This window comes from Bombyx mandarina, chromosome 11, assembly GCF_030267445.1.
Source record: "Bombyx mandarina strain Sakado chromosome 11, ASM3026744v2".
Lineage (NCBI taxonomy): Eukaryota > Metazoa > Arthropoda > Insecta > Lepidoptera > Bombycidae > Bombyx > Bombyx mandarina.
Window position 1 is genome coordinate 3787953 of NC_143218.1, and position 288358 is coordinate 4076310.

At 41.1% G+C, this 288358-nt stretch overlaps 15 protein-coding genes, 2 long non-coding RNA genes, 1 other non-coding gene and 1 pseudogene across 24 annotated transcripts in view; 8 read left to right on the plus strand and 11 right to left on the minus strand.

Moving 5' to 3' along the window:
- Positions 1 to 1389: 1389 nt before the first annotated feature.
- galla-2 (MIP18 family protein galla-2) lies at positions 1390 to 4857 on the minus strand. Its single transcript, XM_028176190.2, has 2 exons — positions 4404 to 4857; positions 1390 to 3251 (listed from the first exon to the last, which is right to left on the minus strand). Exons 1-2 carry the CDS (start codon positions 4678 to 4680, stop codon positions 3064 to 3066), a joined length of 465 nt encoding a protein of 154 aa, XP_028031991.2. The 5' UTR covers positions 4681 to 4857; the 3' UTR covers positions 1390 to 3063.
- An 89-nt stretch (positions 4858 to 4946) lies between these two features.
- Dap160 (dynamin associated protein 160) lies at positions 4947 to 35653 on the plus strand. Of its 3 annotated transcripts, none has more exons than XM_028176199.2 (26): positions 4947 to 5260; positions 6206 to 6355; positions 7067 to 7165; positions 8028 to 8106; positions 9823 to 10524; positions 11088 to 11175; positions 11802 to 11953; positions 12431 to 12533; positions 13478 to 13607; positions 14463 to 14573; positions 15542 to 15606; positions 16224 to 16406; positions 16956 to 17067; positions 17357 to 17434; positions 19395 to 19593; positions 21094 to 21174; positions 21898 to 22080; positions 22866 to 22970; positions 23851 to 23913; positions 24116 to 24290; positions 24609 to 24774; positions 30449 to 30612; positions 31429 to 31564; positions 31769 to 31861; positions 32298 to 32406; positions 32680 to 35653. In XM_028176199.2, exons 2-26 carry the CDS (start codon positions 6233 to 6235, stop codon positions 32739 to 32741), a joined length of 3561 nt encoding a protein of 1186 aa, XP_028032000.2. In that variant the 5' UTR covers positions 4947 to 5260; positions 6206 to 6232; the 3' UTR covers positions 32742 to 35653. The 3 variants fall into 3 exon arrangements, with proteins under 3 accessions (XP_028032000.2, XP_089587515.1, XP_028032002.2); XM_089731389.1 differs by having other exon boundaries at positions 24119 to 24290; XM_028176201.2 differs by having other exon boundaries at positions 24158 to 24290.
- A 666-nt stretch (positions 35654 to 36319) lies between these two features.
- On the minus strand, positions 36320 to 39589 carry Lsm12a (LSM12 homolog a). The gene is made up of 3 exons (XM_028176176.2): positions 38814 to 39589; positions 37715 to 37864; positions 36320 to 36511 (listed from the first exon to the last, which is right to left on the minus strand). The coding sequence occupies exons 1-3, from the start codon at positions 39114 to 39116 to the stop codon at positions 36407 to 36409; spliced, it is 558 nt and encodes a 185-aa protein (XP_028031977.1). The 5' UTR covers positions 39117 to 39589; the 3' UTR covers positions 36320 to 36406.
- Positions 39590 to 41577: 1988 nt separating this feature from the next.
- BNIP3 (BCL2 interacting protein 3) lies at positions 41578 to 65306 on the minus strand. 2 transcript variants are annotated; one of them, XM_028176290.2, is made up of 6 exons: positions 65074 to 65306; positions 49912 to 50047; positions 48652 to 48733; positions 47770 to 47931; positions 46909 to 47012; positions 41578 to 45313 (listed from the first exon to the last, which is right to left on the minus strand). In XM_028176290.2, exons 1-6 carry the CDS (start codon positions 65111 to 65113, stop codon positions 45259 to 45261), a joined length of 579 nt encoding a protein of 192 aa, XP_028032091.1. In that variant the 5' UTR covers positions 65114 to 65306; the 3' UTR covers positions 41578 to 45258. The 2 variants fall into 2 exon arrangements, with proteins under 2 accessions (XP_028032091.1, XP_028032092.1); XM_028176291.2 differs by lacking the exon at positions 65074 to 65306 and adding an exon at positions 53920 to 54322.
- On the plus strand, positions 61306 to 62518 carry LOC149501921 (uncharacterized). Its single transcript, XR_016323865.1, has 2 exons — positions 61306 to 61451; positions 62082 to 62518. It is a non-coding gene; the product is annotated as an uncharacterized LOC149501921 (long non-coding RNA).
- A 1295-nt stretch (positions 65307 to 66601) lies between the features above and the next one.
- Positions 66602 to 83683, plus strand: LOC114244364 (S-phase kinase-associated protein 2). Its single transcript, XM_028176146.2, has 13 exons — positions 66602 to 66910; positions 67071 to 67143; positions 68487 to 68567; positions 69016 to 69142; positions 72167 to 72304; positions 72795 to 72951; positions 77533 to 77662; positions 78624 to 78795; positions 79392 to 79482; positions 81029 to 81153; positions 81709 to 81868; positions 82799 to 82918; positions 83508 to 83683. Exons 1-13 carry the CDS (start codon positions 66843 to 66845, stop codon positions 83572 to 83574), a joined length of 1509 nt encoding a protein of 502 aa, XP_028031947.2. The 5' UTR covers positions 66602 to 66842; the 3' UTR covers positions 83575 to 83683.
- Positions 83576 to 86400, minus strand: LOC114244398 (partner of xrn-2 protein 1). Its single transcript, XM_028176191.2, has 2 exons — positions 86110 to 86400; positions 83576 to 84982 (listed from the first exon to the last, which is right to left on the minus strand). Exons 1-2 carry the CDS (start codon positions 86271 to 86273, stop codon positions 84832 to 84834), a joined length of 315 nt encoding a protein of 104 aa, XP_028031992.2. The 5' UTR covers positions 86274 to 86400; the 3' UTR covers positions 83576 to 84831.
- A 537-nt stretch (positions 86401 to 86937) lies between these two features.
- Positions 86938 to 91334, plus strand: LOC114244435 (uncharacterized). Its single transcript, XM_028176245.2, has one exon. It carries the CDS (start codon positions 87620 to 87622, stop codon positions 89405 to 89407), a length of 1788 nt encoding a protein of 595 aa, XP_028032046.2. The 5' UTR covers positions 86938 to 87619; the 3' UTR covers positions 89408 to 91334.
- LOC149501922 (uncharacterized) lies at positions 90834 to 93311 on the minus strand. Its single transcript, XM_089731431.1, has one exon. It carries the CDS (start codon positions 93237 to 93239, stop codon positions 92313 to 92315), a length of 927 nt encoding a protein of 308 aa, XP_089587557.1. The 5' UTR covers positions 93240 to 93311; the 3' UTR covers positions 90834 to 92312.
- Positions 93312 to 96380: 3069 nt separating this feature from the next.
- LOC114244355 (lysosomal alpha-mannosidase) lies at positions 96381 to 129527 on the plus strand. Of its 3 annotated transcripts, none has more exons than XM_089731432.1 (16): positions 96381 to 96536; positions 102163 to 102266; positions 104834 to 104936; positions 106094 to 106175; positions 107379 to 107488; positions 108257 to 108332; positions 108805 to 109010; positions 109820 to 109956; positions 111863 to 111996; positions 120423 to 120515; positions 121491 to 121620; positions 122665 to 122743; positions 123808 to 123928; positions 124768 to 124873; positions 125745 to 125835; positions 127371 to 129527. In XM_089731432.1, exons 1-16 carry the CDS (start codon positions 96521 to 96523, stop codon positions 128888 to 128890), a joined length of 3108 nt encoding a protein of 1035 aa, XP_089587558.1. In that variant the 5' UTR covers positions 96381 to 96520; the 3' UTR covers positions 128891 to 129527. The 3 variants fall into 3 exon arrangements, with proteins under 3 accessions (XP_089587558.1, XP_028031938.2, XP_028031937.2); XM_028176137.2 differs by lacking the exon at positions 111863 to 111996 and adding an exon at positions 117815 to 117948; XM_028176136.2 differs by lacking the exon at positions 111863 to 111996 and adding an exon at positions 119084 to 119217.
- Positions 109668 to 109787, minus strand: LOC149501923 (5S ribosomal RNA; annotated as a pseudogene).
- On the minus strand, positions 129315 to 150999 carry LOC114244406 (gelsolin, cytoplasmic). The gene is made up of 19 exons (XM_028176204.2): positions 150871 to 150999; positions 150277 to 150351; positions 149555 to 149744; positions 149195 to 149310; positions 148775 to 148952; positions 147278 to 147369; positions 146135 to 146248; positions 145465 to 145596; positions 144231 to 144345; positions 142691 to 142811; positions 142030 to 142168; positions 141757 to 141895; positions 140665 to 140759; positions 139191 to 139316; positions 137899 to 138016; positions 135980 to 136128; positions 131217 to 131327; positions 131012 to 131137; positions 129315 to 129908 (listed from the first exon to the last, which is right to left on the minus strand). Exons 1-19 carry the CDS (start codon positions 150931 to 150933, stop codon positions 129852 to 129854), a joined length of 2256 nt encoding a protein of 751 aa, XP_028032005.2. The 5' UTR covers positions 150934 to 150999; the 3' UTR covers positions 129315 to 129851.
- A 3995-nt stretch (positions 151000 to 154994) lies between these two features.
- On the minus strand, positions 154995 to 162946 carry LOC114244335 (uncharacterized). Its single transcript, XM_089731433.1, has 6 exons — positions 162504 to 162946; positions 161345 to 161451; positions 160606 to 160711; positions 158544 to 158634; positions 156709 to 156811; positions 154995 to 155090 (listed from the first exon to the last, which is right to left on the minus strand). Exons 1-6 carry the CDS (start codon positions 162625 to 162627, stop codon positions 154995 to 154997), a joined length of 627 nt encoding a protein of 208 aa, XP_089587559.1. The 5' UTR covers positions 162628 to 162946.
- A 14976-nt stretch (positions 162947 to 177922) lies between these two features.
- LOC114244440 (Z band alternatively spliced PDZ-motif protein 67) lies at positions 177923 to 214736 on the plus strand. The gene is made up of 16 exons (XM_089731547.1): positions 177923 to 177951; positions 182385 to 186027; positions 187160 to 188005; positions 188583 to 188703; positions 189254 to 189344; positions 190459 to 190711; positions 192937 to 193002; positions 193534 to 193699; positions 194970 to 195161; positions 196531 to 196661; positions 197101 to 197158; positions 199492 to 199679; positions 200628 to 200845; positions 206746 to 206784; positions 213480 to 213630; positions 214156 to 214736. The coding sequence occupies exons 1-16, from the start codon at positions 177923 to 177925 to the stop codon at positions 214219 to 214221; spliced, it is 6258 nt and encodes a 2085-aa protein (XP_089587673.1). The 3' UTR covers positions 214222 to 214736.
- Positions 214737 to 215759: 1023 nt separating this feature from the next.
- On the plus strand, positions 215760 to 223135 carry Ccs (copper chaperone for superoxide dismutase). Of its 2 annotated transcripts, XM_028176151.2 has the most exons (8): positions 215760 to 215778; positions 215815 to 215940; positions 217672 to 217764; positions 218632 to 218743; positions 219825 to 219997; positions 220792 to 220947; positions 221627 to 221727; positions 222780 to 223135. In XM_028176151.2, the coding sequence occupies exons 2-8, from the start codon at positions 215926 to 215928 to the stop codon at positions 223042 to 223044; spliced, it is 915 nt and encodes a 304-aa protein (XP_028031952.2). In that variant the 5' UTR covers positions 215760 to 215778; positions 215815 to 215925; the 3' UTR covers positions 223045 to 223135. The 2 variants fall into 2 exon arrangements, with proteins under 2 accessions (XP_028031952.2, XP_089586882.1); XM_089730756.1 differs by lacking the exon at positions 220792 to 220947.
- LOC114244461 (lysosomal alpha-mannosidase) lies at positions 223112 to 242158 on the minus strand. Its single transcript, XM_028176300.2, has 16 exons — positions 242073 to 242158; positions 241775 to 241833; positions 239837 to 239963; positions 238903 to 239108; positions 238136 to 238269; positions 237369 to 237505; positions 236533 to 236625; positions 235782 to 235911; positions 234984 to 235059; positions 233856 to 233976; positions 231117 to 231207; positions 230061 to 230151; positions 229238 to 229361; positions 226199 to 226718; positions 225530 to 226019; positions 223112 to 225158 (listed from the first exon to the last, which is right to left on the minus strand). The coding sequence occupies exons 1-16, from the start codon at positions 242156 to 242158 to the stop codon at positions 224356 to 224358; spliced, it is 3288 nt and encodes a 1095-aa protein (XP_028032101.2). The 3' UTR covers positions 223112 to 224355.
- An 11084-nt stretch (positions 242159 to 253242) lies between these two features.
- The window catches only part of LOC114244363 (cytoplasmic aconitate hydratase), a 57518-nt gene continuing 22402 nt past the window's right edge, over positions 253243 to 288358 (minus strand). Inside the window, exons 12-22 of the mRNA XM_028176145.2 lie at positions 261962 to 262124; positions 261110 to 261210; positions 260422 to 260541; positions 259532 to 259688; positions 258245 to 258351; positions 256517 to 256645; positions 255410 to 255546; positions 254416 to 254589; positions 254240 to 254336; positions 253982 to 254167; positions 253243 to 253419 (exon numbers count right to left, since the gene is read on the minus strand). Coding sequence (XP_028031946.2) covers positions 253309 to 253419; positions 253982 to 254167; positions 254240 to 254336; positions 254416 to 254589; positions 255410 to 255546; positions 256517 to 256645; positions 258245 to 258351; positions 259532 to 259688; positions 260422 to 260541; positions 261110 to 261210; positions 261962 to 262124 — 1482 coding nt within the window. The 3' untranslated portion in view covers positions 253243 to 253308. The remainder of the gene's footprint in view (positions 253420 to 253981; positions 254168 to 254239; positions 254337 to 254415; positions 254590 to 255409; positions 255547 to 256516; positions 256646 to 258244; positions 258352 to 259531; positions 259689 to 260421; positions 260542 to 261109; positions 261211 to 261961; positions 262125 to 288358) is intronic.
- TRNAL-UAA (transfer RNA leucine (anticodon UAA)) lies at positions 263060 to 263143 on the plus strand. The gene has a single exon. It is a non-coding gene; the product is annotated as a tRNA-Leu (tRNA).
- LOC149501924 (uncharacterized) lies at positions 273891 to 280412 on the minus strand. Its single transcript, XR_016323867.1, has 2 exons — positions 274731 to 280412; positions 273891 to 274622 (listed from the first exon to the last, which is right to left on the minus strand). It is a non-coding gene; the product is annotated as an uncharacterized LOC149501924 (long non-coding RNA).

Here is a 288358-nt window from a genome sequence, read left to right on the forward strand (position 1 = left end):
GTAGTAGATTCTGCGAAGCACGGCTCTTGTTAGGGTTCGTGTTAGCAACTTCGTCAGCCCCGTGAGCTCACCTACTAATTAAGGCGACGCTGGTATAGCCTCTCAAGACTATCAGCTTAGGTAGGAAAAAAAAACGCGGTCGAGAACATTAAATAACTCGCACCGAGCACACTGGACCTGGAAACGATCCGAAAACACATGAAGTCAGCGTCGGAACTGCATTTCTATTAAGCTAAGCGTCATGATATTCGCCTTATCGTGACCGCCACTGACTTCTTCTCGATTTCTGATTACGCCGGAGCCAGTCACCGTCGACGCCCTAGACGCGTCCTTACGGATCCATCAGATCCAATAACCCTTGTATTAGGCGCCTTTAGCTCTGACACTAGGAGCAGGTTTAGGGACTCTGATAACCGTGCAACCTAATCCATATCCATACTGAGTTTCTCGCTGGATTTTTTGAGCAGTCGCTCTTGAGTTGTTAGGTCTCCTTCGGAGGCGCTAGAGCAACTTTTTCTTCTATTCATTGCTTAGTTGGGTGTACGAGCTCACGACCCACCTGATGTTAAGTGGTTACTGGAACCCACAGATATCTATGACGTAAATGTGCCACCCACCTTGAAATATAAATTGCAAGGTCTCAGTATAGTTACAACGGCTGCCCCACTGCTAAAACAAATCGCATTACTGCTTCACGGCAGAAATACGCAGGGTGATGGTACCTACCCGTGCGGACTCCCAAGAGGTCCTACCACCTGTATTGTTCGTAATTGTACCGGTACGTCATTGTTTACATAAAGTATAGGCTACAATTACTTGAAATAACATACTATACTATAACCCTAGACATTGGGTGCGATCAAAATTTTATTCTCGAACGCGCAGGTGTCACCTGACGTTAGTCATTATGATTCTCGCGCCGATTTAGCATTGAAAATAAAAATAATATCTTCGTATACATAATATTAATATAATTAGTATCGTCTAGTCCAGGGGTTCTCAAACATATTTTGTCTACAGTACACTTTGAGAATAAATTATTTTTTAGCGCCCCCGTTTTTTCACCAACTTAAAAAACCACTATAGCAAGACCTTGGTCGTTGTCTAAGTCCTCCAAGACGAAATTACAAATCGCTTCCCAAGCCTCTATACAAGACACCCATTTTTTTTCTGGGTCTCTTACCACCCTTTATGCCTACAGCGACAAGCGGGCGTTATCGCCCACTTTGAGAAAGGCTGGTCTAGTGCCTAGCTTAGTTTTCTCAGTTTTCTTGTTAAAATCCGAATACTATATACTACAAAAACATTTTAAGTGTTTATAAAATAAGGGTGTTTGACTTAATTGAGTGCGAATTTCCCGCGAATGCGAGAAGTAAATAACAAACCACATACATAAGTTTTTTATTTATTAACTATACAAAATATTTTTACATAAATTCACTAAAAATATACATTTTTTAAGCTATTGCATAGCTTTTATCGCGGGCCTTGAGCGCGGCGACCGAATCATGAAATTCCGTAACGAAAAAACCTTACACCCCTCACTCCGCCTACCATATAGCTCGCGTTCAACACATTCACACGTTGCGCTTGTGTAGTGTCTGTGAATAAGCGCGTGGCATGACGTCACACTGCATGCGCATCATGAAAAGTCTGCCCATCTCTCTCTCGCGCAGTCTAGCTTATGAGTGTGAAGGGGACAGTTAAGGTTTTGCTTTTATTCATGTTTAATATAGCGTGGTGTTGTTTTATTATTGTTTTAATATTAAATTATCATTATCTAATTATAATTGCGTAAGTTAATAAAAAATGCTATGCAATAGCTTTACCGCGGCAGTTCCCGAGTGCCATACGTTTGTTTTTCTTGAATTATTTAGGCTAAGAAGTTATGTTATCCAGTAGACAGATATCGGAGCTCTAAACGTCAAATAAAATGAATACTGGAGGTAGGACGCCTTGCGAGCCTAGATCACTGCCTATTTCTGACGTGAAGCAGTAATGAATTTCACTTTGATACGGGGTGACATTGACGTTGATTTCCATGGGCTCTAGTGACAGATTAAACACCAGAGCCAGTAAGTTTGACCCATATAAGCAATAAATAAATATAAAATAATAAGCCTTTCCTTTCCTGTTAATATACAAAATAAATAGGTATTTAATGTTTGTTTATCTTCACTGGTGTTTGGCAGGAACACATTAAGCATGGTGAAGATCTCCTCCAAGTATAAATAAGCAATAATAAATAATTTTAGCTGTCTCCTCCAAACACGTACCAGCACGTGACCAATGAAGTCATAGCCATCATACTTTAAGATCGATAATTGATTGAAATGTTTATAAATTCAAATGTATATCGAAGCTTGAAAGGCAAACGTGACTAAGCGACAATAACCGATTTGTCATAAATGATAGGTAATAAGGTCTATTAAAATCATTTCAATCATACAGCTACTAGCTAGATTCTACTACAGCTAGATTCGTTGAAATGAATTTTCTTTTTTCAGGTATTTCAACATTAAATTAGTCTACTGTAAAGTTCACGCATTTTCGCTTAGTCACGTTTGCCTTTCAAGTGTCGATATGCAAGTGAATCAGATGCCGTACTAGCATTCTTCAGATCAAAGCTCACCTGGTGTTAAGTGGTTACTGGAACCCATAGACATCTACAACGTAAACGCGCCACACACCTTGAGATATAAGTTCTAAGATCTCAGTATAGTTACAACGGCTGCCCCACCCTTCAAGCCGAAACGCATTACAGCTTCACGGCAGAAACAGGCGGGGCGGTGGTACCTACCGGTGCGGACTCACAAGAGGTCCTACAGGAACCCATTAAGCATTCAAGTATATGTAAGCAATAATAAATAATATAAGCTGTCTCCTTCAAAACAGGTACCAGCAAGTGACCAATGAAGTCATAGGCAACATATTTTAAGATCGATAATTGAATGATATGTCTATAACCTCAAATGTATATGCAAGTGAATCAGATGCCGTACTAGCATTCTTTGGACCAAAGCCACTGATAATCTGGCTTACAAATAAATTTATCCCTATCAATTAAACAGCTATGCATTGATTGATAATTTGCAGTAGATTATTGTTCTCCAAAGCTGCGGCTACTCTTTCTTTGTCGGCTAACTGTTTGTTGACAGCGTATTCCGAAGCATGAGAACCCTCCGATACTTGTACGGTCACTTTGAAACGGCTTGGCAGAGCACGGAGTAGTTGAACTCGTATTGAAAGACCTGAAATAAAAATCAAATATCATTAATTAAGCTTGCAGTACTTTTTTCCAGAAGCTTCACAACTTTAATTAGAACTATAACAGAACAGATTGCCTACAAAAGTCTTTAACTGCACTAGAGGAATGAACGAGCTCACAGCTTGCATGATTTTTAGCCATTACTGATGTCCGTGGACATCACATTGGGACAACTGCCACCTATCCTGAGTCCTGTACTCAAAGTTTGAGTCCTATTTTACTCTCTTTTAAACAAAAAAGAATGATGGTTCAAATTGGGAATAGGCTAGACGGTAGTGACTATCCGTGGGCATAATATCAGACTAACTCATTCATATTAAAACAGCTCAATATCCAAAGGCTTTCTATCGTCTGCTTCAGGAGGATATTTGAGTTCTTTGATCATATTGGCCGAAAGAGTGGTGACAATCTTGAAATATTGATGGTAACTGGCAAGACTGCAGGCAAAACATCTTGTGGCTACAATCCAATGCACTGCTCTGATTAAGTCCACACCACTCTGGATACAGCCGTCTACGAGGCCATACACACCGCCAAGAACAGAGGAAGATGGTGAAACATCATCCAGAGAAGGATAATGCGAGGAGATGGTCACGACCCTCAGACATGAGGAATGCGACTCAGGTAGGATGAGTGGCTATCCATGCATACTCACAACCTGTCACTGATGTAAGGTTTAAAATGAGCATTGAGAGATTTAGCTGTGCCCACTCATCTCACACCATTACTGCCACATATGCTATAAAAATGAAACTTCATGCCAAGAAATCAAATCTCAAGGATATCTTCTCAACTGCCTAAAATGAGGGTTTACGGTAACCCATTATCAATCCATTGAAAATGGTCAGCGGTACACTGCACTTTAGTTGCACCCCTGACATTGCTACCTTCCATGAGGGACTGTAGTTACTCCCCACCAAGCGGGTTATAGACTCGTCTACCTACGCTATTAAAAAAAAGGAAGCTATTCGTTGGCTGGGCATGAATGTTTATTTGCTTCCCAATAAAAAAACATTAGTATGATCATATTAATTTAGAAATATTGGCTGTTCCACCATTATCGGTGTGCGTTGGTTATGTGTGTGATTTACTTTCTCATTAACTATAGGTTTTAATGCTAAAAAAAAGTACGTACCTATCAGAGTCGCCATACTGCAATGGGGAATTGTCGGCGTAAAATTGACTAATACAGTACTATCATCGTTATTAACGATTATATTCCTCTCTTCCACCACCCTGAGCTCCTCGAGCGTCAACGGGTGTTCAGGATCATTTATATTGCGTATTAAATCAAATATTTCGCGATCATCAAACTCATCTTGCAAGTCTTCGTCGCGTTCCGAAGAAGTGATCTCCCGTTCTGAACCCTTCTCGTAAATGTGAGGGTTGATGTTATCCGCTGTTTTGGTCATTTTATAAATTCGAATTTTTATCTAATATCAATTCATGTTGTTCTACTCAAAATATATTTTTTGGTACAATTTTTCCTTATTAGGAAAGGCAAGGGGATCTAAGCCCATACAGCCTTTCTGCTCAAAATAATAACTCACTTCTATCTCTATCTTTTTTTTTAGGAATTTTATGACATTGTAACTAAGATCTTTAAGTCATATCCATAGAGTTACTATCTTATTAACTCCATGGTCATATCTTATTTTAATTATTATTTATATTCTTAATTTTATGAAAAATAAAAAACGCTGCTAATTTAATTCATATCTACTTACACAGAATAATTATGGCCAACATAGACAGTTTCCTTCGTTTTTTATTATTCGTAAACGACAAAAGAATTAATAATTGACACTGGCTAATGCACAAACCGTGCGAGCCACAATAAAAAAATGAACAGTCAAAATCAAAATTTCGATTTTGACAGTTGCACCCAATCAAAAAATCAATACTTTATCTAGAACTTTGAGGGGTTTTACTCGATCCTTTTTCAGGAGGATCAGTCTTAAATCTATTCTCTTAGGTCAAACAACAGTTAAAGTAAGTAACACATTATGTAATTCCCTAGAATTTAATTCCTAAATATTTGTTTTAGCTCGCAGACACACCCCCTGCCTGTTGGTACCAAAAGAGTAGTAGTTATTATTAATTTATTGAACAACGTTGATTTTAACAAAAAAATGTATTGAATATTATTGCTTAAGGTATCTTTAAACTTTAGCCGGGTCACGGAGTTATAAAACAACGAATTAGCAATATTAAAAAAATTAAGAACAACATCTTGAATTGCTCTGCCAATTGTAGTATTCTAATACTTATTGTATGTTGAGTTACTTATTGTATGTGACACACGTCTGTACGTCGAGCAAATATTTTAATTAAAACTTAGGTACATCTTTAATAGATTTAGAGAAGTGAAAAAATATAGGAAAAATTTAGAAGTCTACTTTTCTCTTGAATATTCAAGGCTTCTTCGTACCTTATCATCTGACCTACCATATTGGAGACATTCTATTCATACAATTTAGCTAAAGACACCGCTCCTGATTGTTGGGAAAAAATTAACAAATCATGTTACAATGTATTGTATCAAATCAAGCCGTTTTTTTTAACCACAACATAAACCTTAAACTCTGCATAGTGCAATATGCATTTTTTTTTAATTTGATTGACCAATATATGCAGAACCATGCTCATAATAAGATATTATCTGATGGCCTATCAAGTTCAATATTATAACTTAGTATAGAGATATATTCACCTGTTCTAATATTACTTCCCAAAGGAAGCATTCTCGTTTGATTTCCGAAGAATAACATTAAATATACAGTGCCAAATTAAAATATTCTCAAAATTACTGCATTAATGTCAATCAAAATGTTGAAAATTAAACAACGAAAAAGGATTAGGATTTTTCTATGATTATAAATTTAGGTTTCCTGTAATGAAGACTGCATACATACTAAGAGGTATATCTTTTTTTAGGTTCAAAGAAACGTCATTAATTCAGAAATGATGGCGGACCCGTGGACAATACAAGCACACGAGCATGTGAAGTTCTCGGAGCACTTTAGAAACCTTGGACCTGTGAATGGAAATTTGACGGGCGAACAAGCCAAAAGATTCATGTTACAGGTCAGTTAATTTGCGAATTTGTTATAAATCTATAACAATTTTTTTTGTCCTTGTAGGCAGACGACGGCATACGGCTGGCATGATGGTGAGTGGTTACCGTCGTCCATGGAGTTCTAGCCTAGTGGCAAATCTAAGCAAAAGTACAAATTTGATTTAACTTTTACGCGATCGAGAACGTTAAAAAATTCGCACTACTCGCACACTGATTGATTAAGGAGTAAATTAGGCTACTTCTATTTTAGAGAAATTCTAAAATTATCGTTACGCACTGGGGCTCGGAATAAATAAAATCTCCACTAAAGTACAAATTAAAACTGTATTAAACACTTAGAACACCTCATAATTCGCTTCTTCCGCTTCGCTTCAGGTGATCCGTTTGCTGTTTCGCTTCGAGTAGTTCCGATTACTAACTGCCTTCGCGTTGTCTGCAACGCTTTTGTAGTCGATACGATATCCCTAGAATTATCTAGAACATTCCTCACAAGTCGAGTAGGTTCGGTGTGTGTTTCTGTTATCTGACAATAGATGGCGTTGTACTTCCCAAACGTTCTCGAGTTTACTAGTTTACCAAGTTTATCTGCAGTCGAATGACGTTGCTCTTAACGGCGTAACATTATTATAGAATAAAGTAATGTTTTGTTAAATTTCACGCGGACGAAGTAGCGGGCACAGCTAGTTTAAAATAAGTTTTGTTTGTCTTTCTGTTCACAGTCTCAGCTTCCTCCACCGGTCTTGGGACAAATATGGTCACTGGCGGACACGAACGCCGACGGTAAGCTGGATTTGAAGGAGTTCTCTATAGCTTGCAAGGTGAGTTTCTGTGTAGTCTTCATAATTTGCGAATGTGCCAGCGTCCGTAGGGTTGAAACATCGCTCATTAAAAATAACGATGTTAGGATATCGATTTTTCAAAACTGAAACATCGATCTTTATGAACTACATATATATATAGAAGTTTTTTTTCGATTTTTCGCAAATAACATAACCTTTTTCGATAGTATACAGACATAGGGCGCCATCTTACGATCTATCCGTGATCTTTTTTGGAACGTTCCTTATGGGACGATGCGGAGGGGTACCCTAACCGGGAAAAAACGTCCGTAACGTAAGATTTTTATTAGTAATGCACACAGTGTACGACTTAAATTTGTAATAACGTACAAAAAATAACATATTTTTTAACATTCATTGACCACGATCTCAGAACGTTCGTTTGCGCAATACACTAACTCTTATGCAAACGAACGTGAATGAAGTGTACCACAATAAGTTCGCACGTTACCGAATGACCGTGGGTTGTTGCGAAACCTCCAGTTTTATTTTCTTTATACCTCGAATAGAACTTAAAATTAATATTTTTATAATAAGGAACTTCGTTCCTATGCGATGTCCCACGACACCACACATCATTTTTTTTTTTTTATTGTTTAGATGGGTCGACGAGCCCACGGCTCGCCTGGTGTTGAGTGGTTACCGAAGCCCATAGACATCTATAACGTAAATGCGCCACCCAGTTTGAGATATTAGTTCTAAGGTCTCTGTATAGTTACAACGGCTGCCTTCAAACCGAAACACATTGCTGCTTCACGGCAGAAATGGGCAGGGCGGTGGTGCTTACCCGCGCGGACTCACAAGAGGTCCTACCACCAGTAAAATTGTGTGTTCATTACAGATAATAAACTTGAAACTCCGCGGCTTAGAGGTGCCGAAGATGCTTCCACCATCTCTGATCGCCTCTTTAAGCCCCACAGGTGAGTCTCAAGTCTCGTTCACCCGGTGGAATGTGACCGGGATCCCCTTGGGTTAATCACGGGTATTTATGTAATGATACGGAATATTCCAGAATTAATGAACAATAAAATACTTAATTACGTTTCCTGTAATAATACTAAGAAATATTAATACGTGAAGCAAAAACTTTGTACCCATTTTTACGAAAAACACGCGGACGGAGGAGTTTTCAAGCTACCCATACTTATAGAGAATATAGAGAAGGAGTGCAGAATGTTAATATTTTTTTTCTAAATTATGCATAAAAATACACTAAATCAATAAATAAAACATTACACACACTACCATGTATTTGACACACACACATATTATATATGTTTATTGTCAAACTTTTGTTTATTGTTTAGTCTGTGGTCTAATTGAGAATAGATTGATAATGAGATAGATTGTTTGTCTTTAATGTTATTTGTCTATAGTGTGGTCTTGGCGAAATCTGTGATTAGAAGTATAATAAATAGTCTTTGACAATAGAACCATAATAATGTTCAAACTTATAATTTTAATCAATTATAGTCAAATTAAATTTCGACTACTGCGGGACCACTAGTAAACAACATATAAAGACTAACTAAGATAAATAAGCATATATATTATATAAGATAAAGAAGAACTAAGAAAACAACATATAAAGCTCTTATTAATCTCTTGTTAAATTTAATATTTTAAACATTATTATTATATTGTGCAAAACTTAAGTTTAACTAACTTTTTAAAACTTAAAGACTAAAGGAATTAAACTACAGTAAAACTAAAGTAACCTTTTTAAACTAAAAGAGTTTTAAAAAGGTTTTAAGTAATAAAGACTTTTCTTTACATGTGTGGGCGCGTCCATGTATCTATGTGTGTGTGTATAACGATTGGGTCTATTGTGCAATAAAAACAGTGGAGTTGTGATGTGTGAAACAAATGTTATTCCATTGCGCAGTACGTTATGTTGGAGACTTCGCCCCGTGTTCCGAGGTGGACAAAATTCACCAATTCAGCAAACTTAAAAGTATTCTTTTAAGTTTTCTGAATTGGTGAAGAGTCGAAAAATCGCATTTCATTAATGTCGCCTGTATTGTACGTAATGTAAAGCAAAGTTCATTGGGGGTCAACGTCCTCGCGCGTCGCGGGGGCGTTTCGTGAATGTGTTCGTCTCCATCGAAACATTAATGATATCGACAAGTGTATCTGAGCTTTTAAGTAAAAGATGTCAGTTTATTACGATAAATGTCAAGTAGAGGAATTACAGAGACTAGTTAGCTTAAGGAGTCGTGTTCAGTCATAGATGTAGTCCATGGACCGCAATCGAAATGACGACTTATTCCCATTTGCATTATAAAGACAGCCGTTCTGTTCACCTTTTTTTTTATTGCTGTGCAACCAAATTTCGTCTCATCTGGTATTAAGTTGTTATCGTAACTCGTAGACCACGTGTTGTGTCAGCGACCTTGAGACATGAGGTTTGAGTCTCGATTGTATTGTGCAACGGAATTCAAATGAAGCGCTTGAGACCAATATAGGTACAAAGGTGGCGCCTATTCATGGGGCTTCACAATTCCTAGCAAAAATCTCCTTTTATTTGAACTTTCCACGCGATTTTTCAAGAGTATAATGGCTTTCGCGATCCCGGTGTGAACTCACCGCCAGCTGACCTGTGCTGTCTGCCAATCTGATGAAACGAAATGTTCCAGGAGGCCAATCGCAACAGGTCGTTCCGCCGGCGAAACCAGCCATTCCGCCCCTGCCCAACATACCTCCCCAACCTCTGATCTCCGGTCTATCGCCCACTCAACCGTCCAACCAGTCGTTGCTCGGTGATTTCGGCTCCGGTCAGCCGCTGATCCAACCTTTGGTCCAGCCCGTCAAACCGCCCGTCAGTACGGTGCCGGATCTGATCTCCGGCGTGAAGCCGTTGTCGCAATCCTTGCTAGACTCCCCACCCATGGCCCCCACTGTTCAGCCGTTGATTGGCACCGTCCAGCCATTAATCGGTCCAGATCCACTAATGGGCAGCGTCCAACCCCTGATTGGCTCCCAGCCACTGGCCGGACCCACGCCCCTAGTGAGCTCACCCCAAACTCTAGTCAATTCATCACCATTAGTCTCGTCACAGCCGATTATGTCCAGCCAGCCGTTAATTAGTGCTTCTACGATCTCCGCACAACCTCTTGGAACAATGCAGCCCCTGATAGGGACCGCTCCACCTATTATGGGAGCGACTCAGGCCCTAATCCAGTCTCCCCCCCTGTCTGGTCCGCAACAACCCGCGCCGGTCACGGCCGCGTCGTTTGGGGGTAGTCCCCCGCACCCGGTGGTCGCAGCTTCGGTTCCCGGACAGCCGGTGACGTCTACGCCGATCGCGGCTCTGAACAAAGAGGTCATATCGAAACCAGGTAATCAAATAATCATAATTGTAGTTTGAAAACTAAAAAAATAAACATGCTTTAACATCTAATCGAACTAACAGTTGGTGTCATAATTTTGTTTGTCCTGTCGATACTGGTAGTGATATCAGAGGGTAGTTATAAAACTGTTGTGTCGTCAGCGGTCATTGACCCGCGGGTGGGTTGATTTGTATTACGGGTTTTTCTCTGGACTGTGGCTCGTCGGGCCGAGTTCGTGTGGCATGGACCCTGAATAGTGATGTTACATGTCGAAGGGTGAAAGTTTATTTGGTCTAAGCGAAATTTATCTTTGTAATTAAAGGTCCGTTTTATTCGGTATCAGCACCAACACAGTTCGATGTTTTTAATTGAACTTCAATTAAGTTTACTCCATTCGAATAGCTGGAGAAAAGGTTTTTTGTTAATATATTTTTTCTAAATTTTAAGCTTTCAATGGGTCTTTTGTAAAGTTGCAAAAATGTCGCGGAAACCCAACAACCTTTCACCCGTCGATGTGATCTCAGTAGGAAGAAATTATTTTGAATTTAGCGTGATTCGTGTTGTCCTTCCAGGATCCGTAGTGACGAGTCCCGAAGTCCCGATGGGCGTGATGAGCCCCCCTCCCATGGAGTGGGGAGTGCCGCAGCCACAGAAACTCAAGTGTGTATCGTCGACTGCTGCGATACCTGACCCTAGAGGGTTACCAGGCCACTTTCAGACTTGACCTTCGTGTCTCAGTGCTATAGTACAACAACCGCCCCAAACTTCAAACTGAAACGCATATTCCTACGTGCCAAAAATAGGTACCTGTGCCTATCCGTGAGCACTCAAAAGACGCCCTGCTACTAACCGCTTCTGAATAATAATATTAAAACACCAAGGAGCTGGTCTGCGGACCCTGGACCGCAAACGGAAATCCTGAATGGCCACTGGTAACCCAATTGAGTTTGGGCTCATTAAATCTGCCCCAACGAGTATTCACAGGGTGTGTTCAAGTACAGTTCAGTACAATGTTGAGAAGTTGAGATGTGCGTGTTTGAAATGGTATGGACATGTGATGAGATGAAATGACGATGAGATTGTTAAGAGAGTTTTAACTATGAATGTGGAAGGCTGCAGAGGAAGAGGCAGACCTAAGAAAAAATTGACAGATTGCGTGAAAGACGATATGTGTAAGAGGGGAGTGAGCGAAATGGTGTATGATAGAGGAGTATGGAAGGAGAATGTTGCGCCGATCCCAGGCGACTAGGAAAAGGACAGGATAATGATGATGATGTACTCCCTAGGTACACGCAGCTGTTCAACGCCACCGATCGCGCGAAGACCGGATCCGTTTCCGGGACGCAGGCGAGGTCCATCATGCTGCAGTCCAGACTCCCGCAGCAAAGCCTGGCCCAGATCTGGGCGCTGGCCGATCTGGACGCCGACGGGAAACTGGGTGTGCTATTGAATCTGTTTTTTTGTTGAGACATGGTCACCCCTTAGTTGCCACCTGTCTTGAGGCATGAGATCGAAGGTATAAAGGCTGTTCCGTGCTTCAAATCTAAACGTGTAACTGCTTAGCGGCAAAGACGATTAAGATGGCGGTACCTACTCATACGGGCTGACCATATTTTCTACAAGTGTATTTTCTTAATTCAAGCGAAAAACGTAGTCACTGAACTCAGATTAAATATCAAAACAATGCTCTAAATCCAAGTTCCCTAAAACTGAAATTTCATACCAAAATGAATTTGATGTTTTAAGTAATAAAAAATTACTACGGGGAAATCTTCAGCTGCTCCCAACGACAACATTTGAAGTAATTAATTAGGTATGATTCGAGAGTCTGCAATCTTAGAAATGTGTAGAGGACTTGTACTTGTACTTGGACTCGGAACCCGGTGAGGATATGACGGTTGTCTCTCGCGTCCAGGCTGCGAAGAGTTCGTCCTGGCGATGTACCTGTGCGAGAAGGCGACGCAGGGCGAGCCGGTGCCGGCCAGGCTGCCTCCGGAACTGGTCCCGCCTTCCTTCAGGTAGACCGACTTTGGATCCACTTAAAAGCTAACTTAGCTGCAGGTTTCCACCTGGTCACTGTTCATGAGTTATTGGTGAAGTTTTGTTAGCCCGCACGGGTAGGCACCAGCGCTCTGCAGTAAAGCTATAGCGGTAGGCAGCGGCTTGACTCTGCCCCTGGCATTGCTGAAGTCCATGGGCGACGGTAACCACTCACCATCAGGTGGGCCGTATGCTCGTCTGCCTACAAGGGCAATAAAATAAAAAGAAGCTAAATTGCGATCCGGTTTGAAGAGCTAGTCCGTCTGCTTTTTTTTATTGCTTAGATTTGTGGACGATCTCAGAGCTCACCTGGTTTTAAGTGGTTACTGGAGCCCATGGACGTCTACGACACAAAAGCCGCCACCCACCTTGAGTTATAAGTTCTAAGGTTACATAGTTCTGTAGTTACAACGGCTGCCCCACCCTTCAAACCGAAACGCATTACAGCTTCACGGCAGAAATAGGCAGGGCGGTGGTACCTACCCGTGCGGACTCACAAGAGGTCCTACCACCAGTAATGATAATCTCTAGAAAAAAGGGTGCGTGTACTTATGTACGCGCGTAAGAAGTTATACTTTATTTTTATTCAAATAGAAACTCAAAGCATGTGGATAAATATTATAAGTATAAATACACAGTGAACAGAGGCGGCGTGCGTGCCAACATGCGCCACTAAAAGAGGTTCCATTTCTGTTTTGTTGGTAGCATTTTTTACGAGTGTACATGCGCGAAAGTTCACCTGCGGCTATATTCAGACTCGCCAAGTTACGTCGGTCGTATTGTAATGAGCGATTTATTGGGCAACTTCATTTCTGTTAATTTTGTGTCACGGTGCGCGCGCATCGTAAAATTTCACTATCATAAATTTTTCGTAACGCGCCTAAAGAAGTATAACTTCAAAAAGTCGCTGTTGGTCTCGCAGGAGGGAATCGGTTTCGTCCACGAGCAGCGCCAAGTCGTACGAGGAGCGGCGGCGGGAGAACATGGCGCGCGGACAGGCCGAGCTCGAGCGGCGCCGGACGCAGCTGGCCGACGCGCAGATGAAGGAGAAGGTGAGGGGACGGGTCTCAACCAGAGCCAGTGGAGGGGGTCAACAGGGGACCATTGGACCCATCGTTTTAAACCGTGTCAGCGGCGTCGGTCGTAGCTGATCGACGCACAGATGAAGGAGATAGTAAGGGGACGGGGTCTGAACCAGAGCCAGTGAAGGGGGACGACAGGGGACCATTGAACCAATCGTTTCAAACCCTCACGCCTATCTCCGTCTGTATCTGTGTGCGTGTGCGTGCGTGTCAACAAATTTGAACAGCCATTATTGTCAGTGTCATTGTCATTGAATTTGATTGAATTTTCGTTTTTGTATTTCACGCCTTCAAGGAAGCAGAGGTACATATGAACTGTTGCAATTAATATTTTGAATTAGTTAAGCATTTCTGAACTTTATCAAACAAGTCTTATTTAAATGTAATGTGTAGTGTAGTCATATGCAGTAGACTGGATCAGGTCCTCCGACCGTCCGCGCCTTGTTTTTATAGCATAGATAGGTGGACGAGCTCACAGCCCACCTAGTGTGAAGTGGTTATCAGACCCCATAGACTTCTACAACGTAAATGCCGCCACCCGCCTTGAGATATAAGTTCTAAGGTCTCAGTATAGTTACAACGGCTGCCCCGTCCTTCAAACCGACACGCATTACTGCTTCACGGCAGAAACAGGCAGGGTGGTACCTACCTGCGCGGACTCACAAGCTCAGTCAGATAAGGCTCACCGGTGAACATGGTGTTCAACGTGTTAAGCATATATGAGTTTTTATATCACTCTCTGCTTCCCATAGTGGGGGGATTCGCATTTAGAACTAGATAACCCGACCTCCTTCTATTCCGTGACATACTTCATCCTTCTAACAGGCAGAGAGGGAGAGAAAAGAGCGAGAGGAAGCCGAGAAGAGAGAAAAACTCCGTCTGGAGGCCCAGCAGAGGGAGCAGGAGGAGTTGCTCCGTAAACAGAAGGAGGAACAGGTACGGACCATTGGATCTCCCCCACCGAACACTGGTTACCAGTTTAAGAGCCAAGGTGATGGTACAAACTGCAGCCTCGTGGGTTTTAGGCGTTGTCCCCCACAGGTCATAAGGTCGGGGTATGATTTCCATAAAAATTAGGGCTATAGTAGCTACGTGTTAACAAATACCCCAAAAAAAATATAATTAATTATCTAAGTAAAAAAATTTGTCAACCCTAGTAAGCTGTCATGTCAGGGAAACGGATTATTTAGCAGAAAGGCCTAAGTATGTACCTATTTTATCTAATAATTGTCTACTTTAATAGTTCTTCTATTTTTCATTCATAAATGTTTGCTACCTCAATACAAGGATGTCCATATACTCAAGTACCGCTGGCTTCAAAAAAATGTTAAGTTGGAAAAAAATATGTTAACATGGTTTAAATTCATCTTTTAAAATTCTTGTTGTTCCTCGAATTAGGTAGAAATATATGTACATTCTGCGTAGTTTACTCTTTAATTTTACTGAAATAGGGTTTGCACATCAGAGAAAATAATAATATTTATATATATTTTTTTTTTTTATTGCTTATATGGGTGGACGAGCTCTAAGCTCACCTGGCGTAAATTGGTTACCGCAGCCCATAGACATCTACAACGTAAATGCGCTACACACCTTGAGATATAAGCTCTAAGGTCTCAGTATAGTTAGAATGGCTGCTCCGCCCTTCAAACCAAAACGCATTACTGCTTCACGGCAGGAATAGGCAGGGCGGTGGTACCTACCCGTGCGGACTCACAAGAGGTGTCGCCATGACGAGTAAAGCTCACAGATATTGAACCGATTTCAAAGATTTATCCATAACATTGATCCCTCGAGAAGCAAGATCCATTGTATACTTTAGACCATTGTAGGCTGATCTCCCCTCCAAATTGGGTCTTTGCGAAAGAGAATACGGGAGTTTACTGATGTACATATATTTTCAGGAAAAACGCGAAGCTGCACGCAAAGAGATGGAGAGGCAGTGCCAGTTGGAGTGGGAGAAGAAACGGTGAGAGTCATGTTAATGATTAGCCAATCTCATTAGGGGCGCACATGGAGAGACCAGGGCTTGATGGAATAATCACCAGGGACAAATCACGACTGGACATCTATCCCTGAACTAGCATTTCCTGTACTGTGGGAGCCACCATCGAGCCAGTCCTCAGAGTAAAGACCGCTCTCTTGACTATTTAGACCTTCTTCTTTTTCTCCACCTTATCCCACTAGGTGGGGTCGGCCCAGCTAATTTTTCTCTTCCATTCTCTTCTATCAGCCGTCATCTCAACACTCACTCCTCTCTCTCTCATATCGTCATTCACACACTCCATCCATGTCTTCTTCGGTCGACCTCTTCCCCCTCTAATGTGCACTACCATTTCCATACATCTCCTAATCACTATTTAGACCTTACATACATATTTTTGGAGTGGACCATTCATTAAGATGCTGGATACTGACCCCTGGTTATGGAGCGTTAGGGGCCCGACTGGCGATGACAGGTCGGACCTCACGACCAGGGTATAGCACCTCCCTCTCTTAAGCTCAGAGGAGGTCTCAGCGTTTAGTAACAAACAATACGGACGTGTGTCCCGCCGTCTGGCTGCAAGCTCTGAGCTCTCATTCCAGAACCAGGGAACTGGAAGCGCTGAGGAGCGAGGAGCAGAGCAAGGTGTTGAGTCTGAAGGCCAAGTGCCAGTCGCTGAGCGCGGAGCTCGGCGCCGAGAGCGTCCGCTGCAGCACCCTGGCCGCCAGCATCCGGGACACCAGGACCGCCGTCGCCGCCGACAAGCGGACCATAGACGGCATGAGGTGAGCCGCCCCCGCAGACGCGCTCGATACGTCGTGATGTCCGTGGACTCCGACCATTTATCATCTATATATTAATACGTGAAGCAAAAACTTTGTATCTCTTTTTACGAAAATTGCGCGGACGGAGGAGTATGAAATTTTCTACACTTATGTATATGAATATAGAGAAGAAGTGCACAATGCTAATATTTTTTTAAAATAATGCATAAAAGATACATTAAATCAATAAAGAAAACATTATACACACTACATACCATATATTTGACGCACACACGCATACATACTATTTACTGTCAAACTTTTGTTTTTGACGTCTGTTGTCAAACTGAGAATAGATTAAATATTGTTTGTCTTTGTTAATATTTTTTATAGTGTAGTTTTGGCGAAATTTGTGATTATAGAAGTATAAATAGTCTTTGATAATAGAACCAATAAGAATGTTCAAACTTATAATTTCAATTAATTATAGTCGAATTTCGACTACTGCGGGGACCACTAGTAAGTATTCAGCTAAATGTGAAAGTAACTGAACCTCGTTAATTGGTCCAGGTCCGACCGGGACTCCAGCATGGCGGAGATGCAGCAGCTGAAGGCGCGAGTCAAGGAGCTGAACGCGAAGCAGATCGCTTTGAACAAGGAGAAGGCGGAGTTGGACGCCAAGGTGCGTGTGTTGCGCTCCTGACAGGTGTCAGAACTGACAGCTGTCAAAACTGTCCTCCTATCTTTCACGGAGCGATAAGACAAGACATGGCTTCGGCCTTACGATCAAGAACAATGAAGACGTGGCTTCGGCCTTTAAAACTGCCAATATTCTCCAATTATTACCAAGACAAGAACAAGACCTGGCTGTATGGACTTAAGTCCTTTGCCTTTCCCATCAGGGATAAATTATTATCATCATTATCATCTTTCACGGAGCGAGGGTGTTTAACGTTCTTTATCTGGTTCAGGCTAAAGCCGCAGAGGGCGCTGGTGAGGATGGGAAGCTCAGCATGATGGAGGTCACGCTCAAGCAACTCCGGGAGAAGGTGAGCTGTGTGACACTAACTGGTATCTATTGTGTCATTGTCCCACTTGGCTGTTGACCCGTGGACTCGTCAGGACAGGAGTCAATGGCTGGCGTTGGACGAAAAAATCTTGAAATATATAGACCGTGGTGTTGACCATGGACCACTGTGGTTATACAGACGGTTAATTCGCTTAATTACGGATTGCAATAATAATTAGTGATTTAGATTTAAAGAGAGAATCGATTTTGATGTTCGTCCGCCGTGATGAATGGAACCATATTCGGTGTTACCCGCTCTCGCTTAAAACTACCATTTAGTAGAAAATACAAAATATATAAATCATCATGAAAATAACAGAGTAATGGTCAAATAGCAAAAAACGAGATGATCACAAATCCGTCATTCATCTAGTAACATTTGAGGTTTTAGAACTTTTAGAACATTTAATGAATAGAAACATTTAATGAAAATTGTTTGGTTTTTTTTTTGAGAGTAATTATTTGTCAACAATTAAAATAATAACAATACAAAATTATGACTTTCACTAGGTGTTTTATAGACAAAATTGAATAAATTTGTGGTTACTAAAATATTTACAAGATCCTTCATTACTTCATTACGACTACTAGACGATGACCGAGCTTTGCTCGGTATTTTTTTGTTGTTAAATTGTGTTTTTTAGAAATTATATTTAACTACGAATTATTAATAATAGTAGAATAGTATTATTATTCGCCAATAGCTTTCGGGAAGAGTCATAAAGTTGATTATCGATAAAGCTGATTATTGAAAACACGAATAAAACAACATTTTCTGAAAATAAATCGTAGCCAAATCGATTTATCGCCCCCGAAATCCCCTGTATACTAAATTTTATGAAAATCGTTGGAGCCGTTTCCGAGATTCAGATTATATGTATATTAATATACAAGAATTGCTCGTTTAAAGGTATAAGATTAGGCAGCACTGGTTCACAGTAAAGCACATATCGTCTTCTCGCATTAAAACTGTATAATCTCAACACTTACTAATTTTACAGGAGTGTTTAAAAGTTTATCATGTATAATAATATTTTTAATATCTAACATATTTGCAACATTTTTTTTTTTTTTTACCAGTTACATTATCTGTCTTTTAAAGTTAGATAAAATTATGTATTAATTTTGTTAATAGTAGTCAAAACCACATTAGGTAAACTAAAAAAAAAAAAAACAAACTAAACTACTAAACTTTTTTTGACAGTATTTATGAGAAAAATACTGGTGATACCGAATGATTCCGCATATTAACTCAATTTCGAATATTTTTGTAAATTGTACACTTTTAATGCGAATAGGCGATATCGCAGCGCGCGGTAATGTACGACGAAGTTCATATCGTAGTCGAGGTTAACGACCTCGCGTGAGGTTTTTTTTTTTATTGCTTAGATGGGTGGACGAGCTCACAGCCCACCTGGTGTTAAGTGGTAACTGGAGCCCATAGACATCCACAACGCAAATGCGCCACCCACCTTGAGATATAAGTTCTAAGGTCTCAAGTCAAGTTACAAAGGCTGCCCCACCCTTCAAACCGAAACGCATTACTGCTTCACAGCAAAAATAGGCAGGGCGGTGGTACCTACCTGTGCGGACTCACAAGAGGTCCTAGCACCAGTAATTACGCAAATTATAATTTTGCGGGTTTTACTGTTATTACACGATGTTATTCCTTCACCGTGGAAGTCAATCGTGAACATAATTTGTTGAGTACGTAATTCATTAGAAAAATTGGTACATAAATAGATTCGAACACCGGTGCATCGCTCAACACGAATGCACCGGACGTCTTATCCGTTAGGCCACGACGACTTAATGCGAATAGGCGATATCGCAGGGCGCGGTAATGTACGACGAAGTTCATTCCGAAGTCGAGGTCGACGACCTCGCGCGATGTTTGCGCTTACATTACGCGCTCGCTTCATCGCTGTACCGCTACGCAGGTGGAGGCCGCCAAAGCTATCGTGGAATCGAAGACCGCGGACCTGCAGCACAACGAGGCCCAGCTGGAGGAGCTGAACGCGACAGTGGCGACGCTCAGCGACAAGTGCGAGAAGGTCTGGAAGCTGTACGAGGAGAAACGGAACGAGTACATCGAGCGGAGGAACACGGCGCCCGCGGAGGGGACCTGGGGCAGCAGCGGTGAGGGACCCCATCACTCACTAACACTTTTTTTTTTATTACTTAGATGGGTGGACGAGCTCACAGCCACAACGTAAATGCGCCACCCAACTTGAGATATAAGTTCCAAGATCTCAGTATAGTCACAACGGCTGCCCTACCCTTCAAAACGAAACGCATTACTGCTTCACGGCAGAAATAGGCAGGCAGGCAGCATTTTTTTACACGATCAGCCCACTCGGTGTTAAATGCGTACCTGATCCTGCGGACAGAATAGAAAGCAGTCGACGTCGCCCCAAACACGTCATTTCGGATCCTTGTTTTTAGGTACCTCAAGAACCGGTCAACGTTCGGTAAATTAACCCACAGACACAGCCCACTGAGTTTCTCGCCGGATCTTCTCAGTGTCGCGTTTCCGATCCGGTGGTAGATTCTGCGAAGCACGGCTCTTGCTAGGGCCAGTGTTAGCAACGTCATCAGGTTTGAGCCCCGTGAGCTCACCTACTAATTAAGGTTACGCTATAATAGCCTCTCAAGGCTATCAGCTTAGGTAAGAAAAAAAATGTTAAATGGTCACCGAAGCCCATAAACATCTACAACGTAAATGCGCCACCCACCTTGAAATATAGTTCAAAGATCTCAGTATAGTTACAACGGCTGCCCCACCCTTCAAACCGAAACGCATTACTGCTTCACGGCAGAAATAGGCAGGACTCTACCAGTGACTTGAATATACTCAAGGCTAGAGTTGTAGGCTTAACGCCTAACGTACCCTCCGCCAGTCCACCGAGGCTGGTGCAGACAGAGCCGCGGTGGCGCACAAACAAATATTACATGCAACACTGTATGTATCGAGGGGTGAAACGTTATCAGATTCAAGCGACATTTATCTTTGTAATTAAAGCTCAATTTTATTTGGTATCTATCAGCATCAACAGTTGGATGTTTTTATAAATGAACTTCAATTGACTTTACACCATTCGAATAGAGAGAGAGAGAGAGAGGGGCAAATTGAGCGAGAGAGAGGGAGAGAGAGAGAGAGGAAAATTGAGAGAGAGAGAGAGAGAGAGGAAAATTGAGCGAGAGAGGAAGAGAGAGAGCAAAATTAAGCGAGAGAGAGAGGAAAATTGAGCGAGAGAGAGGGAGAGAGAGAGAGTATTCTTTATTGTACACCAACAAAAGAAACAATGCGAAACATTAAATACAAAAGAAATACAATTGACGGTCTTGTCGCTAGGAGCGATCTCTTCCAGACAGCCCTCAATACAAATACACAATGTAACGTTATAATAATTTTGCTTCTTTACACATAAATGAGAATAAACAATTCAATTAATATAAAACATGATTGATGATTATGATATTTTTACCAAATGCTTAAACTTAGACTTAAACTTAAAATAGTCCTGTGTTGTTGCAAAAATGTCGCTTAACCCAAATACCCTTTCACCTGTCGAATTATTGTAGTAAACTAGAATTCAATTCGAGGGTAGTTTGTTATTAATTTATATGAATGTGCAGACGCGGACTGGGGCGCCGCGGACGCCGCGTGGAGCTCCCCCCCGGCCGAGGACGCGTGGGGCGACGCGCCCACCACCACCGGTACGGTCCATGGACTCATGGGCGCACGGACCACGTGCAGAAGCCGCTATTAACCTTAATGAAGTGAAACTTCTTTAGACGGAGTGAGAGAGTAGACAGAGCGTCTCGCGAACCACTCGACCGCGCAGAGAGGGAGAAAGCGAGCTAGGTCGTTCCTCTTACACACATTTTGTTTACGGGCGTCGGCCACTAGATGGCGACTGGCGTGTTATTAGTTTCTCATTCCTCCTATAGATGACAGTAACATTATTTTAGCGACATCTATCGGATTTCATATAAACCGCTACATTGACAACGGTGTGTATTAGATTCTAAAAAAATCCATAATACTACACGAAGCTGCGCACACCATTTATTGAATGATTGTTTTTAGAGCGCGTAATGTAATAAACATTCTCACGAGGTCAACGACCTCTAATCATACGTCGTACATTGCGGGCCCGCTGAATGAGCGTCTGCGCTCGACCTAGTGTAACTTCAGATGCTGTTTATGTTCATATTTATGTATCTGGTCTGCTGAAAAATCTATTTTTAAAATTTTAAATCGGTGGATGAACCCGCGGTTCGACGGTGAGATGTTTATGGGGCCCACGGACATCACATATGACATTTCGATTGTATTTTAAAAGCTGACGTAATTTGGCTGGAAAAATAAGCGGGTGGGATCTAACCTAGCTACGGGTTTTCACTAGCTTTTTGTAACGAATAGTTTCGTTCTTCCAGCCACGGAGACGGTGCAGGCCGCAGCCCCCGGGGGCGAGGGCCCGCAGCCGCCGCGGTGGCGCTGCGTGTACCCGTTCGTGGGGCGCAGCGCCGACGAGCTGAGCGTGCAGCCCGGGGACCTCATCGTGCCGCGCGCGCCCCCCGCCGCGCCCGAGCCCGGCTGGGCCTGGGGCAGCGCCAGGGGTACGCGGACCGCATCAATAATAAACTTCTTTAGAATCGTTGTGATTTCAAACTCGATGAAACGAAATGAAACGAAAAAATAAGTGTGCCGCGATTAGCTTGCCGAAGCGGCTCCGAGCGGCGCCGACAAATGATGAAGCCCTCCACACGGTCGCACATTTTTTTTTTATTGCTTAGATGGGTAGACGAGCTCACAGCCCACTTGATGTTAACTGGTTATTAGTGCCCATAGACATCTACAACGAAAATGCACCATCCATCTTGAGATAGGAGTTCTAAGGTCTCAGTATAGTTACAACGGCTGTCCCGCCTTTCAAACCGAAACGCATTACTGCTTCACGGCAGAAATAGGCAGGGGTGGTGGTGCCTACCCGCGCGGACTCACAAGAAGTCCTACCTCTAGAATATTACTACCTGGTGTTAAGTGCTTACCGGAGTCTGTAGACGTCGCAGCAAACGTTCTGCTATTAGCTTTGAGGTAAATGAATACGAGGTCAAAATATCAGTTTCACAGCACTCTTTAAAGCGTTACAGCTTCACGGCAGTAATGAGCTTGATGGTACTATAACCTTTTTATTTGGGGCGTGGTCGATACCCCCACGGGGACCACAGGTGGGGGGTGGGGGTAGTTGTATATGCGACCACTAAGGTAGTCCCGGTCACCTATAAACGACTCCCCTCCACTCTCGCCCGAGAGTCCGCTCCCCCCTCGAGACGGGGCGGACAGGGGCCCATACACGAGCGAACGCATAAGAAATTAGAGTGAAGATCGAACTCGGTCCCAGGTCAAAGCGGCTGGTTCCCGGAATCGTACGTGGAAGACCTCAACGCTCCCACCGCCTTCGTCACCGAGGTCATCGAAACCCTCGAGCCGAAGACGCAGCTTGAAGGTAAAGAAACTGACCCTAGGGTCGGGGGCCCTTCTAGGCTAAATATATGTTTAATTGTATATAAGTATGTATCAATCTGGCTCCAGTTCCCATAGGGGGATCCATGTGCCAGATGTCCGGGTGTGACTTGCACCCGGTTATTATTATAGAGGCGTCCGTGACCTGATGTGTACGACGCCCGGTGGCACGACCTGAGCTTTCGAATCCCCTAAAGAAGTACTGTTTAAAAAAACATACTGTTGTTACGCGCTGGGGTTCAGGATAAATAAAACATCCACCGAAGTACAAATTAAAACTCTATCTAATATTCAGAGCACTTTACAAATCGTAATTCGCTTCTTTCGCTTCGCTTCTTTTTTTTTATTGCCCTTGTAGGCAGACGAGCATACGGCCCACCTGATGGTGAGTGGTTACCGTCGCCCATGGACTTCAGCAGTGCCAGGGGCAGAGCCAAGCCGCTGCCTACCGCAGGTGATCGCTTCAGGTGATCCGATTACTAGCTGCCTTCGCGTCATCTCGGCAACGCCTTTATAGTCGATACGACAACTCTACGATTATCAAGAATATTCCCGATCAGTCGAGTCGTTTCGATGTGTTTCCGCTGTGTGATAATAGATGGCGTTGCACTTCTCGATCGTTCTCGATATTACTAGTTATTTTGATATTCGTTTCTGCTATCCGTCGATAGATGGCGTTACTCTTACCGGCGTAACAGTACAAAGTATGCGTGATCCTAGATCTTAAAACATGCACATTGATATAAAAGCGTTGTAAAGTTTATATGTAACTTTTGGAGAAGAGCTTGAGTTTCTCGAGGACTTCTCCAGCCGTGATCACTGATAAAGTGTACTTGAATAAACCTTACTCGAACATTCCACAGGGATAGCGGAGGTACCCGAACAGGAGGCCACCAGCGACCTCGGGGGCGCGCTGCCGGCAGTAGGTCAGTCAACATACACTACACACTAACGCACACCCTGTGTATAGGACTGGTCGAGACAAATCTAACGAGCCCAAACACGATGGGCTTGTCAGTGGCCGTTCAGGAGTTCCGCTGCGGTCCAGGGTCCGCAGACCAGCTCTGCAGTGCGAACTTATTGGAACGTTTTCTTTTTTGATCGTGCTTTACTTATAAATGATCGCAGTAGATCCCGGCCGGACGGTAAGCGAGCCCGTTTCTGTTGAAGACGACGGCGAGTTCTACATAGCGTCGTACCCGTACAGCTCCTCGGAGCCCGGCGACCTGGTGTTCGAGGCCGGCGAGAGGATCGAGGTGGTGCGGCGCGACGGCGACTGGTGGACCGGCAGGATCGGGGCCAGGTCAGTGGGGGGACGGGGGGGCGGTACCGTGCTATGTGTGCTTCTAGCAAACAAAGAACGAAACGAATCTAAATGTCGGACTTTATAAATTGGGAGACGCCGACATCCAACCTAATGGCTCTATTTTTTTTGTTTAAGTAAGTAGGGTTTATTAATACTTTAAGCAGATAGAATAAAAAAAAAAATTAACATCGTAACGACTTTATAAATATCGGTAACGATTTTCGGAATCGTTTTAGCGTCGTTCGATATCCGAGATAAACCACAGTTTCGGAGTTTAGATTTATATTTAAAAAAAAATTCAATTTCCTCACACAGGACCGGCATATTTCCCTCGAACTACGTGTCCCGGGAGGCAGCGCCCGCGGTGACCTCGGAGCCCCAGGACTCCGCCCCGGCCGAGGCGTCCCCCGCACCCCCCGCCGCGCCCGAGCAGGAGGACACGTCGCCCCCCAACACAACCCCGCCGATACCTGCCTCTCAGGTCAGCCCCAAAATATCAAACTAACCCCCCCCCCCCTTTTTTGAACTAGGGAAGGTAGATAGCCAGTGGCTAGTAGTTCTACAGCTAGGGACTTTTTGGCGGGAACGCGAGGAGTGAAGTTGTGTGATTTGCTTTATTTTGTCTATTTAGTGTTTTTTTATGTTTAAATGTGTTTTTATGTTTAACGGTGGTTATTAACTGTTTAATATCTGTGAAAGTGCACAAATGTGTGAAAATGAAACAAAGCCGTTGGGCGTAACTTCTCGGGATCCTCCAAAAAGTCCACTGAAAAAATCTTAATAAATGACCAGCATTTTATCATCCCATATGGGATGAAATATAATCTCAGTAAAATTTTGATGATATCATCTCATTTCATTTAATTTCATCCCAGTTGATTAATGTCTCAAACTAATAGTCTTCATTTCATTTCACTCCATAATAAAATTTTTCATAAAAATATGAATATAAGTTAAAATAAGACATGACTTAAAGGTCTTAGTTACCAGGTCATAAAATCCCTTAAAAAAAGTTCTACTGCAACTACAGATTCAGACCGCAGTCTAGTAAATTTCTGCAGTCTTATTTAGAGAGGCAACGAGATCTTCCACCGAGCTCAGCGGTCGGGGAACTTTTTTAATTATTGCCCCAAAATATTTTTGTGTAAGTTGATATTCAAGATGGGCGGCGTATTTACGTTATATATGTCTATGGGCTCCAGTAACCACTTAACACCAGGTGGGCTGTGAGCTCGTCCACCCATAATGTAATGAATGATTGAATGTCAATCTGTCATATGACAATTGATAGTTGTTTAAATAATTTTTCGGTTAATGGACGTTGTGAAATGTGTGTTAAAGAATTATTGAAGAAAGGGCATTAAATGTTGTTTCTTGTTGTTTAGAAGAAACGCAATTTCGTCTTTTCTTATTTAAACACCGTAATTACTATTATAAAACAACATTTTTGCTAATATATTGAGAAAATGGAGAAATTAAGATTTGATTTTACAATGAAATCAATGGCGGATGGAAAAACAAACGTCATATGCATAACTTCCATTGCTACACCAAGTGGACAAGTTTTTGGAATTCCAGTCGAATATCAACCCGTAAATCTTCATAAGGTGATCACAACTACTCCTAACTACACCAGAGTAAAAAACTCTTTAGTAAAAAGGCATCAAACGAGGAAAATATGGATAACTGTGACGGAGGAAATTTCAAAAACATATTTGGATGAAGAACAAAATTTGCAATTCAATTATTGTTATTTGGAAGAGATTTCAGAACAACCTGTTAGTTATGAATCGACATCTAGTGATTCTAATCACATGCTTGAAAAACTGTTAGAAAAACTACAAGAACAAAAACAGCAGAAATCAGAAAAACAAAATTTAGGGAAATTTGCAAAGGATTTTATTATAGAAAAATTCAGCGACCGTAATTCAAATGCATTACAGTGGATCAAAGGTTTTAATAAAGAATGTGAACGTTTCCAAATAAACGAGGATAAACAAAAAATTGAAATTTTGAAGAACTTCTTAGAAAATGCTAGTGTAGATTGGTACAGTTGTATGCTGAGGAAGCTTACAGTACAATCAGAATGGAGCAAATGGGAGAAAAAAATTTGTGAGACATTTGCGAACAAAGGATGGTCCTCCACTAGATATGCTCTTGCCTTTAAATATCAATCGGGATCCTTACTTGAGTATGCTTTAAAGAAGGAGAAATTATTGTTGGAAGTCAGGAAGACAGTGGATACCGGAACAATTATTGATCTCATAGCATTTGGTTTACCCAATTATGTGGCGGACAAGATTGACAAAGAAACATTACAAAGAACGGAAGACCTTTACAATGAGATAAGAAAATTGGAACATCTGGTGATGAAAAATAAATATGAAAAAAGGAACAGCTCATATAATTTAGATAATAAAGGGAAAAAGATTGACGAAAAGAAACCATGCCCAATCTGTTTAAATGAGAAAAAAGGGAAACGGTTCCACCCAGAGGACAGCTGTTGGTTCAAAGAAAAAAATAAAAAATCTGTGGTAAAAACAGTAAATAATTCAGAATTGGAAATAGAACTGAATGAGAAAAACCCAAAAAACTAGAAATACCACCATTAATAAAAATAAGTTTACAAATAAATGACACTTTGAAGGTTTCTGGAATCTATGACTCTGGATCTAATGTTTCTTTAATTAATGCAAGATTATTGAAAATACAAGAGAAACAGAAGACAAATGATATGCAAGTTGTAAACTTAAAAACTATTAATGGTGAGAAAAAAACAAAAGGTATGGTAACGCTAAAAATAAAAATCTACAATATTGAAAGAAATATGGATATTTTTGTGGTGGATAATGAAAATTTTAACTATGACTTCTTAATTGGTTTGGATTGTATAAAAAAATTCAAATTAATACAAAATGAAGAACTTAACATCATACAATATCCCGAAAAGAAAAGCATAATCTCAAATGAACATTGTTCTAATGAGAATAATGTAACAAATGTCGGAATTCCTGATGTACTAGGTGACAAAAATAAAGAACAAACATTTAAAGAGAGAATAGAAGAGAAAGAGAAGATAGAGATGGAACTATACTCTGAGATAGTAAAAAAGGGTACTACTATAAATACCAACAAATTGTGTGAAATTAATTTCAATGAACATGTAAACATTGATGAATTTCAAATGTCTGTAAATCATCTAGATTTATATCAGCAATCAAAAATTGAGAAGTTAGTAGATAAATACAAATCTGTTTTTGCTAAGGACAAATATGATGTTGGCTCTGTGCAGGATTATGAAGCCCATATAGACTTGATGGTAGATAAATACTGCTATAAGCGTCCGTACAGATGCACAATTGAAGACAGAACAGAAATTGAAAGTCAAATATCGAAGCTACTACAGAAAAATTTGATAGAGGAATCTTACAGCCCGTTTGCTGCTCCTGTAACTCTAGCATATAAGAAAGAAGATGATAAAAAAACAAGATTATGCATAGATTTCAGAGATTTAAACAAAATAGTAGTTCCACAATCACAACCTTTCCCACTTATAGAGGACTTAATGACCAAAACAGTAAACTGTAAGTATTATTCTACATTAGACATAAACTCAGCATTTTGGTCGATCCCATTGAAAATTCAAGATAGACATAAGACTGCTTTTGTGACACAAGAAGGACATTTTCAATGGACTTGTCTCCCATTTGGGTTAAAGACTGCACCAGCGATTTTCCAAAGAATATTGAGCAATATTATAAGAAAACACAGACTATCTAACTTTGCAGTAAACTTTATTGACGACATCTTAATTTTTTCTAAAACTTTTGAGGAACATATACAACACATATCGAGACTACTGGAAGCAATACAAAAGGAAGGGTTTAGACTGAAGTTTTCAAAATGTACATTTGCAAGTCACCATGCTAAATACTTGGGTCATATAATAGAAGACAATTCAGTTAGACCTCTGAAAGATTATTTAACTGCTGTCAAAAGCTTCCCAATTCCAGAAACAAGGAAAAATATACGGCAGTTTTTGGGAAAAGTAAATTTTCATCATAAGTTTGTACCACATAGTGCAATTATCCTCGATCCATTACATCACTTATTAAGGAAAGATGTGAAATTTGTATGGACGGCAGAATGCCAGGAAGCATTTGATAAAATTAGAGCATTGCTTTGCTCAGAACCAATCCTAAAAATATTTGACCCAGATTCACCGATAAGAATTTACACAGATGCTAGTATCAAAGGAGTTGGAGCAGTGTTGAAACAAGACGATGAAAACGGCATGAGTAAACCGGTTGCTTATTTTTCGAAGAAATTAACAGAAGCACAGAAAAAGAAGAAGGCAATATACTTAGAATGTCTGGCGATAAAAGAAGCAGTCAAATACTGGCAACATTGGCTTATGGGAAAAGAATTTATGGTATACACAGATCATAAACCCCTGGAAAATATGAACATTAAAGCTCGAACTGATGAGGAACTAGGTGATTTAACATATTATCTATCACAATATAATTTTGAAATTAAATACAACCCAGGAAAATCAAATCAAGAAGCGGACTGCTTAAGCCGAAATCCAGTCTTAGAAGCAAATGATAATAACGACGATTTTTTAAAGGTCGTAAATTTAATCGACCTACAAGAAATAAAGAATGACCAGCTAACAAATCCAGACCTACAAAAAGAAAAGAATAAGCACATATTAGAGAATGAAGTTTATTACAAGAAAAATAAAAGAAGAAATAAGATTATACTGTCAGAAAAACTTAGCAAAGCTCTAATAAAAAAAGTCCATGACACATACTGCCACATTGGAAGAACCCAGATGACAAATAAAATAACACCATTCTTTTCAGCCAAAAATATTACAGCAAACATTAATAAAATGTGTGATGCGTGTGAAACCTGCATTAAAAACAAGTCCAGGAGGAAGTCGAAATATGGTTTAATGTCACATTTGGGACCAGCCACACACCCGTTTGAAATTGTATCCATCGATACTATTGGGGGCTTTGGAGGATCCCGATCAACCAAAAGGTATTTGCATCTTCTAGTGGATCATTTCACACGGTATGCCTATATTTGTACATCAAAAACTCAAGGCTCCAATGATTTCATTAAGCTAATGCAAAAGGTAACAAAAAATTATGACGTTAATATGGTATTATCAGACCAATACCCTGGCATAAATTCAAAAGAATTTAAAGAATTTCTAAAGAATAATAATATCAAAATAGTTTTCACAGCTGTTGATGCGCCTTTTTCGAATGGGCTTAACAAAAGATTAAATCAAACACTAACAAATAAGATACGATGTAAAATAAACGAAAGCGATAAGAAGACAGCTTGGACAACAATTGCACAAGAATGCGTAGAAAAATATAATGAAACAGAACACACAGTTACAAAGTTTGCTCCCAGGTACCTTCTAGAGGGTGAAAATGTGAGTATTCTACCACTAGATTTGAAAACAAGTTGTACAACAGAAGATTTGAGAAGAGATCGAAAATTAGCCTTAGAAAACACAATAAAATCTCACAATTATAATAAAAATATATTTGACCAGTACAGAGAAGGGTATAAATTGGAAGAAGGAGATAGTGTTTATGTGGAGAATGGAAATAAACTAAACAGGAAGAAAATGGATGAATTGAGAACAGGGCCATACAAAATACTAAAGAAGATTTCAGAATCGATCTATGAAGTTGACACCGGGCACAAAAAAGCAGAATCAAACCTCTACCATATAACAAAGTTGTCTCCAGTGTCTATCTGATATGATAAACAATTGTAAAACCATTCACTGCCTCTTACAATTGTCTTTTCAGCGGGGGAGATGTAATGAATGATTGAATGTCAATCTGTCATATGACAATTGATAGTTGTTTAAATAATTTTTCGGTTAATGGACGTTGTGAAATGTGTGTTAAAGAATTATTGAAGAAAGGGCATTAAATGTTGTTTCTTGTTGTTTAGAAGAAACGCAATTTCGTCTTTTCTTATTTAAACACCGTAATTACTATTATATAAGCAATAAAAAAAATAAAAATAAAATTACCCCGCTTCCCCGACCGCTGACCTAGCTGATAATGTGGACCTCTAACGAACTCGCATATACATCTGTGACGTTTCTGTTGGCGCAGGACCAGAAGTCCTCGACGCCGATATCGTCGGAGGTGGCCATGATCACGGACCCCGCGCGGCCCCCCTCCGCCGCGGGGGCGCGCCGCGACTCCGGGCGCGACTCCGTCACCGGCCGCCGCAAGCACGAGATAGTGCAGGCGCTCGCCAACTACACCGCCACCAGGTACCGCACCCGCCGGGGGACCCTGACCCTTACTACTGCAGCCGTTGTACTGTTAAAACTGAGACTTAAAACTCAGGGTGGGGGTCGGCATTGACATGGTTATTGTTTGCGGGCTCCGATGATCAGTGAACATCAGGTAGACAGTGCGTTTCCAGCGGTCTTTTCTGCCACGTACCATCCGGCTATGGAATAAGCTACGGTGTGTTCGAGCGCTATGACATGTCCTTCTTCAAACGAGACTCGTGGAGAGTATTAAGCTGTAGGCGGGGGCTTGGTTCTGCCCCTGGCATTGCTGAAGTCCATGGACGACGGTAACCACTCAGTATTAAGTGGGCCGTATGCTCGTCTGTCTACAAGGACAATAAAAGAAAACAAATTAATAATAGCTTAAAAAAATCTAAAAAAATACGCTTTTAGAGAAAATCCAACAAATAAATTGACAATAAATTTTTATAAAAAAAATTTAAATTTTATTTTCAATTTTAATTAAAAATAGTGTAAGAAAAAAATATTTTATTGTAAAAAAAAGCGTAGGTTTTTTTAATGTAATTGTCTTCGGTCCTTAACAAGTATACCAAATTTCGAGTTAATCCGACGTTTTGTAGGGGGTCAAAATCATGTTCAAATATTCCGTTACATACATACTAACATACATACGTCTGAAGCTAATAAAAGCGTATTAAAAAAGACCGTCAGCTCAACTACCCACCTAAGCAATAAATAAAAATATCCAAATTTCCATTCTCGGCATACGAGTGTTGTCCAGTGACCGCAGCCGTACTCGATGTCCGATGCTATTGTCGTGTCTGCCCCCAGCCCGGAGCAGCTGAGTCTGATGAAGGGACAGCTGCTGGTGGTGCGCAAGAAGGCCGACAGCGGCTGGTGGGAGGGCGAGCTGCAGGCCAAGGGCAGGAACCGGCAGGTCGGCTGGTTTCCCGCCTCCTACGTCAAGGTGAGGCGCGCCACTCGAATATAACTCTTATTACAGGCGATTTTTTGTTTTCGTCAAAAAAACTGGTATTTATGTTTCCCCCCATGGAAGATAAGGGTTTGTGTTGCGCCATAGATGCGCAGTGTGTCCTCGAGTATCGGTTCGAGGGTCGTGGGTTCAACGTGAGTGACAGATGTGTATAATCTCTATATATACATACGTCAGGTGCTGCAGTCGTCGGGGCGGACCTCGGGCCGCACCACTCCCGTGCTCTCCTCGAAGATGGACGCTCTACCCACGGAGACGGTCATCGACAAGGTACTCTCTCTCCCTCTCCCTCTCTCCCTCTCTCTAACTCAACAAGCGATCGCGTTATAAATGACGTAACGCACTGACAATAACATTAGCAGCAGAACATGTTTGAAGGGGCTGTCTTTGTCTGTTGGTTACCAGAGTAGGGTCAACGACCATGTGACAGCCTCCTCATCGTGACTTCGGTGACACCCCCCCCTCCAGACCCCCGATCCGGCTCTGGTATAGACCAGCTTGTTAGACCACAAAAATAGCGGATGAAAGTCGATTGTATGCAGCAGAGATGCGAATGTTGCCATGGATGTGGAATACCGAATGAATATGTTAGAGGACCTGTGACAGAGAATCTGAGAACTATGAATGTGGAAGGATATAGAAGACGAGGTAGACCTAAGAAGAAATACCTATGAAGGATACTGAACCTGGTCCGTTCCATTGGCAGGTGGTGGCGTTGTATCCGTACACGGCTCAAAACGCGGACGAGCTCAGCTTCGAGAAGGACGACATCATAGCCGTCACCGACCGCAGCCAGGACCCGGCGTGGTGGCAAGGTAAAGGCAAATTACAAGCCTAAAAAAATATATCGTGACGATTTTCTTTTAAACCGTGACGATTTTTAAAAAATCGTGGCGATTTGTTTTTAATTAAATCGTGACGACTTTTTTAATCGTGACGACTTTTTTAACCGTGACGAATTTTATTTAAATCGTGACGACTTTTTGCGAATATAAACGCGTCACGTCCAGCGAAACATTTTAAAATTGCAACAATGACAAAACCTGTATTGTAAATGTGAGGTTTTTTTTTCTTTTGCATTTCCGCAGGCGAACTTCGTGGCATGGTCGGCCTCTTCCCCAGCAATTACGTTACGAAATTAGTTAATTAATTTTAATTTAATGATGTTTGTTCTGTACCGAATTGGAAGAATGTCTTCGTTTAAAATGGAGGGTAGATGTAAGGAGCGTCATCTTGTATAGGGGACAAGTTGAAGTCCGCCTGTAAACAGCGAGTTATTGTTGGAAGACTCACCGAACTAGCGCTAGTGTAGGAAGTGGAAATGATGTCAATATAGCAGTTTTAAAAAGAGCGAAGTGTGCCGGGTATATTTAAAATCTCAACTATTTATTTTTACTCAGTAAACGAAATTCGCCTATAATTAATTGAAATTATAAGTTTGAACATTATTGTGGTTCTATTGTCAGAGACTATTAAATAATTCTTCTATAATCACATATTTCGCCAAGACTACACTTTAGACAAATATTAATGAAGACAAACAATATTAATCTATTCTCAATTTGACCACGGACTTTAAATAATAACAAAAGTTTGACAATAAACAAAGAGTTACCTGTATAATATATTATGTTTATATGTGTTGTGTCAAATACATGGTGTGTAATGGTTTTTAAAATTGATTTAACGTATTTTTTATGCATAATTAAAGAAAATATTAACATTCTGCACTCCTCTATATTCTCTATAAGTGTGGGAAAATTCATACTAAACAGAGCGAAGTGTGTCGGGTTGAAAAAAAATTATATTTTTCGTGACTTGCATAGTTACAAAAAAAAATAGTTCAAAAAAAGAAAAAAAAAATTATTGTAAAAAAAAAAAGCCTGGGGTGCATGGTATCACTAGTTATAAATATTATATGAACAGATATGAGTAGAAGGGTTATTTTGATGATATCCTGAAAAGCACCCCACGCTTTTTTTTTTACAACAAAATCATTTTTTCTTACATTATTTTTAATTCAAATTTGTTTTCTATTTTTTAGTTGGATTTTCTATAAAAGCGTATTTTGTTAGTTTTTTTAGACTATAATTTATTTTTCATTTTTTACTTAATTTAATTTCAATTTTCTCAATATTTTTTTTAATATTGAATTGTCATTGGTCCTTAATAAGTATACCAAATTTCGAGTTAATCCGACGTTTTGAAGTGGGTCAAAATCATGTTCATAGATTCCGTTACATACTAACATACATACGTCTGAAGCTAATAAAACCGTAAGCAGTAATTAAAATCTGAACTATTAATTTTTTTATTACTCTACACGTAAGAAGTGTTTCTTTCCTTCATAATTTAGTATCTTACTCTAGTTATGTAGTTTAATAATTAACAGTTTATAGAGCTGTTTGTAAAATCCTTCCACTAGGTACTGTGGCGCCATCTTAATTGGCTCGCTTTCCAGCGGACACTTTTAGGTAGCTAGCTGCTCGGCTCTGCCCCTGGCATTGCTGAAGCCCATGGGCGACGGTAACCCCTCACCCATCAGGCGGGCCGTATGCTCGTCTGCATACAAGGGCAACAAAAAAAAATTAATACACTGATATGGCGCTCCTTAATTCTACACTCTATGGTTTATTATCATAAATAAAACATGCCTGTGTATGATTTTTTTTCTTCGTTTTGATTTTCTTTCATACAGCCCTGAATGAACAAATTTCGAGTACCTGAAAAATGTAATATATTTGTAGCTATACAATATATAGGACTTACAGAGTTTTCTACTTTCTTTGCAACAAAAAATGATAACTTCCACATTTCTCAGAAATAAATATTATATGTAACTCCGTGATGTTACTAACATATAATTTATTGAACTAAATATAATATATTGAATAATGATATATGTGCGAAAACAATATTTGTTACGTTTGACGTATCGTAAGCGACCTCAAATATGAGCTTGTCCGTCGTGAGACGCTATGAGGCATGTCTCAATAATTCACGTCAGCAATATATAAAGATTATACCAATGATACCAACTATGCGGTCTAAAAGCTAATTCCACTAATGAACCACAACCTCTTCCTTGCATCTATCTTATTTTGATGTTATTGTTGCTAGTATCTAAAGTGGCTTAAAAGTAGAGTTACTAATGGTAAATAGATTAAAAATTAAAAAAAATATCACCTAAATTATCACCATTATCATATATTAGAAGTTGGCGTTTAAAATGTTTATTAGAATTATTAACTGCAATGTTTTATAATATTGCATATTCCGCTTATTGTATCGAGAGGTGAAAGGTTTCAAAACTTAGTTCAAAACAAAAAAACAAATAGAAAAAAAAAACTTTCTTCAACTGTTTGAATGGTATAAACAATAATTGAAGTTCAATTAAAAACATTGAACTGTTGATACTGATACCGAATAAAACAAACCTTTAATTACAAAGATAAATGTCGATAAATCAAATAGCCTTTCACCCTTCGAATTATTATCGTGCGTATTAAATGAGATATTTCATGCTGGTTTGTTCATAGGGTTTGTTCATTAGCGCGGGAAGGGAACTGCGAAGTCTTGCAGATTTTTTTTAAAACTGAACAATAAATGTCAAAGAAATGGTATTTCAAGAGTTTGTATATTATTATTGTGTTATATTTTATGGTATGAGGATTGCAGAGTGAAACAAATGGTTTTGTTATAATCTGTTTAATTTTGTTTATTGTTTCATTCTTCGATCGATTTTTTGAAATTTTAGGTTATATCCTAACGACTTAGAAATTTTTATTACATTCCGGTCGTCACTGAAATAAAGCTTTGATTGATGATTTTAAGAAGCACAAATCGAAAGGCGGATGATGACACAGTGTTGAATAGAAACACAATGTGTTTATTAGTTTAATAAGTACAATATTATTAACTCGTTATAGTCATGACGACAAGTTACATAGTTGCAATTTGTTTAGTGAGCGTACCAATTTGCTTGTATGTATTCATTAAGATTTTGTCTCGAATATAATCTAGTTCGGTTTTTTTGTAGTAAATAAATGTTTACAGCTTAAACTGTGGTTTTATTTACGTAAAGTGATAAAAAATTTGGTTGTTAAATGCGAATATTATTGTGGAACTGCGCGTGTCGTGGCGCGAGTGGCGCGACCCCTTCGTAAGTTTCGCGCGTTAATTTTTTTAAGGCATTTTATGACCTGGTTACTAAGACCTTTAAGTCATGTATTATTTTAGTTTATATAATCTTATTTTTATGAAAAATGACATTACGGAGTGAAATGAAATGAAGATGATTAATTTGAGACATTAATCAACTGGGATGAAATGAAATTAAATGAGATTAGATGATATGGGATGAAATGTAATCTCAGTAAAATGGTGGTGATTTACTGAGATTTTTTCAGTGGACTTTTCGGAGGATCCCGAGAAGTTACGCCCAGCGGCTTTGTTTCGTTTTCCCACATTTGTGCACTTTCACAGATATTAAACAGTTAATAAACCACCGTGAAATTATTGGTATTTAAAAAAAAAGTGTGGTAACGCTTCTTGCCGTGTTGAATTTTATGAAATTTCAGCTCCTTACAACAATTATGATTGTTATATATAAACATATCCAGATTCAGCTGTGTGAAGCCAGGACGGGTTAGTTTCTTGGCGACACCCAGGCTCCATACACAGCCCCTAGATTTCCCCCGCGTTAATCGTGAAATAAAACACAACATCCATACTTCATAATTTTGATTTTTTTTCTTTTTTTTGGTAAGTATATATAATAATTATAATATAATAAAGTTTCTATGTATGTAAGGTTTATTGTTGGGGCGCAGGCGTGGGACGATCGCGCCAGTGTCTTTCTACGAATTTCTTAATATAATTATACGACTGGGAATCCTTTTCGCCTATGACGTCATCGACCTGCGAACAATAAACTTGTGACGTCACAGCAATATTGAATCACATACAGGTAGTTCCAAAATGTGGATTGGAATGGATTAGTGCAGGTTATTTCTCCTTTTCATATACATAAATTGCAAGTGAGGTATGGTAAGTAGTCGACGTCGCCTTCGGATCCTCCCGATCCACTAACGGTGCTTTTAGGTACCTCAAACACCGGTCATCGTTCTCGTCGAACCCGTCGCTTGAGACGAATGGCTCAGCGAGTAAATTAACCCACAGACAGCCCACTGAGTTTCTCGCCGGGTCTTCTCAGTGAGTCGCGTTTCTGATCCGGTGGTAGATTCTGCGAAGCACTGCTCTTACTAAGGCTAGTGTTAGCAACGTAGCCAAATTTGAGCCCCGAGAGCTCACCTACACGTTAGGTTACGCTGACATAGCCTCTGAGCTAGTAACAATAACCAAGTTCTAAACGCAGTAATGCTCGAGTACCTAACGTTTTATTGAAAATCTAAATATATACTACTAAATCGATTGTCTTTTTATAAAAGTTGCCTTAGCAGACAAGCCTGTACAAAAAAAACAGTAACAGCGTTTCACCTATCGATATATCGATATATATTATAACAGAAATCACAATTTCTCTGTAGTAGAAATAGGTAAGTTTTTTTTATTGCCTTTGTAGGCAGACGAGCGCACGGCCCACCTGATGGTGAGTGGTTACCGTCGCCCATGGACTTCAGCAATGCCAGGGGGCAGAGCCAAGCCACGGCCTAGTCCCTTATTAGGCCATATTTGTGCCAAATACATTCATTTGAAGGCTAAGATTTTGATCTCATGTATTGAGATAGCTATAATATCTATGCATTCAATATACATTTAAGACCAAATGATTTCTAGTCTTACATATGTATACATATATCTTACATACATATATCTAATGAAAATCACTCTATCATAAGCACATTAAAATTTGTGGTCACCCTAATTATGTAAGATTTCATTTCACACTAAATCATCATTCCTTCTTCACTGAAATTGTTTCTGAAAATGTGATAGGTATGTGTTTGCTCGGCAATTGGCTCTTGCATTTATTTGGTATATAGGGTAGATCACACAATACAAAACCAGGTCTCTAAGCCGTGATACTGTGGATGGCTTGCTACAACTAGGCTATAGCATGTCCAGCAGACTTGTTCAAATCTTATACATCAGAATCTTTACCTTATATGGAGGTGTGATCATTACTTGGTGTATTTTGTTATTGTATACTCGGATGCTCTGTCCGGCCCAGGACACGTCGTCAATCACTCTAGCTATCGCCATGAACAGTCTTTGTCCTTCAGGGTCTAGGCATGCGGATAATGCTGATACCTGAACAAAAATATTTTATGGCTTTATTGTTGGTCATTGGTCAGGGTCTAGGCATGCGGATAATGCTGATACCATAACAAAAATATATATATTTTTATAATAATTGAACAAGCTGATAGACTTGACAGTGTTAATGCCAAGTCGACATGAAGACATGAGGTCAGCTGTTCCACTCTTCAAACAAAATGATAATTACAAACTAAGATTGATTTTACCATTTTATCATTGTGCTCTATAAGAATAAAATATGTGTGCACTTCACGTCTGATAGTTTTTTTTTATTACTTAGATTTGTTGACGAGCTCACAGCCCACCTGGTGTTATGTGTTCAGCAGTCCATAGACATCTTCAACATAAATTGTGCTACCCTTCTTGGGACACAAGTTCAAAGTCTAAGTTCTAAAGCTTAATGGCTACCCAACCACCTTTGAAGCCTAAACACATTACTGTTTCACAGCAGAAATGCTCAGGGCAGTAGTATCTACCCAAGCAGGCCCACAAGATGTCCCACTCTCAGGAACTGACAGATAAGACCACCAATCTGATGTTATTTAGTTGCTCCAATTCATAGATTCAAGTACACAGCCCACAGACTTTTGGACAAACATTCATTTTACTGCACCAGGAGACAGCCTATTATTAATTCCGCACTGGGTTGCATAGATAGCAGATAAAGGCAGGACTTTATCACTAGGCTCCAAAATAACTCCAGTATATTTACTTACCGTCAATTGAGTTTTATTATGTTCGTGATTTCATAAAATTAATGTTGTAACCAACTTAATAATTGAAGTATCATTCCAACAAACTATAAGCCATTAAAATTTATCGTTAATATTTTCAGATACTATTGCAATGTAGAATGTGGGTCACCCTAATTACAGTTAGTAGATTTTTTCATACAATAAATACTGTTTGCCGTAACAATGACTGGGCGACGTATACGTACCAATCTTCGTTTGTTTTCAATAGAATTTCTAACTCTTGTGTTCAATCTGTGCAAGTTCAATGATTGGGGGGGCTCTGGTACCGTGGATACTTCCTTCTTGATTTGAACGTCGCTGACGAGGGACAGGTTCACGATGTTGACGTCGTGCCGTTTCGGATTGCCGCTGGATGATTGGCATTTCAGAATCAACATTTTTGTTTGAGGATCGAAAGCTAGGACCTCTCCTTCGATGTTTTCGTTGTAACAGGTGCGCGTGGCGACTATACTGCCGATCGTGAAGCAGTCCGAAACGACGGCCGACATGTTTACGGGTTGATAAACGTTTTTGTTTCAATTGATTAATGTATGGTTATATTTTGGTGAGTTTTTCTGTTTTGCTCCGATGTGCGATCCGCCATTGAATTTGACGGAACTTTTGACGTTTTTATTTATTGAGGTTAGTAAGTAAAGGATTTGAACGAAACGTACAGCCTAGATTAGAGGTGTTTTGTTTCAGTGTTCGTTTTAATATCAATATGTAATGTGAGAACGAGATTTATTTCCAGGAATCTAATATCAAATTTGTCCAGAAGAATCTTTAGTGTACAGCTGTTTAGGTTAAGGAAATTTTAAATTGTATTCTTCATTCTTTAGTTGAGGCTTAAACAATATTCTATTAATTCTTACCGGTGTAATTATACCTCTATTCACTGCTTTAGTATTTTTGCAAAAAATTGCCTATAATTAGGCAGGATTCCTGTTGTGTCTTAAACGTTGTCAGCCACGATAACATTAATAAAACTTATGTACTTACGAAGTGAGCCATAACAATTTGAAATGCTAGTTTTTTTTTGTTTTAATTTGGTCAAGCTATAAATAATAGCATTTAATTTTTACTCCACTCAATTTTGCATGACCGTTATGGAAGGTAGAAAGAAGTAAGGAGTAGGGAGAGAATTAAGATAGCACCATAGTAGCAAGTGGAAAGATTTAAAAAACAGCGTCATAAACCTATTAGAGTAGGATACTGCATTAAGAACGATACAAACACTTCGTAAATAGTAAAAAAGAAATAAATTTTAAATACTGCATATTTTAAACGAAAAAAAATAAATTTATCAACCAAGCGCACTTCGCTCTGTTTAAAACTGCTATATTGACATCATTTCCACTTCCTACACTAGCGCTATTCCGGTGAGTCTTCCAACAACTCGCTGTTTACAAGCGGACTTCAACTTGTCCCCTATACAAGATGGCGCTTCTTACATCTACCCTTCAAACACAACATGAACAATTCGGAATAAACCACTGAAGTAGGAAACCTATGGAAATGAAACGTCCACAAAAATTCGTGCCACTGTGACGTCATCTGGCCACAAAACATGGCGGTTTTAGTGCTGCCCAGAAGATTTTAATGTTAGTAGGTTTTATCAATAAATGTTCTTGGCTCATTTTATTTTAAATATTGTTGAGGAGGTATGAATGTATTTGTAGAATTTATACTTTAGGAAGGAAGGAAGGATAGGAAGTAAGTATATTGTTATGTGCAAAGATGATGTGATTTAGATATTATGTGAAATCTAAGACGAGTTCATGCTTCAAATTTGCCAAGTAAACGATATGACGATTTTTAAAATTTGCTACACTGATTTTATAAAGTTGTCGTTTGCCGCAAAACATAAAGATATGGCGTAGTACAGTGCCATCTGCCCATTTCTAGCATGCTGAATTAATATTCAGCATGCTATTCGTATTTTGAGTACGTGTTTTTCTTAGACTATTACAATCTATTTTAATTGTTTTGCTGACTCTTAAGTCAGTAACACACTACCGCAGCGCACCTCGAGAAAGGTGTGCCGCACCATTTGAATCACTCTCACTTGAGAGTGATTCAAATTTTAAACTTATCAAGGGACCGCCTGATAAAAAAAAACGCCTACAGAACATTTATTCGTTAATAAAATTACAAACGTCATTCCTTGTGACTTCCTCTCTAAAATCACTTAATCATTAAATATTTAACGAATTTACAATAGTGTTTTACTCACTGCGGAATAAAACTATTTTATTTAAATAGTTTCGAAGAGATTTTGTCGGTAGCCTTTTTCCCGAAATATCTAAACAAAATGTCTAAATATGTTTTGATGACATATTTTAAAGAGGTATTTATGATTAGTGTCATGATCAATAGATTCCGACCGAAAAATGGTGTCCGATTTTTCGGATGAGGGCTCCATAATGAATTTAAATATATATAGATAATAGTTTTGGGGCATCGACTTTCTTGAGATCCTATAAAATATGTTTTAATTATTATTTTTGTATGTTTTAAGCATGATAAAATAAGAAATTTTATATAAGCAATCATATTAAATCGATATCAAAGTCAATAAATAATGTACAACCCAAAACAGACGGCCGAACTGACGCGACGGGACAATGACATTTGGTGCGCTAAGCATGGCGGATTTTCGGCCTCATTAGACGGAGACGGACATTTACGTATATTCATGTTTCATTTTATGTACGCACTGAAATACTGTTATATTGTTTTCCTCCGAGTTAAAGTGCTGAGTAAGAACGAGATATGTTTATGTGTGTGCCTTCAAAATGGGTGCTATATATATAGCAATTGTACGTATAGAACAATATGTCCATAGATTATACACTTATGAATATGTCGTGTCCCTACTATATAAGTCTATGGAATAAACATGTTCGAACTGTTAAATGTCAAGTACAATCAAAAAATTTAAATGGGGGATTAAAAATAAAACCACTTCAATAATTAAAATGCATTCTTATATTTAAGCACTTAGTATATTACGGTGATAATGTGAACGCAATATTATATTTACACACAAAGTTTATAATAATGACAAGACGAATTTGAAAGAAAAAACAGCAGCCATTTTGTTTAATTTTACCGCGCGTAGTTTCAATGCCTTCGCCGTGGAAATAAGGAACTTCGTTCCAAAATATACGAATGTTTTTATATTAAAAAAAAAAAACTATCCAATAATGCTTTTCTATCGGGAAACACCGAATCCGAGACTAAATAATTAATATTGCACCATCAGAACTGAAGTGGCATATATCAAAATTTTAAGAAAATAGTTTTATACTTCCGACTTATAAACATGTGTTCAGAGTTTATTAAAATTAAAAATAAAACTTATAGCTTTTTTTTTCAGAGTCCCAATCCAACAAACTCTGGTTTTCGTAGCCCCCCAAATCAATTCAGTTACTTTTTTTATTCACGATATTATGTAGTCTAATTACATTTTTCTTATGCATCCACTAACGTAACTGTTTCTTCATTGGTTCATTTAAACTCGTTTCATTACATATTACCTGGATTCGCATTGGATTGCAATTCAATTTCCAATAAATATTTTTCTGTTTAGCTGCTCAATTTCTAACCAAACATCTGTCATATTATTAAAATTGTATGTCACGCAGATCGGCAAAGACCTCTTAAACGGAGAAGCATTCTTATTTTCTATATTTATATTAATAAGCTTATTTAAAATGTAGTATTTTTTTCTAAGCCTCACCTTGTGGTCGTAAAATTGCTCGTCAGTGAACTGATTGCAGTGATAAATGATTAAAAATCTATGACTATATTGCAAGTTTTTTATTCTGTATATCATTCATGTCATGTGCGACATGTTATTATTAGACAATTAACAAATAACCATTTTCAATCCCAAATATATTCGTTTGTATGGCAATTACTAGTAAAAAGTCTGAGCCAATCCACGAGATACATTCTTAATAACAAAAATAAAAAAAGAAACAAACTAGCGATTTTATACTATGAAAATTTTAACCTAAGACTTTCTATACATATTATTACATTATTATGACGAAAACATATGGACTTCTTATTCATTTAATAAAATTAATTTACATTCGTGAAATTCCTTTGCCTGAAAAAATATAACACAACTGACGTTCCGTAGGTAGGTATTCCGCCAATTTCTTAAATTTTAAGAAATCCATAAATCATTTGAGATAAATATACATAACGCCAATGCTTAATATTAAAAAAAATCGAGTAATTAAAAAACACAGTACGATCGATTACACGCATGTAATAGTAAATTTAAAGAGGCAATGATAAGTGTCAAAACAGGAAAATGGCGCCAATTTTCGAATAAATAAAATACTAAAGTCTTGAAGCGCGACCGACTAAGCGAATAATAATAATGAAATATGATACTTTTAACTAGTACATTTTGTAAGCTGATATTGTGTAAGCCGGTATATGTGTCACACGATGACAATGCCAACTGTCGGAAAACAAACACTGCCGCACATTGTGAGACGTGTATATCAGAAAATTACTTGCCTAGCAAAGGTGCCTTTTACACTTACACGGTTGTCGTCGAACTCGTTTTCTCTATCTCTTTCTAACGCTCCAGCTAGAAGAGTATGAATGATCGATTGGTTATCCGGCTGCTATATCCGGGACAGACATTGCGCCGGCACTAAAGCTGGTTTAGCAACATTTCTCACACGACGATCGTGTACGCGTTCAGGAACTATGAAATATCCGTATTTCTTACAGTCTGCGGGGTCTCGGACAAAGAACATTTCCGACAATCAATTCTTACAGTGTGCGGCCGACGCAATTCTGCTGACAGTCTATAAAATCAAAACGTATACATGCAAGAATCGGCCTTATAACAATGAACGTAAACACTACGTTCGCTTCAAGCCGAAATCAAACTACCTATCAAGACCAAATATATAAAAAATTCAGTCAATATTGAAAAAAATTGCAGTTTCCAGTAAAAAAAATATTATATTTATTACATTTCTATATTAACTTAAGTACTAAACTAGTTTATTAAAATAGATAAGAAACATTAATTATGTATGTACCTACAACGATCGAATGCAAATTGTCAATTTAATACGAAAATGGAGGGAAATAGCGGCCATCTTTTTTCTTTACTTATTTCATTGACCAAAAAAACGAACATATTACTTCGGAACCTTGCCTAAAGGCACTCCATTTAATAAAATATTTTAGTTATTATATTCGTTTTTTTAATTTTAGGTTCATTTTTTGTTTAATTTTCAATAAAAATTGATATTTTTTCAATGGTAATTTGATAGCCTAATTCACTGTATCTCTTTGACGTTTTTACTTGATTATATTTAAGTAAATAATGAAAACAGCTTCAAATATTATTATAATATCTGGATAATGTTTGTTTATTAAATTTGTTATTAAATTGACAATTCAATAACATACGATCGTGTATTAAGAGAAGGCATGTATATTGTGTATTTAGACGCATTTTATTTTAAACTAGCTGAGTCCCGCCATGTTACCCGCGGTTATTGTCGTACCACGAGTAGTCGCGCGGCGAAGCTAGTGTAAAAAAGTAGCCTAAGTTACTCCTTATATTATCAGCTAGCTATCAGTGAAAGTCTCGTCAAAATCGGTCCAGCCGTTCCAGAGATTAGCCGGAACAAACAGACAGACAGACAAAAATTGTAAAAAATGTTATTTTGGTGTATGTACCGTATATATATTCATATTTATGTAGTAAAAAGCGGTTTTTTCAATATCACAAACAGACACTCCAATTTTATTTATATATTGTATAGATTACAAATTAAACAAGAATTATTATTGCGCGCCCGATAGAGAGAGACGGCGATACGTCCTCACCCGTTCTCATGGCCTTGGCAATACGAATTCTGATTCCGTATTACATTTATTGTAATGGCCATTTAATTTATACATCGGAATGGTGAAAGGTTATTGGGTTTGAGCGACATTTTTGCAATTTAACACGAGAAGCCATTTAATGTTTAAAATTTGGAAACATATTATTTAATAAATAAAAAACTTCTTTAGCTATTTGAATGTGGTAAACATCGAACTGTTGATGCTGGATGGAAAAGGACTTTTAATTAAAAAGATAAATGTCGCTTAAACCAAATAGTCTTTCACCTCTGGATTTAAATTTTATGTAATAAATTTTTTAATGTATTTCAGACATTGCGATCATGTTTCAAGCCAAAATTAGTTTTATTAGCTTTAAAAAACAGTGTATATCACGATATTACTGTATAATATACAATTTTTATATATATCAAACTTATATTATAATATATTCTTACAACACCAAGTTATTGTGTATTGTGTATAATCGCGAACAAAAGTGATATTACAAATTTAAGTTACATATTATTATTATGTTACCATTCGAATGTGTGTGTCAATAAAAGGAATTTATTTTATATTATTAACTTAAACATAAGGTTTTTTTTGTTAATAAACAGCCGCATCAGCGTTTGCGGCCCAAGGACATCGGCGAAGCGCGACATTTTTTCAAGTTTTAGCGACGACCGATGCGTAGCGTTCTCTAAAACTAAAACACGCAATGCATCGGCGGCCCGAGCATGTCCGCGCGCATGCTCGCCAACATGTCAGTCTTAACGTTCAGTTGATCACGATCAGTCTGGGCGGGAGCATTCCCTTCTTGCTTAGCCAGACGCTGGAAGAAGGTAAAATGTATTTATAAGTCGTCATGGCCTAGTGAGGAAGACGCACTTCGCTTTAGGTTACAAACGAAAAAAATAAAAATGGCGCGCGTGCAACTTCGTGCAAGTGAAAGAAGTGAAACTTCTTTTGCGGTGTGCAGTGTTATTAAATCAAATTTGTCTCATAATATGGAAAGCTGTGTACCAGAGAAACGACCTAGCTCGCTTTCTCCCTCTCTCCGCGGTCAAGTGGTTCGCGAGACGCTCTGTCTATTCTCTCACTCTCGTTCGTCGTAAAATTGTATCTTTTGTCTCTAGCCGTAACGAATCTGTCGCGAGTTACATTTTACTCTCAACGCGCCTAAAGAAGTTTCACTTCAAAAAACGTGCAATACAAATTCGCTTTATTACTGCTGATGGTTGGGAAAACTGTGGACTTCTCGCCCGTTACTACTCCGAACCACTACTGAATACATTTGAGAAATCCACCTCAAGCCTCAATATGGGCGACGACGACCGCTACCACCCATAGAAACACTAAAAAACGTTCATCTGACATTTTCTATTCTGTCGATACTGGTAGTGGTATAAGAAGGTAGTTATAAAACTGTTGTATCGTCAGCGGTCATTGACCCGCGGTCTAATGTTCCATTTGAACGGACGACTTAGAAACGGTGGAAGTTCCTGTCACATTTCGTCTTTTCGCATTAAAAGTGTACAATTTCCAAAAATATTCGCAATTGAATTAATTAATATTCGGAATCATGTAACTATACTTATAATAATATAATAATAATAATTACATTTATTCACTCCACAATACAAATAACTTCTCAATTTATATGACAGATTTCTAATTCTATCTAAACAATATTACAATATATTAAATAAACTGACAGTGGAGATAAAATGGCCGCGGCTCAGCTTTGTGATAGTTGAGACCTTAGAACTTATATCTCAAGGTGGGTGGCGCATTTACGTTGTGGATGTCTATGGGCTCCGGTAGCCACTTAACACCAGGTGGGCTGTGAGCTCGTCCACCCATCTAAGCAATAAAAAAAAAACATTTGGTATTTTTACTATGGTACCAGTATTTTTCTCAAAAATACTGTCAAACTAGGGTAGTTAACTTTTAATTTTATTTATTAGTTTACCTATGTTCTGACTACTATTAACAAAAATAATACATAATTTTATCTTATTTTAAAAGACAGTTAATGTAACTGGTAAAAATTAAATGTTGCAAAGATGATTAATATTAAAAATCTCAAATGTTAAACCTTTAAAACACTCTCCTGTAAAATTTTGAGATTATACAGTTATAATGCGAGAAGACGATTTATATATAATAATATATGTATCGAGGGGTGAAATGCTATCTGATTCAAGCGACATTTATCTTTGTAATTAAAGGTCCGTTTCATTTGGTATCAGCATCGACAGTTCAATGTTTTTAATTAAGCTTTCTATTAAGTTTACCTAATTCGAATAAAGTTTCTTTGGTTTGTATGTAATTTCAAACTTTGAACCTCTCTCCTGTGAAGTCGCTGAAATGTCGTTTAAACCAACACAGTCATTCGCCCGTCGATTTATCGACTACAAAACTCACCCTATTCCGGCGCCGAGCAATAACGAGACGATGTTGGTGGCTAGCACCGCCACTATGGCGCCGCGACTGAACAGACAAGTGCGACGTACGGACAGACAGTGGCTCTGTAAATTTATATTATTATATATACATCGATATTTATATTCGAATACGCATATGTATGTGTGTGTTTTTTTCCTACCTACGCTGATAGCCTTGAGAGGCTTTTATTTTTATTGCCTTTGTAGGCAGACGAGCATACGGCCCACCTGAATATATCACGGCTATATCAGCGTAACCCTAACGTGTAGGTGAGCTCATGGGGCTTAAACCTGACAACGTTGCTAACACTAGCCCCAGCAAGAGCAGCGCTTCGCAGAATCTACCACCGCTGAGATACGGCGAGAAACTCAGTGGGCTGTGTTTGTGGGTTAATTTACTTCGTCCTTCGTCGCAAGCGATAGGTTCGGACGAGAACGATGACCGGTGCTTGAGGTACCTAAAAGCACCGTTAGTGGATCGGGGTATGATGATTTAGCCCTTCAACTGCCGCGTAGGTCACCGGTGTCCTACGCGGCGCACTGAAATATGTCGACTTCTGTCACTAAAGCTTAAGAATGCTTTTAGGGGAGGTTGCTGTTACACGCGCCCCTCAATACAAACACAGTAGCAGTAAATTGTATGAATTGGCTTAAATGTCTCGTTCTTCATCACCTTCATCCTGCAGCAGTCCACAGCTGGACATATGCGTTTCCAATTGCCCGCCACTGAGCACGACCCTCAGCTCCCCTCATCCAGCTCTTGATGCTCCTCTGCATGAGGATCGACACTCAACCAGGTAGACTTTTTTCTACCTTCGATGCGATGTAAGATCTCACTCACCTGCTGCATAACGGGCGGCGCTAGCTGCTGCTCCAGCACCTCGATCGAGGAGGTGGCCGAGGGAGGGCCGCGGACGCTCTGAGGATGTTTGAACCTCCAGTCTTTGGGCGGCAGCTGATCGGGACGGCTGCTCCACTCCCAGACCCAATCGTTGGAGTCATCCTGACGACAACAACGACAAAAAAAAAATGCTATAAATTTAATTTCGTTAAAATGCTTAAAAAAGCACGCTATTATAAGCACAACGATGCTGTTAAAAGCATTCAAGTTAAGTATTCACTGTGCAAAATAATTTGAATTGATTGATTGACAATGATTTTTGTATTTTTTTATTTTTTTAAAGTTTATAAGGAACGTTTTTAAAATAAAAATAAAACTTTATTAATTTCTACAAAATAAACAAAATAACCTGAAAATAAACTCAGCAAGCACTAAAAGTGTATTAAAAACTAAAACTTGAATGCATTTAATTTTGTTTAATTATGATTAGGTTATATTTAGTTGGGAAATGATCCGCGGCAGATTTTTGCTGTATGTTGTAATATCATCAACACTTAGGGAGTTTTTTTAAAGGAATTTTGTGACCTGGTAACTAAGACCTTTAAGTCATGTCTTATTTTAATTTGTATTCTCATTTTCATGAGAAATGATAATATGGATAGAATGAAATGAAATGAAGATGATTAATTTGAGACATTAATCAGCTGGGATGAAATTAAATGAAATGAGATTATATGGGATGTAATATAAACTCAGTAAAATGGTGGTCATTTACTGGGATTTTTTCAGTGGACTTATGGAATTGAGAAAAAGCTATTATAGTCGAATTATGATGACGTTCAAACAGACTTCTGTTTGTTACGAGATATGACCATGGCTCACCCTCCAGCAGTTGATGTAGACACCTTTGAGCTCATCTTCGGTGGAGGGCTCCAGGTTCGGGCTGTTCGGAGGCGACTTCGGGCTGGAAACAAAAACGAAACATATCGTGGCCTGAAAGATAAGACGCCCGGTGGGTTCTGAGTATCCAACGACGCGACCTCGCCAAGGTTCGAATCCCGCTGACGATTACAAAAAAAATTGTAATTAAATACGTACTTAACAAATCTTCAAGATTGACTTCCACGGTGAAGGAATAACATAATGTAACACAGTTATCTCCCCTATAACGCGGTACATTTCGCGTTATAGGGGTATTCACGTATAACGCGTTACGTATAAATCATGACGTTTAACTTTTAATGGTTTAATTTTTATTTTGAATAAAATTTAACCTACACCTTTTAATACACAAATCTAATAAAATAATTTAATTTTGTAATAACACAATTGACACACGTGCAAAGGTACGCGAAGCTAATTATACAACTGTACAAATCATTATAATATATTTCACAGTACAGAAATATGTATGTGGGAAATCGCCGCGTTAGATGGAGGAATGCCCGTGTTATACGGGGATTGAAATCGCGTAATACGAAAACGCGTTATAAGGGTAACGCGTTATACGGGGGATTACTGCACTTAAATAATCAAACCGGTAAAAATTATAATTTTCGTAATTACTTGTGAGCCCGTCCGGATAAGCACCACCGCCCTGCCCATTACTGCCGCAAAGCAGTAAAGAGTTTCGACTTGAAAATGCAGGAAACCGTTGTACTGTGACCTTAGAACTCATATCTCGAGGCTGGCGGTACTTCTTTTATTGTTGATGCCCATGGGTTCCGGTGGCAAATAAAAACAATAAGTACTTGTGAGCACTTAAAAGATTCGCAGCGTATGTTCTTTTCCATTCAGACCTATCATACGCCATCCACGCAAGTTTCATACGAGTCTTTTCAGCCTTCCCTCCTATCTGCCGTTCCACTGGTCGTTAATGATCGGCTTTTTTATTTATTTATTGCCTAGATGGGTGGAGGAGCTCACAGCCCACCGTGTTAAGTGGTTACTGGAGCCCATAGACATTTACAACATAAATGCGCCACCCACCTTGAGATATAAGTTCTAAGGTCTCAGTATAGTTACAACGGCTGCCCCGCCCTTCAAACCGAAACGCATTACTGCTTCACGGCAGAAATAGGCAGGGCGGTGGTACCTACCCGCCTGGACTCCCAAGAGGTCCTACCGCCGGCTTCCACTCACCTTCCCTTCACGCTGGATGCTCTCGAGTGCCTGACGGATGAGTCTCGGCTCTCGCGCTGGGCCTCCCTCAGGAGTCGTATGTATTCATTCTCGACCGCAGCCAGGCCGCCGCCAGAGTTCAGCTCGACCCATGATTCTGTGAAGAGATTGGACACTAAAGACTTGGCCCATCAGCAATGGATGAGCGGGTTTGCGATAGTGGTGACGTAAGAGGAGCTAATTGCTTTGCGGTAGAAATATGCAGAACTACGGTAGCTTCCCGCGCGAGCTGACAAAAGGTCGTGTCTTTAAAACCTGTCTTTTTGAACTTTTAGGGATGTTATATAATAAAATTCGCACTAAGTCCAAGAACCCACGGTAGACCCAAGAAACGCTGGTTGGATGTGGTAAAGGCGGATATGGAGGAGAATAACCTCACCCAGAAGGACACCGAAGACCGGACAAAGTCGAAAGAGTTTAAATAGAAAAGTGGACCTTGGAATTATACCGGGGAAAACCTAAGAAGACAATATAGACAATTATACTAAAGAAGAAAAACAGATTTCGACAAAATACTATTAAGGAATATCATCGATGCAGCCAATTAGTCAATTAAATATGCGTTATTAAGAATAACTTCGTAAGCTGCTGGTCGTATTTTGATGTGATTCAAACATGGTTCACACGAGAAACGCAGATTTTGAAATAAAAAATTTACGTCTCGGGTCGCCCGACAGAAGTGATGACTTAAACTAATCTAAGTTGAACTATTTAATATTGAAATTGTTTAACTCGAGACAAAGCCTAAGTTATGACTTAAATTTTATGTATTATATAATATGATAATGTAAGAAAAATTGTAACATAAATTGACAAAGATATATGAATAGTTAGGAGTCACATACGTTCTCACTACCGTTACCGTGTGCGTGAGAGAAAGGGACGCCAGACAGAATGGCGCCGTAACGCGTCACGTAACGAAGCGGTTTACCCTCCTATAGCAAGTGATCACTTCAATAATAAAAGGCCCATTGAATTTCTCTCCGAATCTTCTCAGTGGGTCGCGATTCCGATCCGGTGATAGATTTCACGAAGCACTGCTCTTGCTAGGGCCAGTATTAACAAATAATCTCAGTATGAACCCGTGAGCTCACCTACCCGTCAGGGCGTAGTTGAAATAGCCTTATAGACTACCAGCGTATAGGTAGGGACAAAAAAATTAAAAAAGAATTATCCAAATCGATTCACTTACAAAAAATAGGATTTGTCATAAGGCACTTCAAGTTATGGCGGTATTTCTAAAGGACTCTCCCAAATAAATCGGAAATCTGTTGGGATAAGAGTTTCAGTTAAATGGTGGTTATTTGCTGAGGGTTCTGTGGAGTTTTTGGACGAACCCTAGAGAGTGAAGCCACGTCCAGCGGCTTCGTTTCACTTCCCGACATTAGTGCAATTTCACACAGGCCAAGCGGCTAACAAACCACCCAGAGTTTTGACAACTTTAAGATCTGGAGAGAAACTTAAATAAACCCTGTGTTAATAACAACATAAACAATTCACACAACTTCGCGCCAAACGTTCCCCCCGCCAAAAACTCTTATCGAATTTCTAATGCGACCTCTTTGGGAGTCATAATACCCTGGTACTTTAAAATTGTTTTTTTTCCTACATATTATGACTACTTTAAGTAGTTATAATTTAATGGCGTCAAATGAAGGCGATAAACATTCAAAGAATATACATATTTAAAGTTAAATATCATCGAATATACTTTTTAAATGTCAGAGCACGTCTCCTAGACCGGTTCAAATAAAATAAAAAAAAGAAGTATATATTTTTTTGTAATAGCAACTATAAACTCTGGATTCGAAATATTATTATACTAACTTAACCTCTTCTAAATTCATTTTGTCCTAGTACTTGAGAGAATGAATTTATTATTATGTAAGAACGGTGACCGTCCTTAAACCAATTCTACCACTACCATATTTGGTTACATAACCTACTGTGATTAATATATTATAGATAATTAAAACAAACACAAAAGTTTGTTTGTTTGTCGCACAATCACGCAAGATTATCATACAAAGACAGTTTAGTTTTTGGTTTAAAAACATACATTTAAATACATATTATGGTCTTTATCTTTGCAAACGACATGATCCGGACAACGCCGGCTAGGTATATCTGCTGTAATAAATACGAGGGTGTTTGTTTGTTCGCGTTTTTACGTAATATTAGATCTATAAATCGATTGACATGATCACCCGGGTCCAATCTCGGCGCTTTTAGGATCTTCAAGCACCGGTCACCGCCCAAGAGTTCGACGAGCATAGAAACCCATTGAGTTTCTCGGCGGATCTTCTCAGTGGGTCGCGATTCCGATCCGGTGGTAGATTCAGCAAAGCGCTGCTCTTGTTAAGGCCAGGGTTAGCACATTCTCTTAGGTTGAGCCCCGTGAGCTCACCTACCAGTTTCAGCGTAGCTAGAACAGCACTTTAGAATACCAGTGAAAAAAAAATCGACTGACAGTTTATGAACCTCTCCTCCTTGCGTCGGTTTCCTCATTACTGAGGGTCGTGGTCATGGCCTTGAAACAGATTGTTTTTTATAGTGCACCACCATCTGTTCCTATCTGCAGCTGAGTGCAGAGCATCGTGCACTGTGGTATCCAGGGTTGCACGAATCTGGTCCGTCCAACGGGTCGGGTTCCTGCCTCTTAGTCGCTTGCCCTCGACCGTTATGAACCGGACAGTGTCAATAGCAACTCTTTATCCCCAGAAAGTTGACGATGGGTCATCCTTACTGGATTAAATATTTAACTCGGACGAACCCGTTGACTAAAACTAGTTTATTTTTATGAACCGGACAGTGTCAATAGCAACTCTTTATCCCCTGAAAACGGACGATGGGTCATCCTTACTGAATTAAATATTGAACTCGGATGACGACATATAAAAATAATATATCATACTATAACCCTATGGTAAGAATGGTCAGGCAGTATAATGATTTGGCTAAATGTCACGGTGATCTGGATATCTTTGAACCTAGACTCAGGGGATTTGTCGGATGTGTGAAGGATGTCCTATTTAACAATGGCTAGTTATCAATATTTGTTATTTCAATTGTTTTCAGTAGCCAAAGCTATGTACATTCAAATGGATTTGCCGAGTGCACATACTATTTAGATTGCAATCCAGATTAGATCTAGGTACTACTTGTACGATTTAGCTAATATGTACTGTAATTATTGTAATTTATTTTGTGTATCAATAAATAAAATTAAAAAAAAGAACCCGTTGACTAAAACTAGTTTTATTTTTACTTTAAAACGATCTCGATTTCCATCTACAATTCCGCCTTTTTAAAACACGTCCAGAGATATACTCGACCTCGGCATTATTGACACTGGCAATGCCAGTGCCCCCGACCGAATATCACAAGCAAATAAATCGCTCAAGTTCAAGTCACGTCTCGAAAGCGAATCTGTCGGATTGCGTTTGTTTATATTTTTATCTCGATGTTGTTGATCCCAAGGTAAACCGCGCAGTGAATCATGAGCGCCTGGTACTTGACGCTTGCGAAACGTCTTCTTTCTACGCATTTCACACATGTTTATCGATGTTAAGCGGCCTCCTAATGCGCATCAGTCAATGATGACGGTAAGTGGTCGTTTAATAAACAAATAAAATTAGATCGAAAATAAATGAGCGCGAAAGTAAACATGCCGCGACCTTGGCGTTCAATTATTTTTGGCGGGCAGCGTGGGTGTCTTAATTGTAATCAATCGAAGACGCATGTTTGCACATCAATTTCCATGCGACACCAAGATTGAGGGTAAGTGGGCCAAAATTAAAACGTCTCACGTATAACACAAAAAACAGTGAAAGTGGCAAATAGCACTTGGTGTTTGTTATGTGAAATGAAAAAAAAAAACAAAGCACAAAAAATCTGTAACACAATTCACAATAAAAAATAAACTTCGTAATAAACAATTGATTTACAAAAAGTACACATTAACAATACCTAAATCGTCAGCTTGTAGACTTTTTGATTCATTCATTTTCAATTAACACCAAACTTTATTTATTTCGCACAAAAATACAATCACACTTTTATGTATATGTGCTTTCTCGAAATGTTTATTTTTCTGTTTTGTTTAAACCGCGACACGTCTCACTTCGACGAAAACAAAACGAGTACTGAAATCCAAACAAATTGGTGCATGCATACGTGCCGCCACGCGCGCGGCCGTCTAGTAAACAAAGCGTGGCGTAGGCGACTGGCGAGCGACACGTAGGCAGATGCCTTTGTTTACAAATAAATGGCTTTTCAACTCGGGCGCATTATTCACGCCGGCCGGATATCTCCGTCTCTTTCTATAAACACGACTGCGAATCACAATGAAAACAAAATAAAGAAAAGTCGCTCTGACAAACATGTTATATCACTATTTTTGTCAAACAAAAAACCTTATAAAAATCTAAGGTAATTTAATTGTTACATTTAGCGCGTATTGCGTGAGTAATGAAGGTTTTTTCTTTTCTTTTTTTAGGGCATTGAACCCTTCAATTCAAGTTTTAATGGCGGGCACTTTAACAAAAAAAATTTTTTTTTTAAATCTTAAATTTTCGGCGAACAATACGAAAGAAGAGTTTTAAGGATAATCATGTTCCAGGAATTCCGGCATACGTGACACGGAGCAAGTACGTAAACCAATTAATTATTTAATGCAAATATGTATACCAAAATAAATACGAACAAAGGTGATAATATTAACTATTGTCAAGTGATTCCAAATGAACAGGGTCACTCCGAGAGGACGCATTTAGGTGTCAATTTAACCTATTGAGCGCGAACCGTCGACAGATCGACCCTTTATTAACGCGTACAAAGTGCGGAGCGTCGGAATACCGACCATTGCACGGCTCGATTATAGGTGTTATGTATCGACCTATACAGACGTGTCTGAGCGCGTGAAAGTATAAAGTTTTTAATAAGTTAATTAACATAAATGAATAACCATTTCAAGTTTTTTTTATTGCCCTTGTAGGCAAACGAGCTTACGGCCCACCTGATGGTGAGTGGTTACCGTCGCCCATGGACTTCAGCAATGCTAGGGACAGAGCCAAGCCGCTACCTACCGCTTAAATACTCTCCACAAGCCTCGTTTGAAGAAAGATATGTCATAGCGCTCGGGAAACACCGTGGAGGGAGCTCATTCCAAAGCCAGATGGTACGTGGTAAAAAAGATTTCTGGAAACGCACTGTGGATGAACGCAGTGACTCCAGGTAATATCGATGAACTCTAGGTACTTCTATTTTTTTACTATCTGGCTGATAGCCTTGAGAGGCTATGTCAACATAACCCTAACGTGTAGGTGAGCTCACGGGGCTGAAACCCGACAACGTTGCCAACCCTAGCCTTAGCAAGAGCAGTGCTTCGCAGAATCTAACACCGGATCAGAAACGCGACCAACTAAGAAGGCCCGGCGAGAAACTCAGTGGGCTGTCTCTGTGGGTTAGTTTACTCGCCGAGCCCTTCGTCGCGAGCGACGGGTTCGACGAGAACGACGACCGGTGCTTGTGGTACCTAAAAGCACCGTTTGTGGATCGGGAGGATCCGAAATGACGTGTGTCTTATTAAAACTTTGATGGCAGTTACAGAAAAAAAGCAAAATTTGTCAGTTGCATCAGCAACTAACAAATTTTACTGCATCAGCACTTAATGCATCAGCATGTGGACTCCGGTGAGAGCTTAACACTACAAAAATATCCGGAGCGTTGCTTTTTTTTATTTGCATAGATGGGTGGAAGAGCTCACAGCCCGCCTGATGTTAAGTGGTTACCGGAGCCCATAGACATCTACAACGTAAATGCCGCCACCCACCTTGAGATATGAATTCTAAGGTCTCAGTTTTTACAATACAACGGCTACCCCACCCTTCAAACCGAAACGCATAACTGCTTCACGGCTGAAATAGGCAGGGCGGTGGTACCCACCCGTGCGGTATCACAAGACGTTCTACCACCAGAAATCCTTTAAGAATGCTCTGAGATGCAACAGTACCCTTCATGTCAGTCACCTGAAACCGATGGGTCCATTGCAGATGTCTTCTCGAAGATCAATATTTTCAAAACTCCTATCTCTCTCTTCAAGCGAAGAATGAGGAATGGGGAGAGCTCAGTGGTCCAAACACCAGAAGAGACTTCTTAGTGTTCTCATGACCCTAATTCGGCCGGTGAGTAAAGCACGATGATGTTGCCAAATGATACGAGTTCCCCGACATCCGCTGAGCTTTGGACGCCCGCCAGAAAGCTCATTGAAAAAGCTACACGTGGCCGGCGCAATGCTTGCACGACCAATGACGTCACGCGTCGAAAAATAATCGTGCAAGCTTCCAGAGATTAGCCGGAACAAACAGACAGACAGACAGAAAACATCGATGTTTTCCAGATAAACGCCCATGTTTATTCAACCGATGAATATCGATCATCCCTACTGCGGAACGTATGAACTATAACAACTTATTTTATACTTAGTCTGGCCATAAATACTGTTACAATTAAAAATAAACAAAATATTACATTTAAATTTGGAATCTGTCATTTTTATATGATTGCTCATTGAGTTTTCTCATTTTGGCGCCAATACATTGTACAATATTTTGCGATATTAAAATGGAGTGGGGTGATAAAGAGAACCGAATCGCTGTGATTGTATTACACAAAGTAGGTATGGAGCCAAATGCAATTTGTAAAACTCTCCATACGCTTGGTATTAGTAAAATGTTTGTGTACCGGGCTATTAATAGGTGCAATGAGACCTCCTCTGTTTGTGACAGAAAAAGATCTGGCCGTCCACGTTAGTGTTCGTACGAAAAAGACGGTCAAAGCAGTAAGGGAAAGAATTCTAAGAAATCCTGTCCGAAAGCGAAATATATTATTTCGGAAGATGAAGATAGCACCTAGAACCATGTCGCGTATTTTAAAAGATGACTTAGGACTTGCAGCCTATAAGAGACGTACTGGTCATTTCTTAACTGATAATTTAAAAGAGAATAGGGACGATTGGCAGTGAAAAAATTTTCCCATGGAAAGAGTGCGTGCTTCTATTGATAAATAATGGCCTCAACGTTTAAAGGACTGTATTGCAGCCAATGGAGACCACTTTGAATAAGCTTTTTATACTTTAAATTGTTTTATATTTATGTATTAAACTAACACACGGTAAAAGTAATAAATGTTATTTGTAATAGAATTTTTTTTCCTTTGTCTTATTTATGGCAAGACTTAAAGGTATGTATAAATATTTTTCTGTTCGCCATCACTTTTACTATGTCAGAAAGCTGTACAAGGTTAGCTTTCTTCGTTTACAGTAAGGGAGAATTTCGCTTAAAAACCGAGCCTAGATCAATGCCTACGATACCAGGACGTCATAGAGCGAAAGAGGTTTGTTATATCACGGGCTGTTCCGAAACTAGACTTGAGATATGTGTATGTTATCCCTTTCTCTCATTCGAAGTTCAAACGAGACATTTTTAGTTTGTTTTCAATTTCACGAAAACCGCGATGCATTAAATATATAATTTTTTTTTTTATTATATTCCATGTATATTATTATATCGAGGTGTGAAAGGCTATTTGGTTTAAGCGACATTTTGGCAACTTTACATTTAATGTAAAAAATTTGAAAAAAAATATTTATAAAAAAATACTTCTTTAGCTATTTGAATAGAGGAAATTTAATTAAAGTTCAATTTAAAACATCGAACTGTCGATGCTAATTACCAAACCAAGTAAATCACTCACACCTTTGATTACAAAGAAAAATGCCGCGTGTTAAGTGAAATGTCCGCTTAAACCAAATAGCATTTCATCCCTCGATATAATATCACTTTTCGATATTCCAATATTATGTACATAAAGAAAGCATTTATCAATTGAATATCTGAAAAAAGGTCTAAAGATTAATAAAATACTGTAATATTTTGTAATTGCATCTGTTCGTGTAATAACTTATTTTTCAGTATATTTTATTATGAAAAAAATATTGGCATATTTATTGGTAAGCACGATCCAATCTCAGAGGGTTGTGTACTAGGCTATCATGAACATAAAGAGTTTACAGTGGCTGGTTCGTCGAACTCCAGACGTCTAGCTCGACCTTGGGCGCGACGAGTGACCTTCCCCGATCGATATCCATGACCTTTCCCAAACAAAGGCGCGCGCAAAAATTAAAAAAAATAAGAACATTCGTTCGAAAACTTCAAGAAGAATCAATGTTAAAAAACAATTTGTCATTTAATTATGATGAATTATTTTTCGAACGCACGCACGTCATGAAACAACAAGAATTCAAATTAAGAATGGAACTATTTTTGGGAACGCAGACTCGAATAAGCTGGAATACTGAGACCTCTTTCGTTCTATGTTACCCTAGTATCTTAGGTTTTACTTAGACACAATTTTAGACCCTAAAAGGCTTTTTTTTAAAGCTGTCTTCGTCATATAGACTAGTTAAGTATATAGCAGACTGATATTTCCACGAAAAAAAAGCTTATCCCATATTTGTGTAATAAAATGGATCCCTTCAAAAATCTGTTACTCTAATAAAAATTCAAAATAAGGGGGGTACATATGTACCATTTTACATATTTTTTATATTTAAAAAGTGGAAGGAAGAAATTTGTTACATTTTTATACAAAGACATAAAATCTATCGGAGATAAAAATAGAAAAAAAGGACGTGATTCTCGAACAGACAATTGAACAAAAAAAAACAAAAAAAAATGGCGGTCTAATTTAATTTTGTCATTAGGTATCTGCCGAACATTTGCAATTGCATAAAGCAGTACACCTTCCTTCGTGCAGATTATGCTTTCAAGTCTGAAACTTTAGATTGCTAACTTTAATCTCCTTTGTTTTACTGTCAATGATAACATTGTCTGCAAATCACGCTTTGACATGTCAACGAACCAAAACCACTACGATCTCCTTAAGAAAATACAAATAACTTTTATCTTTAGATGCACGTAAGTTATAAGTGCCTTTTTATCTTCCAAGAACTTTATCACGGACTTTTTTTATACAGACTTTTGGCGTATTTAGTTTGAATCTTTCCTTTATTTTATTAATTTAGCGTTTCTCCGGGTCTAAGCGTGTCGTAAAAGTTTTCTCAGTAAATAACCACGATTTAACCGAGACCTGATTTCATCACATCCTATCTTGTTTCATTCAATATCATCCCTATTGATTATGGTCTCAAATGAACCAAACCAACGGATTGGTTCTGCCTCTGGTATTGCAGAAGCCGATAGGCGACGGTAACCAATCACCATCAGATGGACCGTATGCTCGTTTGCCTACAAGGACAATACAAAAAAACTTCAACTCCTTTTCTAGGTATCTCTGTTTTCGCTTAATATAAGTTTTCATATAGCAGAATATTTAAAATATTAGGTTGCATGGGTGTGTGATACCTTCGCCTTGCCCGTTACAAAAATGGAACTACATATCTACTACTTCAAAAGTCTAAACTGACATTGCTTGTAATGACATTTGGAAGATTTCGCGGCATTTTTAACAGAATACAATAGCCCTTTTTATTACGTCAAATTTAACTGAACGTGTCTGGTTACGAGTAGCACACACAGACACAGGCCTCGCGTAATCTCCACCGCTCACTTATTTTATCTTGAAACATTAGATAAACTCAATGTCACGTTAATTTACCGCAAAATATTTGCGTTTGTTTATGACGTCATATTATTTTCGCGCTTTTCTTCTTAAAAACAACATTGCTTCGTGTCTTTCTAATATAAACATCCAAAATATTTTTAGGGTTCCGTTAGTTTTAGAAAAACAAAAAAAAAAAAAGTCCTATTTAAGTTTTATTTTCAAAACTATTGCTTTGTTGGAGCACGTGCTTTTGTATTTTTTATTTTGTTAGAACGAAAGATTATTGGTGGCCCGAAGGCTATTCCAGTTTTACCAGGACATCTGAGCGGGGAATGGTCTAGCCAAGAGGCGTGTTGATTTTCCTTTCTAATCATTGGTAACCTAAAAGGCTATTTCAACTTCACGCGGATCGTTAGGTGAGCTCACGGGCTCGACCTGAAAGCATTACTAACACTAACTCTAGCAAGAGCAGCGCTGAATCTACTATCGGAATCGCGACCCACTGGAAAGATCCGGCGAGGAACTCAGTGGGTTAATCGTATTGAGCTCACTCGGATAGCTACCACTATCCCGCCTATTTCTGCCGCGAAACTCTCATACGGTACCAGTTTGGAGGGGCAGCCTTCATACTGACGGCATACGCTCTCGTCTGACCACGTACGTAATAGAAAACTTATGCGATCGGACCGCACTAACGCAATCCTTCCTAGACTTTCAGATTCCAAGGATATTTTTTGTTCTGTCTCGGCTCCTAGGCATACGTTCGCCTTCAAATCTGTCTATGTTTACGAAAACTAGATAAAAAAGATTAGTTTAGAGCTAACGTTGGATACACGAATTACTCCCAAGTCGCTCAGAATTACTTCGAAACAATTCCAAAACGAAATTGTAAAGATTTGACAAAAATACTCGTAATTATTGGTTTGCGTTATTTTTAATTGCCCTTGTAGGTAGACGAGCATACGGCCCACCTGATGTTGAGTGGTTACCGGCGCTCGTGGTCATCAGCAATACCCGAGGCAGAGCCAAGTCGCTGCCTACCGCAAATTAATCTAACTAGTCCTTCGTCCCACAATCGAAATCTAGCGATGCACCGGTGTTGAATCCCGCAGGCGGGTACAAATTTTTCTAATGAAATACGTACTTAACAAATGTTCACGATTGACTTCCACGGTGAAGGAATAACATCGTGTAATAGAAATCAAAACCCGCAAAATTATAATTTGCGTAATTACTGGTGGTAGGACCTCTTGTGAGTCCGCACGGGTAGGTACCACCGCCCTGCCTATTTCTGCCGTGAAGCAGTAATGCGTTTCGGTTTGAAGGGTAGGGCAGCCGTTGTAACTATACTAATATCTTAGAACTTATATCTCAAGGTGGGTGGCGCATTTACGTTGTAAATGTCTATGGGCTCCAGTAACCACTTAACACCAGATGGGCTGTGAGCTCGTCCACCCATCTAAGCAATAAAAAAAAAAAGAAATACGACTCTAACAACAAACGCCTCAAATTTAATTACAAAATTATTTTATTAATTATATATTACTTGATTTTGTATCGACATTTTGATGGACAAAATCTATAATATAAAAAAAAAAAACTCAGCTGATGATTACCTATACGCTCTTTACTTATTTACATTTAAAAAAAAAAACTTGTCTATGAAGCAAATTGTCTATTGAATTGGCATTACGGTCCCAATGACAGGCCATAAATTAAACAAACAAAAAAAAACTGACAGGATCCTTAATTTTGAATGTTTGCACTCAAAACAAACAACATTTTATTCGACAACACATTCCCTTATCGAACAGACGATACGCGAGACGAAAATAGCTACACGCTAACCACAATCGGATGTGTCATGCAATACTTCGGTATGTATGTATTCATATCCGCTCAAAGAATACATTACGAAGACTGTCCTGCGAAAATTTATATACAATACTAGCTGACCCGGCAGACTTCGTAATGCCTCAATCGATAAATAAAAGACCTAAACTTTTGTCTAGAATAAACTTAAAACAAACAAAAGGAATCCATCCGACGTGGGACACATCAAAGGAAAAACAAAGTGTTATTTTTATTTAAAACCTTCTCTGGACTTTCACAAATAATTCAAGACCAAAATTAGCCAAATCGGTTCAGCCGTTCTCGAGTATTAGCGAGACTAACGAACAGCAATTCATTTTTATATATAGAGATTTCTCGTGGACTAAAGAATATCCTACGAAAATTTATATACAATATTTCTTGTAGACCAAAGAATATCCTATGAAAATTTATATATTTCTTGTAGACCAAAGAATATCCTATGAAAATTTATATACAATATTTCTTGTAGACTAAGAATATCCTACGAAAGTTTATATACAATATTTCTCGTAGACTAAAGAATATCCTACGAAACTTTTTATAGAATATTTTTTGGCGACTCTAAAACGTAATAATACTATTTTTAACACGATCTTATTGTTTTGTTTTTGTTTTTGTTTTTTCCCTTCTAGTCATCTCGAGGGGTCATACTAGATTGACCGGAAGAGTTAAATGTGCTCAACAAGAAGAATCTACCATCAGTGTGCTTAGTGTGAGTTTTTTACGTCCTCGATAGCGTAAAAGTTAACTCAAATTTGTATGGAGTTGGAACGCCTACGTTTGCCGCCAGGGGCGCTGTTCCAACTGCATACAAGTTTGAGTTAACTTTTACGCTGTCGAGAACGTTAAAACACTCTCACTAAGCACACAGATCGGAATCGCGACCCAATTTTAGTATATTTGCTTGTAGCATAATTTTCAGTGACTTGAAGACGTCTGATTAAATTGCAAAAATTTCCCGTAGCTATTGGGAGTAATGACGCGAGAAACAACATTGTGTTAATTGTTTTATGTCGTTAATTTAATGTTTGTTCAGGTTTAAATATGTATTAAAAAAGTGGTCTATCAACTATCTATACTTATTTAGTGATATTAGTTAATATTAGTTTGAACTCAGGAACTAATGGTCCGATTTGAAAAATTCTTTCAGTGTTAGACAGCTCATTTATTGAGGAACGCTATATAACATCACGGTAAGACCAACACAAGTGGAGCAACAATGTTTCAAAATAGGGGTTTAAATAGCTCCTTAACATTCTATAATTAAAAAATATTATCACTTTCTACGTGTAATGAACTAGGGGGTAAAATTGCGCGTTATGCCAAAGTAACTATTCCACGCGAACGGAGTCGTGGGCAAAAGCTAGTTTAGTATATGTGTTAGTGCGCAAATATAGGGAAATGAAACAGAGCCACTGGACGTACATACAAAGCTACTCGGAATCTTCCGCTGTCCACTGAAAGAGTCATCTTTTTCTCCACCTTATCCCACTAGGTGGTGCATGGTATTAATACTTATAAATATTTTATGAACAATATGAATATAGAAGGGTTATTTTGATAATATCCTGAAAAGCACCCCACGCTCTTTTTACAATAAAATCATGTTTTCATACACTATTTTTAATTCAAATTTATTAAAATTTATTTTCTATTTTCTAGTTGGATTTTCTATAAAAGCGTATATTTTTTGTTTTTTTAAACTATTAATTATTTAGATGTTTAGCTCTATCAAGATGTACTTGTTAGTTCTGTGGTAGTCCATGGTATTCAGAACATCTTCTGCCACAGCAACACACACAGATTGGTCTACTTCAATGCTATTTTCTATCCATCTACAGTTTACTATTCTGTTTTTTTATGAGGTTGACGCTCTTAAATCTACAATGGGAACGTCTCGGTCGTTTTCAATTGTGGCCAATTTATACACGATTAGCTTCTGACAAAGGCTACATACGTTCAGATAAGATGAAAAATTGACGTTTATAAAATAAGCAGTGATAATGCTGAACTTCAAATTCAAAATGATAGGCATTAGGAAATTAACTTTAAAAAATTCTCAGTTATCATGATATAAATTAAAGCAATTTTTTCGTTCAGATTTCCTAAAATTTTTTTAATAGATTCAGAAATTGAAAAATATATGTTTGTTATACTAATTTATGGCAATATTCAAGCATTTACATATTCTACTAGAAAGTACTAGGGGAAACTAGAGTTTATCATCGTTTGTCTCATAGAGAAAACTGGAATATCTGCTTAGTCTTTAATTCTTAATTATTACAGTAAAAATTGAAATAATAATAATAATTATTATTTATTTATTTCTCTCCTAAAGGTATAGTACAAATATAAATGGAAATAACCTTGTAATTTATTTTGTAAGCCTAAATCAAATGACATTTTTATTATTTTAGTTTCAATAAGGGCAAAATATAGACAGTGACATAAACAGAATAGACACCATTCAGAGACATCAATTTACAAAGAATTTCCAGTTAATTGTATTGAACATATAGACACAATAGTAATACCAAATTTAACGGTCAGAATTTTTACAGTTTAAATTTAAACATAGATTATTTAGGACACAAGTCTCATAACCGATGCTTAATCATATGACGAAAATAACTCATCAGGAAGTTGAATAGTTAATGCGGACGCTACAGACGAAAATAGAAGTGGTAGAATTACTCCAAAAGTTCAGGATTTTGCAAGACCGCCTAAAATGACAAATATTTCATCTGGTTTGATCTTTTTAAAAGCATGTATATGTTTTTTTTGAATCCTCACATTCGGCAAGAATGTGTACTAGGAAGCTATATAAGTGAAGAGGTTGAATCTTTAGCTACAGTTGACTAAATTAAAATGTAATTAAGCCAATACAGAATAACCAGTCAGTAGGAACAATGGAATTATTTGTTTGTTATATTATTATTTATTAAAATGTCTAAGTATTATGTTTTATGAAAATTGAATTGAAATATTTTTGTAAATATATTCACGTGAAGACACTTTTGTTACAATTTCGGCACAGTTGTTAAACAATGCATCATGTTTAATTTAATTTTAGGTAGACAATTATTATTAATACCCAGGTTTTGGATTTTAATTTTTAACTTGAAAGTCACTGGTTGTCTTGAGAAAATTACATTTCTAATAATTACCAATTTGTTATGGTTTAGAAAAGGATGATTTTAATATATCACACTTTTGGTTTTTTTTTCTGAGGAAACTTTCTCGTTCCGAAAGTGCAAGTACCAGGCAGCCATATAAGTGAAGAGGTACCTACGCATTTTTAGTTACGGTAAAAGCTGACTAAAATAAGATTATGATTAAGCCATATCTTTTTCATTAGGATGATTGGTATTTTCACATAGCCGGTTAACATCAGACGAATCACGTACGCAGATTGTGACGCACTATCGCGTGTTTTCGATTTTGCTGACCTCGACAGTTCAACAGGCTATATGACGCCATTTCGCAAAACCAAAACAACAGCTGTTAGAAAAAAAAACAAAAGCAAACTCCCAGAAATTGCGTTTTATGTAATAAACGAGACGTAAAAGAAACCTGTTTGTCAAGTTGGACGCCACATACTCAATGTTTATTTACAACACTCACCGCTCAAGTCTTCGATCGTGTTCAGTTTTCTCGACGCCATCGCGCGGAAATAAGTCGTGGTACTAGAAAATTACTTATAAACGTATTTTTAATAATATACGCTGTGTTCAACCGGGCTTCTTCGCTTTTAAAATGCGAAAACAAAGAAAGAACGGACTGAATCAACACCGAATGCAACCTTCTTTGTTTGTGTTTTGTGTTGTTTTGATTGGAACTGACAGTTGTGGATAGTGTGGCATAATCAGTTCAGATACGATATGCGATATGATTAAATTTGTTAATCGATTAAAATTCGATTTCAGACGCCTTAACAGATTTTATTTCAAAATTGCGCAATTTAAAAAAATGTTGTTTTTCGAATGATTTCATTTTCATTTGTATATGTTGAACCTAATAAATTTATTGTCTTCGATTTTTTCACTATTATCGATTATTATTTTTCATACCTATTCCAGTAACCTGGAGGGGTCATAATATATTCATCTGGCGAGTTAGGTGAGCTCGCGGTGCTTTAACCTAGCGAATTTGCTAACACTAGCCCTAGCAAGAGCAGTGCTTCACAAAATCTCCCACTTAATCGGAAACGCGATCCACTGAGAACTGAGAGTAAGGTGGTAGGACCTCTTGTGAGTCCGTGCGAGTAGAGTAGGTACCGCCACCCTGCCTATTTCTGCCGTAAAGCAGTACTGCGTGTCGGTTTGAAGGGTGGGGCAGCCGTTGTAGCATACTTGAGACTTTAGAACTTATATCTCAAGGTGGGTGGCGCATTTACGTTCTAGATATCTATGGGCTTCAGTAACCACTTAACACCAGGTGGGCTATGAGCTCGTCCACCCATTTATGCAATAAAAAAAAATCTGGAGAGAAACTCAGTGCGCTGGAATTTTGATCTTAAAGTTGTCAAAACAGGAGGTAAATCATGATAATATTTTTTTTCATTTACCCTTACACTTCTATATTCACAAAATGAAATAAATAACTTTTAATCTAGAAGTGAAACCTACCCAGAAATAGTTGCCAAGTTAATCTTATTGTTTTATTGTTTTGTTTTACTATCTATCGTGTTTAGTCGAATAAAAACGGGGACAATGTAATAAATAAAAATACCGAAGAATTCCTTATTTAATGTGCTCTGAAATTTAAGTGCTTACAGCTGTCGATCAAGGCTGGTTTGAATGGTTACTAGAACAGCAGAGAGCGAGAGCGCGTATCCGTTTCTCGTAATGAATTAAGTCATAGTGTAACTATGTGTCATTGGTGACCTTAATCTTTAAGGATAATCAGATTTTGTCATCAACAAAGTATACATTATTTAAGTCAATCGAGACATTTTATGCCCTGATTCAAGAAAAAAAAATCGTGGGGTAGCCGCGAATCGCGATGGTGTGAAAAAATATCAAATAATAGTAATAATTAAAGAAAAGTTAAATATATAACTAAATTAATATATAAATAAATAGAGAGAAATTGTATAATATAAATAATTCATAATAATAATAAATAATTTAAAAAAATCTGTTTTTCGACAAGCTTAATAATCAATCTGAGTGGCAATCATGAGCAAAGAAGTTCTCGATTTAGTAATAGCAAGTGTGACATTAATGTCCAATGTCAATGTCAGTTTGTACGTTTAAAAAATTTGTCTTATTTGTCTATAGCTGAATTCCTTTTTTATTAATTTAATTTTGTCTTCAAAGTGCTATCTATTGCGTGTGCCAAATTTTTTATCTAGCTATATTTGGAAATTTATAATACAAAATTAAGTGAAAATGAACATTAGTGGTCTGGAAGATGAAGTTAATTCACCCGTTAAACCAGACGATGCAGAAAGTCCTAGGTGAGACTTGAATTTTTAGCAAAAATCGTCATGGAATTCAATCTGACATGACAGCTGATTTTCAGCGGTAAAGTTGAATGGCGCGAAATAATCACGCCCTAATTATTATTTTTACACTACTATATTTACGGTTATTCAAAGAGTTGGAATATTATTTCAGCAAGAAAAAACTTAGAATAAGTAATTCGACGCGGAAAAGTTGGAGTTTGATGGACAAACGAACGAATTACGAGGTATGTAGTAATTTTTTCCCGCCCTCTCCCGTTCTAGTTAAAAACTTTTTATTTGATATCAATCGTGTTTTAACTATCATTCGAGTTTCTCACAGCTCCTAAATCCAATATTAATATACATACCAAGCTTGGGACGCGTAATTTTATAGTTTTGCCACAAAACACGTAAATGAACTGAGATCGAAATATGTATACATGCTCCCATTTTGATGTATAGATTTTATGGGTTCTCAGGCGTGTAGTGAGCAATGGTTGATACCGCCACCCTGCGAGGTCCCATATAAGCAGTCGGGTGACCATTATTCACAAACAAATAAGACTGTATGAATATGTGCTCATACAGCAACATTGCAAACAGTTTTTGGACCATTTCTCAGTTATGCAAATTTGGTTTAACTCATCACTATTATAAGTAATGCTTTCAAATAATATTATGTATTTTTTTACGTTATGCACATATTTACTAGTGGTAGGAGGACATATTGTGAGCCTGTACTGGTAGGTAACATGCCCCTGCCTATTTCTGATGTGAAGCAGCAATGCACTTGGTTTTTAAAGGTGGGGCAGCCATAGAACTGAAACTTAGAGCTTACTCTCATGGTAGGTGGTGGCATTGACATTGTTGATTTATAGACATCAATAACCCATAGGGTTCTAGGAAGCACTTAACACAAGGTAGGCCCTGATCTGATCCACCTATCAAAGCAAGAAAAGCTTTAAAAAAGACAAGGAACGGGACAAGCTATGTTTCTAGTAATTTTTTCTCAATTACTAAATTTCTATTTGTATTTAGAGGTACTAGATTAATACATGAGTGGTCCAAACACACATTCAAGCATAGACATTGAAAAATATAAGGTTTAAAGAAACATTTGAGAATTGTTTTTTACAATCCTATACCATATTAAACCATAAAAAGCCTATAGGCTTTCATTGAAGAAGATCTGATTTACGGGCATTCCATTAGTCTGTGTTATTCTACACAACAAAAGGAATATGTTTGATTAAAATTCGATAAACACAGATTAAGATATCAATTTTGATTTGCGTCAGACTAGCCGAGCATAGATCATCAAAGTGCACTGTGGCATACTAGGTTTCTTCAAAGGGTTTTGGAGATATGATATAACTTTGTTTTTCTGTACAAAGGTTTGATTATTATATCTTAGAAATACATCTTTTTCAATTCTTATAATGTTTGCATAGTAACAATTACATGTTAGAACTAATTGTTTAATACTAATGTTTAATCCATAGATAGAATAATGTCTCATGTTAAGGGAACTGTATGATTTTGGGAATAAATAAAGTTTAGGGAATAAATAAATAAACTTTATTTTTAGGTATTACAAGAAATGGGGGTTAGTTTGCTGGAGCCTGATGATAATGAACAATCCTGTGAACTGGGTTCGAGCAGTGGAGGGGTGAGTTTTATGTTTTTTATCGCTGTCTGTGTTTGGCGACATGACCCTCGTGGTAAGTGCTTTGTTTGCTAATGGAAGTCCTGCACAGCCAAGCAACAATGAGGAGCAGGTCTATTTTTCTATAAAACTCCCGGTAAAAGTAGGCTTGTTTAACCATTATCATTTTACTGGTGGTAGGACCTCTTGTGAGCCTGCGCGGATGGCTACCACCACCCTGCCTATTTCTGCCGTGAAGCAGTAATGCCTTTCGGTTTGAAGGGTGGGACAGCCGTTGTAACTATACTTGAGACCTTAGAACTTGTATCTCAAGGTGGGTGGCGCATTTACGTTGTGGATGTCTATGGGCTCCAGTAACCACTTAACACCAGGTGGGCTGAGCTCGTCCACTAATCTAAGCAATAAAAAAAAATAGTGGTAATGGAAATTCAACACTTTATTTCGATTGCAGCACCACCACAAAGGCACAAAACGGAAAAGGGACATAGAAAATGTGAATCCAAATATGAATTCATGTTCTCCGATCACAAGACGAAGCCCGGGACCTTCCAAGGCAAAGAGCCCTCGCGTTCACCCCGGTAAGTCTTCCGTAAAGTCTCGCTGCTCATCAAAATCATTTATTTCAACTTAGATGTCAGTATGACACACGTTGAATGTCAAAATAACAATATTAAATCTAGCACCGGTTCCAAAAAAAGCCACAGTCCTGAGAAGAACCGGCAAAACAAACTCAGCGGGCTTTTTTTTGTTTTTTGTTTTTTCTCAGAATATTTTTGAGAAAACTATGTCACTATTGCAGAAACTATGTCCTCAAATATTTGCCGGGGGGTAGTTGCTGGTTTGTTAAATATGAATGCTTTAAAACAACAATCATTCATGCTTACTTTGGTAAATTAATATTATTTTAGGCTATTTAGGTTTCGTCCATAAGTTAATTGTCTATCATTGTGTTTTTATTTTTTATTGCTTAGATGGGTGGACGAGCTCACAGCCCACCTGGTATTAACTGGTTAATGGACGTAAATGCGCCACCCACCTTGCGATATCAATTCTATTGTCTCAAGTATAGTTACAACGGCTGCCCCACCCTTCAAACCGGAACGCATTACTGCTTCACGGCTGAAATAGGCAGGGTGGGGGTACCTACCCGCGCGGACTCACAAGAGGCCCTACCACCAGTAATTACGAAAATTACAATTTTGCGGGTTTGATTTTTATTACACGATGTTATTCCTTCACCGTGGAAGTCAATCGTGAACAATTGTTGAGTACGTATTTCATTACAAAAATTGGTACCCGCCTGCGGGACTCGAACACCTTCGTCTTATCCGTTAGGCCACGACGACTTCAACGACGACTATGGTCCAGGGTACGAATACTTTTTTTTTTTTTTTTTTTTTTTTATTGCCCTTGTAGGCAGACGAGCATACGGCCCACCTGATGGTGAGTGGTTACCGTCGCCCATGGACTTCAGCAATGCCAGGGGCAGAGCCAAGCCGCTGCCTACCGTACCAAGCCGCTGCCTACCGTAACCAAGCCGCTGCCTACCTGCCTGCCTGCTTAAAGAGGATCTAGTCTAAGTAATATTATTGATAACTGTATCTCTATCAGTCTACCTATTTGCATGCCTGATATTAATAATAGGATAAAACTGAGAACTAATCATGCACGATCATCCGGCCCCAATTTAGGATTCCCTGTATTACAGGACTGACATACTTTTAAATATGTACATATATAGATAATAAACAACCTGACAAACTGCAAACAAAATTATTTATTACAAGTATGTTTGCCCAATGTGGTAATCAAACCCATGATTCTCCACGAAAACAGTCAGGCATTCTAACTTACTGCACCACCAAGTCAACCATGCAATAACACTATTCTATAAAATTATGCATATATATGATCTAATTATTTCCTAGTAAGCATTTTGGTTTTAATTAATATCATGCCCCGAAGAATAAAACTGTATATAGTGCTTGTAACATCACATGTACTGTCAGTAACAAACCTGAAATTAAACTTTTTAGTGCAGAGTTTATATTCACATATTTAAAAAAAAAGATAATATACCTTCTTTTTCTCCACCTTATCCCACTAGTTGGGGTCGGCACAGCTAATTTTTCTCTTCCAGTCTCTTCTATCAACCGTCATTTGACACTCACTCCTCTCTCTCATCTCGTCATTCACACACTCCATCCATGTCTTCGTGGTTGACCTCTTCCCCCTTTACCTTGCACTACCATTTCCATACATCTTCTAGTCACATGCGAGAGTTTCGTCTCTACGCATCACATGTCCATACCACACTAACCGTCCGCTCTTTGATTTGTTGATTACCAGGACTACTTTCACACATACTCATTCTTTATTTTGTCCATTCTTGTCACTCCACACATCCATCTCAACGTTCGCATCTCTACCGCGTGCACTCCTCTTTCAGGCTTTACTTTCTTCACCCAACAATATAATTACCTTGTCAAAAAAAAATAACTTAATTTTTTTTTACAAAAATCGTCATCATCATCATTAGCCCATTGTTGTCCACTGCTGGACGTAGGCCTCTCCCAATCCACACCACTGACCTCAGCCTTCGGCTCTGTTGCCGGCCACCGTCCGGAGGTCATCGCACCACCTATCTCTCTGCTCCGGCTGCCGTCTTCTCCAGCGATCGTCTGTTCTACGGCATATTTTTTTTTTATTGCTTAGATGGGTAGACGAGCTCACAGTCCACCTGGTGCTAAGTGGTTATGGTGATAACGTAAAAGTGAACTCAATTTTCTATGGAGTTGGAACGTAACACACAGGTTCCACACAGGCATACACCGTCTATCCTAACCACTGCAGCACCCAGTCAGTGATTTTCTAGTAGCCACGACAGGTGGCGCGCGAGTAAGCTTAAGATATGTCTTCATATATCAGTTATAGACACAGTGGACTGGGTTTCATTAGTAATACAATAAATAAAATACAGAGTCGCGGGGTCAGTGACCGAGCGGCTTCAGTGGGGCGCGGGGTCACTGACCGGCACCGGAGGTATACTCACTTTGACGGAACATCCATTCAACAAATACTAATTAAAGTAAATTTACGGTTTAACCGTTAAAGCGCCTACCGTCGGTATATCGACCCTCTATTAACGCGTTTAAAGTGCCGAACATCGAAATATCGACTATTGCACAGCTCGATTACATGTATTAGGTGTTGACCTGTTTGGATGTGTCTTAGCGCGGGCACGTTTTATTTTTATTGTATAGATGGGTGGACGTGCTCACAGCCCGCCTGGTGTTAAGTGGTTGCTGGAGCCCATAGACATCTACAACGTAGATACCGCCACCCACCTTGAGATATAAATTCTAGGATCTCAGTATAGTACTTAATAATTTCAATAATGTTTTTGTGTTAGCCCTTCCCTTCAGACCGAAACGCATTACTGCTTCACGGCAGAAATAGGCAGGGTGGTGGCACCTACCCGCTCTGACTCACAAGAGGTCCTACCACCAGTAAAATGTGTATATGTATATTATTATGAGGTCACTAGTTTTTGCCTAAGAAGCAGTCTTAAAGTAAATTCAAACTCCATTGATGTTTTGCAGGCAAACCTCTCCAGCAGACGGACTCTGAGACGACTCTAGTGGAAGGGATCGCGTTTGACGAGGAGACCCCGCTGGCGCAGTGCATCAGCGCCTACGTGCCCAGGGAGCAGCGGGCGCATCCCAGCCCAGTCAGGACACGTTAGTTGACTTTGTCCAAGCATTCACAGTAGCCATGAGGCCGGGGCTTACTGATAGGGAGATAGTTCAGGCCCGGTCATTTATTGATGTATTAGGCAGCATTTGGTCCACAATAGTAATTCATATTGCTAACTTCATTAAATATATATATAATGTTTTTTTTATTGCTTAGACGGGTGGACGAGCTCACAGCCCACCTGGTGTTAAGTGGTTACTGGAGCCCATAGACATCTACAACGTAAATGCGCCACCCACCTCGAGATATAAGTTCTAAGATCTCAGTATAGTTACAACGGCTGCCCCACCCTTCGAACCGAAACTCACTACTGCTTCACGACAGAAATAGGCGGGGTAGTGGTACCTACCCGTGCGGACTCACAAGAGGTCCTACCACCAGTGAAATTATTATTTATTGGCGTCTTGCAAATCTGCACGGGTATGTACCACCATTCTGCCGGGAAATGTGCCAACTCAGTCTGTTTGTCCGCAGCGTCGTCCCCCGCGCGGAGGCCGGCGCAGCCCCGGGGCGCCGCCCCCCGCCGCTGCGGCGCGGACTCCTTCTCGGTGCTCTCGGACGAGATGATCCTGAGCGTGTTCCGCTGGCTGCCCAAGCGCACGCTCGCGCACTGCATGCTCGTCTGTAAGAGGTAGGCCGGACCGAGACTTGCTTCAGTACAACTAGTTACTAGATGATGACTAGATGATTTTGTGATAACGCGATCTTGTTGTGTCTTTAGAGCGGTTAGCTGCCCTCAATTAAGAAAAATAGTATTATTATTCGCTAATAGATGTCGGGAAGAGTCATAATTATTGAAAACACGAATAAAACAACATTTTCTGAAAATAAATCGTAGCTAGATCGACTTATCGCCCCTGAAATCCCCTGTATACTAAATTTTATGAAAATCGTTGGAGCCGTTTCCGAGATTCAGATTATATATTTAATAATATACAAGAATTGCTCGTTTAAAGGTATAAGATTCTCAGAGCTCAGACCTATCAGTTTCAGAAACAACTTAATACGGCTCGGTTCATGAGTGAGCTAGAGAGTGAGCTCATTATATTTACGATGGGCACTCGTACTAATATCATACTGAAAGTATGTTTTTTTGACTTAGCTGATGACCTTGAGAAGCCATATCAGCGTAACCCTAACAGGTTAGAACCAGACGACATATACGGCGGAATATGGGGGTTGGTGCTTCCCGCTTCCGTAGGTTTAACCCGCGATTCCCTACAAGTGACCCCTGGGTGGTGCTAAACGGGAGCCGAAAACATAACCGGTGGTAGGACCTAGTCCGACTGGCTGGCGACCACCCTCCAACTAGAGTCCGCCGCCAAATAGCCTAGCTGTGTTCCGGCGTGTGGGTTGGAGAGCCAGTTCTATCCCTTCCCTTTCCCCTTCCTTGTTGGGGTTGAGTCTTGGTGACGCCTGGAACTTGCGGAGCAGACGTGCGTGCGAACTCACGGGGCGTGATTGTTTGACGGGGGTATAGGGAGACCCAGTGAAACGGTACCCGCTGCCGCCCGCCGGTCAGTAGGGGACCTGAACCCGGGTGTCTCTACTAAACTCCGCCCCGGGAAGCTGTCCCGCCAACCGGTGTAAAATCCTGCCGTGCGGTCGTCGTGCCGGAGTCGGAGACCGGAGTGGATCCCGGCGATCGCACGCAGAGTGGACTGGGGGCCCTTCCATGCCCTGCGTCAGTCTCTCACGCAACCCGTGGTCGAGCACGTACTATGTTCCGCGCTTCATTCAGGTGTTGCCTCAATCTCACCTCCAACATCCTACCTCTCCTAATCCTACTCTCCGAAAACTTAAACATCATGAAGACGACAAAAAAAAAGAAAAGGGTTTCACAGGCGGTCCCCCATTCCACATTTAATGTGGATTTCAGCAATGTCAGGGGCCTACATAGCAACCTTGACGCCGTACACCACCACCTTGAGACGGCGCAGCCTGCCCTGCTTTTTTTAACGGAGACGCAGATATCTGCTCCGGATGATACCTCATACCTTGAATACCCCGGCTACGTATTGGAGCACAACTTCCTGCGTAAAGCCGGGGTGTGCGTATTCGTCCGGGCTGATGTCTGTTGTCGCCGTCTTCGGGGCCTCGAACAACGGGACCTGTCCCTCTTGTGGCTGCGCGTAGATCACGGGGGCCGTAGCCGAATCTACGCGTGCCTGTACAGGTCCCACAGCAGTGATGCAGGTTCAGCTCTGTTTGAGCATGTGCAAGAGGGGACTAACCGCGTGCTTGAGCAGTACCCATCTGCGGAGGTGGTGGTTCTTGGAGACTTTAACGCTCACCACCAAGAGTGGTTGGGATCCAGAACCACTGACCTCCCGGGTCGGACTGCCTACGATTTCGCCTTGGCCTACGGCTTCTCCCAGCTGGTGACACAGCCCACCCGTGTCCCAGATATCGAGGGGCACGAGCCTTCTTTGTTGGACCTTCTGCTGACCACAGATCCGGCCGGATACAGTGTGGTGGTCGACGCTCCGCTTGGATCGTCTGATCACTGCCTTATTCGTGCTGCCGTACCACTCTCTCGTCCTGATCGTCAAACGACGACCGGGTATCGAAGAGTTTGGCGGTATATGTCAGCAGACTGGGATGGATTGCGTGAATTTTACGCATCCTACCCATGGGGGTGGTTCTGCTTTTCCTCTGCTGATCCTGACGTCTGTGCGGACCGTCTTAAAGACGTGGTGCTCCAGGGGATGGAATTGTTTATTCCCTCCTCTGAAGTGCCCGTTGGGGGTCGCAGCAGACCCTGGTATAACAATGCCAGCAGGGATGCTGCACACCTCAAGCGGTCCGCATACGTGGCATGGGATAATGCCAGGAGACGTCGGGATCCTAACATCTCAGGGGAAAGGCGGAAATATAACGCCGCTTCCAGGTCCTACAAGAAGGTAATTGCCAAGGCGAAGTCGGAGCACGTCGCTAGAGTTGGCGAGCGATTGAAGAGCTATCCCTCCGGGAGCCGTGCTTTTTGGTCGCTCGCCAAAGCTGCAGAAGGAAACTTCTGCAGGTCTAGTCTCCCACCACTGCGCAAGTCCGATGACAATCTGGCCCACAGCGCGAAAGAGAAGGCTGACCTTCTGGTCAAACTCTTCGCCTCGAACTCGACTTTGGACGACGGGGGTGCCACACCACCGAACATCCCCCGGTGTGATAGCTCCCTGCCGGAAATCTGCTTCACACAGTGTGCAGTCAGGCGGGAGCTCAGACTCCTGGACGTCCATAAGTCGAGTGGGCCAGACGGCATCCCCGCAGTGGTTTTGAAAACGTGCGCCCCTGAGCTGACACCTGCGCTAACGCGTTTGTATCGCCTCTCTTATTGCACTAACAGGGTTCCGTCTTCATGGAAGACCGCCCACGTCCACCCTATCCCCAAGAAGGGTGACCGGTCGGACCCATCGAGCTACAGGCCTATCGCGATAACTTCCTTGCTTTCCAAGGTGATGGAGCGAATTATAAATACACAACTCCTGAAGTATCTTGAAGATCGCCAGCTGATCAGTGACCGACAGTATGGTTTCCGTCACGGTCGCTCAGCTGGCGATCTTCTTGTATACCTTACTCACAGGTGGGCTGAAGCCTTGGAGAGCAAGGGCGAGGCTCTTGCTGTGAGCCTTGATATCGCGAAGGCCTTCGACAGGGTCTGGCATAGGGCACTTCTATCGAAGTTACCATCTTACGGAATCCCCGAGGGTCTCTGCAAGTGGATCGCTAGCTTTTTGGATGGGCGGAGCATCACGGTCGTTGTAGACGGTGACTGTTCTGATACCATGACCATTAACGCTGGCGTTCCACAAGGTTCGGTGCTCTCCCCCACGCTTTTCATCCTGTATATCAATGACATGCTGTCTATTGATGGCATGCATTGCTATGCAGATGATAGCACGGGGGATGCGCGATATATCGGCCATCAGAGTCTCTCTCGGAGCGTGGTGCAAGAGAGACGATCAAAACTTGTGTCTGAAGTAGAGAACTCTCTGGGGCGAGTCTCCAAATGGGGTGAATCGAACTTAGTTCAATTCAACCCGTTGAAGACACAGGTTTGCGCGTTCACTGCGAAGAAGGACCCCTTTGTCATGGCGCCGCAATTCCAAGGAGTATCCCTGCAACCTTCCGAGAGTATCGGGATACTTGGGGTCGACATTTCGAGCGATGTCCAGTTTCGGAGTCATTTGGAAGGCAAAGCCAAGTTGGCGTCCAAAATGCTGGGAGTCCTCAACAGAGCGAAGCGGTACTTCACGCCTGGACAAAGACTTTTGCTTTATAAAGCACAAGTCCGGCCTCGCGTGGAGTACTGCTCCCATCTCTGGGCCGGGGCTCCCAAATACCAGCTTCTTCCATTTGACTCCATACAGAGGAGGGCCGTTCGGATTGTCGATAATCCCATTCTCTCGGATCGTTTGGAGCCTCTGGGTCTGCGGAGGGACTTCGGTTCCCTCTGTATTTTGTACCGTATGTTCCATGGGGAGTGCTCTGAGGAATTGTTCGAGATGATACCAGCATCTCGTTTTTACCATCGCACCGCCCGCCACCGGAGTAGAGTTCATCCATACTACCTGGAGCCACTGCGGTCATCCACAGTGCGTTTCCAGAGATCTTTTTTGCCACGTACCATCCGGCTATGGAATGAGCTCCCCTCCACGGTGTTTCCCGAGCGCTATGACATGTCCTTCTTCAAACGAGGCTTATGGAGAGTATTAAGCGGTAGGCAGCGGCTTGGCTCTGCCCCTGGCATTGCTGAAGTCCATGGGCGACGGTAACCACTCACCATCAGGTGGGCCGTATGCCCGTCTGCCTACAAAGGCAATAAAAAAAAAAAAAAAAAAATTATACTTGATATTGACTTTCAACAAGTTTGACAGCTGACAGTCTGAAAAGTCTCAGTAAATGACCATCATTTTACTGAGATTATATATTATCCCATATCATCTCATTTCATTTAATTTCATGCCAATTGATTAATGTTTCAAATTAATCAACTTCATTTCATTTTATTTATAATTTTTCATAAAAAAAAAAATCATAAAAAAATTATAAAAGATTAGGCTGTATGGTACTATGATACATTTACCTTTCCAGTTGGAAAAAAAAAACTACTACTACTTAAGTAGATCGTGTGACAATTAGAACATCACTAACACCTCCAACGTGCAGTCGGTTATCGATTCACTATAACGTGGGTACGTGTGTTCGTTCCCAGGTGGTACCGGATAGCTTCGGACGAGACGCTGTGGCAGCGGCTGGACCTCGGCAACAAGGCGATAGCCAGAGACGCCCTGGGGAAGATCCTGGACAGGAAGCCGGTCATAGTCAGGCTGGCCAGCTCGGAGGTGAGCTACCTCTAATTGTTTCTTATCGAATTATTATCATTTATAACTAAACACGGAAAATAAAAAATAATAAATCATACAAGTCTTTATTTGCTATAGACAAATTGATTAAATTTTATCAATTTGTGGTTTCTGAAAATTTACAAAATCCTTCACTAAAATAAAATATAGGATAGGATAGGTAATATGTTACTGCCATATACAGGACCAATGAGAAACTAATCGAAGCGAAGCCATCTAGTGGCCCATGCCCATAAACATTTTTGTTGAGTGCTCGAGTTGCTTGTCTAATATATAACTAATTTGTGTGTAGTATCTATGAGTTCACCCGCAACCGTCGAAGCGGACACACGAGTGTACGTCCGCGCTTCGCCCGCTACTCGCCGCCATTCCCTTTCGAACCTGGACCCTCTGGATCCTTAGGACCCTCTGGAGTATTCATTACCCGGTGCTCCAACAGGAGAACACATAAAACTCTATTTTACAGTACAGTACACCTCGTACAGTCCACACGACAAGTTTACAAATATCGAGAACAATCCCGATAGCACCAGTCGTTTCCACTATTTGATGACAGATGGCGCTGCTCGTTCAACCCCTCCTCCCTTCCGCGCGGCAGTGGCTTGGCTCTGCCTCTGGTATTGCTGAAGTCCATGGGCGACGATTTGTAATGTTGTACTTTGGGAGGTGTTAAAGAAAAACGTCTTTTTGCGTGTATTCCATGTTTAATTATCATCTTAATCCTAGTTTATAATTATGAAGAAGCCTATGTTTCTGGGTGGTCCGCCTTATTGGGGGGACATACGAGATTACACCTATTAATTATGTTATATACTAAATACTATGCTATGCTATACTATAATATATAAGTATACACACTTCATGGTAACCGCTCACCATCAGGTGGGTCGTATGCTCGTTTGCCTATAAGGCAATAATAATAAAAACCTATTTGTTTCAGATCGGTTCGTGGTGCCCGGGGTCAACAGCGCCGTCTCGCGTCCAATATTTAGACCTGAGCATGTGCTCGATACAGCTGGAGACTTTGGACCGGCTGTTGGAGAACTGTCCCGGCTTGAAGAAGTTGAGCTTGGAGAGTGTGAACGTTGCTGACACTACCTGCGCTATCCTGGGTGAGTGGCTCCTGGATTGGTCCTGTGCGTTTAGTATTGTTACACTCTTAAGGGTTCGGGATCAATAAAATTTCACCAAAGTACAACTTGAAAAACTGTATTCAACACTTAGAACACTTCACAAACACTTTAAAACACTCAACAAACACTTTAAAACTCTCAATTCACTTCGCTTCAGGTGATCCGTTCGCTGTTTCGCTTCGAGTAGTTCCGATTACTGACTGACTTTTATAGCCGATAAGTCATCTCTAGAATTATCGAGAATATTCCACACATCTCTAGTAGTAGTTCCCGCTATCTGACAATAGATGGCGTTGTACTTCTCGAGCGTTCTAGGTCTTGCGACTATACGGCGATAGATGGCGTTACTCTTACCGGTGTAACAGTATAGTATGGCAGGACGTCTTGTGATTAAGCACGGGTAATTTGCACGGAAATTACTTTTCTCAAAACTACGGATGAACGTCTTAAGACACCTTACTGTATAAAATAAAATAATATAAGTAAAATAATTTCACTTACAATATACATTAAACAATTTGCTGGGTGATGTCCGCGGTCTACAGCTGAAATAAGTTATGTAATTGTGTTTTCAGGTAGATGTACAAATTTGGAGACATTAAACATGACAATGGCACAAGGGATTACCGCAGAAGGGTTGAGAGCGTTACTTGAGGGATGTGTGAAGTGAGTTTTATTTGATTACATTAATAGATCCGTCTATTAGTCGTCCTAGCCAAAAATACCTTGTCTAGTATTTAATCACTGGTGGTAGAAGGTCTTGTGATAGCAGTAGGTGCCACCACCCCGCCTGTTTCTGCTGTGAAGCAGTAATGCGTTTCGGTTTGAAGGGTGGCACTCCGAGCTCATTTCTCAAGATGGCAACTGTAGGTCCACTCACGTTGTGATGATACCTCCATAGACATAGGTAGAGCCCATGCTCTTATAACTTTTTAGGTAATTTGAATCGTGAGCTGATCCATCCATCTATGCCATCAAAACTAACTTATCTTTTAACTAATTTTACATTTTATGGAATGTAACAGAAAATTTTCATTGCCAATTCTTAAAACATTTCACATTAGTAATATGTATACAAATTATATTGTGAAGCGCTGGGGTTCGGGATGAATAAATGTTCCACTGAAGTACAACTTAAAACTGTACTTATCACTTGAAACACTTCACAAACACTTTAAAATTATCAATTCGCTTCTTCCGCTTCGCTTCGGGTGATCCGTTCGTTGTTTCGCTTCGAGTAGTTCCGATTACTAATTAATTACGTGCCATCTCTGCAACTATCGAGAATATTCCACGCATTTCGAATATCGTGTTTCCAATATCTGACAATAGATGGCGTTGTACTTCTCGATCGTTCTAGGTGCTACTAGATCCTTCGATATTCGTTCGACTATCCGGCGATAGATGGCGTTACTCTAGCGGCGTAACAATATTACGTGTGTACGGTTTGTCCACACAACCCTCTGTTGTGATAATGATAACAGCTCCAATATTGAGTAATAATTGTTTATTGATAAGCTTACACTGATTGGTGACTATTTATATGATAAAAACGACATTACGTGAGTTCGCGACGCCTTGCTGAAATTGAATGACTTTGATGTAAAATGCATCGGTATGCAGTATGATGTGCGCGCTGGCCCGTACAAAGTCCTTAGGATGAGCCCAGTTGTTGTAAATGAAAGTCGTTATTAACTCACACTCTTGTATCATTCATTATCCTGCCCTTCTCCCAGTCACCTGGGGTCGGCGCAACATGTTTCCTCCTTCCATACTCCTCTATCATAAACCATTTCTCCGCTTACTCCCCTCTTACACATATCGTCTTTCACGCAATCCATCCATTTCTTCTTAGGTCTACCTCTTCCTCTATATCCTTTGACATTCATAGTTAACACTCTCTTACCAACCTCATTTTCATTTCGTCTCATCACACGCCCATACCATCCCAAACGCGCACTCCTCAGCTTCACACGCACTTGTATATTTACGGAAAATACAATAGCTACATACAGTTTGATTAGAGCTATCTACGTGGAACTGTTCGTTGTATGACCGTTACAACTGGACTGTCGTCCCAATATCCTTTTCCCACAAGCGTGGAATGGTGAAGATGACACCTTGCATTACGTAGCCAGGTAACACGCCACGTACGTTATTAAGCATGTCTCTGTTTGGAAAATTAATGACGAGACTCCCTTGAAATTTTCAGCCTACAGTCCTTGAATATATCGTGGTGCAATCTGAGCGAGGCGGCTCTCCAGGTGCTGGTGGACATGTTGCCGCGCCGGCTGCAGCGGCTCAACCTCGGCGGAGCCAGGATTATGACTGATGAGTGTGAGCAATTATCATGATCTGGATGTTTTACTGGTGACAGGACCTCTTGTGAGTCCACACGTGTAGGTACCACCGCCCTGCCTATTTCTACCGTGAAGCAGTAATGCGTTTCGGTTTGAAGGGCGGGACAGCCGTTGTAACTATACTGAGACCTTTGAACTTATATCTCAAGGTGGGTGGCGGTATCTACGTTGAGATGTCTGTGAGCTGCGTAATTACGCAAATTATAATTTTGCGGGTTTGATTTTTATTGCACGATGTTATTCCTTCACCGTGGAAGTCGATCGTGAACATTTGTTAAGTATGTATTTCATTGGAAAAATTAGTACCGGCTTGCGGGATTCGAACACCGGTGCATCACTAGATACGATCTCAGTGCGTCGCGTTTCCGATCCGGTGGTAGATTCTGCGAAGCACGGCTCTTGCTAGGGTTCATGTCAGCAACGTCGTCAGGTTTGAGCCTCGTGAGCTCACTTACTAGTTAAGGTTACGCTGAAATAGCCCCTCAAGGTTCTCAGCTTAGGTAGGAAAAAAATATTCTACTATGTTCCCCAGTGACGGAGCGGCTGTGCGCGCGCTGCCCGCGCCTGGCCGAGCTGGACCTGTCGGACTGCTCCCGGCTGACCCCCCGCGCGCTGCAGAGTCTGGTGACCCTGGGCAGGCTCGAGCACGCGGCCCTCAGTCGCTGCTACATGCTCTCCGGACATACGCTTTCGTAAGTGTCCATACATATGTCGGAGAGGCCACAACTATTAACACTGTTGTATAAACAAGGTTTGTTGAAATTAATTTGAATCCCAGAAAACTAATCTGGCTAAAGCAAGGGGAAGGTACTCACAAATTATTTCTATATTGTGGTCTTCTGTCTCCGGGGCACTGTTTTGGATTGCTGTAGTCGAGTTTAAAGACTCAAGTTTAAAGACACTGGCACAAGTTTGAATAGCAAAGTTCTTGCGAAAACAGTATTTTTAAATAAATCGATTTTTTTGCTGTTACGCGCGCGGTGCGAAGCGTATACTCAGTTCTTTTTCTTCGCCCGATAGAAGGCGCATTATAAACCTTCACAAAGCCGATAGATGGCGTGGATCAGGAAAAGGGATTTATAGTCGGTTCCTTCACAAACACCATTGTCAGGCATCGTAGGGCGAATAGGATGATCGAGCTAAGAGAAATATTGAGTACACCAATCACGTTTTTTGTCTTAGAACAATTTAGAAATCTCTTGACGTTAGCAAACGAAAACGAATGACAGTTCTTAGGACGGAGGCACCGCTCTTCAAGAAGGCCGGTTGGTGAGTGTGATGGCGTCTACGCCGTCTACGCGCCTCCATCAGCTAGGCTCTGTCGTAGCACGAGGTTAGCCGAGTTCCGACGATACCGCAATCGTGCTGCCATCTCTCGGGAATCGTGCTGCGTTTCCTCTACCAAACTAATGACTGTCCCCGACATACTAAAAATATATTTAGTCGTCGTTTTTAGCGGGTGTAATTCCTCGAATACGGTCTAACCGTGATGATAACACTAAATAATAGATTTTGCACCTTTAATTACCAAGTTAAATGTCGCTTAAACCAAATATCCTTTCACTCCTCAATACTATGTTCAAGTAATCTCTAGATTTATTCGTAAACTAACATTGTTGCAGTAAATTGTCAGCGATGCCTTCTCTGCGATACCTAGAAGTTTGGGGGATGCTGCAAGCTCCAAATCTTAGTTTATTAAAAGCCAATCTACCATCGATCCAGATCAACCACTTCATGTTCAGGTATTTATTGAAGAAAACCCCAAGTTTCCTTAGTGATTGGAATCCGTTGATTTAGTGTTTTTCAAAGTTTTAATAACGTGTAATAACGGTGGTTTATTAACTGTTTAGTATCTGCGAAGCCTTGTTCGGATTAGGCGAGTAGTTTAGTCGAGTACCGAGTAATTTAGTGGCTAAACTACTCGCCCGAAAAAATAGAACAAAATGGATTGACTTGACTAAATTATTTACTAACCTTCTCGACTAAATTTTTGGTGTTCAGACACATTTAGCTACTAAATTAATCGGTACTCGACTAAAATACTCGCCTAGTCCGAACAAGGCTTGAGAGTGCACAAACGTGGGAAAGTTAAACAAAACTGCTGGACGTAACTTCTCGGGATCCTCCACTGAAAGTCTCAGTAAATGACCACGATTTTACTGAGACTATATTTTATCCCAGTTGATTAATGTCTCAAATTAATCACTTTCATTTCATATCATTTTCATAAACCTAAAGGTCTTAGTTGCCAGGTCATAAAATCCATTGAAAAAAAACATAATAACATTTCCTTAAAAAATATCTTTAGATCGTTTTTGTTTCCGTTCTCAGCGCCATAGCGAGGCCCACGGTCGGCACGCGCCGCTCTTCAGTGTGGGGATTAAGAACCAGAGACTGAGTATATTTTATGTATGTATTTTATTTTTATTTAAGTTATAGAAAACCTTACATTATACAAATGTGATCGAATTAAATACATCTTTATTATATTATGTTGTGATTTCATTCTTGTGTCTTTTATTTATTTTATTTATAAACACTTTATCGACTAAAGTAAACACAGCTATAGTAGATTAAAATTGAAAGTGCAGCTTACTGAGTAATCTACCACCGGCTACAGCAGAGCGGCCCAGAAAAATCTTGATATAAAACTATGCTATTACAGTACGGCTTACCGGGTCCTATCCAATTGATTATCAAGCCAAACCATACATTGACATTGATACAATAACTAAGAAACGTATCAGAGAATGGCATACTGCGACAGCAAATTTTTATTTTGCATAATGCATTTTATGGCATTTTAACGGTATGCTCTGCTGGGCTAGGCTCTGCTCCTGGCATTGCTGATGCCCATGTGCGACGGTAACCACTCATCATTGGGTGGGACGTATGCTCGGCTGCCTACAAGGCCAATAAAAAAAATATTTTTCTGGGTGGTATTATTTATTTTGGTTTTAAGATATAGAATTAAGCTTTAGGTTTTAAGGACCGCATTTTTTTTTATTGCTTAGATGGGTGGACGAGTTCACAGCCCGCTTGGTGTTAAGTGGTCACTGGAGCCCATAGACATCTACGTAAATACGCCACCCACCTTAAGATATGAGTTCTAAGGTCTCAGTATAGTTACAACTGCTGCTCCACCCTTCAAACCGAAACGCATCACTGCTTCACGGCAGAAATAGGCGGGGCGGTGGTGCCTATCTGTGCGGACTCATAAGAGGTCCTACCAACAGTAATTACGCAAATTATAATATGCGATTTGGAGCAAAGCGGAAAAAGCGAATTACGAATTGTAAACTGTTCTGTGAGTTTTCTAAGTTAAATAGAGTTTTAATTTGTACTTCGGTAGAATTTCTAGTTAACCCGAACCCCAGTGCGTAACAATACGAAATAAATTTGAGAATAAACCATAAAAGCAACTTTAATAATAACTTTTGCAGTAAACTTTGCACAATTAGATAAATGATGTAATAAGACAGATAGACACAAAAAAATTTTTTTTTATTTCTTAAATGGGTGAACGAGCTCTCAGCCCATCTGGTGTTAAGTGGTTACTCGCGCCCATAGACATCTACGACGTAATTGCACCACCCACCTTGAGATATAAGTTCTAAGGTCTCAAGTATAGTTACAAGTATTTGTACAGTTAATATTATTTCTTGAAGGTACGTTTAGCTTTTTGCTCGGCCGCATCGCTGGCTTGCACGAAAGTTCGCTTCAACTTATTCTTTCTGCTCTCCTTGTACTTGGCGGACACTTTCTCGGCCAACACCGAAATGCGTTTCATTGTTTGAGGTGGATATCTGAAAACAATATGTTGATTAGTATGTGGGAGCAATCAGGTTAAACTTTTTATTTATTTTATATAGATTATGAAAAAAAAAAAAAAAAAATTATGGAAGGTATCTTATAAGCCCACACATAGACACCACCATCCTACCTATTCGAAGCAATCTGGTTTGAAGGATGTCGCAGTTATTGTACTATACAATATTAGAACTCATGTCTCAAGGTAAGTAGTGTATAACACGACACTGGCAGAAATTGCTGGATGTATCAGCAGATTGCCATTATTTAATAAAAAAAAAAAAGGTAAGTAGTGACATTTAAGATGTTTATGTCTTTTGGAGCCAGTAATCACTTAATACCAGGTGGGCCATAATCTGATTCACTAAGCTAGAAAACTGTAAGAGATTTCAGAAATGAAGATGACAGTTTTTGTTGATTCCTACAAAGTCCCATGTTGTGTGAAACCATGTTATATGAGACTAGAAGCTACCGGCTTCGAAACTAGAAGCCGCTACAAAAAGCAAAGTAATTTGTCTGATTTAAACACGTCATTTTGGATCCTCGCGATCCACTAACAGTGCTTTTAGGTACCTCAAGCACTGGGCATTGTTCTTGTCGAACTTAACCCACAGACATGTATAGTTGAGAAGTTTAATTCAGCTTTCTTTTTCTACCTATTGTAGTAACCTTGAGGGCTATTCTAAATTCGCAGAGCTAATAGGTGAGCTCACGGAGCTCAAACCAGAGTGTTGCTAACACTGGTCCTAGCAAGAGCAGTGCTTTGCAGAATCTACCACCAGATCGGAAACGCAACCCACTGAGAAGATCTGGCGAAAAACTCAATAGGCTGGATTTCCAATGAGGTTATAACCATAAAATGAAGAAGATTGGCATTCGTTTTAAAGCTCATTATTGTTTGGTACACAGAAACATCAAACCGATTGTGTTCACAGCACATGCAACCAGAAAGAAAAATAACTAAACTTTCCGTTAAGATCCATCGATTTGGAAATTCATATTTTTTATGTAGATAATAACTCAAAAATAGAAAACTTTTTGCATAAATTTAAGTTGCGAAATCTAGCTGTTTAGGTTTGAAAGATTAACTAGGAAAACGAAATAGATTGGCTTCCAAACGAACCTGCATCCTAAAAATTCGATATTGGTATAGATTTGCGCCAGTGTCACTAATTCAGCTTCTGGAAAATCGTCTTTGTGTTCTAAAAGGAAACTTCGTCTAACTTCCCATTGTTCCTCAGATTCGTGCTCCGTTCTCAACGAATCTACGTCTATAGAAGGTTTCATTGTGTGAAATGTTTATTTTTTTTAAATCCCAATGTATTTTCTATTTCGTAGGTATTTATTTCGAGTGATTTCGAGACGTTCAAAACAAAATAAAATAAACATTTGGTTTTTGTTCTATTCTTCAATCGGACAGGCCAAAGAAACAAAGGCTATACAGCCAAATCCCTAATTACAAAAATTGGAGTTGAGTTTATTGAATTAAGAGACGAAAAAGTCGAGCATGTTGAAATTAAGCGACGGCTCACTAACATGGTATTATTTATTGAGAGTTCGAGTTAAGCGAGTAATTATTCACAAAACTTGATTCATATTTTTGAGATTTTGAAATTTGGGAGAATTTGGTAACGATTTTTTTGTTTTGTTTTTTAATAAGCACAACGGTGTAAGCGTAAAGTCTTTTAAGTAAAATTGAACAACTTCCTTTTATTAATATGATTTTGAACTTGCTTTTTGATAATTTAGAATGAACATTGAATTTAATGAATTACGATTCTTTGTATTACATATTGTATCAGGTCAAAAAAGTTGCACAGTACAACAAAGCACACAAAACTTCAAATCCATTTAATTAAAAATATTGTGAATAAATGTAACAGAACGAACTAGGGAAACCTCTGAATGATGAAATTAAAAGCTACTATTAATTTTTAAATAAGGTATACTTGGTAGAAATAGCGCTTCTGACATCCCAGTGTTAAAGGTCATCGACTGACGTATAGTACTAACAAATTGAAAGCCAGTTCTAAAGTCACAATTTTCTCAAACCGGCTAACATTTCAGAGTGAAGGGTTATATTCAAGTAAGAAGGGTTCATGGTCTATACATATACTTATATACTTAAACTATTTACTTAAGTTCATTGAACCCATCTGTCTGGAGTATACATTATGGTACACCGTAGTACTATCTGAAGTCTACAGACCAGTGTAGACACAATTCGCTTTCTCCCGTAATGAGAATCACACTCATTACCATTAATTATCCATTAAAATGTTACTGTTAATGTGGTAGAATCGTTTTTCTTAGTTGTCCATACTGGCGACCGAGAATAAGAATTGTTTTCTTTTTGTTTTTTTTTAATTTCGTAAAATTGTAGGTAGGTAGTCGTGAATTAAGATCGGTGAGTTCTCGTGTTCCTTCAAACAAACATGTCAATGATAAAGTGCAGTTTAGTGATGGGGAAAAATAAAAAAAAAATCGGGTAAATTCTCAAAAAATGTGATAGTACCCTTTTGTTTTGCTCGAACAGTGGTTTTATTCGTTGAATTGTCGGCAGGACCGAATATATAATACCTTATTGCTGTTTAGCTCTAAATTCGTTACGTAAAGAGAATTTATGCAAAATAATGGACTATGCATTCCGTAAGATATTGTCGAATATAACATATTTTGCTAAAACAAACGAAGACCGAGCGAAGGGGTCTTTGACGAGCCGCCGTCGACACAACACGCAGGCCGAGCCGGATGGAACCTTGAAGGAGACCACCGCCGCCGATCATGGAAACATAATAACAAAAAAAGGCTCGCATTCAGACACCGACATTTTAGCCGCGAACGAGCAGAAGAAGAGGAAAATAAGAAAATTAAAACTAGACGTCAAGAAAGCCAGTCAATCGATGACCAGATCGTTGGACTTCACCAACAACGATGATGACGGCTCCAACGCCGAGAACACGCCCAAACACAAGCTCCTGGATTGCAAAAGCGCCGAGGTCTTCAGTTTCAGACTGAAGAGGTTCAATTTCGATAGCTCCTTCGATTTACCAGACTCGCCGACGGATTCGTCTTCCAGAACTGAAGAGATTGTGGAAGTCGATTCATACTCTGACCCCAGCGATACAGACGACTCGAGCGAAAAGAAAGAGGTCAAGATGTGTCGGAAAGTTGAGCAGGAACCAGATACGGACAGCGAATCCACGTCGGTCTCACCAGAGCCCTTCGAAGACCTGGAGGACAAGAATGAAGAGGAGCGTATCAGTCTGCTGTTAAACTACCAAATGCGCCTGGAGAAGCTAGAATGTTTCTTACAGAAGTTGCTTAATGAATTCCAATTTCACATTGAAGTCTCGAATATATTTAATGCAAAATCAATTGTCACTGCCCCGTCTGGAACGGACGTGACACGGATACCTAAGATATTGGGCCAGGTCACTCACGCCGACAATACAACCCGAGGAGTCAGTCCATCATGGAACATAATCGTGGAGAAAGAGGATTCTTTATCTAAAAATAAATTAAAACAGCAGCTTTTAGCTATGAAAGAAACAATAGATACATTCATCAACTTATATCTAGATCATAGAAGAAAAGGATTAACAGTTTTAAGAAAGTCGTACAGAATCCAACGAGGTAAATCTGCAAAGATGACAATAAAAAAGAAAATGAAGCACTATGATTTTCCCGATCTAAGGGAAGCCATGATCAACTTATTCGGTACTGAGAGTGACAAAGAAGAGTTAAGTGTCTCAATGCACAATGCTGGTCACCTATTCAGCGAGTCAGATTCTTCTGAATGCAATTGCAAATGCCACTATTCACCATCTGACTCGGGCTTGACGTCAAAAGACACAAACCAATCGATAACTTCTTCGATCGGGAATTTCACTATGGATTCCAATACGTTATCAGCTTATTCAGAGTCATTAGACATGATAGTAAGCTATAATAGTTTTGAAGACTCGACTCTGTCTATTTTACAGCAGAAGACAGCTATAGAGCGGATCACATTCTACGTGCAAGCTCACAGCATACAGATTAATTGTGAAGCTGATGAATTTGAGTCTAAGAACATACTAACGTTTCACTGTCCGGCCTGTAATATTTCCGAGGTTGATGAAGAATGCCTTTTGAAACACATTTTGAGTCAGAAACATTGTGAGAAGATCCATTTTTTATACAAGACTGCCTACATTAAGAAATGTGTTGCATCTGGAAAAGAAATCATGCCAAGCACAGTTTTAAACCCGATGACATTATATAGGGATGGTAATAAAATAGTTTGCTTCGGTGATGCAATGTATGCTTGTACGCTCTGCTTCGAGAACCTAATAGTTGGAGAATCGGTGTTGATGGCTCATTGCTATGATAAAAACCATGTGAACAGGAAGGAGACTCTGTCCGAGTTATTCGAGTGAACAGTTTTCTGGCATTTAACATTTATTTCATGTGATTGATTCGTAATAATTTTATTTTTAGTATATTTTTTCTAGATTTTTTCCTCTTTTAAATCTATGAAATGCCTAATCTATAAAAAACATTACTATTTCAATGCACTTTTTGATGTCTGTGAAATTCTTATTATCATTTCTGTTCTATTTGAAGCTCTCTAGGAAATAATCTGTAATTTAATCAAAATAACATTTTCCAACATATTTTCTCTACTAAAAATATTAATTTTCATTTTTACACAAGAGAGCTGGGAAGTATTTTGAAAGAAAAAGAAACCCACTAAATTGCAACTTTTGTGTTACTATATATTTTTAGATCTGACAGTCCATTCAAAATTGGTAATAATAATATTGCTTTTTAAACAGATTCTTAGATCTACAGCAATAATTACTACATGTTTCACATGTGAAACTGTAACTTCATATTAAATGGGTAGAAAATCTTTATAGCTGCAAATCGCAATTGAAATGTAACTTAATTACACTTAAATTATTTGACAATTTTGTATATGGTTGTTTTAAGTTTAATAGTGCAGGCGCTATTAGAACGAATATGTATTTAATATTCTGTACAATGCAATTTTTTCGGATCCATTGTTGTCTATCGCGTTAACATAGCTCTCAGAATTAACTTGAATTATGTAATACATTTCACTTTAATTAACTCACTATTTCTCAACTTTAAGTACAAAAAAGTATACGTTAAATAAAATTAAACCATGTTAAAAGTAAGGCTAAATATATTTTTTAAGAACTCGAATAATTGGAATCCCAATTGAATTAATTCAATTGTTATTTTAGCCTATTGCACGTAAAACATTGTTTGCATACCTACCTGAAATTGACTGTTTGTGATTTTTCATGTAACATTATGGCGGCATGTCGCTTGATACTCATAATAATAATAATATAATTGCTTTTGTTTTAGAAAGTATGTTCTTAAGTAGGTCGGTAAGTAAGTAATAGAGACATTTGTAGTTGTGAAAATTAAGTAAAAGTGGGTTATGTACAGAGCGCGGGAAATATATTTTTTTTACATTCCAAATATGCATTCAAAAATATTACGTTCCTACGTCAGTTTGTCCATAGTAAAACGTTTTTGTGTTGACTTTTGCTGTTAAAATTCATAAATGCCCGTAGATTTTTTGTAATTTAAAACCACTGTGTTAACGTTCATTGTTAAATTGTAAAGAGCAACATTCTGATTGTAAGTGACCAAAGGTGCAGTTCTGTGACATTTGTGATCGATTAAAAAAAAAGATAAACTGTCTCGAATTTGATTGAAAATTGCGTTTTGTTACAGAACTATAACTTAATTAGTGATTTCCAAAATTAGTATTAAAACTAAAATATATGATTTAGTCGCCGAAATAAGTGTTTAAATAAAAACAAATTAATGTATTGTTATTTATATTGATTAAAACGTAAAAAGCATGTATAATTCTCAATTTCATTAGATTAGGATTAATGTTAAGTACATATAATAATTTAAGGCCTAACATAATGTACATCTTAGGTATGTACTATGTAGATTTTTTTGTATCAGTAAGTACATATACTTTAAATTTAATGATAGATTCTAGTGTGTTTGAAAGATAATTTGTTTCTTTGTCGGGCAAAGAAATGAATGATAAAATCATGCACACATTGTACTGACTAATGTAATGTATTTAACGTGAAAATTTCACATTGTATTTTTCTTGTCACAGCGCCCGCAGCATTTTCTCAATACGTAGCCACGGCTAACATTTTCTATTTGGAAATCACTAAAACTTTAACAAACCATTTACAGAATAAATGTAAAAAATAAATAATATTAAACAGGGTTTCCAACAAAACTGACGCATGTTTCTTATTCAATATATTTTCTGATTATAATATTAAAAAAATAAAATTATTCTATTTCACATTTTTTATTTGCATAATGAAAACAGTTCCCGCCATTGCACCTATTTTTCTCGCGACTGCGAACCGCCGACCTAAGGATGCCCTACCCACTAAACGACTCCCCTGCACTCTTCGCCCAAGCGTCTGATCCCCTCCCAGGTCAGAACCCGGACGAGGTAAGAGGGTCAACACTACAACCAGAGGGCGCAGCTCAACTCAAGGACTTTCAGGCGAATCGAAGACTCTGAAACCCCGCTAGACCAGAACCAGCCTGCTGGGTCGGGACGCGATACACCGCCAAATGGTTGCTCTTTTATCTCGAATACTCCTTGGTAGCGCGCTAGACTGCTCAACCCCCTCAGGTTGCCCCTTGACCTTCAGTGGGGAGAGGCCGCCACCTACAGTTCCCATTACACCCTCTCTGACAGTAGAACTTTTTTTCTGTTACCAATATAGGTGACGGTGGAAAATTTCTAAGCAATTTTGAAGTTTTATTATAAAAAAACAAGAAAAAATGCGATACAAGCCGTGATAAAAATTAGTGGGGTCTATGGTGTAGCACAAAGAATAGGGTTGGCAACAAAACAAAAACTTGAGAAATCGGTGTCCAATAACCTCATTGAAAGAAATCTAATCAATCCAATCAATCAAATCAATTTCGATTCCATTGCGGTTTCGATTGTTTTTTCCCTGCCTATTCTAGTACCTCGAGGGGTTATTCTAGATTCGCCGAACTAGTAGGTGAGCTCACGGGGCTCAAACCTGACGGCGTTGCTGACACGAACCGTAGCAAGAGCCGTGCTTCGCAGAATCTACCACCGGATCGGAAGCGCGACCCACTGAGATACGGCGAGAAACTCAGTGGGCTGTGTTTGTGGGTTAATTTACCGAACGGTGACCGGTGCTTGAGGTACCTAAAAGCACTATTAGTGGATCGGGAGGATCCGAAATGATGTGGTTTTTCGATAAACGTGTGATAGTTAATTTATAGTTCTCGATCTTGCCGATTTATTTGATTAAACAACAAAAAACATTGTTTGGAAAAAGGCGACGAATGTTTTTCGACGATTTCTTGAATTTCTTTTTTGTAAGCATCCGATTTCATGTTTTTAACATTTTGCAGGTAAGACACTAATAGTTTGCCGTATTTCTTATTTTCTTTGCACAGCTCTTTAGATCGGTAGAGACAATCAAATATGTATTTCTGTAAATTGTCATTTTTTTCACAAGTCGCGTAAAAACTGTTGATGGTTTGCAAATGTCGGATGAAGTCGATCGACGCGAATTCAATATTTAGGAATGCTTTGAGAAAAACTTCCTTTTCGCCGCCATTTATATTAGTCGTCAGATCACTTAATATGTTCGTTGATACGTTTTCGTTTTTGACTATTACCTCCAATAGATCCGTAAAAATATCGCTATATTTGTTCATTATCAGTTTTATTAGATCTAAATAAAATCTTTTGTAGTCTTTCATCAAAATTATTGGTAAGGAGTGTTTAACAAAGTTTTTGACGAAAGCGTCATCTGTATTTTTAGTGAAGAAAACGTAGTCAGCAATTTTTTCCAGAGATGGCGCTGGTAAACGATGCGCTATCAAAGTTAGCAACTTCGGGTGTTCACGACATTCTTTCTGCAGAAATTCGATGTCCAAATCTGATCCCGTTCCCAATGATTCAAAGAATTGTTCGTAATTGTCTGAATCGATAACAATTTCAGGTTCACTTGTTAATAATTGCGAATTGCTTTCAATTTTCTCGTCTACTGAAGTTGAGTTTGGTTTTATTTCAATCTGAGTTTTCTTCCTAAAAGCACGTACCCATTTATTGTTTTCGTCCTCTGGTGGTGCAATGGCTATACATCGTTGCAATAGTTCCTCTGACTGCGGTGAAAACTTCCATATATGTGCCATTAATGTAACTTTTGTAATGCGAAATCAAAATTTGTTTTGAAACTAAAATTGTAAACAACGACAATTGTCATATGTCCATTTGACGTTTTTAGTTAATTAATTGGCAAGTAAAAGGAACAATGGCCATAACGCCAAACATTTTGAAACCGAGGTCAAATCACATGTCTTGTAAGAAAAATAGATAGGCTGAAAATGATTATAGAATATAATAAACTAGTCATTAAAACGGTAAGTAAATAAAATAAATTACTCAGCTTATTATTTATTAATCAGTACACAGACGTCCACTGCTGGACATGGTCTCCCCAAGCCTCGCCACAACGATTGGAAAGACTATTAACCTATTACTAAAATGGTGCAATTTACAGAACATTCACTGAAAAATTTTGGAAGAATCGGAGAAGCCACGTCCAAAAATTTTGTTACATCTAATATTAAGAACCTTCATAAAAGCAATCGGTTCAAAACACGTTTGTTAACTAAAACGTTTCTATTTAATTACCTATATTTAGTTTTTGTTATATTCAAATCCGCTAACTCGTTGATGCTTCAAGCATTATATTCTTTATCTATGCACTAAGCAATTACTGCCAGTGTCATGTATAGCAGTAGAAATGAATTGTTTTCACTGTCACTTTGACATTAGCCCTGTGTTTCTAATTATATTTTTTTTAGGGAATTCCAGCAATTTCTTAAAACGTTGCACTAGACGTTCACTGAGTGCCGTGTGAGCGTAAATTACTAACACAAAAGCATAATATAGTAGCAATAACGAAGAAAACAGACAATTGAAGAGCAAAAAAAATTTTTTTTTTCATAGGTAAAATAAGGTTTTTAACACAATGCTGGCATTTTTATTGCTTAGTCGAGTACAGAGTACACTTAGCTGGTGTTAGACAGTTACTGGACTTCACAGACATCAAAAAATGAAATGAGTCACATATATTGAAATATGAAGTCTGTGTTAAAATTACACCGTACTAATTACGTTAATTTTGTTTCAGAGCTTATTTTTTATTATACAATGTCATTCCTTTTTATGTTGGTTGTTCGTAAATATAATATATCAAATGGCTGTTCCTGTTGGAGTTTGTATATAAATGTAATGGCAGGCAACACTTGACAGCGGTTGCTGGAGGAACTTCATCAAACCTCAGCCACCCGCCGGCGCACTCTCGAGGCCCTGGTGCCCGTGCTGGAGACATGGTCAGATCGGCGACACGGCGTGCTCTCCTTCTGCCTTACGCAGGTCCTCTCGGGGCATGGCTGCTTCGGGAGGTACCTGTGGAGGGTTTGCAGGAGAGAGCCACATCCGGGTTGTCACCAGTGCGGGCATCCGGATGATGACGCTCAGCACGCACTCGAAGCGTGCCCGCGTTGGGAGCACAAGCGGCGAGATCTCATCGCGGTGCTGGGGAGGGACCTCTCCTTGCGGGCTGTCATTGCCCGCATGCTAGAGGACGAGAGTTCGTGGGAGGCCATGGCCAGATTTTGCGACCTGGTCATGGCGTTCCGCGAGGCTGAGGAGCGCGAAAGGGAGTGGAATCCTTCTTCGGCTCCTCAGCGAAGAAGGCGGGGTGGGCGACGCGGGCACGATGCTCCCGTTAATCTCCCGTAGGGACTGTTGGGTACTGGGTGCGGGGGCGCCCGGTGCTCTGCTGTCGGTTCCGTGGTGAGGCGGCGCAAGGTGGCTCCTATGCGCCACTCACGGTGTCTCCCGAGACGACGTCCTGCGGGATCTTCCCGGGGATTGGATCCCGTCCTATTGTCAGGATGGGTACCGGCCCGGGGGCCGGAGAAGGGCCTTTGCCCGACTCCGGCCCCTGTAGATGGCGGCTTCCCCCCGGTGAAGGTCAAGGGGCGACCTGAGGGGGAGAGGCCGCACGGCGCGCTACCAGCACTCTAGCGCGCTGTCAAGGAGTTACGAAAGAGCGACCGGTTGGCAGTGTATCGCGTCCCGACCCGGCAGGCTGGTTCTGGTCCAGCGGGGTATTCCGGGGCACCAGCGGCACTGTCTGGGTGGCCTGACGGGCTGCCGTACCGAGACGGCCGACGTTTCAGAGCCTTCGATTCGCCTCGAAGGCTCCGTCGGCTGGGCGTCCTTGGGGTGAGCCGCGCCGTCTGGTTGTAGTGTTGACCGCGGTAACCCCCCTACCTCATCCGGGTTCTGACCTCGGAGAGGATCGGACGTCGGGTGTAAGAGTGCAGGGGAGTCGTTTAGTGGGTGGGTCCTAAAATCCTTGGGCCCGCGATCTGCTCTCAACACCTGCAGATCGTTGAGTCTCACATACCCCGCGCGCCCCGTATGCGTGGGGACCTCGTAGGAGGTTCGGCCCCCGGCCCGAAAAAAAAAAAAAAAAAAAAAGGATGGGTACCGGCGACGGCGAGCCTGCGGCGCGCATTGTGGGGTACCGTAGGTTTCGTGGAGTCGGAGTGGTGGAGCTCGATGGGGTTTAGTCGGTAGTGGGTTTTGCGGGGCGAGTCCTGCGTGGTAGACGCCGCGCAGCGCCTCGCGCGCCTTTCTCAAGGCGTAGTCTCCCGGTAGGAATTGGAAGAAGAGGAGGACTTTGGTCTTCCTGTTCTCCCTCTTCTTCCCTGGAGGCGCCGGAGTCCGACATAACCCGGTCTATTACCCCTCTCGACCGGGTATCCGTAAATGGATTCCCCAGCGTTAAAAAAAAAAAAAGGCAACACTTGACACATGATTACAGATTTCGAATATCAGAATTATTTTAAATGTTTAAAAAACAGATGATAGTCTTCTCGTAAGAAAAAGTCAGTACTTCTCATCTAGACACGGTCAGAGCAACATGTAAGAGTTTTATAAAAATATAAAGATAATAATTTTATAATGGTGTAACAGTGTTCAAACTATCTGCAATATAATTATAATGAAGCAGTGTGTTTCTAAATAGCCCCTCATCAACCTACAGAACCCAATCCCCTCAAATTTAACCGTCCAGCAGTTCCTTTATTAATGCTTTTGTAATGAGTGACGGTCACAATTTACCAACTTAATTAATTTTATAGACCGTTAATTGCTTTTACATGCTTAAAGTACAGCCTCGAAGCCTTATGCTTGAAATGAGTGTATAAATTGTCATATATTTAAATCGAGAAAATTAAAATCTGAGGGTGGCAACATTGTTCATTCATGAAATAAGCTTCAATCGTCCATCGACTTGTTTGAAAACACAAAATTCCAACAGACGATATCCTACAGGCGTAGTGACTGCGTGTCTACAAATTAGTTTGTTTTCCATAATAAATGTTCTTTAGTAATGGTGAAATTTTATGGTAAGTGTTTTTATTTATGCAATTTTTTAAGGATGCCGTTATTTTCATAGAATTTTCCACTTTAATATTAAGAGTACAAGACGAATCATTAGAGCTACATCCGGATCTTTAGTTTGTAAGAAAAAGGAAAGATACTATGTGCTTACTCTATGTAATGTTTTCAAATAAAATATTAATTAAACTGTAATGAAAAATGTTTAAGCTATTTTTGCCTACGGAACCCTGTGCATTGTCGCATACCGACTTGTCAATGTAAATTTTGGCGCGCATTGTTGACTTAATTGTATGAAATAATTACTTAAACGATGAAATATTATAATTTTGAAAACGTTTTTCTGATCAAACAAACGAGTCTACTTTGAATTTATGAAGTCTATTGTGTATAGTAACTGGCAAACTTCTTGAGCAAATGACCTTGACTGCGCAGAACCGAATTTTAGATCACTTTGGTGGTGAGGGTGAGGCGCGACGGCAGGGGAAATCGTATCGAGCGCTTTATTGGTAGATCAGTCGAACCTTGCGTCCCGCACCGCGCCTTCATTCCGCTTGCTCCCAAAAGTACGCTTGCGTACAGTGGAAAGTCTATCGTTATTAATCGTTAATTATTTGTTATAATTACTTGTGGACTTTGTTGCCATTGCTATTTGTTGAGTGTTTGTTGATTTTTTATAAAACATACACTATGCCGCGACAAACTGGTGTAGTATTCAAAAGAAAGGGTAGAAAAATTGTGTACGACGTATATTGCCTCATTATAAAACAGGGGAAGAATGATATGGAAAAATTAAAACAAACTTCGGAAGTAACAAAACCATCAGTGAGTACTGTTAGGTGCATTATTAAGGAAGCTAAAGGCTCTGGCTTGCTCGCCGTGTTTCAGACTTCGGGTAAGAAAAGATCAGGGAAGAAGAAAGTTACCGGAATGGATAGTTTCGTTCAATCTGTAATAAAAATATGTAATCATAATAACTACATAACAAGCAGCGAAACTCCGTACCGTAGAAAGGCTTCGAAAAATTTAAAGAAGATATAAATTTTAATGGCTCGGAATGAAGCTTACGACGTATTATGAAAGAGCTAGGCTTTAGATGAAAAAAAAGAACAGAAAATAATCGGAAGCTGGTAATTGAAAAAAGTAACATTCGATTACTACGAATCGAATATCTTCAAAAAATAATTAATTATAGACAAAAAAGAAGACCGAATCGACCGAGTTGTAAACTACACCGATGAGCCCTATGTCGACTCATCACGATGATAGCGACTCGGGTGATGAAAACAGTGATGATGATGATGGTCAAGGTTATGATAACGAAAAAAAAAATTACAAATACCAGCTTCGCTTCAACTGAATAAAGACCTAGCAACAGCTCTAGTTTTGACTTAATAGAAGGAATATCTATTTTACCTCAAGATTAAATTATTATAATTATTATAACCTATATGTTTTGTTGATGTTCTAATAAATATTAAATAAATACATATGTTCATTTTAATAATTTAATAGCATTATGACGCAGAGTAAGTAATGTTTTTGCACGTGAGTGTACCATGCGCGAACTTACCCCCACTACGTCAACAAATGCTCAAGAAGTTTGCCGGCTATTATACAAACAAAATATTTCAGTTTATCAGAGTTAAAATTGTATTTGTTGTTGAATTATTGATAAGTGTTTTCCTGTTAACCACAGACTGCCCAGTATTCAAATTAGTTATAACAAAATTACGAACGACCATTTTGAAATGTTTCATCTAAATTTTTTTTTTTTTTTTTTTATTGCATTGGCTGAGCCTTTGCTCGGCTACCTGTCCTGGTGAAACTGGAAAGGCCTTCGGGCCACCAGTAAACTTTCAATCATAAAAAAAAAAAAAAGTTCGACGAGCGAACTAACGAGAAATAGATTTTTTATTTTGCTTAGTTGGGTGGACGAGCTCATAGACATCTACAACGTAAATGCGCCACCCACCTTGAGATATGAGTTCTGAGGTCTCAGTATAGTTACAACGGCTGCCCCACCCTTCAAACCGAAACGCATTACTGCTTCACGGTAGAAATAGGCGGGGCGGTGGTACCTACCCGGGCGGACTCACAAGAGGTCCTACCACCAATAATTACGTAAATTATAATGTTGCGGGTTTGATTTTTATAACACGATGTTATTCCTTCATCGTGGAAGTCAATCGTGGAACATTTGTTAAGTACGTATTTCATTAGAAAAATTGGTACCCGCCTGCGGGATTCGAACACCAGTGCATCGCTACGTACAAATGCATCGGACGTCTTATCCTTTAGGCCACGACGACTTCAAATACTATTATCTATATATTAATACGTGAAGGCAAAACTTTGTATCCCTTTTTACGAAAATTGCGCGGACGGAGGAGTATGAAATTTCCCACACTTATAGAGAAGGAGTGCCGAATGCTAATATTTTTTTAAATGATGCTTAAAAATACATTAAATCAATAAAAAAACATTACACGCACTACCATGTATTTGACGCACACACGCATGCATACTGTTTATTGTCAAACTTTTGTTATTGACGTCTGTGGTCAAATTGAGAACAGATTAAATATTGTTTGTCTTTATTAATATTTACCTAAAGTGTAGTCTTGGCGAAATTTGTGATTATAGAAGTATAATAATAGTCTTTGAAAATAAAATCATAATAGTGTACGAACTTATAATTTCAATTAATTATAGTCGAGTATCGACTACCGGGCGACCACTAGTTATTATTATGAGGATAAGATTTTAAGTTCAAACTTAATACTTGTTTTGTTGGTTGTTCTGAAGAACTCGTATCGTTCGATATTATCATCGGAGGTTTTCGAGATTGTTTTAAAAGAAGACATGTTTCCAAGAAAATGTTCCCAAAATAGTTTCGTGATAAAAAAAAATTTATTGATAATGTTTGTTATGGAATTTACTTTTTATTGTGATAGTTTTTTTTTATTTTTTTATTGCTTGATGGATGGACGATCACAGCCCACCTGATGTTAAGTGGTTACTGGAGCCCATAGACATCTACAACGTAAACGCGCCACCCAGCTTGAGATATAAGTTCTGAGGTCTCAGTATAGTTACAACGGCTACCCCACCCTTCGAACCGAAACGCATTACTGCTTCACGGCGGAAATAGGCGGAGTACCCGTGCGGACTCCCAAGAGGTCCTACCACCAGTGAAAAAGACCAGATAGATAGACCAGTGTGCTTAGTGCGAGTTTTTGAACGTTCTCGATAGCGTAAAAGTTAACTCAAATTTGTATGGAGTTGGAACAGCTCCCCTAGCGGCAAACGTGGGTCAACGTATCCAACTCCATACAAATTTGCGACTAAGCCTCGCCGACTTATGATCAAAAGGGTTGTCCGTTAGTCGAAATAAGAGTTTGAGTGTCTCAATCGGTTAAGGAGATTATTGGGGATACGTTCCGTACGTGACAAAATAATAAAATACTTTAAGCGTAGATGTAATAAGGTCTGTTTTACGTTTTTTATTAGTCAATTTGACGACGCGTCTACAAAGGACATTCGGTTGGATCCCTAAGTACTTATTGGAATGCTTTCTATCATTGTGCATGTACCGATTTAGCCATTAGATCCGCGAATAAAGAAATCAAAGATCTGGTTACATTGAGAGATTGTTTTTATAATAGTTCTAGGCACGTAACGGTATGACTCCTTCGATGTAGAACGAACTACTTTTTTGTGTGGTTCATTCCGCATTGAAACGAGTTTATATGTAATGATGTAGGTCGGATCTGTGTCTGTTTGTGCACGAGAAGAGCTCGGGATCAGCACAGAGCTGCAGAGGACGGGGTCTATAGTAGTGTAGTATAAGACTAGAGGCTAGATGTAGGTCGGATCTGTGTCTGTTTGTGCACGAGAAGAGCTCGGGATCAGTACAGAGCTGCAGAGGACTGGGTCTATAGTAGTGTAGTATAAGACTAGAGGCTAGATGTAGGTCGGATCTGTGTCTGTTTGTGCACGAGAAGAGCTCGGGATCAGTACAGAGCTGCAGAGGACTGGGTCTATAGTAGTGTAGTATAAGACTAGAGGCTAGATGTAGGTCGGATCTGTGTCTGTTTGTGCACGAGAAGAGCTCGGGATCAGTACAGAGCTGCAGAGGACTAGGTCTATAGTAGTGTGGTATAGGACTAGAGGCTAGATGTAGGTCGGATCTGTGTCTGTTTGTGCACGAGAAGAGCTCGGGATCAGTACAGAGCTGCAGAGGACTAGGTCTATAGTAGTGTGGTATAGGACTAGAGGCTAGATGTAGGTCGGATCTGTGTCTGTTTGTGTACGAGAAGAGCTCGGGATCAGTACAGAGCTGCAGAGACTATAGTAGTGCGGTATAGGATAATAGGTTTGATGTAATATAAGTAGATAATTTTCGAGGGTTGATTATTAGAAATATCTTGTGTAATACTAATGCAGTCGGATCTAAAAGATTGTCGATAACGTGTCATTGAAATGTTTACGGGATTGATAAGAAATATTTGTTTCACAACACAATCTCGTGATGCAACATTTCGAAGTGTCCGTGGCCTAATTAGGAAGACGTCCAGTGTACTAGTGTCGAACGATGCGACAACGGTGGACTCATTGTTTTAAGGATATATTGTGTCATCTTCATGAGGAATTTTCGCGATAAAGGTATAAAAGTCGTGTAATAAAAATCATACCCGCGAAATTTGCGCGATCAATAAATATAATACAGCTATAGAAGCTGAAAACTAATTAGTATTACTGATTAAATTTGTTTAAGGATTGGAGGTTAATATAAATTATAATAAAGAATTTAACTAAAAGAATATAATATATATACAGTCAAACCTGGATAAGCGAGAGTTCAAGGGAGCACAATCTCATTCTCGCTTATAGCGGTTTCTCACTAACCCGAGTTTCTCGCTAATGCTCCCTTTCATTTCGCGATTTTCCGGATTCAAACGCATTCACTATTTACTTAATGACAGTACTTTAATTTTCCGTTTTTACATGATGCAGAACAGAACTTTCCTTTGCAATTGATTAACGATAAACTGAGTAAGTCCGACAAATAGGACGATACACAGGCACACGTGTCCATTCGAAAATAATGCGATAAAAGAATACGATAAAATAACGACGTTATTTAGTTCCACGAAATAGAATAGGTTCAATATTGACGAGAAAACAATACAAAAACAATGATAGGAAGTTCCACGAAAGTTAAAAATGAGTCATAAAATAGCAGATGTTAAATTTGTAATTTGTTTTGTCATTTGTTCCTCCTAAATAATATAAATAAATAAATAAAGCTCGACTGTCGCTTATAGAGGTATAGATAAGTAGCAGTCTCACTTACGGAGGTCCATGAGGAAAAAACGACTCTCTCTTACAGAGGTTTCTGTTTCTCGCTAATAGAGGTTTTGAGAGCTTAAAATGACGGGTCCTTGCTATTACTCTCACTTATAGAGTTTTCTTACTTATCCAGTTCTCACTTACCTAGGTTTGACTGTATAAGAAATAAGCAGTAAAATTTCTATTATTCACATAAATTGTGTGTTCATAGTGCAGTACATTATGAACTACGATATGATACTGATACAGTCTGAGTTATGCGTGATGTCATTGTTACAGCCACCATGCTGGTACTCGCGCTGCTGTGCCTCCTGAGCATATCATCAAGCGTTCCCCTGCATGACCAGATAACTCCGAGGCCTGGGGAGACGTGTGGCTATGAGGTAAATATTGGTTAAAGCGTTGGCGGCTGGGTTGATTCAAGACATAGGCTGCTATTTATTTCGAAAGAATATCTCATTAACACACTTCTTTGTCTCCACTTTATCCGACTAGGTGGGGTCGGCACAGCGAATTTTTCTATTCTATTCTCTTCCATCAGCCATCATCTCAACACTCACTCCTCTCTCTCTCTCTCATATCGTTGTTCACACACTCCATCCATGTCTTCTTCGGTCGACCTCTTTCCTCTCTACCTTGCACTACCAGTGCGATACATCTGCTAGTCCCTTGCATCTCATTAACACGGGCAACTGAATTATTTTCTTTAGAAATATCTTGTGGCGCATTAGAATAAATAATTGATACTTCTCTTTGACCAACGGGTGAGGTCGCGGTTAACAGATGGCTGTACAAACTTCAAGTCTGGGGTGCTTTGTTGGTAGATCTTTGATTTGACCTTGACGCGATAGCTAAAATTAACGGCCAAACTGCCCAATTTCACCATTTGGGTCAAGCTGACGTTTTCCTGAAAGCTCTATCGAAATAGGTCCAACCGTTTTCGTATAAGGAGCATACACATTGTTGTTTGTTCATTGATAGCACTAAAGTGTAAATGCTGTTCATAACAAATCCGACCTCTGTTATCAGCCGGTGATGTTGGAAGAAGGCGTTATAACAGTCCTCAAGTGTTCGAAGGGTCAACGACCTGCACCGATAACAAACAAACACGATTACCATTACGATTTAACGCACTAAAGAATAATAATTGTGGTTCTCGGAAAGCCCGACCGAAGTGATAACTTAAACTAATCTAAATTGAATATATTTGAATTGAATATATATTTATGAAGTAGCGATTTTTGTCAAAACGAACAAACAGCTGTTTGCAAAACCGCAATCTGTTAGGAATACTTTAAAGATCTCTTCGCTACCTCATAGAACTGCCCTTTATGACAAGAGTTTTTTTAGTATGTCATCAAGAATATTTAATAAACTACCAATAAAAATTTTGAAGACAGTAGATTTACAAGATTTTAAGCAAAAATTGCAAGTATTTTTAATAGATAAGGCTTACTATAGTATGTCAGAATATTTAGACGATAACTTTAGATAATTAAGATGATAAAGTAGAATAATTTAAGTTTTATTTTTTATTTTTATGTAGACTTACACCTAATATTTGTACGCTTTACTAGCAGGACATAGTCATACATTTATTAATATTAGCTTATTAATCTTTGTTAAACTATGACCACAAATAATAATAAAATAAAAATAAAAAAAAAATAATATTGAAAATGTTTAACTTGAGACAAAGTTTAGGTTATTACTTAAATTTAATGTGTATTAACATAATACTGCAAGAAAAATTGTTAGATATATTTAAAAAGGTATATAAATAGTTCGGAGTCACATAAGTTCTCACCCACTTCGATAAAGCGGCACGACATGAGAACCCTCTCATCGTGGCCGCCGGTAACTACATTCCCGATCCTGCAGAAAGAATGGAAAGCAGTCGACGTCGCCCAAAACACGTCATCTCGGATCCTCCCGATCCACTAACGGTGCTTCTAGGTACTTCAAGCACCGGTCACCGTTCTCGTCGAACCAGTCGCTTGCGACGAAGGGGCTCGACGAGTAAATTAACTCTCAGACACAGCCCACTGAGTTTCTCGCCGGATCTTCTCAGTGGGTCGCGTTTCCGATCCGGTGGTAGATTCTGCGAAGCACGACTCTTGTTAGGGTTCGTGTTAGCATCGTCTTCAGGTGTGAGCCCCGTGAGCTCACCTACTAGTTACGGTTACGCTGGAATAGCCTCACTAGGCTACCATCCTAGGTAGGAGAAAAAAAAAAAACGTTCTCACTACCGCTGCCGTGTGCGTGAGAGAAAGGGACGCCAGACAGACTGGTGTCGTAACGCGTCACGTAACGAAGTGGTTTACCCTCCCATAGGAAGTTATCACTTTAAAAACAACTATTATTAATAATAGTACACCAAGACATATGTACCTGCTGTATTTTTTACAGGATTTCTCCAAATAAAAACGGTCGTCTGGTAGAGATCGGTTTTAGCTATAAGACCGCTTAGTGTAGAATAATACGCACGTGTTGACTGTTTTTCTATGTTAATTGTGTTTTGGCCTGCAATAATGAATACTCTCTCCCTCTTTCTAGTCAGGTTTTTTTTGTTTTTTTTATTGCTTAGATGGGTGGACAAGCTCACAGCTTACTTGGTGTTAAGTGGTTAGCGGAGCCCATAGACGTCTACAACGTAAATGCCGCCACCCATCATGAGATAAGAGTTCTAAGGTCTCAGTATAGTTACAACGGCTGCCCAAACCGAAACGCATTACTGCATCACGGCAGAAATACCAGTGGTGGTACCTACCCGTGCGGACTCAGAAGTCGTCCTCGTCAGGTGGACTGTGAGTTCGTCCACCCATCTGAGCAATAAATTAAAAAAAACTTGGTAACTAGATGCGTCTAATGTGAACACAAGCTTGTGACGCGTACCAATCGGTCTAAAGCTTAAAAGAAAAGGTATGTAAGGATTTTCGTTGTGGTCCAGAGCTGTCCGAAGACCGAGCCGGGGGTACTGAACGTCCACATCGTGCCCCACACCCACGACGATGTCGGCTGGCTGAAGACCGTCGACCAGTACTATTACGGAAGTGAGTATACTTTCTATTTTCCCTATGCAAATACACATCGCCGAGAACAGAGGAAGATGGCGAAACATCATCCGGAGAAGGATATTGGTATTCTTTTTTATTGCTTAGATGTGTGGACGAGCTCACAGCCCACCCGGTGTTTAGTGGTTACTGGAGCCCATAGACATCTACAACGTAAATGCTTAGAAGTTATTCTAAGCTCTCAGTATAGTTACAACGGCTACCCCGCCCTTCAAACCGAAACGCATTACTGCTTCACGGCAGAAATAGGCGGGGTGGTGATACCTGCCCATGCGGACTCACAAGAGGTCCTACCACCAGTAAAGGGAGGAGATGGTCATGACCCTCAGACATGAGGAATGCGACTCAGGGAGGAAGAGGACACAGAGTGGAAGGTCAGAGGCCTAAAGAGCGCAGTCCCATGCTCTGGTTTGATCAAATTAAGTCGATATTGGACTCTAGCATGGACATTAGTCGCGGAGGACAGGGAGGAATGGAGGAACAGAGCCCTAACAAAAGTGCTCCGTAAAGGTCACGACCCTCAGCACTGAGGAACACGATGCAAGGAGGGGGATACATCGTTCCTCTGTGAGCGAGCGACGAGGGAACTAACCCATAGACACAGCTCACTGAGTTTCTCGTCGGATCTTCTCAGCGGGTCGCGATTCCGATCCGATGGTAGATTCTGCGAAGCACTGCTCTTGCTAGAGCTATAAATTCATTGATATTGAGCCCCATGAACTCACTTACCCGCCCGGGCATAGCCGGAATACCCCTAGGTTACCAGTGAATAGGTAGGGAATAGAAAAATATCTTTCAGAAATTGCTAAAGATTTTTGAAAAAAAAGGGCCATATCAAAAAAAATACCTTTAAAAAAATACGCAAATCAATGCTACTATACTAAATTCACAGTTAAATATCTTTAAATGGTTATTTATAAATGTTAATTAAGTCATTAAAACTGTCATACGCGCGTGGACGCACTAAGACACGTCCGTAAAGATCGATACATAATACCTGTAATTGTACCGCGCAATAGTCGGTATTCCGACGCCCCGGTCTTTATGCGCGTTAATAGAGGGTCGATATATCGACGGCTCGCGTTCTAAAGACGAATTTCCTTCCGCATCTGACTGTAGTGGTTGCGTTATTGCAGGCAGGAACAACATACAGAAGGCTGGCGTTCAATACATTCTGGATTCGGTTGTCAAGGAGCTGTGGGAAGACCCGAAGCGACGGTAAGTTGATAGGCCGGACAAGTTGATGGTGGGGTCCAGATTGGAGGTTCGCGACAGGAATAGGGGGGTACGTCCAGAAGTTCCAATATTCAGCGGATCCCCCGACGATCATCGGTCCCCCAATGGGAGGCCGTCCCATGGCATATATAAGGAATAGGGGGGTACGTCCAGAAGTTCCAATATCCACCGGATCCCCCATCGTTCATCGGTCCCCCAGTGGGAGGCCGTCCCATGGCATATATAAGGAATAGGGGGGTACGTCCAGAAGTTCCAATATCCAGCGGATCCCCGTCGATCATTGGTCCCGCCCGTAGGAGGCCCCCCTATCTATACTAATATTATAAAGAGGAAAGATTTGTTTGTTTGTTTGTTTCGAATAGGCTCCGAAATTACTGGACCGATTTGAAAAATTATTTTTCCATTAGAAGCCGACATTGTCCCTGATGAACATAGGCTACTTTTTTTAAAAATTTTTTTATTTTTTTTTTTTGGTTTCATGTTTGTTTTAATGTTTCCGAAGCGAAGCGAGGGCGGGTCGCTAGTGACATATAAACACGATCAATCGAAAGATTTGCTTAGTATTACTAGCATAGCTTCGTATCACTTCCACCGTCTCCAAGCCATCCGTTCAACTGGAATATTCGGCCGCGTGTCAATGATCGCTGACGATACAACAGTTTTATAACTACCCTCTGATATCTTACCGGTATCGAGAAGACAAACAGATTTGGTGTTATTTTTACATATGTATATTTCTTTCTTAGCTTTTTTGATTAGTTTTGAATGCATTATAGTTTTTAGGTTCACTTGAATAATTTACTTTTAGGTTTCGACTTTTATTCACGATTTTTAGGTCAGTCACTAAAGTTATTAATTTGAGTACTCGTCGAAGTTTTTTTTGGTGCTCAAGGGCGATCGATGCTGGCTAATTTGAACACCGAAGACAATTCAAGTCTGTTAAGTGGGTAATTGAGTTATCGGCTGGTATTAAGTGGTTATCGGAACTCATAGATGTCATAACTTGGATTGCTTTGAGATATGATATCGGTGTCTTGTGCTTTTGATAATCCTTTCTCCCAGTAAATGCCAATATAGTGCTCTGCGAACGCTGCTGTCCATTATCCGCATAATAATTAGTAGTCACGACCCCAACCGGGGGTTGCGACTCTAGGGCATGTTTGAAAGATGCCTTCAATATCCAAGGTTTATCTACGTGGAGACGGCTTTCTTCTGGAAGTGGTGGGTCAGGCAGTCCCGTCGGGTCAAGAGCAAGGTCCACACCCTCGTCAGGCAGGGGCGCCTGCAATTCGTCGGTGAGTCTTCGAAGGCAGACAGCTACTGTTTTTTTAAATTTAATAATGTTCTTTTAGTTGCTACGAGAGCTCTACAAGTTCTGATTATGAATATCCACCGTCTATGGCAGCCTTACCCAAAGTGGGCGATAACGCCCCCTTGTGGATGCTGCAAGCCTAAAGAGGGGCGGTAAGAGACCCAGAAAACAAGGGGGCGTTGTGTAGAGGCTTGGGAAGCGATTTGTAATTTCATCTAAGAGGACTCTTAGACACCGACTGAGCACTCGCTATAGTGGCTTTTAAGTAGGTGAAAAAATGGGGCGCTACAAAATAATCTATTCTCAGAGTGGGCAGTAGACAAAATAAGTTTGGGAGTCCCTGGTTTATGGGGAGATTTAGAAAAGAGAATTATTATGATGACGCTGGCGTAGCGAATGATGAGATTTTACTGGTGATTTTTTACTGGTGGTAGGACCTCTTGTGAGTCCACACGGGTAGGCACCACCACCCCGCCTATTTCTGCCGTGAAGCAGTAATGCGTTTCGGTTTGAAGGGTAGGGCAGCCGTTGTAACTATACTGAGGTCTTAGAACTTATATCTCAAGTTGGGTGGCGCATCTACGTTGTAAATGTCTATGGGCTCCAGTAACCACTTAACACCAGGTGGGCTGTGTGCTCGTTAACCCGTCCAAGCAATAAAAAAATCACAAAATACTGACAAGCGCTCACCATTGCTCACGAATGTTCACGACGCTAAAAACGCTCCGTCTTTATTCGTCTGTGTCCGCAGGTGGGGCGTGGTCCATGAACGATGAGGCCGCAGTGCACTATCAAAGTACCATCGATCAATTCACTTGGGGTCTCAGGTACGTGGATCTCGACGCGAGCGTGGCGCCCTCTGTGCAACTCAAAGATAACTAGATACTAGAATAAAGATACTAGATGGCGTTGGTGGTTGGTTGTCGTATCGATTCGCCAAGAGATGGCTCCCGCTATCACAGTATGTGCCTATGCAGTGCAATGCAATTCTGTTAGCGTTGCACCTTTCCCAAATAAATAGATAAAGCCAATATAATTGTTTTAATAAGGGAAGCATAAATACTTGTCGAGTTAGCGAGTTCCTATCAAAACAGGGCGGGTTGAATAACACCGCGCGTCATACGTATTACAAGGCGCGCTACAGATTTTAGATTTTTTTTCTGCCATTCTATGACCCCTCACCAGGCCTACCGGCTGTCTTCGGCTTCTGTTCCTATCCATCATAAACGATTCCGGCCACTTCTAGCCACCACCAAATAAACGCATCCGTAATATCTTGTCCGTGTTTCTGCTACGTAGCAAATTAAACGAGACCTTCGGTTACTGCGGCTTGCCCCGGGTTGGCTGGCAGATCGACCCGTTCGGGCACTCGAGGGAGCTGGCCTCGCTGCTGTCCGCCATGGGATATGACGGCTTGTTCCTGGGCAGGATCGATTATCAAGACAAGAGGACCAGACTCCGCGACAAGACCATGGAGATGGTATGGAGGGGTGACGACGACTTGGGTAAGAATATGTTTAATCTGTAATTCATATTTCGTTCATTCTCTCGTTCTGTGATTCATTGTGTTGGGAGTGTAGCTGTGTGTAGTATAGTAGATAAGTCATTCACTTTTTTAATCAATACTATTGCGAGTGAATGAAGAACAAAATTAGTGACCGAGCTAATATAGGCCAATATCAATGAATGAATGAGTGATTGAGCGAATTAGTGACCGAGCTAGTATGGGCTGATATCGATGAATGAATGAGTGATTGAGCGAATTAGTGACCGAGCTAGTATGGGCTGATATCGATGAATGAATGAGTGATTGAGCGGATTAGTGACCGAGCTAGTATGGGCTGATATCGATGAATGAATGAGTGATTGAGCGAATTAGTGACCGAGCTAGTATGGGCTGATATCGATGAATGAATGAGTGATTGAGCGAATTAGTGACCGAGCTAGTATGGGCTGATATCGATGAATGAATGAGTGACTGAGCTAGTTTAGGCTGATATCGACGAATGAATGAGTAATTGGGTTACATAGCGAGATCGAATCTACAAATATATATATAAAATAAAAAAACCTTCATTTCAAGACATCAAAGTCTCATATTGTGTTATTATTACAAATAACTTAAGAACTATGTTAGTATTTAAATAAATCTATCAACTCAAAGCCAACATCACGTAGTGTTTCCAGGCCATCACCCATCCAAGTACTGACCACGCCCGATGTTGCTTGACTTCGGTGATCGGACGAGAACCGGTGTATTCAACATGGTATGGACCGTCAATATACTTCAATATGCTGTTACCGTTGTTGGCAGGCAAGAAGTCAGACATCTTCACGGGCGCTTTGTACAACACATACTCTCCGCCGGCCGGGTTCTGCTTCGACGTCCTGTGTGACGACGAGCCCATAGTGGACGACGCTGGCTCGCCGCTGTACAATGTCGACGACAAGGTACCGACCGCACCAACGATGTCTTTTATAGCTTAGACGGGTGGACGAGCTCACAGCCCACCTGGTGTTAAGCGGTTACCGCGGCCCATAGACATCTACAACGTAAATCCGCCACCCACTTTGAGATATGAGTTCTAAGGTCCCAGTATAGTTACAACGGCTGCCCCAGCCTTCAAACCGAAACGCATTACTGCTTCACGGCAGAAATAGGCAGGGTGGTGGTGGTACCTATCAGGCCGGACTCACAAGACGACTCGTGAAGCACGATATGCCGCCATTAATATTGTTTGAAAGCCTGCCCTCATGTCTCAAGCCAGCTTTGAGTTTGAGGTCCGGGTGGGGTTCACCGTTGAGAGAGCACGCCGAAAATCAATTACACTTTTGATCAGGTGAGCTGTGCGCTCGTCCAGATGGATATATAACGCGTTGAACGCTTTTGAAAGTACCAGGCTGGCAGAGATGTGAGGAATTGTGTCTGTCAACTTGGTTACATGTATAGAGTGGCTCACTTGATTTTGAGGGCACCGTTGGCCCGAGATCGTGACGTGAAGTATGAGGTCGAAACCTCAATAGTGTTGAGCAAACGAGGAGGGGGTTCAGCGTTATTATAAGCCACTCGGGCGGACTCAAAACACACCCTATATCTATCTAAATAGAAGCTAGATTTGCTCGCGAAATCTTAATTATTAACCCCTTAAACGCTGATCTACCCGGCTAAGATCCGGTCAATATCCGGATATACCTGATGGTAGACTACAGAGAAGTGACGGCTTTTGGTCAGATGAATCTTGCTGTTAGAAAGGTTCAACGAATTTTTGCCAGCTACCTCATTCCGTTTCATAAACTTTTTTGAGACTGTCTCAAGCTTCAATGTTGCCTCGGCTCGTCTAATGTGAGCGCAGAGAAATACTTGAGCGTTCCAAATTTTTTGAAGTGAAACTTGTTTAGGCGTGTTGAGTGTAAAATGTAATTCTCGACAGATTCGTTACGGCTAGAGAGAAAAGATAAAATTTTAGGACGAGCGAGAGCGAGAGAGTAGAGAGAGCGTCTCGCGAACCACTCCACCGTGGAGAGAGGGAGAAAGCGAGCTAGGTCGTTTCTCTTATACACAGCATTGCAAGAGAAATTAGATTTAAATAAATTGTTTTATCTTTAGTGTGAACTGGTTTAGGATGTTTAGATTTAATTGACACTAAAATCAAAGGTTAACAATTAACAAGAAGCATTACATTTTTCATTATAAATGCGTTTAATTGTCATACTCTCTCATCTAGTCTCAGTTCCTACGCGTCCAATCAGCTGGATCGAAATTTGGCAAAAATTTTAAGTATCTGATGATATTAAATAATTCAAGAGTAATTAATATAATGTTTAAAAGTAATGTCAATTTTAATTCCACACAAGTAAGCTAGCGCTGAGACTAATTAAATTAATTTTCATACATAGCTATTGCGGGCCATGGACAACAGATGGCGCTACTTGTAGAGAGCAAACTCCAGTCCCGCGTAGTTGACACGCTATAACATTAGGAGCGGGCTTAGGGACCCTTAGGTAACTGTACTCTTTGAACTCAACAAAGAGTTCGAAATGCAACCTAATAATGCATGGGGCATTAGCCCGCTGAGTTTCTCGCCGGATCTTCTCAGCGGGTCGTGATTCCAATCCGATAGTAGATTCATTCGCGAAGGAGCTGCTCTTGAGTTGTTAGGTCTCCCTCAGTAGGAAATTCCACCCCTCCTAGCTAAGCATTTGCTCGCCCACCTGACTTGGTGAAACAGGAAAGATATCCGGGCCAACAGTAATTCTTCCTTCGTAAAAAAAGAAGCTGACACCCATATTTTTATTTTGCTTTAATTACTTAAAGCATATCGATTAGGTGTAAGAGAAACCTCAATTTCGATTTTAGGTGACAACGTTCTTAGGGATATGCAGGAATATGTCTCGCAGTCACAGAACCGACAACATTCTCGTAACCATGGGAGAGGACTTCCATTACCAGATCGCTTCGGCCTGGTATAAAAATCTAGACAAACTGATCGAGTAAGTCAGCATGGATTACATTAGCATGCCTGACAGATTTCTCGACATTAATCAGCATGATTTACCAACAAAAATCTTTTGGCTTATTATGTATCTATGTAGCGGTATTAATTTTGGGCAATTTCATTCGGTTTCTTCTTCTTCTCCATCGCTCCCTCATTGCTGAGGATCGTGACTCCGTTTTAGCTTGTCGACTGTCAGCCTCCATCGGTTCCGGTCAGTTGCCTGGTGTAGTGCAGCGCTAAGTGGTCCGCTGGTTTAATTGAACTTTAAAGGCAATATTCCTAATTAAATCATACAAGTTAATCTTTATATATATTTATAAAAAAATGTGCGTTAAGACCTTTAATTACAAAGGTAAAATTAAATGACTTAATGATAATTACAAAGATAAATGTCGCGTGTGAAGCGTAATGACGCTTCAACCAAATATCCTTCACCTCTCAAAATGGTACCCGCAAACTCGATCGACCATGTTTGTATTGATTGAATTATGATATTCTGAAGGCGAATAATAATTGGAATCGATAATCGCATCTTAGGGCTGTTGTGAACGTGCAAATGAAGAGTTTCTGGTTCTAATGTGTGCTCACACGGGGGGAAGGTGCCACCGGCCTGCCTATATTATCCGGGTTATGTTGGGGCTGGACTTGGCACTACTACCTCTACACAGGGTGTCCCAGAAATAATGGATAATCCTGAAAGACCTCATAGTTGAGTTATGGGGACACAAAATAAGGATTATCCATTATTTCTGGGACACCCTGTATATGTTGATTCTAATATCAAATAAAACGAGCTTTTCATTACAAAAATCGTTTAAACCATTCAAAGCCTTCCACCCCTCGATATAATAACGATAATAAACGAGAGATTCAGTCATAAAACTAATTTCAATTAGGACCACCCGCACTTTTTACTAATACCTGTTTGCATTACGCGCAATTGACTACAAATAGAAATGAGTTCTAGTGCGAGGTCAAGTTTAAGATATATGTTTTTGAAGAACTGTCACTTGACGAATACCGTTTTGAGGTCTGATCACCTGATGAGCTATGGTGGTGCGCCGGACGTAAATGAAATCTTTAGTATTGGAGAATCTTTAACGATATTCGCATTCAAATGGCGGAAATTTACAGTTTGCGATGGCCTTTAGAAAACTATTGACCTGACTGATCTCGCCGGATCTTCTCAATTTTTTTTTTTATTTTATTTATTTAATTTACTTCAGATTTTACATCCATATTACACGTCTTAATTACATTGCATTAACATTTCATTTATACTAAAATTAAATAAAAATAATAACTAATCTCGGACTAAAACAAAAACAATAATAATAATAATAAAAACAAAAAATCAAATAATAATAATAAAACAAAAACTCTAAATTAACATGAAAACTACCTTAACCTAAAGGCTGGTTTGGATCCAGAGTGCTCAAAATGCACACGTGTCCAGTGTTGCATTATTGGGCAGTCCAGATCCATCCGTGAGGCGAACAGCCGTAGGTAGCGGTTGCGACTGACCCGCACACGGCGATTTAGGGAAGCAATTCGCTTACGAATGATTGCTGCGAAGCTATCTATTCGCGCATCCGCAAACATCCCCGACGCACCGCAGTGACGCGGCAGCCACATCAGCGCTCTGAAAGCGTTATTATACTGGACACGCAGGGTGCTGTAAGATTTCTTGGTATACTTAACCCATAGGCTGCACGTGTAGAAAGACTGGCAGTATGCTCTAAAAAGAGTAGCTTTCACCTCTGCAGTACACCGCGCGAACCTACGGGCCAGCATATTACCCCTGATTGACAACGCCCTGCGCTCCCTGTCCATGTCTATATCGTCTGCAAGCGTCTCAGTGACCCAGTGACCCAGATACTTGAATTGTGATACTTGTTTAAGGACACTGCCGTTGAGTATGACTGATGGGACAGTTTCGTAGGTTTTTCTGCCTGATTTAAATACCATCAGTTCGCTTTTAACGGCATTATATCTGAGCCCATGTTCCTCCGCATAACACTCGCATATCCTAATCAGCTTTCTGAGAGCCCTGATCGATGGGCTCAGCAACACCATGTCGTCTGCATAACTGATATTATTAACACACACACCATCAATGGAACATCCGACATTGGAATTGCTGAGCCCACGAATCAGGCGGTCAATGTATAGGTTAAAAAGGCTTGGCGATGACAAGCCACCCTGTCTTACCCCACAATCCAGCCTATACATATCCGACTGCGACCCCGACCACTTCACAAAGTTGCTCTGATTACCATACCAGTATCTCAAGAGAGAAACAAACTCATGAGGCAAGTCTGTATCATTCGACAACTTATGCCACAACCTGTCATACGCCACAAGATCAAACGCTTTGGATAAGTCTAAAAAACAGGCGTATACAGGAGTGCCTCTGTCTGTGTAGTACTGGACGGTATGCTTGAGATTCAGTATAGCCGTTTCAGTCGAGAGTCCAGGTCGAAAGCCGAACTGGGCATCATGCAGCTTTACGTGTCTTCGTAACTGAATATCAATTATACCATCCAGTACTTTAGCGATGACTGTTGCGAGTGATATAGGTCTGTAGTTACCTAAACTGGATACATCCCCGGTTTTATTCTTAACTATCGGAACAACTACGGTCTTCATCATCGCTTTAGGCAAATATGAATGGCCTACACAGAAAGTGAACAACATGGCAAGCACTCTGGGCAAGTGAACACCTGCGTATTGTAGATGCTCAATACTCAATGAGTCATGACCAGGCGATTTTCCTCGCTTCATGTCACTCACCACCCGTGCAACCTGTTTCGCCGTGATTCGCGTAATTGGTTCCCCAAGCCGAATATCACTCGCACCAGCATTCGCTGCTACCAATGGAGACTTCACTCTAAAATGTTCCCTAAATGCATTGGCAATGTGACCGGAGTCGCTTATACCCTCAACGCTCCCTGGGACACTCGGCTTCGGATTCAACTTATTTGTTTCCTTCCAAAATTTCGAAAAATCTTTTGCTGAATGTTGTGTAGCAAGTATATCCATTTTAATTTGAGTCTGGTTCTTTTTGCACCACTTTACTTTGTCTTTAAAAGTTCTCCGTGCTTCCCGCATTTGCTGATACGCGTGACCAGATTTCGGTTTTCCAAGAGCGATCCAATTATGAAATCGAAGCCGAGCCTCCCTATGTGCATCTTTACAATGTTTGTTCCAACCCATAACATACATATTTCTCTTACGTCTGCGCTTCAAATTATAACTTGTGGAACATTCCGCAGCAGCACTACGAAGTGTGCTTACTATTTTATCGTACATTTTATCGATAATCAGTCTATGTTCTAAGTTATTACAAGCTATATCTCCACACTTTTGCATATCGTTTGGAAAATCTATATCTCGCAAATTAGCCGAACAAACTTCCCAATATTGATTAATCTGGGCCCTATCTCTGTCACCCCAAGTAGCACTATCAGGCACATAGCCTTGTTGTGCAAACTTGGGCACTAAAACTTGAAGATCACAGACCAATTCGACCGCGAAATGATCAGACCACGATACTTCGTATCTTATATTTACGCTGCTAACGCTTTTTGTAGCGACCTCAGTCGTGATTATGTGGTCTAACCATGACGTAGTTCCCCACGCGTCACTCAAATAAGTGTATGAATTTGAAAGTACACCCAAACGTTCCACGTCAACGCATGTCCATTTTTGTTCAACACAAAAGTCAAGAAGTTCCGTACCAAACAGTGAACCCGGGTGTGCGTTAAAATCACCCAGTATATACGCAGAATCTACACTACAAGTTTCTATAACAGCATTTATCTCTGCAAGGCAGTCTATGAACTCGTCTAGATTATTCGCGCTGTCCGTCGGCATATAAACAGAAAAAACAAGAAACTCACGTTCATCAAGAGCCACTTTAACTGCCGCAATACGTGAGTTTACACAGTCAATCACCGATACCGCGTGAAAAATATTTCTACGCCATAAAATTCCAAGTCCACCGTGGCTTCGACCCTTCAGTGGTCCGGCTGTAACGTCCACTGAAGATTTTCCGATGTATGCGAAATCCTGATGAATATTTCCAAGATACGGGACTTCATCCGGAAGCAACCATGTCTCTTGCAGTGCTAAGAAGTCCGCCGTTTGACACAGTGTTCTCACGTAGTCAACGGCGCTTATTAGTGAGTGACAGTTAAAACTAACAAATTTAATTTTATTTATTTTTCTGTGTGTGTTCGGATTCATAATTGTGTTTAAAGTTAACAAATTTTCTCACAGCCACTCCTTCTGGCCATAAGGCGTTGTCTAGAAACAGCGTTAATTTCGCATTAGGTACAAGCATTTTATATGCGCTGTACTGCCTCGGTACTTTAGATTTTATTTTGTGTAAGATGACACGAACTTGCGTTTTGTTATAAATATAATCTACAATGTCATTTTCTGATGTAGTCTTGTCAACATTATTGACAAACAAAGGCACGCGAATATCTGCCGCTTTAAATTTCTGATCTGCACTATTACGCGCCTTGCCCTCCACAGTACTAAATCGGTTTCTATATCTCTTTCGCTGTGCCAAAATCCACTGTTCGTTCGGTTCCTCAGCCTTCCATTCTCCTTCTGCAGTTACAACCTTCGCCAACAACTTATTTGTCGAACCGACGCCATTCGGCTCTGGCGTAGATGCCGCCTTATGCGAGTATTGCATGCACGAGCCGCGTTCTGCAGCGGGGTCCACCGTCTGCGCAGGCGCAAACGTATTCCCGTTCAAAGCCGTAGTACTGAAGTTTCCGACGACGAACTCCACGCGCCGATCGCCAGTATCGAGGCCAGTGGCGGCGGCCGTGGCGGTGGCGGAGGAGCGCTCATGCTCATGATTTGCAATGCTTACCTCCGCGTGTGAACAATAAGGTGGCTCGATCGGGCTACTGTCTAAGTAATAACTATTCGTTAGTATACCCCCGCCTCTCTTTGTATTAATGTGACCCTCGGTGTTATGTATATCGAAGTTATTATTCACTAAATATGCACTTTTCAGATTATAAAGTTCATTTTTTATTTCATTTAACTTATCCTCCGTTACATATGATTCCTTAATTGTTTGTATCTCCTTTTGGATGACGAGTATGTCTTTTAAAAGCTTAGTCGCGTCGAGATGATCAAAATGTACAGGCGGTAACTTTTGCAAATCTCTAGCCACAAAAGTTGGAGTTAATTCCGGGTCAGTTTCTTTAAAAAGACTGATAACATCAAAAAGATCGCGATGCATTCGACCTTCCCTTCTACGTGTTCTCTTTCGTTTTGAAGTCGTCACAGATTCAAACAAAAGGCTTTTAGCATTTTCAATTTCTTCCACGGAGAAAGACGTTGAACATATACGCACCAAACTGTCTTCACTCATCACATCTATTTTATTTTGTATGAAAGCAAGCACTTCACAAATCACGATGTTGCAATTACTACATTTTAAAATGCGGGTCGTCATCTTTGTGCGATGAGTCACTAGACAACAACAACAACGATGCGTACACTCGCTGTCGCTAACGAGACCGGAATGAGTCGCGATTCCGGTCAGGCGGTAGATTCTGCGAAGCACTGCTCTTGCTAAGGCCAATGTTAAAACTTCTCTCAGTTTGAGCCTCTTAAGCTCACCTACCGGTCTATAAGGAGCTGGAATAGCCCCTCGGGCCACCAGCAATTAGGCAGAGGCAAAAAAACAAAATTCTTCCCACTGACACCTGCTAAAGTTTAAATATGTCGAAGAAAGTCTCGGAACTTGTACAGTTTAATAAAATGTCGATTTCCTCTGCAAGGTCGATCGGTTCCTGGACATCTGCAGGAACATGGCCTCGTCGTACCGCACTCAAAACGTACTGCTCACAATGGGCGACGACTTCCACTATCAAGAGGCCACGATGTGGTTCAGGAATCTAGACAAGCTAATCGCGTAAGTCCTGGGAATGTCTGTGATCGTAAACGCTAAAATTTCTCTAGCGGCATCTATCGTTCGAGAACAGAAACTCAGTTTCCACCATAACTCAATGATGCGTTAAAACAATGAGAAATTAAAATGTTCATTTGCTAAACTGAAAATCATTTAGCTGGAGAGAATATTGTGTTTTAAAATGCCAGAGTGTTCCAGTGTCACATTCCGACGCGTCAGCTGATTTAAAACATGTTATATTGCTCTGGACATATTGCCGGACATTCTGATAACCTCGAAAATCTGATAGTAGTAGGTCAAAAGCTGATAGTGTCTATCACCGCGGAGCACGAGGGGCTGCCGTGGAGGCACACGCAGGATTGGGAAATTTTGGAGGCACATGAAGGATTGGGCACATTGGGAAGCACTTGGAGAATTGGGCAATTTTGGAAGCACATGAAGGATTAGGCACATTGTCAGGCACATGGAGGATTGGGCAGTTTTGGAGGAGTATTGTGGTTCCATGGTATTTTTAAAATGAAGACGTCATCGTCGTTGACACCATTCTCTACATCATTATTGTCATTGCCTTCTATAGTGACAGTAATTAAGACTCTTTTCCAATGAATTCAGTTTGTTATATTTCAAGTGTACGGCGATAAAAACAGAGAGAGCTCCGCTCCATTCGACTGTTCGAGACGGAATTGCTTGTGCGACAACTTAACCCATTTTTAGTTAACTAAATAGTGGCGCTGTGCCGATATATTGTAAAGCACAAAACAAAGTCTATAGTCGCGCGAACGCCGCAAAAGAAAGTTTACATTAGCGTAGCGCCATCTGTTATTTAGGGTTCGAAAATAATTTTTCAATGCTTTTCCTAATAACTAAAGACTAAAAGACTAAAAAACTAAAAGTCTAAATCATTTATTAGTTCGGTTTGTTGATAACGCGTGTTTTTTTTTTGTTTTTTCTTTTAAATTGCCAATTCTTGTACAGTGGTCTCTGCGTATCTTACAGTGTTACACATAAATATTGTCTTGACCTAGACTAAATCACCGATTCATGATGGGGTTGTGTTTTGCGTCCGCACTTCAAACTAACCTATGATTAGATTCCGTTGTGGGCGCACGTACGAACGTAAATCATATTGGTTTAACAGATCACCCTATTTCTGAACTACGTTAAAAAGCAATCGCAACATTATCGAACGGACAATGTCATCATCACGATGGGAGGAGATTTCACTTACCAAGACGCCGCGATGTGGTACACGAATCTGGACAAGCTGATCGAGTAAGTGCGCATGGTTAAGGGCTGTTGGGGGTATTAGATGGGAGGCAGAGAAAGGGAGAGAGGGGGGGAGAGGGGGATAGGGGGATAGGGGAGTGAGAAAGGAAGACAGTATTCTTTATTGAACACAAAATAAATAAACAATGCGAAACATTAAATACAAAAAAGTACAATTGGCGATCTTATCGCTAAGAGCGATCTCTTCCAAACAACCATCAGATGGATAAGAATGATTTAGAAACGAATTAGCGCGATTTACCTATCGATCGAAATATGTATCGACTGGTTAAGACTATTTGGTTTATGCGACATTTTTGCTTTTTCCACGAGAGTAATTTAAAGTTTGAAATTTGGAAAATATATTATAAACAAAAACACTACTTTAGCTATTTGAATTGAGTAAACTTAATTGAAGTTTCAATTAAAAACATCGAACTGTTGATGCTGATACCAAATAAAACGGACCATTAATTACAAAGATAATTGTCGCTTATTAAGCTAAGTAATGACGCTTTACCAAAATAGCTTTTCACCGTTCGATATAATGATATGGATTATTCTAGAACGATTGAACAGTAATAATAAAATACTTAATTGCGTTTTCTGTAACAATAATAAGAAAACAAAATTGAAAGCGTAAAATCTCCATTTTTATGTTATTATTTTTTAAACAGTTTTATTGAATTATGTGCAATTGAATACTGCTCCTATTTCTCAATGACGTTTTTTTATATAACTAAAGCGTTTTAAAGGTTTTATTTAATGGAGATTTTTCTTTATATATTTATTGCATGTTAATAAAATTAGCTTCTAAGCTTAGCTAAGCCAATGAACATTTTTTTATCTCTCTAGCACATATTTTTTTTAATCAACGTAAGAAATCATTTTATTGTTAACTAATAAGTATTGCGACCATCAATCGAAATAAAAGCCATCCTATGGCCTAAGTTGGAACAAAACACATATTTAAAATAAAATAAAGTTAAAATCGGTTCAGTAGTTTAGCTGTCCATCGCGGACAAACAACGTGACACGTAATTTATGTAATTATATTAAGATTTTCCTATGTATTGGTATAATATAGAGTATTTCCATGTGGGGGCGAAAAGGGGGGAAAGTTTTTGGAGCATAGGACTTATTTCTCGTTGTTACAGCATCGGGATATACGACTTTTTGCTTTTGAACTAAATACGTTAATTCAATTTCAGATATTCAAATCTGAAGGCGGCCAAGGACGATCTGAAGATTAAGCTGTTTTATTCGACGCCTAATTGTTATCTGAAAGCCATAAAGGACGCGAAGTAAGTCTGTTTGTTGGTTAACCATTTAACACCAGGTGGGCTGTGAGCTCGTCCACACATCTAAGCAATAAAAAAATAAAAAATTAATAATGGATCAAAAGTTTTGGGAGGTGTGGGCCAAAAGGTATTTTTATTTTTATTGCTTAGATGGGTGGACGAGCTCACAGCCCACCTGATGTTAAGTGGTTACTGGAGCCCATAGACATCTACAACGTAAATGCGCCACCCACCTTGAGATATAAGTTCTAAGGTCTCAGTACATTTACCACGGCTGCCCCACCCTTCAAACCGAAACGCATTACTGCTTCACGGCAGAAATAGGCAGGGCCGTGGTACCTATCCGCGTGGACTCACAAGAGATCCTATCATCAGTAATTACTCAAATTATAATTTTGCGAGTTTGTTTTTTATTACACGTTATGTGATTCCTTCACTGTGGAAGTCAATCGTGAACATTTGTTAAGTACGTGTATTTCATTCACGGCATCAACGCCCTGCCTGTTTCTGTCGTGAAGCAGTAATGAGTTTCGGTTTGAAGGGTGGGGCTACGGTTGTAACTATACTGAGACCTTAGAACTTATATCTCATGGTTGTAGATGTCTATGGGCTCCAAAACCATTTAACACCAAGTGGGCCGTGGGCTCGTCCACCCACCAAAGGAATAAAAAAAATGTTTGTACCATTATCTTGTTTCTACCGCCGCCATTGGAGTAGAGTTCATCCATACTACCTGGAGCCACTGCATTCATCAACAGTGCGTTTTCAGAGATCTTTTCTTCCACGTACCATCCGGCTTTGGAATGAGCTCCCCTCCACGGCGGATCTAGGTAGATTGGTGGTGCCTAAACTTGCGGACTCGCAAGACCTTCGCGCGTGCTTTGACGTTCATTACGATAAGGTCTCCGCAGAGCTCTTGTCGAGGATGAATTCATCACAGACTACCTTCAAGTTTTCACGTAGCCGATAAATTCGCAGTCCGGTGTTGCCAACGAAACAAGACGACTTCTTCCCGTACGCGAGCGACCCGACCGCTTACTGGACCGGGTACTTCACCTCGAGACCGACCACCAAGTACTTCGAGAGAGAGGGGAACGCTTACCTGCAGGTGAGGCTTCTGTGCGGTCGCCTATTAGTAGACTGTAGTTTTGGTTTCACTTACCACCAAAGGATCTTTAATGTATTGTCAGGTTTTCGGGCAACCGGCGGTTTTAGCGTTACTATACCATTCGGGCCAGGCCAAAATTAAGAAACGAGTATTATTATTTTTCTCCTACATATGCTGATAGCCTTGAGAGGCTATTTTAGCTTCGCCTTGACGTGTAGGTGAGCTCACGGGACCCAAACTGGGCGTGTTGCTAACACTGGCCCTAGCAAGAGCAGTGCTTAGCTGAATCTACCCCCGGATCGGAAACGCGACCCACTGAGAAGATCCGGCGAGAAACTCTGTGGGCTTTGTTTGGGGATCTTTATCAATTATCACTGTTTAGCTTAGATATTTTAAAAGGCTCACGGGTGACCTTCATGGTCCGACAGGTTCAGTAAGATAAAGCTCACGGGTGAGCACCGCGGCCTGAATGAACACACTCCAATTTTCGTATAGCCTTCAACGTGTTACGACAACATTTACACGAATTAGTTTATTATGTGGGTAGTTAGTTTTGACGTTACATACAGGTATGCGAACTCAGGATCTATCCTGAGATGTATCGTCACAATTTTAGTGTTTACGTTTGACGCACATTGTCCGCCCCGCGTCGGATCGTGTGCGGCACGAATTGTCCTGATAAGTACCGATTTGCGATTTTTGTTTTTCGACCTCTATTGGCTGATCATTTTTATGGAATTTTTTGTTTTATTTTTATTCTTTAGGTGTGTGGATCACGGCCCAACTGATGTTAAGTGATTACCAGAGCCCATAGACAGCTACAACGTAAATGCCGCCACCCACCTTGAGATATGAGTTCTAAGGTCTCAGTATAGTTAAGCTCTAATGTCTCACTTGTAACATGTACATGGGATGCCCCGCCCTTCGAACCAAAACGCATTACTGCTTCACGGCGGCAATGGGCAGGGTGGTGGGGCCTATCAGGGCGGACTCACATGACGTCCTACCACCAGTCCCTACTGTTATTTCTACTTCATCCTGCAGATGGTGAAGCAGCTGCAGGTGTTGGCGAATTTGGAAAGACACAACGAGTTCATTCTGAACGAACTGAAGAGCGCCATGGGTGAGTGTGACGTCACTATTCATACCAAACTTATTTTAGTATCGGTGTCGCTTAGTGGGAGTTATATAACGTTCTTGATCGCGTAAAAGTTAACTCAAACTTGTATGGAGTTGGAACAGCTTCCCTACGTTTGCCGCTAGGGGCGCTGCTGGTCGAGAAGTTGAAGAGCTCGCACTAAGCACACGACACCCGATCGATAGATGGCACTGTCATAAAATTCTTCGACTTTGAATTGTAATGTTAATTGTGTAGGTAATAGTATGCAGGGTAGATAGAGGTAGTATGGGTAATAGTATGCAGGGTAGATAGAGGTAAGGAGAATTATCTCATAAGGAAGAGAAAAGTTGAAAAAGCGTCCAGCTGTATGGTATAAATAACAGTTCGAAAATCTCATACAATCGCTCTGATGTGGACAAATGGTATGGGTGTGAATCTAGCAATTGAAAATTAACTGAAGTATGCAAAGTTAAAAAAATTAATATAATTTCGACTAAATTTGTTAATTATTGAATATTTCAACACCTTACGCTGTACAAAAGAATGCAGTAAAGAATTATTACAAGAAGATTTGCATCTATAGTGATTTTATTTATGGTTACTATTATTGATTTATTAACATTTCATTTTATGAAGAAGTATCTATCAGATATCAGACATACTCTAAAGATATTTGACGCTTCCTTTAAAATTTACCCTTATGCGAATGTGGCGCCACCCTAATTCAATTAACATTTCGATAGAAACTTTTCATATACACGGTTGATTCTCCATAGGTAATAGTTAATTTTATTATTTTATATGCCTACCTTTATATTTGATTAAATTCGAGTAGGCTTTTTTTAGCTAGCAAGCAGACGAGCACATTGCTCATCTGATGGTAAGTAGTCGCCGTCGCTCAAAAGGCGTCGGCAATGTAACATTTAGTACAGTTGTAGAGGTCGGTGACCTCTGGCGACCCGGCCCTGACTGTTTAGCATACATACACTGCGCGTTGCATTAGACCGTTGGGCTAAAGAGGCGGTTGTCGGATTTGGATCCTTTGTCAACTCTTCCTGCGTTTCAAGGCATAATGCAACACCACGACGCCATCACCGGCACCGAGAAGCAGCACGTTGCTCATGACTACGAGAGGATCCTGAGCACCGCCATCGACGACGCTCTACTCGTCGCCAGACAGGCCTTCAAGTACGTCACCCCCCCGAACCCTCTCCTTGTCCCGCCACCACCACCACCGTCATTCGTTCTACCTGGAGCCACTACGTTCATCCATAGTGCGTTTTCAGAGATCTTTTCTGCCATGTACCATCCGGCTTTGGAATGAGCTCCCCTCCACGGTGTTTTGTAGCACTATGACTTGTCCTTCTTCAAACGAGGCTTGTGGAGAGTACTTAACGGTAGGCAGTGGCTTGGCTCTGCCCCTGGTATTGCTGAAGTCCATGGGCGACGGTAATCACTCACCATCAGGTGGGCCCTATGCTCGTCCGCGCAAAAAGAGTGATTGTTTGTTTGTTTGTCCTTCATTCACGTCGGAACGAAGCAACGAATTGACATGTATTTCTTTACAGGGTTAATGTCATGCCAGGAGCGTTCCCCCGGGAAACTTGACATTTTCGTTTGATCACATGTGCGAAGTTGAGGGTAGCAGCTAGTCATTTTTTTATTGCAGAAATGTGTTAAAATGTGTGCAACTGCTGCTTACTGGTTACCAGAGCCTATGGACATCTACAACGTAAATGCCGCTACGTACATTTGGGATATGAGTTCTAAGGTCTCAGTATAGTTAAAATGGCTGCCCCACCCTTCAAACCGAAACGCATTACTGCTTCACAACAGCAATAGGCGGGGCGGTGGTACCTACCCGGGCGGACTCACAAGACGTCTTACCACCAGTAATAGGATTAGGACTTTGTTTTTAAGAACACGTTCTCAGTAATTACTCAGATAGGTCCAAGGTCCGCAGCAGACGGTCGGTCGATTCCTCGACTTATAGCATATGATCGCCTCAACCGCACGACCACTTTCAGCAAAGCCGCCCAGGGCGACTCCGGGAAGGCCCCGCTGTTCAGCTACGACAGGTGTCACTTCAACGAATCCAGATGCCACACGTCGGAGACCAGCGAAACGTTCATGGTAAGAGAGAAATTTCGCTCACGGACACTCATGAAGGATCATCGGTGCTCACAGACGCTCACGCGAGCAATTGATGCAGTTGAGATGTCAGGTCGAAGCTTTACGCTTCCGAATGAATTGCTATTTTGCATTTAACTTTGCGTAACTGATGTCCCGAGATCAAAGATTGATGTCTCAAAAGCTTTGGCCAAGTGCTTCGAGACGCGATTGCTTCGAGACCTAGATAGGCGAGGAGGTGGTATCTCTGTCTTTCTCTGACCACACCTTGCTAGGTCGGGGTCGTGTCGTGACAAGTGGTAACGGCTCGACGGGGATCCGTCTGACTCAGTTCTAACTATCGTATACCGTTCGGCGTATACTCTTCAAATTCCACCTTCAGTCCTCAAGGTCAAAGGTAACGCCCCACGGAAAGGTACCACCACTCAACCCTATTCTATCGCGAAGCAGTAATGCATTCCTATTCGGAAGGTGAGGCGGCAATCGAGACTCAAGCCTCATGTCTTCAGGTGACGGTATTCCCGTGGTCGGGTCCATTGGTTTCAACAACTTAAAACTAGATGGGCAGTGTGCGGTAGCCATCATACAACGCAAGATATTTGACAGATGCCTGAATCTCGCTTACGACATTTTCAAGATAAGCTTGCATATATACAAGTTCCGAACAACAGCATTCGGACCGTCGGTCTACCGAGCAATAACACCTGCTCGGTGGAAGATCTTCTCTTTGTCGTTTAAACTTTCCAAACTGGAATATCTTGTGTTCTGTGTTGGCTACCGGCTTCAGCGATTAAGAGGATCAGAGTCAGGGTTAGTTGTTGGCCGGATCAGCACCAAGAGGCTCGATGCGGCCTATAAGCCGGCTGTCTTGCAGGTGACCATTTACAACCCGTTGGCTTGGGGCGTCAGGGAGGCGGTGAAGCTGCCGGTCACGTATGGACACTACGAGGTCTACGCTCCGAATGGTAAGACAGTTGAAACGACAGTTCACTCGCTGCCATATTGGCAGTGTGTTCAGACCTCAACCCATAGACACCGTCAACTGGTGGTAGGAACTCTTGTGAGTTCGCGCGGGTAGGTACCACCACCCTGCCTATATATCCCGTGAAGCAGTAATGCGTTTCGGTTTGAAGGGTGGGGTAGCCGTTTTAACTATACTGAGACCTTAGAACTTATATCTCAAGGTGGGTGGCGCATTTACGTTGTAGATGTCTATGGGCTCCAGTAACTACTTAACATCAGGTAGGTTGTGAGCTCGTCCACCCATTTAAGCAATAAAATTTTTTTAATAAAAAAGTCCACTAAGTTTCTCGCCTCTCAGTGGGTCGCGTTTCCGATTTGGAGGTAGATTCTGCTGCTCTTGCTGGGGCTAGTTTTACCACATTCTCTCAGGCTCTGAACAGACTATCAACGATTAGGTAGGTGAAAAAACACGTCACACGGTGACTTCGCTTTACATTGCGTGGACGGAGATCCGCGTCCAGCAGTGGGACGAGCAACCAACAATAGCAGGACCCAACCTATCTCCAGACCGGAATATCAATGTGATCAATTGGCTCACTGGTTCGAGCGTGAACATATTATACAGTGTGCTTAGTGCGAGTTTTTTAATGTTCTCGTTCGCTTAAATAGCATAAAATATGAGTTAACTTTTACGCTAGCGAGAACGTTAAAAAAACTCGCACTAAGCACACAAATAAAAAGCTACTTTCGCATGAGCTAAATTCGTGTAGACCCTTGAAAATTGGATTGACCATGATGCCCAAAAAAGAAAACTGCGAGAAATCCGTGTCCTTAATGCGGGAGTACCACTCGCACTGTCGTTCGACGCACCGAACCCCCGTGACGCACCTTAAATTGACAAACGTCAAAAGTGACAGCTGTCAGTTTGTGTTCAAGTATGCCCTGCTCTCTATGCGACCCAAAATTCTGAGTTACTCATGTCTGAGAGACCGCCTTAATTGGGTCCCATTCAGCGGACACTTTAATACACCGAGATGGTGCTCCTTACTTTTAGCCTCCATGTATAGATTGGCGGGCGTCAGACAAGTTCTTTAGTGTTTTTTTGCTACCGGAGTAGAGTTCATCCATACCGGTTAGAACCACTGCGTTCTTTTTTTTCTTTTCTTTGTTGCTTAGATGGGTGGACGAGCTCACAGCCCACCTGGTGCTAAGTTGTTACTGGAGCCCATAGACATCTGCAACGTAAATTCGCCACCCACCTTGAGATATAAGTTCTAAGCTCTCAGTATACTTCATCCACAGTGCGCTCGTTTTTGCCATGTACCATCCGGTTTTGGAATGAGTTCCCCTCCACGGTGTTTTCAGAGAGCTATGACATGTCTTTCTTCAAGCGAGGCTTGTGTAGTTGTGTATTTAACGGTAGCCAGCGTCTTGGTCCTACCCCTGGTCTTACTGACGTCCATGAGCGACGGTAACCACTCACCATCAGGGGGGCCGTGTGCTTGTTCGCCTGTACAAGGGCATTTTTTTATTGTAGGCGATAAAATCGTGACGCAACTGGTCGAGATACCGGACGAGGTTAAGCGCATACCGAACCGACGGTCTGAGGCCACTCACGAGTTGGTGTTCATTGCGCACTTACATCCGTTGGGCGTGAAATCGTTCTACGTTAAAAGAGTTTCGACAACGAAAAGGGAAATCGCTAACGGCAGCTATTTGGAATGGATCAGCGGCAAGGGGGTCCGGTCCGATGGGTATTTAGATAGGCTCAATCAGATAGCCGACGCCAAAGATCTCACGAATCTCGGCCTAGATGCTATTGCTGATGAAAGCAAGGAACCTTTGTGGGAAGACGCAAATGGAACTGGTGCGGTTTTCAAAGGGACTATGAAGAAAAGAGAGACGGACGACTTTAAGATATCGTTCGCGTATTACCCGGGCTGCTTGGGGAACAATGAGGTACCCGCGAACCGCAGTTCAGGCGCGTACATCTTCAGGCCGAACTCGACAAAGGCAATCGGTCTGAACGTGGAATCTGTGAGTGAAATTAGCGGCGACCTACTCAGCGAGGTTCGAACTAAGATACGCGGAAACGTTTTGAGCATCAAGCGTGTTTACAAGGAATTCGATTTTATTGAGCACGAGTGGCTCGTGGGCCCGATAAGCGTCGACGACGGCATCGGCAAGGAGTACGTGGTCAAGTACCAGACGGATATAATAAATAATGGAGAGTTTTACACGGATTCAAACGGCCGACAGATGCTGAAGAGGAAACTGAACGCGCGTCCTCAGTGGAACTTGACGTTGACCGAGCCGGTGCCAGGGAATTATTATCCGGTCACGAACGAGATCTACATCGAGAACGGCGAGAGATTCACGGTCTTGACAGACCGATCGCAAGGCGGAACCTCGCTCGTCGAAGGCGAAGTGGAACTGATGCTGCACAGGAGATTGCTGCACGACGACGCGTTCGGCGTCGGTGAGGCCCTGAACGAAACGGTTCTCGGCTCCGGGCTGGTGGTTCGCGGGAAGCACCGGCTCCTGCGCTCGAAGGATCCGGTTGAGATTGCGAAAAGCGTTTTCCAAATGCACCTGCCGCCCGAGGTCTTCGTTTCCGACGCCTCAGGCCTCAGCTACGAGCAATGGATGAGGTTGGAGAATTGCAAGAAGTTTGTCAAGACCCCGATGCCTGACGGGCTCCATCTGCTCACCCTGGAGCCTTGGGGCGACCAGATCCTGTTGAGAATCGAAAACTACAAGACCGGTGCCGAAGATTCGACCATCGAGATTGACCTACAGAGCATATTCAATGGTATCCATATCATAAGCGTAAAAGAGACAACGCTAGCCGCAAACCAGTGGCTGAATGACTATGATAAGTGGACTTGGAATACGGAAGGAGACTTTTACGAAAGTTTCAACAAGAAATACGGGAGCTTCGAGGCCGTGAACAAAGCTGTCGATGGACCTGACGTCAGAGAGGACGACGGCCTCAAAATCAAACTTAAAGCGAAGGAGATAAGGTCGTTTATAGCGGATATCGAATACACCGACTAATGACCTTTTACGGGGCACGTTAGATTATTTTTATTAGTTTTTTTTTACGACATTTTTAAATGTATGTATCGAGGGGTGAAATGTTGTTTGGTTCAAGCGACATTTACCTTTGTAATTAAAGGTCCGTTTCATTTGGTATCAACATCAACAGTTCGATGTTTTTAATTGAACTTCAATTTAGTTTACCCCATTCAAATTGCTAAAGAAGTTTTTTTTAGTCATAATATGTATTTTTTCCAAATTTTTACCTTTAAATGGCTCTTCTGTAAAGTTGCAAAAATGCGGCTTAAACCAAACAACCATTCACCCCTTGATATGATTAGATTTTGATAAGTTCATTGATGATAGAATGTAATGTGTGCGTTCGTTGAGATAAATACAGTTTTAATGTTTTAAGGAATGCACAATAAAACTCTGTGTAATACTGTCATCTGTTTATTTCTTCTTCCACATTTTTTTTAGTATGGCAATCGGTTGTATGCGGTGCCATTGTTGTCAGTATCGAAATTATACAAAATGTCCAAGTATAAAATATATCATATTCTGTTATATAAATGTTATTGAGCGAACTGTGATCAAGTTGATTGAATGTGGGACTTTAATCGATTGGAATGAAATTAAAAAGTATTTAAGAAAATAGTTTTTATTCTGCCGCGATCAGTACCGGAGCGCCATCTGTCGCTCGCGGACGGTAACCATCGCAAAAGACAAGCAATAAACTCGCAAAGATTTATGGCATTTTTATTAAACAATTTGAAATTGGATTAATTAAACAAAAAAAAAAACATAAAAATGACATGATTGGCTCCAGATAACGTATTTTTGAACAGCACGCAATGGTAAGGGAATTAAATTAACGGGGTCAACGCACGGAACATTGCTTTTCATTGCGGGTACTGTTGTTTAAATACATACATATATCTATGTTCACTTATATATATAGGAACTTGTTTTTTCGGAACTATTTAGAATTTGCAGCTTTAGTGCTATTCTTCATGTCTTCATAAGATGATAGTTTCTGAAAAGTATTAAGATTGGTTTTTTTAAACCCGCTCAGATGGGGTCGAGCTAACGGCTCAATTGATCCTAGGTAGTTACTTGAGCCTATATAGACCATAACCGTTGAATGAAACTGAAATAGCCATTAATCTTAAGCACTCTTTTACTGGTGGTAGTACCTCTTGTGAGTCCGCGCGGGTGGGTACCACCACTCTGCCTATTTCTACCGTGAAGCAGTAATGCGTTTCGGTTTGAAGGGTGGGGCAGCCGTTGTAACTATACTTGAGACCTTAGAACTTATATCTCAAGGTGGGTGGCTCATTTACGTTGTGGATGTCTATGGGCTCCAGTAACCACTTAACACCAGGTGGGCTGTGAGCTCGTCCACCAATCTAAGCAATAAAAAAAAAGCACAGGATGTGGTGGTAAGACATCAGCTAATACCATAAAACCGGACATCCCCATCCCCATTGAAGCGCCGTGGTATGTGACGAATGTAATATCCACGGCGATTTAACCTTATAAGCAACACGTATCTGAAGAAAGCATCATAAAGCTTCTTCGAGAAGGTATAGTAGTCCTCTTAACGTAGCTGCTGTAAGTTAGATACCGGACCATGATGACGAGGTAAGACATAACCATCGTCTCTCAAAACAAGACAAGAGGGGTCGTCGTACCCCCTTACGAGGTAAGGAACTAGCCTCGAGGGAACCACATTATCCGGGCATCCCTTCCGGCTTCATAGGCAGGGGTGAGCTTGATGCTGATTAGGGCAAGGTCCAGCCAAGAATGTAGACATAGTTGCCGTCTCCCTAAATACTCTCGGATGGCACTAGCAGTGTTAATAGTTTTTTTTTAGGATTTAAGGATTACTGCTGGCCCGGAGGCCTTTCCAGTTTCACCAGGACAAGTGGCCGAGCAAAGGCTCAGCCAGGAGGGGTAGGATTTACTAACAGCTGCCCGAGCGCCTCCGAAGGAGACCTAACAACTCGAGAGCAGCTGCTTCGCGAATGAATCTACTACCGGATCGGAATCGCGACCCGCTGAGAAGTTCCGGCGTGAAACTCAGCGAGCTGATTCATGGGTTAGGTGCAGTGTTAATAGCAGCGCTTTTACACTCACACTCCACATTCCTTCGTCCCAGTCAGGAAATAGTTTCTTGAAGACGCGCGGCTCAGCGCCCTGCTTCACGGTCACGACCACCGCCGAGTCCACGGTTCGATCGAGACCGTCGTCCTCTATGTACTTCTGGAAGTCGCAGAGGTTTCAGGTTAAGATCCACAGTGATCCGTCACGTAACGTAAAAGCGTTACGGTGTATAGCGTACCTTGATGACTTCGTATTTGGAGGACTTGACGCGCTCCGTGACGTCGGCTCCCTGCCAGAAGTACAACTCCTCGCCCGTGTCCAAAATATAAACTCCATCTTCAGAGAGATCCTGAAACCACAACGATAAAATTGTGATTTTTTTAAGAAGAAGAATAGTGGATGGGTGTATTATGGGAAGGCGCAGGCCGGTGCCACTACTCTCACTGTTTTTATTCTTAATATATTTGTGGGAAATGACAAGACGATTTTACTGGTGGCAGGACGTGTTGTGAGTCCGCACGGGTAGGTACCACCACCCTGCCTATTTCTGCCGTGAAGCAGTAATGCGTTTCGGTTTGAAGGGTAGGGCAACCGTTGTAACTATACTTCAGTGTGCTTAGTGCGAGTTTTGTAACGTTCTCACTAGCGAGCCAGTTTGCTCAAATTTGTATGCAATTGGAACAGCGCCCCTAGCGGCAAACGTACTCGGTGTTATTTTGTGAGTGCGAGTTCATATTAACGTTGTGATCTCGTAACCGAGTAATTTTACCGAAATGAGTACTACGAATGACATTTGTGCGAGTGCGTGTTACAAATTAGTGGATTTTAACGTTTCGATCGAGTATTTCTTTAGTAGTTTTATTTTTCCAACTAGAGAGGCAACAATATCATGCCATAGAGCCTAATCTTTTTTTATGAAAAATGATAATATGGAGTGAAATGGATTTGATTAATTTTAAGCATTAATCAATTGGCATGGAATGAAATGAAATGAGATCAGATAATATGGGATAAAATATAATCTCTGCAAAATGCTGATTATATACTGAGATTTTTTTCAGTGGACCTTTTCGAAGACTTCGAGAAGCTACGTCCAGCGGTTTTGTTTAATTTTTTTAAATTTTCGCACTTTCACAGATACTAAGCAGTTAATAAACCCACGTTACTTTGTTATTGCACAGATGGGTGGACGAGCTCCCGGCCCACCTAATCTTAAGTGGTTACCGGAGCCCATAGACATCTACAACGCAAATGCCGCCTCCCACCTTGAGATATTAGTTCTAAGGTCTCAGTATAGTTACAACGGTTGTCCCACCCTTCAAACCGAAACGCATTACTGCTTCACGGCAAAAATAGGCAGGGTGGTGATACCTACCCGTGCGGACTCACAAGACGTCCTACCACCAGTAATTACAAAAATTAATTTTGCGGGTTTGATTTTTATTACATGATGCTATTCCTTTACAGTGAAAGTCAATCGTAAACATTTGATAAGTACATATTTCATTAGAAAAATTGAAACCCGCCGGCGGGATAAGAACACCGGTGCATTGCAAGATACGAATACACCGGACGCCTTAACCTTTAGGCCAGGACGGTCTCCAAATTACACTTATACACGAAGAAATATTAAATACGCATTAACTAAGAAACATTAAATAGACAAAATAAAACAATTCACACAATTTAGCTCCTCGCGGTCCCTCCAAAATGTCTTTTCATCTTTTTTTCCTAGTTGTTCAATTGTAAATGAATAAATCAAAATCAAATCGAGTTTACGTTCTATACGGTGAAAAATTAAGAATTGTGAGTGTGAGTTGAGATATGCTACTCGCTTCGCAGGGCGTTTATTCACCGAGAGCAGCAATAATATTATTTCTCGTATATTGGTAGCACGTGATGTTTTGGCATTAGACCGTCTAAATGAAATACAACGCATTTTAACAGCATTTTAATGGGAACCACTTACTTTCAAAATTATTCGGGTAATGTCACGTGTTCAATACTATTTTGTACCTTTAGAATTAAAGTGGCTCAACCCAAAATTCTTAGTTTCTGGTAAACTTCAATATTGTAATACAATAATTGTATTTTTTTAGTTTTTCGGTTTAAACACTTTAAGGCATGCCATTTTATTTGAAAAAGACAGAAAGAGTACTTTGTCCTTTTCTAGACTAAAAGAGACTGTTTAATTTTATAAGCTGATAGAATAATATAGAAAAGAATAATAGGATACCCTCTAATCGTCACATTGGAAAAAGGTATGGCTTTATCATTTTATCATTTAAATTATTTTTTATTGCACTTATAAAACTAATTTAATTTACAATATGTAACTACATATATCTATAACTAATCCGTACTTGTCAAATTCCTCATAAATTGTCAATATTCTTAATAAAATTCCTATTAATAATATACAAGTGCAAATGTTGAGCTGCTTGCCAGAAATGATATAATAGTGCTTTGTTTTTTTGTTGTTTCCTTGTAGGCTGCCTGTAATAATCTAAATCTGTGTGAAAGGCAATAAATGATTTTATTATTATCTACTAATGGTAGTCCAGTGGTCGAAATTTGACCATAATTTATTTAAATTTTAAGTTTGAACATTATTATAGTTCTATTGTCACCTTTCTATTATCATCATTTCTATAATAATCATTGCTCTATGTCGCCAAGGCTACATTATAGAAAAATAATATTAAAGACAAAAAATATTAATCTATTCTCAATTTGACCACAGATTGATAAATCAATAAACAAAAAAAGTATAAATGCATGTGTGTGTGTGTGTGTCAAATACATGGTAATGTGTGTAAGGTTTTTTTATTCATTTAGTTTATTTTTTTATTGTTTATGCACAATTTAAAAAAAAAATTAGCAATCTGCACTACTTCTCTATATTCTCTATGAGTGTGGGAAATTTCATACTTCTCCGTCCGCGCAATTTTCGTAAAAAGGAGTCCAACATTTTTGCTGCACGTATTACCTACTTAAAATGTAGGTTCTTAATAATAATACATAAGTGTTTTGAAATATATAATATATAATCTTAAATTTTTTAGTTATACCACTTCCATTCTAAGGGTGCAATTTCGTAAACAAACTTTGCCGTAATGGCGTAACCTTTAAAATACACGAAAACTGCCCAGCATAAACATATTTTTTTAGTAACTTTAATAGAAGTATTAGAATTAGAAGTTTATTATAGAATTTATTTAATTGTAATTACATATTTAGACATACTTAACATAATTAATCTTGGAATAGGTAATTATTTCAGCTTTTTTTAATTAAAGAAATTATGTTTTACATAGGTTTAATCTTTTACCCGTTGAACGTTTATAAAATGATTGTATTTACGGTAATAGTGTTGATGATCTTCATTAGGTGGCCCAAATATACTAAAATTATTACGAGCATCCATCCTTATTTATAAATGTGTAAAGAAGCAAAATTATTATTACATTGTTCAAATTTCTATATAATTTATAAATATAAATCTGTACGTATGTACCTGTAAATATGTATATTGCGCGCGTGTGTGTGTGTGTGCGCGTGTGTATGTGCGTGTGTGTATATATTTCTATAATAGATAGATACACAGTGTGCAATTCATTTCGAAATTATTCTTGCCCATCTAATGGTTGTCTGGAAGAGATCACTCTTAGCGATAAGACCAAGAAAAAATGTTTCACAATATTTATTCATTTTGTGTACAATAAAGAATACTCTTTCACTGGTGGTAGGACCTCTTGGGAGTCCACACGGGTAGGTACCACCACCCCGCCTATTTCCGCCGTGAAGCAATAATGCGTTTCGGTTCGAAGGGTGGGGTAGCCGTTGTAACTATACTGAGACCTTAGAACTTATATGTCGAGGTGGGTGGCGCATTTACGTTGTAGATGTCTATGGGCTCCAGTAACCACTTAACATCAGGTGGGCTGTGAGCTCGTCCATCCATCTAAGCAATAAAAAAAAAAAAAACTCTATCTCGCTCTCTCTCTCTCATCAAACAACTCTTTAAAAAAAAGCAATGATTTAATAAGAATTAAATGAAAAAGCAAAGAATTAATATGTATTTACAACTAGCTAGACGTCTATAAAATTTTCTAACCGAAAAAATATATGTGTATAAACCATTAGAATAGATAAAACCTTAAAAAACAACATTATTATTAAAAACGAAAGAAAAAATCTTGATATTGTATTGGTTTCACGGCAAAATTTTTAGTGACTACTTAACTTGCTTCAAAGTGAAGAAATACTCTCAAAATCCATTAATTTGTAACTCGCACTCGCACATACAATAATCGAGAGGCTCACTTCGGTAAAGCTATTCGATACATGAGACAGCAACATAAACAAACCTTCTCTCTCCCACAAAATGAGATTCATAAGCTTACCACTAGGTGGCACTGATACAAACTCACACAAATTAAACATAACATTAACATCGACTGAGTAATTAAAAAAACTCGCACTAAGCACAGGTACATTACCCATAACCCGACTAATTATAAATATCGTTAGAAAGCTTGGCATTTCAATTAAACGCCTTAAAAAAAAACTTGCATGCTACCAATATAAAAGAAAAAATTATTGCTTCTAAAGATGAATAAACGTCCTGCAAATCGAGTAACTCACACTCAGAGCTCCGCACGTTTCACCGTGAAGAGCGTACACTCGATGCGAGTCATTCGATTCGATTTTTGAAACTCGCACTAAGCCTACAGACCTTAGAACTTATATCTCAAGGTGGGTGGCGCATGTACGTTGTAGATATCTATGGGCTCCAGTAACCACTTAACACCGCAAGATACGAATGCACCGCACGTTTTATCCTTTAGGCCACGACGACTTCAAATATGTGGTTGGAACGTTTGTCTACGTTTGCCGCCAGGGGCGCTGTTCTAACTCCATACAAATTTGAGTTAACTTTTACGCTATCGAGAACGTTAAAAAGTTCGCACTAAACACACTGATCATGTTCAAGCGAACCTGCTGAGAGAATTCCGTGTCCAGATCCTCGAACTTAACCCTCCCGGCGACGCCGACACTGACAGCTGTCAGGGTCCGTGTCGCTGTCACGCGCCTGTTGACAACCATACGCCACGCCGACGGCTCCTCTTTCTCTTCGGGTATACCGCCTGGGAATGTGCAGGGTAGTTTAATCTCCGACTGTACTCTTTAGTGCTCTAAAGAGATATGCTTATCAGTCATAAAGTCTGTGGCGTTTAAAAACACATCTTTTTATGATGCGTAAGCCGGAACGCACGAGAGGTGGAAAAAAGAAGATAGTCTGTGAAGATACACGGGACCTTTTTACCGCCGAGATTTTTTGGCGGGAACGCGAGGAGTGAAATGGTGTGATTTGTTTTATCTTGTCTATTTAGTGTTTCTTCGTTTCATTTCATTTCACTCTTTTATTATCATATTTCATAAAAATAAGAATATGAATTAAAATAAGACACGACTTAAAGGTCTCAATTACCAGATCATAAAATGGCTTAAAAAACATTTTTTTTACCGCCGAAAATACATATGACGAAAAAAATAATATGTATAACTTAGAACTGTGTAAGCCGCTGCAACAATAAAACTCCTATTGCTTCAACTGTATTGTTAATTACGAGTGATCCAAGGACACGATTTTCCCGCGAAATAAAGAAGGAACTCTATACGGAATCCCTCAGGTCTATTGAGCCGGCCATTTCAAGATACGATTTCATTAAATCATTGTACCAAACTAGTAAGTCAATAAATCTAGCATAAATATCCGAATTTGATGTCCGAGCGATACAAAACTATAGACTCAGGTAGTTTTCCAATGACAGCACAAGAGCGCATTATGCGGCACAATGCTCAACGTTGAATGTTCCAACTACAGCAACGCTTCGCACAATCGAGCACTCTCAAAAGTACTGCTCTCGCGTGATACTCGCAATCGATACCGACTCAGTGACAGAAAATTGACTAGTGTTTTTTCTTTAAGTTGGCATTGATCGATTTTTTTTTATATTATCGTTAGTAATATTATTTAATGTTGAAAAAAATTGTAAGGCTTTCGTTTCGTCGTAGTTTCTTAGAAATAATCAATGTTAATTAAAACTGTGCTAACTTAGCGCACTCTGCTGATGCAGTTGAAAACTAATTCACGTTCCAATTAAGCTTCAGCATAATTCGGCATTGTGCGTCACTGAGTCGCATTATGCTCTGTAATTGGAAAACTACCTCAAACGCCTTGCGCTTCTGATGCGTGCACTGAGATAGAATCATGAATGTTTTCATTAGGTCTGTGATCAAACAAAAGCTATATCCAACGACAAACCTGTTATCGTATGGTAGAAGATCACTTTCGTATGTTAACCTATGAACATGACATGAATTAAATAACGGACAATGATCACATAAAGACTAGCGTTCGTGCCATGGAGGATAGAAGTAAGCACCACCATCTCAGTGTATTAAAAAGTGTCCGCTGAAAGAGAGCCAATTAAGATGGCGCCACAGTAGCAAGTGGAAGGATTTTAAAAACAGCGCCATTAACGATTAGAGTAGGATACTAAATTAAGAAGGAAAGAAGCACTTCCTGCGTGAATAACAATAAATAGTTCAGATTTTAAATACTGCTTATTTTATAACTACGCAATTAACGCAAGTCATGAAAAATATTAAAATTTTCAACCCAGAGCACTTCGCTCTGCTTCAAACTGCTATATTGATATCATTCTCACTTCCTCCACTAGCGCTATTTCTATGGACTTGGGTTATAACAGGGCTATTTGTTTATTTCCTTTAACTGCGAACTATAGAGTGACTATGCGACTCTAGGGCCAATCGGAGTGGTCGCCGTCGACCAGAGACGTTAGCAAGGCCAGGGCCAAACTCCTACTGCGTTTATAAGATCAACTTCCTACCTAGAGCCTCCCAGAACTCTTCGGGCTCGTCTCCTTGTTCCACCACCGTCACGTCCTTATCCTTGACCGCATTTTCAACGAATTTCAGAGCCGCCTCTTTTTCTTGAGGGTCGGAATCCTGAAAATATCGTCATGAATGTCCCAGATATTGTTTAAGCTTAGTGCCATCTACGGCACTGGTGCTGAGGTCCTGGGGTTCTTAAAATAAAACTTAATTGAAGAGTGATAAAACGTGAAATGTATGCCATAGACCATTTAAGAATTCTTATTAATCGGAGAAGCTGCTTCTGGAACTGCTTCATCAACAACTTTATTCAAATTGTCATGGCTTTAGGAGTTCGTGCACCAGAATCTAGATGGTGCTGTATTCGTGGGCCTAACGTGTAAGTAAGACGGAAGCTCTGGCTCCGTGGAAGGATTTCGGTTTTCTTTGTATTTCGTACCGTATGTTCCACGGGGAGTGTTCTGAGGGTTTGTTCGAGATGATTCCGTCATGTAGTTTTTACCATCACACCTCTCGCCATCGGAGTAGAGTTCATCTAAACTCCCTATAACCGCTACGTTCCACAGAGCTTTCCAGAGATCATTTCTCCCATGCAACATCCGGCATTGGAATGAGCTCCTCTCCACGGTATTTCTCGAGCGCTATGACATGTCTTTTTTTAAACGAGGCTTGTGGACAGTACTGGCATTGACGACGTCCATGAGCAACGGTGATTGCTTACCATCAATTAGGCCGTACGCCTGTCTGTCTACAAGAGTAATGAAAAAGAAAACGTCCAGGCTTACTACCAAGGTTCAGATCCCACAAAGAATTCTAAGTAAATATACAAAGATGCTCACGAATGGGCTAATGGAATATGACATTGTGTAATAGAAATGAAATCGGCATATGTTTTATTATTTTTTTACTTTTGCTTAGATGCGTGGACGAACTCACGGCCCATTTGGTGTTAAGTGGTTACCGGAGCCCATATACATCTACAGCGTAAATGCCGCCACCCACCTTGAGATATAAGTTCTAAGGTCTCAGTTTTAACAGTATAACGGCTGCCCCGCCCTTCGAACCGAAACGCGTTACTGCTTCACGGCAGAAATAGGCAGGGTGGTGGTACCTACCCGTGCGAACTCACAAGACGGCCTACCACCAGCGTCATTACACGTGATCGTGATTACTGGTAGATCCCACATTATCTAAGATTGGGTGACCACCAAGATCTCCTCAAGGTGTCCATCACCAGGTGAAGCTCTTCAAGGTGTCATTCTCTAGGCGACCAATCTCCGAAAAATACCTTTCCGTTCCAAACATAGACGCCACTGCCGGTCTCCAGAACGAATACATCGTCATCTTCTAGAACGTTCGATTCTTCCGCCACCTGGACCGCTCTCATGTCGACTCCGGTCTCCGTTCCTTCCACCTGAGATCAGTCAACGTCACCATGGTAGCTTGAGAAGGACTTATAAATACTGTTAAATAAAGTTAAACATCGCAGCTAAATTAGAGCAACCAGGTTAGCTTGAGAAGGACTTATGTATACCGTTAAATAAAGTCAAACAAATCAGCTAAATTAGGGCTACCAGGTTAGCTTGAGTAGGACTTATATATACTGTTAAATAAAGTCAAACATCGCAGCTAAGTTAGAGCCACCAGGTTAGCTTGAGAAGGACTTATTTAAACTGTTAAATAAAGTCAAATATCACAGCTAAATTAGATTCTGTTATGGGAATGAATGAGCTTCCTGACTCTAGTTGATGAAACTCCTCAATCGTACACAGCATGGATCCGAAATTTTGTGTACACATTTAAATATTACAGCCGTTTGTAGATTATACCACAACACGGGTACTGCCATGAGGGCTCGTGATGGAACTCCTCAATCGTAGATAGCATGGATCCAAAATTTTGTGTACGCATTTAAATATCACGACCGGTTGTAGATTATACCACGACACGGGTACTGCCATGAGGACTCGTGATGGAACTCCTCAATCGTAGATAGCACGGATCCGAAATTTTGTGTACGCATTTAAATATCACTGCCGGTTGTAGATTATACCACGACACGGGTACTACCGTCAGGGTTCGATCCCGAGCAGGAATCTGCTTAAATTGGCAGCGCGTAGATAAAACTTGAATTGCATTATGCCATTCCGTGTTACCATTATAAGGTTTTATTTGACAATTTTACTTTCAAAGCGAATTGTTGTTTTTAATTGACATAAAAAAAAGAGGAGGTACTAAACCTCACCTTCGAGTGAATTTTGTGTCTGTTTGAACATGAGATTTTTCTATAGGAGCCCATAGACAGCTTTAAGGGAAATGGCCTTCTCTTATTAAGTGGAATTTTTGTATTTCATTGTGTGTGTGTGTGTTTTTTTTTCAGTATGTATTGTCTGTTATTGCCACTGTCAAATGTATCTGTATAATTGGCATTTGTCAGGTTGTACCTTGTTAATTTGTCGGAGTTATAGATAATCTCTTTGTTGGTAAGAATAAATAAATATAATAAATAGATAGAAAAATAGATAAATAATGCATTATTGCATTGACTGCAATTAAATATATATTCTTATTATCATTTTTTTTCGATGAAGTTGATTTTCCTCTTTTGTTAAAAGCTGGTATTGTTAATATTGTCTTGGGCGAGCTTACGTCCCACTCAATGTTAATGGTTGCTCCTATCCATGGACATCAGGTGAGTGCCACCACCGAGACACAAGTAGAGATCTAAGAGGCTTTTCCACCCCCTTAACCCGTTCGCTTACCCTGAACAACCGCGTCTGGTCTTCTTCATACGATTTCTTGGAGTTCTGCGGCTGGTAATCATCGTCTTTGCTACCAAAAAGCACTACGAGGCTTCCTAAAACAAAAATAGCCGTGAGTAGTGAATCGTGTTACTGTCCAAGATTGTAAGCGGTCTACTGGTCCCTGACTTCAACACATTTCGCTTCATAGCTTGGAAGAATGGTATTCCTATATCAATAAGTATGCTTTAAAAAACAAAGTATACTCGACTATACTTGAGACCTTAGAACTCAGATAGACCTTATAGATAGACCTATAGACTTAGACCCTATAGGCTTATATCTTAGATCTCAAGGTGGGTGGCGCATTGTCGTTGTAGATGTCTATGGGCTCCAGTAACTACTTAACACCAGGTCGGCTGTGAGCTCGTCCAACCATCTAAACGATAGAAATAAAAAAGAAGATTATTATAAACTCGACACTGGCAACACTATTGTTAAATTCAAAAAAGAAGAAGATATATTGAGGAGCGAAAGACTGTTTGGTTTGAGCGACATTTCGCTTAACAAGCGACATCTATCTTTGTAATTCAAGGTCCGTTTCATTCGGCATCAGCATCAACCGTTCGATGTTTTTAATTGAACTTCAATTAAGTTTACTTCATTTGAATAGCTGATGGAGTTTAGATAGTTTTAACAAATTTTAAACTTTAAATGGCTCTCCGGTGTAGTTGCAAAAATGTCGCTCAAACCAAATACCCTTTTACCCTATATACATATAAAGAAATTAAACACTAGATAAAGAGCAAACGAAACTGTTCGTCACACGAATGTTCGCTTAGTTCTTTAACGTTCTCGATAGCGTAAAAGTTAACTCAAATTTGAATGGAGTTGGAACAGCGCCCCTAGCGGCAAACGTAGGCAACGTTCTAAATCAATACAAATTCGAGTTAACTTTTACGCTATCGAGAACGTTAAAAAACTCGCACTAAGCACAATGATCCTATTGTCAATCGAGCCACTGATTGATATAAGACTTCCTCTACATTTAGATAGAGCAGCTGGTACTCATCCAAGTTCAGCGAATGCTCTCCAGCATCCAGCGGGACGCACCTTTGAATATGCTCAAGAAGTGCTTCGATTCCTTCCCCTGAGGGACCTTCACTGATGTAACATTTCCTTCCAGATCCTCTTCTAGCTGCGACAGTAGCAACTGCCCGGCCTCTTTGTCGTCATCACTCGCTTCTGAACCCTGGAATTAGTTAGACATTAATAACATCTCTCTTTTTACATAGCCCGTAGGATTAGCGAGCTGAAGTGGCAGTGGGCAGGCCACATAGCGCGAATTTACTTATGTTTTAGGCGGTACAATGAAAATCAACTTACGATCCACAAGTAAACCACCCAGGCATCTTCCTCGTTCTCGTTCTGGTATTTGTAAGTGATGACGTAGACCTCTGATTGGTACAGCACGGAGGTCCCCTGCTGGAATCTGTCTGTCACGTCTTCTTGGTCACCAGAGATCCTATCGGCAAATACATAGGACTGAAGGATTGGGACCCAGAATTAGAACCACCCGAGTACTGGTAGTTGTCACCACTAAAACTTTTTTGGGCGTCGATCGTACCTCATTCAAGGTTTCCACGCCTAGAAAGCGCACTGGGTATGTGGGACTTGACAGTCTTTTTTTTATTGCCCGTTTAGGCAGACGAGCACACGGCCCACCCGATGGTGAGTGGTTACCGTCGCCCATGGACTTCAGCAATGCCAAAAGTCTGTAGATTTTGAGAGTAAGGATTTTGATTGATTTTGTATGACGGATTTTGTTTGACCAAGTTTGACCAAACGACTGCTCTTGCATCCGATCTCCGACCGGGGTCCGAACCTAGGCATAGGTACCATCAGACCATCACCCTGCCTATTGATACTGCGTTCCCATTTGAAAGATGGGACGGCTTATCCCAACTATTGTGCAGTTAAACCTTCAGCTAATACCAACACAGAAAACCTCAGTGAATTTCGGTGTGAACTCCGTAAGGTCAGGTACCTGGTCACCGTGAGACTCCCTTCGCCCTGGTCCGGCATGTAGCCCCGTGCTGTGGCGCTCTTGCCGATCGACCTGGCCGCGGCCGCCGACTCCTCAGCGTCCCCAGAGAAGTACCCTGAATCTGTAGACAGGTTTTACTCACACGACGCTACGGTTTGTCTTAGGAACATCGTCAGGTTTGAGCCCCGTGAGCTCACCTACTAGCCTGGTGACGCTGGGCTCTCTAGACCAAGGGTGGTCAACCGGTAGATCGCGATCGACCGGTCGATCGTGGCTATTAGTTCAGTCGATCGTGGCAAGACTAAAAATATATAAATACATAGAGCAGACTGCGCAATGTAATCACCAATTGCTGCACGCATCATCTTCCTCGTGTATCATTTGTTAATGACCATTACGTCACATTATTTATCATCTCTTCCACACAATAGTTCTCTTTAATTATATAATTTCAGGTTTATTTTAATATTTTTAATAAAAGAAAATATATTACTTATTTGTATACTGAACTACATTGTTTCATTAAATTTCAATAAAAGTCATTAGTAGATCGCAGAGTGCTTCGTCAGTAGACAGGAGATCTTGGTTCTAATCAAGTTGCCCACCCCTGCCCTAGACCAGGGGTGGGCAAATATTTTGATAGTCGGGCCATTGCAGATGAAAATTTGACCTCGGGCCAAACAGTTTTTTTTCTAATTTTAAGTATAGTTTTTGCTAAGGATGTCAATTAATGATTTTTTTATAGCTTTTGAGAAAATTAGTTCGACTCTTCGAATTGAAAAATATGTTAAGCAAATACATCAGTTTGAGTTTCATTATTTCTTAGTGTTTTACGATGCATGCACCCTCAGTAGATCTATATCTGCTTTTATTTCGTTTAATTTTCCGCGAATTTATTGCGGAAAGATATTTCTTCAAATTAAAATTAATAAAAATAACTTGCGTTCTACTATTATATTATATCGCAGGAGAAAATGGCGGCTTTAGATTTAAGTTATTTTGTTTATTCATCTTATAATATGATATAGTAAGTTTTATTAAACTTTCTTATAAATTTTATTACTTATTAGTAATAAAATTGTGCGACTATTATACATGCTGTAATTGTTCAATTATCCTAATTATATTTTCGAATAGGAGGCGCTGAAAAGAGCGGTTGTCCGGGAGAAAATTTTGGCTCCTACCGGCATTTATGTTAGACAAAAACTAATATTTGTGTTTTCAATAATAATATATACAATGCTTCACGGGCCAGACAAAATTCTACCGCAGGCCGGATTCGGCCCGCGGGCCGCCATTTGCCCAGACCTGCTTTAGACCATCATCTTAAGTAGGAAAAAAAGACTATACGCGAAAAGTTTGAGCTTCTGTGATCGAACACCGTAGGGAGTTTCAATGACCGAGCTTTTCGCGGCCGCTCCAATTTTTAACCCTGTTTACTTTTTTTTTAAATTTTAATTAATTTTAACCCTTTTAATTAATTAAATTTAATAAAAGAAGAGGTGGCGCTCGCTGCCGACACGAAGACTTTTCTACTAACCGATTTCAGATATGATTCCCCTGACCGAGCCCCCGGTCCGCACCGTGTCCCAGTTGTGGAAGTACTGCTTGAAGGTCGAGCTCTCCGCGCCCTCTGACACTCTCGTCACGTGGACCTAGAACATTGAACAAAAGGAAATACAATCAATATCGCATTTCCGGTCCTTTCATCGAGGATTGAAAGACTGTTTGATTTTAGCGACATTTCGCTTAGCAAGCGACATTTGTCTAGTGCGATTAAAGCTCCGTTTTATTTGGTATCAGTATCGACGGTTCGATGTTTTTAATTGTCTGAAAGTCGTCGTGGGCTAAAGGATAAGACGTCCGGTACATTTGTATCTAGCGATGCACCGGTGTTCGAATCCCGCAGGCGGGTATCAATTATTCTAATGAAATACGTACTTAACAAATGTTCACGATTGACTTCCACGGTGAAGGAATGACATAACGTGTAATAAAAATGAAACCCGCAAAATTATAATTTGCGTAATTACTGGTGGTAGGACCTCCTGTGAGTCCGGGCGGGAAGGTGAACCCGTGAAGCAGTAATGCGTTTCGGTTTGAAGGGTGGGGCAGCCGTTGTAACTATACTTGATACCTTAGAACTTATACCTCAAGGTGGGTGGCAAGGTATTTACGTTGTAGATGTCTATGGGCTCTAGTAACAACTTAACGCCAGGTGGGCTGTGAGATCGTCCACCCATCTAAGCAATAAAAAAAAATTGCACTTCAATTAAGTTTACGCCATTCAAATAGATGGAGATGCTTTTGACGTGATAATGTCTTATGAATCGATGAACTGCGGCTGCACGCACGAAAAAGTGTCACGTTCCGCCCGAGCGAGAGCGTGGAACGAGCGATAGAGAGGCACGATCGGCCCAGGCGTTGGCTTTTGACACATTTATCTCTCGTATACTGACATTATGACGTAATTTACTACCGTCCATAAATCAATGTTACAAACAACCATTTTTTTTTGTTATGTTGTTTTATCCGAATTGTGTTCTCACACTGAAATAAAGGATCCTAATTTAGCTATGTGACAGTAATGCTCCCCAGTTTGAAGGGTGGGGTGGCTATTGGACCATAAAGGGAAGATTTCGTAACTCAAAATTGGTGACGGAATCAATGCGTCTATGGCCCAAACTGACCACTCAATACTAGATTGACAGTATGCAAAAAAACTGGTCGTATTCTGTGGCTATTAGCGAAATAAGGGCACCTCGGAATCTTACCCAGCTCGGGTATCCCTTGTCTTCTAAATACTTTCCAGCGATCTCGTGGTATTTCCTCTTCACGTCAGCGTCCAGATCCGACCCCAGCCAGATGTAAACACCAGTGTCTCCCGTGTCCAGAATGTACATTGCCTGGGAGAAATTTAGTGCGATTTGTAGTATTAAAACACTTGTCTGTTTAAATGTTGATCAAGTATTCTGTACTGCCGAAGGATTTCTTCAAACCTCGTTTTAAGATTGACATTTCATAGCTAACACATTGGAAGCAAGTTCAATCCAAACAATAAATAACTTTGGAAACGCACTGCGTTCATTAACGCAGTGGTTCTTGGCAGTGTGGACGGATTCTGTCCAGACTGCAAACCACCTTAATTGCTTCCTCGAAGCACTCATTATTATATTAAGTCTTATATACTGCATTGTAACGCCGGTAAGAGTCGCGACATCTGTCATCAAATAGCACAAACGAATATCAAAAGAACTAGTAATATTGAGAACGCTCGAGATGTGTAACGCCATCTGGTATCAAATAGCGGAAATACCCATCGAAACGACTAGTGCTACCGGGAATGTTCTCGATAACTGTCGACTATACGCTATGGCTATACTATGGCTTCACTGGTGGTTTTGGGATGGAACCTGCTGAGGCTCCGACGCTGTTGCTACTCACGTCACTGGCCAAATGTTTCTGCTTGTAGGGCTTGTTCATGGAGACTAATTCTTGCTCATCACCGTCCAACACTTTGTAGAGGTACACCGCTGAAATATCTGATCTGGTGTAGCTCTGAAAGTATTAGAGTATTGTTTTGAATCAAGCTTGGGGCTAAAAGATCTTTGAAAGTTTAAGAAAAGTTTTAAATGTTTAAGACATGCCCGTTGGTAGAAATGGGATTACACCGCTAAAATATCTGATCTGGTGTATTAGTTGTGGAAGTATTAAAGTATTGTTGTGAATCAAGCTTGGAGCTAAAAGATCACATCCTTTCAAAGATATTATTTAAGACATGCCCGTTGGTAGAAATGGGATGATACGCGATCAGACTTGTCGTCAGAACATCTCGATGATAGGACCTCTTGTGAGTCCGCACGGGTAGGTACCACCACCCTGCCTATTTCTGCCGTGAAGCTGTAATGCGTTTCGATTTGAAGGGTGGAGCAGCTGATGTAACTAATCTGAGACTTTAGAACTCATATCTCAAGATGGGTGGCGGTATTTACGTTCTAGATGTCTATGGGCTCCAGTAACCACTTAACACTGTGGCTGTGAGCTCGTCCATCCATATAAGCGATAAAAAAAAGACAATCGACAATAATTTAGCGTCGCCTCTGTCCTTCTGCAGGCTACCGAAGACCGGGTGGAACGTGAATATGTTCAATGTGCTTAGTGAAAGCTTTTTAACGTTGTCGATCGCCAAAAAGTTAACTCAAATTTGTATGGAGTTGGAAGAGCTTCCCTTCGTTTGCCGCTAGGGGCGCTGTTCCAACTCCATACCAATTTGAGTTAACTTTTACGCTATCGAGAAGTTGAACTAAGTTGAAATATTTAATATTGAAACTGTTTAACTCGACACAAAGCTTAGGTTATTACTTATTATTACATTATAACTTAAATTTGTATGTATATGATAATGTAAGGAAAATTGTAACATAAATTGAAAAAGATATGTAGATAGTTAGAAGTTAGGTGTGCGCGTGAGAAAGAGACGCCAGACAGACTAGCGCCGTAACGCGTCACGTAACGAAGCGATTTACCCTCCCATAACAAGTTAACCACTTTAAAAACGAAACATTACAAAAAAAAATACAAACATACCTCTGAAGTATCGTCGCTAACTAATTCATCCATTGAGCCGGATCCTAGGGTTTCGAAGAACAAATTCACGTCTTCATCTGACGAGAATTCATCTGCAAATATTCGCGGTGGAATGAACTCAAGGATTGAATGATCTCGCCACTCCCCCCACTGTGCTACCACTCTGACTACCGGTTCAAAGAGATCTCGTGAAAGAACGCATGTCTGGTCGTCATGGCAAAAATACGAAGGTTGGTAACACTTTAACAACATCACCAATTGTAACATTACATCATATTTAACTCTTCCTTGCCCACTTTTGGGCATAGTCTTTTCAATAACTAATAACAATAATAACCGGAAACAAATCACGTAAAGTCATTCGTCCGGTGTTAATTTAGGATTGCCTGTTTTACGGGTATCAGAGACTGACATACATACATACATATATACTTTTAAATATATACGTATAGAGATAATGAAAACCCAGACGGAGAGCAAACCAGCCTATTCATCAAAATGTTCACCCGATGCGGGAATTGAACCCACGATCTCTGGCGCATATCAGGGGCGCTAAGTCATAAGTCGGTTTTACATACTCACTCACACCTGCCCTCTGTATTTAATAACAAATATTCATGGCTCAAGGTTGGATGTGGATCTTCCATCTTCTATATCGTTCCCTGACTCCTGAGGATCGCGACCGCATGTGATGCTCCTCCACTGTGTTCGATCATGGGTGGCATGGACCGCATGGTACAGACTACCACCAAGTGCTTCTCTTACTAGAACTGACCAACTGACTGGTGTTCTTCCCTATGACGCACTTGTCCTTTTTTATAATATGATTGAAGTATTACTGGTGGCCCAGAGGCCTTTCCAGTTTCACCAGGACAGGTGGGCGAGCAAAAGCTCAGCCAGGAGGGGTGGGATTTGCTAAAAGCTGCCTGAGCGCCTCCGAAGGAGACCAAACAGCTCAAGAGTAACTGCTTCGCGAATGAATCTATTACCGGATCGGAATCGCGACCCGCTGAGAAGATCCGGCGAGAAACTCAGCAAGCTGATTCATGGGTTAGGTTGCACGTCGACCTCTTTGTCAAGTTCGACGAGTACGGTTACCGGGGTTCCTAAGCCTGCTCCTAATGTTGGAGCTGAAGGCGTCGCGCTTGCCTCTATGCGACCCGCAATTATGAGCTTCTCTAATTCATGTCTGGGAGACCGCATGATGTGTCCGAAGAAGCTCATAACACGTTCCCGGCAGATGGAAGAGAGCCTTTTTTGGATGCTTAGCTCCCACGAGGTAGAGGCCCGACACGTTAGACTGACCAGATCCGCATTACCCTCGACACCACAGTTCACGATGCTCTACACTCGGCGGCAGATAGAGGCAAATGGCGTGGAATGGTCCGTAATAAGCTCTTGTTGCGAGGAGGTGGTCATGACCCTTAGTATTGAGGAAACCGAAGCAAGCAGAAGAAGAGCTCCCCTAAGTGGATGGAAAGTAAAAAAACAACTCACCGATGATTTCAATAGTGGCTCTCCCGTTGTGTTCCTCGTCCCTCAGTTTGTTGGCAACGCTGATGATCTTCCGCCTCTGGGTGGCTTTCGCGCCCTCCGGCATCAGCACGAAGATGTCGTGCTCGTTCTCCAAGATGAAGCAGTGGTTCTTTGTCAGAGACGAGGCCTCGGCTGCGACCTGGAGCGGTTCAAACAAATATGTTAAGGAGGAGTTTCTGATGGGTTTTTGTTTCCTACCTAAGCTGATAGTTAGCATTGAGAGGCTAACTATCAGCTCCAGTTATCGCTTAACACCAGGCGGACTGTGAGTTCGTCCACCCATCTAAGCAATAAAAAAAGAACTTTCTGATCTCAGGATTCTGTGTACCAAACTGGAATCTACTGCACCGCGGGGTCGTGGGTCTGGTGGCCAGTGCTCACCTCTTCAATCCTCATGTTGTCGCATCCGGACAGCTTCAGGAGACGTTTCTCAGCACCAGCGTTGGTCTGCACTTCGTTGAAGCCAGACTCGTTCCCGCCTTCGAGGTATCTGATGGCTAAGTGAATGGAAACTATACAATGCAATGCAATATAGATTAATAGACATTGTTAGTGACAGTGACTTTAGAATTTTCTCTAGCCTTGTTTGGGATGGATATTAGGGAATATCAATCTCAAACGCTTTGAAACCAGAGAGAGGTGGCGCTGTGAATCTCTCTTGAACACAATTTCGCCCAGAGCTTGGGTCACAGCCTGAATATCCTGCCTTCGAAGCTTAAGGTTGAAATCTCATTCATTTACCTGGCTTGAAATAGCTCAGAAACAAACTGGACTCGTGTCCCTGGACCTCGCGGTGGTGCACAGCTCTGCCACCCAGCATGTCGTCCAACGTGATCGTCCATATGGCAGCGGAGCCCTTCTTGTCCTGAGTGGTCTTGCTGCCCAGCCAGAAGTGGGCGTCATGGGACAGCGAGGATGACTCCTCCGTGGTCTGAAACAAGAGTTTCGGAGCGGTTTAAGTCTGTCGCTGATGATGACATTTTTGGTTTGAACTATTTGTTTTCTTATTGGGGTAGATTTTCGTGAAGCGCCAAATTAAAATCTATTTTTACAGTTTAATATCTCAGTAACATACTGGTTAGGATATCAGAGGGTAGTTATAAAACTGCTGTGTCGTGCTCGGTCATTGATGCGCGGCCGAATGTTCTAGTTTTTTTTTTTATGAATGAGGGATTACTGGTGGCCCGATGGTCTTTCCAGTTTCACCAGGGCAGGTGGGCGAGCAAAGGCTCAGCCAGGAGGGGTGGGACTTGCTAACAGCTGCCCCAGTGCCAACAAAGTATCGGAATCGTGACTCACTGAGAAGATCCGGCGAGAAACTCAGCGGGCTGATGCATGGTTTAAGTTGCACGTCAAACCCTTTGCCTTTGTACGGACGTCTTGGGGTCGGTGGAAGGGTCTTTCGAAGCTTCGTCGCACACAAACAAACATACCGAGCTAATAAAGCTGTGCTTAAAGCTCACCTTCAACACGATGTAGGAGTCGCCGTTGTAGAATTTCCCATAGTATTTGAGATCAAAAGGAATCGGCTCAAAGTTCTGCAAGGGAACGTGTAATATTACAAACGGGTATGAAGTCGGCGTGGCCTAAAGGTTAGGACTGATTTTGCCAATGAAATACGTACATAACAAATGTTCACGATTGACTTCCACGGTGAAGGACTAACATCGTGTAATAATTTGTGTAATTACTAGTGGTAGGACCTCTTGTGAGTCCGCGCGGGTAGGTACCACCACCTTGCCTATTTCTGCCGTGAAGCAGTAATGCGTTTCAGTTTTAATGGTAGGGCAGCCGTTGTAACTATACTGAGACCTTAGAACTCATATCTCAAGGTGGGTGGCGGCATTTACGTTGTAAATGTCTATGGGCTCCTGTAACCATTTAACAGCAGGTGGACTGTGAGCTCGACCACCCATCTACGCTATAAAAGTACTTAGCTCATCATACAATACGATTGTAACTTCGATTTCTCATCCTAGCACCGGTATTCATGATGTAAGATCCGCACGCGAAGTCTGTCTAGAGCGAAACATGTAGTTTCTATATTAAGCGCATACCTCAATAGTCCAGATCTCTATGCCGGCCTGGTTTCCTGCCTCCTCAAACACCGGATTCGCCATTTTCACCAGTAACCGAACGATAGCGACACCGGCCAAACGTTTAGTGACTACAAAAACATCGTCACGCCTGCGATATGGATAACGCAATGATTCATCCGCTAATCTTATCTTATATCATAAAGGAGAGATAGGTAACTTTATGCATAAACGTTTTTATCGTTTTAGCTCTGATATTAACATGACAATAAAGTGCCGACAATTTTTTTTTAGAACCACTCAAATTAGAATTGAGAAGTTTATGGTTATGCAGTGGTGAGTGGTTATATCGTTAACGGACGTGAGTAATGTTACACGCTGGGGTTTGGGATAAATAAAATTCTACTGAAATATACATTAAAAACTGTATTCAACACTTAGAACACTTAAAAAACTTCGTAAACACTTTAAAATTCTCAATTCGCTTGTCCCGCTTCGCTTCAGGTGATCCGTTCGCTGTTTCGCTTCGAGTAGTTCCGATTACTAGCTGACTGCGTGCCATTTCTGCAACGCTTTTATAGCCGATACCTCTCCTCCATCTGACGTCGTTTTCCTCATTACCGAGGGTCGTGACTCACCCGCTGCATCAGCTTCTCTCGAACGATTTCCCTCCATCTGCTGCGATCTTTAGCTTCATGAAGGGCATTGTGGAAGTTGATGTTTAGAGAAGATCGTATTTGGTCCGACCATCTCGTGGGACTGCGTCCTCTGGGACGTTTGCCATCTACCTTTCCTGTCACCATCAGCTGTTCAAGATTGTGACCCTCTTTACGATCAATATATATATATCCAAAGAATTCCAGCACCCTACGAAGGCATATAGTGGAAAGTCCAGTTTTGATTCTCCACTATATCTAACTTTCCCGGGCTTAGCAATCCACGGACGTTCTAGGTAGCTATGCGTCTGAGCTCTCTGATTGAGACTTTACTTTGATACCACATCCCTAGAATTATCGAGAATATTTCAAATGATGAGAAATATTGTGTTTCCACTATCTGATAATAGATGGCGGTGTACTTCTCTAGCGTTCTAGGTGCTACTAGATCCTTCGATATTCGTTCGACTATTCGGCAATAGATGATGTTACTCTTACCGGCGTAAGATTATAAATCTACAGTGGTTTTTACGGATGTTCCGTTATAACTACTGAACCATGCATCCGACTGACTTGAAACTTGGTATCCATGTAGAAAATACATGTACTTAATGGATAGTCTAATATTGGAACGAAGTTCCTTATCGCGCGTTGTGAAAGGGGGCTAGACGGAAAAAATTCTTACGAAAAGTTGTCACGACACTTTTTAGATCCGTCATTCTGACCAATCAACGTGTAGGCGCTTATCGCGTGACATTGCTCGTATCCGATTGGTCCGCGTAATGAGTACAGTTTCTCGAGATAGCGTTTCAACAATAGTAATTTAGTTCATAGTATTGTTTTTTTCTTCTTCATAATGCCGTAATTTATTATTATAACTTTAAAAAAAAAATTACAATTCCTTCACTAATTAATCGAAAGGAACTTCGCTCCATCCGGGTGTCCCTTGACACCTCTGAAGTTTTTTATATCAATGTTGGACTCCTTAATAATAATGAAAATAAATAATAATGTTAATTTTAAATGTCCAGCGAAGCGGGCGAGTACGGCTAGTCTTATATATTGATGTGAATTAAATATTAAATTAAACTGGTGGTACAAAGTTTTTGCTTCTCGTATAACACAGAAAATCATTTTTGAATTAGTTTTTTTTGGGTCAAATAATACGCTGTCGGTGGAAACCAGAGATTAATGTAATGTATATAAATACAATCTACTTAAGTATTTCAAACATCATTGACCGAAGCGGGAATCGAACTCAAATTAAATGTCTTATCGCTATTTTTCATTTCGCGGAAGATTGCACATTGAATTGTAATCTTTAATAACATATAATAAAACATATAATAAGCCCACTGCTAAGAACCGGCGAGAAGCTCAGTGGGTCTTACAGCAACCAATAGCAAATAGAACTAATAGGACCTCTAGATATGTCTTTTATTGGAACGAAGTTCCTTATTTGGCGATGCGGAGCGGTACCCCTAACCAGGAAAAAGCGTCCGTAATGTAAGATTTTTATTAGTAATGCACACAGTGTACGATTGAACTTTGTAATAACGTACAAAAATAACATATTTTTTTTATCATTCATTGACCACGATCTCAGAGCGTTTGTTTGCGCAATACACTAACTCTTATGCAAACAACCGTGAATGAAGTGTATCACAATGAGTTCGCACGTTACCGAATGACCGTGGGTTGTTGCGAAACCTCCAGTTTTATTTTCTTTATACCTCGAATAGAACTTAACATTAATATTTTTATAATAAGGAACTTCGTTCCTATCCGGTGTCCCACGACACCACACATCTTTTTATTGCTTAGATGGGTGGACGAGCTCATAGCCCACCTGGTGTTAAGTGGTTATCGGAGTCGATAGAAACCTACAAAGTAAATGCCGCCACGTACCTCGAGATATGAGTTCTAAGGTTTAAGTATTTTTTGAGACCTGATTCAAATATAAGGATTAATGTGTGTGTATTATAATTTTTTATTTTGAAATTTTTGTTTAAGACTCGAGCGAAACCGGAGCGGGCCGCTAGTCTATGATAAATATATATCATACCCACACTGGATAACATCCCTACAACGTATCAGTTTAGAAATGTTATCTTTAATGTCCAGTATGAATTGTTATCTGCGCGATGAAGCGATCGATATTATTGTATTGTGTATTTTGAGATATAAGTAACTTATTGAACAGATTTAAGTCGTTATGACCTAACACATTCTTTTTTAATTTTTTTATTGTATAGAAAGGTGGACGAGCTCACAGCCCACCTGGTGTTAAGTGGTTACCGGAGCCCAAACATCTACAACGCAAATGCCGCCGCCCACCTTGAGATATAAGTTCTAATTTCTCAGTTTAGTTACAACGGCTGCCCCACCCTTCAAACCGAAACGCATTACTGATTCACGGCAGAAATAGGCAGGGCGGTGGTACCTACCTGTGCGGACTCACAAGAGGTCCTACCACCAGTAAGGGCGGTCTTAGTCTTAACAAATTAAGGAAATGCTTGATTTATGATCGCGAACTGCTTCCGCGATGAAGGGATTTCTTGGTACTCTTTTCCGACATTACGTGAAGTCCGCGTAGTTTGTCCTTCTCATGCTGTATAGGAATTTGGAAGGAGTACTACATGCCGCCTGATTTTGACGACTGAACCCACCTTGGGAATGATATCGTTGTTATTACACTACGGTAACCAGGAGAACTCATTTAGTCACCTTTCGCGAACCCCCGGGAAAGTATAGGTCGGTTCACTGCTGAATTGCGAACCTTAATGCTACTCGACGAAGGAAGAATATCGTGTAATAAAAATCAAACCCGTCATAAATTATAATTTGCGTAATCACTGGTGGTAGGGCGTCGTTGGGGTGAGCTGCGCTGTCTTGTTGCAGTGTTAGCCGCGGTAAGACCTTGTCCACTTAGGTTCTGACCTCGAGGGGACAGACGCTGGGGCCAGAGTATAGGGCAATCGTTAAGTGGATAGGGTCCTAAATTCCATACCCGCGGCCGGCTCCCAATGTCTGCCGATCGTTCAGTCCCACATATCCCGTGCGCCCCTTAGGCGCGGGGACCTCGCAGTGGGCTCGGCCTCCTGAGGTGAAGGATTCATGGAACGGAGAACTCATGTCTCGAGGTGGGTGGCGGTTTTGTGGACTCCAGCAACCATTTAACAGCAGGTGGGTTATTAAAAAACATGCTAAAAACAAGTGCGAGTAGGCATCCACTAGATCGACCTGGAGAACTTGAGGGAAGTTGAGCTGAGAGGATTTGACGCCTTCATTTTGATCTATGAGGGATTTTATGTCGAATAGTATACGTCTTACCGTTGATAGTTTTGATGGCGCATACATCTCTGTCAATTGCGATAACATAGCAACAGAAAAATACCCCCCCCCATCAGCGAGCAGATCGCGTGCGAAGATCCTACCCCCAATACAAAAGATGGTATCAAAAAAACAAGTTAAAATACACCAAGGAATTTATTTGAGCAACAACAGATATATTATGAAGATATGTTTTGAGATCAGATCCGCCATTTTCTGTCCCGACGAGGTGTCCGCTACTGGAGGCTCGGTCTGGTGAAGGATCAGGAGGTCAGCTATGACGGAACGATCATCACCTAGTCTTAGCTATAAAGCTGCTGTATCATCATCAGTAACTGTCGCGACACCGAATGTTCCAGTTGAATGTACGTTTTGGAGATGATGGAATTGATGGTCACAGAACGAAGATACCAAACATTTTTTTTTCTTATTGCTTAGATGGGTGGACGAGCTCACAGCCCACTTGGTATAGTTACAAAGGCTGCCCCACTCTTCAAACCGAAACGCATTACTGCTTCACGGCAGAAATAGGCAGGGTGGTGGTACCCACCCGCGCGGACTCGCAAGAGTACCACGAGTAATAAAAGCGAATTAATTGATTATTTATTACGACAATACACTTACTTACACGGTGATCAATTAAACATCTTTCTAACTTAAGTTTGTCTTTGTGCGCCGTCAAATTTAGAATCTTAATAGCGTATTGCCACAAAAATAGAATTGAGAATCTCTGCAGCCGCTTAAAATATGGAGGGTAGAGAAGTAGAATAAGCAAGGAGTGTTATCTTGTATAGGGACAAGTTAAAGTTCGCCTGTGAGCAGCAAATTGTTGTTGGAAGCCTCACCGAAATAGCGCTAGTGTAGGAAGTGGGAATGATATGAATATAGCAGTTTTAAACAGAGCGAAGTGTGTCGGGTTGAAGTGAAGTGTGCTAGGTTAATGGCCCCGTTTTTAAAATCCTTCCACTTGCTACTGTGGCGCCATCTTAATTGGTTCCCTCTCAGCGGACGCTTTTTAATACACTGAGATGGTGCTGATCACTGTTTATTCTTACTCTCCATAGTTTTTGAAGTGAAACTTCTTTAGAATCGTTGTTATTTCAAACTCGATGAAACGAAAAAATAAGTCCGTAATGTTTTTTTTTAATACAGCGCCATCTATGAGATTTTTAATACTAACGTGTGTATGAAACCTCTTGTGGTGAATTTTAATTTAGGATTATACGTAAAGTTAAAATATCAATTCACAGAGGGCGCTACCTCATACTATAAAAGATGATTTACAATTATTTACTAATGACAAAATTTTACATATACTTAGACATTTAGGATAATTGTATTTTAATTTTTGAAGGTTTCACTTCTACCATTTGTGAATGGCACACATGTATTTTTTTAAGCATCGTCTATCAATGTCAATTTTGACGTTATGACAGTTGACAGTTGAATTTGACGTTTGATGATAATTCATGAACGGTTTTTATTGCCCGTGTAGGCAGACGAGCATACGGCCCACCCGATGGTGAGTGGATACCGTCGCCCATAGACTTCAGCAATGCCAGGGGCAGAGCCAAGCCGCTGCCTACCGTACCGGCAGCCCAGGGCTCCTAAAAGCCACCAAAAAATACAATATTATTTCGTTAATTTCACTGAATCAATCAAATAACAAGTCATTCTATTGTTTGTTTGATTTTTTTATGGTTAAGCTTTTCGAGGCTCTTTTTTTTATTGTCTTTGTTAGGCAGACGAGCGTACGGCCCACCTGATGGTAAGTGGTTACCGTCGCCCATGGACTTCAGCAATGCCAGGAGCAGAGCCAAGCCGCTGCCTACTGCTTAATACTCTCCACTATGTTATAGTAAGGTTTTACCAATCCCAATCTCTGTGTGACTTTATCACAGCTAATGTCATCGACTGAGGTCCGGAACCTTTCGATTTCCTCTCGACTGTTCAAATTTGGTTGAAACTTGAAGCTGAAAAAGAAATGTCTTTTTTGGAACACCCAATTGGTTTTTGAAGTGATATCTTCTTATAGGAGGCTAAATCGCATTTTTTTTTCATTATTTTTTAGGCAGACAAGCATCCAGCCCACATGATGGTGAGCGGCTGTACCGGGGTTCGAATCTTGCTGGCGGTAACCGAATTTTTCTAATTAACTATTTTTCTAATTAACCACTTCTTAGTTCAGGTTCAAGTATATTTTACATGATAAACGAAATCCTGTTAGAAGAATTGAAACTTAAGATAATTATAATTTACTTAATTAATTTGAGATATAAGATATGGAGCTCAAAGCTTGGGTCAGGAGGCCATTCTGATGTCCATGGTCTTAGTACTGTTTGTTACGTCGGTAAGAGTAACGCCGTCTATCGCCGAATAGTCGAACGAATATCGAAGGACCTAGTAGCACCATGAACGCTCGAGAAGTACAACGCTATCTGTTGTAAGATAGCGGAAACACAATACTAGACTTTTGTGGAATATTCTCGACGATTCTAGGGATTTCGTCTCGATTATAAAAGCGTTGCAGGGATGGCACGCAGTCGGTTAGTAATCAGAACTACTCGAAGCGAAACAGCGAACGGATCACTTGAAGCGAAGCGAATTAAGTGTTTGTGGGTGTTTTCAGTGTTCTAATTGGTGAATACAGTTTTTAGTTGTACTTTGGTGGCACATTTATTTATCCCGAACCCCAACGCGTAACAATACGAGAGGCCAGATCTTCGCTAGTCTATTTTATAAGCTAAAAGAAATATTGGTTGTCTGTAATGTCGGTTTGCTCTGACGTCACGCGAGGAGAGAGATAAATGTGTCACAAGCCAACGCTAGGGCCGATCGTGCCTCTCTATCGCTCGTTCCACGCTCTCGCTCGCACGCTCAGGGTCGGGCGGAACGTGACACTTTTTCGTGCTGGTAGCCAGCGTTTGTTAATTTTTAAGACTTTATCACATCAATAAGTAATTATAAATACACATGCTTTAACAAAAACTGACTTCAAAAAAAAAAGATATTTCAAAACAAATGAATATACACTAAAAACAATAATCATCGAAATCGATTGGCGTGATATTGAGTTATTGAGTTACCTATTCATCTATTTGTTGCGCACGTACTTAATGCGAATTTAAGACTTATATAGTTTTCTCATGGATACCATTATCAGAACTGGACTTAACTGAAATGGGGACACGGGAAGCGTCAGCTTTTGTAATAAAAAAAGAATCATCAAAATTGATTCACTCAGTCAAAAGTTATGAGGTAACAAACATAAAAAAAAAACATACATTCGAATTGAGAACCTCCTCCTTTTTTGAAGTCGGTTAAAAATAAAAACTTCAGAGGTGTCAAGGGACACCCGGATGGAACGAAGTTCCTTTCGATTAATTAGTGAAGGAATTGTAATTTTTTTTTAAGTTATAATAATAAATTACGGCATTATGAAGAAGAAAAAAAAAAAACTATGAACTAAATTACTATTGTTGAAACGCTATCTCGAGAAACTGTACTTATTACGCGGACCAATCGGATACGAGCAATGTCACGCGATAAGCGCCTACACGTTGATTGGTCAGAATGACGGATCTAAAAAGTGTCGTGACAACTTTTCGTAACAATTTTTTCCGTCTAGCCCCCTTTCACAACGCGCGATAAGGAACTTCGTTCCAACATGTGTTACATTTTATTTACTCAATTACATATACTGACCCCGACGCTCTGCTCCTGGCGATCAGATTACCCTCCTCCTTGTGTACAATCGTGGAGCTACTATCCGCTTCCGAGCTATCTGTTTGGTAATCTAATAAAATATAAAGGTTTTAGTTAGCCCTTTCACGGTCATGTAGTTCACTGGTGCCCTACGCGGTGCACTGAAGTAATTAAATTGACTAGAGGTTCTCCAGTACTCGAAATTCGACTATAATTAATTGGAATTGTATAATGAGTTTGTACACTATTATAATTGTATTTTATACTTCTATACTCACAAATTTCGCCAAGGTTACACTATAAAAGATTATTAATAAAGACAAACAATATTTAATCTATTCTCTTTTTTTTTTTTTTTTTTTTTTTTTTTTTTTTCTATTTTTTTTCTATTCTCAATTTGACAACAGACGTCAAGAACAAAAGTTTGAAAATAAATAAATAGTATGCATGCGTGTGTGCGTCAAATACATGGTATGTAGTATGTGTAATGTTTTCTTTATTGATTTAATGTATCTTGTATGCATTATTTAAAAAAATATTAGCATTGTGCACTTCTTCTCTATATTCTCTGTAAGTGTGGAAAATTTCATACTCCTCCGTCCGCGCAATTTTCGTAAAAAGGGATACAAAGTTTTTGCTTCACGTATATAGATTTCTGTTTACTAAGGCGCCTGGATTGCCTAACTTTGCTTTCTTTTGTTTGTTAAAGTATTTTTTAGTCTTTTAGGTCTTTTGCAAATAGATTCATTCTCGTTACAATTCGGATTCGTCTCTCTCAGAGTCTACTAGATATATATAAAATTGCTGTAGCATGTCATAGTGCAAGAGATTGCTGTAAGTGCCTGTAACTGGCTTACACATACAAGTACTTAATTTTATGCATGTTAATTTTAAGCTTGAATGTTTTGTGTTTATTGCTGTTGGTGTGTCTAAATAAATAAATAAATACCGACATTAAGGGATTAGCTTTTTGAATGCCATACTAATGTTACGCCGGTAAGAGTGACGCCATCTATCGCCGAATAGTCGAACGAATATCGAAGGATCTATTAGCATCTAGAACGCTCGAGAGGTACAACGCCATCTATTGTCAGATAGCGGAAACACCCAATATTCGACTTGTGTGGAATATTCTCGATAATTCTAGGGATGTCGTATCGACTATAAAAGCGTTGTAGAGATGGCACGCAGTCAGTTAGTAATCGGAACTACTCGAAGCGAAACAGCAAACGGATCACCTGAAGCGAAGCGGAAGAAGCGAATTGAGAATTTTAAAGTATTTGTGAAGTGTTTTAAGTGTTCTAAGTGCTAGTACAGTTTTAATTTGTAATTCTGTAGAATTTTTATTTATCCCAAGCCCCAGCGCGTAACACTACTATGTTATATTGCTCATACTTCTGTATAGCTATCTGTTCTGGCATAGCTTATGATATCTAATAACAAAGAGTAACACATCAGGCCGTGTTGTGTATAATACTTTGATTTGACTTTGATGTGGCATTGTTCGTATCCATTAACGGTGTTTTAGGTACCACAAGCACCAGTCACCATCGCACAACACCAGGGCTCGACGAGCGAATTAACCCATAGACACAGCCCACTGAGTTTCTCGTCGGATCTTCTCAGTGGGTCGCGTTTCGGATCCGGTGGTAGATTTTGCGAAGCGCGGCTCTTATTAGGGCCAGTGTTAGCAAACTCTCCAAGGATGAGCCCCGTGATGAGCTTACCTTTGGTGAAGCTAGTATAATCCATCGAAGTTACCAGAAATAGATTTTTTATTTTGCTTAGTTGGGTGGACGAGCTCATAGACATCTACAACGTAAGTTCCGCCACCCACCTTGGGATATAAGTTCTAAGGTCTCAGTAGGCTGCCCCGCCCTTCAAACCGAAACGCATTACTGCTTCACGGCAGAAATAGGCAGGGCGTTGGTATCTACCCGCGCGGACTCACAGGAGTTCCTACCACCAGTAAAAAATAGATAGGATAAAAACCAAATATGGTGGGTATTTCGTTTTAGCGTGTTTTAGTATTGGGCGCGTTTTTAGTTTCCGCACGGCTCACCCGAATTATCTTTGTACATCTCAGCTAGTTCCTTCTCGATTTTGGCCTCATCGTCGACAGAGGAGTTTGTGGTTTCCGCTCTGCTCATAGCCTTAGCCGACGCAGTCTGTAAAGTGCTCAATCAGGTTTATCTACTGACGGCGTGGTGCTGGTCGAGATTCCTCACGAACACTGTTTTGGTGGGACTGGTTGTATCGTCAGACCTTTGAAGTTCTATACTGAATGGCGTATTCACGTTTTGATATCTTTTTTGCGTTGTTGGATGGACGAGCTCACGGCTCGTCTGATGTTAATTATATTAATTGCCGGAGCATAGACATCTATAACGTAAATGCCACCACCCACCTTGAGATATGAGTTCTAAGGTCTCAATATAGTTACAACGGCTGCACCGCCCTTCAAACCGAAACGCATTACTGCTTCACGGCAGAAATAGTCAGGGCGGTGGTACCTACCCGTGCGGACTCACAAGACGTCCTACCGCCAGTAATTACGCAAATTATAATTTTGCAGGTTAGATTTGGATGTCTACGGAATCCTTAGCGGTTTTTGTATTGTTTAGATAGTGGGACGAGTGGGTGGTTGGTTATCGCCGCCCATGGACGTCAGCAATGCCAGAGGCAGAACCAAGCCGCTGCCTACCGTCAAGTATTTTCTATAGGCCTCGTTTGAACATGTCATAGCGCTCGGGAAATATCGTCTTGAACAGACTCATAGCACTAAGTTCTAAATGACGAACCGTGGAGGATTTATTGGTTCCCCCCTTCGTTCCTGGACGCAAAGTGGCGCTGGTTCCGTCTTCGTCATTTTCAGCCGACGGCTCCTCTTCGAGGCCCGGGGGTAGTTCTGTCAAGGGATAGTTTTGGCATGGAATGCTTTCGAAATTCTTTTGATTGGTATGGTGGCTCTGCGGTCTTCTGCTTCAGCTGAATGAGTGGGTGAGCTCAGAGGCTCTGCTGGAAAGAACTTACTAGCATCTGCCCTAGCGCCCTCAAATGAGACCTCATAGTTCAGAGGTTATTTCTTTATGTAGATGCATATTGCATCAGAATCGCGAGTTGGAAGAAAAAGGGAAAATGGCTGATGGCTGCTGCTGTAAGCACTATGGACGCTATGAGATACTGATTGTTAAAGGAAGGACCGAAATAAACAGAGCTTGCTCGTATTTTCAAGGCGTCTCTTCTCATAGAACTTCATTTACATTGACTTTTTTATTGCTTTATAGTTTTAAGTGGTTACCGGAGCCCACAGACATCTATAACGTAAATGATGCCACCCACCTTGAGACACGAGTTGTAAGGTCTCAGTTTTAACAGTACAACGGCTGTCCTGCTCTTCGAGCCGAAACGCATAACTGCTTCACGGCGGAAATAGGCAGGGTGGTGGTACCTACCAGTGCGGACCCACAAGACTACCACCTACCACCAGTGCTGATGCAAATTATAATTTTGCAGGTTTGTTTTTTATTATACGATGTTATTCCTTCATCGTTGGAAGTAAATCGTGAACATTTGTGAAGTATTTCATGTTGCACGTGTTGTGTGAAATTATAGTGTTATATGAGACCAGGAGCCAGTACAAAAAGGACAATAAAAGCAAACCTTGATGACGCATTGGTGTGAGACGCGGTCCGAAGACTAAGCTAAGGTCTGAAGCCGGTCATCATCATCATCATCAGCCTTAATCTGCCCACTGCTGGACAAAGGCCTTCCCCAATGCCTTCCACACAATGCAGTCCTCCGCCTTCCGCATCTAACGACTTCTCGCCGTGCGCACTAAATCATCGGTCTACCTGTTCGGAGGACCCCCATGCTCCTGGTACCCATCCGTGGCCTCCATTCGAGTTCCCACGGTCTAAATCGTCTTTCATCACAGCTAAAGCCTTACCTCTTACATACCTTTTATTGGGTTGTCGATTTCAATTATCTCCCGTCCCAGGCTCTCCGTCAGCGACTTAGCATTGTTATTCTTCGCATCAGCCAAATGGATCGTTAGGAGAACAAGAAAATGAATTAGACGCATTTCGTCTCAACGTATCGTCGCGGCCGTCTAGATACGCCGAAGGAAACTAGATGGTATTAAGTTCGTTTTTGTGTGCACAAAAACTTATTTTTTTGTTTCAAGTGAAAACTTTTTTAGTCGCGTTGCACACTTTTTGGTAGCGGAAATCTTATGGATTCGCGTCACCGACATTCTATTGATAAGCATTAAAGTAATTAGCTTTTTTTTCGTGTCTAAGCTGGTAGCCTTGAGAAAGTATGTCAGCGTAACCAAGCAAGTAGTTGAGATCACGGGGCTCAAACCTGATGTTATTGCTAAAATGAACCCTCGCAAGAGCCGTGCTTCGCAGAATCTACCACCGGATCGGAAACGCGAACCACTGAGAAGACCCGACGAGAAACTCAGTGAGTTATGTCTATGGGTTAATTCACTCGTCGAACCCTTTGAAAGCGACGGGTTCTATGAGAACAGTGACCGGTGCTTGTGGTACCTAAAAGCACCGTTAGTGGATCGCGAGGATCCGTAATGACGTGCTTAGGGCGACGTCAACGTGCCGCCTTCTCAAAGTGACGCCACAACTGAAAACACTTACTGATGGAGTCAAGTACCAGATCCACGTTCCTCATGAAACACGCTGATAATTCACTTTCGAAGCGGAGTTCTATTGATTCGAGTTCTATTGAGTTGCTCGCTCCGGGCATTTCAATATTGTAATAATTGTTATGTTATAATTACTTATTGTAAAAATGAATATTAAAAAAAATCTAATATTAAAAAAAAAACTAATATTTAAAAAAAAAAAAAAGACATGCCCACTGAGTTTCTTTCCAATTCTTCTCAGGACGGAGGCTAGTTCTTGTGAATTGGCGGTAGTTCTTTTGACGTTCAACAAGTATGTACTTTCATTTATGTTGAATAAAACTTTTGAAGTGAAAACTTCTTTAGAATCGTTGTGATTTCAAACCGGATGCAACGGAAAAAACGACAGGTAAGAGACACAAATACAAAAATGTGTAGGATGAAGCCAGCAAAGAATGAGACAGAAATATACATACTATTTAATACAGCGCCATCTGTGAGATTTTTTAATACTAACGTGTGTATGAAAGCTCTTGTAGTGAATTTTAATTTAGGATTATACGTGAAATTAAAATATCAATTCACAGAGGGCGCTACCTTACAATTATTTACTAATGACAAAATTTTACATATACTTAAGACGTTTAGGATAATTGTATTTTAATTTTGGAAGGTTTCACTTCTACCACGTGTGAATTGCACACATTTTGTTTTTTGATTTTGATTTTTTTTTATTTCGATGGTACAGTAGTTAGCGGTTCTGACTGTTGCAACGATGGTCGTGTTTTCTTTATCCCGCATCCGGCAAACGTTCGTGTGACGAACAATTTTGTTTGCTCTTCGTTCGAGTGTTTATTATCTATAAAATAAATAATAGTTTTAAAAAAACTAACAAAATACGCGGTTATAGAAAATCTAACTAAAAAATAAAAAAATATTTTTTAATAAATTTGAATTAAAAATAGCGTAAGAAAAAAATATTTTATTGTAAAAAAAAAGTTGAATTTCAATTGAATTTTTTTCTTTTCTTTTTTTTTTATAAATATTGCATTGTCATCGGTCCTCAATAAGTATACCAAATTTCGAGTTAATCCGACGTTTTGAAGGGGGTCAAAATCATGTTCAAAGATACCGTTACAAACCTACATACGTCTGAAGCTAATAAAATAAATAAGCCTTTATTGCTGTTAGAGTTTAACTTATTTAACTAAACATAAAATGATAACAATAGAGGTAAGAAAACAATAAAATTAACTTAAACTAAAACATATCTCGGCATTCGGCTTATCTCTCCTCTTGGCCGCTTGTCTTTCGACAAAAGCCTCCTCTAAGGACTTCCATTTGCTTCTGTCCTCTTCTATTACTATATTCTATCTGTTCTAAATAATAGAAAATAAATTTTAATAAATTTGAATTAAAAATAGTGTACCAGTATCAGTATCAGTAGTTATAAATATTTTATGAACAGATATGAGTAGAAGGGTTATTTTGATAATATCCTAAAAAGCACCCCACGCTTTTTTTTACAATAAAATAATTTTTTCTTCAGTACAAATTTATTAAAATTTATTGTCTAATTTTTAGTTGGATTTTCTATAAAAGCGTATTTTGTTATGTATTTGTATGTCCGTCCGGTGCTCATATATATATATTATTATATATATATGTATATGACGGAGTAGGGACGTCCGTATTGTTTGTAAAAAGTTTTTTTTTTTTTTTTTTTTTTTTTTATGATTGAAAGTTTACTGGTGGCCCGAAGGCCTTTCCAGTTTCACCAGGACAGGTGGGCGAGCAAAGGCTCAGCCAAGAGGGGTGGGATTTGCTAACAACTGCCCGAGCGCCTCCGAAGGAGACCTAACAACTCAAGAGCAATTGTTTCGCGAATGAATCTACTACCGGATCGGAATCGCGACCCGCTGAGAAGATCCGGCGAGAAACTCAGCGGGCTGATGCATGGGTTAGGTTGCACGTCGACCTCTTTGTCGAGTTCGACGAGTACGGTTACCGGGGTCCCTAAGCCTGCCCCTAGTATTAGAGCTGAAGGCATCTAATGCAAAGGTTATTGGATCTGATGGATCCGTAAGGACGTGTCTAGGGCGACGACGGTGACTGGCTCCTGCATGATCAGGATTCGGAGAGTAGTCAGCGGCGGCAACGATAAGGCGATTATCATGACGCATAGCCTTATCGAAGTATCGTTCCGACGCTGACTTCATGTATTTCCGAATTGATTCGAGGCCCAGGTCGTCGTGTAGGTCAACGTTCCTCACGAACCACGGAGCGCCGACAGCTAACCTGCAAAAGCGGGATTGTAGGGATTGGAGGGTGTCTATGTGTGTGCGGGCCGCGTGAGCGAACACCACACTCGCGTAAGTCATGACGGGCCTTATGCAAGTTTTGTAAAGTGTCACCTTGTTCCGAAGGGACATTTTACTCCGCTTACAGATCATGGGGTAGAGTCTACCGAGAATAAACGCGGCACGGTCACGGACTGATTTTATATGCGGGCGGAATGTCATCGATGCATCCAGGGTAACGCCCAGGTACTTGACCTTCCTGGCCCAGGGTATGGGTTGTCTAAAGAGAGTAATCGGGGGTGTGAGATTCCTCCTCCTAATCCGGGAGGAAATCCGTGTGGAGCTTCCCCTCTGAAATAGCACCGCAGTACTTTTCGCTGGGTTGATGTCTATGCGCCATTTTCGGAACCACTGTCCTAGGGCTAGGGCTGCGCTCTGAAGCTTCTTCGCGATTAGGGACTTATTTCTACTAGAATAGTAAACAGTCGTGTCGTCGGCGAATAAAGCTAAATGGGTCGGCGGCGACCGGGGAATATCGTTGACGAATAAGCTGAATAGGAGGGGTGAGAGGACAGAGCCTTGCGGGACTCCAGCTGTGAGAGGTCGTGGGGAGGAGCGGGTTCCCTCGACTCGATATCGAAAAGAGCGGTTCGACAAGAAGTCCCGTATGATGAGCACGAGACTATCCGGCACGCCCATGTTGAATAGTTTGAAAATCAAACCATTGTGCCAGACTTTGTCGAACGCTTTTGCGACGTCGAAGAAGAGAGCTCCCGTGTATAACGGTTTTGGTCGATTAAGCCCCACAAGAATGTGCTCCGTGAGGCGGTGCACCTGTTGAACGCATGAATGATTTGTACGGAATCCGAATTGTTCATCGATGAGAATGCCCTTGGATGAGACGAAATCTCTGAGGCGCTTGTAGAGCAGACGCTCATACAGTTTGCCTAGAGACATGAGGAGGCTAATCGGGCGGTAGCTCGTCGGATGATTTTTTGGTTTACCGGGTTTATGTATGCCGATAACGTCCGCTTCTTTCCACACCGCGGGAAAGATACAGTTCGCCATAGCGGCATTGAAAATAGATGCCAACATCACGATGAGTTGGACGGGTAGAAGTTTAATAACGCGGTTAGATATACCGTCGGAACCGGGAGCCTTGCGAGGACGTAGGTCTTTGATCAAGTCTTTAACTTCCATCGGGGTGACGGGTGGTAACGCATCCGAGGGTGGCAAGGAGGCTCTGCGTTCTACCTCACTGTCTACTAATTCTACATGAACAGGGTCCACGGATTGAGTGCTGGGCGTGCACTGGGTTTGCAATGTATCGGCCAGCAGCTCTGCTTTTTCGTCATCATCAAAGGCCGCGAGTCGGCCTGAGGGGCCTACGAGGGGGGGCATAGTTACTACCGTATCCGATTTGAGAGTACGAGCTAAGCGGTAGTAAGACCTTTGGGAGGGCGCGAGTCCTTCTAAGAAATCAGACCATCTGGCATCTCGGACTTCGGCGATGCAAGACTTTACGTCGCGTTGTAGGGCACGCATTCGAATACGATTTTCCGCGGTAGGATACCTGTCGTAGGCGCGTATCGAGGCGTTCTTAGCTCTAAGGAGTTCCCTAATATCGTCGGACAATTTGAAGCGGTGAAGGAAGTCCTCCGCTACAACTTGTTTCGATGACCTATCTAATGTCGAGGTGATGTGTGACGTTAAGATGTCTATGGCTTCAGCGGTATCCTGAGGAGACGGGGTAGAGTCCGGGTTAAACGGGAGCGATGGTGGATCAGATTCAGCCAGGCTGATGCCCAGCGTGTGCCAATCCACCACAGTCCTCGTGACGGGAACGGAATCGGGAGCGCGACCGAGCTTCATGACGACGGGACGGTGGTCTGAATCTAACTCTGAAACTACTTCGATCGAGTGTAAGCGCAGAGTTACGTTTTTTAATAACGCTATGTCGAGTATATCCGGGCGATGCGCGATATTTAGCGGGTAGTGAGTCGGGGTTAACGGAGCGACGATATCGAAGGCGAGATCATCGACTAACGCGTCAAGCCGCCTGCCATTCGGGGTTGTGGTGTGTGAGTTCCACCTGATGTGTTTACAATTTAGGTCGCCCGCCAGAATGACAGAGCTCCCCATACCGAGCAGCCCCTCAATATCACTGCTTAGAACGATCTTATCCGGTGGAAGATAAACGGACGCGATAACGATCGGCGCGTGTCCCGTCAGTGAGATTCGGCACACTGATGCTTCGATATTAGCGAGCGCGGGAGGATCGAGCGGGACGCAATGCAGGGCTCTTCTATAGTAAATAACGGTACCACCACCACGGGCAGAGAGCCTGTCGTTCCTGACCATGTTATAGTTCGCGATTTTAGGGTCACGGCGCGCGGGCTTAAGTAGGGTCTCCTGCACTAAGAAAATGTCAATTTGATGGTCACGCAAAAAATCACAAACCTGATCACGTTGATTTGCGAGACCGTAAGCGTTAAAAAATCCTATTGTTACGGATAAGGGTTTTATTCTACTAATGTACGCCATTGATTACCGGCGGAGTGAGGGGAGGACGTACGTATTTAACGACGCGTATACGTCAGCGTATTCTTGCACAACGGCGATGAAATGTTGTGCAGTGGAGGCGGCGCGAATGGCGTCACCCAAAGCGTTAACACGCTCAAAGTTGATCGACTGAAAAAAGTCAATCGCTAGAGCGAGATTTTCGGACGCGGTCGGAGGGCAGGTCGCGGGGGAGGGACGTATCGCGGGGGTGGGACGAGTCGCGGGGGAGAGAGTTGTAGCCGTGTTCGTGTACGGCAACGGTTTAGCCCAAGCCGAGACGCTGGGCACCGACGCCGGCACGAAAGCAGGCTTAGCCTTCGGCACAGAGGGTACCGTGGCTTTGATGTCTGGGCCGGAAGCTCGGAGGCGGTTTTGACGGGCGACGCGGCGATTTATTTTTGGAGCTCGGGGGCATCCACGGTAGTTCGCGGGGTGACCTTGTGTTCGGCACAGGACACAGCTAGGCGGTTCCGTCGCGGTTTTTTGGTCGCGAGCGCAGAGGGCCGTGGCGTGATCGCCCAAACACTTAACACATCGGGGGCGCGCGTGACAGTTACGGGAAGAGTGCCCGTACAGTTGGCAGTTATGGCACTGACTAGGAGTGCCTTTTTTATGGGGGACTTCGACGGCAATACCGGAGAGCCTACAGACGGTCCGAATGTTAAAAATTTGCTTACCCTCGGGGGTAGGCTGGAGGGCGACTAAAACCATATTGTATGGCTCCCTACCGCGGCCGGTGTGCATGCGGTGCACGGAATTTACTGGTAGGCCTTGTTCTATCAGATCTGCCTTGACGAGATCGGCATCTAGCTCCTTCGGGATTCCACGTATGACAACGCGGAGTTCGCGCTCCTCCTGGAGCGTATAAGTGTGGAAACTTATACGCTCCTTTCGGAGGTAACTTGAGAGGGCCCTATGGTCGTCGGGTGTCGTTACTTTTATTTGAATCCCGTTGGCGAGATTACGGGCGCTGGCAAAATTAATATTTTTGGCCTTAAGGGCCAGGGAAACTCGGTCCCAAGCTGCCTTCTCTTGAAGGATAACCGGGGGAGGGGTCTGAGTTTTAGATTGCGCCACCGGTCGCGGCGACGGAGTGGCACGGGCTGGAGGCGCAACGGGAGTCTGAGGGCGGGGGCGCGACGCGTTCGCGGCTTTGCTAATTTTAGCGGCCGCGAGAGCTCGAGACTCCGCGGCACGCTTCTTACCCTTTTGTACCAGGGTGAATCCATCCGTCGATGAGGCGGGGGCGAGGTCGACCTCCATCTCCGAGTCAGAGTCGGAGGACGAGGAGGCGGGCGCAGGTGACCTACAAGCAGGAGTTTTGGAGGGCGCGACGGAGGCCGCGGATGATCGCGCTGCTGGAACGGTGGCCACGGCGGACGACGCAGTAGTTTTACTCGCCAGTATAGGCGACGCGGGAACGGCAGGCACGACGGAGGCTGCGGTGCTCGATGTAGACGCTTTGCACGCAGGTACAGGCGACGCAGGAGCAGCGAGCACGGCGGAGTCTTCGAGAGAGCTCGCAGTGTGATTGGCCTTGAAAGCCAGAAACTCTGAGGCGAGCTGTGGGTGACGAAGTCGGAGGAATTCCACGAATACAGCGTCCATGATCGCTGAGTACCCAGGTGGGGCGGCCCCGGGTCTTGAAAACACTCGCCTTGCGGCGAGGCCCCAACTTCTCGGACCTGAGCGGTTCTATTGAACACAGGTGGCAATGCGGCGCGATTACTACAGGACAAAGAAAAAGCACAACAAAACAGAAATTACAAAAAGAAGCAAAACAAATAAATACTTGCAGGAAAACACTTTGTCGGCAAATGTTCCACGAACACAAAAATAACTAAAACAAAACAAATAAAAGCTTCCAGGAAACACACTTGGTCGGCAGATGTATCACGAACACAGGCCGCGCGAACAATGGCCGGGCTAACAAAAGCCGGGCGAACAAAGACCGGGCGATCGAGTGGACGATGAGCACGTCCGCACGTGACGGGTGCCTCTATCGGGTTTGTAAAAAGTGTGACGTCAGCCTTGCGACGTCACGGTCATTAATTTGTTGACGAATGACTCATGTTTGGGTTTCCGAAACAAAACTTCACGAGAACTTCACGAGAACTTCGTATATTGCACGAGAAGCATAACAACGTTACAGAGATATCCGTACAGTACAACGGCTCGGACACGAATCAATCAGTGCTAGACAGCACGGCCGTATTTATGGGGCTTCGTACCCGTGAGCGTGTTGACACGTTTTAAACACGTGAGCGTGTTTACACGTTTTTCAAACACGTGAGCGGGTTTACACGTTTTTCAAACACGATTTAAAGTATTTAAATTACAATAAAAGGAACTGTTTAACATCAATTTCTTATCACAGTGTAATTAGTTGATGATCAGTAGGTAAATAGTCATATTTGCGCCGACATATATATATATTTTTTATTGCTTAGATAGGTGGACGAGCTCACAGCCCACCTGGTGTTAAGTGGATAATAATGAATAAAAAGTCATAACATGGAGAATTCTAAAGTGAAGCCGGATAATCGTGCCCGATTTGTTTCCAGCTGTTTATTGATTGATAAGAAAGCTATTGTTCATGACAAGCTATAAGACGTTTTGCACTCTTGCAATGACCGGATTCTTTCAGCTGCCGAAGTCGTGCTGAAATCTCGAATGGGGTCAAATCGGTTCAAGCCAAAAGTCTCAGTTAAAATTTGACTGGCGGACTAAGCGGTGCTCCGTTCGGATAGAGATCTATCTATACACATTTAATTACGGTAAGTGCACTTTCGCGTGCGTGTAGTCTATATTTTAATATTATAAAGCTGAAGAGTTTGTTTGTTTGAACGCGCTAATCTCAGGAACCGCTGGTCAACAAAAAAATAATAAAGAATTATAGAATCGGTTCAAGCATTCTCGAGATAAAAAAAATATGGTTGAACTGATAACTTCCTCTTTTGAAATCAGTTAAAAAGCTTGATTTTGGTACCTTAAATAGCTCCTTAACATTCTATTAACCAAATTTTTTTTTCTCTTTCTACGTAAATGAAGAGGCGGGTAAAATTTAGCGTTATGCCGAAGTAACTATTCCACGCGGACGAAGTCGCGGGAAAAAGCTAGTAGATGATATTGACGTTAACCCTAATTAACCCCTTGTAACCCATGATCTACATAATTATACCAGGCGGCAGATAGGATCAAATGGCGTAAAATGATCCAGATCAAACCCTTGTTGCCTTGAGGTGGTCACGACCCTCAGTATTGAGGAAACCGAAGCGAGAATAAGAACTCCATGATCATAAATTCTAAAATAAATTACGTTTAAGGACTAATCTATACTATACTAATATATAAATCTACAATAGTTTTTACGGATGTTCCGTTATAACTACTAAACCATGCATCCGATTGACTTGAAACTTGGTATCCATGTAGAAAACACATGTACTTAATGGATAGGCTAATATTTATATGAGCGTTGGACTCCTTAATAATAATGACAATAAATAATAATGTTAATTTTGAATGTTGGTCACCCAGTAACCGAAATACGACTATAATTAATTGTAATTATAAATTTGAACATTATTATGGTTCTATTGTCAAAGATTATTATAGTTCTTTAATCACAGATTACGCCAAGATTATACATTCTCAATTTCAATCCCAAACTTTTAAATCTTTAAATTGTGCTTAATTAGGCAAAGTTTGACAATAAAAGGAGTTTTAAATATACATATGTTGTGTCAAATACTATCTCAGTATCAGTCAAGTACTATCTTAGTGTGTGTAATTTTTTCTTTCTTGATTTATTGTATTTTTAATGCGTAATTAAAAAAATATATTAGCGTTCTGCACTCCTTCTCTATATTCTATATGAGTGTGGGAAACATACTCCTCCGTCCGCGCAATTTTCCTAAAAATAGGTACAAAGTTTTTGCTTCACCTATTAATATCTAGATGAAACACGTTTTTCAGAATGTGACAGTGAAGTAACAATGGGTTTAAAAGGAAATTAGTTTGGCTTGTGTTAATTTTTTTTTGGATTTTTTATAGATTGTTACAGAAATGTTACAAGGGGCTTACAAGGGGTTAAGACTGAGCAATTTGCATCCTCTTTTTGTTGATTAGATTAAGGGTTGAACGAAAATATATTTGTTATAAGGTTATTGGAGTCCATTTTTAGTCTTCAAGTCGAAATCTCACGGCTTTTTTGAAGGCTTTTACATCCTTTGTAAGATAACAAACGCATTTGTTAGTCATAGTTAGTAATTCTTTTGACGTTCAACAAGTATGTACTTTCATTTATGTTGAATAAAACTTTTTTGATTTGATTTGATTTGATTTGATTGGTTAGGTCAGTGGACGAGTTCACGGCCCACCTGGTGTTAAGTGGTTACCGGAGCTCATAGATATCAAAGACCTTGAAACATGAGTTTTAAGTTTTAATTTTTATGGTACAACGTCTGCCCCGCCCGCGCGGACTCACAAGAGGTCCTACCGCCAGTAATTACGCAAATTATAATTTTGTGGGTTTGATTTTTATTACACTATGTTATTCCTTCACCGTGGAAGTCAATGGTGAACATTTGCTTAGTGCGTAATTCACTAAAAAAATTGGTACCCGCCTGCAGGATTCGAACACCGGTGCATCGCTCAACACGAATGCACTGGACGTCTTATTCTTTAGGCCACGACGACTTCAAAGGTTTAAACTGAAGCGTAAGTTAATTGACCATTACTAATTTAGATGGAGCTGGTGGTGCACTTAGAACGAGGTGGCCACGAGGACTGGGGCCTGGAGATTAGCAGACCCTCGGAAGATGCTCCTATTGAGGTCATTAAGGTAATAAATAACGAAAACGGGTTAGCACAAAGAACTCTGTAAAAATAGCCACGCAAACTATATGAAGCGTGGTATTTAAGGAGGGTCATAAGGCAACCGGATATCCGGTCACCGTTGTCGTTTATTTAAAATTAAGATAAAAAAATGTGATATTTTTTTATAAATATATTTTTATGACCTTGTACGCAGACGACCATACGGCCTATCTGATGGTGAGTGGTTACCGTCGCCCATGGACATCAGCAATGCCAAGGGCACACCGTTGCCTGCCGTTAGATAAAACAATTTGCTTAGTCAATGCGATAGATTACTGCCATCTGTGTCATATTTTGGGATATTAAATCAGTATGTAGCAAAGTATTATGATACTAAAATAGACATTTTAATTCAGCATTAACTAGATGGCGCTACAATTCAATATAGTACAGTTGAACCTTTGAATTTTATGTTTTTTTTTATTGCTTAGATGGGTGAACGAGCTCACAGCCCAGCTAGTGTTAAGTGATTACTGGAGCCCATCTACAACGTAAATACGCCACCCACCCTGAGATATAAGTTCTAAGGTCTCAAGTATAGTTACAACGGCTGCCCCCGCCCTTCAAACCGAAACGCATTACTACTTCACGGCAGAAATAAGCAGGGGGGTGGTACCTACCCGTGCGGGCTCACAAGAGGTCCGGTAGGATTAGGTTCCGTTTAGGTTTCAAGAGTGAGGCAGCCGTTGTAACTATACTGAGACCTTAGAACTTATATCTCAAGGTGGGTGTCGGCTTTTACGTTGTAGATGTCCATGGGCTCCAGTTACCATTTAACACCAGGTGGGCTGTGAGCTCGTCCACTCATCTAAGCAATAAAAAAAAACATGATGCTCCGCAATATGGGGCAAGGACACGAAGAAGACGAAGATATCAATTATATTTCACTAACATCTTTCCTGGTTTTTATTAGCTTCAGACGTATGTATGTTTGTAACGGAATATTTGAACATGATTTTGACCCCCTTCAAAACGACGGATTAACTCGAAATTTGGTACCTATACTTATTAAGGTCCGATGACAATTAAATATAAAAAAATATTGAGAAAATTGAAATTAACTAAAAAATGAAAAATATATAATAGTTTCAAAAACTAAAAAAATACGCTTTTATAGAAAATCGAACTAAAAAATAGAAAAATTGTGGGGGGCTTTTCAGGATATTATCAAAATAACCCTTTTACTCATATCTGTTCATAAAATATTTATTACTACTGATACCAAGCACCCCACGCTTTTTTTTACAATAAAATCATTTTTTCTTACACTATTTTTAATTCAAATTCATTAAAATTTATTTTCTATTTTTTAGTTGGATTTTCTACAAAAACATATTATGTTTTTTTAGTTTTTTTAAACTATTATTTCTTTTATTTACACTGAATGTCCCGTTGTGAATTACGAAATTCAATTGAACCAATCACTAAAACGGTCAGCTATTGTTAAACTTTGACCCGCCAGTGGTACTCAGCCAAAACGGAGTTACGCGCGCCCTGATTGTGCTAGTGAAATGTGACATTGATCTCTGTTTAAAATAAACTTATCGTAAATCAACGATTGACATCTGTCGGGAGGGCTGGCGCGTAGCCATTATGAGATTAACACTGTTTTATAAACTTATTTAAAAGGGTAGACGGTGTAAAACACGTTCTAGGGTGTCTAAATACAACTTTTTACTGGTGGTAGGACCTCTTGTGGGTCCGCACGGGGAGGTACCACCAGTGGCGGATTTACCCTAAGGCCTGGTAGGCCTGGGCCTAGGGCGGCCAGATTTAGGGGCGGCCCCAATCGTGTCAAAAAACTTATAATAACGTATGGCGGGCGGAATGCACTGCATGGTGCAATCTATACCGCATAAAACTGTTTTCCTTTTCTAAATCTATTTAGATAAAAGTTGGCATTAAAGTAATTTCATTATGTAGTCTATATGTTGGATGCTGAGAAAGGGGCGGCTGATGACTGATAGGCCTCCCTCAAGGCTAGCCACAGAGATCAGTCCTGCTTACATCCAGCTGATCCACGCGAACCTTAATAAGTCATCGGTCCATACCATGGGAAGCCTACCCACGCTACGTCTTCCGGTCCACTAAAAATACAAACACTAAGTATATCATCAAAACTGAACGTGTTCTTTTTATTGTTTAGATGGGTGGACGAGCTCACAGCCCACCTGGTGTTAACACGTTCGCTGCATTACGAGATCTATCAGATCTCTTGCAGGACTTTTGTGTTGTGCGTTGAATATAATCGTGTTGTTTCACTCCTTGCGGGAGGATCTAACGTGTAAAGTTCTTTAAGTATGAGTACGACAAATATACATATTTGCTTCCTACTTAAAGCTGAATTCAAGGACATTAAAAAAGAAATTAGAGATGGATTAGGTCCCTAACGCACAGTACTGTAATTATATTCATTCCTTGCGTTAGGAGATATGTCGGTACTCGTGGAATCGTAGGCCTCGTAGACGCAAGAGAGCGAGGGTGGGCGGCGCGGGCGCTGCATGACTCGTTTTAGTGTTGTCCTAGCATCGACGTGGGAGCTTTCGCGCACGTTTTGGAAATAACACTCGCGTATATACCTACGTGTTGATTATTTTTGATAAACAATGAGTTCTTTTAAAAGAAAAAAGTGTAAAAAATTCTATTTATTTTGGTGAGATTTCTAACAAAAAATCAAATCCGGATTATACTGCTGCATCGTCCAGTAAAATAAAAATTTTGGAAAATGTTCAAATTTACAGGATTCCCCGAAGGAAGATGTACTGATCATATTTTCCAACGTGGCGACAAAAAAAGACGTTGTGTGGGTTGTTACGAAAAATTACGATGCACATTAAACAGCACTGACGCTTCTAAAAAAACTAAACGAATTCTTACCATATGCGCGCAATGCAAGCAATCAATGTGCTTGCATGTTTTAATGAAAAACACTTTGCATAATTAATAAAACTATTTCAATCGACAACTGAAATATTATTTTATTCCCATCACTACTTACTACACATATTGAACTATCTTCGGTTGCGGTACGAGATACAATCGATATCAATATTTTTTTTGGTATTTGTAGTTTATTCAAATGTCATAACTGCGTGCGAACCTAGCAAAATATAAATCAATAGGCTATCTTTCATCCACAAAAACTTCAAAGTATATGTCATTGTTTTTTTGGAAGATATAAATTATTTTCAAAACTGTATCTTTAGGAGACTGATTAGGTCTCAAACGCACCAAAGGGTGGGTAAGTTTCGAGATCTTTTAGGTCTCCAAAGCACCAGCTGAAAGTTCTTTGATAATAATGGCGCAGTGAACGTGTTAAGTGGTTACTGGAGCCCATAGACATTTACAACGTAAATGCGCCACCCACCTTGAGATGTAAGTTCTAAGGTATCAGTATAGTTACAACGGCTGCCCCACCCTTCAAGCCGAAACGCATTACTGCTTCACGGCAGAAATAGGCAGGACGGTGGTACCTACCCGTGCGGACTCACAAGAGGTCCTACCACCAGTAATAGTTCCTCTTCTAAGTATGATCTTATATTGATTTTGACAGGCTCGGTCCAGAATAGAAAGATCTACCAGCTTTTACCTGACCTTGAATAAAGGGGACTTCTAAATTGTTTGACGCGCAGGTGGTTCCTGGTTCTGCAGCCGACATGTGCAGCTTGAAGGTCGGAGACGTTGTCATGAAGATGAACGGAATCCCCACGGCTGGTCTACCCCTGGATTCGGCGCGGCACGCAATCGAAGAGGCTACGAGTCTAGATTTCTTTGTGAGGCGGTAAGTGGAATTTATTGGAACGAAGTTCCTTATGGGACGATGTGGAGGGGTACCCTAACCGGGAAGAAACGTCCGTAACGTAAGATTTTATGTTTATTGCCTCTTAGCTTTTGACTAGGTGAATCGATTTTGATGATTCTTTTTTTATTAGAAAGCTGACGTTTTCCGTGTGGTCTCATTTCAATTCAGTCCAGTTCTGATAATGGTATCCATGAGAAAACCATATAAGTCTTAAATTTGCATTAGGTACGAACGCATTAAGTAAAAACGACTGCCTCCCGACAGAAATAAGTGGGATCCGAGTGTCCGTATTGGGGGCATTCAATTTTACTTGCGGTATTCGAGTATTGATAGATCTTCTTTGTCTCCACCTGATCCCACTAGGTGGGGTCGGCACAGCTAATTTTTCTCTTCCATTCTCTTCTATCAGCCGTCATCTCAACACTCCCTCCTCTCTCTCTCATACCGTCATTCACACACTTGATCATGTCAAACCTAAATGAAATGCGTTTATTTCAGGCAACTTAAGCAAATAAAATTTCACATACAATTATACATAATATTTAAATCAAAATACAATAAAATTAAAATTATAATTTATCAGAATGATTAAAAACAAAAATATCATCAAAAACAATAAATCAAATAAATAACTCGTTAAAAATCATCCCGCAAAACCTTATCATATCGTACCTTTAGATTTGAAGTAACTTAATCCAAAATTCTTGTTTTTTGATAAATGCCAAAAATGCAATTGAAAATTTATTGATTTGTCAGTTTCGATTTTAGAGTACTTTAAGCCTTAAAGCGCACACCTTAAATTTTAAAGTATGCGCTTGATTTAAAAGATACGGAATGTGTACTGTGTCCTTTTTTTAAACTAAAAATATAAATTAAATTTTAAATTTCATAAAAATAATTTTGTAATCTGTTCGAATACATGTTTATAAGTCGTAATTCGAAATAAAAAACTCATTTTCTAAATATTTTTAGTTAGGCCTCTTCAATTTTAAAGGCGCGATATATTTAAATGTTATGATTCACTCGTTCTCAAAGCGCGAATAATTCTCTAACTAAACGTATCGACACATTGAATCATATCCAAAAAGACGACCTCGCTTCTGCCTATAGCGAATTTGCAATTGAAATTTTTACTTTTCATTCGCTAAAGCAATCGCTAAAAGCTTGCATCGGTAGCACTGTCGGTCGAAACATGAAATTTTACTTGGTGTACAAAAACCAGTGAGTGATTTGTGTTTGTTTGTGTTACCGCGTTGTGTTTGCTTGTGTTACTCGGCAAAGAGGTCGACGTGCAACCTAACATATGCATCAGCCCGCTGAGTTTCTCGCCGGATCTTCTCAGCGGGTCGCGATTGCCCAGGGGGCCCCGAAAGACCGACAATTTCTCTCACACGTTTATTCTCAAAACATTTTTGTCGGGCACATTACTGTTAGCAAATCCCACCCCTCCTGGCTGAGCCTTTGCTCGCCCACCTGTCCTGGTGAAACTGGAAAGGCCTTCGGGCTATAAGTAATGACTCAATCATAAATCCGCGTTGTGTTTTTCCGTCAGATAGCAAACGTGAAGACGAACTTAATCACATCAACCCTGATTAGTGGCTGTATTTATTTTTGTAATGTCTTGCGGAAATGGTTAAAGGAAATTTTTAAATGAAAGTGACTTGTAAAAACAAAATTAACAGAAGTGATAACTTAAACTAATCTAAGTTGAACTGTTTAATATTGAAAGTGTTTAACTTGAGATAAAGCTTAGGTTATTACTTAAATTTGATGTACATTAATATGATAATATTAGGAAAATTGTAAGATAAATTGAAAAAGGTATATAAATAGTTAGGAGTCACATACGTTCTCACTACCGCTGCCGTGTACGTGAGAGAAAGAGACGCCAGACAGACTGGCGCCGTAACGCGGCACGTAACGAAGCGGTTTACCCTCCCATAAGAAGATATCACTTCACAACTATAACTTAAAAAAAATATACAAAAATCAATGCTAGTTTTGAGGTCGTCGTGGCCTAAAGGATAAGACGTCCGTTCCATTCGTATCTAGCGATGCACCGGTGTTTGAATCCTGCAGGCGGGTACCAATTTTTCTAATGAAATAATTACGTACTTAACAAATGTTCACGCTTGACTTCCACGGTGAACGAATAACATCGTGTAATAAAAATCAAACCCCTCTTGTGAGTCCGCGCGGGTAGGTACCACCACCCTGCCTATTTCTGCCGTGAAGCAGTAATGCGTTTCGGTTTGAAGGGTGGGGCTGCCGTTGTAACTATACTGAGACCTTAGAACTTACATCTCAAGGTGGGTGGCGCATTTACGTTGCAGATTATTATGGGCTCCAGTAACCACTTAATACCAGGTGGTCTGTGAGCTCGTCCACACATCTAAGCAAAAAAATAATAATTCCGTAACCCAGGCAAAGTGCGTCTAATTTTTGAGTAAGACGGTCGTAACTTGAAAATAATCCACTAATATAAAATGTCAGATCCCGTAAAAAAATAATTAAGGGTTAAATTTTAAGTTAAGGTCCGTACACTGTGGATCTTTTCTAGAATGAGCTAAATTCGCTTTTACCTAATATCAAGACTATGGGTAAATTCGACATAAAATCTGCTTATATTAGCAAAATAAAAAATTTACGTAAGCAATTTGAGTTTTAGCTAACAAAAAAAAACATTAAACTTGAAACAACATGATTCTAATAATATGCATCTAATGTCTTCAACTACCAAGCATCTTTTAAATCAAATCAAATTGTTCTATACCACAAAAGCGATAAAACTAATGGCGTGATATTAGTCATAATGCGAACTATTAAAATAAAATTATTATCATTTATGTAATTATAAAAATTCCTACATCTAATGTGTCTATTTGTAATTAAGACATTTGATATTGTTTACAACTAAATTCTAGTACAAAAGAGAATTAGAAGTATTCAGACCAAACAGTTAAATGGGTTTTAGTTAGTATAGTAATCGGCACGGGTCGTAAGCTCTCAACAAAAGAGTGTGGTTCGGGCCGTCTACGCATTGTACACTTAGAGTCAAAATAAATGGTTCACTCGTGTATATAATATATTTTTTTTTAATTAAATTAACTTCGCTTAATTTGGAATTTAAAAATGTTTTAGTAATTTGATAACAGTTTTGTCCGGGGTTTCGTTCGTATTATAGTCAGAAATAGCCCTATTTTAACTTCTATGTTACAATGCTAAAGTTAATATGGCCATCCATATTTGAACACAAATTTAACGCGCCAATGTGATGTTGATGTATTTTTATTTTAAATTAGCCTTTTTTAGATAGTGAGCTCGTTTTTACAGTAAAAGCTGTTTTATTCGCTTGGTGCATGTTCTGTGAATACGCCGCGAATACACAAACCGAAGTGAATGTGGAATGATAATTTACATATATGGGAGATTGTAGAGGATACGTTCCGTACGTGACAAAATAATAACATACTTTATGCGTAGTTGTAATAAGGTCTGTTTTACGTTTCTTGTTAGTCCATTTGACGACGCGCCTTAAAGGACATTCGGTTGGATACCTAAGTACATATTGGGATTCTTTTTGTGAATGTCCATGTACCGATTTAGCGATAAGATCAGCGAATAAAGACATATTTAGCCGCGAATATAGGAATTAGGTCGGATTTTCTTTAATCTGCATATAGTGAAAACGCAAATGAAGGAAGCTCAAATAAGGAGCTTACTTAGTTAATGAGGGGTCAATCATTTGTATGCCGAATGTCATTTTTTGACATTTTCAATAAGTTTAGTCCGTTTTTCGTTCCATTTGTTTTTTTTTCCTATCTAAGCTGATAGCCTTGAGAGGCCATATCAGCGTCGCCTTAACTAGTAGGTGAGCTCATGGGACTCAAACCTGATGACCATTTGCAATGGGCCTTATGGTCATGGTCTCAAGGTCATACAAAGAGCAATGGAGAGGCTATGCTTAGAGTTTCCCTGCGAGATCAAATCAGAAATGAGGAGATCCGGACGAAAACTATGGTAACCGACATAGTCCAAAGGACGTTGAAGTGGCAGTGGGCAGGTTGTTCGTGGAATGAATGGTTGTTGGGGCCGGAGAGTTTTTGAGTGGCCACTGCGTACCGGAAGACGTGGCATGGGTAGGCCTCCCTCCCATGAGGTGGTGCAACGACCTATTGAGGTTGCGGGGATCCGCTGGACGCAAGCAGCGCAGGACCGATCTTGGTGGCGAGCCTTAGGGGACAGCTATGTCCAGCAGTGACATCTGTGGACTGATAGAATAGAATAGACTAGAAGAGTTTCTTAGCGTAATGTTTTTGATGACGCCCATTTTTTTAAATTTAGTTTTCAAGTATGGAGCGTTAGTTTTTTTTATGATTGAGGGATTACTGGTGGTTCGGAGGCCATTCCAGTTTCAACGGAACATGAGTCGGTTAGGGCAGGGGTTCCCAAACATATTTTGTAAACTGCCCACTTTGAGAATAAATTATAGTTTAGCACCCCATTTTTTCACTTCCCCCACATGAGACACGCCTCCAGACTCCACCGTTCATACTTTTAAAGGGTTAATTTCAACATCGCTCACTTAAAACAATTAGTTAACACAGAATGAGTTGCGAGAATCCGGGAAATATCTCTCTAATTTCAATTATCGTCGCGAGACACCGAAGGAATCAGAATGTAAATATAACTTCAATTTAATTATTAATTAATAGCGTAGATCAGGGGGAACGCGATCGTCGTTTCATTTCTTAGCCCCGAGCGAAAATAATTGGTGACCCCTGGCGTAGTTTCTTTACTGGTGGTAGGACCTCTTGTGAGTCCGCGCGGCTGGGTACCACCACTCCGCCCATTTCTGCCGTGAAGCACTAATGCTTATTATGGTTTGAATTAATATATTATGGTTGAATTGAATGTTTATTATGTTTTTTTCCCCGGTCATCGTTCTGGTCGAACCCGTCGCTTGCGACCAAGGGCTCGGCGAGTAAATTAACCTAGAGACACAGCCCAATGAGTTTCTCGCCGGATCTTCTCAGTGGGTCGCGTTTTAGATCCGGTGGTAGATTCTGCGGAGCACTGCTCTTGCTAGGGCTAGTGTTAGCAGCTTCGTCAAGTTAGAGCCCGTGAGCGACTTGTTAGGTTACGCTGATACGGCCTCTCAAGGCTATCAGCTTAGGTAGAAAATATAGTTTTCATTTGGACCGACCGGCGTTAATGATCGGGTGCGCGAAATTGGTAATATGGCAATTAAGCGAACACTAAATGATGACCGAGCTTTGCTCGTTTTTTTTTGATAACACCCTCTTGTTGTGTCTTTAAAGCGGTTAGTTGCCCTCAATTAAGAAAAATAGTATTATTATTCGCCAATAGATGTCGGGAAGAGTTGATTATTTAAAAACACGAATAAAACAACATTTTCTGAAAATAAATCGTAGCTAGATCGATTTATCGCCCCCGAAATCCCCTGTATACTAAATTTTATGAAAATCGTTGGAGCCGTTTCCGAGATTCAGATTATATATATACAAGAATTGCTCGTTTAAAGGTAAAAGATAAATAAAAGCTTAAAATAACTATTTGGATTACCGGCGCACTATTACGCCTTATTCGTTATGATCTAACACAATGGGTTATAACTCAATTGCATTTTCCAGTGGGCTGTACGACCCGGTTTTGGACGACCAGGAGCCGTTGCTGGAGTCGCCTCCACCGGCAGATTTCGACCGACAGTCGGAACCAACTGAGGTACAGTTTAAAATAGAACAGTTTATTGAGCCGCCGAGCTTAGGCATCGACCTATTTGACCCTTCAGACCGACAAACCTCGAGGTCCTTAACGTCATCCCCTTTCGTAACCCCAACCAAGCCCTACCGACCCTTTTCCACGGAACCTCTCCCCGACATTCCTCCAATCGAAGATCCGATCATCTTGAATCCCAATTATCGGGATGAGTTCGGCAAATCTAGTGAGAGCCTCGACAATATTGACATTCTCGCGTTGAAACTCACGAATGCCCCTGAACGTAAGTTCAAATTGCCAGTCTCCGAGCAGTACGACCCTGAAGGCAGAAGAGCTAAGAGTGTACTTGACGATAAGATTGAGAGGAGATCTGTGAGCTTTGTCTCTGATGAAACTGTGACGAAATGCTCGAAAGACGTAAGCATGACCTTCAAAGAAGAATTAAGAGACGTGCAAACGAAAGAAGAAAAAATTTTAGAAGAGAAACGGTTCCTCGATGAGATGAAAGAAGAGATAGATCTTGAGAAAATAGAGAAAACAGCTCTGCTGGTCGTGGACGAGACCATCGAACAAGCCGTTGCCGTTACAAAGCAGATTGAGAAGGAAATAAAAGAGGAACAGCATTCAGAGATGAAATTAAAGGAAGATGTTGAACAAAAGGTCGCTCATTCAGAAAAAGTAGAGAACAGTTTAAAAGAAGAAATAATGGAACAAGAAGAGTTAGTGGTATCTAAAACGGAAGAGAAAATCGTCGCAGAAACATCTAAATCGGAAAAACATGAACGTGCCGAGTTTGTGAATGAGCACGCCTCCACTGAAAATAGTATTTATGAACTTAAAGAAAATGAAACAGCCTTCGAAACGGAATCTACAGCTTATGAGAAAAAAGTCGTAAAACCGACACCTACGAAGCACATTGAGGAGGAGAAACAAGAGTATCATAAACAAAAATACGTGGATAAAGGACATGAACAGTCGTCTGCAAGGATTGAGGCTGAACAAAGAGTGTACGCCATAGGCTTGCAGACCATACCCAATATCAAAGGAGTGGTGCACTCCCATCACTACGACCTTCTGCTCAAAACGTTCTTCATCCACCTAACAGATGTCATGGTGGCCCTTTCTAGATTCATTTTAACACAACCGGCTTTATCTAAAACCGAAGAAAGGCAATGTGCTTATAGAGATAGCATCAATGAGACGTACAGAGAAGATTTGGTAAGCAAATCGAAAGTTGAAGATAACAGGCGACGTGAAAACAAAATGGTATCTCAAAACGAATCAAAGATTCAAGAGTTTGAAAGTAAAGAAGTGAAAGAGTTTGATAAGTTCGAAATGAAAGAAAGCCGAAAATCCGGCGCTAAAATGGCACAAATGAGCGATAGAAGAAACGAAGAACTAACAAAGAAGATGGAAACTGTGATAACGGAATTAGAGAGCAGAGCCGCTGAAGAATTGGAGGTGCGTCAACGCAGAAGGAGATCTAGCAGCAGGAGTTCTATAGAAGAAGAAGTTGCGCGCGAAAGTGATCCCTTAGAATGGCTGGATAAGGTTGACAGTCGCAGGGCGTCTCTGGAAAAAGAAGTAACTTCCAAACAATTTTCGAGCGAATTTAAATCGAATGCACATCAAAATGTTCAAAGTAAACATGAATATAGAAAACATAGAACTAGCACGAACAATACAGACCGAAATACTTATAGGGCCGTGGTAGAGGCGCACGTCTATACAAACCCAGATGTTATTTTCGAAGATTATGCCGCAGAAATGTCCGAGATGACAGTGGAGACTGCTGAAAAGGTTAAAATAGCATCGGAAGTCAGTGAAGCGGTGACGTCAGAAAGGGTCGCGATCGAAACAGCGAAGCGCGATGAAGCAAAGGCTGTAGTCAAAGAGACGCATAAATTAGCTACAACGAGCGCCAAAAGCCACGCCACTGTTGGCGTGCTCGAAGAGAAACTCTTTGAAACCAAGGATTCGACTCATGAAGTCCACTCAAAGGAAAAAGCGACAGTAGTTCAAGAAACTCAAAAGGTCGTAGTCCAGGAGATGCAACAGGTCATTGAACCTGTAACGGAAATAACAAAAGAGTTGAACAAAACTGAAATCGGAAAAACTGTAACAGAAAACGACTTAGCTATTGCAGTCGCCGAGTCTACTGAAATAACCGATGTATCCACGCACGATACCCTTATTATCGAAGAAGCAAACACTGAGAATGTTACAGTTACAATATCAGATACCTGTTCAGCTGTGAATGTTAACGAAGTAGAGTCTATAAAAGACGAACTGTCTGTCCTGAAAGTTAGTGACGAAAAATTCGAAAAATCCAATCAAATACTTGTAGAAACTGACACGGCTCTTGAAGTGAATGAAACGCAGGTAGTGGCAGAAGAATTACAAGAACTGGAAATAAAGAAAGAAGAGAGTCAGGTTATTGAGTCAGTCAACGTTGTAGAACAAGAAGCTATAGAGATAGCTGAAGTGGAGATAGCCAGAGATGAATACTCTGAGCTTAGCTTGAGTAAGGAGGAGACGGAGATAATTGACACCATCAGCGTAGTAGAACAACAAGCTCTAAGCGTCACTGAAGTGGATGTAGCAGAGGACGAGCTTAAAACTCTTGAGATCTCAGAAGAAAAGGCAGATACAGCGAAAGTTTTGATCGAACAGGAAGAAAGGGAGTCAATATCTAAAATAACAGAAGTCAAAGTAGAGAAGGCGAAGACAGAAGACATCACTATTACGGAGAACATAGTTTTGCCTAAACACGTAACGAAGACCAGCGCGGAAGAGTACGCAGAGTTGAAAATCAAGAAATACCAGGTCATAGACCAAGATGATGGAGACGGAGTAGAAGTTATAACTGTAGAAGAAGATATATCGGAATTGAATCTCTCCGAGCGGAAATTAGATCGTTTGCACGTCGAAGAACTCGAACAGAGATCGTCGGAGATTAGTGACACACATAAAGCTTCATCAGAAAGCTTAACTCAGAAGAACTCTGCTCTTAGCTCCGAGACAACCATGGTGAACCATATCGAAATCAATGAGCAAGTTTCATCACAACAAATACAAATTATTGATCACTCAACTATGAATAACCTTCAGTGCAATTCTGAATACACCAGTCAAAAAATTGGGGCCGACGTTACCCAGTCAGTAGAAGAGTCTTTCACAGCCAGATCCAGCCAGAACTTGTCTTTAAGAATTGACGTCGATGGACAGCTGCAGAGCGACGAAAACAATGACATAGACACACCCAGTCCATCCACGATGCCTCCCACCCCTTTGACAGACGAATACATCTTCCGCCTAGAGCTGCCCCTACCCAAAAGCCGTGGTACCACTCCCGTGCCCCCAGACCCTGAACCCGTCCCGATCGAGGAAGACCCGGCCATAGTGAAGAAGAAACTTGTGCCGCATGTCGAGATAAAGATTGAGGACCCCATCATATACGACCCACCTTTGCCCAGCCCGCCCTGGTCAAAGCCGACTTCGCCAGTGTACAGGAAACCAGGTCTGAGGGGCGGCGCTGATCGTCCCCAATACAGAAAGGTATTTATTTAGGCTTCCACGATTCCGCGTGGTGGATTTTTGAATCACCTCATCCATAGCTTAAAATAGACAAGAGAGACAGTACCTTCGAACATGTGTATTTTTTTGCTAAAAATATTTTCGATTCACTCATTAACGTGTTGCACTTCGTTATGGAAGTAAGGAGCGCCATCTTAGTGTATTAAAAAGTGTCTGCTGAATGGGAGCCAATTAAGATGGCGCCACAGTAGCAAGTGGAAGGATTTTACAAACAGCGTCATAAACTAGCACACTTCACTTCAAGCCGACACACTTCGCTCTGTTTAAACCTGCTATGTTCACATCATTCCCACTTCCTACACTAGCGCTATTTCGGTGAGTCTTCTAACAATAACACGCTGTTTACAGGCGGACTTCAACTTGTCGCCTATACAAGATGGCGCTCTTTACCTCCACCTTCCATACACTATTTGCGTTGCTGGAATTAATGTTTAATGTATTATCTACCAGTCAACTGAGGATGATCTAGACAAGGATCTAGTAGACGCATTGGTTGATAGTGGAAACATAAATATCATATAAATACAATTTTTTTTCATAATGGATTCTATCATACACCGTTTCGTTCACTCCCCTCTTACACATTCGTCTTTCACGCAATCTATCAATTTTTTCTTAGGTCTGCCTCTTCCTCTAAAGCCGTCCACATTCATAGTTAACACTCTCTTACCAACCTCATTGTCATTTCGTCTCAACACATTTTTATTTATTTTTTATAGCTTAGATGGAGATCACAGCTCACCTGGTGTTAAGTCCCAACCTTTCAAACGCATTACAGCTTCCCTTCAGAAATAGGGTGGGTGGTGGTACCTACCCGTGCGGATTCACAAATTGATTGTGGTAAACTCTTAATCCGAACACAAAACGTCAAACAAACATTAATGCTTGATCTGATCTCAAAAGAAAGCAACTTCTGGATAAAAACAGATTTTTACGTTCCAACTACACGTATGACACATTTAGATTTAGTCCTTCAATGTAACACCGGGAGTTTCATAGTTCATTCACCCTATCCAACTGGCCACTGGATATTTCATCTCGAAGAAACTTAATATGCATGTTTATTTAAAAAAAATCTTTCCATTCCATACAGGACGAAATACGCGAAATCGAAAGGAAATCTTCGCTCCTCGCATCCGCTATAGATGAAACAATAAAAAGCATTGAAGAATATAAAGAGTGTGTTGGCATGGAGACGTGGACAGAAGTCACCGAAGTCAAAGAACATTCGAGCAGCAAAACAACCGAATCTCGTACGATCAAAGGGATTCTGGTTAACGGTAATAATAGGAGAAGCGAAAAATCTAAAGTTGACATTTCTAATGACGTGAAAGAAACAAAAACTGAAGTTAGTAAAATCGAAGATGAGAATAAAAATGTCATTGTCAATGAAGTGAATACGTTAAAAGATCAAGACGAAGAAATCGTAAGTAATGCTGTTGAAGTACAAGAAAATATGACAGCCACTGAAAGTAATAACTCAATGAGAGACAAAAATACCTCTGAAGTGTGCGTAATAGATTCGAATAACAACGACGAAAGAATAGTCATTTCCAAAGAACATGCAACCGAGAAAACTGTCACGAATAGTGATAAGTTAGATGCTGTAGCTAATAAAGAACAAGAAATCCAGGAAAAGATTAATGTAAATGAGAATTTGGAAGTTTCTAACTTTATGGCGACGCTGCCAGGTAAAGATATCGCAGAGAAACAAGCTGCGACCAATGAAGTCCTTGTTTCTATAGCTGAAGCCACACCACACGCTACAAAACAAGACACTGCAAACTCCGTTGGTCACATAGAAGCTGCCGATGCTAATGCTAAACAGATTACTGATGATAATGTTAAAATAGACTACCTAGAGTTCGTGAAGCCCGTCAAATTTGATCCTGAAGAGTGTAGGTCGCAGAGGACAACACCGGCTCCACCAGATATAGAGGTGAATCTAGTTAAATTTGTCTCACGTCACTATCATAGGTAGATAGAATCCTATCTTAGAGAGATAGAATACATCTTGGATAGATAGAATTCGTGGGAGTTACCTGTTTAATTTTCGTCCCATATCATTGTCAATGGTTACGTTATGGACTCATAGTATGTTCTACCACCTGGAGTTCAGGTATTAGTTCAACTCCGAAAATCTCCTCTGGATGATGAAGAGACATATCCGACACAGACAACGGGGAAACCCAAAGTCGCCGTCGCCCGAATCTCGTCTTGTCAGATCCCCCGGATCCACTCTCGCTGCTTTTAAGCTTTTCAAGCACCTGTCACCATCCAAGAATTCGACGCGCAAATTATAGACCCAGCCCACTGAGTCTCTCGTCGGACTTTCTCAGTGGGTCGCAATTCCAAACAGCAAATTCTCTCAGGTTAAACCCGTGAGCTCATCTCACGGACGGGTGTCCGTGGGTAGCTGGCATAGCTAGGCCACCAGTGAATATACGAGAAAAAAAACCTTAAAAAGAAAAAATACTCTTCAGACTTGAGGGAAATTGCATGATCTGTTCTTACAGGAGCTACTAAGGCCTCACAGCGAGCCAAAAGTCTTTATTACTGATGAGGGAGAGCCCCTCGGCACCATCCAAGGCATCGTTGACGGCCTGGAACAAGCAGTGGTTGATGAGGAATTGGCTAGTGAGTATTTGTGTTCATTTGGACTTAAGAATCATAAAGTCGTATAGGTTTTTAAGGACTGTTCATTGTTTTTTTTTTTTATTTATTGCTTAGATGAGTGGACGAGTTCACAGCCCACCTGGTGTTAAGTGGTTACTGGAGCCCATAGACATCTACAACGTAAATGCGCCACCCACCTTGAGATGTAAGTTCTAAGGTCTCAAGTATGGTTACAACGGCTGCTCCGCCCTTCAAACCGAAACGCATTACTGCTTTTCGGCAGAAATAGGCAGGGTGGTGGTACCTACCCGTGCGGACTCACAAGAGGTCCTACCACCAGTAATTACGCAAATTATAATTTTGCGGGTTTCATTTTTATTACACGATGTTATTACTTCACCGTGGAAATCAATCGTGAACATTTGTTGAGTACGTATTTCATTAGAAAAATTGGTACCCGCCTGCGGGATTCGACCACCGGTGCATCGCTAGATATGAATGCACCGGACGCCTTATCCACGACGACTGTTGTTTTAAGCTTCAGACTAAGTAATATGTTTGTTGGATTCAGAGGAGCTCGGGAAACCAGGGATGAGCGAGGAGAAGATCGCTGAACTAATATCCGGGGAAGCGGAGATGTTGAGAGAGGCACATGTCATGGGGTAAGTCTTGTTCTTTTGATATACTCTCGAATGAATCATTGACTTCACTGCTTCATTAAACACTACCCACAAATACAGTTTTAGGAAGGCATTGTCAGTTTTCATTTTCAGTTTTGTTCCTGTCTTCCTACGCTGGAATTTGATCATTCAACTTGTCAAGAAGAATAATGGAGTGGCGGGGAGAAATTACTTATAGGTTTATGGCTTGAATTAGCATTTCCTATGGAAACCTCATATACATATGTACATACATGCATACGTCTAAGATATACATATCGAAGGATGAAATAATTAATTACTGGTGGTAGGACCTCTTGTGAGTCCGCGCGGGTAGGTACCACCACCCTGCCTATTTCTGCCGTGAAGCAGTAATGCGTTTCGGTTTGAAGTGTGGGACAGCCGTTGTAACTATACTTGAGACCTTAGAACTTACATCTCAAGGTGAGTGACGCATTTAGGACGTACATGTCTATGGGCTCCAGTAACCACTTAACATTAGGTGGGCCGTGAGCTCGTCCACCCATCTAATCAATAAAAAAAAAAAGAAAATCTGCATGGTGCTACATTCCCAATCATAGAACCTTTTCCCAGATGAACCCAATTTTTCTAATGTTTTATTTTATTTCGTGTGTTTCACTCATCGAAGTCCGACGAAGGGGTATTCGAGGTATATCATTCATCGTCATCACCATCAGCCTCTAGCAGTTCACGGCTGAACATTGGCCTGTCCACTTGCACGCCACTGAGCTGGACTTCCACTATATTCGTGAAGTTCTCAATTTAATTTTTTTATTTAAAAGCGCCTTTTGTCTTGTTTTTCGTTACATTTTTCGTATCGTCATCATCATTTTTTTTAAATCAATAGTACAGAAATATGCTTATACCAAGCCAGAGATCGTAAAGTTTTGGATCTACGAATCATGGAGCTTTGCGAGCTTTTATTTCGTCGCCCAAGATCAGTTATCTCATACGCGTCAGTGACCACTTTACGTCGTGTGGTCCATTCGTTTGTCCAATAAGAATGAACTCAGAATCTGTTAACTGTCCAAACGTATAGGCGAGATCACCAGACACGCACCACTAAACACGACTAATACAATTATCAATTGAACAGTCTGTCAAGAGTACTAAATTCTCATATCCACCGCGCCGACGACAGCGTCGACTTCAAGAAGATAAAGCCGATGATAGACTCGTTGAAGGACTCGGAAGTGCTGAAGGTGCTGAACGAAGAGGAGGAGAGGAAGGCGCTCGAGAAGAAGAAGAAGGAAGAGAAGAGATGGACGACGTTCCTGCAGAAGCCGAAGAGGCCGGTCCCTGGGACCAGACTCGGACACCCTGGACACGTCGAGGAAACGGAAGCGGATGTGGTATGTTTGTTTTTATTTATTGAATAGATGGAAGGGAACGGTGCCTTTGGTCGAGGTGGACATCTGCTTAACAGTGGTACTTACTCTGCACTAGAAATCAACCCATCTCAAGGGGCTTAGCGAAATTGGCTTACTTTACGGGAACTATTAAATAATAGAAGGATCCAAATTCATGATCATAGTCGCGAGCACAGCCAAGTTGTTCAGTGATGAGGATTCTTCGAGCCTCCATGCTATGAAAATAGGAGTGCATTATAGATTTGTAGAACTTTTTTGGTTATTGTTCATGGCTTAACTCATCTTAAATGTTTACCGGGCCCATAGACATCACCTAGACTATAGACAGACCTGGAGACATGAGTTGAGTCTTAGTTCTATCAACTATCAAGTGCCTCACCCTTCAAATCCCAACACATTACCGCGTCGTGGCAGAAATAGGCAGGGTTGTGTTACCTACTTGGGCTCACTTGGCTAACCCTACCCCCCAGCGGATTTAGACGCAGAACTATTCAAACTTGGTCAGTGAGTACGCGATAAAAATAATCCGATAGGAAGCGAGAACGACTCTGTCATACCATCAAAGAATTTCAATGCTAACATCAAAATAGATGTGCAAATGGCAGCCAATTAATTACGTCTGTCGTTATTGAAATATGGAGAATGCATCGCTCTATTTAAATACACATCGATCTATGAATTGCGGATATGGCATTGTATTTCGATGTTGATCCTTGAGGAATTGGCGAGATTACAATGAGAGATTAGTTTGCAAACCTCGTATACCGGACAGTGTTTTGTTCGAATTCGCTTGCACTAGTCATCGAACGAGGTGAGATTATATTAAGAATCTTCTTTGCCTACGTCTTCGCTGGTAGCTTATGAGGCTATTCTTGCGTGTGGACAGATAGGTGACAGAGCACACGGGCTGAACTTAAGGGATTTGCTAAAACTGGCCCTTTTTTTCGATGGGGAACCTTTTTAAGGATTTCCGGTCGAGGGGGGTAGCAGACCGGGTTATGTCGGACTCCAGCGCCTCCAGAGAGGAAGAAAGAGAAGAGAAAGATCGAGGTTCTCCACTTCCTTCAATTCCTCGCAGAAAAAGGTGCGAGAGGCACTTGTCCTGCAGAACTACCGACTCAACCCTATCGAGCTCCACAACACCACGAAGTCTACGGTACCACAACGTGCGCCGAAAGTCGGCCTTCGCCAGTACCCGTCCTGATGATAGGACGGGGTTTGATCCCTGGGAAAATTCCTAAGGGTGTCGTCTCGGGATACACACCATGGGTGGCGTATAGGAGCCACCTTGCACCGCCTCAGCACCGGACCAACAGTCGAGTACCAGGCGCCACCGCACCCGGCACTCGATTCTAAAACTGGACCTAGCAAGAGCAGTGTTTTGATGAATCTACTAACCAATCAGAATCGCGACTCACTGACAAAATCCGACAAAAAACTCTGTGGGTTAATCCTTGTTGGGAGTCGTGGATGGTTTTTAGTTCAAAACAAGTGAATTCTGTGTAAGTTTTGTTTTTACACAATTTTTCACTAGAACCTTGTGCTGGAGACGAAGCTTAAGTGTGCTCGAGGATACGTTCCCTTAGCTGCCTCCTTACCAGCGCATCATCAGGGCAGAGTTCCTCTCAACACTCGCTGTACGTAGAGATAATTCTTGTACGTACCATCCGGATCTGGATTTCATGTTTGGACGGACGCTGTTTCCCGAGCGCTATGCCATGGCCTTCTTCAAACCAGGCTTAAAGAGGCTACTCAGTACAACGATTTAACTGCGCCCCGACTTTTTGATGTCCTTAAGCCTTAGCATAAAAAGTGAATTATCTCATGGCTTATCTGGTATTAAGTGGAGCCCGTGTTCACCAACAACGCAAATGCCGCCATCCTTCTTGAGATTTTAGCTTAAGTCTCAGTTTTTACATTAGTACAGCCCAGTTTCACAAGTCAAAACGCATTCGTGCTTCATGGCAGGTAAATAGGCAGGGTGGTGGTACCTACCCGTTCGGACTTACAAGACTTCCCACCACCAGTGATTACGCAAGTTATAATTATTGTGGGTTTCATTTTTAATACACGACGATAAGTGAAAGTTGGTGAACTAAGTAATGACTTCAGTTCGTATTTCTCTGGAAGTAACTCGGTGGAACTTATTGGAGCTGTCCACCACTTCTGTTCTCATGATAAACAGTATCCCTTTCTAATTCCAGGAGCCTTACAGAGTCAAGATCGTCAAGCAGCCCAAGCCCAAAGTTGCCCCAGACTACAAACCCGAGGTGAATTCGTTGATCTTTCACTCAACTCTCCCTTGAAGCTCTTTAATTAATCAACCATTTGCCATTAAAATTTGACCGGTGTGCTTAGTGCGAGTTTTTTAACGTTCTCGATAGTGTAAAAGTTAACTCAAATTTGTAGTATTTGGATCACAAAAACATTTTTATTTTTCGTTTAGTGACGGTCTTCTTATTAGTTTATTTCGAGGTATGAAAAACTATTATATTATTGGGTTAAGCGACTTTTTTGCAACTTTACAACAAAACCATTTAAATTTTGGAAAAAAACGTCATGATAAAAAAAAATTCTTTAGCTATCCCAATGGAGTAAGCAAACTTAATTGAAGTTCAATTAAAAATATCCAACTGTTGATGCTAATGAAACGAAACGGGCCTTTAATTACAAAGATAAATGTTACGTATTAAGCTTAATGTCTTAAACCAAATGGCCTTTCACCCCTCGATTTTTGTATGAGGTATCGTGTGAAACAGAAATCTGGGAAGTTCGCACTTGGAATATCCTGTTTCTCGTAGGACTTTGATACCGGTCCCCTACCCTGGGAGCAGAGAGCGGTCGTAGACGCTTCGCTACCACCAGTTGAGCCTGAAGAGCCGATCCTCATTCCCGAAGAAGCGCCGGAGTTCGTGGAGGCCGTCGATCCCCTACCTGAGACCGAGGTTCCTGACTTAGAGGAAACTGGTAAGGGAATTAATTCGTGAAGTCCGATGTTCTTGGATTAATTCATCATTCTCTTGCCTTTCTCCCAGTCACCTGGGGTCGACGCAACATGTTTTCTCCTTCCACACTCCTCTATCATACACCATTTCCTCGCTCACACATGTCTTTCACGCAATTCATCCATTTTCTCTTCGGTCTACCTCTTCCTCTAAAGCCTTCGACATTCCTATTTAAAACTCTCTTACCAAGCTCATTGTCATTTCGTCTCATCGCATGTCCATACCATCCCAAACGCGCGCTTTTCAACTTCTCTGTCACAAGTGCCACTTTCAGACTTTCAGACATGGGTTATGCTAACATATTCATGGGTTATGGGTTAAGTATGTCCCCAAAACAATCTGTTATCCGTGTGAAGGCTGTGTCGGGGTTGATACTTGAGTAATATTGCAAATAATATCTTTATGGAAATAACGAAGAAAGATTTTCCATCGAGCGAGTGATATTGCTCGGTAGACCGACGGTCCGAATTTTGTTTTCCAGAACTTGTATATTATTATATGCGAGCTTATCTTGAAAATATCGTAAGCAAGAGTCAGGCATCTGTCAAATATCTTGTGTTGTTATATGATGGCTATCCACATCTTCATTTTACCGTGACAATGCCACTGGACTGTTCCTAGCGTCTATTTCCTGAAGTCACAAATGCCTAGTGAGTTCAAAATATCGTTCTTTCCGTCTAACTCTGAAATGTGCCACCCCAAAATTTTTTTATTGCGCCTGAAGGCAGGCAATCATACGGCCAACCTGATGGTAAATGGTTACCGTAGCGACGGTAACGAGCGTTTGAGTCTCATTAATGCTAGGGGTTACAGCCAAGCGGCTATCTATTGCTGAATACTCTCCGCGAACCTCACCGGGCCGCGAAGGTGAGTAGCATGGTATTTGTGGCTGAAAGCAGTAGTTCCGGGTAATATGGATGAACTCTGCTCAGGTGATGGACGGGCCGATGATACAAACGAGATGACGGAATCATGTCGAACAATCTTGAGAACTTAAGATGCCACATATCAAAGATCTTCGAGACGTGTAGAGGCCTGGCTGTGCCTCCGCCACTGCTGACGTCAACAATCAACGGTAACCACTTAATCAAGCATACTGAACCAAAAATAGAGAAGACAGGAGTCCCACTGGAGAGGCTCTAGACGAACCCTGAGGCCAGGACCTCTGCGGCTCTAGTTAGTAATAACACCGGCCGATCTGATCCATGCACTATTACTAACCATATTTTCAGGTATACCGCTACCAGAACCGGTAGTAGAAGACGCGCCGTCTCCAATCGTTCCAGTCGAGGAATTACCACCAGAGGCCGAGCCTAGCGAGGAGCTGGTCCTTGATCAAGAGGAGGAAACTGAGAAGATCGCTGTCGACATGGAGGAAAACAGGATTGCCGAGGAACTGATGAGGAATGTGCAGAATTTGGTCGGTGAGTGTAAACGATCTTCCTTTCCGACTTTGTGCATTTGGATCTCTGTATTTCAATAAAAAATATTACGGACTAGCTTTTGCCCGCGACTTCGTCCGCGTGGAATAGTTACTTTGGCATAACGCTAAATTTTACCCCCTAGTTCATTACACGTAGAAAGTGAAAATATTTTTGAATTATAGAATGTTAAGGAGCTATTTAAGGTACCAAAATCACGCTTTTTAACCGACTTCAAAAGAGGAAGTTATCAATTCGACCATAATTTTTTATCTATGTATGTTCACCAAATTCTCGAGAGCGCTTGAACCGATTCTGATAATTCTTTTTTCTTTTTTTTGGTTCGAAAGGGTAGACTTGGCTAATGGTCCTGTAATCATCAAGATTTTATGATGGGATCCTGGAGAAATAAGAAAAATCTATAATTGTCAAAGCCTATCTTGAAGTGATTTGGGTGTTACAATGTTGTAATGAATAACGTATTTGTTTTGGATAGGGATTAATATAATCTTTATAAAAACACCTTCACAAATAATGCTTTATTTTAGAACAAATTTGGTTAGCATAAAAAACGTTATAGTGAGCCAACCTTTAAATATGCTGTCGCGGACTTTTTTTTAAAACTTTTAAAGGGGAACAATTTTGTCATACATTATTTTAGCGTAACTTTAACCGTTTCCACAGCGCACGCAGCGGAACTTCTCAAAAGGGAAAAATACCACGATTTTGAAACATTCTTTATTGGTGCTCTTATCTTAGCATGGTGCTATATAGCCTATTATAGCCTTCCTCAATAAATGGGCTATCTAACACTGAAAGAAATTTTCAAATCGTTTTTTTTTATTGCTTAGATGGGTAGACGAGCTCACAGCCCACCTGGTGTTAAGTGGTTACTGAAGCCCATTGACATCTACAACGTAAATGCGCCACCCACCTTGAGATATAAGTTCTAAGGTCTCAGTATAGTTACAACGTCTGCCCTACCCTTCAGAACGAAACGCATACTGCTTCACGGCAGAAATAGGTAAGGCGGCGGTACCTACCCGTGCGGACTCACAACCAATAATTACGCAAATTATAATTTTGCGGGTTTGATTTTTATTACACGATGTTATTCCTTCACCGTGGAAGTCAATCGTGAACATTTGTTAAGTACGTATTTCATTAGAAAAATTTGTACCCACCTGAGATTCGAACACCGGTGCATCGCTAGATACGAATGCACCGGACGTCTTATCCTTTTGGTCACGACGACTTCAAACGACTTCACGACTTCCTGAGATTAGCGCGTTCAAACAAACAAACTCTTCAGCTTTATAATACTAGTATAGATTTCTAACTGATCAATCTTGGTCTCGCGTGACTATTGCAGATCCTAACGCTCCTCTGGAGAAGCAGCTGGTCCAGATGCGAGCCCAGCTGGCCGCCTTAGCTCAGCTGCCGTGCGTCATCCAGCAGACTTTGGAACAGGTCACCAAGCAACTCATGCAGGTCTCACACCAGGTAGGATGTCAACCAGAATAGGTACTTATCCGGACTTTGGGAAATCGTTAGGACAAGTTTAGCTGTTGCTAATTTTACGACACATTTTAATTTTTTAAACACCACTCGCGCCCTCTGTTGATAATATTAGTTTGTTAGAGATTTTAAGAATGGGCCAACGATTCTTCCACTCTTCGATGCTTGGGATCTTTTGTGTCCTCTCCAAATGAGGGGCCGCATTTGGTATTATTCCAATATTTAAAAACCGTATTAGCAATGGTGCTTGTAGATACATATTCATTTTGATTCTGCCGTCATAATCAGGACTGTTGTTTCAAAAGTTCTGATGAAGCTCAAGCTAAAAGAGGATACAGTCGCAATGAGCCAAGCCATAGCTTAAGGGACTGATATTTATCACGGCGTGTCGGTCTGACTGCTGATCTATTATTATACATTCCAGGAGGAACAGAGAAGTCAAGAAGAGCAGAAGATGCAGTATGAATACGAGGAAGTACAAGGTGAGACCTGGGTTGGGGTGTTAACAGGACTGACTCGGTAGGGCAATAGTCTTTACTGCTGTATCGAGGTTTGTGGGTTCGATTCCCACAACGGTCAACAATTTGTACGATGTACAAGTTTATTTGTTCTTTAGTTACCTATTTTAATAGTTTCCTAATCTCATAGTACAGGAAATCCAGGTTTGTTACCAGGCGTGACTTGAACCTGGTTATTATTATAACTTTCAAGCATGCATAAGTATACGCGTTCAGGATATATTTGACTTTAGGTCACTTTAGTTCGTAGCTTGTGCGTGCCCATATCCCATATCAGCTCCCAACCACTCACCATCAGTTGGGCCGTATGCTCGTCTGTGGACATGGGCAATAAAAAAAAACAATGATGCTGCATAGGAACTGGATGTGAACAATACCACCAACCACCTGAAGTCAATCTGAACTTAGTTATCTGTCTCTTCTTTTCGTGTTTATTATAATTTATTTGTTTTTTGTTCTATGATTTACATTCTATCATTATAATCTAGACTATTTTTTATTGATCTATCTAATTAACTAGAATCTTCAAATATCATGAAGATCAAAAATATCGCATTTTATTACTTAGTTTATTTATTTATTTTACTAAACATTAGCTTCTTCGTAACAATTATCGATCCATTAACGGTGCTTTTCGGCACCACAAGCACCGGTCACCGTCCTCGTCGAACCCGTCGCTTGCGACGAAGGGCTCGACGAGCGAATTAATCCATAGACACAGCCCACTGAGTTTCTCGCCGGATCTTCTCAGTGGGTCGCGTTTCCGATCTGGTGGTAGAATGTGCGAAGCACTGCTCTTGCTAGGTTCAGTGTTAGCAACACTCCGGCTTGAGCCCCGCGAGCTCACGTACATACGTTAGGGCGAAGCTGAAATAGCCTCAAGGCTATCAGCATCTTTGAGCCGGCTGCTCCCGAATATTGGGGGACCGGATCAGGTTGTGCGCCGCCTCTACGCGGGGGTGGTGCGATCGATGGCCCTGTACGGTGCACCTGTGTGGGCTGAGCCGCGCAACCGGGCCACTATGGCTCGGTTCCTGCGCCGGCCGCAGCGCACCGTTGCCATCAGGGTCATTCGCGGATATCGCACCGTCTCCTTCGAGGCGGCGTGTGTTTTGGCGGGGACGCCGCCATGGGAGCTGGAGGCGGAGTCGCTCGCTGCCGACTATCGGTGGCGCAGCGAGCTTCGTGCTCGGGGCGTGGCGCGTCTCCCCGAAGGTGAGCTGCGGGCGCGGAAGGCCCATTCTCGGCGGTCCGTGCTCGAGTCGTGGTCGAGGCGATTGGCCAACCCCACGTGGGGGCTACGGACCGTCGAGGCGGTTTACCCGGTCTTTGATGACTGGGTGAATTGTGGCGAAGGACGTCTCACCTTTCGTCTGGTGCAGGTGCTGACCGGGCACGGATGCTTCGGGAAGTACCTGCGCCGGATAGGGGCTGAGCCGACGACGAGGTGTCACCATTGTGGACACGACCTGGACACGGCGGAGCATACGCTCGCTGTCTGCCCCGCTTGGGAGGTGCAGCGCCGTGTCCTGGTCGCAAAGATAGGACCTGACTTGTCGCTGCCTGGCGTCGTGGCGTCGATGCTTGGCAGCGATGAGTCATGGAAGGCTATGCTCGACTTCTGCGAGTGCACCATCTCGCAGAAGGAGGCGGCGGGGCGAGTGAGGGAAAGCTCTCCTCACTACGCAGAAACCCGCCGCCGCCGAGCAGGGGGTCGGGACCGGGGTCGTATCCGTGACCTGGCCCCCTAAGAGCTAGGGGTCCCACCCGTTTTGTGCGGGGAGGGACCCAGACGTGGGGTGGCGTGCTCTGCACGCTCACCCGCAATAGGAAGCCGGGTGATGGTAGACCGCGTTCCCCCGACCGCTCTGGGGGAAGGTGTAACGCGGCGCCATCAAAGCGGGCTCTCGGCCCGCTGAACGAGGGAACCGGTGGTCGTGTCGCTGGCGGCCACCGGTCCGGCGTCCGTGGGACGGTGGGATGGATGTAATGTGCTCTGCGTCAACCCTGTCCCGCCGTTTCAATAGCCCCGACTGGGCTCCGGCCCGGTCCGAGGTAGGGCGCCGGTTGTGAGCGGCAGGAGTTTTTAGTGAGGTTCAACTCCCACATACCCCACCTGCCGCGTGGGTGGGGATCCGGCGATTTTCTCCTGTGGAAAAAAAAAAAAAAAAAAAAAGGCTATCAGCATAGGTAGAAAAAAAAACAATTAAGTCGATAACTTTTGGATGTACTTTGTTGAATTTTGAGACGCTGTTAAAATATAATTACGGATTATCTTAACGTAAAATATGTGATAGAACTCCAACAAGAATCTTCAAAAGACAAAGAGCCGTCTCAAGTTGGAATAGAGGAGATGCTGCCCGTGATCCAAGAGGAGGTCCTGACGCCAGTCGAAGCGACTCTCACTCGGGAGGAACTGGAGATGATGAAGAAAGAAGAGCAAGAGATGATAGAGGAACAGCTGAGGATCGAAAAACAGAAGAAGGTATGGACTCTATTTATCTACACTATAAAATATCTACAACTGGCCTTTACGTTGTTGATGTCCACGGGCCCTGGTGACCACAGAGCACCAGGTGGGCTGCGAGCTCCTTCACATATCTTATTATTTATTACTTAGATGGGTGGACGAGCACGCAGCACACCTGGTGTTAAGTAGTTACGGGAGCCCATAGACATCTACAACGTAAATGCCCTACCCACCTTGAGATATAAGTTCTAAGGTCTCAGTATAGTTACAACGGCTGCCCCACCCTTCAAACCGAAACGCATTATTGCTTCATGGCGGAAATGAGCAGTATGTTGGTACCTACCCGCGCGGACTCTTAACAGGTCCTACCACCAGTAAGTCTATCTATCTTAGCAACAGTAACTTTGATCAGTGCTCAATAATGAAGACCTATGCTAAGACCTAGACTCCTACTATCGGCTCATAGACGTCCACCGCTGGACATAAGCCTGCCCAAGGCTCACAACAAGGACTGGTCCTGCGCTACATCCAGCGGATTCCTGTGACCTCCGAAAGGTCATCGGTCCTCGTGGTCCACCACTCTACACCTTGAAATATTCAGTAAGTAAGCTGGTGAAGAACCAGCAATGAATTTCTTCCAGGTCCTTTTCGATGAACTGTACCCTGGATGGCCTGTGAAGGTCCACTTTGAATTGAACCAAGACATGACTGTGGCCTCTTTTGTAATGAACTTACTCGTTCTACTACAATAAGGCCTTGTTCCCTAATCTCCCCTTGTCTATCTGACTCACAACCGTCCAACCGGCACTAGGTCCACTATGACCATATTATGTCCAAGAATGTGTCTCAAGAATGCCTCTGTTAAGTCAATCACCGGTCCTGGGGCCAGAGCAATTAATACGAATGTCGAGGAGACGTTCTCGCGAAACTTTTCGACGATAATTAGGGTATGATAAAACGTAGGCTCAAGAGCTGGAACACCAGTCGAGGCAGGTCAGACAGCATCCGACGCCGAGGGTCGGGAAACCGAAGCCGAAATTCGGCCCGCTCAACCCGGAGGATCGGCCTGTAGTTTTACCCGGCGGGAAGCGGTGGAGGGGTCCCAGGGATGTTTACAACGAGCGAGCTATCGAAGAGACCCTGAATGCTCAACTGGAAGTCATCCGCGGAAAAGCTATGGGGTATGGGATGTTTGTGATCAGTTCGAAAACCTTCATGAAACTAATAAAATGAAAAAGATTACGCGATTCGGAACGCCCAACAGAAGTGATAACTTAAATTAATCTAAGTTGAACTATTTAATATTATGTTTAACTTGAGACGAAGCTTAGGTTATTACTTAAATTTTATTTATATTAATATGATAGTGTAAGGGAAACTGTAACATGAATTGATAAAGATATATAGATAGTTAGGAGTCACATACGTTCTCACTACCGCTGCCGTGTGCGTGAGAGAAAGAGACGCCAGACAGACTGGCGCCGTAACGCGTCACGTAACGAAGCGGTCTATCCTCCCATAAGAAGTCAAATATCTATAATCGATTAGAGTGAAATACGCTCACTCACTACTCGAATAAGGGAGGGAGTGATAGCGATGTAATATCCGCCTAGAAATAGGTTCTTATAGCTTTCTTCACTATTGTGTAGTATCAACAAAACCACTTTTAAGCTATTGCATAGTTTTGAGCGCGGCCACCGAATCTAAAAATTCCGTAACGAAAATAAAACCGAACACCCCCACTCCACCTACCATGTAGCTCCCGTTCAACACGTTGCGACACGGGACTGCCGCGGTAAAGCTATTGCACAGTATTTTTTATCAACTTATGCAATTATAATTAGATAATAATAATTTAATATTAAAACAATAATAAAATAAGACCACGCTATATTTATAAACATTAACAAAAGCAAAACATTAACTGTCGCCCTCACATTCATAAGCTAGACCGCGCGAGAGAGAGATGGGTAGACTTTTCACGATGCGCATGCAGTGCGACGTCACGCCGCGCGCTTAATCACAAACACTGTGCACAAGCACTGTGCACAAGCGCAACATGTGAATGTGTTGAACGGGAGCTACATGGAGGCGGGGGTGTTAGCTTTTATTATCGTTACGGAATTTCTTGATTCGGTCGCCGCACTCAAAGCCCGCGATAAAAGCTGTGCAATAGCTTAAAAACGTGCCGTAAAAATAACTAAACCGTAAAAATTGTTCATATAGAAACTTTAAGATTAATATTTAATAAATATGTAATAAGTAGGGTAGAATGTTTTTTTTCATGTAGTTTCATAGATAAATAATACTAGATTGATAAGTGTAGTTCAAGAATTACAGTTATGTTAAATTTTAAGTTGAATGATATCGAATAGGGATAAAATCCAGCGAATATATTTTAACGTGGTCATACAGCATATTGTAGAATTAAAAAAAACGTGAATTTGCGTTTTTTTTTTTTTTTTTTTTTTTTTTATTGCCCTTGTAGGCAGACGAGCATACGGCCCACCTGCCACCTGATGGTGAGTGGTTACCGTTGCCCATGGACTTCAGCAATGCCAGGGGCAGAACCAAGCCGCTGCCTACCGCTTAATACTCTCCACAAGCCTCGTTTGAAGAAGGACATGTCATAGCGCTCGGGAAACACCGTGGATGGGAGCTCATTCCATAGCGGGATGGTACGTGGCAAAAAAGATCTCTGGAAACGCACTGTGGATGACCGCAGTGGCTCCAGGTAGTACGGATGAACTCTACTCCGGTGGCGGGCGGTGCGATGGTAAAAACGAGATGCCGGTATCATCTCGAACAATTCCTCAGAGCACTCCCCATGGAACATACGGTACAAAATACAGAGGGAACCGAAGTCCCTCCGCAGACCCAGAGGTTCCAAACGATCCGTGAGATTGGGATTATCGACAATCCGAACGGCCCTCCTCTGTATGGAGTCAAATGGAAGAAGCTGGTATTTGGGAGCCCCGGCCCAGAGATGGGAGCAGTACTCCACGCGAGGCCGGACTTGTGCTTTATAAAGCAGAAGCCTTTGTCCAGGCGTGAAGTACCGCTTCGCTCTGTTGAGGACTCCCAGCATTTTGGACGCCAACTTGGCTTTGCCTTCCAAATGACTCCGAAACTGGACATCGCTCGAAATGTCGACCCCAAGTATCCCAATACTCTCGGAAGGTTGCAGGGATACTCCTTGGAATTGTGGCGCCACGACAAAGGGGTCCTTCTTCGCAGTGAACGCGCAAACTTGTGTCTTTAACGGGTTGAATTGAACCAAGTTCAATTCACCCCATTTGGAGACTCGCCCCAGAGAGCTCTCCACTTCAGACACAAGTTTTGATCGTCTCTCTTGCACCACGCTTCGAGAGAGACTCTGATGGCCGATATATCGCGCATCCCCCGTGCTGTCATCCGCATAGCAATGCATGCCATCAATAGACAGCATGTCATTGATATACAGGATGAAAAGCGTGGGGGAGAGCACCGAACCTTGTGGAACGCCAGCGTTAATGGTCATGGTATCAGAACAGTCACCGTCTACAACGACCGTGATGCTCCGCCCATCCAAAAAGCTAGCGATCCACTTGCAGAGACCCTCGGGGATTCCGTAAGATGGTAGCTTCGACAGAAGTGCCCTATGCCAGACCCTGTCGAAGGCCTTCGCGATATCAAGGCTCACAGCAAGAGCCTCGCCCTTGCTCTCCAAGGCTTCAGCCCACCTGTGAGTAAGGTACACAAGAAGATCGCCAGCTGAGCGACCGTGACGGAAACCGTACTGTCGGTCACTGATCAGCTGGCGATCTTCAAGATACTTCAGGAGTTGTATATTTATAATTCGCTCCATCATCTTGGAAAGCAAGGAAGTTATCGCGATAGGCCTATAGCTCGATGGGTCCGACCGGTCACCCTTCTTGGGGATAGGGTGGACGTGGGCGTTCTTCCATGAAGACGGAACCATGTTAGTGCAATAAGAGAGGCGATACAAACGCGTTAGCGCAGGCGTCAGCTCAGGGGCGCACCTTTTCAGAACCACAGCAGGAATGCCGTCCGGCCCACTCGACTTATGGACGTCCAGGAGTCGGAGTTCCCGCCTGACTGCACACTGTGTAAAGCAGATCTCCGGCAGGGAACTATCACACCGGAGGATGTTCGGTGGTGTGGCACCCCCGTCGTCCACAGTCGAGTTCGAGGCGAAGAGTTTGACCAGAAGGTCAGCCTTCTCTTTCGCACTATGGGCCAGACTGTCATCGGACTTGCGTAGTGGTGGGAGACTAGACCTGCAGAAGTTACCTTCTGCAGCCTTAGCGAGCGACCAGAAAGCACGGCTCCCGGCGGGATAGCTCTTCAGTCGCTCGCCAATTCTGGCAACGTGCTCCGACTTCGCCCTGGCAATAGCCCTCTTATAGGACCTAGAAGCGGCGTTAAATTTCCGCCTTTCCTCAGAGGTATTAGGATCCTGGCGTCTCCTGGCATCATTCCATGCCGCGTATGCGGACCGCTTGAGGCGTGCAGCGTCCCGACTGGCATTGTTATACCAGGGTCCACTGCGACCCCCGACGGGCACCTTGGAAGAAGGAATGAACAGTTCCATCCCCCGAAGCACCACGTTTTTAAGTCGGTCCGCACAGACGTCAGGATCACCAGAGGAAAAGCAGAGCCGCCCCCATGGGTAGGATGCGTAAAATTCACGCAACCCATCCCAATCTGCTGACATATACCGCCAAACTCTTCGATACCCGGTCGTCATTCGACGACCAGGACGAGAGATCGGTACCGCAGCACGGATAAGGCAGTGATCAGACGATCCAAGTGGAGCGTCGACCACCACACTGTATCCGGCCGGATCGGTGGTCAGCAGAAGGTCCAACAGGGAGGGCTCGTGCCCCTCAATATCTGGGACACGGGTGGGCTGTGTCACCAGCTGGGAGAAGCCGTAGGCCAGGGCGAAATCGTAGGCAGCCCGACCCGGGAGGTCAGTGGTTCTGGACCCCAACCACTCTTGGTGGTGAGCGTTAAAGTCTCCAAGAACCACCACCTCCGCAGATGGGTACTGCTCAAGCACGCGGTTAGTCCCCTCTTGCACATGCTCTATCAGAGCTGAACCTGCATCACTGCTGTGGGACCTGTACAGGCATGCGTAGACTCGGGTACAACCCCCGTCATCTACGCGCAGCCACAAGATGGACAGGTCCCGTTGTTCGAGGCCTCGTAGACGGCGACAACAGACATCAGCCCGGACGAATACACACACCCCGGCTTTACGTAGGAAGTTGTGCTCCAATACGTAGCCGGGGTATTCAAGGTACGAAGTGTCATCCGGAGCAGATATCTGTGTCTCTGTCAGAAAAAGGAGGGCAGGCTGCGCCGTCTCAAGATGATGGTGTACGGCGTCGAGGTTACTATGTAGGCCCCTTACATTGCTGAAATCCACATTAAATGTGGAATGGGGCATCGCCGACAAAACCCTTTTCCTTTTTTTAACTGTCATATTTATTTATTTTTTTGGAGAGTGGGATTGGGTGGGGTAGGAAGTTCGAGGCAAAATCATGACAATACCTGAATAAAGCGCGGAGCACAGTACGTGCTTGACCACGGGTTGCGTGAGAGACTGACGCAGGGCATGGAAGGGCCCCCAGTCCACCCTGCGTGCGATCGCCGGGATCCACTCCGGTCTCCGACTCCGGCACGACGACCGCACGACAGGATTTTACACCGGTTGGCGGGACAGCTTCCCGGGGCGGAGTTTAGTAGTGACACCCGGGTTCAGGTCCCCAACTGACCGGCGGGCGGCGGCGAACACCGTTTCACTGGGTCTCCCTATACCCTCGTCAAACAATCACGTCCCGCGAGCTTGCACGCACGTCTGCTCCGCATGTTCCAGGTATCATCAAGATTCACCCCGAACAAGGAAGAGGAAAGGGAAGGAATAAAATTGCGTGGTAATTAGCTCACAATATATGTTCAAGCGCCTTTTTTATTTATTTCTTGCTAAGATGGGTGGACGAGCTCATGACCCACCCGATGTTAACGAGTTACCGGAGCCCATAGGCATTTACAACGTAAATGCCGTCACCCAACTTGAGATATGAGTTGTAGGCAACGGCTGACCCGTCCTTCAAACCGAAACGCATTACTGCTTCCGGGCAGAAATAGGCAGGGTGGTGGTACCTACCTGTGCGGACTCACAAGAAATCCTACCACCAGCCTAAACACGTGGTCTTTGGACGTTTGACGTTTCACAATCGCACACTACTTGTCAAAATATTCAGAGTGAGTTACAACTCATTTTAAACAATGAAAATTATCCTGACATCAAGCAAAATTGACTGCAAGTTTTACTACGGTTGGCATTGGCTATAAACTATAAAAATTCCTGTAAAATTCGCTAAGATTTACTAAAGTTAAGGCCACATTGAAATATGTCGCACAATACATTCGCCTGGTGTAGCTTTAACGCGATAATATTAGGAAACTTCGTCTCAATAAGAGCACGTCTTCATTCAAAATGTGATTGTCGATTTGTATCCGATTGAAGAAAAATCTCTTTAATCGCGCCATTAGCACCCGCATTTGTTGTGGAAGAAAACGTTAAAGGAAATTTCTTTTCCCGCGCGTGCATATGAATATGGAGGGTAGATGTAAGGAGCGCCATCTTGTATAGGGTACAAGTTGAAGTCAGCCTGTAAACAGTGAGTTGTTGTTGGAAGCCTCACCGAAATGGCGCTAGTGTAGCAAGTGGAAATGATGTGAATATAGCAGTTTTAAACAGACTGGAGTGTGTCCTATTGAAAAATTTCATATTTTACGTGATTTAAAATTAAAATGACAACTGTTTGCTTTATTATTATTTACGTAAAAAGTATTAGTTTCCTTCTTAATTTAATATTCTACTCTAATCTTTAATGGCGCTGTTTTTAAAATCCTTCCACTTGCTTCTGTGGCGCCATCTTAATTGGCTCCTTTTCAGTGGACACTTTTCAATACATTGAGATGGTGGTGCTTACTTCTATCATCCATGGTACGAACGCTAGTCTTTATGTTATCATTGTCCGTTATTTAATTCATGTCATGTTCATAGGTTAACATACGAAAGTGATCTTCTACCATACGATAACAGGTTTGTCGTTGGATATAGCTTTTGCTGGATTGCAGACGTGATGAAAACATTCATGATTCTAGCTCGTTGCACGCATCAGAAGCGCAAGCCGTTTGAGTCTATAGTTTTGGATCGCTGGGACATCAAATTCGGATATTTATGCTAGATTTATTGACTTACTATTTTGGTACAATGATTTAATGAAATCGTATCATAAAATGGTCGATTTAATGGACCTGTGGATGTATACGACAAATGGAAGATCTTCCACTGAGCGGGTGATATTGCTCGGTAGACAGACGGTCTGAATGTTGTTGTTCGGAATTTGTATATATGCAAGCTTATCTTGATAATGTCGTAAGCGAGATTCGGGCATCTGACAAATATCTTGCGCTGTATGATTGCTACCCGCCGTAGCCCTTATGATCACAATAATAGAGTTGAACAACACCAAAAAGAAAGATATAGTAGGATTGGTAAGAACGGAACGTATGGAACGGATCGTTAATATGTGAGTGGGAGAAAATGGAAAGAAAGGGAGAAGAAAATGACAGACAGAATGACAGAGAAAAAGGAAGATGGCAAAGACTGTTAAAAATGATCAAGGCGTAATAAAATTGTTAATTAATTTATTATTATTATTATAACAGAAGATTTTGGAACCGTGTAAATTTTATTTTATGCGCTGCGATCTATATTCTACTTAAATTTAATTTAAAATTAACAAAAGTAAAGTTAAATTGCAATCCAAAGTGACAATTAATTTCATCTTGTTTTTATCGTGTCGATACCGGTCGAGATATCAGAGGGTAGTTATAAAACTGTTGTGTCGTCAGCGGTCATTGACCCGCGGCCGAATGTTCCAGTTGAACGGATGACTTGGAGACGATGGAAGAGTTGAAAGAATCCGACACAAACAGACACTCATACGTAACGCGCTAATAAAAGCGTATTAATTGACACGAACATAGAATCATTAATGTTTTCACTACGACTAATGTACATTTTGTTACTTCCGTTTACAAATCTGTTTTGATGCGCTTTAAGATTTACAATGCATTTAACTTTTATGTTATGTGTGAATGTATAATGCCTATTATATTGTTTGTTTGTGATTAGCTTGAAGGTTCCATGTAAGAAGCTGCAAGCACAGCCCTAGATTGGCGATGGCTAGAGAGGCGAAAGGCTATTTATTTTAAGCGACAATTCGGTTAACACGCGTCATTTATCTTTGTAATTAAAGATCTGCTTTATTTGATATTAACATCTTCTTCACTGTCTCCACCTTATCCCACTAGGTGGGCACAGCTAATGTTTCTCTTCCATTCTCCTCTATCAGCCGTCATCTCAATACTCACTCTTCTCTCTCATATCGTCATTCACATACTCCATCCATGTCTTCTTTGGTCGACCTCTTCCCCCTCCACCTTGCACTACCATTTCCACACATCTTCTAGTCACATGCATTTAATATCAGCATCAACAGCTAGATATTTTTAATTGAACTTCAATTAAATTTACTCCATTTAAATAGCTAAAGTTTTAAAAAAAGTGTCACTTTAAAAAAAAAAAATTTGAAATTAGTGCCGGAGTTCTTTTATTGTAAACAATGTTCCTTCATGTCGGCTTGTCAAGCTTGCAGCTACGTATGTGGGCGGCCTTATTCGATAAAAACACGTTACGAATTATTATTTCATTGTAAAATATTTCAAAAATTAAATGTTGCTAAAATAAAATTCGAACGTAATCCACAAGATTTAAAGTCGAGTGTAATGCTCGCAAGAAATATAATTTAATTTCGACGACTCATTCTAATAACCTTCTAGAATGATCGTTGGAAATTTGATTTGGATATCAATCGGTCAACATAAGAATTTCGACTTTAACCACCGACAATTCAAGACTTAGATTCGTTTGAAATTTTCTCTTTCTTTTTTGAAGAGTCGTAAATATACAATAACAATATGCTTTTTTCTTATAAGCTTGCTATAGTTATTAATTTAAAAGAAAAAGAAAAGATTTTAGACAAATAAATGAGAAGAATGTAATCAAAGTCCTTAATTACATGAACTTTCAACTCTTTAGTGCTGAGTTTATTTTCACACATTCTGCAGAAATAGCTAAAGGATGTGTTTTTGAAAAAAAAGGACCTTATAAAAAACGTTAAATTGAAAAAAATACAAAAATTAATGCGAATTAAATTCACAGCAAAATAATTATAAATAGTTATTTACAATAAATGTTAATTGAGTTATTAAAAACGCGTTATATTTGCGCGCGTTAAGCAATGTCCGTACAGGTTGATACATGATACCTATAATCGAACTGATTGAACGAATCGATATTCCGACGCTCCGCACTCTATACGTGCTAATTGAGAGTCGGTCTATCGACGGTTCGCGTTCTAAGGATCAATATTAAATTGAAATATGAAGAATGCGTTAATGTTTAGTACGTTCTTTTTCGCGCCAATTTAAATGTCAATAAAACTGTCAAATGTTTATTTAAAGGGTTTTGGTCTATGGTTTTGGTCGACCGAACGAGTCTGTATATAAAAATAAATATGTTTTGTGTATGTCTAATCGAAAATTACAATGAAATAGCTTAACGCCTCCGAGATAGTGAAATTTCTCTCTGTTTGTTACGGTATTTACAAGGGAAGATGCTCTGAGGAATTGTTTGATAGGTTCCCTTCGACTTTAAACCAGAGTATTAGGAACCACAATGCGTTTCCAGATTCCATTGTTCGAACTGTCTTCGAAATTAGCTTGCTTGCACTGTTTTAAAACGCGATAAAGTCTATGCAGCGCAAATGAGATGGAAGTATGTACCTATATAGAGTTTAAAGAATATTCTATCTCATTCTCTCGTAAGTTAAATCCAATAGAAGTATGTTTGTCTCATTTCAGTGTCATTTTTTCGTTACATCCACCGCCAAATCACAATGCGTAAGTTAAAGCTGTTTTACGGTACACTTGAGGCTTCGACCTTATGTGGGTCATGTCTCAAGACCGGTGGCGGCAGTCATGTCATAATGTTCATATGGTTCATAAAAGTAGAAAGCGCTTTCATAGATTAATATAGCATAAATTGAATTTAAAAATAAATAAATATTTGTTTAGAAACCTCATTACATTTGTGTTTGTTTGTGTGTTTGAAAATCCATTTTTTTTTCATTGTCCTATCAGATTGACGTCTGGAACGACATCTGGCCATGGGGAGACACAAAGATACATCCCAGCCAACGTAGGTATGTAAAATACATACATACAGTTCGCGCTAAAATATTAATTCGATAAGTCACGAAGATGGCGGCAATACATACATCATGGTTTTCACACATAAAATCCATTATGAAAATACAACACAATATAACCGATCCACTACGAAAACACAAAACAATCCTATGAAAAGTTAATATTGCGTGAAGACAAAAAAAAAAAAAAAACAGGATTTTGATGTTTACATAGTTAGCCATTTTGTTTTGGGTTATAACGGCAAATACAAATTCTTTTAAACAAATAAATTAAATTACTCCGAAACAATTCGTGAAATGTAGCTTAATATTTACAATAAATATTTTTGTGATTTTCACGTGGCTTCTAAGTAAATTATTTTACTTAGATTACGTGTAACTAATTGAAACAAACATTATCATTAGCCAGTCTGATAATAGATGGCGCTAACAACATTTTTTGCGTTAAACAATTAAAATACCTAGGTAATAAAAGTATTAAAGTCAATTATAACATAATTTGTTATTAATAATTATGCTTATAATTAATATTTGAGTATTCTGACAGTCATTTGTGTTTGTAAACAATAAATTAAACATCAAAACATCTTCTGAAATATTTTCACATCAAAACAGTATCTACTAAAATATTAATTAAAGTAGAATAAAAGCTTCTTAATACTAATAATTTTTTTATAATAACATAAAATAAACTAAACTGTAAGTAAATCGTGATTAATTATTGTTAATAATGGCGGTATGCGCCCATAAATACAGTTTCAACCTCTTTTTTGTATTTTTAATGTTATATTATGGTACAAGTGAAGTGTCTCAAGCTTGGGATGAGATGAGACAGTGTCAAGCTGTGAGCGGACATTACAGCTCTAGAGTCAATCATCAGCGCAAGTGGCATATCGCGTGATATTAATGTAGCAGCGGTAGCGAAGAGTGCTGACTTCAACAGTTTAATATAATAACTTTCGTCGCCATTTTCGAAATGACGCCACTAGCTACTGTGACGTTACACTAAGCGGTCGCTTTTAGGCGGACACATTTTCATACACATTATAGAGTATAGAGGTAAGGAGCGCCATCTTGTATAGGGGACAAGTTGAAGTCCGCCTGTAAACAGCGCGTTATTGTTGGAAGACTCACCGAAATAGTGCTAGTGTAGGAAGTGGGAATGATGTGAATATAGCAGCTTTAAACAGAGCGAAGTGTGTCGGGTTGAAGTGAAGTGTGCTATTTTATGGCGCTATTTTTAAAATCCTTCCACTTGCTACTGTGGCGCCATCTTAATTGGCTCCCATTCAGCTTACACTTTCTATTAAATTGAGATGGTGGTTCTTACTTTTACCCTCCAATACACATACCATAAACATTGAAGTTTGATGAATGCATAGATTACTTTCATTAATTTCAGAGAATCGAATTGTCACTTAGTCGATTTTCATAGTCTGCGTGACAGCCGCATAGGGATGTACAATAAAATAATTTATGTAAGTTTTACGCTTTTGTGTTTAAGCATGACGCTATAGTTAAAAGCTTAAACGAAACTAGATAAAGTTTTGCAAAAGTTTTACAGTAGCGAGGGGTCGACGTAGCTCATGGACATTAACAGTGACAATAGCAGAGCCAAGCTGCTTGCTACTGCGGAGTACTCCTCAAACCTCGTCATAGCGTCGATAATTCGAGATGGGTACTTAATTCCAAAGCCAAATGGTGCATGACAAGAGAAATCTCTGGAAACGCAATGTGGATTAACATAGTGATTTTAATCAGTATGAATAAAGTTTACTCCAGTATTAAAATTAGTGCTGGAAATTTCAAGAATGTGTATGAAGTTTCCAGTATTTATATCGACTCTTTAGCGATCCAGAACAGAGCAAAAGTCCAATGTGAATGAAATCTTATAAAGTGATTTGATTAGTGTTTTCGAATAAGGAAATTAATTGTATTTCTCACCAAAACAAAATCATTAACAAAGAATTCGCTAATAGCTCGTCGCCCTTTGACTGGCGTGTAGGTCACCGGTGCCCTACGCGGCGCACTGAAGTAATCATGCCCATTACTGTCACTAAGGCTTCAGGTTGCCTAACTTTTGTTCGTTAATGTACGTTTTAGTCTTTAGGTCTCTTAGAAGCAGATTCATTCTCATTATCATTCGGATTCGTCTCTCTTAGAGTCTACTAGATATTCCCATGCCTTAGTAACAGAAATCATACTTCAGTGCGCCGCGTAGGGCACCGGTGACCTACATCGTAGTTAAAAGGTTAAACAAATAACTGAAGGAATCGTCTCGTTGTATCCGGACATTAGGGTTCGCGATTCCGATCCGGTAGTAGATTCATTCGCGAAGAAGCTGCTCTTGAGTTGTTAGGTCTCCTTCGGAGGCGCTTGGGGGCAGCTGTTAGCAAATCCCACCCCTCCTGGCTGAGCCTTTGCTCGCCCACCTGTCCTGGTGAAACTATCTAATCTAACTAGTAATCCTTCAATCATAAAGAAGACATTAGGATTTATTCTATCTTTTTTTTGTCTTTTTCCCCTATCTATTCGTTGGTAGCCTAAGGGCTATTTCAACTACGCGCGGACTGGGTTATTAAATGCGTTTAAAGAACGTACTAATTGTATACAAGTAATAAAGATATTAACATACTTCCATAGAGGAATGAATGTAAATAATTGTTTGCAATATGCGCTTGTTTCTACGTCAATCTTCCTCATTAATCTCATTATTCACAATTGTATAGTAAAAAAGTAAAGTTGTTATATAGAACAATGTTAACTAACATTGTGCTGTTTTATGAAGACAATAACATTTCGTTTCACCAATAAGACCCGTGATGCAGGTTCGAACCTAAAAAGTTTGTTTTTTTCGAGAGCTATATTAGCTTTTTATTTTAATTTTAAAGCGCTTATAGTTAGCAGCTAATAAAAATTCTATTTCGTTTTAGCTTAATATGTTAGAGCTATTTTATTGATTGCCCTACAAAGATTGCAGGATAAAGACAGGGCGGTGCCATAACTTGAATTTTATTATCTCAGACTTCATTACCTTTCAAACAGCCAACTTCAGATCTTACTCTGATACAATACTGTTCTGTCTTTCAGACTTTATAACTGAAATTTGCGGCCACTGTGTTTTTCTTAATTGACAAGTTTTAGATACTAAATATCGTGAAGTAATTAATACTAAAAAATCGTAGAGACCCGTTTAATAATAACTTTTATAATGTAGATAACCGAAAAATCTTAAAAAGCTTCGTTAATTTTAACGTTTGATTTTGAACCATTTGAAGTTTTAAACTTGAAGTTTATTCGTAAAGCGTTTCCATGTACGCAAAGAAGATGTAAAAGCTTTTTGTGTTCGAATCTCATCCATCGTTGTTCCCCTGCATCTACCCCTGGACCAATGATGAATTCCCCTATTACTCCGGTATGCTGTAATTAGTGTTATTAGCTATGCGTAAATCTTGATCAGGATCAACTTCATGAAATACGAGAAGCCACCCGTCTCCCTCGATCATCTCCAGCACTCGGAGGTATACAAATTGATCCACGATGAAGAACAGACTCCCCTGAGGAGGGTGGAACTCCTCACTCCCGTAATCGCCGAAGAAGACTACAGAGAAGTAAGACTTTAATGTAAACATTACTTTAAGAACACTGCTTTTTATTTCATAAAGATGTAAACGACCTAACGATCAATTTGGTTTTAAGTCATTACCGGAGCCCATAGACATCTACAACGTAAATACGCCACCCACCTTGAGATATGAGTTCCAAATTCTGTTTTTTTTTTTTTTTTTTATTGCTTAGCTGTGTGGACGAGCTCACAGCCCACCTGATGTTAAGTGGTTACTGGAGCCCATAGACATCTACAACGTAAATGCGCCACACACCTTGAGATATAGTTTTAAGGTCTCAGTATAGTCACAACGGCTGCCCCACCCTTCAAACCGAAACGCATTACTGCTTCACGGCAAAAATATGGCAGGGCCGTGGTACCTACCCGGGCGGACTCACAAGACGTCCTAGCACCGATAAAAAATGTAATGAAATTAAAATGTATTTATAATATTTACTTATTAATCTACAACAGAGGTTCGCGAAAATAAATCGAGCTATTTTTTTATGTTTTTCGATATTTTTCGCAGAGATGTCGCTCCAGAACGCCTAATATCATCAACCATGCGAAAATTCCACAGCAGTTACAGCCCTAATTATAAGTTCGTTATTAACGTAACATCACTAGTAGTTTTTAGTAATTAAAAATAAAATGTCAAATACATTAAGGCACGTCTACACTGATTACGTGTCGATTCTTTTTGAGACAACGTACCTACCCGCGTTGTTTACACGGTAACGCGCAGTGTACAATGTTCTCATATCGATTCATACATTGCGCGGCGTATATAGTGACCTAAAAATTGTCGATCACACGCTACCCGATGAGTTTTGGATTCCAAATGAAGCTACGAAGAGAATTTAAGCTATTTTGAAATTTGTGTGCCAATGTGGGTAGTTACTGATTTTTTGTCTGATAACGCAGCGATGACATGCCCCTTTGAAAATTGAGGTAGTTTCACAACAGTAGAGAATCCGGTGTTCACTTGCCAGCTCTAGAAGGAGATAACCTTCAATATATTTTTCGTATTACGCGCTAAAAATGTTTTGTAAACTTTTGTATTAATGTATTTTTATTTTTTTGTGGAAACGTTAATAAATTATATGAAAACTTCACTATATATTTTTTTATAATGAACTTAAATCCCTTCAAGTTGGCACTGTTATACTCTGACAGTTTAAATTTTATGTTGACAACCATAGACTTAACAGTTATTAAGACAGTTCGCTGTGTTGAGCCCATATAATATTGGATAATGGGACGAAGATCAAGTCGTGTGATATGTGACTGATAATACATGTTTGAAAGAGTTTGATGGAGAAAATTCTAAGTTTCTCGCCGGGTCTCATCAGTGGGTCACGATTCCGATCCGGTAGTAGGTTCAGCGAAGCACAACTCTTGCTGGAGCTAGTGGTTTTTTTTATTGCTTACATGGGTGGACGAGCTTACAGCCCACCTGGTGTTAACTGGTTACTGGATCCCATAGACATCTGCAACATAAATGCGCCACCCACCTTGAGATTAAGTTCTAAGGTCTCAGTATAGTTACTTCAGACATAAACGTATTACTGCTACACGGCAGGAATAGGTGGAGTGGTGGTACCTACCCACGCGGACTCACAAGAGGTCCTACCACCAATAATGTAGTAGTGTCAGCAAATTCTCTCAGGTTGAGCCAGTCAGCCTACTTATCCGTCGTAACAGGTAGGTAAAAAATTAATTGGTTGTCTGTAAAGTCGGTTTACGGACGATAGTTTAACGTGATAACGTCATTAGCGGAACCGGCGGCCTGGTTTAATGTCCCCATATTTATGCTCTTTGACAGCTGCCTAACAGTTAATAATAAAATGAAGCAACAAAACCGCTGGACGTGACTTCTCGGTTTCTTCCGAAAAATCCCTTGAACTCTCAACAAATGCTCACCATTTTGCTGTACTGACTTTACTTCGTCCTATCTCATTTCGTTATATTTCATTTCAATTGGTTAGAGGCTCAAATAAATTTACTTTACTTCGTTATGTTCGTATCATTTTTCATAGAACTGAATAAAAGATTAGGCAGTATGGTGTGATGCTTTCGTCTTTCCTCTTTGAGAAATAGCGCTACTCAGCTGATCACCGCCGAGTCATTTGTCAACCGAGGAAAACAATTGGTTTTGAACATAGAACCTATACTTCAGTGGTTTTCAGTTTTGAATAGTTTTGAATTCTAGAAAATATTTCCGATTTTTTTATGTTTTTATTTTATATGCTTACAAACCTAAGTGTACCCGAAGATATATTTAATATTGCAAACAACGATGGTGACTACTAAGGTTTGTGATTTATATCGTATAAGTCCACTATAATCTATCGAAATGTGATATGACAATAAAATTCTTAATATAATTGTTTAAATAATAGCTTTTGGACAATCCTAAATCAATATAAATATTATTTTCTTCTTTCTCCCTTGCTGGTATCCCACACTTTACCCTAATATCATGCTGCATAGGGATTTTTTGATTTTGTTATTTGTTTGTTTTGATCACGACTGCCCGCTGATGTCGACCCTTCTGGAGCTATATCTCCATGTCAAACAGTTTTTTTTTGAGGGGACAGGGCTCTGGAGGTGAGGGCCTATTTTAAAACACTGACATGGTTAATATATATTACAAAACACTGCACTATTACACATTTACAATATTTTATGTTCATATAACCCTAGGATGTACACTGTCCACATCTAAATGGGAAGCACATTGTCATGACTGAAGAGAAGACAATCATCTGTTTGAAATATTTAAATAAACATTTCAATATTCGAAAAGTGTATTTGACAAGTGTTGCCTGCCATTACTTACACATTCAAACTCCAACACTTCAGTATCATATCTAGAAATTTTATATCTAGATATTTAGATTTATTTAAATATATATTTTTAGTACATAGCGTGTCCCACCCTTCAAACAAAAAAACATAACTGCTACACAGCAATAATATAGAGGGTGGTGATACCTACTCATATGGGCTCACAACACACCTTACCACTTTTTATGTAATTTTTTTATAGAAACAATACTTATATAGTTTCATAATGTACTAGTGTAGATAACAGATAGTAGCTCTGATTAAAAGCTGGCTAAATTTAGTTTAAGTTACGAAATAAACAAAAGAAAACCATAAGAAAACAATAGTAGGACCACCATGATGGAGTTGGAGGCAACATCTAACAGGCGGTCCACCACGTAGTGGACCAATGTTCATGGAAATACTTTCACACTTGTGGTCACTATCCTCAGTTTTTTTTTTACTTATTTATTTATTCTATACTGTAAGCTGTCGTAAGACATTCAACCGTAGTTTTGAGAAAAACAATTTCGGCGATGCATACACCATGTCCATTGACATGTCCATATGTATTAATTTACAGTAGATCTAGTAGATCTTGAGGCACTTTTCTTTTGAGTGTTCTTGTAGTAATTTGTTTGTCCATTAAAAACTTAGCAAGATTATTCGGATGGGCTTCCAATCTTATACAATAGGCTTTAGCTCGATGGATTACTTCATCTTTGACTTTTCTTATGGCAAGATCATAGTGGATTCTTTCATTTGTAACATCCACATCCTCAGTAATGAGGAAATGATGATAAAGAAGAACCGTGACTCCTTTTTTTGCTACTTTAGCTAGCTTACGGAGCACTTCATGGTGAGTGGTTGCACTGTCACACTTGGAGGCTAGCCGTGCCAGGGGTACAGACAATTTGTTGAAGAAGGCCGGGTCAGGAAACACTCTGGAGGGAAGTTCATTACAAAGCTAGATGATCCGTGGAAAAAGAATATCTTGAATCACACTGTGGATGAATGCAGTAGTTCTAGATAGTATAGCTCAATTCTGCTCCGATTGTGGGTAGTCTGATGACAGAATCATCTCAAACAATCTTTGAAATTTTATGATTATATCAGAACGTTTCAGAACACCCCTTTCCTCTGATCTGGAGTGTCATAATATTAATATAACACCGTAAAGGCTGTGAAGGCTGAAGTCGATACTTTCATTTAACAGCTAGAGGTCCTGGTGAACTTCGATTCGTCTGTTGATGACCAGTTCCTCGAGAAGACTATTAAGACATTGAAAACTCACGATGGAATCAAGGAGGTATGTGAAAACTTGGCAGCACCATAGGAGTGTTACTAACTGTTATGTCGTGATGAGGTTTCCTCTGCCGTCACGGCCCGAACCTCCCGCGGCACTCCCTTCTTCTGCAGCTAGTGACTGTGTGACTTTGATTAGTATCTCTGAATCCCCTCCTTACGTATTTCTCGTTACATTATTCCCTAATTTTGTATTATTTTAGTATCATTTTATTTTTATTGCTTAGATCACCGGAGCCCGTGGACATCAATAGTATAAACGCCACCTTGAGACCCTAGTTCTTAGGTCTCAGGTTTTACAGTATAAAGGCTGCCCCGCCCCACCCTTCGAACTGGAACGCATTACTGCTTCACGGCAGAAATATGCACGGTTGGGGTTCACGGGTCGACAAGAAGACCGGCCACAAATAAATAAGCAATACATCATGCTTGTGATAGTGCTGGTGTTAAGTGGTTACTGGATTCCATAGACATCTACAACGTAAATGCCACCATCCATCTTAAGATATGAGTTCTAAGGTCTCAGTATAATTACAACGGTTGCTCCACCCTTCAAACCGAAACGCATTACTGCTTCACGGCAGAAATAGGCAGGGCGGTGGTCCTACCCGTGCGGACTCACAAGAGATCCTACCACCAGTAATTACGCAAATTATAATTTTGTGGGTTTAATTTTGTTACACGTTATGTTATTCCTTCACCGTGAAAGTCAATCGTGAACATTTGTTGAGTACATATTTCATTAGAAAAATTGGTACCCGCCTGAGATTCGAACACCGGTGAATGCACCGGGCGTCTTATCCTCCAGACCACGAGTGCTGCTCCAATGTCTACTGAATCCCGAAGGATGAAGCGCATATTTGATTTCCAGGTGGTTTTCAAGGACGGTGCGTTTGTCGTGGAGACGGTGCTCCCAAGCGCGAACGTTCTGGACGTGGTCGGCTCCGTGACGGGGAGACCAGCCGTGATCCAAGGTTTTGGGGGTAAAGACTACTCTACTCACGTTATAGAGTGGTATAAGCGGACCCGACAGACGTTGTTCTGCACAAATCCTGTCCTGCATTCAAGTCGTGCAGCCGTTTAGTTGGAGGATAAATAACCTAGGTACCCACTGCAGCGTCGTCTGACGGGCTTGTTTGTGAATCTAAACCATCCAGGGTGCCACGGAATACAAAACATTCAAATCAGTCCAGCCGTTTAGGAGGAGCTCAGTGACATACACACGTACAGTAGAATCTATACTAATATAATAAAGCTGAAGAGTTTGTTTGTTTGAACGCGCTAATCTCAGGAACTACTGGTCCGATTTGAAAAATTCTTTCAGTGTTAGATAGCCCATTTATTGATATAGGCTATGTAACATCACGCTAAGACCAATGCAAGCGATAAAGAATGTTTCGAAATATATGGTGGTATATACTATATAGTGGTATATACTATACTGGTGGTAGGACCTCTTGTGAGTCCGCACGGGTAGGTACCAACACCCCGCCTATTTCTGCCGTGAAGCAGTAATGCGTTTCGGTTTGAAGGGCGGGGCAGCCGTTGTAACTATACTGAGACCTTAGAACTTATATCTCAAGGTGTGTGGCGCATTTACGTTGTAGATGTCTATGGGCTCCAGTAGACACTTAACACCAGGTGGGCTGTGAGCTCGTCCACACATCCCTAGCAAGGGCTGTGCTTCGCAGAATCTACCACCGGATCGGAAACGTGACCCACTGAGAAGATCCGGTGAGAAACTCAGTGGGCTGTTTCTGTGAGTTACGACCTACCTAAGAAGAAACGGATGGATTGCGTGAAAGACGATATATGTAAGAGGGGAGTGAGCGAAGAAATGGTATATGATAGAGGAGTATGGAATGAGAAAACATGTTGCGCCGACCCCGGGTGACTGGGAGAATGATGATGATCTCTTATAAATCCGTGAAGATTCAATCTCTTCGTCCTGATCTCCCTATGTATGGGGTCGGTAAGCGTGTCCTCCCTTTCTCTCTAGTCTTTTTAGGACGCCACCTCTCGTATAGTCTTAAATCAGATTTAAGGAATGTAGTTATTAAATAGAAACGCAATCGGCCGTCGCTATGATCTCGGACCAGTCGTGCTGCAGTAAGATCCTGGGCGTGGTCAGGCTGCAGCAGACGGCCGAGGGCCCGCTGGTGGCTGACGGCAGCATCGACGGACTAAGCCCCGGGAGGCACGGGCTCCACGTATACGAGTCCGGGGATTTAAGTCAGGTACAGTCTCAGGCAGTTCTTTGTTTTGTTTTTATATTAGAGTCCCATTATTCGGATCGTTTGGAACCTCTGGGTCTGCGGAGGGACTTCGGTTCCCTTTGTATTTTGTACCGTATGTTCCACGGGGAGTGCTCTGAGGAATTGTTCGAGATGATACTTCATCTCGTTTTTACCATCGCACCGCCCGCCACCGGAGTAGAGTTCATCCATACTACCTGGAGCCACTGCGGTCATCCACAGTGCGTTTCCAGAGGTATTTTTTGCCACGTACCATCCGGCTATGGAATGAGCTTCCTTCCACGGTGTTTCCCGAGCGCTATGATATGTTCTTCTTCAAACGAGGCTTGTGGAGAGTATTAAGCGATAGGCAGCGGCTTGACTCTGCCCCTGGCATTGCTGAAGTCCATGGACGACGGTAACCACTCAACATCAGGTGGACCTTGCGCTCATATGCCTACAGGGGCCATAAAAAAAATTATCTAAAGACAAGTCAAGTCGGCAGTTGACGGTTGTTTACACGAGTGTACCAGGCTCACCACAAACCGGGAGAAGTGGAGATTGATCGTGAGGCACCTCCATGCGACATACATGTTTCTAATTGTTTTGGAGGTTGGATGAGCTCATCACCTGGTGTTCAATGGACACCAGAGTCCATAGACATCAACAAACGCATTACTGATTCACGGCAGAAACATGCGGGCTGGTGGAACCGGCGCGGGTTCACCAGCGACCATACCGCCAGTGTACAATAATTCGATTTTTTTAATTAGCATATATTGTATTATTTTCGCCAGGGCTGCAATTCCATAGGGGGGCATTATAATCTGTCGGGGGGACCGCACGGGGGGCCCGGCGACCCCCCGGATCGAAGGCACGCTGGTGACCTCGGAAACATTACAGCTGACGCAAACGGCAGAGCCGCATTCAGGATTGTTGATGATGTCCTAAAAGTGAGCGCATTTTATTTGGATCGCTGTGTGTCGCGATGTGTGGTGGTGGGGCAGTTATTGTACTGTAAATAACATATTTCAAGGAGGGTGGCTGCATTTACGTTGTAGATGTAAATGGCTCCGGTAAACCCTTAACACCGGGTGGGCTGTGAGCAAGTCCATGCACCTACGCAATAAAAAAAAATTGAATCTGAATGTTTGTTTTCTCAAATGAATTAAAATTAAAAGAATGACAGTCAATTTACGACACTATTAGAATATTTTTTTTCGGGCCATGGACCAAACCTCCTACGAGATCGCCGGGCATGGGGGCGCGCGGGGTATGTGGGACTTGACGATCTGCTGATTTTGGGAGCAAACTGCGGACCCAAGGATGCTTTAGGGCCCTACCGCATCAAACGACTCCCCTGCACTCTTACACCCGATGTCCGATCTCTGTCCGGGGTCAGAACCCGATTAGAGTAGGGGGGTTCCCGCGGTCAACACTACACCACCAGACTCGCAGCCAAATTTACCTGACACCTTACTTAGAGGTTCACTGTCTCTGGTTAAATATATTTAGTTTTTGTGGTTCGCGTGTGTGTTTGATAAAGTTAAGTGTAAAGTTAAGTGTGACACCAGATAAAGTTAAGTCAGGGTAGTTCGAGATGTAAAACTAATGGGAGTACCCCCGCTTCAGGTGTGGGACGTGATCGGTAGGTCTGTGGGCGTGACCGAGCGGGGGGACGACTGCGGCCGCGGAGACGGCACCTCCAGGGTCGACGGGAACTCGGGATCGATGTGAGTTGAGCGTCTTTAACCCGATCCCCCGTTGGATAGCCACCGAAAAGCTCACCTTTACCTACATTCAGTTCTTTTAACACGCGCTTACATGAAGTTTTAAAGTCGTCGTGGCCTGAAGGATAAGACGTCCGGTGCATTCGTGTTGAGCGACGCACCGGTGTTCGAATCCCGCAGGCGGGTACCAATTTTTCTAATGAAATATGTACATTGACTTCCACGGTGAAGGAATAACATCGTGTAATAAAAATCAAACCCGCAAAATTATAATTTGCGTAATTACTGGTGGTAGGAAGTCTTGTGAGTCCGCACGGGTAGGTACCACCGCCCTGCCTATTTCTGTCGTGAAGCAGTAATGTGTGTTGGTTTGAAGGGTGGGGCAGTTGTACTGTTAAAACGGAGACCTTAAAACTCATTTTTCTTGAAACATGAATTTTGTTCGTCATTTCCATTGTAAATGTCTATGGGCTCCAGTAACCACGTAACACCAGGTGGGCCGTGAGCTCGTCCACACATATAAGCAGCAATAAAAAAAAACGTTTCTCTCGCTATGTTATTATTAGGAACTAGTCAGGGCTTAAAAGAAGATGCCCAATACATTCGTATGTAGCGATGCAAAGGTGTTCGAATCCCGCAGGCTGGTACCAATTTTTCCAATGAAATACAATTTCACTGGTGGTAGGACCTCTTGGGAGTCCGCACGGGTAGGTACCACCACCCCGCCTATTTCCGCCGTGAAGCAGTAATGCGTTTCGGTTCGAAGGGTGGGGTAGCCGTTGTAACTATACTGAGATCTTAGAACTTATATCTCGAGGTGGGTGGCGCATTTACGTTGTAGATGTCTATGGGCTCAAGTAACCACTTAACACCAGGTGGCCTGTGAGCTCGTCCATCCATCTAAGCAATAAAAAAACGTACTTCAAATATTCTCGAACGAATTCCACGTTGTAGAATATAAAAATGATATTAATTGGCGCAATCACCGGTCTTCGGTAACCGCTTGCCTTGGGCTGTTAGCTTGTACACTCGTAAAATGTTTCGTTTCCAAACAGATTAGCGTGTGGCATCATAGCCAGGTCGGCGGGAATCTTTCAGAATCCGAAGCGGATATGCGCCTGCGACGGGGTAGTGGTGTGGGATGAACGAGATAAACCGCTAGCGGGTAGCGGGAGGAGAGGTCAGGGGGACCACGCCCCCAGCGAGGGGGGCTGCTGTGACAAGGCGGGCAAAACCACGAAAGGAAGTAATAACAAAGGGGGGCGATGTGGGGCAGGGGATGGTGGGAGTGGCAACGGTAAAACTTGCTGTAAAGTGTAGGGGCACGTGTGGGGGAAATTTTTGGGTTATTTAAAGGATTGTGGTTATTAAAGGTTTGGAAATAAAGTTTTTTTTTTGTTTCAAATAAAATGTTTTATTTTTGATCGTGACAATGGTATTAACAAAAATAATTATTAATTACGTCCTGCCAAGTAATTACGGTGCTAAGGTGTCTTGAGAGCCCGCACGAGTGGGCACCACCGCCCTGTCTGTTTTCACCACGAAGCAGTAATGATTTCCGACTTGAAGGGTGGGGCGGCCGTCTTTACAATTAATCCTTAGGTCTTGAACTTCAAGAACGTCTAGGTCTGGTTAAACTATAAGCTACTAGCTAACATTAATCGCGTCACACCTTCCAAGTGTCAATCTCTCAGCAATTCGTCTCTGGAACGAGCTTTCTTCTCTTTCTCCACCTTATCCCACTAGGTGACGTCGGCACAGCTAATTTTTCTCTTCCATTCTCTTCCATCAGCCGTCATCTCAACCCTCACTCGTCTCTCTCTCATATCGTCATTCACACACCATTCATTTCTTCTTCGGTTGACCTCTTCCCCCTCTACCTTGCGCTACCATTTCCACACATCTCCTAGTCACATGCATCTTCTCTCTACGCATCACATGTCCACACCACGCTAACCGTCCGCTCTTTAATTTGTTGATTAAAGTAGCCCACTTTCACACTTCCTCTGATATCGCACGCTCTTTGGAAAGATCATTAGCTTTCGCAATTCAATTAAACTGGTCATTTAATAACTGCAAGGAATTAATATTTTTTTCTGATCAACTCTTTAACTGGTATATAGATACTGGTTATTTACTGTTGATAGGATCTCTTGTGAGTCCGCAAGCGTAGGTACCACCGCCCCGTCTATTTCTGCCGTGAAGCAGTAATGCGTTTCGGTTTGAAGGGTGGGGCAGCCGTTGTAACTATACTGAGACCTTAGAACATATCTCTTGGTGGATGGCGTATTTACGTTGTAGATTTCTATGGGATCTGATAACCACTCAACATCAGGTGGGCTGTTAGCTCGTCAACTCGGCTAAGCGATAAAAAAAAACTTGTGACAATTTTTGTCTTGGATCTTCTTATTAAGGCGCTGGAATATTTAATAGTCTGGGAGAGATGAATCCGAATCATACTAAGAGCAAATTTATTTCTAAGAGGCTTAGAAGACTAAACTGTTCATTAAGAAACAAAATAAGACAAAAGTTAGGCAATCCCAGAGCTTTAGCGATAGAAATCGATATAATTACTTCAGTGCGCCGCGTAGGGCACCGGTGACCTACACGCCAGACGAAGGGTTAATGCATTCACAACACATTACCCAGTTTAAGGTCGACGTAATCGAACCAGACCACGAAGGTTCTGATTTGCTGCGGCCGCAACGTCAGGCCTTTCTCCAGACTACCCTCGCTAAGCATTCTCGGCTCATCAGCATATACAGTACTGGTGTTCGAACGGCCGTAGTATTCGTTGAAACTCCTCAAGAATTCGGTTTTCTTGTTCCACCTCAACGGAGACCAGTCCTTGAGCCACACGTTACCTCCAAGCGCGCATTCCGCTATGCTTCTAATCTTCAAATTGACGAAAACGTCTCTCAAATAGACCCTTTTGATTCCGCTTCGGATTGCGTCGGATTTTTCCAGATAATTCTCCAGTCTTATCAGAACGGTGGCTTCGTTCCACTGCTCAATCGACAGCAAATGTACGCCTAAAGGCAGTTTTTTCTTTAACGCACTAAATTCATTGGTCTCCCCCAGCCACTTCGATTTTAGGTATGGCCCGTAGCCACCGTACTCAGAAACTAGGACCTTCGGCTCCAAGCTGATCTCCTTCGCCAATCTCTTCTCGTAAATCATGTTTGGTTTGTGATTCATCTTCGTCGCGTATAATATATGCTTCCCTCTGACAATCAGGCCCCTGTCATATTCAGTTTCGTTCAGATTCATCTCCGTTCCAGTTTCGTCAGTCAGGATCCGTCTTATGATCATAAGGTCCAGTTCTCCATCCGTCAGCGACGACCCCCCTTGGGCTCTGTCGTTGAAGATCGAGAATCTAAGGTTCTTTTGCTCGTCCTCTATGTATATTTTCGACGTTACCGGGTAGAGGTTGCCTGGAAAGATAAAACAAGGGTTGTATGGTATTGGGATGGCTTGTCCGTGAGGGTAGGTGGGTCTAAGTGGGGGGTGGGTGGTAGTGTGAGGATCTTCGAGCTTTTCTATTAATACAATAAATATATTACTGGTTTCTACTAGTTTACCGTGAATCTGCACGGGTAGGTAACACCACCCCGCCTTTTGTGCCGTGAAGCAGTAATGCGTTTCGGTTTGAAGGGTGGAGCAGCCGTTGTAACTATACTGAGACCTTAGAACTCATAACTCAAGGTGGGGGTGGCATTTACGTTGTAGATGTCTATAGGCTCCGGACTTAACACCAAGTCTGCTGTGAGCTTGTCCGTACATCTAAGCAATAAAAAAACAATACCGGGTATCGCGTCCATATTGACCGGCTCGTACGTGGCCCTTAGATTCCTGAGCCTCTTCAAGGTCTGCCGGCCATTTGCGTCTGTGTAAAACGCGCCGTCGTTACCCAAATCCGTCGTGTACCTCAAGAACACATCCTTGCCCCACCCGTCTTCCACCGGCACTGGCCCCACGACCCAATCCACCTCAATATAAGGCAAGTCTGTGTACAATCTCGCCACGAACGAGACGTAATCTGAATAAGCGCAGTGTATCTCTTCTACTACACGAGTTTTGTAGACAATTGTCTCGATGAAATCCAAGATCGGTATGGGATTTGAATCGACCGGCCGGAAGAGGTAGACGCCCGGATTCTTTTTGTCCGCCCGGCCAGTATCCGTCGGTTTGTCGGACGCGTAGTAGTAAAACTGGACGTCCAAAGCTAGAGACACGTTGTTCGACAGAGTCAGGTTTGTTATTTTTCGCGTGGAGTCCACATTGATACGGATGTACTGGAAAATAAGGAGTGTTTAGTTAATTTGGTATTTAATTGGTTAATTTGAGGTCGTTCGGGACATAGGGTGTTTAGTTAATTTAGTATTTAATTAGTTAATTTGGGGTCGTGCGTGGGTGCTCAAGGTCGCCCACCCATTTAAGCAATAAAAAAATGGCTTTAAAGATAAAAACTTACCTTATTAGAAATAAACATATCCTTCGAAACGACATATCCATTATTATCCATATCGGATCTCCTCGGATCAGTGCTGGTATCAGAATCCTTCTCGACTGCAGAGGGCTCTTGATCAGATTCTGGAACTGCGTCTGACGATGGCTGTGCCGTGGTCTCTGCGCTCAGATTACCCTGTTTCACTTCGTCAGTGTCGTCTATGGTCGTAATTGTATTCTCTGTTGTATCATTTATAGTTTCAGGACCGGTGGTCGATTCATATGATTTATTTCTAGGTCTCGGAGTTATAACGTATCCGTCTGTATAATTTTTATGGCGTCCGAAATCCCCGTAAACAATTCTGTTTGCAGTTCTAACTGTGCTAGTAACGTCGTCGTAATAATAATCTTCGTCATTGATCAGATTCTCGTCCGCCATTTTGGGGTTGACTTGTCTGATTAAATACTTTTTGTTTTTGTTTTTGATTTTTTTTATGATCGTCGATCTGACGTCTCTCGTCCGCGACATCTCGATGTAGTAAGATCTGTGAGATATCAAACGATTTTAGTGCTGACTTAATTTTTATATACAACTAGGGATCCGCCCTCGCTTCGCTTCGGAAACATTAAATTTTACTATTGATAGTTGAGTCCCGCGATATTACCCGCGATTATTGTCGTACCGCGGGTGACGCCGCGGGGCGAAGCTAGTCTAAAAAAAGTAGCCTAAGTTACTCCTTATATCTTCAGCTACCTATTAGTGAAAGTCGCATCAAAATCGGCCCAGCCGTTCTAGAGATTAGCCGGAACAAACAAACAGACAGTTAGACAAAAATTGTAAAAAATGTTATTTTGGTGTATGTACCGTATATATAAGTATATTCATATGCATGCAGTAAAAAGCGGTTATTTCAATATTACAAACAGACACTCCAATTTTATTTATATGTATAGATAAAAGCTTGGGTTTTCACTATTCGCAATCAAGCAATAAATTTTTGAAGTCGTCGTGGCCTAAAGGATAAGACGTCCGGTGCATTCTTATGTAGCGATGCAACGGTGTTCGAATCCCGCAGGCGGGTACCAATTTTTGTAATGAAATACGTACTTAACAATTGTTCACGATTGACTTCCACGGTGAAGGAATAACATCGTGTAATAAAAATCAAACCCGCAAAATTATAATTTGCGTAATTACTGGTGGTAGGACCTCTTGTGAGTCCGCACGGGTGGGTACCACCACCCTGCTTATTTCTGCCGTGAAGCAGTAATGCGTTTCGACTTAAAAGGCAAGTCAGTCCTTTAGAACTGAGCCGTGAAACTCGTTTCTCAAGGTGAACGGCGATATTTACGCTGTTGATGCCCATGGGCTTCTGTGGCCGCCTATCAACAGTACGGCTATGAGCTCGTCGAACCATTTAATGAATAAAAAAATAACGGCGTTGCTGACGTCTATGGACGACAGTAATCACTCGCCATCAGGTAGGTTTTTTTTTTCCTACCTAAACTGATAGCCTTAAGAGGCCATTTTAGCGTAACCTTAACAAGTAGGTGAGCTCACGGGGCTCATCGTCAGGTTTGAGCCCTTTGAGCTCACCTACTAGTTAAGATTACGCTGATATGGTCTCTCTAGACTCCAGACCATCAGCGTAGGTATGAAAAAAAAAAAAACACACACACACACACTATGGTCTCTCTAGACCATTAGCTTAGGTATGAAAAAAAAAAAGTGTGTGTGTCCGCTCCGACGCACGACTGGAGTTTACTGGATATAAAAAATTAAACGAAACAATACGAGAAATAGTTCTATATTACGACAACACGATACACTACAGATTATTAACAAATTAACGAGACACAAAACAAACGACTAACAAATATATGAAAATACAATAATGAGAGAAACGCGCGATCAGTACGAGGCTTTGTGGCGGACTGCCGGCGCATGTACTAGCATGTCACACGAAATGCGCATAACGCATTTCGTGTGACATGCTAGTACGATTTTGGTCCCCATAATTTTCATACCCCGGGCCTATATATGTAAATCGATTCTAAAGGAGTAAACTCCAAAAAGTGTGTGTGTCCGCTCCGACGCACGACTGGAGTTTACTGGATATAAAAAATTAAACGAAACAATACGAGAAATAGTTCTATATTACGACAACACGATACACTACAGATTATTAACAAATTAACGAGACACAAAACAAACGACTAACAAATATATGAAAATACAATAATGAGAGAAACGCGCGATCAGTACGAGGCTTTGTGGCGGACTGCCGGCGCAGCAGCCCGGCGCGCATTTCGTGTGACATGCGCATAACGCATTTCGTGTGACATGCTAGTACGATTTTGGTCCCCATAATTTTCATACCCCGGGCCTATATATGTAAATCGATTCTAAAGGAGTAAACTCCAAAAAAAACACACACACACACAATAACTTAATAATAATATCTGTCAAATGAGACTTCGTAATTGTAATAGAGTGTAACACAGTTGTTACAATAACAGTTTATTCTAGGTAAATCGATTTTGATGTGTGTTTTTTGATGGGAGGGTAAACCGCTTCGTTACGTGACGCGTTACGGCGCCATTCTGTCTGGCGTCTCTTTCTCTCACGCAGACAGTAGCGGTAGTGAGAACGTATGTTACTCTAACTATTCATATATATTTTCAATTTATGTTACAATTTTCCTTACATTAACATAATATTAATACACATTAAATTTAAGTAATAACTTAAGCTTTGTTGCTAGTTAAACAATTTCAATATTAAATAGTCAATTTAGATTAGTTTTCGATATATATCCATTTTCTATATTAATGTATTGTCAATAGTAAACCATAACATACCTGCTATATTTTTATATTTTACAGAATTTCTCTAAAGTAAACGGTTGTCTGGAAGAGATCGCTTTTGGCGATAAGAAATTGTGTTTTGGTGTGCAATAAAGTGTATTCTCTCTCTCTCTCTCTCTCTCTCTCTCGTTATCACTTCTATCGCGCGTTCTGAGACGAACACTTTTTTTTCATTTTTAAATAAGTATTTTCGCACCTGAATCCCAATGGTGGGACGTTCTCAGCCACGAAGACCAGCTCGTGGTCGGCTGTGGCGGCTCGCTCCGGGATGGCCAAGATGGCGCCCGGGATCCTCACGATAGAAGAGTTAATCTTCTCAACTGTAAGCATTGGGCATAAAGAATGTGTTCTCTTCTTAATGTAGCCTGAAGTTTATGACTCGTTTTTATTTAGCTTCGCATGTGTGCTACTGAATCTTCGAAGGCCCCTTCCACCGTCTCCAAGTCGTCCGTTCTAACGTAAGATCTAACGTAACTATACTGAGATCTTAAAACCCATATCTCAAGGTGGTTGACGGCATTTACGTTGTAGATGTCTATGGGCTCCAGTGACCAGGTGGGCTGTGAGCTCCACCAAACTAACCAAAAAAAAGAGTAGATGACGTTAGTGTCGCCAATCTAAGAAGTCTCGATGGCTCAGTCAGGGGAGAATCGGTAGCTGCGGCTGAGGGCGCGCCCCTACCAAGAACCCTATGGTCGCTACACGCAAACACCCACCAGTAGATCAGAATGGCAATATCTATATTAATATATAAATCTAATATCCATACTAATATCTATACTAATATATAAACCATGCATTCTATTGACTTGAAACTTGGTATCCATGTAGAAAATACATGTACTTAATGGATAGGCTAATATTTATATAAGTGTTGGACCCCCTACACCAGTTGCGGGGGCGTTAATGATGAGAATCTTTGGGGGGGGGGGGTGAGAAATAATAATGTTAATATTAAATGCCCAGCGAAGCAGGCGGGTACAGCTAGTAATTTATAAGGGTCTACTCCTGATACTGACGTTTTGGTCCGTACACTTGGTACACGTGGTTCCCGACGGGGAGTCGCGCGGGAACGGACACCGGCCACGCCAGCGGATTGTATATCACGATCTAGAAGCAAGAGAAGTTTCGCCTGTTGAAACTGTTTAAGTCGTCGTGGCCTAAAGGATAAGACTGAGTACTGGTAGTAGAACGTCTTGGACTTTAATTCAAATCGTTGAAGAAGTTTCTTTTGTCATGATAGTTTTTACAAATATTAAACTTTAAATAAATCTCCTGTGAAGTCGTAAATATGTCGCATATTACACAATAAATAAAGCATTATCATGCTAACACTAAGCTTTGCTTAATGCGAATTTTGTAACGTTTTCGATCGCGTAAAAGTTAACTCAAACTATCCAACTTCAAGTTGGAACAGCGGCAAGCGGCCCCTAGCGGCAAACTAAAGGACTAAAGTTTCAACTTCATACAAAAAAAAAAAACTCGCATCAAACACAGAGATAAGGAATATTCTCTCACCATTCCTTTAAAGCATACGTGTTGTGTACTAAGATTACGAATTATTGAGACTGATACGGGTAACTTTATTTATTTCCTACCTGTTCTAGTAGTCTCGAGAGGTTATTCTAGATTCACCGAGCTGGTAGTTGAGCTCACGGGGCTCAAACCTGAGGACGTTGCTAACACTGGCCCTAGCAAGAGCCGAGCTTCGCAGAATCTACCACCGGATCGGAAACGCGACCCACTGAGAAGATCCGGCGAAAAACTCAGTGGACTGTGTCTGTGGGTTAATTTACTCGCCGAGCCCAGCGTCGTAAGCGACGGGTTCGACGAGAACGATGACCAGTACGGGTAGCGTTATCCGAATACCTCACTGGCAAACGTTTTTCTCTATAAGAGTCCTGCCATCTTCTTAACTCGAACTTCTGTTAGTCCGATCTGTTCCCAAGAAGGTCCCGACTAATTTGTGGGTACTCTACCATAATGACTTCTCGCTGACTAGACTATGGTAGTGACGCTGCGTGATGTTGAAGCGTGAACGTAGCTTTAGGATCTATCAGTGAATTTATACTCACGAAAAACTGCGGTGACTCCGTGTTGGCGCAGCTCGACTCGTTGAAAGAGCACCGGTAGTAAATGTTCGATTGTGAGCTCCTACGCAATTTGCTGGAAAGAAATCAATCAGGTTTAGTTAATAGTAATAACGCGCAGACATCCGGCTCTAAATTAGGATTCTCTGTGTTATTAGTACCAGAGATTGACCATCGGACTTTTTGGCGGGAACGCGAGGAGTGAAGTTGTGTGATTTGTTTTATTTTGTCTATTTAGTATTTCTTCGGGTTTAAATGTGTAATAACGGTGGTTTATTAACTGTTTAATATCTGTGAAAGTGCATAAATGTGGGAAAATGAAACAAAGCCGCTGGACGTAACTTCTCGGGATCCTCCAAAAAGTCCACTGAACAAATCTTAGTAAATGACCATCATTTTACTGAGATTATATTTCATCCCATTTCATTTCATTTAATTTCATCCCAGTTGATTAATTTCTCAAATTAATCATCTTCATTTCATTTCACTCCATAATATCGTTTTTTTATAAAAATATGAATATAAATTAAAATAAGATATGACTTAAAGGTCTTTAGTTACCAGGTCATAAAATCCCTTTAAAAAAAAAGACTGACCATCTTTTAATTATTATTTTTTTGCTTAGATGGGCGGACGAGCACACAACCCACCTGGTGTTAAGCGGTTACTGAAGCCCATAGACATCTACAACGTAAATGCGCCACCCATCTTAAGATATGAGTTCTAAGGTCTCAGTATAGTTACAACGGCTGCCCCGCCCTTCAAACCGAAACGCATTACTGCTTCACGGCAGAAATAGATAGGGTGGTGGTACCTACCCGCGCGTACTCACAAGAGATCCTACCACCAGTAAAATATATATGTAGATAATAAATAACCAGATGAAGAGCAAACAAATCTGTTAATCACAATGTTTGCCTGATGCGGGAATCGAACCCGCGATCCACAGCGCATCAGTCTGGACTTCTAACTACTGCACCGCCGAGGCAATCAGGCTTGTTAAGCTCGGCTCTTGTTTTAAAAAATGACGGCGTAAACGTGTGACGTCATTTGTGGCCAATTAGGTGGACGTGGCCGCGGGTTGGCCGAAGATAAGCCAATAGCTATACGGCCACCACTAAATGTCGACCTTCCCATCATAGAAGACCGCTAACGACTTTCGCAATTGACTTTTAGCCTGGCACGTGCATTGCGATAGCTAAGCTCGCGTTAGAACCAAGAAAGTCTCATCCAAGGGCATTCTCATCGATGAACAATTCGGATTCCGTACAAATCACTCATGCGTTCAACAGGTGCACCGCCTCACGGAGCACATTCTTGTGGGGCTTAATCGACCAAAACCGTTATACACGGGAGCTCTCTTCTTCGACGTCGCAAAAGCGTTCGACAAAGTCTGGCACAATGGTTTGATTTTCAAACTATTCAACATGGGCGTGCCGGATAGTCTCGTGCTCATCATACGGGACTTCTTGTCGAACCGCTCTTTTCGATATCGAGTCGAGGGAACCCGCTCCTCCCCACGACCTCTCACAGCTGGAGTCCTGCAAGGCTCTGTCCTCTCACCCCTCCTATTTAGCTTATTCGTCAACGATATTCCCCGGTCGCCGCCGACCCATTTAGCTTTATTCGCCGACGACACGACTGTTTACTATTCTAGTAGAAATAAGTCCCTAATCGCGAAGAAGCTTCAGAGCGCAGCCCTAGCCCTAGGACAGTGGTTCCGAAAATGGCGCATAGACATCAACCCAGCGAAAAGTACTGCGGTGCTATTTCAGAGGGGAAGTTCCACACGGATTTCCTCCCGGATTAGGAGGAGGAATCTCACACCCCCGATTACTCTCTTTAGACAACCCATACCCTGGGCCAGGAAGGTCAAGTACCTGGGCGTTACCCTGGATGCATCGATGACATTCCGCCCGCATATAAAATCAGTCCGTGACCGTGCCGCGTTTATTCTCGGTAGACTCTACCCCATGATCTGTAAGCGGAGTAAAATGTCCCTTCCGAACAAGGTGACACTTTACAAAACTTGCATAAGGCCCGTCATGACTTACGCGAGTGTGGTGTTCGCTCACGCGGCCCGCACACACATAGACACCCTCCAATCCCTACAATCCCGCTTTTGCAGGTTAGCTGTCGGGGCTCCGTGGTTCGTGAGGAACGTTGACCTACACGACGACCTGGGCCTCGAATCAATTCGGAAATACATGAAGTCAGCGTCGGAACGATACTTCGATAAGGCTATGCGTCATGATAATCGCCTTATCATTGCCGCCGCTGACTACTCCCCGAATCCTGATCATGCAGGAGCCAGTCACCGTCGACACCCTAGACACGTCCTTACGGATCCATCAGATCCAATAACCTTTGCATTAGATGCCTTCAGCTCTAATACTAGGGGCAGGCTTAGGGACCCCGGTAACCGTACTCGTCGAACTCGACAAAGAGGTCGACGTGCAACCTAACCCATGCATCAGCCCGCTGAGTTTCTCGCCGGATCTTCTCAGCGAGTCGCGATTCCGATCCGGTAGTAGATTCATTCGCGAAACAATTGCTCTTGAGTTGTTAGGTCTCCTTCGGAGGCGCTCGGGCAGTTGTTAGAAAATCCCACCCCTCTTGGCTGAGCCTTTGCTCGCCCACCTGTCCTGGTGAAACTGGAAAGGCCTTCGGGCCACCAGTAAAGTTTCAATCATAAAAAAAAAAAAAAAAACCAAGAAAGCTCACTTGAACGCCTGCTTCAGGAGTAACGTGGACCTCTGCACGGCGGAATACATTCTGTCCGTGTAATATTCCTTTACGTAGTCGTGCATGGCTCCCGTGATGATGTTGTGGTCTTGAAAGGCTCCTGTAATGACAATAATGTCGTCTAGCTACACAATGACCTAATGTTCCTAACAGTAAGTCCTGATCAGTCCTAACATATCACAGGGATCGAATTTTATGGGTGTACGGAGGAATTTTGATACTTCCTTTGTAGGCTGACGTGCGGCCCGCCTAGTAGTTACTGGTTTTCAATGCTCATGGATGGCAGCAATGCCAAGGGCACATCTATACCCTTCACGACTCTACGCATCGGCGTTTCTAGAACATATCCCTAGCGCTCAGGGAATGCCGTGACAGCTCATCCCAGAACCGAATGGTACGTGGCAAAAGTGATCTCTGGTAAACGATGTCGAATAGTGTGAGTGAACTCTGGTCCCATGGCAGGAGGTGGAGGTGGCATGGAGGTAAAACGGGGGGCTTCGGCAGAGCCCCTTTATAGTGCTGAAGGTTAGGAATGCGTGCCTTCACAGCAGAAATAGGCATTGAATCGATTATCATGTGCGGTCCCCTGACAGTAACCTCTGCTATATTACAGAGTAGTTTGCCGCAAGTTTTTTTATTTTTTTATTACTTAGACGGGTGGATGAGCTCAAAGCCCACCTGGTGTTAAGTGGTTACGGGTGCCTTTATACATCTACAACGTAAATGCGCCACCCACCTTGAAATATAAGTTCTAAGATCTCAAGTATAGTTACAACGGCTGCCCCACCCTTCAAACCGAAACGTATTACTTCTTCACCGCAGAAACAGGCAGGGTGTTGGTACCTACCCGTGCGGACTCACAAGAGGTCTTACCAACAGTAAAAAAGATTTTAGACAATTAGATCTTATACCAAAATTGGTATAGACTGTGAAACGCAAGAGACCGAAAAGAATGGAGTGCAAATGAAGAGACCAACATTGGGTAAACTTGCTCAAATTATATTCGTGCGTAAATGTGTCCATTTAAATAATTATTGAAATAAAGTCTATTTTTTTATTATTCCCCGAATGTCTGACGTCATATGTAATGTGTTTACTAAACATTACCCATGACCCACTGAAACTCTTCAAAGAGCTGGTCGTTGTTCCACAGTCTGGCGAGGACCTGAAGCTGCTTGGCCATCTGTAAGTAGAATGGAGTTAGTATCTACAGGCTTCAGTTGCAATGGCACAGCCTGATCCCACCTACTGGTTACAAGAGCTCATCCACCTGGAGATATGAAGTCCAAGGACAATGGTGGTACCTAACCGGGAGAACAAGATGTCATACCACCAGTAATTACGCATATTACAAATTTTCAGGCTTTTGATTTTTATTACACGACGTTATTCTTCCACCGTGGAAGTAAATAGTGAACATTTGTTAAGTACGTATTATATTATAAGTACGTATATATTACTGGTGGTAGGACCTCTTGTGAGTCCGTGCGGGTGAATACCACCACCCTATTTCTATTTCACCTGCCTATTTCTGCCGTGAAGCAGTAATGCGTTTCGGTTTGAAGGGTGGGGCAGCCGTTGTAACTATACTTGAGATTTTAGAACTTATATCTCAAGGTGGGTGGCGCATTTACGTCGTAGATGTCTATGGGCTCCAGTAACCACTTAACACCAGGTGGGATGTGAGCTCGTCCACCCACTAAGCAATAAAAAAAAAGTTTTACAAAAATTTGGCCGAAAATGTCGTATAGTCGATACAAACGCACCAAGCGTCTTACCCTTTAGGCCATGACGACGCATTTACGCAATTTGAATTGACTCATCAGTTGCAGTAAGCCTAAATAAAATGTACGGTATGTGCATAAAAAACTCAGTCAGCACGTGTAAGTCAAATTTAGTATACACCTGCAAGTACACGTGCCCCTCTCTCGCCATGTACTTTATGGTGGGTCGCGACGTGTACAGACCCGTGGCGTGAGAGAATTTATCGTAAGCCATAGGGAAGAAGTCATCCTGCTTCGTGTCCAAAGTCGGGCTGCAAGACAAGAAATAATAGCTACAGTGTAGTCCGTCTTTGATCGCGAGCATAGATCGGTTTAAATATTAATACACATATATGTGCGTATGTAGGTAATAAACCTCAGACGTTCGCCAAAGGAATGTTTTGCTAGGGAATCGAACCCACGGTCCTCAGCCAAACAGTCAAAGCCGAAAACTACTGCGCCCCCAAATCGGTCAATTATACGATATTCATAAAGCTAGTAAGTTACCTGCTTATAATTAGACCAAGACAAAACGTCTAAGTGTCATTCGTCTTCTATTTCAAACGATAATCATTGTTCTTAGCAATTTACGTTTCTCCCAAAAATTTTCTAAATAAAAGATATAACAATATAACATAAAACTGAATCTAGATCATGCGGTTCCAATGGCTACGGAACTTCGCTTAGCTATCACCCTAGTAAAGCACTAAAACTTTCAACACAGCTCAAAGAGGTACCTCGGACGTGAGCTTCTAAATCCCAATGGTAACTTACGACACCCCCCCCCTTCGGGGTCCCTACAAATCGGAGCGGGGAACTGCTGCCCCCACTGAGCTGTAAGCCCTTGTGAGCCCTTGTGAGCTACCGACAAAGCTGTATAAACACTTCATTACTTGGAGTCATAGACCGCTTTCAGGTAGCACGCCGGCGTTGAATAATACAGATTGATATTGGCTCCGGTCTCATAACTCTTTTTGTTCACTTCGCTGTAAAGAAAACTCCATTTTAAAGGTACATCAGGCAGGACGTGAGACAAATGGAGGAGTGGAAGCTCTGACTCTAGGAGTGAGTAAGCACGTTTTGTGATACAAAAAATTAGACGATACCTCATTTTAGCGGTTCACAGTAACAATGAAATAAACATTATTTGTTTAACGCGATTTAAGAAAAAAGCGTAATGTAATGCGTTCTCAATCAACATGGGGTCGGTGACCTTGTATGAATCTTTAATATACATTACGTGTTCGCAAAAATATTTATGCATTTAATACGAAACGTGTTTATTATGTTTTATATTACCGGGGCTTGTGGATACGTCGGAGACTCAGTGACATTATATGACAGTTTCACTCTTCGACCCTGAAGGCCCGACTGCTTTCAACAGAAATAGGCAAAACAATCACCTACAGAAATAGGCCAGACAGTGATCTACAGAAATAGGCCAGACAACGACCTGCGGAAATGGGCCAAACAGTGACCTGCGGAAATAGGTCAGACAGTGACCTACTGAAATAGGCCATACAGTGACCTGCGGAAATAGGCCAGAAAGTGAGCTGCGGAAATAGGCCAGACAGTGACCTGCAGAAATAGGCCAGACAGTGACCTACTGAATTAGGCCAGACAGTGACCTACGGAAATAGGCCAGGCAGTGACCTACTGAAATAGAGAAATAGGTAAGACCGCACCTACCCGCGCAGGTAGACCATGACGAAACCTCCCAAATACTTACTTGATCAATTTATCCACGTTGGCGAACCATATAGAGGCGTCATAGTAGCCGAACCTCTGACCCATCATCACCATCACATTCCTGGTGGAGTAGTAGGGAGCTTGGCGATGGAGGATCGACTTTATGAACAGGTCGACCTGCGAATAAATCAACACTACATCACGGAAACTGAAGAACGCGGCACACAAATCTGTGACGTGTAAGCTTCCGATGGTTTTAGGGGAGACTGAGAGAGAATCTAGAGATAATTCTCTATCTCTATCTCGGAACACGACTTTTGAGACAGAATTTAACCGGTGACGCTACCGTAAAATATATAGAGGTCTCTGTCTAACATATCGAGGAGTGAAAGGCTATTTCGTTTAAGCGACATTTCGCTTATCACGCGACATTTATCTTTGCAATTAAAGGTCCGTTTGATTTGGTATCAGCATCAACAGTTAATCCATTTTTTTACGAGTAAATAAAATGGGACGCGTGAAAGAAGTGAATTTCGGTGTGTAGTATTGTGGTTTTCTTCATTTCTAATCCTTAAATCAAATTTCTCTTGTAATAGGGAATGCTGTGTATAAGAGAAACGACCTAGCTCGCTTTCTCCCTCTCCGCGGTCAAGCGGTTCGCGAGACGCTCTGTCTATTCTCTCACTCTCGCTCGTTCTAAATTGTATCTTTTCTCTCTAGCCGTAACGAATCTGTCGCGAATTAAATTTTACTCACAATGCGCCTATAGAAGTTCCACTTCAAGAAAATATTAGTCAAGCAACGAACCCGCTCGTCGATGTTCCTGAAGACCGAGTCCGAAGTGATGAGGAGGGGGTCGTCGCAGTAGCTCCCGAAGCAGAACCCTGGTGGAGACCAGTACCCGTCGAACAGCTTGTGGGTGTAGATATCAGTCTCCGCGCCTGGACATTATTCCTTTGAATTACCAGCGCCTCTGGTGGCAAACGTTCAACTCCATATAGTGGCAGATTAAAGGTCTAGAGCGCCCTAGGCAATCGCTTTATCGGCACCCCTGTCTTCTTCTCTTCTTGTCAGCCCATGGACGTCCACTGCTGGACATAGGCCTCGCCCCAGTCTCGCCACAAAGACCGGTCCTGCGCTGCCTGCATCCCCTGTACCGGCCATAAATGGCCATCATAATACTATAAATTTTAACTAGTTGTTTTTGCAATCACGATAACGTTGTATCATCAAACACTAGACTTTAGTAGACCAGGACCCTTGTACTTACGCTAATGCGCGAGTGAAATACAAACAAACCCGCAATACTGCACAATACGAGTATATAGATGCTTGTGCAATATAATCTATTGTAGATTTAGATTATAGATCAGCATTTAGTTCTTAATCGTCGACATGTTATTTTCTTTATTTATTTAAAAATTCTGAGCTCACGCGCCCCTTGTAGTTACACGCCCCTAGGCACGTGCATAGTTTGCCTTACGGATAATCCGCCTTTGATTCCATACAAATTCGAGTTTAGTTTTACGCTATCGACAACGTTAAAAAACTCGCACTAAACGTATTGGCCTTACCTAAATCATCGCTTCCCCTCCACAAGAACTCCATGGATTTCCTCCTCATTCTGTCCAGCTCATCGTCGAAGCTGATCGGGTTTATGAAGAGCCCATCGAAGCCCATCTGGGCCAGCAGCGAGGCGATCTCGCGGGAGTGCCCATAGACATCTGCCTGCCAGGCCATCAGCGGACGCCCACACTCTAGGAACGTAGCGTTGAGTTTCCTGTAAGCGATTGCAGATGGCGCTTTAATAATTTATTTATACTAGTTCGACGCTCGAATAAGAGAGGGCGTTGTAGGTTTTTTCAACAATATTCTCTACTGGTTTGGCAATCTGTCTTTTAAAATGAGGGTAGTATTGGACTATGATCTTGAATATACCACTGGACCATACCATTTTACTGGAATGGATGTACCGCCATCTTTTTTTGCCGCATTTTTTTTTTGCTTTAATGAGTGGACGAGCTCAGGGCACACCTGGTGTTAAGTGTTTACCGGAGCCCATAGACCTTGAGACATCATCATTAGTTTCTCACCCTTCGAACTGAAATGCATTACTGCTTCACGACAGAAACAGGTGAAGTGGTGGTACCTACCCGCACGGGCTCACAAGACGTCCTACCACCTACCAAACAGTTGACTGTCGAATTTCAACGTCTAACTAGACGAGGACTTTTTTTATTGCTTTGGTTTTTGGACGGATCACAGCCCATCTGGTGTAAAATGGTTACAGGACCCCATAGACATCTAAAACGTAAATGCTACCACCCACCTTGAAGCATGAGTTCTAAGGTCTCAGTATAGTTACAACGACTGCCCCACCCTTCAAATCGAAACCCATTACTGCTTTACGGTAGAAATAGGCAGGGCGGTGGTACCTACCCGTGCGGATTCACAAGACGTCCTACCACCAGTAAAGCTTGGGACTGGTACGAATGAATCGATCGATACCTTAGCGAGTACGTGAACTGATCGATCACGGCGTGGTAGTTCGTGGTGGCCTCGTCCACCATCCCCCATGCCCCGCCCACGATGAAGAGTCTACCTTGACGTAGTAGCGTGTACACCATCCTGCGGACTACGGAGACATGTTGACCATGTTGTCATTAACAATTTACACTTCAAACGAGACTCGTGTAGAGTACTTAACGGTAAGCAGCGGCTTGGCTCCGCCCGTGGCATTGCTGAAGTCCATGGGCGACTGTAATCACAGACCTTCAGGTGGGCCGTATGCTCGTCTGTCTATAGGGGCAGCAAAAAAAATCATTCTAACACCCAAGTGTATTACAAACTGACCGCTTAGGCTGTGAGGTCTAGGATGAGAAGTCTCCGTGGTCCGTGACCAAGAGATTTGTGAAGCATTCGAAATTTCCAGAATAATATTAGAAAAATCCAAAATTGAACCATATCACACCGACCCTCCAATGCAACACAGTTCATCAATGCTACCTGGAGCCACTGCGTTCATCCACAGTGCCGTTCCAGAGATCTTTTTTGCCACGTAACATCCAATTTTGGAATGAGCTCCTCTCCACGGTGTTTCCCGAGCGCTATGACATGTCCTTCTTCAAACGAGGCTTGCGGAGAGTACTTAACGGTCAGCAGCGGCTTGGCTCTTGACACATCATTGTGAATTGTCACTTTTCTGGATATTTTAAGTCATTCGTTTCAGATATTATCGTTTGCTATTCGCATTATCTGATGCATTAATTGTGGGAACTTGTTTGGTCTTTACTTTTCTATCTTTGCCTGATCTGTTGTACAGTTAGTTTCTCGAATATATAAATCAATAAATGCGATCTTAGTTAAATATCTATATGCTAGTCAAAACAGCACATTTGGTCGAACTTCGTTTTGATCGTGATGCTGTAGCCAAAAGAAAAGACCAAACTGCCCAATATCACTAGCTGGGTGTAGCTGAAGATTGGTGCTTTTAGGTACCTCAAGCACCGGTCATCGCTCTCGTCGAACCTGTCGCTTCCGAGGAAGGGCTCAACGAGTAAATTAACCCTCAGACACAGCCCACTGAATTTCTCGCCGCATCTTTTCAATGGGTCGCGTTTCCGATCCGGTGATAGATACTGCGAAGCACGGCTCTTGCTAGGGTTCGTGTTAGCAACGTCATCAGGTTTGAGCCACGTGAGCTCACCTACTAGTTAAGGTGACGCTGAGATAGCGTCTCAAGACTATCAGCTTAGGTAGGAAAAAAAAGCAGAAGATTCCATAAAAATAGGTCCAGCCCTTTCGGAGTCTACAAAGAACACGCACGCTTCAACAATACATTGAGGGGTGAAAGGATATTTGGTTAAAGCGACATTTCGCTTAACACGCGACATTTATGTTTGTAATTAAAGGTCCGTTTCATTTGGTATCAGCATCAACAGTTCGATGTTTTTAATTTAACTTCAATTATGTTTACTCCATTCAAATAGCCAAGCAAGCGTTTTTTGTTTAAGATATTCATTCCAAATTTTGAACTTTAAATGGCTCTTCTGTAAATAGCATTTCGATATTTATCAGCAAACAGAAAAGGTTAAGTACCATCTTCTTGTTTGTTTGTCAAGCTATGTTTTATTTTAAATTTTTATCAGACTTCAGAAAAGAAGGAGGCTCTCAATTCGACCTATAGATACCTCATAGCCCATGTTTGCCTAATGCTGGAATCGAATCCACAACCCTCAGTGCACAAGTCAGAGCCAACCAGACCTGATGTCGGACTATTACTAGGTAGGACCTCTTGTGAGTCCGTACGGGTGGGTACCACCATCCTGCCTATTGCTGACGTGAAGCAGTGATGCATTTCGGTTCGAAATTTTAAACTTTAAATGGCTCTCCTGTAAAGTTGCGAAAATGGAAGGATCGAGCGCACACGTCCTCTGCTATTCTCACCCGTTGCATCTCTGTTCGCCCACCAGTGGAACAAGTAAGGAGTGTCAGAAAACGTGAACCTGTAAAAGCAAATCTTGATTACATTATGATAGATAAAATAAAATAAATCACACAACTTCACTCCTCGCATTCCCGCCAAAAGTCCTGTCACACATTTTGTGTGCTTTTACAACTACCTCCCAATATATTGGCAATAACAAACATGAGATCGAATCGTAAAAAAACTAATTTCGCCTTGCGACTCGATCCAATGCTCCAGTATAATAATATACTTTATGTGAGTAGATATAAGGCTTACTTCCTGTGCTCTTGAGCCCACAGTTCGCTGATCGTGTAGTCCAATATTCGCTTCATATTAATCAACGAAGGTTGTTGACCTTTCATGAACTCTGCAAATGTAAATAAGCAAATTTCTAAGTACCCTCTCGTACTGAAATATTAGATTCATACCTTTTTTATAGCTTAGATGGATGGACGAGCTCACCGCCCACCTGGTGTTAAGTGGTTACCGCAGTCCATAGACATCTATAACGTAAATGCCACCACCCACCTCAAGACATGACTTCTAAGGTCTCCGCAGCCGTTGTAACTATACTGAGACCTTAGAACTCATATCTCAAGGTGGGTGGCGGCATTTTTACCGTAATAGAAAACTAAAGTATGCTCACCACCAGTGTAGTGCTGTGGGAAGGTCCTGGTGTACCCCAGCTCTCCGTGTGTGTGGGGGACGATGTGGACGTTCAACATATCCGGGCGTGGTGCCGGGCAGCTCTGAGTACCACCAGGACCGGTCAATTCAGATTATATTTGGATTTGGATAAGAAATTTTCAATCAATCCATCGACTTAACTGGCAGTAGATATTAAAAAGCTACCCATTGCGCATTCTCTTGCTACATTATTCTCCAACCTTGTCTTATTCAACATTACATTAATGATTTTCGTTTATTACAAATTCCACAAACAACTTATCACAGGCATATTTCTATGATTTTTTGTCCTACGTATGCTGATAGCCTTGAGAGGCCATTTCAGCATAACCTTAACTAGTAGGTGAGCTCACGGGGCTCAAACCGGGTGTGTTGCTAACACTAACTCTAGCAGGAGCAGTGCTGCGCAGAATCTACTACCGGATCGGAAACGCTACCCACTGAGAAAATCCAGCGAGAAGCTCATTGGGCTGTCTATGGGTTATGTTAATAATGATAAATAGCTGGGAACAAATCACGCATCTGACTCCAATTCAGGATTCCCTGTGTTACGGACGTACATACTTATGTACGTTTTTAGGCTATGGATTTGATATAAATAAATATGACGTATTTAAAGTTTGTAATATTCTTACCCTCAAGGGTGTAAAATAACAATAGGAAATAGGGGATCAATGTTTCTATGGAAATATGTAAGGTTTACGAGAGTGTTTGATAAGTTTCTAGATGTAACGATGGTAGGAAAGATCTTATTCTGAGTGGGTGTTATTGCTCGGTAGACCATATAAACATAAATATATTTATATGAATTTGTGTATATGGAAGCTTATCTTTTTTCTTTTATTGCTTAGATAGGTGGACGAGCTCACAGCAATTGATGTTGAGTGGTTACCAGAGCCCATAGACATCTACAACGTAAATACCGCCATCCATTTTGAGATATGAGTTCTAAGGTCTCAGTATAGTTACAACGGCTGCCCCGCCCTTCAAACCGAAACGCATCTTGAAAATGATCTTAAGCGATATTCAGGCATCTGTCAAATATATTGTGTTTGTATGATATAATTATATAGACTAGTGGTCCCGCAGTAGTCGAAGTTCGACTATAATTCATTGAAATTATAAGTTTGATCATTATTATGGTTCTATTATCAAAGACCTCTATAATCACAGATTTCGAAAGACTACACTATAGAGAAATAATATTAAAGATAAACAATATTAATCTATTCTCAATTTGACCACAGACTCCACCAGTAAACTCTTCATTCGAAGGGAACGGTGAGTGGCTGCGTGGCTGCGATAGGACGTGTGACACTTACTTGGTAGCCGCAGGCCTCGCCGTGCTCACTAAGCGGCGTGAGCATATCCTTGATTTCTGGAGTCATACACCAGGACCCAATCAGGAAATAATTGATTAGCAGACACAGAACCAGTTCCTCGTGAGAAAACGTACAGGACATTATCAATATCTTTAAAATGACCATCGATTTGTGGGAATTTCTTTTACTTTTCAATGTCCCTTCATGTTAAGTCTGAATGCAATTCTTACAAAATACAATATGGTTCTTGTATTAACATTTTATTGAATAAACACAGAGTGTTTATAAAAACATTAATGTTTCGAATTTATAATCGTTCATGTGAATTTATAAACACAATGTGAGTGTTGGATGATGCTCGGTGTTACTGTAAATATTCGCACGCATCGGAAGAATAATGTTAATATTATGTATGGAAACTAAGAGTATTTTTACTGGTGGTAGGACGACTTGTCAGTCGGCACGGTTAGGTACCACCACCCTGCTTATTTCTGCCGTGAAACAGTCCGGTTTGAACAGTGGGGTAGCCGTTGTAACTATACTGAGATCTTAAAACTCAATCTCTAGGTGAGTGGCGGTATTTACGTTGTAGATGTCTATGGGCTCCGGTAACCACTTAACACCAAGTGGGCTGTGAGCTCGTCTACCCATCTAAGCAATAAAAAAAAGGTAGGAAAAAGAAATCGTAGCATAGCATAGCATCTCGTTAGGAACACGTCCTTACAGATCTATCCAATCCATTAACTCTTTTATTAGACGTCTGCAACTCTCTAGGGAGCAGGCTTGAGAATCTTTGTAGCCGTGCTGACTAATCCATATATCAGCCCGTTGAGTTTCTCGTCGGATCTTCTCAGTGGGTCGCGTTTCCGATCCGGTGGTAGATTCTGCGAAGCACTGCTCTTGCTAGGGCTATTGTTAGCAAATCTTCTCAGACCGAGCCCGAAAACTCACCTATTAGTCTCAGGGTAGCTGAAATAGCGCCTTAAACCACCAGCAAATAGGTAAATTGCCCAATGTGTATCTCGCCGGATCTTCTCAGTGGGTCGCGTTCCGGATCCGGTGGTAGATTGCTAGGGCCAGCGTTAACAACACTCCGGTTAGAGCCCCGTGAGCTCACCTACACGTTAGGGTGAAGCTGAAATAGCTTCTCAAGGCTATCAGCATAGGTATGGAAAAAAAGGTAAATTTTCTAAAAATCATAGTAATTTCAATGTATGGAATTCCGTTTTGTTCTTAGTGTTGGTCCATAAAAATACAGTCGTAAAGGTTTTGACGACATTTTTCTACGATAGTCTTTTTGTTGGGTTCATAGGCCAACGGTGGGCCCGCTTAACCGTAAATGGTCACCGTCGCTCGCGAACAAGCAACGCTGGAAGCGAAACCATGTCACCGCTAGCATTTCATTAAGAAAATAATCATAGTGTTGGGATTGAAATAAAACCAAATATTACCAAAAATTATATTTATGTATATATATTTTTTTTTTTTTATTAACCAACCCCTTATAATAGTAACATATAAAATGACATTTTTATAAACAGACAGGCATACGTGCAATTCAGTTTCATAAATTTGAAACTGCATAAAATTCACAACAACCTATTGATAAATGAGACCGTCACCGCAAAACTGGCCTAAGCTTACTATAGTCATTATGGAGCAATGAGGTTTAAGGTTTTTTGAATTTGAATTTGAGTAGGTGAAAAGGTAGGTAGGCGCAAAAATAATGTTTACAAAGCCATCTGTTGTCTATGGGTGAAACTATGGATAGGCCGGTTTTGTATCAATATTTATTGAAGTGAAAACTTCTTTAGAATCGTTGTGATTTCAAACCGGATGCAACGGAAAAAACGACAGGTAAGAGACACAAATACAAAAATGTGTAGGATGAAGCCAGCAAAGAATGAGACAGAAATATACATACTATTTAATACAGCGCCATCTGTGAGATTTTTTAATACTAACGTGTGTATGAAAGCTCTTGTAGTGAATTTTAATTTAGGATTATACGTGAAATTAAAATATCAATTCACAGAGGGCGCTACCTTACAATTATTTACTAATAACAAAATTTTACATATACTTAAGACGTTTAGGATAATTGTATTTTAATTTTGGAAGGTTTCACTTCTACAACGTGTGAATTGCACATATTTTGTTTTTTATATTTTAAATACATTGCAATATACATATAATAAGCATGATTATGAGGGTAGGTTAGGCCACTTTTGCGCTGACGGCCTCGAATGAAGTATTTAAATACATTTAAAACCCTTTAACCCTACTGTTGAAAATAAACCTACCCTTAATTCGACAACAAATACATTTGTTCAGATATAATTCACTTTAATATTGAGCCAGCAATGTGAAGCGAACCGTTTTTGTAACGCAAGAAACTGCGAGTTCGTTGACCTCGTGCGTCAGCTGTGTGCTTAGTAGCTAGCGTAAAAGTCAACTCAAATTTGTATGGAGTAGGAACAGCGCCTCTAGCGGCAAACGTTCCAACTCCATACAAATTCGAGTTAACTTTTACGCTATCGAGAACGTTAAAAAACTCGCACTAAGCATACTGATTACATTTTGTTCCCTTTCAGAAATCGTCACGGCATATGCCAGAAAAATGATAGATATGAATCATTTTTTTTATTGCTTAGATGGGTGGATATTACTTAGCCCACCTGGTTTTAAGTGGTAAGCGGAGTCCACGGACATCTACAACGTAAATGCCGCCAACTAGCCGACACCCGACCGACAGATGGCGTTGTTATACAAAAATCAACTGGCCAGTTAACTTTACATTACTCTGTGGCACATCATAAAGTTTATGAAAAATATATGTCGGAGACGGTCATTAGTTTGTTAGCTAAACGAAACGCAGCACGATTCCCGAGAGACGGCACACAGTGGGTCGATACTATGATTTTAGTGACTTAGGGACCAACTTTGTTTTTTAAGATTTTTCTTTACGTAGATAGATAGAGCTCGTTAATCTCAATAATAATTGTTTTGGGCAAAAATTACAAAAACTTTATAGTTTGGTCAGAAAAATGTGTTTTGTGATTTTTTTGTATGGAGCGGGTCACATTAAATTAAATTCCTGCTAAGTACCGTGAGGTCCCGCTTTGAAACTTTATTTTTCTTACACCTTGTCTAGTCTACTATCATTTGATGCTATGAACATGTGCATAAAGTTGCAACTCTGCCAAATAAATGGATCGAAAAAAATTAATAAATACATAGAATGAAAACCTTTATTTTTATTTTCGTAAGTGCTTTTAAGTTAAATTTGATATGGATTAGTAAGTAAAAGCACGCAACAATACCCATAATTACATAATACCTAACAAAAATACATTTAGCAGGTCTCTAATTAATCAATCTCTGTAATTATCAGGATAGTTAACATTAGTTACTGAGGATAATTAGTTAAGCAGCCATTACTGGGTAGTAGAAAATATAGTAAACATTTATGTCTCTCTGGAAGTATAAAGTGACCATATTTATTATATACTAACTAGTGTTCGTTTACTACTAACATCTTGTGATTGTCGTCGTGATCTTCTTTTTTCCGTTATAATGGATAATTTTATTAACAATTTAGGATTATTTATGATTTTAAGAGAGCAACTACAGTCGCTGTCTGATAATAAAAAACTTTCAATTCCTACAAAATCAAATGAACGTGACCGAAGAGAAAAGTGTTGAGCCCCAAAAATTCTGTACGCACTTTTGTTCAAATATAAGTGCAATATGGAAACGAAGTAGTCGCATGTTAGCACAGTTTATAAGAAAAAAAAGTGATTGGTTCGAATGTGCAATAAACTGGCCCGAAGGCATGATACCTAAAGATATCAACACTGTACAGGAAAGGCTCGAGATTTCTAATACTGAAGATGTTGAAAATGGTCCACGCTCTAATGTACTACAGAAGCCTCGACATCTACTTTTACACCTCGAAAACCTTTTGAAGAATTGGGATCCAGGCAAAAACGAAGACGCATTGAACAAACTTACCAATCGCTTTCGTTATCCCCGGATGAAATGAAAGCTACTACAGTTGCTAGTTTGAGAAACACTGGAAATGAAGATGTAGGAGAAATAATGAACCATTTGTCAAATCACCCCGAAGATCTAGAAAAAGTTAAGGAGTGTTTAAGTACAAGTAAAGTGAAAAGTAGTATATATTCTCCCGATAAGGCACTATTAGTTTCACTTAAATTAAGTGGCAGTATATAAATCTAAGAGAAGCAGCAAGTGAAAATGGGTCCGATTTATACCCTTCTTAATATAAAATTAAGCAAGAAAAGACCAAATGTTATCCAGGGAAAGACGAGGTAATTATTAATGAAGAAGGAGCTGCTAATATAATGCAAGCATTACTAAACTTGGCGGTATATAGGCTTTTAAATGTGATTACTTCGGATTTGGACTCGGCAAGAGAGCTACTGCTTATAAGCAAATAGGCTTTGTTAGAACCCCAGGTCAAAGTAATTATAAACAAAAGACTGAAACAGAGTTTGATGATTCATCTATTTTCTTGGCCAGTCTAGTTCCTATAAGGCTTCAGAAATTTGATGGAACAATTGTTTAGAAAAACGACCTACCCTCATCAACTTTTTGTTGCCGTCCAATAATGTTTAAATTTATATTTCTTTTATATGCAGTCATTCTTTTATTTTTATTCTATGCAGTCAACAGTGGCAATTATAAAAGCTAGCATAACGGAAGAAATAGAAAGACTTCGGCCATCAAAAATCAAACAAGTTGAAGTTAAGCATCAATTGCACATGACGATGATAGACGGCAAAATAACCTCATATTTGTCAGAAACATTTTCTGCTGTCTGTGATATTTGCAAAGCAAAACCGTCAGACTTTTTTGGAGTCACTTGCTTATCAAAGAAAAAATCATGAAGAAATATTCCAGTATGGAATGCCATCTTTACATGCCTGGATAAGACGCATGGAGTGCTTATTTCATATCGGTAAATATAATTTTATTACTTCACAATTTTTTCATCCTATGTAGTTTCCTGTGAGATTATTTTTTAAATGACATTTTTTTGTTTTCGTCTAATCGTTTGGACTTCAAGAAATGGAGTTGCAAGGGGCGATGACTAAGAAAAAATATCAATCAGAAAGATATATACCTTAAGCGTTTAAAAAGGAATACGGTTTACTTATAGATGTTGTCAAGCAAGAAGTAGGAACAACCAATGTGGCAATACTGCCAGAAGATATTTCAGGGATGCAAAAGGAACAGCCCGCATAACAGGAATACGTAAAGATTTAATAGAGAGGTTTCACGTGATTCTTCAGACTGTTGCATCTGGAGAGCGCGTGGACCTTTCCAATTTTTCCGAGTTTTGTAGATATACTGCAGAATTGTATATTAATTTATATCCCTGGTATTATATGCCATCCAGTATCCATAAATTGTTGGCACATGGCAGTGATATACAATAATAAAAAGCTTTGCCTTTCGTGCCATTCCTATAGGTAAACTGTTGGAAAAGGCAGCGGAAGCTCGCAATAAAGATTTTCGGAAATATACAGAGAGTTGTTCTTTTAGAAAGATAAGTAGAATGTCGACTAATGAGGATATTTTACAAAATCTTCTTTTGTCTTCTGATCTAAAGATCGAATGGTGAAACAAAATATATAATACTTAGAGATATTGATTAATTAGAGACCTACTAAATGTATTTTTGTTAGGTATTATGTAATTATGGGTATTGTTGCGTGCTTTTACTTACTAATCCATATCAAATTTAACTTAAAAGCACTTACGAAAATAAAAATAAAGGTTTTTATTCTATGTATTTATTCATTTTTTTCGATCCATTTATTTGGCAGAGTTGCAACTTTATGCACATGTTCATAGCATCAAATGATAGTAGACTAGACAAGGTGTAAGAAAAATAAAGTTTCAAAGCGGGACCTCACGGTACTTAGCAGGAATTTAATTTAATGTGACCCGCTCCATACAAAAAAATCACAAAACACATTTTTCTGACCAAACTATAAAGTTTTTGTAATTTTTGCCCAAAACAATTATTATTGAGATTAACAAGCTCTATCTATCTACGTAAAAAAATTTGTTAAAAAACAAAGTTGGTCCCTAAGTCACTCAAATCATAGTATCGAACCACTGTGCGGCACCACGATTGGAGTATCGTCGGAACTCTGCTAACTTTGTGCTACGACAGAGCCTAGCCGATGGAGGCGCGTAGACGCCATCACACTTACCAACCAGCATTCTTGGAGAGCGACGCCTCCGTCCTAAGAACTGTCATTCGTTATCGTTTGCTAACGTCAAGAGAAGATTTCTAAATTGTTCTAAGATAAGAAACGTAATTGGTGCACTCAATATTTCTCTTAGCTCGATCACCCTATTCGCCCCTACGATGTCTGACGATGATGTTAATAATGTGGTTTCTCTGACTTATAAATAAGGTTAATTGAAATAACTTTTGCAACAAAATAAAATGGAATATATAAACTGTATAAAAATTAGTGTATATGCACGCTTAGTTAAGTTTATTGTGGCCTCATACTTATGCGTGTAACAATAATTCGGGGTCAACGACCTCACTCGCGCCGCGCGTGTTACATTGCGCTTTCTGTTCGACGCGCACAAAGTATGATCTTGGTTCATTATCCCCGGGTCTCCCAGTTCCGGGATCCGTTCTACATACAATGCCCAGCTTCAGTGTCTGGATCTAACCATTCAACTATTGACGGCTCTGGTGCGGATCAACTAGTGACGTCACTAGTGCGTTAGCGAATCGATTTCAACAAAAGAACTATCGATTTTATTATTTGTAAAGTAATTTTTTATCGATTTAATATTTTGGTATTAAAAATCCTTCTAATATAGACTATTATTTTTTATAAACATTTTCGTTTAAGCTACTAGATTTAATTTTAAAAAACCATTGGATTTATATTATTGTTGACAGCTTTCATAATAATAAGCAATAAAATTTATATATAAAAAATATGTACATATATTTGAAATATACATCTTTTTAAGTATAAATAAATAAATAAATAAATAAAATTTTAATAAATATAGTATTTAGTAAGCAACACTATTAGTGTTAGGTACTATTTAAATATGCTATCTTGCATAATATTTTTAAGGCGACCCACGTGAGTTGATACATTTGTATAATATTATATATGTACATAACATAATTATGTACATATGTAAAGAAAAACCTTTTTTATGTAATTTTTATATAAAACATTTTTAGTTTTAAAAAAAAAATATATAAATTTACTTCTTAAAAAAAAGGATTTTTCATAAATAGAACCCTTTGTCATTAAGAAAAAAGGAGAGGTTCAGTATTATTTAATTCAAGAATACTGTGTAAAATAATTTGTCGAAAATAAAGGCTTTAAATGTTGTTATCTTAATATTTACAGTACAGAAAAAGCAGTTAAGTATTTTATTATTGTTCAATCATTTTTAGAACATTCCATATCATTATATATTGTTACGCCGATAAGAGTAACGCCGCCATCTATCGCCGAATAGCAGAAACGAATATCAAAGGAACTAGTAGCATCTAGAACGCTCGATAAGTACAACGCCATCTATTGTCAGATAGCGGAAACACACGACTCGACTTGTGAGGAATGTTCTCGATAATTCTGGGGATGTCGTATCGACTGTAAAAGCATTGCAGAGATGACACGAAGGCAGTTAGTAATTGCTTCTAATCGAAGCGAAACGGAAGATGGAATTAAGAATTTTAATGTTCTAAGTGTTAATACAGTTTTAATTTATACTTCGGTAGAATTTTTATTTATTCCGAACCCCAGCGCGTAATAATATTTTTACAATTAACTTTGTTACTTATTATTGTTTACTTTACTTCGACTGAGGTTCCATTACAGTCCTAACGCGACGTAGGAACGCGTATGAAGTACATTGTTTTGAGGGTAGTTTATTAGCAGTATTAAGAGTCACGGGCTCGCTTATACGAAGACTTGAGTGGATGAAGGGGATATGATACAATTTGTCAATTTCGAGAAGACTTTTTGGCGGGAACCCGAGGTGTGAAGCTGTGTGATTTGTTTTATTTTGTCTATTTAGTGTTTCTTCAGGTTTAAATGTGTATTAACCGTTATTTATTAACTGTTTAATATCTGTGAAAGTGCACAAATGTGGGAAAATAAAACAAAGTCGCTGGACGTAACTTCTCGGGATCCTACAAAAAGTCCACTGAAAAAAACTTCAGTAAATGACCACCATTTTACTGAGATTATTTTTCATCCCATATCATCTCTCATTTTATTTAATTTCATCCCAGTTGATTAATGTCTCAAATTCTTCATTTCATTTCATTTCACTCCATATTATCATTTTTTATTAAAATAAGAATATAAATTAAAATAGACATGACCTAAAGGTCAATTAACAGGACATAACATCCCTTAAAAAAAGTCCCAGCGCGCTTATACGAAGACATGAGTGGATGAAGGGGATATGATACAATTTGTTGATTCAGAGAAAACGGATAACAAACTTTTGTTACCGTAGATTGGGGGAAATCGGGACCCTTTTCAAATCCAACACAAATTTTCAATGGTTTTTCTTAAGGTAATTAATACAGGTAATTAATAAGGTAATAATAAAATTGAGATTAAAATGTTTCCGGATGCTCAAATTTTTATATACGATGCGTTATTATACATAGTTAATTACAAATATACACAAAACTGAAAAATACTAGTTTCACCCGATTCACCTTGGCTTTGGGGTGAATCAGGTTACGTATGGGGACATTAGCGTTTTTCGATAGGGCTGGCACTATTTGGTTGTTAGGTAGGTACCTAACTTTAATTAACTTTTTAATATCTTTAATGAATTACAAAATATTGATGATTACATTAAACTATTTAATATTCTTAAACACTAAATAAATAAGAGTCATTTTCGGTTCAACAAAATTAAATTTAACAACTCAACAAAAGTATTGTGACATCCCTGATTTGTCCCTATTCTAACTCTAGTCTCTATTCCCCCAATCTACTGTACTTTATCTTCGTATCTTTGTAGCTTTCAAACTTGGATTTTTAAGGTCTAATATGGTTTATAGCCAATTATCAATGTAAAAAACCCAAAAATCTTAACACTAAACATACCATAACGGGTCAAATGATCCATTTTGAACTTTTTTTATTAAAAATGCACGTATCATCTTATTGCTTTTGCACACTTGACTTCACGACTTTTTCTAACCAATTAATCAACAGTTATCATACTTTTTTTTGTTATTTTGTTTTGCTTATTTTGAGTAATACTTGTCGTATAGGTACTGTTATCTACCCGCTGTGGTACCTAACCAGTAAGTGTTGGTATGATTAGTGTTAAAAACGGTACTTAGCCCCTTCATCCGCTCATGTCTTCATGTTACAAGCGGCATGACCGGTCTGGTGGAGTGCGGAGTCGTCGCTGAGCTTCGGTCGCGGTGGAGGCTGCGCCGGATGGAGTCAGAGCATCTTCCGCACCATGTAGTTCAAGATTCCGCCGTTCTTAAAGTAGGTCAGGTCGACTTCCGTGTCGAACCGTACGACCACCTGGAACGAGGTGCCGTTGTCCACCTGCGGACAGACACACGTCACCCTCCGACCCCTTATAGACTAGTCCGAGGATATCAATAGTCACATGTGGACAGGAGGAAAATACGACACTCAGGAAGATGCGGTACTGGAGAACTTTTTTATTTATTGCCTTGATAAGTGGATGAGCTCACGGTCCACCCGGTGTTAAGTGGTTATCGGAGCCCATAGACACCTATAACGCAAATGCTATGCGGTTACTGGAGCCCACAGACATGGGCAGCTATGGGTTCTAAGGTCTCAGTAAAGTTACAACGGCTGCCTTCCTGCCCACCCTTCAAACCGAAACGCATTACTGCTTCACGGCAGAAATAGGCAGGGCGGTGGTACCTACCCGCGCAGACTCACAAGAGGTCCTACCAAAAGTAAAACTCGTCCACTTTGACTAAAATACATGAATCCTACAGAATATTCTGGAGACAGTTTTTCGAGCCACTGTTTCGAGCAGCAGCCCCCCCACCCCACTGAAGCATACAGCTGCTCCCGCTGTTGTGGACCCAGAACGCTCCACGGCCCTGCGAAGTTAAAGCATCTATCACGGTACCTGTACGGTCGCGGTCTGGCCGGGCGCCAGCGCGGGCGGCAGGATGATGTCGTAGCGCTCCGCCCCCGTCAGGCCGAGCGTGGCCGCGCTCTCCCCGGGCAGGAACTGTAGCGGGAGGAGACCCATCCCGACCAGGTTCGAGCGATGAATCCGCTCGAACGACTCCGCTATCACCGCCTTTATGCCCTGAGGAGTTGGAGGTGAGATAGTACGAGCGGTTCGGGCGGTGTGCGGCTGCGGGGACAGCGCCTAACGTACCAGGAGGTAAGGTCCTTTGGCCGCCCAGTCCCGGCTGGACCCGGATCCGTAGTCCTTCCCGACGATGGCAATGAGGGGGACGTTCTCTGACGCGTATCTGAAAGTATTATTTTGTGGGGTCATCATTGTGGTTCATCAGGAGTAGCTCGAGGGCTGGTGCTGGTCACCGCTCTCACCTCTCGGCAGCATCGAAGATGTCCATGACGTCACCGGACGGGTGGTGCGTGGTCTTGGGTCCGGGGGCCGGCGCCATCTTGTTGACGATGCGGATGTTCGCGAACGTGCCCCTGGACATCACCGCGTCGTTCCCGCGCCGAGATCCGTACGAGTTGAACTCCCTGGCTGTCAGCCTGTGTGATTTTTAGTTTGTTTATTGTCACATTCGTTGTGTAAGCTCGTTGCTCGGCGCCAGTGTAGTCCAAGGACATCACTGTATATGATTACATTTTTATAATCACACTATGCTGTTCCTTTATAGTAGAAGTTATTGTAAGTATCATAATATCAGAATTTTCTTCCGTAAAGGCGTATCTGTGTCTATAGGATCGGTGTGTAGACGTCGAAACTTTTTTTTTATTGTTTAGATCGGTGGACGAGCTCACAGCCCACCTGGTGTTAAGTGGTTATTGGATCCCATAGTATGAGGAATGAGGAATGGGCTCCCCTTTCACGGTGTTTCCCGAGCGCTATGACATGTCCTTCTTCAAACGAGGCTTGTGGAGAGTATTAAGCGGTAGGCAGCGGCTTGGCTCTGCCCCTGGCATTGCTGAAGTCCATGGGCGACGGTAACCACTCACCACCAGACGGGCCGTATGCTCGTCTGCCTACAAGGGTATGCGATACAGGGAGGAGAGGTCGTGACCTGCCCCTCTCCTCCCCCTCCCCTCTCTATCTATATCTATACTAATATATAAATCTGCAGTGGTTTTTACGGATATTCCGTTATAACTACTGAACCATGCATCCGACTGACTTGAAACTTGGTATTCATGTAGAAAATACATGTACTTAATGGATAGGCTAATATGAGTATTGGTCTTCCTACACCAGTTGCGGGGGCGTTAATGTTGAGAATGTTTGTGGGGGTGAAAAATAATAATGTTAATTTTACATGGCCAGCGAAGCGGACGAGTACAGCTAGTATGTGTATATTATTATAGTGAGACGTACCCGCGCTGCGCGAGGTATCTCGCTGCGGGCGAGTTCCGCGCGATGGAGCCCGCCGGCGAGATGTGGTCCGTGGTTACCGAGTCGCCCAGCAGCAGCAGGCAGCGGGCGCCCCGCACGCTCGTCGCCGCCGGCAGCTCCTACCACACACCGGCGGGTAGGCTACAGAGACGCACTCGGACTGCGCGAGGCCGTTGCCCCCGCGCCGCCAGCGACATCTGTGGTCGCGGGGCGCAACTCCACAGACCACACTCTTACAACACACGTGTTTGTATCATATATGAAAACAAGCTTTATAATATACTACTGGTCGCAGGACGTGTTGTGAGTCCGCACGGCTAGGTGCCACCACCTCGCCTATTTCTGCCGTGAAGCAGTAATGCGTTTCGGTTTGAAGGGTGGGGCAGCCATTGTACTTTTAAAAGTGAGGCTTTACAACTCGTGTCTCAACGTGGGTGGCGCATTTACGTTGTAGATACGGTAAGCAATAAAAAAATAAAATACTAAATATGAGGTATTTCTTTTCTACTTAAGCTGATTTTTTCCCACTTAACCTGACAAACAGGTGAGTTCACGGGGCTCAAACTTGACGACGTTGCTAATACTGCCCCTAGCAAGAGTCGTGCTTCGCAGAATCTACCACCGGATCGGAAACGCGACCCACTGAGAAGATCCGGCGAGAAACTCAGTGGGCTGTGTCTGTGGGTTAATTTACTCGTCGAGCCCTTCGTCGCAAGCGTTCTGAGTAGAATTATTCTGTTTTACTGAGAACTATGGCGTTCAGTTGCTACCGGACCACAGACCATAGATATCTACAACGTAAACGCCGCCACTCACCTTTGACATATAAGTTCTAAGATCTCAGTATGTTCAACGGCTGCCCCGCCCATCGAACCGAAACGCATTACTGCTTCACGGTAGAAATAGGCAGATTAGTGATACCTACCCGTGCGGACTCATAAGACGTCCTTCCACCAGTAAAAGAGGGTCTTCTTACTGTTGTCGATTTTGTTGAACGGTGACGTCACTGTTCAAAATTCTGGGGTTTATTTGGCTACACGAATCATTCATGAGGCTCCGTGTCCCGATTGACGGGAGCGCGTCCGTTACCTTGGTCATTCCGTCGAAGAATGGGGGCTTCTTGATGTAGGTGGAGTTCGCGTCCCAGCTGTACAGGCGGCCGCGCGGCACGTCCAGCGCCTGCCACGCCGCCGAGCCCTGCTCGATTCGCGCGTACACCTGGACGAGTGAAACGGGTATGAACCTCCAATCCAGAGCCGGGGATCATGGCCTCCCAGATTGGCGCATACGTGTGATGAAAGCAAATGTTTCGCCACACCCTCATTTTGAAAATCATTCATGAAGATGGCCTAAGCACGTATTTAGGAGCTAAACAGGAGTAGAGATGCACCACAAGACTCGCGAGCTGACTCTTTCTGAATAAACAAACGATACATCAGACACAAAGATGACAGAATGGAACGCGGATGATTGCAGGAGCGGGTGAGAGAATGAAAGAGGACTAAAAAAGAGATGGCTGGCTATCGTGGAGCCAGGAGTAGCGACAATGGAAGTCATTAACTTTCGGGTAATCGACATAAGGAAGATATTCCAGCGGATGGATGGGGTGACCTTGCTCGGTAGACCGACAGTCCAAATGTTCTTCGGAACTTGGATATATTGAAAGCTTATCTTGAAAATGACGTTAGCGTGATGCAGGCATCTGCCCATTACCTTTTGTTCTGTGATAGCCACCCCCACAGCCTTAATAGTATACATATACAGGGTTACAAAACTACCCGTAAAGCCTAAATGAGGTTAAATGAGGCCTTATAACGAGTCCATACACAATATTTAAGAACCGTAGTAACGCCGTATCACATATAAAAAATAAAAAAAATATTTTCACTGATGTGCAAACCCTATTTCAGTAAAATTAAAGAATAAAGTACGCAGAATGTACCTACATATCTATTTAATTCGCGGTCCGACAAAAAATTTTGACAAGTACGACAAATATTTGAGTATAATGATTTTGTATTGAGGTAGCAAACATTTATGAATGACAAAATAGAAAAATTATTAAAGTAGACAATTATTAGGTAAAATAGATACGTATGGCTTTCTGTTAAATAGTCTGGTTCCCTGACATGACAGCTCACTAGGGTTGATAAAATTATTGTCTTCGATAATTACTTATATTTTTAGGGAGTATTTTGTGACACATTGTATAATATTAAATGCGATTTGGGACTACAAGAACCGCACCAGGGTGTGTCCAGCAGACGACAAACTCAAGCTCCACCTATACCCTAGAGACGTACATGAAAATGACAAAGATTTCTTTTTTTTTTAGAAATTTTATGACCTGGTAACTAAGACCTTTAAGTTATGTTTTATTTTAACATACTCTAATTTTTATGAAAAATGACAATATGGAGTGAAAGGAAATGAAATGAAGATGATTAATTTGAGACATTAATCAACTGGAATGAAATTAAATGAAATGAGATGAGATGATATTCGATGAAATATAATTTCAGTAAAATGATGGTCATTTACTGACTTTTTCAGTGGATTTTTTGGAGGATCCCGAGAAGTTACGTCCAGTGGCTTTGTTTAATTTTCCCACATTTGTGCACTTTCACAGATACTAAACAGTTAATAAACCACCGTTATTACACATTTGAACCTGAAGAAACACTAAATAGACAAAATAAACCAAATCACACAACTTCAATCCTCGCGTTCCCGCCAAAAAGTCCCGAAATGACAAACTACCCACAAATTCATTTATGAGTTCGGAAGCTCCAGCTGTGAAACTGGTCAACGGCCTACCTCCTTAAACATCCCGGGGATGACGAACTGGTTCTCGACGCGCTGTATCTCCGCCCGGGTGGGCCAGATGTCGCGCAGGTACACCGCCGAGCCGTCGGGGCGCTTCCCTGTTTTAGGAGAGGGAATTTAATTTAAACCAATTAATGCCTGCCTCCCACTCTTCGTATAGTTTTGAGGTCGTCGTGACCCAAAGGATAACACGTCCGGTGAATTCGTGTTGAGCGATGCACCGGTGTTCAAATTCCGCAGGCGGGTACCAACTTTTCTAATGAAATACGTACTCAACAAATGTTCACGATTGACTTCCACGCTGAAGGAATAACATAGTGTAATAAAAATAAAATCCGCAAAATTATAATTTTAATTACTGGTGATAGGACCTCTTGTGAGTCCGTACGGGAAGGTACCACCACCCTGTCTATTTTTACTGTGAAGCAGTAATGCGTTTCGGTTTGAAGGGGCAGCCGTTGTAACTATACTGAAACCTTAAGAGCTTATGTCTCAAGGTGGGTGGCGGCATTTACGTTGTAGATGTCTATGGGCTCCAGTAACCACTTAACAACAGGTTTTTTTTTTATTGCTTAGATGGTAGGACGAGCTCACAGCCCACCTGATGTTAAGTGGTTACTGGAGCCCATAGACATCTACAATGTAAATACCGCCACTCACCTAGAGATATAAGTTCTAAGATCTCAGTATAGTTACGACGGCTACCCCACCCTTCGAACCGAAACGCATTGCTGCTTCGCGGCGGAAATAGGCGGAGTGGTGGTACCCACCCGTGCGGACTCACAAGAGGTCCTACCACCAGTGATTACGCAAATTATAATTTTGCGGGTTTGATTTTTATTACACGTTATGTCATTCCTTCACCGTGGAAGTCAATCGTGAACATTTGTTGAGTACGTATTTAATTAGAAAAATTGGTACCCGCCTGCGGGATTCGAACACCGGTGCATCGCTACATACGAATGCACCGGACGTCTTATCTTTTAGGCCACGACGACTTAGGTGGGTCGTTTACCCATATAAGCAATAAAAATATACAGGGAACGGTGGATCAAGATTATCATCAGCCTCTGCTGCTGGACATAGGTTTACACTGAAGTCACCATCGTCGCTGCATCTCTAAGTCTACTCAGCGTCTTCAGGTGCGGTTGCGAATAGCCATTCTAGACCATTAGCTTAGGTAGGAAAAAAATCCCAGCAGAAGTAGGCATGATGGCCCATCACTAATACCCTTGCTTCGATTTTCGGTCCATGCCGTGAGCTATTGCCCGCTCTCACCCAATGGTTCGGTTTCGAAGTCGACGTCCACGGTCCCGGCCAGCGCGTAGGCTATGACGAGCAGCGGAGACGCCAGGTAGTTGGCTCTGGTGTTCGGGTGGATGCGGCCCTCGAAGTTTCTGTTCCCGGACAGGATGCCACAGCAGACCAGCTCGTTCTGTTACATGAGAACCTGGTGTTATTGCCTTTGCCTTTTTTTATTTTTCATTGCTTAGATGGTTGGACGAGCTCACAGCCCACCTGGTGTTAAGTGGTTACTGGAGCCCATAGACATCTACAACGTAAATACGCCACCCACCTTGAGATATAAGTTCTAAGTTCTCAGTATAGTTACAACGGCTGCCCCCCTCCAAACTGAAACATTACTACTTCACGGTCGAAATAGGCAGAGTGGTGGTACCTACCCGTGCGGACTCACAAGACGTCCTACCACCAGTAAAAAGAACTCTGCCTTAAGGACTCTCCTCAAGCCTCGTTTGAAAGAGGACATTAGCACCTCGGAGGAAGATCTCGTCCCAGGGCCCAATGGTGGTTGGGGAGGCGTGAAAGGCAATTTCGTTAAAGCGAAATTTCGCTAAATCGGTAGGTACTACCACCCCGCTTATTTCTGCCGTGAAGCAGTAATGCGTTTCGATTCGAAGGGTGGGACAGCTGTAACTATACTGAGACCTTAGAACTTATATCTCAAGGTGAGTGGCGGTATCTACGTTGTAGATATCTATTGGCCAGTAACCACTTAAGACCAGGTGGGCTGTGAGCTCGTCCACCTATCTAAGCAATAAAAAAAAACTCTCAATTGTTTATGCAACGCCAGTCTCACACGAGCAGCGCGGACCTAAAGATCCTTTAGTTCATCTAAGGGTTACACAGAAACCAAATCTATGTTTTACCTTTTCGATGGTGTTCGCGATGTTGTCGTCGATGGGTCCGGAGTTGCCGATGCAGGTCATGCACCCGTAGCCCACCGTGTTGAAGCCGAGCTTCTCCAGGTACGGGACCACGCCAGACTCCTGAAACGAACTGGTCTTTTGACGAAGACGCCTTTTTCGACTTTCCCTAGCTATACTGATAGCCTTGAGGCTATTTTTTGTTTTATTGCCTTAGCAGGCAGAGGACCATACGGCCCTACACGATGGTAAGTAGTTACCGTCGCTCATGGACGTCCGCAATGCCAATTTTACAGCTTCACCCTCCCGTGTAAGTGAGCTCTCGAGGCTTAAGCCGGGAGTTTTGCTAACTCTGGTCCTAGCAAGAGCAGTGCTTCGCAGAATCTACCACCGGAACGGAAACGCGACCCGCTGAGAAGATCCCGCGAGAAACTCAGTGGGCCAAGCGAATAAAGAGCTTTTACTGTTCTACCTATTTCTGCCGCGAAGATCTCCTGTCCTCCGGTAAGATGGATGGCACAGCCATCAGTGTTTCGAGGTGGGTGCGTGGAACCCCACGCGAACGGGAACGCCCGCATTATCCGATGAACTTACACACACATACAGACATCTCCATCCACGATCTTCACTCTGGCCAATTTCTACGCACCCTCACAAAATAGCAAACCAAATTGGCCCAAAGCGAACTCACCCTTAGATAATACGTGACCACTCCGGAGCCCGGAGACAGCGATGTCTTGATATACGGAAGAACGGATAGTCCATTCTCAACGGCTTTCTTTGCGAGGAGCCCTGCGTTTGAGACGGAAGTGTTAGCTTGGTGCGAACCCATGTAAAGATATGGAGCGAGACAACAGGAGGTATCTGACAGAGGCCTCAATCGCTCTATAGACGATTTCAAAACATTCGGACCGTCGTATCAGCAAGCAATTTAATTCGCTCGGTGGAAGATATTCGCATTGTCGTTTCACCCAGAAGCGCCATAGATCAGGTGCCCCACACTGATGGGTGATTTCGAGGTGAAGGGTGGTTTCCGGTTTGAAGACTGGTAAGTGTGACGTACCATGAATGACAGCTTGTCACGAATTCTGGTGCTCGGATGATGGCCAGTGCGATGGTAGAAAGAAGATGACGGAGCTCTCTCGGTTAACCCTTCAGCATCGAAGGGCTTTTTGTTCGAATAAGCTTTTATCGACGCTTTTAATACATCAGGACTTTGTCGTCGATTCTGAATACAGTGCCCCAACTGAGAAGCATCCGTAAGAATCTCAGGGAATAATCTTCTCCAAATCATATGTTGAAGTCGTCTTGGCCTAAAGGATAAGACGTCCGGTGCATTCCTAACTAGCGATGTAGCGATGTTCGAATCCCGCAGGCGGGTACCAATTTTTCTAATGAAATACTGACTTAACAAATGTTCACGATTGACTTCCACTGTGAAGGAATAACAAAATAAGGAGGAATAAATAAATAAAAACAAGGTGGGGGCACCACCTAAGACCCTCGACTCATCCGAGATTCCTTTAAAAGCTCTTGAACTCACCAGCACCGAGCATCACGCTTGGATTGGACGTATTCGTGCACGAAGTTATGGCCGCTATGATAACAGAGCCGTGGGTGATGGTGTAAGTCTTTCCGTCGCTGTATGTGAAGTCCCCGGAGGCGGACAGCTGAGGTGGACTCAGGCCGTAACCTTTGAAGCCGACCTGGAGGAGAGAAAGACGCGTTTTAGATAAGCAACAACAATATACAATCACTAGCTTTTGCCGGCGACTCCGTCCGCGTGGAATAGTTTTATTTTTATTTTTATTGGGTGGACGAGCTCACAGCCCACCTGGTGTTAAGTGGTTACTGGAGCCCATAGACATCCTCAACGTAAATGCGCCACCCACCTTGAGATATAAGTTCTAGGGTTTCAAGTATAGTTACAACGGCTGCCCACCCTTCAAACCGAAACGCATTACTGCTTCACGGCAGAAATAGGCAGGGCGATGGTACCTACCCGTGCGGACTCGCGTTCCTACCACCAGTAATAAAGCACTTTTAAAAGAGTCGCCGATATGAACTTTAACAATTCTCTGAGCACTTTATGAACTGTTGTCCTTAAAGCGGACTCACATATACCTAAGTACATATCGAAGGTTGAAAAATTTAGTTGGTTTAAGTGACATTTTTGCAACTTCACAGGAGAGCCATTTAAAGCTTAAAATATAACAAAACAATACTTCTTCAACTATTTGAATGGGGTAAATTTAATTGAAGTTCAATTGAAAGATCTATCGGATAAACGTCATGACGGGCTGTAAGCTCGTCCAACTATCGAAGCAATAAATAAATAATGGTATTGAGGCATCATATAGCCGTCGGCGACGATTGTGATGCTCTGCCCATACATAAGTGAACCTTTATTACATGTGCTTTATATTTGGATGCCTTAATGCTCAATGCTATCTCTGCCAGGCAACCTCAGTCAAGGAATTTAGCGTCGAATAATGTTTGTGACTTGAACTAGAAATTTATTGTTTTGATTAGAGTTTATCACGAAAGACAATCGGATAAGCGTCATGCTCATTGAGTGATTCATTTTAATATTGTGCAATAATGTTTGGAAGGATAGAGTGATTCAGCATTGTGTATCAGCGTCAGGTTGGCCGAGTGGTCTAAGGCGCCGGGTTTAAGTTCCGGTTCCCGATAGGGAGCGTGGGTTCGAACCCCACACCTGACAAGCCTTTTTTATTTTTTGGTGAATATCAAATTATAATCCAGACAAAGCAGCAGCGGATATGTGGGCACGAATCATGAGTTATAATGTAATAATAAACAAAATGTATTTAGATGTGTGTTATCTCAGTGATATCTCTCGTATTGTTTCAGAGCAATATAGTCGTATCTCGACCATACATAGGAGTTAAAGTATGAAATTGCCGTTTTATTGTAATAGGTACTTCGAATTGACATAGAACCTACATGGTTTGAGATTTTTGAGTGAATTTTTTTTCATATGGCACCTATGAGGTTCTTCTTTTAAAATATGTGCAACATTCCAATATCGACTTTCAGTTGTTATATGTATTCAGCTTAGACAAGAAAGATGGATACTTCGAAAATTCGAGTAATTTTTGAATAAGAGTTCCGACGCAGAACTAACGCTGCAGAGAAACAGCTCGCAATATCAATGTTGCGTTCGGAGAGGGGACTGCTAATGAACCCACCGCGCGATTTTGGTTTAAACGCTTTCGTGATGGAAATTTTTATTTGAAGAAGTTTTGTAGTCGTCGTGGCCTAAAGGATAAGACGTCCGGTGCATTGGTGTGTAGCGATGCACCGGTGTTCGAATCCCGCAGGCGGGTACCAATTTTTCTAATGAAGTACGTATTCAACAAATGTTCACGATTGACTTCCACGGTGAAGGAATAACATAGTGTAATAAAAATCAAACCCGCAAAATTATAATTTGCGTAATCACTGGTGGTAGGACCTCTTGGGAGTCCGCACGGGTAGGTACCACCGCCCCGCCTATTTCCGCTGTGAAGCAGTAATGCGTTTCGGTTCGAAGGGTGGGGTAGCCGTTGTAACTATACTGAGACCTTAGAACTTATATCTCATGGTGGGTGGCGCATTTACGTTGTATCCGTATTACGTTGTCCATTCATCTAAACAATAAAAAAAAGTAGCATTGAACATTAATTCTAAAAGCGAAATTTACGTTTTTTTTTTAATTTCATCGTTAAACTGGGATTCACTTCACTAGATCATGCGCTCGAGTCAGGGCTTGGACTGAAGGGGTAAGGTTTGCTAACAGCTGCCCTGACGTCTCCGAAGACATATCTTACAGCTACTCCCAGAATCACGACATCAGCTGCAGAGATTTTTTATTGCTGAGATGGGTGGACATGTACAAGGCTTTTCAGGAAGATGACTGAACTTTATATAAGGTAACCGCGCCTATGAGGCACGCGGATCATGTGGGCTTTGGACGGTCCAGAGAAATAAGGAGGGAACTGCGAGCCCAAAGACATTCTTAGGGCCGTACCTCAAACGAACCCCCTTGCACTCTGTCACCCAACGTCCGACCTCAACCCGGGATCAAAACCCGGTTAGAGCGAGGGGAATCCCGCCGCCAACACTACAACCAGACACGAGGAAGTTCACGGCCCTCCTGGAGTTAAGTGATTATTGATTGAGTTAAGTACCAGTTTTCTAGTATAACTGCTACCCCACTCTTAAAACCGAACGCATTACTGCTTCACGACAGAAACAGGCAGGATGGTAACGCCAACCCAAGCTCACATAACGCCTTACATGTCCTTTCATTACTATACTGTACTCTCTTTAACCCCCATACCCCTATATATCTCAAAGAACGTTTCGAGTTCCTAGGTGATACGCATAACTTTTCTCTGAGATCATCGGATAACCTGAGACTGAAAATGCCGGCGCATTCATCATCATTCTTTGACAATTCATTCACCGTGCAGGCGGTTCGATTGTGGAATGCTCTGCCGAACGTAGTGTGAAGTGCTCCAACTTTACTGTTTTAAAAGAATGGTGAAGGAACACTTATCTGCTTAGTGCTGTTTGTTGCATCATTATCATTTATCATTTCCATACTGTTTATTATGTGTGTGTAAGTATATTAGTATGTATTGTATGTAAGTATGTATATTGGTATATATTATATTATGTAAACGGTATATATCTGTTTATTATATGTATATATTTTCTATAATATTGTATTTATTGTCTATGGTACACCGCAACATACCTGCTATATTTTTATATTTTACAGAATTTCTGTAAATTAAACGGTTGTTTGGAAGAGATCGCTTTTAGCGATAAGACCGCCTATTGTACAGATGTGCTTTTTGACTGTTTTCTTTAATGTAAATTGTGTTGGTGTGCAATAAAGTGTATTCTCTCTCTCTCTCTACATCTAGGGCCCTAGTCTCCATATGAACTTGGTACAAGTTGGTGTTGCTTCGAGTGGACAATTAGACAAACATCAGGAAACGATTAACATCACGTACGGCTCAGCGAATGGCATCGCCAGATATCGGATCGCGGGCTTCCGCTGAGTGCGCGGTTTTGTATTGTAAACAATAATCCAAACTCGTGCAAGTCCGTGCGTTTGCTTGTTATATTTTAATCGACCGTTTTAAATTTGAGTAACTTAATTATTTCGCCACCGAAGTACCCTATTTATTTTGCCGAACTGTCTACAGAGAAAACATGTCCGCCATTTTCAGCATAAACAGTATTTTTTATTGAAGATATTTTGTATTTACTTGTTGTATATTCAACTCTGCCATTGCCGGTCCCAAGCCCGGATGAGAAAAGAGGAGGGTTGAGTAGAGCTGGACATTCCTACCGTAAAACGTCAACGCCGAGCACTGGGCGGCGGGAAATAACCCAGCCCCCGGATACAACCAGAGACCCGGAACGGGACCACTTTGACGTAAAGGACTAAATCCCTTCGAAATACTGATGTGGAAGGAGGTGGGAACCCACCACAATTACATCCCAAGAGAGTCATGGACAGAGAAACATTTAAACTGTTTCAAGACCATGACCACGACCCTCAGTAATGAGGAAACCGACGCAAGGAGGAGGAGGAGGTGTTGTATATTAATAAACCATTTTAAATTATATATACGTAGCGATTTCGCCACTGATATACACTGGTTGCAAATGATAGTGGTCAAATTGTCTACGGACCAAATATGTCCGCTATAGTCTGTACAAATAATATAATATATTTATTGAAGATTTTTGTATATTTGCTTGTTGTATTTTAATGAACAATTAAAAATTTCGGTTACTTAATAATCTATAATAATCTTTGGTACTGAAAAGCTCTCGTATCCTGTCATTAATAAAGTTGACTGTCTATGGATTTTAAATGTCTGTTGTGCAGTCTTTAGAAGCTACTCAGTGTCCTGGACGCACATGATGCTTTTTTATTGCAGCCGACCTGGTGTTTATTGGTTACCAGAGCCCATAGACATTCAGAAGGTAAATGCCGCCCTCCACTTTGAAACATGAGTTTACGGTCTCCGTTTTTACAGTACAATGGTTGCCCTGCCCTTCAAGTCGAAACGCATGACTGCTTCAAGTCAAATAGGCAGGGTGGTGGTGCCTACCCGCGCGGACAAGACGTCCTGCCACCAGAAATCAAGTTTCCACTACTCATCCAGAGTAGCTTGTACTTTGCTTTATCACCCCTTCATCAGCTCGTCCTGTATCTATTTGCGACAGAAGCTTTCAAAGTCATTTTCTTCAACTTGAAAACGTTTGATTGACTTGAGAATTCACACACACTTCAGTGACGTGACAATATCTTTTTCCTACCTAATCTGAGAGCCTTGAAAGGCTATATCAGCGTAACCCTAACTTTTGTAGGTGAGCTCACGGGGCTCGAACCTGACGACGATGCTAACACGAACCCTAGCGAGAGCCGTGCTTCGCAGAATCTACCACCGGATCGGAAACGCGACCCACTGAGAAGATCCGGCGAGAAACTCAGTGGGCTGTGTCTGAGAGTTAATGTACTCGTCGAGCCCTTCGTCGTAAGCGACGGGTTCGACGAGAACGGTGACCGGTGCTTGAAGTACCTAGAAGCACCGTTAGTGGATCGGGAGGATCCGAGATGACGCGTATAGTTGTAATTAGCATTGTGTACTTGGCACATTTGTCTTGATTAGTTGAGCGCGCATGGCTCCTTATGTTATAAGCAACAAATTTACTTCTTGTTTTTTATTGTGTATCTTTTATTTTTTAGCTTGTAATGTGTATTGTGTGCCAAATAAATAAGTAAATAAATAAATACATTAATTAATAAATAATCTATATATATAAAAATGAATTGCTGTTCGTTAGTCTCGCTAAAACTCGAGAACGGCTGGACCGATTTGGCTAATTTTGGTGTTGAATTATTTGTGTAAGTCGAGAGCAGGTTTAAAAGGTAGATAAATATGAAAATGCTCAGAAATAAATAAAAATAACAATTTTGTTATTCGTTTGATGTGTCCCCCGTCGGACGGATCCCTTTTGTTTGTTTTAAGTTTAATTTATACAAAAGTTTAGGTCTTTTATCTATCGATTGAGGCACTACGAAGTCTGCCGGGTCAGCTAGTAATAAATAAATAATAATAAGTACTAAAATAAATAAATAAAAACGAAAAAAAAAATGCTTTTTTATCAGAAATCTCCAAACGCTTGAAGGAAGCTACACGTGATGCTAAGACTGGCTGGTACTTTGCACAGAGAGTGAGTCTGGCTGTCCGACGAGATAACGCAGCCAGTATCTTGGGGACTGTGCCTCCTCCAAGCGCATTGGAAGAATTGTTCTACTGTATCAATTGATTTTTTTTTTATTGCTTAGTTGGGTGGACGAGCTCACCTGCTGTTAAGTGGTTACTGGAGCCCATCTATCAATGCGCCACCCTCCTTGAGATAAGTGCTAAGGTCTCAGTATAGTTACAACGGCTGCCCCGTTCAAACCGAAACGCATTACTGCTTCACGGCAGAAATAGGCGGGGTGGTGGTACCTACCCGCGCGGACTTACAAGAGGTCCTACCACCAGTAAACTAACTGCTAACTGGGAACAAAATCATGCATGGTCATTCGTCCTTAATCAAGGATTCCCTGTGTTACGGACACCAGAGGGAGAGGGAGAGAGAGAACATAATTTATTGCACACCAAAACACGATTAACACCAGAAAACCAGAGATTGACAAACATACAGTAAAAGGATCATTTTTTTTATAATACCTAATCTGATGGTCTAGAGAGACCATGTCAGCGTCGCCGGGCTAGTAGGTGAGCTCACGGGGCTCAAACCTGACGACGTTGCTAGCACGAACCCTAGCAAGAGCCGTCCTTTTTCTTTCTTTTTTTATTGCCTTTGTAGGCAGACGGGCATACGGCCCACCTGATGGTGAGTGGTTACCGTCGCCCATGGACTTCAGCAATGCCAGGGGCAGAGCCAAGCCGCTGCCTACCGCTTAATACTCTCCACAAGCCTGGTTTGAAGAAGGACATGTCATAGCGCTCGGGAAACACCGTGGAGGGGAGCTCATTCCATAGCCGGATGGCACGTGGCAAAAAAGATCTCTGGAAACGCACTGTGGATGACCGCAGTGGCTCCAGGTAGTATGGATGAACTCTACTCCGGTGGCGGGCGGTGCGATGGTAAAAACGAGATGCTGGTATCATCTCGAACAATTCCTCAGAGCACTCCCCATGGAACATACGGTACAAAATACAGAGGGAACCGAAGTCCCTCCGCAGACCCAGAGGCTCCAAACGATCCGAGAGAATGGGATAATCGACAATCCGAACGGCCCTCCTCTGTATGGAGTCAAATGGAAGAATCTTCGCAGAATCTACCACCGGATCGGAAACGCGACCAACTGAGAAGATCCGGCGAGAAACTCAGTGGGCTGTGTCTGTGACTTAGTAAAAGGCTCCCTATTCGCGTTTACTTCAAATCCTGCGTTCGCGTTTTCACCATTCGCGAATTAAAAATGCTTCCTATATTCGCGGTTAAAGATTTATTTATTCGCTGATCTAATCGCTACACGGTACATGCACATTGATAAAAAGGACTCCAATATGTTCTTAGGTATCCAACCGAATGTCCTTTGTAGACGCATCGTCAAATGGACTAATGAAAAACGTAAAACAGACCTTATTACAATACCACTAAAGTATGTTATTGTTTTGTCACATACGGAACGTATCCTCTATAATCTCCCATATATGTAAATTATCATTCCACATTCACTTCGGTTTCTGTATTCGCGGCGTATTCACAGAACATGTACTAAGCGAATAAAGAGGTTTTACTGTACTTATATGAGTTTAAATATATACATATACGAGCGGCTCGCTCCGGCTCCGCTCGGGTCTTTGACAAAAATTTCAACGATATTTGACGTTGTTTTATTTTTTAAAATAAGAGAACACTTATTGCGGCCTAACTATAATAGTTAGACATATGCTGTCGCGACACTTTTTGTAAATAATAATCTATACTAATATTATAAAGAGGAAAGATTTGTTTGTTTGTTTGTTTCGAATAGGCTCCGAAACTACTGGACCGATTTGAAAAATTCTTTTTCCATTAGAAGCCGACATTGTCCCTGATGAACATAGGCTACTTTTTTTATTTATTTTTTTATTTTTATTTTTTTTGTTTCATGTGTGTTTTAATGTTTCCGAAGCGAAGCGAGGGCGGGTCGCTAGTGTGTTCTATAAAGTCGTAGTACATTATTCTATTCTATCATCAATAGTTTTCGCAGGGCACGCGATGTAAAGAATATTTTAGGTAATTCTTTACACCTTGGGTTACATTATTGGAATTTTAGGAAGGATCCCTAATTTCAAAAAAAAACTGACAACTGCACCACCGAGTCAGTCACCAATGATATTATATTATCTATATCTTAGTCATTTATTAAATAAAGCTAATTTTCAAATAGGTGAAGCAAAAACTTTGTATCGCATTTTACGAAAATCGCGCTGACGGAGAAGTATGAAATTTCCCACGCTTATAGACAATATAGAGAAGGAGTGCAGAAAGCTAATATCTTTTTAAAATTATGCATAAAAAATACATTAAATCAATAAAAAAAACATTACGCACACTACCATGTATTTGATACACACTTTTTTATTGCTAAAAGTCTGTGGTCAAATTGAGAATAGATTAATATTGTTTGTCTTTATTAATATTTATCTATAGTGTAGTCTTCGCGAAACGTGTGATTATAGAAGTATAATAGTCTTTTTAGAGGAATAGAAGCTATTTCAGCTACGCCCTGACCGGTAGATGAGCACACGTGCTGAAGCTGAGAGAATTTGCTAACACTAGCCCTAGCAAGAGCAGTGCTTCGAAGAATCTACAGCCGGATCGGTAACGCGATCCACCGAGAAGATCCGGCGAGAAACTCAGTGGGCTGTGTCTATGGATTGGTCAGCACGGTTACAAGGATTCTCAAGCCTGCTCCCTAGAGAGTTGCAGACGTCTAATAAAAGAGTTAATGGATTAGATAGATCTGTAAGAACGTGTTCCTACCGAGATGCTATGCCGTGCTATGATTTCCAAGTTACTCTGTAGACCCGACGGTCCAAATTTGTTTTTTTTTATTGCTTAGATGGGTGGACGAGCTCACAGCCCACAGACGAATTCGACGAGGACGTTGACCGGTGCTTGAAGGTCCTAAAAGCACCCAGAGCGAATCCTGGGGATCCGACAAGACATGTTTCGGAAGACGGAGGCTTTGTGTTGCCCCGTCGCGGTCGGATAAAGAAGTTGGGTCTGATTCGCCAGGAGATAGGCTGCTGGAACGATATGAAGGGGAGGATACATATTCAGCAAATAATTTCGCATCTTCTGAACTCTTAATTTTGAAGCGGTTACGAGAATCAGTGTGATTGCACATTAACGATGTTATTGGACATGGGTTACGTGCAGAAACAAACTGTCGATAAATAACAGAATATGAAGGATACATTGAACGAAATTAGATTTCTTGTTTCAGCAGGAAGCTAACATAACAATATCGAGGAGCGAATCTTTATCTTTGTAATTACTGGTCCCTTTTATTTGGTATCAGCATCAACAGCTCTTTACTGGTGGTAGGACCGCTTGTGAGTCCGCACGGGTAGGTACCACCGCCCCGCCTATTTCTGCCGCGAAACAGTAACCCGTTTGAAGGGCGGAGCAGCCGTTGTAACTATACTGAGATCTTTGCACTTATCTCAGGGAGGGTGGCGCATTGATAGATGTCTATGGGTTCAAGTAACCACTTAACAGCAGGTGGGCTGTGAGCTCGTCCACTCAACTAAGCAATAACAAAAAAAAAAGTGTGTGTGTCCGCTCCGACGCACGACTGGAGTTTACTGGATATAAAAAATTAAACGAAACAATACGAGAAATAGTTCTATATTACGACAACACGATACACTACAGATTATTAACAAATTAACGAGACACAAAACAAACGACTAACAAATATATGAAAATACAATAATGAGAGAAACGCGCGATCAGTACGAGGCTTTGTGGCGGACTGCCGGCGCATGTACTAGCATGTCACACGAAATGCGCATAACGCATTTCGTGTGACATGCTAGTACGATTTTGGTCCCCATAATTTTCATACCCCGGGCCTATATATGTAAATCGATTCTAAAGGAGTAAACTCCAAAAATACTGTTCGACATTTTTAAATGAACTTCAATCAAGTTCTACTCCCATTCAAATAGGTGAAGAAGAAGAATTTTTTTTTTGTTACGATATTTCAGATATCCAAATTTTAAACTTCACATGGTTCTTCTGTGAATTTGCAAAAATGTCGTTCAAACTAAATTCCCTTTTACCCGTCGACATATTATTATATATTCCCAACCTAATCACTGTCGACTATGTGACGTATCACACTGTTATTACCGGGCCATAAATAAACAGATTCTGTAGTTGAATTTAGTTTGTATATGAATCAAGGAAATGATTTGCCGGTGTCAGCGAAAACGGTTCTTAAAAGAGACCACGGATATCTGTGGTTCGTGTTGTCTTGAGTTCGCGAGTGCATCGACGGTCTGTTGGCATTGACATTGACGTTGCCGATACGCGGAAAAATCGCCTTACCTCCAACGGCACTAAGGCGGTCGGGGGATGGAGATTTCGGGGTGAGTCCATTATTGTCTTAACCGCGAGCCAAATTAGCAAATTTTTGTACCGTCTCAAAACAAATTGGATCTTCTACAGAAGATTCTAGATTCTGGGTAGACTTATGATGCGCTTAGATGCGCTCAGCATTATTTACTTAAGGATACATGTGCGTAATTTCTAAGAGTGCCAGTTCTAACTCTGTAGTCTTCTAATTCAACAGTTATCTATATATACGTGAAGCAAAACTTTGTACCCTTTTTTACGAAAATTGCGCGGACGGAGGACTATGAATTTTCCCACACTTATAGAGAATATAGAGAAGGAGTGCAGAATGTTTTTTTTTTTTAAATTATGCATTAAAAATATATTAAATCACTAAATAAAAACATTACACACACTACCGTGTATTTAACACAACACGTAAACTCTTTGTTTATTGTTAAACTTTTCTTATTGCTTAAAGTCTGTGGTCAAATTGAAAATAGATTAATATAGTTTGTCTTTGATATCAGTGTAGTCTTGGCGAAATTTTTGATTATAGGAAGTAAAATAGTAGTCTTTGACAATAGAACCACAATAATGTTAAAACTTATAATTACAATTAATTATAAAATATAGTCGAATTTCGACTACTGGACAACTTTTGTTAGTTATACATTTTCTTCGTCCATTACTCCTTCATCACATGCAGTTTCTAAAAGTAGCCTTTAAACCCAGAGTTTTAAGTTCTAATATGGTTTATGGGCACATAACACCTTCATTCAATGTCAAAACTCAAAAATCTTAAAAATGGTACTTAACCCTTTCATCCGCTCGTTTTTTTTTATTGCCACAAGAGGCAAGGGCAGACGAGCATACGGCCCACCTGATGGTGAGTGGTTACCGTCGCCCATGGACTTCAGCAATGCCAGGGGCAGAGCCAAGCCGCTGCCTAAAAATTCGTGTCTTCAATTATATTTTATTGATACATTATACAAGAGTGTATAACGTTGGTATTACCGCTAACCCGCTTATAACGCGGTAGATATGTTCCTATAACGTCCCGCGTTGTGTGAAACCGCGTTATATGACACTAGAAGCCAGTATAAAGAGTAATTTTTTTTTTAAGTAATTTTTTGCTTAGATGTGTGGACGAGGTCACAGCCCACCTGGCGTTAAGCGGTTACCGGAGCCCTACAACGTAAGTGCGCCACCCACCTTGAAATATAAGTTCTAAGGTCTCAGTATAGTTACAACGGCTGCCCCACCCTTCAAACCGAAATGCATTACTGCTTCACGGCAGAAATAGGCAGGGTGGTGGTACCTACCCGCGCGGACTCACAAGACGTCCTACCACCAGTAATTACGCAAATTATATTTTTGCTGGTTTATAACACGATGTTATTCCTTCACCGTGAAAGTCAATCTTGAACATTTGTTGAGTACGTATTTCATTAGAAAAATTGGTACCCGCCTCACAGTGGGTCGATACTATGATTTGAGTGACTTAGGGACCAACTTTGTTTTTTAAGATTTTTCTTCACGTAGATAGATAGAGCTCGTTAATCTCAATAATAATTGTTTTGGGCAAAAATTACAAAAACTTTATAGTTTGGTCAGAAAAATGTGTTTTGTGTTTTTTTTGTATGGAGCGGGTCACATTAAATTAAATTCCTGCTAAGTACCGTGAGGTCCCGCTTTGAAACTTTATTTTTCTTACACCTTGTCTAGTCTACTATCATTTGATGCTATGAACATGTGCATAAAGTTGCAACTCTGCCAAATAAATGGATCGAAAAAAATGAAAAAATACATAGAGTAAAAACCTTTATTTTTATTTTCGTAAGTCCTTTTAAGTTAAATTTGATATGGATTAGTAAGTACAAGCACGCAACAATACCCATAATTACATAATACCTAACAAAAATACATTTAGTAGGTCTTAATTAATCAATCTCTCTAAGTATTATATATTTTGTTTCACCATTCGATCTTTAGATCAGAAGACAAAAGAAGATTGTGTAAAATAGTTTACACAAATTAGTCGGCAGTCTACTTATCTTTCTAAAATAACAACTCTCTGTATATTTCCGAAAATCTTTATTGCGAGCTTCCGCTGCCTCTTCCGACAGTTTACCTATAGGAATGGCACGAAAGGCAAAGCTTTTTATTATTGTATATCACTACCATGTGCCAACAATTTATGGATACTGGAAGGCATATAATACTAGGGATATAAATTAATATATAATTCTGCAGTATATCTACAAAGCTCGGAAAAATTGGAAAGGTCCACGCGCCCTCCAGATGCAACAGTCTGAAGAATCACGTGAAACCTCTCTATTAAATCTTTACGTATTCCTGTTATGCGGGCTGTTCCATCTGCATTCCTGAAAAATCTTCTGGCAGTATTGCCATCATTGGTTGTTCCTGCTTCTTGCTTGACAACATCTATAAGTAAACCGTATTCCTTTTTAAACGCTTAAGGTATAGCGCTCTTTCTGATTGATATTTTTTCTTAGTCATCTCCCCTTGCAACTCCATTTCTTGAAGTCCAAACGAAAAGACGCAAACAAAAAAATGTCATTTAAAAAATAATCTCACAGGAAACTACATAGGATGAAAAAATTGTGAAGTAATAAAATTATATTTACCGATTTGAAGTAAGCACTCCATGCGTCTTATCCAGGCATGTAAAGATGGCATTCCATACTGGAATATTCCTTCATTATTTTCTCTTTGATAAGCAAGTGACTCCAAAAAAGTCTGACGGTTTTGCTTTGCAAATATCCCAGACAGCAGAAAATGTTTCTGACAAATATGAGGTTATTTTGCCGTCTATCATCGTCATGTGCAATTGATGCTTAACTTCAACTTGTTTGATTTTTGATGGCTGAAGTCTTTCTATTTCTTCTGTTATGCTAGCTTTTATAATTGCCACTGTTGACTGCGTTTCTTTTATAAATTTAAACATTATTGGACGGCAACAAAAAGTTGATGAGGGTAGGTCGTTTTCCCAAACAATTGTTCCATCAAATTTCTGAAGCCTTATAGGAACTAGACTGGTCAAGAAAATAGATGAATCATCAAACTCTGTTTCAGTTTTTTGTTTATAATTACTTTGACCTGGGGCTCTATCAAAGCCTATTTGCTTATAAGCAGTAGCTCTCTTGCCGAGTCGAAATCCGAAGTAATCACATCTAAAAGCCTATATACCGCCAAGCTTAGTAATGCTTGCATTTTAATAGCAGCTCTTTCTTCATTAATAACTACCTCGTCTTTCCCTGGATAACATTTGGTCTTTTCTTGCTTAATTTTATATTAAGAAGGGTATAAATCGGACCCATTTTCATTTGCTGCTTCTCTTAGATTTATATACTGCCACTTACTTAATTTAAGTGAAACTAATAGTGCCTTATCGGGAGAATATGTACTACTTTTCACTTTACTTGTACTTAAACACTCCTTAACTTTTTCTAGACTTTCGGGGTGATTTGACAAATGGTTCATTATTTCTCCTACATCTTCATTTCCAGTGTTTCTCAAACTAGCAACTGTAGTAGCTTTCATTTAATCCGGGGTTAACGAAAGCGATTGGTAAATTTGTTCAATGTGCCTGGATCCCAATTCTTCAAAAGGTTTTCGAGGTGTAAAATTAGATGTCGAGGCTTCTGTAGTACATTAGAGCGTGGTACATTTTCAACATCTTCAGTATTAGAAATCTCGAGCCTTTCGTGTACAGTGTTGACATCTTCAGGTATCATGCCTTCGGGCCAGTTTATTGCACATTCGAACTAATCACATTTTTTTCTTATAAACTGTGCTAACATGCGACTACTTCGTTTCCATATTGCACTTATATTTGAACAAAAGTGCGTACAGAATTTTTGGGGCTCAACACTTTTCTCTTCGGTCACGTTCATTTGATTTTGTAGGAATTGAAAGTTTTTTATTATCAGACAGCGACTGTAGTTGCTCTCTTAAAATCATAAATAATCCTAAATTGTTAATAAAATTATCCATTATAACGGAAAAAGGAAGATCACGACGACAATCACAAGATGTTAGTAGTAGTACGAATAAACGAACACTAGTTAGTATATAATAAATATGGTCACTTTATACTTCCAGAGAGACACAAATGTGTACTATATTTTCTACTACCCAGTAATGGCTGCTTAACTAATTATCCTCAGTAACTAATGTTAACTATCCTAATAATTACAGAGATTGATTAATTAGAGACCTACTAAATGTATTTTTGTTAGGTATTATGTAATTATGGGTATTGTTGCGTGCTTGTACTTACTAATCCATATCAAATTTAACTTAAAAGCACTTACGAAAATAAAAATAAAGGTTTTTATTCTATGTATTTATTCATTTTTTTCGATCCATTTATTTGGCAGAGTTGCAACTTTATGCACATGTTCATAGCACCAAATGATAGTAGACTAGACAAGGTGTAAGAAAAATAAAGTTTCAAAGCGGGACCTCACGGTACTTAGCAGGAATTTAATTTAATGTGACCCGCTCCATACAAAAAAATCATAAAACACATTTTTCTGACCAAACTATAAAGTTTTTGTAATTTTTGCCCAAAACAATTATTATTGAGATTAACGAGCTCTATCTATCTACGTGAAGAAAAATCTTAAAAAACAAAGTTGGTCCCTAAGTCACTAAAATCATAGTATCGACCCACTGTGCGCCTGCGGGATTCGAACACCGGTGCATCGCTACATACGAATGCAACGGACGTCTTATAAATAGGAGAGTAAACTTTGACGAATGAAACAACTCAACTATGCCTGTATGTATTTTTTTAGGTATTACACACAAAAAATAAACAGTAAATTTTATATTATTCCCATATATTGTGTTCATAGTGCATAAAATAATTTTCTATAAATAATTTTCAACAAACATCTCGTTATCGTGTTGTAAAAGGTAGGCAGTGGCTTGGCTCTGCTCCTGGCATTGCTGAAGTCTATGGGCGACGGTAACCACTTACCATCGGGTGGGCCGTACGCTCGTCTGCCTACAAAGGCAATAAATAAAATAAAAAAGTAGGTACCGTTTTATAAGTCGATTTTAGGGAATTTTTCTTTTCGTCTTAAGGTGGAACCGCGTTATAAAAAACCGTGTTATATATAGAAGGGTCAACTATATTTAATATACATACTGTCACATCGGAACATTCTAGATTCATTAGAACATATTAAAAATCACTTAAACACGTTATCATTTCAACAGAAATGCAATTAACTTAATCACCGCATCGGTAATTGCATTAATTAATTGGGAAATCGGTGACGACCGGGCGATCGTTAGGATATTTTTAAACTTATTAATAAACTATTGTTTGAATCACAAAAATGTGTGTAATTTAAAATAAATAAATAAATTTATTTGTTTACAAGCGGCCCGCTCCGGCTCCGCTCGGGTGTTTAACAAAAATTTCAACGATTTTTGACGATGTGTTATTTTTTTAAATAAAACACTTATTGCGGCATAACTATAATAGTTAGACATATGCTGTCGCGACACTTTTTGTAAATAATAATGTTTTTTACAAAGTCGTAGTACATTATTTTATTCTATCATCAATAGTTTTCGTAGGGCACGCGACGTAAAGAATATTTTAGGTAATTTTTTTTACACCTTGGGTTAAATTATTGGAGTTTTAGTAAGGATACCTAATTTTTTTCAAAAAATATTATAGCCTATGTCACTCGGGAATAGTGAAACTTCCAAACAGTGAAAGAATTTTTCAAATCGGTTTAATAGTTTCGGAGCGTATTCAATTCTTAATACCCTTAACACCAGGTTTCTTAACACCTTATTCTTAACACCAGGCGGACCGTGATCTCGTCCACACATTTGAACAACAAAAAAATATATCGTAATTTAAGATTGTTTTTCATTAAAAATTGTTTGTTTTATAATCGATGAACCACTTCCTTTTCATTAAAAGAAATTTAAAAAAAAAACCAGATCGACACCCGTCGGTCCATGGACCGCTTTTCGGAGTTTCGTCACTCTTTTACGATTTACACGAAGATCTTCCACCGATTGTGTTTCCTTCCCTACCTATTCTAGGAACCTAAAGGTGTTGTGCTAGCTTCCTAAAATGTGTAGGAGAGCTCACGGGGCTCAGCCTAGCGACTTGCTAACACTAGCCCTATTAAGGGCGTAGATTGTATTTGGAACTTGTATATATTCAGACGTACCTTAAAAATCTCATTAGGGCGATTCAAGCATAGCACCAGTCCTGGTTTCCCTTAGATATTTGCTGGTAGCCTAAATACCTATTCCTGCTTCTTGGGTAGGCGAACTCTCGGGCTCAACCCGACAGAATTTACTAACACTAGCCCTAACAAGAGCAGCGCTTCGCCGAACCTACTACCGGATCTCAATCGCGACTAACTAAAAAGACCCGGCGAGGAACACAACGGGGCGCGGCAACCGTACTCGTTGAACTCGGCAAAGAGGTCGACGTGCAACCTAACCCATGCATCAGCCCGTTGAGTTTCTCGCCGGATCTTCTCAGCGGGTCGCGATTCCGATCCGGTAGTAGATTCATTCACGAAGCAGCTGCTCTTGAGTTGTTAGGTCTCCTTCGGAGGCGCTCGGGCAGCGCTCGGCAGCTGTTAGCAAATCCCGTCCTTCCTGGCTGAGTCTTTGCTCGCCCACCTGTCCTAGTGAAACTGGAAAGGCCTCCGGGCCACCAGTAATCCTTCAATTATAAAAAAATATATAACGGGGCTAAACCTGCCCTGTAACAGTCAACCCCGTAGCGCACCTAGAATATTCCACGACGTTCGCACGACCCTACACGAGACCGAAGCGATATCGCACCGCAGATAAGCCCGCGCGATGGCGCTGACCGCAGCGCGATTGGTTCTCAACGAATACAGGGTGTATAATCGACTCCAAAAATAAAAAGGACCGGTAATAATACATGATGGATGATCTTTGAGAACCGGCGCTTCTCGTGTGGAAGCATTCACCGAGATTCGACCGGCAGGAGTTCTTGGATTACCCTCAATAATGCGTCAACATCGATACTTCTATTGATGGCGGCTTTCTTTATTGACTAAATTGCATTATTATTTTGCCCTTTGTCTTCGTGTTCGAACCAGACACCCCTCATATAATCCGATGGTCACCTACGTGCTCCGGTCAGGGTGTGAACCCATCAGTAACCACCTTGAGATATGAACTGGACATTATCCTATGCGTTTCGGTTTGAAAGGGGAAATGGTCATAGTGTACTATAGAGACTTGGGCTATCTCAAGTTGGTAGGCGGCGTTCACGTTGTCTATGCCAATGGGCTCCGGTAACCATTTAACACCAGTCGAGCTGTGAGCTTGCCTACCCTTCGAAGCCGTGTAATGTTACCTTTAGATTCTGAAGTATGAGTGTTGGCTGTCTTTGATCGTGGTAAATTGCGGGTTTTTACCCCTACCTATTCCTAATCCTGAGTTAGTTTTTCTTTTCCATTCTTTTCTACCAGCCGTCATCTCAACACTCACTCCTCTCTCTCTCATATCGTCATTCACACACTCCATCCATGTCTTCTTCGGTCGACCTCTTCCCACTTATTGATTATTATTTATATCATAGCAGTTACTACAGTTTTTACTGGTGGTAGGACCTCCTGTGAGTCCGCGCGGGTAGGTACCACCACCCTGCTTATTTCTGCCGTGAAGCAGTAATGCGTTACGGTTTGATAGGTGGGCCAGCCGTTGTAGCTATACTGAAACCTTAAAACTCATATCTCAAGGTAGGTGCCGGCATTTACGTTGTAGATATCTATGAGCTCCAGTAACCACTTCACGCCAGGTGGGCTGTGAGCTTGTCCACCAATCTAAGCCAAAAAAAAATCCCACTAGGTAGGGTCGGCAATTTCTCTCTCCCATTCTCTTCTATCAGCCGTCATCTCAACACTCACTCCTCTCTCTCTCATGTCGTCATTCACCCACTCCATCCATGTCTTCTCCGGTCGACCTATTCCCCCTCTATTCCTCCTGGTTATTGATTATTATTTATATCAACTTTTCGATCGCCCTGTACCACAGAACTGACCACAAACTGTACTCATTTAAATGAAGCGCTCTTATTTAAACACGTTGATGTATTTTTTTGATTACATTCACACATAAATTCGGTGAGTAAAAGTCGTTAAGTGTCTTTTTTTTTATTTTTTAATTGTATAGATGGGTGGACGAGCTCACAGCCCAGGTTAAGTGGCTACTGGAACCCATAGACATATACAACGTAAATGCGCCACCCACCTTGAGATATAAGTTCTAAGGTCTCAGTATAGTTACAACGGCTACCCCACCCTTCGAACCGAAACGCATTACTGCTTCACGGACTCACGGACTCACAAGAGGTCCTACCACCACCAGTCTTTATCTTCATATCGTCTTTCTGTGATTCAACCAAGGTTTTCCGGTTCCGAAGGCAGACTAGCTTACGGCCCGCCCGACGGGGAACCGCCGTCGACGCTCAAAGGGATCAGCAGGGTTAAAAGCATAACTATACCAATGAGCGCGGCTAAAAACCCCACAGTCGAGTTGAAGAGGGACTTGTCATTGAGTTTAGTTCAAACAAAGACGTATGCTCGCCTGCCGTACGAATTATTCCCTGGACGTTTATAAATAAACTAGCTGCACCCGTCCGCTTCGCTGGGCATTTAAAATTAACATTATTATTTCTTAACCCCCACAAAGATTCTCATCATTAACGCCCCCGCAACTGGTGTAGGGAGTCCAACGCTCATATAAATATTAGCCTATCCATTAAGTACATGTATTTTCTACATGGATATCAAGTTTCAAGTCAATCGGATGCATCGTTCAGCAGTTATAACGGAACATCCGTAAAAATCACTGTAGATTTATATATTAGTATAAATAAATAAATAGTAATAGTGAATAATAATAAATAAAATTTACAGAAACTTCACACATACGCCGCGGTATAGAGTATGAAGTCCTTGAAGTTTAACTTAAATTAAATATACATAATTCGAGGAGTTTGCAGATTTACAGGAGAGCCATTTAAAGTTTAAAATTTGGAAAGCATATCGCAAAAAAAACTTCTTCAGCTATTTGGTGTTATGTTTGGGGTAAACATAATCGAAGTTTAATTAAAAACATCGAACTGTTGATGCTGATACCAAATTTGCGTGGTGGTAGGACCTCTTGGGAGTCCACATGGGTAGGTACCACCACCCCGCCTATTTTCGCCGTGAAGCAGTAATGCGTTTCGGTTCGAAGGATGGGGCAGCCGTTGTAACTATACTGAGACCTTAGAACTTATATCTCGAGGTGGGTGGCGCATTTACGTTGTAGATGTCTATGGGTTCCAGTAACCACTTAACATCAGGTGGGCTGTGAGCTCGTCCATCCATCTAAGCAATAAAAAAAATAAAAAAAATAAAACGGACCTTTAATTACAAAGACAAATGTCGCGTGTTAACCGAAATAACCCTTAAACCAAATAGCCTTTCAACTCTCTATATATGTATATACTCGCCTTTTTATATACCATTGTTTAAACTATATATTTAATTTTACGCCAAGACATCGGATCGCTTGGAACCTCTGGGTCTGCGGAGGGACTTCGGTTCCCTCTGTATTTTGTACCGTATGTTCCATGGGGAGTGCTCTGAGGAATTGTTCGAGATGATACCGACATCTCGTTTTTACCATCGCAGCGCCCGCCACCGGAGTAAAGTTCATCCATACTACCTGGAGCCACTGCGGTCATCCACAGTGCGTTTCCAGAGATCTTTTTTGCCACGTACCATCCGGCTATGGAATGAGCTCCCCTCCACGGTGTTTCCCGAGCGCTATGACATGTCCTTCTTCAAACGAGGCTTGTGGAGAGTATTAAGCGGTAGGCAGCGGCTTGGCTCTGCCCCTGGCATTGCTGAAGTCCATGGGCGACGGTAACCACTCACCATCAGGTGGGCCGTACGCCCGTCTGCCTACAATGGCAATAAAAAAAAACAAAAAAAAAAACGCGATTAAAGCAAATTTTAAAGTTCAAACTTCTTAAAAAAAATTACTCATTATTATTATTGTTGTTCATTTATTTATAACTACTTAATAAATAATATTTTATATGTATGCGACTTTTAAAATATTATATTATTAAAGTGACAGTTACAAATAACTCTACATTATACCTTAAAAATAATTTTTATCGCGGTTTTTGTTCGATGTAAAAAAAGTTTTTAACTTTATGGAATGTTTTTTTGTTTTTTTTGTTTAATACCTTACGCAATTACGTATGATTGCATTTCAATGAATTAAATAGCTCAATTGGAGTATTTGGTGATTCAGCTGATGTGATGAAAACTTTTTAATTCATAAAGCTAAATCACTGAGTGTTCGAGTTGAGTTACGCAACGGATCTGAGAGCCTTAATGCAATTAATCTGAGTTTCGTAATGGTATAACTCAATTCATATTTTATTGATAGAATTAAAATGAAATTCGCCTGTCATTTAAGTATACACTTTATTTGTAAGCCGTTAGGGTCATATTTACGCTGCCATAAACGAAACGGCATTCTTGTTTAATAAGTATTCGCTTCTACTGAATGTAACTTAATAAAAAGTTCAGCTTGAGCAAAAGCTCTTCAAACGATAATGTATTTTTGCGATTTTTTTATTTATATATTTTGAATATTTTAGATCATTTTTTTATGAAATTTAATCATTTTATATCGTAACAACATATTTTTGGTTCGCTATAGCAAAGCTCGTCCTTGAATTAAGCTCCGTACATATTCAATGTAATATTGAAATAATGTAATTGTAATAATTGTAATTGTTAAAATTTAATATTGAAACGAGAACAAGGATAATGGACAGAAGAACTCGAAGATTGTTACTGTCAGTTGTCACTATCGCCAGTGTCAGTGCCGTAATTCTGTCACTGGGAGAGTGATGATTGCCGGTGACGATCATATCCACTACGGACCCTGGATGGAAGCTGGATTTAAACGGACACCCTCGACAACTTTTATGTGTAATGAATTGTTCGACAATACTTATGGGTTGAGCGCGATAAGCTATGATTGAAGCATTGGATATTAAGAAGGACTAGAGGTCCCGCAGTAGTCGAAATTCGACTATAATTAATTGAAATTGTAAGTTTGTACACTATTATGATTGTATTTTATACTTCTATAATCACAAATTTCGCTATGGCTACTCTATAAAAGAATATTAATAAAGGCAAACAATATATAATCTTTTCAAGAACAAAAGTTTGACAATAAATAGTATGCATGCGTGTGTGCGTCAAATACATGGTATGTAGTGTGTGTAATGTTTTCTTTATTGATTTAATGTATATTTTATGAATTATTTAAAAAATATATTAGCATTGTGCACTTCTTCTCTATATTCTCTATAAGTGTGGAAAATTTCATAGTCCTCCGTCCGCGCAATTTTCGTAAAAAGAGATACAAAGTTTTTGCTTCACGTATTATATTAAGAAGGACTGCTCGCGCTAACGATATTATCAAGATTTACAACATATATACCAGATTCGAATAAAGACATCCGAAACATCTGCGATCCACAGAGCACTTTTTTTATTTTTATTGCCTAGATGAGTGGACGAGTTCACAGCCCACCTGGTGTTGAGTGGTTACCGGAGCCCATAGACATCTACAACGTAAATGCGTCACCCACCTTGAGATATAAGTTCTAAGGTCTCAAGTATAATTACAACGGCTGTCCCACCCTTCAAACCGAAGCGCATTACTGCTTCACGGTAGGAATAGGCGAGGTGGTGGTACCTACCCGTGCAGACTCACAAGAGATCCTACCACCAGTAAAAACCACCAGCTCACTTCGCACGCGTAGATTAAGACTTAGACCTCTAACGTTGCCTGTACTTATAATTTGCGCTAAGACCCCTCCGTAATGGTGTATTAATTGTTTTTTATTATCCTGTATCGGATAAAATTCATGGCTCGCCTAATGCTAAGTGGTTATTGGGGACGGAGGCGCCACAATCAAGCCAGCCGACTATACGACATCTTTGATTGTCCTAACCGCCGTCTTCCGGAGACCAAACATGACCGCTTTATCGTAGAAGCACATTGGACGATGTTACAGACCAGTATGGACTATAACTATATATAGTAGTCGAATAGCCTTGATAGATGTTCTCCATAATTCGCCAACTGAGGCTGAGAGCACGCGCACTCGTTAAGTAGGTTTTTGGTAAGGTTTTACACTTGATCAGTCCAGCGCATGGGGCTTCGTCCACGCGGTCTTTTACCATTGACCCTACCCTGAACAACAATACTCACAATTCGCGAATTATGGAGAACAGCTGTCAAGGCTTTAATAAACCAGGATTCTACATGACCACGACTGCTCTGCCAAGAGTAGTCGATGATGAAGAAGTTTTCAGTTGTGTATTATCCTAAACTATTTATTTATTTAAATAAGTACTGCCACATCACAAACATCTAACATTGAAAATAAATTTAAACTATTTAATTTATGGCCTGATGCATGTGACAACAATGGCGTACATAGCATTGGCAATTCATCGGCTCGAAAATGGAATACAATAATAATAATAATAATAATAATAAAAAAAACAGTACTATTTGTTGAAATATTAATAAAAATGTCTAAAAATGTCATGTCATATCGAAAAGAAGAAAAGAAGAAATGTTAATATAATGTAATGTCAAGTAACAACAAGTCAGTTATAGAACAAGAAATGATCAACGATTAAAGTTAAAGTTAAGGTCCCTTTTCCTCTCTTTTCCTACTCTGTCCTTAAATACACGCAACTTATCGTGGAACACATCAAGATCGGGCATCACTGTGATAAGGGAATGATACTCATCAATTATTCTACGGAGAGGTGCCTGCCGTCCCAAATTAGATTTTACAGGTGGGGTGTAGAAAATATATTTGAGTTTCCCGCGAGGATAGGTACGGGGAACCCTCAAAGGCATGTTCTCTAGAAAGTAGCTACACTGATATTGACCGCTTACGACTTTGTGGAAGAATAAAAGTCCAATAAAAGTCTCCGTTCACGAAGAGAACACATTCGAAACCTAATTAGGCGCTCTTTGTAAGGATTTCTGTGCGAAAAACCGCTAGAATTATAAGCTAAATGCCTAGTGAACGCTCTTTGAATGCTCTCAACGCGTTGCGAATGCACGGCATAATACGGATTCCATACAACGCTGGCGAACTCAAGATGACTGCGCACCAAGGTTTGGTAAAGCAAGATTTTGGTGCGCTGACGCCTAAATCCGCCCGAGTTACGTTTCAAAAATCCGAGCATTTGAGCTGCTTTTGTGACAGCCTTGTTAATGTGCGAGGTGAATTTAAGTTGAATGTCAACTATCACGCCAAGATCTCGGATTTCGTTAACTTCTGCCAGTGCTGTACCATCAAGCTTATATTCCGTAGCAAGTTGCTTTCTTTTTCTAGTGAATTTAATGTGAAAGCATTTATTTGCGTTGAGTGTCATACTGTTACAGCGACACCATTGTAGGATCGCATCTAGGTCACTTTGCAATTGGCGACAGTCGACAACAGAAACTATGGTTTTGTATATCTTGAGGTCATCGGCAAATAGTGACACCTTACAGTGACTTACTTTATCGACTATGTCGTTAATAAAGATTATGAAAAGAAGGGGTCCCAAATGTGATCCCTGGGGCACACCGGTATCTGCAAAATAAGTTTTTGAGTTAAATCCATTTACAGACACCGACTGAGGTCTCTGTTGCAAGTAAGATTCGAACCATTTCAAAAGTGGGCCATCCACACCGAACCCATATAATTTCCTCAAAAGAATTGAATGGTTAACTCGATCAAAAGCACTGCTAAAGTCGGTGTAGATGGCGTCAACCTGCCTGCCTGAGTCAACTTCATTAGACACATTGGAAATATAAGGGACCAAGTTAGTGACGATTGAGCGACCACGTCTAAAACCGTGCTGTGAATCCGAGATGCTACTGTCCACAAGCCGAAAGATTACAGGATAGACAATCGATTCAAATAGTTTAGAGAAGCAAGACAGGATGGAAATAGGGCGATAGTTTTTAACATCAGAATTTTCTCCTTTCTTAAAGACTGGTACAATGCGCGCTTTTTTCCACTCGGACGGAAATGTCCCATCCGCTAATGATCGGTTAAATATTAAGGACAGAGGCAGAGCTACAGCAGAGCCGCATCTTTTCACAAATACCGGCGGAATCCCATCTGGGCCAGCACCCTTCGCAGAGTCGATCTTTTTGATCGCTTTAAGCACCTCAATTTCTTCGATAGCCAATGAACACAACATCCGTTGTGGGGACCCGCAGCACTGAGATTCAAGCGTAAAGTTATCCGGAGGCGTTGAGCTGGGCAAGTAAATTGAGGCAAAATGTTCTGCAAAAAGATTCACAATGTCAGGGCCTGTTTTTACTACCTGTTCTTTCAAGTTCATAGATGCAGGTATGGATGAGTCACTACCTCTTTTATGTTTAATAAAGCTCCAGAAAAGCTTAGGGTTTTTAGGGATATTAGCTTCGATGTTATTCCTATAATCTGAATAGCATTTATCGTACATTGCGTGGCATCTAGAGCGGAGCAGACGGTATTCAATTTCGTCTCTAGGGTTTCTGTATTTATTGAACCTTTTCCGAATTTTTTCCTTTTCTTGTAATAGTTTGATGAAGGAGGTGCTGAACCATTTAGGGAACTTAGATTTATTAAGGGTTTGTTTCGGCACATATTCTTCTAAGAGATCGTCCACTATTTTGTAAAATTTTATAAGCATTAAATCAATATTTTCACAGCCCGATAACTTTGTTTGCCAATCAACACCTTTCAGATTTTTAACTATGGATGGATAATCTGCTCTATAGAAGTTATATCTAGGCTTGCATTTGGGCTTAAGATAGACAAGTTTATTGTAGGGCAAATTCAACAGTAGATTAGGATGCTGCTTATAACATTTGCTCAGCTCGCTCGAAGGGCTCACAACATATGCATCTCGGCAGCTGGTTATAACCAAATCTAAAAACCTGTTGTCACTATTTGCAATTGCATTGACTTGAAAGAGATTGTTAATGAGAACAAAGTCAGTAATAGAATGTCCCAGATGTATGACTTCAATAAAGATATTATGTTACATCTTTTTATTTCATTATCATTTTAGACGAATAATGCACAGGGTCGTCGGAACGAGCGACGTGAATGGTCCAGTTTACACATTCCCTATAATCCCTATAAGGAATAAATAGATTACGTGGTTAGTATTATTTTGAAGTCGTCGTGGCCTAAAGGATAAGACGTCCGATGCATTCGTATCTTGAAATGCACCGATGTTTGAATCCCGCAGGCGGGTATCAATTTTTCTCATAAAATACGTAATTAACAAAGGTTTACGATTGACTACCACGATGAAGGAACAACGTCGTGTTATAAAAATTAAACCCGCAATAATTATTATTTGCGTAATTAACGGTGGTAGGACGTCTTGTGAGTCCGTTAGGATAGGTACCACCGCCCTGCCTATTTCTGCCGTGAAACAGTAATTCGTTTGCCCTAATACGTCCTCACGGATCCATCAGATCCAATAACTCTTGCATTAGACGCCTTCAGCTCTAACACTAGGAGCAGGCTTAAGGACCCCGGTAACCGTACTCTTCGAACTCGGCAAAGAGTTTGACGTGCAAGTAATGCATTCGCCCTAGATACGTCCTCACGGATCCATCAGATCCAATAGAATTTGCATTAGCCTTCAGCTCTAACACTAGGAGCAGGCTTAAGGACCCCGGTAACCGTACTCTTCGAACTCGGCAAAGAGTTTGACGTGCAACTTAACTATGCAACAGACCGCTAAGCTTCTCGCCGGATATTCTCAGCGGGTCGCGATTCCGATCCGGTAGTAGATTCAATCACGAAGCAGCTTGCTCTTGAGCTACTAAGTCTCCTTTAGAGGCGCGCGGGCAGCTGTTAGAAAATCTCTCGGGGAGACCTTTAAGATCCTTCCTTTATTTTATAAAAAAAACCCACAGAAGACAGAGGTCCTAACCTAGGGCTCAGTTTTGTAAGTTTGTATCTTTATATTAAAACTAGCCGTACTTGCCCGCTTCTCTGGAAATTTAAAATTAACATTATTATGTATTGTCATATTATTAGGGAGTCCAACACTCATATAAATATTAGCCTATCCATTAAGTACATGTATTTTCTACATGGATACCAAGTTTCAAGTCAATCGGA

What these genes read in the sequence shown, in the direction of transcription:
- galla-2 (XM_028176190.2), bottom strand. Translation starts at nt 4,680, where the DNA reads ATGACCAAAACAGCGGATAACATCAACCCTCACATTTACGAGAAGGGT. An exon ending in CAGTATGGCGACTCTGATAG is followed by an intron (nt 3,252 to 4,403) that starts GTACGTACTTTT and finishes TTTTTATTTCAG; the next exon opens with GTCTTTCAATACGAGTTCAA.
- Dap160 (XM_028176199.2), top strand. Translation starts at nt 6,233, where the DNA reads ATGATGGCGGACCCGTGGACAATACAAGCACACGAGCATGTGAAGTTC. An exon ending in AGGCGGAGTTGGACGCCAAG is followed by an intron (nt 17,068 to 17,356) that starts GTGCGTGTGTTG and finishes TATCTGGTTCAG; the next exon opens with GCTAAAGCCGCAGAGGGCGC. An exon ending in GCCGAAGACGCAGCTTGAAG is followed by an intron (nt 22,971 to 23,850) that starts GTAAAGAAACTG and finishes AACATTCCACAG; the next exon opens with GGATAGCGGAGGTACCCGAA.
- Lsm12a (XM_028176176.2), bottom strand. Translation starts at nt 39,116, where the DNA reads ATGTCGGCCGTCGTTTCGGACTGCTTCACGATCGGCAGTATAGTCGCC. An exon ending in TTGAAAACAAACGAAGATTG is followed by an intron (nt 37,865 to 38,813) that starts GTACGTATACGT and finishes ATTTTTGTTCAG; the next exon opens with GTATCAGCATTATCCGCATG. An exon ending in TGATCACACCTCCATATAAG is followed by an intron (nt 36,512 to 37,714) that starts GTAAAGATTCTG and finishes TATTGTTCGCAG; the next exon opens with GTCGATGACGTCATAGGCGA.
- BNIP3 (XM_028176290.2), bottom strand. Translation starts at nt 65,113, where the DNA reads ATGGCGTCGAGAAAACTGAACACGATCGAAGACTTGAGCG. An exon ending in GCATCCAGCGTGAAGGGAAG is followed by an intron (nt 48,734 to 49,911) that starts GTGAGTGGAAGC and finishes TTTTGTTTCCAG; the next exon opens with CCCGAAGTCGCCTCCGAACA. An exon ending in TTGCTCGGCGCCGGAATAGG is followed by an intron (nt 45,314 to 46,908) that starts GTGAGTTTTGTA and finishes ACCTTCTTCCAG; the next exon opens with CGTCTGGCTAAGCAAGAAGG.
- LOC114244364 (XM_028176146.2), top strand. Translation starts at nt 66,843, where the DNA reads ATGAACATTAGTGGTCTGGAAGATGAAGTTAATTCACCCGTTAAACCA. An exon ending in GACGATGCAGAAAGTCCTAG is followed by an intron (nt 66,911 to 67,070) that starts GTGAGACTTGAA and finishes ATATTATTTCAG; the next exon opens with CAAGAAAAAACTTAGAATAA. An exon ending in TGGGTTCGAGCAGTGGAGGG is followed by an intron (nt 68,568 to 69,015) that starts GTGAGTTTTATG and finishes TTTCGATTGCAG; the next exon opens with CACCACCACAAAGGCACAAA.
- LOC114244398 (XM_028176191.2), bottom strand. Translation starts at nt 86,273, where the DNA reads ATGAAACCTTCTATAGACGTAGATTCGTTGAGAACGGAGCACGAATCT. An exon ending in ATCGAATTTTTAGGATGCAG is followed by an intron (nt 84,983 to 86,109) that starts GTTCGTTTGGAA and finishes TATTGTTTTCAG; the next exon opens with ATATCCACCTCAAACAATGA.
- LOC114244435 (XM_028176245.2), top strand. Translation starts at nt 87,620, where the DNA reads ATGGACTATGCATTCCGTAAGATATTGTCGAATATAACATATTTTGCT.
- LOC149501922 (XM_089731431.1), bottom strand. Translation starts at nt 93,239, where the DNA reads ATGGCACATATATGGAAGTTTTCACCGCAGTCAGAGGAACTATTGCAA.
- LOC114244355 (XM_089731432.1), top strand. An exon ending in CAATTCACTTGGGGTCTCAG is followed by an intron (nt 108,333 to 108,804) that starts GTACGTGGATCT and finishes TCTGCTACGTAG; the next exon opens with CAAATTAAACGAGACCTTCG. An exon ending in AAAGCCATAAAGGACGCGAA is followed by an intron (nt 120,516 to 121,490) that starts GTAAGTCTGTTT and finishes ATAAATTCGCAG; the next exon opens with TCCGGTGTTGCCAACGAAAC.
- LOC114244406 (XM_028176204.2), bottom strand. Translation starts at nt 150,933, where the DNA reads ATGGCGAATCCGGTGTTTGAGGAGGCAGGAAACCAGGCCGGCATAGAG. An exon ending in TCTGAGCTATTTCAAGCCAG is followed by an intron (nt 149,311 to 149,554) that starts GTAAATGAATGA and finishes CCATTCACTTAG; the next exon opens with CCATCAGATACCTCGAAGGC. An exon ending in TCTATGTTTGGAACGGAAAG is followed by an intron (nt 138,017 to 139,190) that starts GTATTTTTCGGA and finishes CGATATTTTCAG; the next exon opens with GATTCCGACCCTCAAGAAAA.
- LOC114244335 (XM_089731433.1), bottom strand. Translation starts at nt 162,627, where the DNA reads ATGCGTCTAATTCATTTTCTTGTTCTCCTAACGATCCATTTGGCTGAT. An exon ending in GAACCAATAAATCCTCCACG is followed by an intron (nt 160,712 to 161,344) that starts GTTCGTCATTTA and finishes AGCACTTTACAG; the next exon opens with ACTGCGTCGGCTAAGGCTAT. An exon ending in GCCAGGAGCAGAGCGTCGGG is followed by an intron (nt 156,812 to 158,543) that starts GTCAGTATATGT and finishes TTTCTTTTTCAG; the next exon opens with CTTCAAGTTTCAACCAAATT.
- LOC114244440 (XM_089731547.1), top strand. Translation starts at nt 177,923, where the DNA reads ATGAAATTTTACTTGGTGTACAAAAACCA. An exon ending in ATCGTCCCCAATACAGAAAG is followed by an intron (nt 186,028 to 187,159) that starts GTATTTATTTAG and finishes CATTCCATACAG; the next exon opens with GACGAAATACGCGAAATCGA. An exon ending in TCATGCAGGTCTCACACCAG is followed by an intron (nt 196,662 to 197,100) that starts GTAGGATGTCAA and finishes TATACATTCCAG; the next exon opens with GAGGAACAGAGAAGTCAAGA.
- Ccs (XM_028176151.2), top strand. An exon ending in AGTCCGGGGATTTAAGTCAG is followed by an intron (nt 219,998 to 220,791) that starts GTACAGTCTCAG and finishes TATTTTCGCCAG; the next exon opens with GGCTGCAATTCCATAGGGGG. An exon ending in TTGTTGATGATGTCCTAAAA is followed by an intron (nt 220,948 to 221,626) that starts GTGAGCGCATTT and finishes CCCCCGCTTCAG; the next exon opens with GTGTGGGACGTGATCGGTAG.
- LOC114244461 (XM_028176300.2), bottom strand. Translation starts at nt 242,158, where the DNA reads ATGAAAGGTCAACAACCTTCGTTGATTAATATGAAGCGAATATTGGAC. An exon ending in GGCGAACAGAGATGCAACGG is followed by an intron (nt 239,964 to 241,774) that starts GTGAGAATAGCA and finishes ATGTCTCCGTAG; the next exon opens with TCCGCAGGATGGTGTACACG. An exon ending in AACGTGGATAAATTGATCAA is followed by an intron (nt 236,626 to 237,368) that starts GTAAGTATTTGG and finishes TTTTCTTTACAG; the next exon opens with CGAAGTGAACAAAAAGAGTT.